At 45.5% G+C, this 243,793-nt stretch overlaps 1 protein-coding gene across 1 annotated transcript; it reads left to right on the plus strand.

Annotated features, from left to right (window-relative positions):
• Positions 1-106,213: 106,213 nt before the first annotated feature.
• On the plus strand, positions 106,214-238,250 carry LOC138468449 (extracellular calcium-sensing receptor-like). Its single transcript, XM_069609009.1, has 5 exons — positions 106,214-106,489; positions 130,127-130,957; positions 181,508-181,735; positions 223,475-223,598; positions 237,322-238,250. Exons 1-5 carry the CDS (start codon positions 106,232-106,234, stop codon positions 238,248-238,250), a joined length of 2,370 nt encoding a protein of 789 aa, XP_069465110.1. The 5' UTR covers positions 106,214-106,231.
• Positions 238,251-243,793: the final 5,543 nt, after the last annotated feature.

Genomic DNA, 243,793 nt, shown 5'->3' on the forward strand with positions numbered 1-243,793 from the left:
ATCGCAAGCTTCATCTCAGTAATTATGCTGTTAAGTGAGGGGCGGGTTGAAGTGGATGTTTGAAACTATGTAACATAAAATAATTCAGTTCATTTTTAGGTGCTGCATTAATAATGAGAATTCAAACATGCATGTAAAACTGTGCTTATATTTCTTCAAGTTTTGCTGTAATTCAGAGCTCTGCACATTATTGCAGATAGAGTGTTGATGTTTGAATTACAACATGGGCGCAAATGTCATTCTGTTTAACTTACATAGTTCTAGTTGCTGATAAAGAATAATAATTTGAAAAGGTAATTTAGTCTCAGTGTATTTATTCTGCATTCAGTCTCATTGAGTTAACATGCATAGAGATGTAAAATGTGCAGTAAGAAAAATCTTAAAGCAAAGATAGCCACAATACATTTTTTACTTTGAGAGGCTGAATGAATGTTTTGTATTTCGTTTGCATGTTTAATGTATTTTTGAAACACAGCCAAAGACATAAGAGTGATATTGTATATAAGATATCACAGGAGAGCATGAGCTAATATTCTGAGTGTACTAAATCCAGTATTTGTTTACCGTTAGTAACCCTGGTGAAATAATTATTAGTTTACCCCAGTATATTGCAAGAAATACCCCAGAATAAAACCATACCAAAATAGCAACAAAAAAAACACGAGATACTAAATATAACCCAAAAGAGCTCCTACATTCCCCTTGGAATCTTTTAGGCAGAGACCTTTTGAGCAGACTTTGAATGTCGATTGCGTTCATATTATGCTCAATTTCAGGTTTCTATCCGGTAAGAGAAGCAGCACGTTTGCATGAATATTGTAGTGAAAGCGCGATAAGGGGGTGCTTGTACATTCAACTCTGTTTCTTTATGGGGTAATGGTTTTGTTAAATTGTGTCCTGAGGATTAGGAATCAGACATAGCGGGTACCAAGTGACTTTTTGTTTCGACCTGTTGTGCCATGCCCAGGAGGTAACACCAGGCACCATTTTCACGAACAGTGTAGTTCACTCAGGCCCTGATGAGGAAGGCGGAGAGAGGTGCATAGTTCTGTGCATCAATCCGACCTAGTCGCTAAAGGATGTGTCTGATAAGCCATTGTTTAAAGACACCGAAGATGCAGAAGAGATTGTCTATCACATTTTGGTTCCTTGCCAGATAGAGATACAGCAAAGGAAAGTTCCACACTGTTGGGTGTCCTGACCCACGTTTGAGCTATCATGCTGCAACATTTGGTGCTGTGGGCTTAGAAAATCCAAGATGGCCAAAAAGCCCACATGTACGCCAGAATAGGAAAACTGTGCAGTACTGGCATGGAAAACATCATGATGGCCAGAACTTCCCAGAAAATGCACAGGGAAATGCATGAAGAATAGGCTGCCACCCATTTTTGCCTAGGTTGTGAGCACAGGAGGGCACTGCCTAAAACCACCATTGGGCTACCCACACAGTAGCCTGAAACCATTGGGAATGGCAATGCCAAAAGCAACCTAGAACTGTGGGGAATTCATTTTCTTAAATCCCAAAAATGGTTGCATTACCAGTACTCACTACTATCAGAAAGCCGGCATTTTAAAACCTCCAGACTTTGAACAAACTGAACAAATGAAACAACACCAGACCAAGGAAAGACTTGCTAAGAGGTGGATATAATGTAAAACTATACTCTGAAATGACTTGAAGGAAGTAATTATTTAATGTGTATGTAAAAATCATAATAGACTTAAACTGGGGGACAAAAAGTGACATTTAGCTGAAACCTGGCTTAATGAAACTGAATTCTGCCTGAAATCTACCCCCACAGGAGTTAAAACCTGCTCAGCCACTCTTCCCCTTGTCAAAAGGAGTTGTCACCTCTCTGATTAGATTAGGGGTGGAGCAGCTACAGGGAGTTGAACAAAGGCCTGTCCTGGGCCCAGGCAGATGGTTTATTGGGGGGATCATAAATGGCTTCCTTTTGAACAAAGCCCTTCCTTGACTCAGGCAGAAGTTATATTGGGGGCGTTGTAAAAGTGGCTTCCTCTTGGCAGAAACAGGGAGGGGCATCCCCTCTGAGGACAGGCTGAGCTTAAAGAAAGTGGATAGACTGGTTTCTCCACCATGTGACTTGGGAAGACACACCCCTGTTGGCCAGAATATGATTTTAAGAAAGATGTATAACTCATGGTGCGGACTTGTCAAAATTATCTAAATGATACCATAATTCTTGTGATTTTTCTGCCCACATTTTAAGAGGTTTTAGGACCTGGTGGTATGATCTGGGGGGTTGCTAGCGGAAAATAGGGTTTCACTCCAAATGTCTGCATTTTAAAAATCTGACACTTCATCAATTAATGTCCCCACTCCTTGCGCACATGTGTGTAAATTTGGGTAAATGTCCGATATTGCAAAACCAGTTAAAAAGTGCAAAATGTTGCCATTTCTGAATGCAAGCCCCCAGGAAGAGCAGAGTTTGAACAGAGTATACCTCATGTGATATGTGATGGGTGCGTGTAATTTTAAACAACTGTGTATCTGTGCAATATGTATTTGAATCACATATAGATTTGTGGGCAAACTGACTAGGGGAGGATCCTCTTACCCATAAAACCTACAGCATCACTCTGACTCACATTTTCTTCCCCCAATCATGGGAGAGGGGAGAATTGGGCCAATGACAAGTAGAGAGGGGCAGGCTTTGCTAGGCCCAGCACACACCCATTTTCAAAACACATAAAAAGAGACTGCTGGGACAGGTAGAGACATTCCAATCCAGTTGCTGCAACGCGCTCTGCCGGACCACACAACATCCAGAAGATACCAGATCCAACACTTAGACTTTAAAACTCCAAAGAACTTGATTCAGAACTCAAAGCAAGGGCCTAAACCCACAAACTGAGAACACTTCTCAGCAGGCGTCAGCATCCAGCAAACCTAACAGCGGTAGCAGCATCCAGGAGCCATGCAGATCAGCGCTGTGTCCAGAGAAAGCTGTGCAGGAAGATCCAGGAGCTATGCACAGACGCTGTACCCAGAGATCCAGGAGCCGGGCCAGGAGCAGTGTCAGACCAGACCAGCAGAGCAGAGACCAGACGCTGTGCGCAGAGACAGTCCGGGGCGAAACCAGAACCGAAGCCATCTTGACCCGATCCGTGAGACCTAGACCTTCCAAATACATTGTGAGTACAGCTAGGACAGTGTGAAACCAAATCTCTTAGTTTCCAGTGATATAATTCAATCTATTTAATCTAAGTAGAATTGCCTCCTAACTGTCACTTGTCAATTCTGCAGCCGCATAGCTGTCACCTGTCATTTTTAAAAGCTGTCACCTGTCAATTTGAGTTACTTTAAATCCAAAAAACTACCTTTATTTAATCGTCCTTATAGTTCTTCCGAAATCACGATTCATGCACTTGCGAATGTTGCCGCGATTTGCGATTTGGCCCGATTTCTTTACTTGTAAAAAGATAGCTGCTTTTGCCTGAACTGCTAAAATTCATTTGCCTCTTAATCACCATCTCTGAATCATTGCTAAAGTGAGCCTGAACTCATCCCAAGTATCTCTCACTCACCCTGAACCTCCTGAAGGGAATTAAAAGCATTTTCAGCATATTTCTCACTTCATTGTCACCATATTCAAAGCATTTTGCCTGTGTTTCAAAACTCCTATCTGTTGTATAAGCTGCTGGTGGGGAATTGAACTGAATTCTATTTGATTGCATTCCTAAGAACTGTGTGCTATCCTCTTCATCTCCTTACATTGCATAAAGGGGGGGGTGAATTTTCCAAGAAAGTGATTACATTGTCTTTTGCTGAAATCCTAACAAGTTATTTTCTGTACTGCATTTTCATTCCACATTGCATCTATTTGAAACCATAAAAGTATTGTTGCTATCTTATCCATCCTATACCCACTCATCATTGATTATAAAGAAGTGTGCTAGTGCCAGACTATCCATTATTGATTACTGCTCAGATTAAGTGTGATATTCAATTATTAATTTATTATAAAGTGTGATATATATATATTGTTTACATTCTCAAATAAACCTTTTAAACTTGCAAAACAGAACTACTTCTTGGCTCAGTGGGGTCAGGGGGATTCTAAGAGAGGGGTGTTATATAGGGGTAGTCATCCAGAACTCATGAACTGGACATAAAGATATATCAATAAGGGTTTCCATTCAGTATCCCAGACTAGGCATTGACTTAGCTGTAGTGTTGAATTGAATCCTCTTACAACACACCATACTCATTGTAAGAAATATGTCGCCACATTGGATGGAGGATTTGGAAAAAGTGCTGGATCATTTATGGACCAGCAGTCCTCATGAGGTGGGGCTGCTAAAGATTGTTGGAGTAGTGCGAATAGAATTCAAACCAGTTGCGATATTACCACGGGTTATGCAGTACCCCACGTCTAGAGAGGCAGACAAAGGGATTTCCGAAACCATTATGGCTTTGTTGAAGAAAGACATAATACAACCTTCTGTGTACCCATGAAACACAGTCATGTACCCTGTGAAGAAAGCAAATGGGTCCAGTTGGAGGATGGTCCAGCACTTGCAACACCCCTCCATAATATTGTTGATGCAGAATTTCCAGTGGTACCGAATCCTGCTACAATTCTTTGTAATATCCTGACTCGGTCAGCCCACTTCCTGAAGACTGATTTAAAAAAATGCATTTTCCTCAGTCTCCTTGCACCCCAATTCCTAGTACCTCACATCATTTACATATCGTGGTCAGAGATTGCAGAAAACAAGGTTGCCCAGGGGTACTGCGAATAACAGAGTGTTTTCAATAGGGTGGTTCAAAAGGATTTGGGGAATTTACATGTGTCCAGTACAGTAATTCAAGTCGTGGATGATTTGCTAATCTGTAGCACTTCAGAAGAGCAGTATCGAGGAGATTCAATAACGCTCCTCACCTTGCTTGCGGAGAAGGGGAACACACCGGACAAAGAAAAATTGCAGTACTGCCAGACAGAGGTAGTATATTTGGGGCAAGTGATATCACGTTCAGAAAGAAAGGTAATGCGGAGAGAGCGATCGCAGTTCAGAAAACTCCTAAGCCAATCAAGGTGAAGCAAATGCAGCAGTTTTTGAGGCTCTGTAAATATTGTAGATCATGGATCTTTGACTACTCTAGTTATGTGAGGCCCTTACTGCAGGGATTTAAGGAAGCTCAGAAGGTGAAAGGTCCGATAGAATGGCCTGAAGAAAGGGTGACTTGCTTCCAGGAACTAAAGGCTATGATCAGAAATGCTCCGTGCTTGGCGAAAACGAATTATAAGAAATCCTTTTATCTGTTTTCTGATTCAAACAGGCACATGACGACAGTGGTCCTGACCCAGCAAACATTGCATGGCTGCAAACCTTTAACATATTATAGCGGACTCCTAGACCCAGTGATGCAGGTACAGTTCCCTTGTGAGCAAGCTGTAGCAGCAGCAACTTTGGAAATTCAAAAGTCTTCAACCATTACCATGAGTTGCCGGGTGACATTGAAGGTGGAGCATGCAGTCTTTGCAATCTTAGAAAAGTCTAAGCCAACTTCGATGACGCAAAGAGTTTCGGGATATGAGATAATTCTTCCATATGCACCAATACATCCTGTGTAGTGTCACATAGTCAACCCTGCGACATTAGTAGCCAAGCCTGTGAAACCTGATGATATTGTTCATGATTGTGTAACTTATGAGGGAGAAGAGGAACAGAGGATGAATGCAAAAGAGGATACCTTGGAAGGAGGTGAGTTACTTTTTGTCGATGGGTCTTCAACTATTAGTCAGGACACTGATGAGAGGCATACGCGTGCAGCCATTGTGGGTCTTAAGGATGGGGAATACCTGATCAGAATGAAGAAGCGGTTGCCTTTGCATTGCTCTGTGCAAGCGGCAGAATAAGTGGCACTTATAGAGGTGCTACAAATGAGTAAGGGGAGGGCAGTCAATATTTATTCTGACTCTGCGTATGTAACCTCCACTGTACATTCAGGTTTATCAAGGTGGAAGAGAAGAGGGTTTAGGAGATCTGATGGGAACACTGTCCAGCATACTGTGCTGCTATTCAGACGAAACAAAACGTTTACCCTGTCCACAGAGGTAGACATACTAATTGTACTAACCACATAGCACTTGGAAATCATGCTGCAGACAGGGCAGTGAAGGAAGCTGCCTATATGCCATTTACAGATTTCCCAGAAAATGGAACCTGTGTTCCAGCACGCACAGTTGCCAGTCCCATATACTGCAGACCTGGTGCTCCAAATAATAGAGATGCAAGGGAGAGCTCGTATAGAGGAACAGGAGCTTCGTGGAATGAGCACTCCCACCCACAGATTTCCTGTGAAGACAGGGGCTGATAGGGGAAGGTAGTAATACCTGTAGAACAGTTCCTTGTGGCTCTAGAGCTGGGGTGTACAACATATGGCCCATTGGCCAAATATGGCCCTCCAGCTGACGATGTGAGGCCTGCCAACAGTGTTTACTTTTGTAATGAGATACGACCCACTTCAAGCAGTCAGATGCATTTCATTACATAAGTAAACAAACAGTTTTCCCGAGATCATTACTGGCCGTCTTTTGGCTCAGTAGACACTTAACGTGCCTCATTAAAATGTAAAAGTAAATGGGTGCTGAACCGATAAAGGACCGGCAAAGTGGGTAAAGAGGCTTGAAGGGAGGAGCAGTCGCAGCCACACAGGCACCCCTCTGTGTCTCTTTCACATTACAGTATGGGAGACGACCTGGAAGGCAAGATGGTCGAGTAAGTAAAGAGTTTTCTTCTTTTTTTTACACATACATGCCTTATCAAGTTAGCATGGGCAAAGTGCCGCTGGTCCTGCCTGCCAATGTTCTGTGGCACTGCACATGCCTTCACTATGAGCATGCCTGAGCCCTGCCCTAGATGCATTTTCACGAAATGTCACGGATCCTGCCTCGTTGCAGAGGGTGTTGAAATAGAGCAGCAGACGAGGGGTAAAAAACAAACCACACACTCAGGAAGTATCACTGAGCAGACCCGAACAAACCTTGCCTGAGCCATGCATTGATAGGCAGACACACGGGTTAGATCTGTGAGTTATCTTTAATGTTAACATAGACTTAATTTAAAAACAGTTAATCGAATTTTGTGATGTGATCTTTTACAAGATGACTTGCTACAGGCCTCTGCTAAGGACTTGTTAACAGTGTGAGAGATAGGTGCTAAGTGCTTGGGTCCTTATCTCACTCCGCTATGAATCAGAAGTGAGCCAAGTGACTGGTGAAGCACTGTATATTATAAATACAGTAATAATTGAATGCAATGCTCTTAAGTTGTCCGTGGCCAGTTGTGAGAAGGACCATCAAGCCCTGTCTTTACTCTGGGACTTGTACTTTTACATTTCCTGTATGCTATTACAAGTCTCAGAATTCCAAACTAAAACAAGTCAGGATGGCCTTTTCATGCATGGCCACACAAAGCCTGAGAGCTTTGCTAATTTAACACTACATTACAGTCCAGCCCAAAATGGTAGCAGTTTCCCATCTAAGCAGAATCCATTTTCATACCAGTGACACAATCAGTGGCTTATGTTGAGACGTTTATATATTGTTCTACTTCTATTCTCCCATTTGCACAGCTTTAACTCCCATTCAGTTTCTCCATGTTGCATCTTGCAGATGCAAGCACCATAGATACTGGCCGCAGGGTCTCAGATATTGAAATGAATCTCTTGCAGGCACGTGTTTAGTAAATTTTTCTTCTCTGGAAACAAGCGTGGGAGGATTGTAGGCCATTACCTTCAGCTCCTGTATAATTGTCCACCCCACAGCCTCTGTGAGTTGATTTAAAAAAACAGCTGAGTAGCATAGCACATGAACCTCAGGTATACACAGTGCTTCTCATTTACCATTCACGCTTACTGTGTGCAACTGAATCACTCGTATAACGCAATCAAACCAGACCTTTCTTTAAAGGAAATATACTGCTGAGTAAAGCAACAAAATGTTTGGGTGGGCACATTCATAATATGGATTACTCCATTTTAGAGTCAATGGGCCTCATTACGAGGTTGGAGATAGCCATGGAGCTATTAGCTCCATGGCTGCCTCCAAAACCCTTCCGACTCCGACCCTGGTGAATGGAGCAATTACCAGTCCATTCTGAGGTCGGAGGGACCGGTAATTCCCCATTCACCAGGGCCATTCCCCATTCCCCATTCCCATTTGAGCCCCCATAGGAATGGGAAAGGTGCTAATAACGGTACCGCATTATGCGGTACCGTTATTAGCTCTAGAGTCCCTTTGCGGGTCCCGTCCTTAACGCCTGCAAAAACCAGGCGTTAAGGAAGGACCCGCAAAGGGAACTCGTAGTAGGGAGGCAAGGGATTACCAGCACCAGTGCCCTTACCGGTGCCTGTAATCCCTTACCTTCCACCTCATAATGAGGCCCAATGATTCCTACAAAAGCTCAAAAAATGTTGTAGTTTGCCTTGGGGGACTCTCAATTTAACATGTACATGGAAATCTCAGATGTCTATTAATGATACTTAATAATCACAGACCTTATTTGATATGATATGATATGATATGATATGATATGATATGATATGATATGATATGATAAGGCATTTGTAACGCGCCTATACACAAGTGTTTCAAGGCGCGACGAGGCAGGGAGGGGGGAACAAGGGGAAGACAGACAACGATCCTACTAGGCCAGGTGTCATTCAGATCACGCAAGTGCAGGGGGAGGGGGAGGGGAGAGGTGCATGGGGGAGGGGAGGAGGGAAGTGCAGTACAAGGTAAGTAGAATAAATAAATAAAAGGGCCAGCTGGTGGCAAGTGCAAGGTAAGTGCAGAACAAGTGCTGGGAAGGGGGGGCTGTAGGGATACAGAGACAGTCCCGCAGTGCAGGGGTTGCCAGGGAGGCAGTGCAAGTGGAGAGTGGCTGGGCCCAGGACCGAGGTCGGTGAGAGTGGCCCAGTTGCAGATTCAGTGCAGTTTCAGCGAAGAATTAGCAGGGGAGAGGGAGAGAGAAATCAGAAGCAAATAGGAAGGTTTTGAGGTGCTTCCGGAACCGGAGATGGTTCTCCTCAAGTTTCAGGGGGGCAGGTAGGCTGTTCCAGAGGGAGGCCCCTGCGCGGAGAGAGATCTACCCCCAGCTTGTTGCTTCGAGAAGCGGCTGACCCTGAGGGAGTTGGAGACGGATGAGCGAAGGGTTTGGGAAGGAAGATATTTAGGAAGAGAGAGTTGAAGGTATTTAGGCCCCAGGCCCCAGAAGGCCTTGTGGACAATGCAGAGGGTGTTGAACTTTATCCTCGCAGCCACTGGGAGCCAGTGTAGAGATTTCAGTCCTGGAGAGATACGGTCCCTGGGCTTGAGGCCAAGGACAAGTCTCGCAGTTCTGTTCTGGATGAGTTGCAGAGGGCGGAGTGTGGAGGCAGGCAGATTAAGATAGAGGCTGTTACAGTAGTCCAGCTTTGAGAGAACCAGGGCTCGGGAGACAGCGAGCTTCTGGGGGAATGAGAGGAAGGGAAGAATACCTCTGAGGAGGTGCAGCTGGTAGTGTGACTTCTTAGAGACGTCAGATATATGAGGAGAGAAGGAGAGTGTGGAGTCGAAGATAACCCCGAGGTTTTTTGCCTTGCAGGTAGGAGCAGGAAGAGGGCCAAGAGAGGCCGGCCAGAGAGCTGCAGGGAAGGAGGGAGTGGGTGTGCCGATGAGCAGAATCTCAGTCTTACTGGCATTAAGGCAGAGGTCATTGGCGGCACACCATTCCTGGATAGCAGACAGACAGTCAGAGATGAGGGAGGGAGAGGAGGAGGCCGAGGGTAGCCTGAAAATGAGCTGGGTATCGTCTGCATAGCACTGAAAGTTGGGGCAGAGAGCGGCGATGCGGTGGGCAAGGAGTGCCAGATACTGGTTGAACAGCCAGGGGGAGAGATTAGATCCCTGGGGGACACCACAGGTGGAGAAAAAGATGTCAGAGAGGAAGGACCCGAGTTGGACCAAAGCTTGTCTGCATGATGTGGTTGACATGTTTTAAGATTTGGATTGAGATTAAAGACAGAAAGAGAGCGATGGACAGGGAGAGAGAGAGGAACTGTGAATGTGGCATTGGACAGCAGCTGAAGATAGACAGAAAGTAACACCATGGGAACACTTTTTTAATTTGGTTGAAATAAATGGTACTGAATGCATGTTGCAGCCCTCTGCACTTGCAAATGAAATGTTCATCTGCTGGCAATAACCTAACATGGGTGAGATTGGGGGGATTTTTTACTGGAAATCTTCATTACTCCCAGTCCTGTTTTTCCTTTTCACAGTACGTACTCTCTGAGACCCCGACCTCCATGACCAGTATGCGTTTTCCATTTCTTTTTCATTTTCCTTTGCCCCCTTGCTCATGTCGTGTGATCAACCCTCCCCAGCTCCATGCCAAATTAGTAGACCGGCCCACTGTACACAACTTTTCAGGTACATTCAGCCCTCTGAGAAAAGCAGTTGTGCACCCCAAATTGCAGCTGAGCTCCAGGAGGAATGGTGTATACCGAACCTACAGGAACAGGTAAGTAGATTCATATGGAACTGTATAATTTGTAAATAATGAAATCCTGGAAACACCATGATTCAGTAGGGGAGTTTTGCTGAGGCACACTAGGCCATTTCGGGAGCTCCATATCGACGTTGTGGATATGTGCAAGAAATATAACCAGTACCGGTACCTCGTTGTGGTAGTTTATCCTTTCTTCTGGTGGCTTGAGGTTGGTCCCTGCGTATACCCTGATGGTAATTTTGGAGCAACATTTCTGGTGAGAGAGGTATTTCCACAGTGGGGAATTTGTGAGGTCTTGAAATCCGACAATGTAACCCACTTTTTAATGCCTTGTTTGCAGATTTTTTATTTTGCATTTGGGAATCAAGCAAAGGTTTCGTCTGTGTACAACTTATAGGCCAACGGGATCATGGAGAGATTAAACAGGGTACTGAAGACCTGGCTGGCCAAGATATGCAACAATTTAAGAAAATCATAGTATTACTACTTGGCTTTGCTGCTGTTTTATTTGTGAAATCATCCAGGGAAAGAGCACCAGCACAGCCCTCACAAGATCGTGATGTGGCGTAGGCTACACACACCGCTCTCACCTGCACACACTGCATAAGATGCACATAAGACCTCAGAGGTCCTAGGTGAGTAGTTTAGGGAGTACCACAGGGCTTTAACCAAAAGTGTCAAGATTATATCTTCACAGATTGTGTCTTCTCATCAACACTCTACAGGAGAAAGCGGCAAGGAATCAACAACCAGCACAATCAACCTCTACTCCTGGGAGACTGGATCTATATACGGATGATCGTTCGCCGCTGGAATGAGCAAGCTTTCCATGGGCCGCACCTGGTGATTTATCCGACTGCTGTTAGGGTGGAAGACAACAAGAGCTGGGTGCACCTTAGTGATACACAAAGAGACACCGGCACCCCTCCACCGGCACAAGATCAAGAGCAGTTCAAAGTTAAGCATGCCCTAAGGATGCACAGTTCATTCCAGTGGAGAAGGGGGGTGTGGTTAGAGATCTAGGAGCTACATTTGTTTTAAAAAAGAAGACAACTGTTAATACACAATGTTTATTAGGATGATTGTGTGTTTATCTTTTGTGGTTTTTGGTGTTGATCCGAATGAACTAGAGGTCGCAGACACACTGTGTCTAGTGCACCTAGCGTTCTGCAGGGTCAGAGTGCAGTTCAAAGGGCAATCACTTGCATCATCCATTTTACCTGCTGACGAAGAATGTTCAGCGACAGATCGTAAAGAGCAGAAGAATGTTCAGTGTACACAAAGCGTCCAATTGAGTTTAAAAGGGGCTATTTATTTCCAAAAATCGATGGGAGCAAGGGGTGAAGAGTTGCAGAGCTGGAGGAATGAGGGGATTCTCATAAGAAGGGTTGGCGCGGGTAAATTAAAAATGCAGAACTGTGTGGCAAAGTAATCTGCAGCATCTGACGTGGCTCGAGGAGCCAGAAAAAGTTGTTAAGAAACAGACTCCCATTTTTCTCTGTTTTAAAGGGCGATGCCGCAGTGCCCATTAGCACAAATGGGAACTGCAGTCACACGCTTCGCCGATCTGGCTGGAAGTACAGCTATTATTTCTGACACCTTTTTGGACATGTGGATCATATACCTATAGGCAGATGCCTCCAGCCATTTTCACCACACACCATGTGACAAATCCTGTTACCCCCGAAGAACATTTGGTCCTCGCCTGCTCAATGCCAAAAGTCACAACTGTGCCCCCTTTGTTCTCTGTGCCAGTTGCGCCCCCTTCATCACCATCCATGGACATATCAATGACTCCATCCAACAACGGAAAGCAAGAACTTTCATTTCATTTCGTACGGCTTTTATTCAACATTGGCCCTCATTACAACACCAGCGGTAACCAATGGCGCTATTATTCAAAGGTTGGCGGGGCGGTAATTCCCCATGCACCATTGGCCAGTCCCCATTCCCATTTTTGCCCCATAGGGCTCAATGGGAATGGGGAAGGTGGTAATTACGGTACCGCAAATTGTGGTACTGTAATTACCTTCAAGGTCCCTTTGCGGGTCCCTACTTTAGCGGCTGGTCCAGGTCGGGAGCGCAAAGGGACCTCGTAATTAGGCGCTAAGGGGTTAACGGCGCCGCAACCTTTTACAGCACCGTTAACCCCTTAGCGCCAGGGTACGACCCATTGAGGCCCATTGTGTCATTATCCAAAAACAAATGATATGACAGTTATTTTAGAAAGAGTAAAGGTTAAGGAAAATAATACAAACTAAATACAGAAATTAATACACATATTAAACATCTCATGTTCCCGTTGCATTATGCAGAGAGTGAATATAGGTATGTAGCAACATTCGGAAATCAATTAATACTATGCTTCACAGTGTACATCACACAATAAAAGACAGTCTGTCATGGTATACATGTCAATGTGCCATTGTGTAATACAAAAGATAATTTACAGACCAAACAACATTCTAAAAAGATATAGGGATGTACTCATAGTCACTAATATATATGCCTAAGTGGAATCCCAATTGATCCTAATTGTTGTCCACCTATATAAAACAATTGCCAAGTAATGGGACCATGTAAAATGGAAATCAAAAAAGCCAAAGCGGTTCTACAGTAACTTTCAAAGGGGAACCTTAATGCGTAAACAAGTGCCTGAGGCATTGGAAATCCTGGAAGAACAAGTACTGCCTTCAAAATAGTGTGCCAAATCCTAAAAATTGTGCAGGAAAGTGCATTAGTCAATGTATTAGCAGCATCATCAGAGTGCAAAAAGCAATAAAGTGCTTATAACGTTACATAAGTAGTGGTCAATGTATTGATATGGTAGCATGTTAGTTCCCAAGTCCGCCGCGTTTCAGTATTCTTGCTCTTATGCGCCATGCTTGATGAATGTAGCTTGCTACAAAAAACACTACATTTATGTCATTGTTGCTCTTGAGGAGCAAAAGCGCATCACCTGTTCGCCGTATACCATGTGCATTACATACTGCCTTTAGGAACTTACACCTTGCCACTCGATAGCCCTGACAAAAGAACAAAAATTGGCCATTGGATTCCCTGCCGATACGACATATCAAACATAACTAATTTCCGGCAGACTAACACTTGTTAGTATGGTAAGCCAGGTTCAATAGATAAAATTGAAATAGATAAAATTGAAATTCCAGGTACAAGGTGCGTGCAAAGGGGGATTGACCAGGTCTAAGTATTTTTCAAACCCCAGGGCCAGTTTACTGGGCAGATATGTAATCCCCATGGCCAACCCACTGCACGCATTAACCAATTTCACTTCGGCTATCTCCTGTGAAGTACCTTTAACTTTTTCTATGTCACCTGCGATGATACCCAGGAACTTTTGTGACAGACCAAGTGTTCTATTTACCTTTAGGCAGCATCATCAAAAGCCTTAATGAACATTCCTGAGCAGTACCGACTGTTTAGTCACACAGAGACATTCTTTTCATCTCTGCTGTCACCTGAATTCCAGACCGTGGCAAATGCCAAGTGGCTCCAGGTGACCAGGTATGAACTCTTACTGGTTATCAATTAATCTGAATAAGCGTTCAGTTCCATCAAAGAATTACTACGGGCCCTGCGGCTTACAACCTTACAAAATAGGCGCATACTCAATCTCTAACAGCTATGGAGGGAGTGCTTTGTCAGAAGATAGGGAGCACGTGCTGCATCTTTGGGTCCTTGACACAGACTATCGCTGCCTTACACAAGCGTACAGTAATCATGGAAAATGAGGCAGGAATTACAAATGATCTGTGGTTGGATCTGTTTTAGTTTTCTGGGTGCCATTGTAGAGGAGGTCCCAGATATGGCCTGCACTCCAGCCAACCATTTTGAGGTACCAGGAACATACTCGCCAAGATATGTGACGTATGAGGAACAAATAAACCAACAGAGAGCAGCACTTGAACTCTGCCCGGTGCCCATCAGGAAAGCAATACCTGTTGAAGTGCCCATAACGAGACAACCATGGGCAGCCCGGTACCCGCTGATACAACCGTACCAGCAGCTGACACATAATGAAGATTACCTACAGTCTGACCCCGAAGAGACCCAAAGGGCATTAATGGAAGGCGAATGGTGACGACACAAGGGCCCGTACAGGCTCACAAATGAACAAAACGACAAGCAAAGAACGACACATAAAGACGAAATATAAGGAATAATGGTGTAATAGACTTAGAAGAAGAGGCGATGTTGAAATGTAAGGAAAAGTAGCTGTAAAGCAGAATGGAACTATTCAACCAGCTAACGCCTGTAAATCGGCTTGAAACGCAAGAAGCTAAGAAAACGTTACTGCTTACAATGCTTACTAGAAGAATAGAGCGGCAAGCGCCAGCTATGTATCTACCGCAAAGAAGCACACTATACATATAAGTGCGACTTCATTTTACAAAAAACAGAATTAAGCCCAGGCTGCAAGCGGTCAAACAGGCCGAGATTCATATTCCAGCTGAAGTCAGAAGGGAGAGCGGAATCGAAACTCAGTGAGAAGCAGCTCATGCCTGGGAATTCAAGGTCAATCTAAGGAAGGGAGAAGAGCAATAACTTCGAAGAATCGAAACTTCAGAGCATAGCAGCTGCCCCGTGAAGGTCGATATAAGGAGGCGCAGGCAGGTGGCAAGGCTAAAGGAGGAATGAAATACACAAACAGAGGGAAAACGAAGCAGATTCACAGTGAACTGACATGTGACCAGCCAAGCGCGAAGAGGTACCAACGCCTGATGTCACACAGAAACCGAGGATGCCATAACTTTTCCTGATAAGAAGCTACAGTTTCGAGGCCATCCTCAGCCAACTAATTGACACATAGCCATAAAGTACTGATTTGTGGAGGGGAGGCAGGGTGAATCTTGGGGCACAAGGCACCTGGGTGTCCATTCTGCATGCTGCTAATTAAAGTGGAGATGTATGTCTAGGGGTGTAACCTACCCAATCACAATGGACCAAATAATCTAGTGTCCTATAGCTGGTAGAACCAATGAGACGTCATACTTGTAGTGACATCTATCACAAGTGATGTAGAGTGATGGGCGTAGACACCCACCCGATAAGAGTTATCCAATCCTCACACTCTGTTACCATATACAAATATAGCACCTATACTTAAGTTATCTTTCCCAACCAATAGAATTGTATGACAACCTTTTGAGTGTTGCACGTCAATGATGACAAATTTTGCCTATAAGAATTGCTGTCGGAATGAAGAGTTTGGGAGTTGAAGCGAGACGGGCGATCGCATCACTGTTGATTTCCATTGTTTCCCCATTTTTTGTACTTGTCATTAAAACGGACTTCCCTTTGCCAAACTACTGAGTTGTCCTTATTGAGTGGTGTTGGAGTAAGAGAGTCCTGCACCCCATCCTCCTCAAGGTGCAGCTATCTCGTCTTAAAAGTACTTGAGGGTGAGCTCTGATGCCATGGGCCCATCAGAGGTCGCTCCGCCCTTTTGTACACTTGGTAGCAGTGAGGATGGTTTTGACCATCAACTATTGAATATCGATTATTGATAAGACACCTATTGACCGTCGACACAAAGTAACTCTAGGTCTTCGGCAATATCACGAGTCCTTTGCCATTTTGGCCGAGTAGACTGTGAAGCTTCCCGTGGACAATCATAGCATACACTTGTCCTAAAAAACTGCAGTGGGTTTGAAGGTACCCGTTTTACAAACAGAAACCCTTCCATTCCTACGGGCAGTGGATCAGACGGAAGACTAAAAAAGGCGGTAAAGGAGGCGGTGATCCCGAGGATTCAGAGAGGAACCATGCGAGCGGTGAATCAAAAAATTCAATGCTTTGGCAAATGTCTTATGGGCATTAGAACAAGTAAGGGAAAAGGTAACGGAGGGAGGCGGAAAAACAAAATAGTCCAAAGTAGAGAAGACTGTATATATATAAGGGGATAATGACGCTAGAATAACTGAATAAGAGAGAGGATACCGGGGTAGACACCCGAGAAGAGAGAGGATACCGGGGTAGACACCTGAGAAGAGAGTGGATACCGTGGTAGACACCCGAGAAGAGAGAGGATACCGGGGTAGACACCTGAGAAGAGAGTGGATACCGGGGTAGACACCCGAGAAGAGAGACGATACGCCTTGTTCCTGCGCTTTAATATAGCTGTCAGAAGAAAAGTGAACTCATAGTCCTACATAATAGGGAAAAAATAGGCTACTATGACAATTAAAGACGTCATTAAAGGAGTTCATTTAAACTCCATGTCGGGATATTGATTAGAAGGCAGAGATATCTGTGTCCAGCTGGTGTCTGTCTAGTCTGTTTGATGTTTGTCATACGTGTTATATTGATGTGTCACACGTACGGAAATGTGTCTTCTTGTTGTTTGAAATTGATCAAGGGATTTTACGCGATTCTATAGTTGAGAGGGAATCGCACCTGAATTGATGTTCTTGAGTAAATTGGTGATATAAAATTTTGGCGGGAAAAGATCGGATTGGAGCTTGCAGTATTTGGTGCTCGCTCATATTGTTGGGAGTGGTGAAATTGCATGAAACTATTATTAGAAACAAAATTCAAGCATGGAAGATATTACTCCACTAGCTCACTTATGTAAACAATTGCCTAAACATGCGCCCAAGCTTACGAAATACAGTACAGAGTGGGTTAAGGGTACCGCCCACAAGATGTTTATGCCGTGGCCACAGAATGGGTCCTTATTTAAAGCCATTTTACAACATATGATGACTTATTTGCATGCCACGTATGCAGGCAAAAAACTAGCGAAACGCCTCGCTGTTCTAGAACTTTGGAAAATGTTCGAACAGTCGTAAGAGGAAGAGCCACCTGCAGACTAGATATTGAATGTATGCACGGAGGGGGGTGAGACGCCTACCGGGCCACCAGCCCCGCCTGAGTCAGAAACCAAAGGAAGTAAGTCAGAGGGACTCTACCCATTAAGAGAGCTTAAGGGAGCCACGGGATATATGAACCCCGCATATGAGTCACCTACATACAAGAGTGATGAAAATAAAGGGAAAGAGCAGGATAAGCATCTGGCCTCCACAGTCCCGAGGGACAAGGAGAGACGCGATGATGAAAGGAAGGACCAGGCACAGATTAGTGCATCTCTCAGTAAAGAGAGAGAGGGATAGAAATGGCAAGGAAGAGAAGACAGAACGGATGAGATAGCATTCGCAAAAGACGAATGGCTGGGAGGACAGATATTGTTAAAACTCGATGGTAAAGGAAGTGATGATGTGAGACCGAGAGAGAAGTCTGATGAGACACAGAAAAAGGAAAAGGAGAAGGAAAGGGAGATTAGGGACGAAAGAATAAAAAGGAAAGATAGGCTGAGGCGAGAAAAGCTATATCGCGAACTGCAAGGAAAGCCGCTCAGTTGCAAACAGATAGCAGCCTATGACCAGTACAGACAGAACCTGCAAAGGTTCGAAGAAGAGCAAAGAGTAAGTGAAAAAAGAATAAAGAGATGGGAAGATGAGGAAATTAGAAGGGCAAATGAATGTAGAAACAAAAGGAGAAAGGAAGAAGAGAAGGTCAGAGAAGAAGCAAGGAAGCGCAAGGAATTCGATGATGATACTGAACATAAGCGTAGACAGAGGGCACGCGATCTCGAGCATCCGGAGCGGGAAGTTAAAAAACCAGATGCTGTTATAGAATGGGAAGACATTGAAGAATTATTTCCTGCGTACGACTCAGTATCAGGCACGAGTGGGGCAAATACTGAAGATGACTTCGACACCAGAAGCATCGGGGAAACGATCGATAAAATATATGATGAAATGGTGCTAGAACAAATATCCCAAAGGGAAAGGGAAGACCAGCGCTTAGAAAGCACTGAGCTCTATGACACTGAGGATGTCACCCGAAGTAGTGGGAGCAGAAGGCTGTCCCTAGATAGGCTAGACATCCGTAAGAACGATGATGACGAAAGGAGTTGCGCGAATTGGGAACAATCAATGTCCAACTCCGGAGAGGAGATGGAGTGCGAGGCAGATGAAGAAGGGAGGCGGCGCGAAAAGCGGCTCCCAAGGGACAAAGGGGTATGCTGGTCAGACGCTAGCGAGTCCGCACCGAGGATATCAGAGTCTGCCACGCAGCCTGACTGGCATGAAGGAACACCCCATGGTCAGAGGGGGGTGTCAGCACCCGCCTATGTAGACAGGTTGAGGACATTACCAGGTAGACAGCGATGCGGGACTGTTACTCCAGCGATAGACAGGAGAGCTATGGGGAAAGAGAAGGAAGACTGCGCATTCCAATTTCCGCTGCTAGAAGAGGGGGGAGTAAGACCACAATATATTCCATGGCCACACATGGATCGAGAGAACCTGAAAAACAAGCTTCCAATGCTGACAGTGCTGGGAAGTGGATACACGAGTTAGAAAAGATGATATGGGGTGTCACGTTAGCTATAGGGGACATTAAGGGTCTCCTGATCGCCATACTCAGTGAGAGAGCAGACAATGTATGGGCACGGGCTGGGTTCCCTGGTGTTACCATAATTAACACTGCCCATGACGGAGCACCATTCAACAATTGCAGAGCGGCAGTATGAAAAGCGCTACAAGTGCTTTACCCAGACACTTCCGATATGGAAGCTATAATGACTTGGAAAATGAAGGAGTCAAAAGATCATTTAGAAGATGTTCATTTATATCCAGAATTTCCAAGACGCGTGGGTGCTCGAAACACATGAATCTTGGACGAAATCTATACCAGTATTTTACCACGTATTGTGCCAAGGGTTGCCAGAACCAGTACAGAAGCAGCTCAAGAAATTGGTGGGGGTAGAGGCTAAACCTTGGGCTGAAATACAGTTGACTATTGCACATAACTGTAGATTGTTGCAAGAAAGGAATCGGAAAAAGGAGGCAAATCATAAGGGTGAGGAAGCGAAGCTGGTGCATAAGAAATTATCAAAGTATGCTCTTGAAGGAGCCATGCTGACAAGCCCAGCTGAACAGAATATACCACAGGTAGCTAACCCACAGCAGAACAACCAGGGTAACGTGGGATTGTGCCCAAGGGGAAGGGCATTTAGAGGAAGAGGATGGCAGAGTAATCAAGGAGGTTACCAGAGTAATCAAGGAGGCTTTCAATATGTGCAGATGGGCAGTCCAGATATGTCAAATGGACAAATAGCCTGACCACCGCCAGTGTGCTGGCTGTGTGGGCTGACAGGGCATTTGGTGCGCTCGTGCAGAAGCCAAGGCGCGTGGCAAAATGGCCAAGGAATGGGAGCAGGCATGGTGAATCCGCCTGAAATCTCACAACAAGGCTGTGCACAGAATCACACAGTGCAGCAGCAAGCACTAGGCTTGCAGCAAGGTGCACAACAAGGGGTTCAGCCCCCGAGCATGGGGAACTTGCCGCAAGGACAATTCCACAGGCATCATCGCAAATGTCACAGGGCACAAACTCCGGAAGGGGAGGCAACCCTGGGAATGGAGAAAATCCACACGTATACAGTGGACCAAACTTATATATGAACTAGGACAGCTCACTGGGAACCCTGATGTGCTTTATCCTATCAGTGACACCAGACCCTAACAGGGAACCAAGGGTGAATGTCGTCATAGGGGGGAAAGAATATTCCTTCTTAGTTGACACGGGTGCAACACCCTTGTGCATACGAGAAGGCAAGTTTTCCTTGTCCGACAAGGCCATAGATACTCAGAGTTTTACAGGAGCTCACTGTCGAGTTCCCTTTACAGACAATCTCCCAGTCTCCGTAGGAAAATGCGAGATGAATGTACCCTTATATTCACGTCAGACCCCAGTGAACTTTTTGGTTGAGACTTAATGACAAAATTGAAGCTGACAATCTCGTTCACGGAGGATGGCATAGTATGCTCCAATCCAGGAATGCATTACTCAACGGTATGCGAAATGATCAGAGCATACTCAGGACGCATAACCAGGAGAGCTATACCATTAGAACCAGAAGTCTTCGCATATGGCATGCGTGTGCTTATGGCGGGATTGCCAGGCCTCGCAGATAGAACTATGAGAACCCCTGACGAGTTCCTAATCAGACCAAGAATACCTATGCATGAAGAAGAGGGACAAGTATTTCCTTAACGATACATACTGCAGCAGTGCAAGGGAAAGTAGCATTGGTCGAAGGGTACAATGATGAAGGCAGACAATGGTGCGCGATTATCGCCATTGAAGAAGGGTATCGAGTGACTGACGTCACCGATGACGATCTATTTGAAGAACACCCTGATTTAGAAGAGACGAGGGTGGAAGTAAGTCTCATATTTTGGGTAAAAATGATCAAACGAGAAGTGCCACCGAGAATGATGTTGGCGCTGATCCGTCCAGCATACTTTGATGATGACATGGCCCAAGTGCCTGTCTCAGTATGGACTACAGGACCTTATGACATAGGCCTCCTGAAGGGGGTAGGAGAAGTGAAAATTAAAGTGAAACCAGGAGCAATTCCACCAAGAACGCGACAATATTCCATGTCCAGAGAAGCGGAAGAAGGGATAGCAAAGACAATTTCCGCCATGATGGATCAGGGCATCCTAGGGACGTCAGAATCACCCTGTAATACAGTGATTTACCCCGTCAAGAAATCAAAAGGAGGGTCTTGGTGTTTAATCCAAGATTTTAAAGCATTAAATGATATTGTTGAAGCCGAGTTCCCTCTAGTCCCTAATCCATCTACGATCCTGTGTAACATACCCATCGAGGCAAAATATTTTACGGTGATTGACCTGAAAAATGCTTTGTTTCAATCCTGTTGCACCGTGACTCTCAAGATCTGACGTCATTTACATTCAGACAAATGTGTCTGAAAAGCACAAGGTTGCCACAGGGGTACTGTGAATACCTGTCCATTTTAACAGAGTCCTACAAATGGACCTAAGCAATATTGCAGTAGACACTGTTGTCTTGCAGTATGTGGACACAATTTAATCTGCAGCACCAGTGAAGAGCAATGCAGATGCAACTCTGTCCAGCTCCTGACTATACTGGCTGGGAAAGGATATAAGGTTGACAAGGAAAATCTACAATACTGTCAACAAGAGGTGCTGTACATAGGCCAGCTAATCTCACATGAAGGGAAAAAGGTGACCCCAGAAAGGGCTGAAGCTATCATGAACACGGCTAAGCCACTCACGATAAAGCAAATCCAGAGCTTTTTAGGTCTGTGCAATTGTGTTAGAGCATGGGTTTTAGATTACAGCACATATACCAAGCCCTTGCTCCAGGCTCTAAAGAAGGCCCAGGTGACAAAGGAAAAAATTGAATGGACTGAGGCAATGGAAAAGGAGTTTACAGAACTCAAGAGAGCGATCTGTATGTCCCCAGTTCTCAGGATTCCTAATTATGCAGAGGAATTCTACCTATTATCATACACAGATGGCAGTGTCATGACGGCAGTACTCGCTCAGAAAACCTCATTGGGGTACAAGCCCCTGGTGTATTACAGTAGGAGCCTGGACTCAGTCATGAGAGGCCACTTCCCATGCGAACAATGCTTAGCTGCCGCAGCGTTCGCCATAGATAAGGTGACAACCATTGTAATGGGATGTTCCATGACATTATATGTCGAGCACTCATTATGGAGGCATATGTGGTGGGACTGTAAGGGAGTGAAGGGCTTCTGGAGAGAAGTGCAAACGGAAATGACAAAAATATACCCTGAGGCAGACCAAATGGGGGAGAGGGTGTGGCTGTGCGGATTTAAAGACCCACGGGCCAAAAGACTCCTCAGAGCTCCATGGAGGAGCTTTATGGGCCTGGTCATCGCGACATGGGCAACGATAGCTCAAAACTGGAAAAAACGAGACCCACCACTGGCATTCACCTGGTTGCAAAAGGTGTGGTCCATGATGACCATGGAAAAGATCACGCACCAGCTCCAAGACCAACAAAACTCTTTCATGAAGGAATGGGGTATGGTGCTGGACTACCTGAATTCGGACTACATGGAACAATGGTGCCCGCACAACATAACAATTTCAGACTTGTATAGCACGTGAATGAACCCAAAGTGGAAAACGGATGTAGATTCGAGTTCTTCCGGGGGTGGGGGGTGGAGAGCGCAGGGGGGGAGGTTGGGATGAACTCTTGGTATTGATGTTTTGTTTATAGTGTAAAAACTTCAACATTTTAAAACAGTGCATATAAAAAATACAATTAAAAAATTGTGACATACACCGCCTTTTGAACTCGGCTCCAATCCTGGTTGATTGGGGATTTAATTTAGTTTTTGAGGCTCTGATTAGCGTCTCATAAACACAATCAATCTCATGAACTCACGCATACACTTTTCTTTCGCATTATAGAGGAGTGCCCAGCAATCGTCGGGAGAACCACTGACACTCTTACCTTCATCAGAGATCCAAGGAACACTGAACATTTGCACCAGCTGTGGGCTAAGCTCAGCTACCTGGTTTCAATCCATGCAGCAGGAAAGTGCAAGGACTATTCACGTCAAGGGAAGGGCTTGTAATCCTGAACCCAGCAAAACAGGACAGATGTCCCTGTCTCTGGAGGACAGTCGATTGGCTCACAATGTCCTTTTCGCATAGTAACTGACTTTCCTGAAATGGTGGGGAGACCTGCAGGGGTTGACGTCATCACCTTCATCAGAGATCCAGCTAATGTTGCGCATATGGGAACGCTCCTCCATGGCATCATGCTCCAAGTGGAACTGTACAACTTTCAAAGAGACTATCTGAGGAGATTCCAGTGAACCTTCCACCGTGGGACTGAAGTGGGAGAATGGAAGACCAGGCTCCCGCCCTTCCCCCCTCGCGCTTGGCCTAGAGGATCACGGCCTAGACACCCGCCACGAGAGGAGTTTGCCTATCTATTAGATGACCAAATACCCTGGTACAGGAACATACGGATGTGCCCATCTACCTGCCCAGCAGCCCGCCCTGTCCATGCCGACACCTGCGGCACGGATCAACTCGACTAAACCTACATGTCGTTAGGGATGCCATGACGACCTAGCCACGGTCAGCACACCCGTGCAAATATACACACCGGACACTCCCACACCAATCCACACAAAGAATATACTCAGTGCTATGACGTAGGCGACAGACATACTCACAGACGTGCATCTTTATTATATTCCACATAGGCTCTCAAAATGCAGAAACGCAAGACGCATCATGAACTTATCTAAAAAGGCTTGCTTACGCTTCTTCTAAGAGCCATGAAGAATATAACGGGGACACGATACTGAGGATAAATCAATATGATACCGTAACCTAAAGCGCTCTGCATCAAATGGTTCCACCTATGCACCAGGCCCAAGTAGGCCGCAAACAAAAGCTTCCATGAACATTGAATGAGCAAGAACTGGGTTGCTGACCCTGCAAAATGAGCCCGGCGAAAGCACACCGCCAAGGGCACGATGTTGCAATCTTGCATGCTGCAAGCCAACGCCAAGGTCACACCTGCAAGATAAACCAGGCACACAGTAGGAAAAACAATATTAATTATGTTGAATTCTGCCTCAAACACGGTCCCTCCTCACGTGACAAAGCCAAACCTGACAAGATGCCAAGCCAAGGAGGAAGGAGACGCCTGAATCCCACGTTTGAAGACACGCGCAGATACAATTAAAAGACTCATTGGACATCTGCAGCAGTGGGAGTAGTCGACCTCCCAACATATGAATAAATCCTCACATTGTTTACACCTACGCATATTAAAACATTGTTGTAAATTACAGGTGCACCGCGAGCTGGGAACAGCGATAGTCCCAGACTGGGAGGCTCGCGAACGGACCAATCAGAACATGGGGCTCTTATCACTGACGCCATTAACATTGACCAATCCTCAGAGGTCTTCATGTAACAATTTTCATGTATCAAATTGAAGGGACAGCCCAGGTATACCACCTCAGCCACTAACACCGTTCTCTATATGTGCGCTATACTAACCCTACCACTCGAGTAACCAATCCAGAGTGGAAATAGGTTTTTTACTAAACTTTGTAAGATGACGCAAGTAGCGCGTCATACTAAGGTAAAAAGGGCCTGCGAGCCCCACGATTGTGTGTGTGTCAGGACGGACGCGTACGCTCCTTGACCCATCCCTGCCGTTTTGTCTAATAAACAGCAGAGTCACCTTGCTTCTTGCGTGTGTCTCATACTCTATCTCTTTTGGGATATACGGGAGGAGTTGGGGCCTCCCTGCCCGGAGGTCTGCGGACGGCCCGGCCGACCCCGGCAGAATTTCCCCCCCGACAGGACAGATCCAGGAGACAGAGTCAAAGCAATTCATCTTTCTGCTGAGGGACAGATCCAGGAGACAGAGTCAAAGCACTTCAACTTTCCGCCGAGGAACAGATCGTGGGAGTAGAGATGAGAACTTCACTGTTTTATTTTATTTTCTTTGATTTTGATTGATTGCTATTTTTTCAATTCTTCACATTGAACAGGTTACAGCATGTCCTCAGGACTGAAGCAGATTTGGGGTGTGGACTGGGAACTTACCTATTTTGAATATGCACAATGAATGTGACTCACAAAAATGTTAGGCTAATCTATTTTCCATAGTCTAGCAAGGGAACTGTATCCCATAACCAGAGACAACCGTCACCCGCAAGAGGGTGGACACTTGCAAAGCACCAAACACTTTATGATACAAACTTTTGAAGAAACAATAATGGAGTAAGTGAAAAGAATAAAACTTTGACATTTGCTATGATTGAAATGGGGGCCCAGAACAGTAGCCTAGTCCTCCCACAAACAGAGGGGCACCCCCGCTTCCCTGGAAGGAAATGCTGCCAACTGTCATAGAGCACGATTATGTGTATATGTATAGTGATTATCATTGTCTTTCTGTCATTAACAATCAGAACTGCATTCTTTATTGGTGCACGAAGCGTTCCAAATTCAGTGCACCCACCGGATAATGCACGCATGAGTCCCACAAAAGCACCCAGACCCTATATAGTTATTCCAGTCCCAAGAAAATCTGATGGTAAGGTAAACAAACTAAAATTGAATGTAATTAGCAGTGATACATGCACACTTGAGCTAACGAATGAAGAGAAAAGCTGGAGACAGGGTCAGCACGGAATGAATAAAAACATAGCACTGATCACTACATGGACACACACACTGAATACATACGAACCAGGGCAAGTGTCAATGGCTACAGAACCTCGAACAAAGACAATAGAAAGTACGAGACTGCTTACCGAACAACCAGTCCCAGAATATAGTAAAGGTGACCGAAAAGAATCAAGTGAAAGGCCGACTAAAGAAAATATAGCAAAAGCCCTCAAGAGGACAGAAGCGGCAACGGGAGAATTCACTGCAAGGACACAAATGTTGATAGATCATTTATTCCCGTTCATAGCTAGAGCAAGGATACGACAAGAGGAACTGAAAAATAGATCCACAGAGACTGTAGTAACAAGCATACCAGTTCCAACACAAGGAACAAGCACCAGGCCCACGATGCTGCCAAACATTGGGCTGATAACAGACATATGGTGGTTAAAGGCACTCATCAAAAGAATGCAAGAGGAGAGGAAGAGAATCACAAAACCTCCACCTGCCAAATTGATGCAGATAATGAAAAATGCCTCAGTGTCCTCCAGCAAGGAAAAGTCACACAGACGCGTTTAAAGATGTAGTTATAGCTAACTACAGAAAGATACTCAGAATCAAGAGAAGCCCACATGAAGATAACAACAAACTAAGCGATTACCTGGACAGAACAGCACATCTAGGAAACAACATTTGGTACCAACACATGAAAGAGGTCGGAAGAAGGAAATCAGAAGGATAATATTTTGTCTGTGCACTTCTACCGTACAGCATGGGAAAATCCAAAATCTTTGTGGCTGTACAGATTGATGTTCCAACAGCACACTGTCTGTCACATGTAGCAATGTGCAACACCAGAGGACAATTCATGGGGAGGGATGCCTCATTGATATGGGCAACTGAAACGGAGTACCCGGATGAAGACAGTTACGTCCAGGACATCAAAACAAGAAACAGAGCGCATGCCTAGAATCACGTGATCAGGTAAGAAGAGCCTGAAGTTAAAGGAAAAGGAACAAGATGGGAAATAAACCTGAGACTGAACGTCCAAGGAAAAACTGCAGAAGAGGTTCAAATTTGGAAAAACAGAGGCCAAATGCAGATTTGGAGAACAGTGGTTTCCCCAAATGCATTGGGAAGAAGGAGTGGTTATCTGCCGAGCTTGGATGGTCCTTGGAGCCTGCCAAGAAGCAATAGAAAACTCACACAGGTTGTGCAAATCTCTGTGGCTAAAATTGGTAAATTTACTAACTTGGGTCGAAAACAGAGGACACCCTTGCCGATAGTGCCACTGGAAAGCCCAAAATTGTGCTTCAGGAACAATGGCACGAGGAAGATGGGGGAAAATCAAAACTGCAGATGAATCTTTGAAGCTCCCGGAATGACTCAAGGAACCACAGTAATTATGGACCAATACTGGGCATGTGGATCCAAGGCATACATAAGACTGCCGAAAAACTGGGGAGGCATATGCACAATAGTGAACGTCCATGTACCTGCACTAGTGATCCCGAAAAGTGACCTGAATATTGACAGTTTCCAGAAAGCAGATGCTCACCTGAGGAAAAGGAGAACTGTGGATCTGGTATCCCGAATAAAGAGAGAGAATTACTTTTCTGCTAAATCAGAAGAAGCATTTCATGCAAACCCGTACAAACACAGGCTGTTTAGTATCACTTTATCAAGAATCCAAGTTGGAGTAAATACCAAATGGTTGCAGATAACCAGATGGGAGTTATTGCAGACCATCAACACTACCATTAAAGGATTCAATGGGATTAAAGAAGAACTCAGAGAAATTCGATTGATGACCCTCCAGAACAGATACATACTTGACATGATCACTGCGATGGATGGAGGTGTTTGCGCAAAATTCAGAGAATCATGTTGCACATTTATACCTTTGCATGATGAAGAAAATGGAACCTTAACAGAAGCCATAAGTATGCTGACAAACCTACAGAACCAGATGATCGATGAAACTGACTATTCTCATGGGTCCCACAATGGATGGCAGACATATTTAAGTTTCTGGGAGCCCTGCTGTTGATGATACTACTGGGATTTTGTGCTATCAAGATAATCATCACACAATGCCAGAAAACTGTGAAGAAAGCCATTGGGATGATGATCATGATCAATGCCAAACCAGGATGAAAGCCCAGAGACCTGACTGATGAAGAAATAAGAGACTTCGTTAAAGCCAGTGAATTTGCGCCAGAAGGACAGTATGAAGGAAAATGGATCTATTGCAGCCCAAATGGACAATGCCAGCTTATGCCAGCTTATGACTTGGAACATGTAAAAACAACAGGAAGTTTGAAAGGAGTGATACAAATATGGACTCCAACGACACCGTTATTCGCACCATCATGTACAAACCCAGAAGACGATGAACAAGATACAGAAGAACCAAATAAGACGAACCCGAAGGAGGAGGCAGAAGTGGTCAATGAACCGACCAGAGGGGGGAGTGTAGAGGAGGTCCCAGATATGGCCTGCACTCCAGCCAAACATTTTGAGGTACCAGGAACATATTCACCAAGATATGTGATGTATGAGGAACAAATAAACCAACAGAGAGCAACACTTGGACTCTGCCTAGTGCCCATCAGAAAAGCAATACCTGTTGAAGTGCCCATCACCAGACAACCATGGGCAGCCCGGTACCCGCTGAGACAACCGTACCAGCAGCTGATACGAAATGAAGATTACCTACAGTCTATCCCTGAAGAGACCCAAAGGGCATTAATGGAAGGTGAATGGTGACGACACAAGGGCCCGGACAGGCTCACAAATGAATGAAACGACAAGCAAAGAACGACATGTAAAGACAAAATATAAGGAATAATGGTGTAATAGACTTAGAAGAAGAGGCGTTGTTGAAATGTAAGGAAATGTAGCTGTAAAGCAGAATGGAACTATTCAACCAGCTAACGCCTGTAAATAGGCTTGAAAGGCAAGAAGCTAAGAAAATGGTACTGCTTGCAATGCTTAGTAGAAGAATAGAGCGGCAAGCGCCAACTATGTATCTACCTCAAAGAAGCACACTATAAAAGTGCGACTCCATTTTACAAAAAGCAGAATTAATCCCAGGCTGCAAGGGGTCAAACAGTCTGAGATTCATATTCCAGCTGAAGCCAGAAGGGAGAGCGGAATCGAAACTCAGTGAGAAGCAGCTTGTGCCTGGGAATTCGAGGTCAACCTAAGGAAGGGAGGAGAGCGGCAACTTCGAAGAATTGAAACTTCAGAGCATAGCAACCGCCCGTGAAGGTCGAGATAAGGCGGCCCAGGCAGTTGGCAAGGCTAAAGGAAGAATCAAATACACAAATAGAGGGAAAATTAAGCAGATTCACAGTGAACTGACACGTGACCAGCCAAGCGCGACGAGGTACCAACGCCTGATGTCACCCAGAACCCGAGAATGCCATAACTTTTCCTGATAAGAAGCTACAGTTTCAAGGCCATCCTCAGCCAACTAATTGACACATAGCCCTAAAGTACTGATTGATGGAGGGGAGGCAGGGTGAATCTTGGGGCACAAGGCACCTGGGTGTCCATTCTGCATGCTGCTAATTAAAGTGGATATTTATGTCTAGGGGTGTAACCTACCCAATCACAATGGACCAAATAATCTAGGGTCCTATAGCTAGTAGAACAAATGAGACGTCGTACTTGAAGTGACGTCTACCACAAGTGATGTAGAGGGATGGGCGTAGACACCCACCCGATAAGAGTTATCCAATCCTCACACTCTGTTACCATATATAAATATAGCACCTATACTTAAGAATTGCTGTCGGAATGAAGAGTTTGGGAGTTGAAGCGAGACGGGCGATCGCATCACTGTTGATTTCCATTGTTTCCCCATTTTGTGTACTTGTCCTTAAACGGACTTCCCTTTGCCAAACTATTGAGTTGTCCTTATTGATTGGTGTTGGAGTAAGAGAGTCCTGCACCCCATTTTCCTCAAGGTTCAGCTATCTCGTCTTAAAAGTACTTGAGGGCGAGCTCTGATCACATGGGCCCGTCAGAGGTCGCTCCACCCTCTTGTACACCGTCTTGTATGAGCATCACTGTGAAGATTCTACCTATTTTTGTCTTTTTTTCTTATAACCTTTTTTTCCTGTCAAATGCCTGTATGATTTTGTTCTGCCCAGGTACCTAAAGCAGCTGCCATGATGACTGTGACCCTATCTAAAGCTAGAACCACTACAGTTCATCTCACATGAGTACTCAGATCGAAGTAGTTTTGAGCCCTCCACTAAGTTATGATGATTGTGTGGAGCAGGATGTAAATTGCAGAAATGGAGGGGGGGCGAGTTGGGGTTGTTCAGCACAGAAGTATGTCCCTTTTGGGAATGAGATGAGAAATCATTGTAGGGTTGTTTCCCAAGAAGATGATCATGATTTGTTAAGTAAAAGTATTAATTAAAGAGGGGAATGTCTGGGTTGCTTGCAACGCTTAGTAGAAGAATAGAGCGGCAAGTGCCAACTATGTATCTACCTCAAAGAAGCACACTATAAAAGTGCGACTCCATTTTACAAAAAGCAGAATTAAGCCCAGGCTGCAAGGGGTCAAACAGTCTGAGATTCATATTCCAGCTGAAGCCAGAAGGGAGAGCGGTCATGAAAGGTCCCGATGGTAAAGAGTGGACCTTGTGGCATGCAACATTTTTGCGATTGGGGGTGCGTCGAAATGGGTGCCGTGTTGTTAGTCAAAAATAGGAGGCTACTGCAAAGAAATGAAGAAACACCAGTCAATAGGAACAAACATATAAACAACAGTTTATTCACACTCGAGCGGACTCGACTTTTACAATGCATGGCATACAGGCATAGGAAAAGTGTGCAAAATGTGTGGGCATAGATGTGTTTTATGCAGCTTCAGAATACCATGATTTGGGCTAGCTCATCACGTGATAACGGCTTGGGACTTACAGACCTATGGACGTGGGCAGTTTACCATGGCAACATGTGCTCGAACACTCCATGTCACCCAGCAGACTATTTACTGTCTGGGAAGCAAAGCGAAGAGTGGTGTAAGAAGATATCATGTTCTCCAGCACAAGGTAACATTCCTTGCACTACTTTATCTATGTTATTGCTAGGCTAAAACATCAGTCTGTATTTCTACTCAGTGGCTTGATCATTCAGAAACAGAATATGCTGTGAATTGTGTTTTGCTTTAATTGTCTCTATCGCACATTCACAATTAACTGCGGAAAACAAGACAGTCAGGGAAGACAGGATGGCACCTAATGTACAGATTAGCTATGTTCGTGCCAGTGCTTCAAGGCTCTCTGTTGCAGAGTTCAGCATGCTCAGCGGTTTCAACATTCCTGTGTAGGGGCCTGTTTTAGGGAAGCTTCTGAAGCAGTGACTTTGTGAGTTCTCACCACGTTCAGAATGAAAACTCAGAAATGAGAGCAAAGCAGCCAAGATGGCGTTTTCGGAAACCGCAATGACACGGTTCAATGTGTAGGTGCTTATGGCAACATTATGATGCAAAATACATCTGATTTTACCAACCATACTTTTGGCCTAAGTCAACACATTGCTAGAATTATGTGACATGTATCATCGTCATCATCAGAACAACTGGAGACATCACTATCATCTATATTGATAGACATAAACTGTTTGATAGTGGCTTCTAGCATTATCAAGGCATTAGTTACATTTACAGGAGGATGTGGACCAGGTCTTAGTCTCATTAGGGATTTACAACAACAATTACCTAGTGCAGATTCTAAGATGGGCAGACATTGGATAAAGAAGCAGAAAAATAGTATTACCCCAATGATAATAGCTAGCGCTGAATAGATTTTCCAACCCATGTTTTTTAGCAGATTCCAGGCCTATGTTCCAATCCCCTTCGGGACATGAACTTCAGTACTAAGTATGTGCAGTCGTATTATCGCTTGGAACACCGTGGGCAAAAAGTCAGGTGTGTACACACAACAGGCGGACCCGGCCATTTTGCATACACCACCACATTCAGCTAACATGACATCTAAAACCATTCTATTCTGAAGAGCCACTAATCTAATTGCTCTTTGCTCCAACATCAAATTAAATAAGATGTCAGTAGTTTCATTAATAGAGTTTTCTAATACTCTAGCCAATTTCCTAATATCTTGTGAATTAATGATTTGGCCCCAAAAAGGAACCATGGCTTTTGCTATATCACCTAGTACCTGGAGGGGGGTATCATCATATTCCCCTCCTAGAGCAATGTTTCAGTATGTCTACAGTGGATGTGATATAAACCCCTGGCAGCAATATCCCTAGATAACAAGTCCCCTTCCAATCTTTAGGCAACCATGGATAGGCCTCTTTTCCACAAACAAAATAAATGGGTCCCCCAATGTATAAGGGCCTATTTTTGTTCCCCGAAACAGCAGTGTTTACACATTTATCATATGTGCCCATTTATCGGGAACCTTCTTTTCTTAAACAAAATGGTAATATATGTGGATCATGATTAATGGTGGAAGATGGAGGCTTTGCTTCCCTGTTTCCTAATGGTGCCATTTTAAATGAGATCAAGGATTGATAAGGTCTAACATGTTGATCAGTGTTCTTAGTTGAGGCAATATTTGTCGTATTCTTATTTGCAAAGACAGAACATCCTAAGGGTAGCAAAACTAGTCGGTCGATTTCATTGAGGTTTGTCCCATCGAAGTTACCAGTGGCACTATCGTTTCACTTCTCAAAGAATAAGGCTCTAAAGGATGCATAGCACAAAGTCGATAGTGGAAGTGGATAGATATACCATCCCATACCATTCTCACTGTGTTGTGGTAGGTTAGAACATACCCAGCAATTACTCTTTTTCAAGATTGCATGTGTAGTAGTCATAATCTGTATGAGCGTGTTATTATGGTATCCTTCTCGATGTTTTAAATCAAGTGGTTGAAGGGTGTGAGAATGCACATAAAGAGGAGACAAAGTGGTGCTAGCATTAGGCAGTAATATACTAAATGGATGTGAACTCTCCAAGTACCATAATACAGGTATCACAGCACAAGCTGGAAGTGTGATTAATATTAGTTTCTCCTTTATTGACCATAGCCTCCTAGATATGGGCTTTCCAGTAGCAATGCTATCCATATCCTCGTTTCTACGTGCCCCAAAGATAGGCATAGTTTCAGTGTCCGTTAAGAAGCCTCTCTGAAACAGGCTTTATAAGTTCATCCGTAGGGGGCACTTGACCATGTGGCCGATCTTGCTTGTAGTCTTCTTCTTGCCCTACCCCCCTCTGGAACTCCTCGGACCATCTTTAGGGGGATTGGAGGGAAAGCCGTTGGTTTCTTGTGGGTGCAGTATACAAACTACACTTTCCTAATCTAGCAAAAATGGCATTCCCTAACTATTTCCGTGGTCGAAGAACGTACTTTGTGACACCAGGTACAGTGTGATGGATGAATAGAGAAACCGGATATGAAGAAAGTGAAGAATTCTCGAGTTGTTTGGACTCAAAAAGCTGCCCAGGATCAGAATGGGTGCCCTCGTTCAAAAGCACAATTTTGCAATCGGGATCATCAACCCCTTCCTTAACCCATATGTCGCAGGGTAAAGGCAAGGGCACTCATTTTAGGTGCACTGCTTTTATCCAATGGTGTTTTCCTTCAACTCGAACAGCCGTCTGAGTAGTCAGTAGCACCTTTCCAACGAGTTGCAAGGCAGGACTTCCTCTTGAAGTATTTCACCAAAACAAAGTCCCCAGGTCGAATGCGATGACCAGGTCCTTCGTATTTCTCAGGCAAAGCAGCTCAAACCTGTTGGTGAATCAAACGCAGATTTTGAGTTAATTGGTCACAGTAATCTGTTAATAGTGGATATTCTATTTCATTTAATTTCTTAGGTCTGGGTGCATTCCATATATTAGCAGGTCTCCCCATGTCGATCTCATAAGGAGAAAGTCCTGTTCTACACTGTGCCGCTGTTCTCATTGATAGTAAGTCTAACGGTAAAGCATCGGGCCTTTTCAGTTTGCTGTGTGCACATATTTTTGCTAGTTTATTCTTAAGGATACCATTATGGTCGAGATCACTCCCAGCGGCCCCCAGATATCCTGAATAATATCCTCATCCCCTGGAACAACACGTAGCTGAAAAACCCATTACTTGACTTGGGAAGCGATGCTCCATTGATTGGCCCCCTTTCTGACAAGAATCGGAGCAGGACAGGGTTGTAACGGCGAGGCGAACCCGCACAGGGTGGGCTGGACGCCATTTTTCCTGCACCTCGGGGTGAGAAGATGACTCGCAGCTGGGGCACACACCAGGAACCACTGCCGCCTCCCGCCCCCTGCTCGTGGGCGGAGGCCAGGAGATTCGGGGCCCACCCCACCCCCGGAATAGCAAGAAGATCTGCTGAATAGGAGCGCAACCAAGACTGCGGCAAGCCCCGTACAGAAACGCTCATAAGCCGCTACGCTACCCGCAGGTACGGCCGTACTATACCGCCGCACAGTCCAGCTGGATGATGCATGTGTTGCTGTGATCCCCCGGGCACGCCTCAACGGACCCTACGGCATTTCCGCAACTGATCCGGACTGTGACCAAGGCATAACTCCCGCCCTTGTGTGGGGCACTGGGAGGACAATCAAACAGACAGAACCAGACTATTACGTGTACTATCAGAAATCTCTTCAATAACACCTTGATGCATTAAATTCGAAACAATACTTTTAAGTGCCTGTTCACCTTCTACAGATACTTTATACTGTGGAATGCATGGCAAGGTAATTCTGGATTTGAATACTATTCGTACAAGTTCAACATTCAGTATCCCTACATCGATGTCGTTTACTGCCCATAAATGCGTAGGCACTTGTTGTAATTCACACTGTAAAGGCAAAGTCACAAATTGCGAAGTGGAATTCAGCTGGGGTGAAATTGTCAAATACACTCCATCTGGCCAGCAGTAAATCACTGCATTCAATTTCTTCAACAAATTTAATCCCAGAAGATTCTCGCCACAATTTGTAGTCAATAAAAAGAGTCGGTGAATGGACCCAAAGCCATTGGTACCGGTTGAGAAACCGGACTCACTACTGGAGTACCAGAAAACCCTACGGAAACATTATTTTGCCCTGACAGTGGGATATCCGGAACCCGCTGAGGGTCAATGGAACACTTCTGTGCCCCTATGTCTACTAGAAAAACGTGCTGTCTATTCCCAACTTTCATTTCTACATAGGGTCCTTTCTGATCTACGGGAATAGGAATGGATTCCAGACTCTGCTTCAGGCTGTCCTAGCAAAACAACACATCATCAGAGTGAAATCTTCAGTAAAATCGGAATGCGAATTGGTGTCAAAAGAGTTTGTATTACCAGCATTCTTTTGCTGACCCCCCTGATTACTTGCATTATTATCCTGTGGTTGGTTCTGTTGATTCTGAGCAAACTGATTCCTACTCAGACCAGGCATGCCATTGCGTGCTGTCGATCTTCTACCGATCATTCCATTCGCTGCTCTGTGCTGGAGGGTCGGACACTGTGCCCTCCAGTGACCTTCCTGCCTACAATATGCAGATTGGTTCATATGTACTGGCCCTGTTTGTGGCATGAACTGACTTTTCCATTGTGTATTCCCATTATTTCCACCCCATGCTCCTCTATCAATCTGTTGCAGAAGAACCCTATTTTTTTAATCTCCTTTCTTCTTCTCTATGTTCTCTTTCTCACTATAAACTCTATTCTCGTAGTTCTGAGCCATATGTAAAACGTCTGATTGAGATTTCGCCTGCCATGTACTTTCAGAAGCAGTGATCTGCGACTGAATGTCTGGCAATAATCCTTGCGCACATTTGTCACCAAATAATCTCTTTCCAGGCTCTGTACTTAAGTCTTGACCACTAAAATCTGAAAACACTTGTTCAAACCTATTAAAAACTCAGTGGCTCCCTCTGTCTTTCCTTGCATACATGCGGTCAATTTATCCCAAATAATTCTCTTCTCAGGCACTAAAGTTTTAAATTTAGTCACTATGTAGTTGGGTAACATTAATATGCTTTGCACCGTTTTTTCTTCAGCTTTCCTAGATCTATCAGCTAATTCCAGGGCAACCCAAGTATCTCCCATGGCAGCTTGATCATCTAAGGTCCTAATTTGCTTCCATAAATCTGTCGGTAATATTACAGGGAACAGTAAATGGATATCACCTAAGGTGAAACCTGACGAATTTGTGACTGACTCTAATTCTTTGTAAAATCCTGAAGGATTCTTTCTAATATCTGGAATCGATTGCTTTTAGGGTGTTTACTTCCTGTCGTGAAAATGGAACAGGAACAAATTGTGAAATGTAATGGGCTGGAATAGTCATGGCAGGTGCTCCCCCTACAGCAGGTATCTCTACCTTCGGGACAAGAGTGGGAGGAATTTCCCTCATAGGCAATTGCATAGTGGGAATGTCCAAATGTTTATTAAGGAGTACAGCCAAATCGAGTGACAATGAGATTAGCGTGGTGTCAGCAGAAAACGCATGTTTATAAATTACCATCATGTCAGCAGGACAACACAAATTCGTTTTCAAACATTTGTAAATATTCTACCATAATTTGTAATACCTTTCTCTGCATAGATAAAGAATATTGTAGAAATGTGTCATGGACTACAATAGGTGTAATGGAGGCGTCTGAAATCCATCTAAGAGCGTCTCTTGTACATATGCGCGTTTCTTCGCTAACTGCTTTCGACGACGGCAAAAATATCTTCTGCACATATGATGGTAATTGTGTGCCTTCGTCTAATGCTGTTTGGTGCAAACAATCTAATTCATTTTTATAGAAAAACAGTTTTGACACATGGTTGAAAAAAAAACTATCAAAATGTGTAACTGGTGCAGGCAATGCTGGTTGCACTTGTGTTGCTTGTAGCTGTGCCGATAGATATGGATGCGGTGTGGTAGGAGATATTCTCCTCTCATTTAACAATTTATTTATCAATTTATCAGATACATGCACATCTTTTGACAGGTATATTTTCTGTACCTCCTATTGGAAACCCCTATCCATTCTTCTTATGGCCTCTTCCTCTTTCTGCGGGTCATGTACTAAGGCTTTACCAGCCTGTGCAATGTGTTTATGTGCCTATTTTTCTCTCTACTAAGACAATGGGTGGTTTCCTTCTGCCAACCCCTAAAGACGTCATACGCTGCCGGCCTCGCTTTCTTTTGCAACAATTTTTCATTCCAAATGCCCAATTCTCGCTATCTCAAAACTCCCCAATTTCGTCCACTTTCTGGTTCTTGTCTGGTTGGACGATGCCAAATAGTATTAAATACTACAGCTCCTATACCACACTTTATAAACATATCATATGCCGGTGACCCTGGTGGTGGCACTGGCTGACTATGTTCCAAGTCATTCAATTGTCTTCCCCTACAACAAAGTGTTGCCAACAGGATGACCATGTACTAAAGCCTGGCATGTCTAAACAAGCAGTTCTACCAAGCCAATATTTGGATGCGTTCTAATATCTCAAATCAACATCAGGCAGCACTGTCGGTTTGAAACAGACTCACTTGATTCCAATCTAAAAGAGAGATCTCCCATCAATGTAACCAATCGACATGGCTGGCCGTCTTCCCAAAAAGCCTCTAGTCCGGGTATCTTGTCGTCAGGACCTCTGGCCGAAGCGAGGCGTCCGAGATCACAAGCAGCAGTCTACTGAGGAGTCGCCTCACAAGATGTGCAGGGGCCCCCGATACTCCGATCTCAGTCCGTCCACTCCGTCCTCGCCAAGCGATGGATTCTGATCGTAAGAGCCCACGTTCCGGGTGCCATTCTGTTAGTCCAAAAATAGGAGGCTACTGCAAAGAAATGAAGACACACCAGTCATGAGGAACAAATATATAAACAACAGTTTATTCTCACTCGAGTGGACTCAACTTTGACAATGCATGGCATACAGGCATAGGAAAAGTTAGCAAAAATGTTTAGCCGTAGATGTGTTTTATGCACCTTCAGAATACCATGACAGATTCGGGCTAGCTCATCACGGGATAACGGCTTGGGACTTACAGACCTATGGACGTGGGCAGTTTACCATGGCAACATGGCTACATGTGCTTGAGCACTCCATGTCACCTGGCAGACTATTTGCTGTCTGGGAAGCAAAGCGAAGACGGGTGTAGGAGGATATTGTGTTCTCCAGTAACATTCCTTGCGCTACTTTATCTATGTTACTGCTAGGCAAAAAGGTCAGTCTGTATTTCTACTCAGTGGCTTCATCATTCAGAAACAGAATATGCTGTGAATTGTGCTTTTCTTTAATTGTCTGGATCGCACATTCACAATTATCTGCGGAAATCAAGACAGTCAGGGAAGACATGATGGCACCTAATTTACAGATTAGCCAACATTTGTGCCAGTACTTCAAGGCTCTCTGTTTCAGAGTTCAGCGTGCTCCACGGTTTCAACATTCCTGTGTAGGGGCATGTTTTAGGGAAGCTTTCAAAGCGGTGACTTTGAGAGTTCTCACCACGTTCAGAATCAAAACTCGGAAATGAGAGCAAAGCAGCCAAGATGGCATTTTCAGAAACCGACGGTTCAATGTGTACGTGCTTATGCCAACATTATGATGCGAAATACATCTGATTTTACAGTTTTGCACTTTGATATGTATTCAGTGAAGTTAAATGTGAATGGGATATGTTACTTAAGTGATACTTTGTGTTCCATATTGTTACACGTTAGATTTGCATGCACATACAAAGACAAATGCCAAAAACGCCAAATGATATATAAAACATGACCCATAATATTTATTAAACATGCATGCACACTGAGAAACATACAAAGGGAATGTATACATCTGTATTTAGTGGGTTTTTCTGAATTCATTTAGACACTGCAGCTAGCAGTTCAGCAGTGAATTCCAAGTGGCTGGGAAAATCAAATTCTGCAGGATTGAGAGGGAGTAATGTTGAACCAACCCGATGAGCAGCTAGCAACTGAGCAAGAGATTATGGCCTAGCAGTATCACAGAAAGCAGTTGTAATCTCTTCAGAGAGCTGATGCAAGGAGTCCTGCCATTTGCTTTAACTAGTAATGAATGTGGGGTGAAGTGACGCTTGAGGCCAAAGTGACCAATACAAAGTGTTTTAATTGTTCTCTCAACATGTTGACACCAGTAATAGAGGGCAGATGAAATAGCCAGCAATAGTTTGCTCTCTCTCATGTTGTTGAAGTTTCCATGTGAATCATGTGTAATTATGAGTAAGGGCTCAGGCCAGTTGTTACTTGTAAAGAATTATGTTTGTACATGAATATTTAATTGTGCAAATGATGTCACAACCTACCACGGACGAATCCCAAGAAGGGTGGTGCTATGAATATGATCTGAAGATGCTAGTTAAGATACTCAATGACCAATGAGAATGGAAGAATTGGAGAAAGATGGGATTTCTTTGTATAGGTTTTGTACAATCACATGTGGGGGGGTGGATTTTAATAAAATGGATGGGAGTGTTTTAACTGTTGCAAAAATGTATATACTGTGTCAACTTATGTGGTTCGGCGAGAATTGGGTTGGTTTTGCTCAATAGTGTCATCTAGCTCCTCCCCGGACGATTGAACAATAAAGTGACTTTACATACAAACGTGCACTTGTTGCTTGAGTGAGGGGCCTGCTTGCGTTAAGGTAATTAGGGGCCCATCTGTACAATAATTACCATGATAATAATAATAATAATAATATTAACTTGATAAATTTTGAGGCAATTATCTAAGGCGTAGTAGTTAAAAGTATTAATCAGCCTCTGCAAACCAATTTGGGTACTATTGAAATTCATCCATATACACCAGCTATATAATTGTAGAAATCAACTAATTTCGCTGAAATGAAAGCTGCTTTATCTAGGTACTCATCGATGTCTGAAACATACAGATTAAACAGGCAGAGCACCAGCATGCAACCGTGCCTTAGACCAGAGTTAGTCGTCATTTTCTTAGTGAGATCTCCATGATGATTGAGTTTCACTTGGACATTGGAACCATTATGAAGATGTACGACAATGTTTAATAATCCGACAGAGAGTCCCCATTTTGCAAGCCTCTTCCACAACAAATTTCTGTTAACGAGATCGAACGCAGCTGAAACTGATTTACTGTAAGGTAAAGTTAAATGCCATGACTGGACCAAGATGATCCTGTGCATGGTCAGCAAACAACGCGCATGCAATGCAAAAACAGTTAGATGCATTTTTCCACCTTAGACCAGGTGCTGTGAAGCCTCTACTCCATTAAGGGACTAGTTAGCGAGCGATGCAAGAAATGTCCTGAGAAAAGCACCATTCTCTGAAGAGTGCAGCTCATAGGTTGGTCTCCTGGGTGAAATTATGACAACTGCATGAAAGGGAATTGGCCATCTTCTTTAATTGTGCACGCACATTAAACACTGTGTTCCTCATGGTCCATCCTCTAACTCACGGAGGGCCATGTTATTGCATAAAAGAGGAAACCTTCCTGATTGACCTAGGAGTACGATGCCACTTTAAGCAACGATAGGTGACACCAGCTGGCTGAAAATCGTCCTACGGCTGGGGAACTAGACTATTAGACAGGAAACACCCCCTCTAGTTAAAAGTCTGACCCTGTGTACCATGCCTGAATTTCACAGCAAATAACTCGAGTGCTTTGACTCTTTTGTAAAAAAGTTAGGGTTTAGCAAATTGAAAAACAGAAAAAAAAACAGCTTGGCCTGTTTCTTTTCCAGTAGAATGGTATTAAGCATCCAATGCACGAAATCCAGTTGGGAAGAATAGAGAAACAGTGATGTAGAAACGTAATACTACTATACATATTTGTATCTAGTTCAAATTGTCTCGGGTGACCAGACGTCCCGGATTTGCCGGGCTGTGTCGGAATTTGGAGCTCTGTCCCCATTTGTCAAGATTATGTTTCCATCGGAAACTGCGGTGGACCCCGTTTTTGGTAGTAGATCTTCATAGCTGGCAGGCAGGAATGCACAATCTCGCACAGAACAAATGCTGCATTTCTTATCCTAAAATACTGTTAGTTTGTGATAAATTAATTATGTGTTCATTTGAAGGGTAACACTTAAACCCCCTTCTCCTCCAATCGTTACTGAAGTGTAGTGCCTTGGCAGCCACTTCAAGCGTTAGTCCTACTTTTATGTTACTTGCCCTGTCCCGGTTTTTTACTTTTTAAATCTGGTCACCATAAAATTGTACACATTTTCGTTGAAAACATCAGTAACTCTACAAGGAAGGTGAAGGTCTCCTGCCCACATTCCTACCTACCATAAGCTTTGTCCAGGAGCATACTCAGTGTCCCCTACCAATGGCATTACAGTCTCCTTGCTAAGGGCCAGATGGACGCTGCGACCATTGAGATCATGGTGTTCGCGGGAAGGCCCCTGGAGCAGTCTCTCGCTCAAAAGTCCTTGCTTTTCCTGTTCATTCAGTGGGCACTTCCGGAGTCCGTTGCTCTAAAGGCGGAACCAGGATGTCGGCTCCCCATTAGCGATGTGACAGGCCTCTCCAGAGTTGGTGATATCATCCTGGGTGGCATATTCCCACTTCATGACGACGCGACGTTCCAGGAGACCACGTTCACGGTGAAGCCTGCAGCGATTGCCTGCCAGAGGTACAGTAAAGTAATCCAGAGACGTGCTGCAACGTTCTGCAGGGGCGCTTAGCGTGCTGTTTTCACAGGCTGTGGCATGCATAAAAAGCAACATTTCACAGTAATCATTTAAGGATTTCGGTCAAATGCCCTTCCCCGAATTTCATGTTGTAAATAATAACAAGAACAAGCAGCCCCACCGCACCACTTTGCAAGTGATAGAGTGCTGTATGCATACATGCCAACTTTCTGAAGCACCTGGAAGGGGGATTTTGAAACGGAAAGCGGGAGATATAAATGTTCCTAAAGGCTTGCATTGGGAGATCATTATTTTAGGCAGGATAAAGGTAAAACATATCAATATTTGTAATTGTAAAATCGGGAGTCTCCGCCTAAATCAGGAATGATGGCATGTATGTTGTATGTCAACTGCACGTACCAAGCATGTTAAGATACTTGCCAAACCTACCGATTTAGGCGGTAGGATACCGCTTTTTAAGCAGTCCTACCGCCTACCGATTTAGTGGCAAAAACATTTTATTTTTTTATTTTTTTTGGGCTGGATTTAGCAGCCTGTTCAGCCATGGTTGCAGGGTGCGCAAGTACACAGAATCCGAGGAACGTTCTTCAGTGGGGATGTGTCCAAGCTGCTGCTTTTATAATGGTGTGTTCTTACTGGCAGCAGTTAGCAGACCAGTGTGCCAGTGCAACCTCCCCAGACTGTCAGAGGTGCCCGTGAAATCCGCTCCAGCACTTCTGGATATCAACAGCCACATGGTTCACCGTACCTCAGCTCCCCCGTGCCAGTCTTTTACATGCTGGGGCGAGCCACTGAAGCAATGGCGAGCCACTCCTCCTAATGAGTTCTGGCAGGTGTGAGCTTGTGCCAGGAGCCAGGGGGAAACCACACGTTTCAGCCCCGCCCTGCACGCTTCTTGCCACTTCCACCCGCCTGCAAGTGCAATATGCTATTTCTTCAGGATAGCTGCACAACGCAGCACCCCCCTCTCCGGTACCTGCTACATACTTGCCAACCCTACCGATTCAGGTGGTAGGATACCACTTTTTAAGCAGTCCTACCGCCGCACCGATTAAGTGGCAACAAATACCGATTTTTTTCAATATTTTTGAAACTTTAAGATTCCTACATATTTTTGGTCACAGAATGTTGGCATGTATGTGTTAAGTTGCTTAGTTTCACCGTTTTTTAGATCTTGCTAGTATGAGCTTTTCCCCATTGGTAGTATAATTCATGTATATGTTTTAGGGGCTCTGTTCCTAATTATCAGACGTGTGATGCATACAGTGCCTAATCTGTAAAACAATAGGTGAGAGGGCCCACATATTTTCTACTACTCCTGTGACACTGTGGAAGGGTAATTCCCCACCACTGCTGCCACCACCCACAGCTGCTCCCCACAGTGTCGACATATTTGGGGTTACACTACAGCTCACACCTGCTCATTGTGATTGATGGATACACTGACTATATCACCACTTCATAATTAAAGTGAGTGAGGGACATTAAGTGTCGGGGCTCAAAGATAAGTGCCAGGGATGAGCCCTGGCAAACACCCCCACAAATTAAGTACTGGAAGCATAACACGCTTCTGATCGGTCCATTGTTTATTGATGGGGCCCCAGCATAGGGATAACAATGCTTTGGATCTATCCTTAAAGAACGTGGTCATTCTTTCTGAATACCAAACATATGACTCCAGCCACTCTCCACGTATTCACCTATACCAGCCACTCTGTGCGTATTCACCTATACCAGCCGCTCTGCACGTATTCACCTGTATCTAACTACACAACACGTACACTTGAAATGAGTTCAGACCTATTGCGGTTGGCAATGCTTGCTTAGGTTGTTGCAGAAACTCAAGGATCTTGAGATGTTTCATGCGGGCAAAGTGCCGTGGGACTTGCAGCAAGCCTTGCTTTTGTGTTTTGCAAAAGCATGAATACCGCCTCACGATACTGCCTGGCCACAAAAGAAGATTGTTAAGAGTGAGTATAAATATACTTGTGAAAGAGCAAGAACATTTATTGTGAGTTTGAGGCATCGATTTACATGACAGTCTAGAGACTGGCCCGTCGGCCTATCAATGGGTGAACTCCAGAATAAACACTCCTGTTTGTATTTATGTATGGGATTTATTGAGCACAATGCCAGCCGGGAAACAAGGGCGTGCTTTTCATAAGGGAAGGGCACATAGGTTGCAAGTTTTGTTTGTTTGTTTGTTTATTTGATAATGCGCACCAAGCCCTTGGGCAGCAGGGCGCAACAGTACAAGAAGTCTCAAAGCTTAGTTACAGTGCCTACCACAGGCTAATACATGCATGTAAATACAGAGTAAATTACAATATATAATACAGTACAGACAGTTGCCAGGGGTCAACAGATAGAAGGATGTCTTAACATATGCATAGCAGGATCAGGCTTAGCATTGCGTATATTAGTGCCGTAGTGGTCAGGGAGGTGTCGAAAGGGTGGGGGGAGGTTACAGGTCATTGGTATGAAGCCATTTGAAAGCGTTACTTCTAAATCTAGTGTAGGGTAGTAGGCATCTGAGGTCAAATGGGAGTGTGTTCCATGATTGAGCAGCTTTGACAGGGAATCTGATTCCTCCTGCCGTAGGCAGTTTATATCTTGGTATTTCAAGCATAAAGCTGCTAGCAGATCTCGTAGGTCGGGTTGAGGATCTTCTGGTGATTTTCTCAGATAGGTACGGAGGTTCTAGATTATTTAGGCATTTAGAAGTGAGGGATATAGTTTTAAGGAGGATTCTGTCCTTTATTTTTAGCCAGTGGGCCTCTGTCCGGTATTTAGAGATATGCTCTCTACATGGGATGTTCAATGCTGCTCTTAGGGCGTTATTTTGCAATCTTTGAAGTTTGTCAGTGACGGACTTGTTGGCTCCTGAGTATAGAGCATTGCAATAGTCTAGTCTAGACATGATAAGCGTATTGGCTAGAGTGAGGCAGCTGGACAGGAAGGGTCTGGCAGCTCGGATTAGTTTGCAAGTGTAGGTTGTTGTGGAGGAGAGGGAGTTAACTTGCTTCTTAAGGGTGAGAGAGGAGTCCAAATAGAATCCTAGAGTTTTTACCTCGGGCATAACCTTAATGATGTTGTTGTCGATATTGAAGGATGCGTAGTTCGGGGTACGTTTTTTTAGGTTATGGTCAGATTCGAGGAGCAAGATTTCAGTTTTATCGTCGTTCAGGCATAGGCCATGGGTGGCCATCCATGACTGAATGAGGATGTATATCTTATTCACCAACGCCAGGTCCGCTTCATAGTTGCCTGAAAGGGGTATGAGGATCTGGGTGTCATCTGCATAATTTGTATAGGTGACGCCCAGTCTGTCCACCTTGTCAAACAGTGGCTTGGAGAAAATGTTATACATGGTGGGTGAGACACAGGAGCACTGTGGGACTCCACATGTTATTTGGATATGATCAGCACATGTGGATTGGACCCAGGCTATAGCTTCCCCTGTGAAGTTGGCAGCAAGCCTAAGGTGATTGCATAAAACTGCGTGATCCACCAAGTCAAAGGCTGCTGACAAGTCCAGTAAGAGTAGCAAAGCTGTTTTTCCGCTATCCATTAGCTCCTCAATTTTTGTCTTAAGGTCTAGCAAGGCTGTTTCAGTGCCATGGAGGGGACGGAAGCCCGGTTGCCGAGAGCCTAGTAAGTGGTTGGCTTCCAAATAGTCTTGAATTTGGAGGTAGGCTACTCTGTCGATAATTTTGAGTAGGAAGGGTACAGTGGTGATGGGCCTATAGTTAGTTGGGATAGATGTTAGGGCCCGGGGTCGCGGTCAGATGAGCTGGTGCGGAAAGGGGGATGAAGGGAAGGTGGAAGTTCTAGAGGGGGGAATTAGGGCGTGGTGGAGCGATGTTCGAGATGTTCGGGATGAGAAGGACCCTCACATATTCACCAGTCACATAGACGCAATAGTATGAGCAGGACTTGGCTGGAGTCATTGTGGTTTGAGGGATGTATGAAGACTTTCACAGTTTCAATTTGTACTTTTATGTTAATGATGTCCAGACACTGAACGACTGTTTGACACATGGCTGGGCCCATCTCAGGAGGCCTTTTTTAGTGCACATATTAAACTATCATGGGCAGGCTACAATTTGCTGATAACCATTAGGCTATATTAGTATGTGGTGCTGTATAGTGAGAATGCACAATTGTGTGGTGGGCAGAATGGGAAGGAGGTGAAACCATCCAAGGGGAGATAATACTTGAATGGTCGGAGATGAGCTAGGCTAGGAATGGGTCCTTGTTCAGCCTTCACAGTGGGCTCCATGACGTGCAGTCGTGTGGAGTGTATGCAGAGGGAAGTGACAAAGGGCTCAGCTTGTCGAACCAGTGGCACATGTACAGACTGCTGAATGGCCTGGCATAGGCGTGCCTCCAGCCATCATGTTAAGATCTGGGTGGTGCAAGTTCTCAACGGGGCTTCAGCAAGACTTTGTAGGATACTGATACTGATATGCGCGCGTACCCTTTTTCATAGGCTATTATTGATCTTTTTATCTTCTCTAAAGGTGGGCTGAAAAAGACCCTTTCAAAAAAAGTAAGAGTTCTAAGTTCTTTTCAGGAGAAGTTATTTTCTGAGGGCAGAGTTCAAGCTGGATTGGTTTAGACTTTGTTTTATCTTGAAACTTGAACCTCCCGTTGGAGCTCCACTTTGCCACACTGGCACCACTGAAGATGTTAAGTGGGTCAGCCAGGTATTTTGGCCATATTAGGAGTAGGGCTTTGTAAGTCAGTCAGGAGTTCTTCTTCAATATGTAACCCATGTCACCGGGACACCAAGTGAGCAAGATCAGAATGCTGGTGAAATGGCCATATTTTGAACCAGCAATCAGCTGGGCTATTGTCTTTAACAAGCCATCCTACTCTGTGGGAGATCAGTTAACGGTACATTACCATGGTCATATCTGTCTCATTTTGTCCCATTTTTAGTTTTGGCTGTTAGGTGGCAATGTAGGCACTGCTTGTAATCCAAAACGATTGGCCTGGGATGTGAAGATAGGAGAGAGGTGGGATGTGGAAGACACAGCCTGTGGGTCACACAGACTGTGGGTGTTGTTTGTTTGGATTTGTATCCACCGATTGAGCCCCAACGGCCAATGTAGTCCCTATGGCCATTCCCTTCCACTACCTATCCTGCTTTGATCAACCCGTCAACCACCCTCTATTGCCCCGTGGATCTGCTGGAGCTAGACATGTGCCTTTAAAAGATTTCCAATGTTATAGTTAAGCAGTCCTCTGAAAGGTAATGGCTTAATTGCTTTTGTAAACCAGCTTCTGGTGAAATAAAACAAGTCTTAATTGAGCCTTCAGCCACTTGATTTTTACTTCATATGTGTGTCCTTGCATTTGTTGTTTGCAGGGAATTCGTACTAAACGTGATCTTTGGAAAAGCCAACAGTTTTTACCTCTTGCATGGGTATTAGATATTAATGTCCAAACCACTGACATCATAATCCCACACACTAACACAACTGCTAGATGTTGCCACCTTATAGCTAGGTAACACCATTGTTTGCAGTGCCTGGAAAACACCATACCAATACCTACACTAAAGCCACAACTATTTTCGTTGCCAATATCTGTTTATATAGATGTCTGTTGACAGATATGTGTCTTCTATGACTCCTAGTGATTTTGTGCTGGAGGATATTCTTGGAGTAATTTCCACTGATTCAAGGTGTATGTAACTTGTTCTGAGTTGTGTTGAGGATGTTCTTAATAGTGTAAAAACAATCTAAGTCATTCCAGTTTTCTTTAAATAGTGTGGTGCATGTTCTCAGTGGTGTGGAGCCTTTTACAAGGGATGCTGAGAGTGTTGCTACCCCAAATGGTGTGGCTCATGTCACATTTTCAGTTGTTTTTTGTTGTTGTGATTTTTGTGTAGCTGTTCCTGCATTTAGTGTGGCTTCTTCTGAGGGCAATTGTACTTTCTTCAAGCGAGGAAGAGAATGATATGGGTGGTGTGAAGCTTGCTATGAGAGGTGAGGCACCTTTTCCCAGTGGTGTGGACATTGTTGCCAGGGCTAGGGAACTTGTTTAATCTCGAGCAGTGTGTGTGTTGCAATGGCCATGCTTTTTGGTCAAGCTGTACGATGCTTGTTCAGTGTGTTCAAAAGTTGGATGAGGATTGTTTAGTTAGTATATAGCCTGTTCTAATTGGTTTGGATCTTGTTTTCAGTGATGTATGTATGGGCTTAATGTGCAAAACTAGCTGGAGAGCAAGAGATCTTTGTACAAATGTGATGCAACCCTTGGGTTACAAGTGGAGTGTAGGGGTAGCAGGGCAGCTGGCATGACACTTGTTCCTTGTGCCAAATTGTGTGTTTAGAGAGATGGGAATCTTGTTTTCAATGATGAAAAAGGGATATAAATTTGCTTTTCTCCCCTTCCCCGATGACCCGCTGTGCTCAATGAATGAGATTCTCACTCTTATTGTCAAAGCAATTTAAATTATGTATTCTTCAATCTGGAAACGTTTTTTCACAAAATCATCCACAACATTTTTCAGGATTCACATCCCCTTAAACAATGTATCTGCTCAAATCAGATGCAAGACAAAACCCATGTATCAGAAAAAAAGTGCCCTGGTTTAGTGATCCTTCACCCAGGCTTTTGAGGATGATCCAGTGTAGAAAAAACGATGAGCTAACAAATTCATTTTTAAGAAAAAAAAACAAATTCATTTCTATACAAGATTGACTGGCAGTAGCTGTCATTGATCGATTCATGGATGCATTTGGGGAAGGGGAATATAACCAGATTGTTTACACCCAATCAATACAAACATAGCCTTCACAGGCCTCACAAACTCTTAAAAATCCCACTAGACCTGCAGGGAGAGTACCTTAGTTTAAATACTCAATCTAAGATAAATGCACTTGACCCATCGTGCATGACTGGTTACACAATATTTTCCAGTGCGTTCTGTAAAATGGTGCATATCACCGTAGGCACACTTCATATTTCGTGCAATGCTGCCACCAAAAGGCCAGTCATACACACTGAAACTTTTGTTTGCCATTTACTGCAAAACATGTTTGTTTACAGTAAATGTCAAATACCGGATTTAACCATCTCCATACTCCCAGCAAGATCGAGTACCATACAAATGATACTCATCCTTCATAAAATCACCTCGCCAATGTGAGTGGGCTGGTAGATTTAGCTAACCCTGCATGGGGGTACTCCCTATCACCATCACCTGAAACCACAAGACATTTTAAAGTGCACAGGGCCAATCAACTTGTTTGATGTGGAGCTTGCAGTCCGTGGTAAAACGCATGTATACGGTGGCGTGCAACCTATGTGTAACTGTGTGCAGTGAGTGGGAGAGATGTGACAAGGACTTGTTTGCATCAGGGTAAGGACTCAGTAACATATTGTGTCTAATGATGATGACTTGGCATTTCAAATATGGGTACGAATTGTGCATGAGATTGCTGAAATCCAAACACTCCTCCCCATTAAGGCATTAGGCCATGTAGAAAAATGCAAGGTCTATCTTAATTTTAGGGATTAAAGTAGAACACTATGTAGACAGCTGTCTGCGTGACAGATCAGGGAGCAGTGCTGGGCCTAGTCAGTAATACCAAAGTCTACACGATGCGGAAATGATGTGGATTAAACAAACTGTGTAGGGATTATCAATGTTACTGCCTGGAGATGCCTCAGGTGTGTGTGGAGGGACGTCTCTATAACTATGAATGGTTCACAGTCAGATAAGAGCCGGGGTGCAACAGTGTGCATGAAGGTGATTCACAAGAGGTGTGTGGAGTCGCAGAACAGTATAGTAGGTAATTCTATTGGATTGAAGTTAGATTAAAAGGAAGCACATTACTAAGTCTATGTACTGGAATAACAGAAACACTGCAGTCTGTCGGCCAGACTGAGGTGCATTACTATTTCTGTTTAGTTGATATTCCTGCAAAGAGAGAGTTGTATCAGCAAGATCAGGTCTCGGAGGTTCACGAGAAGAAACACAATAGATGACTGTCATACATTGCCTGCTTGATTGTGGAATACCATTTTTTGAAAGTCAAAAGTTGGAATTGCAAGATGAATGTCAATATGGTAGATTCACTCTGTATTATCTTTGACTTAAATCTATAGAGATCTATTCAGGTCACAAATAGCTGTGTTTGATCAAAGTATATAGGTTTATAGAACCTTGATTGGACTTTCCTTTATTTTGGTCTATTATACTTTACTGTTTGTGTTGATACTGAACCACATGTATACCCCTGTTGAGAGTATAGCCTTCTCTCGGCCCACATTAACATAAAAGGCAAAGGAGGTACATCTCGTACCTGTGCCTTTTTTATCTCTATCATTCTGTTGGCTCTTGGTTTGTAGAGGTTTTGAGGGCTGAGTGGGTGCTTTAGCCTCTACTCATTATTGTATTCCTGCAAAACAGAAGTCAATTCGTCACATATCCCCTCCTCATTTTAATGTTTTGTTTTCAATCAATCAATATCTTCATTTTTTAAAATCAGGTCATACACAGCTTTACACAAACAAATGATTTTCAGCAATTAAAATGCCACAAATATATAAAACCATTATAAAAATCAATTATTAGATCAACTAGATCTGGTCATATGCAGAAACATTAGATTGAACACTAAGGGCCTCATTACGAGATGGGCGGTATCCCGGTGGTAAATCTGCCAGAATACAGTTAAACTGAATTACTGTTACTTGCACTTGGTCCGGCAGATTTACCGCCTGATTACGAGTGGTTGTGGCGGGTTAAGTGCTCATTATTATTTAGTCCATTGGACTCAAAGGGGCTTTTATGGGCGGATTAACCTTGGTGGAATTTCTGCCACAGTATTTCTGCAGATATTTTTGGCGCTGATTAGGAGGAATTATCTCCAGCATTTTTCTGGGGGGACCTCCTCCACTCCAGGGCAACCTCATAATTTGGTGTAGTGGTAAAGTTGCTGTTGACGGATTCTCCACCAATTTTAACATGTAACGCCATACTTGTAACAAGGCTCTAGGTTCCAGCACAAATCTCAACGCTTTGACTTATGGCAGACTCATAAAATACTATCTGTATGTGTCTATTAAATGTCTGGAGCCTAATACAGCCCTGTTTTTATTAAAAATGAACAAAGGGGAACTCCAAGGCAAACGAAATCATAGGAAATGAAATTACAAATACGTCATTTAAATTGCACCAAAGATAACATTACATTTTTACTTTTTTACGTCCGCAACTCTTTGATCATTTTAAAAAGTGAAAACAGATTCAGATTCAGCAGAGCATTCCCCATGTTATAAAATGAAACATGATTAATTCATGATTATCAATTATTGATACAAATTGTATATTATAATAAAGTCTCTGCAACTGGATTGGATCAACGGAAGGCCCAACCAATGAGAGATTTTTTTAATTAAGTCATGCTGTATGGGTGATATTTCACAACTATTTAAGCCGAACCATAGAGAAAATAGAGATTCCTGGCAAGTCTGCAGATGGGGGGGCACTGCCCCACGGAAGTGCTGTTGTGGAAGAAGTTGGAGAATCCCCATATGGAAGCCTTTGGTTCTGGGGTAGCCTGATGAAGAAAGCTTTCCCTAAAACAAAACTAGAGAAGGGTGTGGGAAGCAGACTGGGATAGGTTTCCTGGAGCTGCAGACGGGCTACCTTTCTTGGGTCTTCAATAGACAAACCCAAAAGTAAGTATAAACATGTACACGCAGTTACAGATATGTCCCCAGAAATGCTTTACCAGATAGGGCTTTAAATGGGGATTGGACTGACAAGCAATAGGGAAATTATTGAAAATGAAATTGCTTAACCGTTTACATAACATAACAGGCATACTTGTAAAGCACACGTTCTAGTTGCATTGTGAGAGCAGCCACTACCTTATATCTAACTGCACTTTTAATTTTTTGCCACTGCTTATAATCAAACTGCACTTCAAAATGTACCCTGCGTTGAATCTAGTTGCACTGTGAGTGTAACCACAGGTTCAATTCCATCTGAGCTTTGAACACTGCCACTGTCTAGAATCTAGCTGCCCTGTGAATACTGTCACTGCCCTAATCTAGCTGCATTTGATATGAAGCCACTGCTTTGATTCCTGCTGCACTTTGAATCTTACCTCCATATTTAAACCAGCTTCCCTTAAGTGTGCTGATAGTGCTACAGCCTCACAATCATGGACATAGCCATCAGAGCAGAGGCAGCAAACTCTCCATCATGCCAAGAGCTCCAAGGTACTATGGCACACCAGAAACCTGTCCAACCACCCTTCCTGCCCACTCCTCCCTCCCTCCTCCGCACCCTCCACTCTTTCAGCCCATGGGATAAATATCCCCCCGCCCACCCCCTAACAACTCTGCCGAGAATCCTCTCACAGACCTTCCCCAAAAAGGTCCCAGCCCTCCCATGCTGACTCTTGTGCCCTGTGCCCTCCCATTCACTTCCCTTCAAAGTCTTCATATCTGTAAGTGGCGCCCGGGCTACCCTTTGCGAAAACATCCGTCTCTTGACTGCCCCGCTCACCCTTACACACACGCCACAGGCGCCCAAAAATCCAATAAAATAAAGAATCTGCAACACCAGGACACTCTCATCTCTGCACTCTTCACCCTATCATCCCTCTAGATCCATGCCTGCACCCCTCTCTTACACCATTATGACCTCCTCCACCTCACCCAACCCAGTAAAATCCCTCTTCAATCCATCCCCCAACAGCCCCGGTTCTGGTCCCTCTCAGCCTTCTCGTCACTCCTTTGGAAATCAGCAACCCAACGTCATCTCTGACATGAAACCCCCCATTCCAATCGCCCCTCATTTATCTACATCCACTCTCAGCATCCACTCTCTGCAACTCCAGTCTCCGCCCTGCACCCATTCCAGCCCCACTTCCCACCTCTGACTCCACAACTCTGACGAGGGACTGCTCTGCAACTTCCTCTCACAGACACACCCTTCACCACCTGCACCCAAACCAGACCTGTTCCTAAGAAACTATCTATCACGAGCACTCTTCTCTCACACTCAAAGATTGCCCATATCATGTCTCCCTCAAAAGCAACTGCTCAACAGCCCATCCAACATCACACATGCTTTACTCTCCCATATCCCTCCACTCACCGCACTCCCCATTCTTCTCCTGATGCACACTGCCCTCCCCCGCACAGGAACTCGTACAGAAGTGCCCCACCCAAGCACCCACTCACCACCCCTATCAGACCTCCACCAGTCCCCCTCTCCGAGAACCTACAGCCCCCGCCCATCTAATCAAATGTAATGTATCCTAATCAATGTCATAACAGACACAGCATATTTGACTTTATTTCCTCTGAAAACCCAAATATCCTCTTTATAACAGAAACCCGGTTCTCAGATGACTTCTGACCCATCGCACATGAGGTATTCCCCCAGGCTACATACTAATCGTACACAACACAACTAGCAAAGCCGTCAAGATTGCTGTCCTCCACAAACTACACCTCACCGTCGCACACTCCGAGGAACAAGCCTGCAATGCAGACTGCAAATCCCTCCTAGTGAAATTTCTCATCAATCCTTTTCTTACCTACAACTTCTTACTCATATACAGACTGCCGGGCTATAGCAAAAACCTTGCTGATCCTCTTAGTGACTCACTAGCGGCAATCTTGCCACCCACCACTCCCTCATCTTGCTTGGAGATCTCAACATATGGTTCGTTGCCCCGCATAAGCCCTTGACTTGAAACCCTCAACATGATTCAACTGATTTCAGGTGCCAAGCAGAGCACTGGCCATACCCTAGATGCAATTTTCAGCTCCTTCAGTTCCCACGCTCTCCCCAACCACTAATCTGGACGGGCCACACAGCCATTCACTTTGTGCTATCGACTTCCACCAACCCTGCTTGACCAACAACGGACCATCCAACCACCTCCCATTGTGGAATAAGGTCATAGTAATACCGGACTTGGCTGAGTCCATGATTGCCTCATTCCCATTCTGCATCTCCAGGGAGATCTGCCCCTCAAACCACTCAACCCAACAGATCAACCTCCCACAGACAAGCCCCCTCCCCTAGATGGTTCACCCCTTCCTTCAAATCCCTCAAAACACTTAACCACACCCTGGTGCGCAAATGGCTTATGCCAGTCAGGTCAAAGCCTACAGGCAGAAATTCGGAATGCCAAAAAATCCTTCTACTGGAACCAAATCTCCAATCCCACAACACCAGTAGGAAACTCCACAAGGTCATCTCAGAATACAAGGCCCCTCACTGCACCCTCCCTCTCAACTCCTATGCACTCTGTGATGCCCTCTCAGACCACTTTTACAACATTTCCGTGGAAAGGAACTGCACCATCGGAGTTAAACTAGCACCCCCCTCAATCGCTTGATCCTGATCCCCTTCCCGCTCCTACCCTATCCTCTCCTCTTTTTCTCCTGTCTCTCAACCTGGCTTCCTGAAGTTACTTCACTAGAAGCCGCCCATCTAGATCCCCAGGAGATCCATGCCCTCTTTAAGGATATCCTTTCCCAAACCTGTGAAGGCATTTGTATTTGTATTTATTTGGTATTAGATAGCACCGAAGCACTGAACATAAGATCAAAAATGGTACAATAAAAATAAATTAACATTTGAAACACAGCATATATCTGTGATTACAATAACCTTCATTAACCAGTTGAGAAGAGGTAGGATCGCAGAGAGGCAGCATTGCAAGATCTTTCATGAACTCTTCCCTAAACTCAGGCATATTCCCAGCAGCCTTCAAGACATCGCATATAAAATCCCATCTTAAAAAAACCCTTCCTTGATCCCCTCCTTCCAGACATTTACTGACCTATATCGAATAACCAGTTAATTGCCAAACCTATTGACCGAATTGCCCACTCCAGGGTCTGACTCTTCACTGAATCCAACCAGCTCTTCGACCATGCCCAGTCCGGCTTCAGACCCCTCAGAGGAACTGAATCATCCCTAGGTATAATCACTAGGTATAATCCCACAACAGCACTTGCCAAGAATCAAAGAACTCACTCTATTTTTTCTATATGTTTGGGCTTAAATAGCTGTGAAATATCACCCATGCAGCATGATTTAATTCAACAATCTCTCATTGCTTGGGCCTTCCATTGGTCCAATACAGATGCAGAGACTTTATTAAAATATACAATTTGTATCAATAATTAATAATCATGAATTAATCATGTTTAATTTTATAACATGGGGAATGCTCTCCATCTGGGATGACCTCAAACAACTGCAGACTCAGAAGTCTGCACTGCACTTATCCTCCTCGACCTCTCTGAGGCCTTTGACAGTATCGACCACAGAATCCTCACAGCTACACTCCACTCGCTTGGCATTAGGGATGCAGCACTGAGGCGGATTTCCTCCTTCCTCTCTAACCGATCACAAATCACCCTCTTTCCTACCTTCACCTTCTTCCCACCCCCCATACTCTTCAACCTCTACCTGAACCCCCTCCTTGCTCTTATTCGTTCACATTACCTAACTTGCTACAACGAAACAGATGACACCCAGATCATATTCAAGATCCCTGAGAACTTTGCCATTCATCATCCTGACCTAGCCTCATGCCTCACAGAAATCGACCACTGGATGACGGCTATCCACCTCCTCCTCAAGAACGTAAAAATCGAAATCATGATCTGTGGGAAGACAGCACTCCTCCCGCAAACCACCCCTTCACCGTCCTCCCTAGGCCCTCCTCCCATCACATCCAACTCAGTAAAGAACCGTGGATGCAACATGGACGCTGATCTGACACTTACACACCACATCAACTCCACGTCTAAATCTTGCTATCTACACCTCCGCATTCTCAAACACATCTTCGCTCACCTCTCCTACACTCAGAGTCACAACAATCATGGCTATTGTCCTCTCCTGCCTAGACAACACCAATTCCCTTTAACTGTGCACCCCTGCATATCTACCTCCAACGCATCTTAAACATTGCGGCTTGGCTCCTCCTGGCCCTTGGCCTCAGAGAGCACATCACACCTGCCCTCTGTGTCCTGCACTGGCTCTCTGTCTGGGGTTTGGCCACTTTCAAAGCCATGTGTATCACCGTCCCTTCCCTCCACATGACAAACCCAGAATACCTACCACACAAACTCGCCCGTTACCAACCCAATAGAAACCTCTGATCAGGCACCACACTCCTCCTTGTGATCCGCCCTTTCAAATCGAAATGAATAGTGGGATCTTCCTTGTCCGTCCAAGTGCCCACAATCTGGACCACAATTCCCTTTAGCATCCGTGGCTTAGAGGATCACCTTACCATCCGGAAGTCTCTCAAACCTGCCTCCCCCCTCATCCTGGTGAACCCATGCCAATCCTCAGGTTATTTAAACACCTGCCAGATAGGCCGTGGCTGCAATGTACTCCTCGTGAAATTTACTAAGCGACGGAGAGAATAAACTCAAGCAGACCACAGGATAGAATCCTAGCCACACCTACGAAACCAGCAAGGACACACAGGTACGTCTCGCGCACCATGTTGATAGAAGACAATAAACTCCAGCAGACCACAGGACAGAATCCGCGCCACATCTACGAAACCATACAGAACATACAGGTATGTATTGCACTCCATGTTGAAGAAAAAAAGCCATCCACCGGCACGCATCTGCTATCATACACTATTTTAAGACATACCGCACAACACCTCTTCCATAAGTATGCAGATATGTCCCACCTCAAAAATAAGGTATAGCTGGACACATAATGAGTCTCCGGCACTCGCATACTCTCCCGGCTACCTCAAAGCACCCATCCACATGCCAGCTCGACATGGATAGCTAACAGGGACTTGGCCACTCGTACATACCTTCCTTCCTATCCCCTCCACTTCCTTTAACACAAAGCACTTTGGGTATGATGTCTGAAGGCAAATACCACTTGTCTCAAGGGCAAGGATCAAACTCTTTCAATCAGGCTCGATTTAGTCCAATCACCTGTGGGCTTTTACCCAGAAAAGGTGGAGTCTCCCACACCTCTTGGATCACTCTTGAACAAAAACATGAGGATGTATTAATTTGGACTACTTTGGGGTGAATTGATCTTTCCAAAACCCTCAACCACTGAGGTGAAGAAGAAGAAGTTCAAAGCAGAAGCAAGCTCTGCCTCCTACATGCTCCCATGGCACATTGATGGTGGCTCTTGCGGAGGACCAGGACCTGCCTCTCTGCACCCAACATCCCTAGGCTGGAAGAGCAGAAACTGAACAGATTCATCCTCTCCTAGAGCCCCTAGAATTGGCATCAGAGCTTCTCCAGGATCAGCTCTCTTTTCTGCCGCATTAAACCAGAAAAACATGTTCACCAGACTCGAACCAGAGTTATTCGCTGGTACTGCTTTTGGCACTCCATCAAACTTGAACTACTGCTACTGGCACCTGTCGAATTGACACGATGAGGAATCATGACAAGCGGAGCCTGTCATATGTTCGGCTCCAAGAACCTGCTTTCCACATGCAGACTAAACTCAAACCACTGCCTCTTCGAACTGTGGATCGGAGCACCACAGTCACTCCATCAAACCTACAGACTTATACCCGAATCGACAGAGCATCGCATCACTCACTGACTCAAACCAGTGGTTAAAACGTGTCTCAAATTGTCTTCACTCCCGATCCGACCCTGGTGAGCCATCCTAACTGCATGACCTGAAGGCCTCTTTCGAACCACATTGAAATCACGATTTGGACCAACTGGACTCCAGCTCACTACCGGACCATGCACGATTCCCCACACAGCTCGAAACCCAACTCGACACTGTTAAACCACCTAAGAACAGCGGAAAGCTACTATTGACACTGGTCGCTCTTTTATCCCTAGAGACGGGTTATGTATTGATATTCGAAGTTGTCCACAAACAGGTTTGCCAAACTCGGGGAAAACATTGCCCCATCAAGGTTCCTTTTATTTGTTCAAAGAACATACCTTTGAAAACAAAATAGTTTTCATGTAATGAATGCTATGGTCGCCAACTCAATTAGGAATTTGGTATTTACTGCAGATCTAGAGATCTAGATCTAGCATTACGACTTTTCTGCAATGCTTGCAGAACATCTGCTTGCGGTATGTTGGTATACAGAGATTCTGTATCTAAAGCCACAAGCCAGTCTTTATGGGGGGTAAACTTCCACCCTTCTACAATAATCACATATCTCGAGTCTTGCAGATAAAACAATAACAAAATTGTCAACGGCTTAATAAATATGTTTTGCCACAGGCTCTAAGAATGATCCACATACAGAAACTATTGGTTTCTCTGGGGCTCAATTAAATATGTATGCACCGTGGGTAGAAGGTAGAATGCTGTCAGACATGGAATCCAGCAAGCTTAAGCTAAGAGAAGGGCCTTCTTTCAACCTTTGTAACGCCAGAAATTCTGGTTTCATAAGGTTGTATTTTATGTATTTTTGTAGACATAATTTTATTGAGTTCTTTAGTAAAAACTTTTTCAAACATTAAACTTTCTTTGGGCATATGTCATTAGTTGACAGCAGACAAAAAGACTTAACTCTTACGGTGTTAGGAAATGTATCACTATTGTTTTGTTCTTAATCCTCCAAAAAAGCCTTTATGTTCATTGTTGTGAATTACCTGCACATGTTCTTGTGCACGTGCATGTATCCCGGGGTGACATGTGATGGGGGTTGAATAACTGCAATTCTGGTCTCTCCAAAAACACACAGCAAGTTCTGTTGGATGAGTCAAAATATACCATGAGCAGGACTTTTTTTTCCTTTGCCTCTGGCTTGTTTGGCTGGTGAGGTGTTGTTCCCAATGTGGCTATATCTTAGCCGTTAACTTCACTTTATCTTTATTTTCAACATAGTTTGCTGTAGTTTTGTTTATGTTCTGCAGTCCTCTGCACCTTAGTACTATCACGATGCATCCACTGCTCATTATTTCTGCACCTCCGATATGTCTTATTAGTTAATCTATTCATTACTATTATGTTAGGGTTTTGATTTATCATCTTTGCTGTAGTGGTGTTTGTGTTCTGCAGTCATCTGCACCCCAGTACTATTGCAACGCATCCACTGCTCATTTGTTCACCATTTGCCTCTATTTCTCTTTTCTTACTAACTCTCAGTACTAAGGCTCTTCAGTCTTCATACAACTGTACATCTTGACCTTGCAATAAGACCCAGTCATCCATGCTTGTTATTTACATCAGTTGTTATTAGTGCGGCTTAATTCTACAATTGCGCATGCGCGTGACGTCACAGAGTGCCAATACGCATGCGCGCAGACGCTCGGCGAGGCCGCAAGCATTACTTGCCACCATTGGCAAGGAACATCATACTGCCATCCATCATTGCCAATATTCACTAGGGATTCGACCCATTATTGACTAATAGGTAAGAGTGCTCTTCACTAACTGGCTTCTTGATTTCCAATGCAATTTCCTGGGAATCACGCTCGAGGACTCTAACTAGCTACATTATAGAATTATAAATACCGATCCTCCCCTTTTAGGCACTGGAACCTTGTCTTACTGAAAGACCCTTCCTCTGAAAGAACAGGCCAACGTGCAGTACCTCATTCTTTTCTTTTTCAAGGTGAGGAAAACTGGCCTTATTGGCCCTATCTCTTTATTAATTGGTTCAAGACTGTTATATTTCTGTGAACACCTAGCACTAGTACAGTACTAATATACTGCTACATGTGTTACTTTTTTCTGCGTATATTTTTCTGAGCCATATTTGAAGTGGGCACTTTACCCACGATATAATGTATTTGACAACAGTCATATGAACTGCAAACAAAGAATGTTCATCCATGAAGCTTTCTTGACTAACTCTCTGGGGTAAGAAATGACCATTCAAGCAATGAGCGATCAGTCACCAACTGCTCATTGCTCTACATCACTCTGATGAATTCACATTCTCTAGCAGATTCCTTCTATAATAATGTATTTCCTACTTTTTCTTGGTAACTTTTAAGATTAACCCCAACATCATCTTGGGTGAGTTATCAACATGTTTATCATGCATAGTTTTTAACCTTCACCAATGGGTTTATACTTAATTGGTAATGGGTCTTAACAAAACTTAGACACATGCAATTGTCCTTTTTACATTTTCTCACTAAAAACTAATCCATTGGTTTGATAAGCAACCTTGACGTAGCCCAGAAATGATTCTCATGTACTCGAATACATCAAGACTATGAATAATGTAATATAAGAATGAAGAGCGACCATGCACCAATTAACTTCATGCTTTGTCTCTCCACCTCTACCCTCTCCTCCAATGATTGTGCCCGCATGATTATGGGTATGTACACCCGATTTTAATAACCTATGCATTCGTGTTTGGAAAACTTGCACCAATTCTGCAATATTGCAGTTGTATAACTACTCATGTCTCAAATTATGTTTTGGTGGGCATAACTCATCACCAGCCAACATGTTAAAATGTTTTATTTTTACTTTTGGATGTTTGAATTATCACAACTTTGTCACTAACAGCCTTAAGAATGACCTGATGGTCGAAACACGTGTCGGCTGTACCTGAATTAAAGATCACTTTTCACATATTGGACACTTTTCATCTGTGAATTTGGAATTTGTTATAAGATGGGAATCCTACTTAAAGAGTATTGGATACTATGACTGACTAATCTGTTTTACGGAACTGAAATATACAACGCAACCACTTTATACTTTACCTTTTGAGGCACCAAGGGGAACCTCAAGTATAGTTTGTGCTGCACTCGGAAGAGATTTAAGAAAGTTAAGCGCACCACACCCTTGTTTCAATCACTAAGAGTGTGATTTTTCTGCTGCTTTATTTAGTGAACTGTTTTAAAAATGAATGTGTAAATAAATGTATATTCTTTTAATCAGAAACCTTGGGCCTTATTACACGGTAGGCGGTAAGGGTTTACCGGTACTGGTAAGGGCACCGGTACCGTTAAACCCTTACCGCCTTACTATGAGGTCCCTTTGCGGGACCTGACCTTAAAGGCTAGTGTAGACCAGCCGTTAAAGTTGGAGCCCGCAAAGGGACCTTGGTGCTAATTACGGTACCGCAATTTGCAGTACCGTAATTAGCCCCTTCCCCATTCCCATTGACCCCTATGGGGCAAAAATGGGAATGGGGAAGGGCCATGGAGAAAGGGGGAATTACCGCCCCGCCAACCTTGGAATGGGGTGGTAATTCCCCTTTTCTCCATGGCAGTACCGGTATGGTACCGGCGGCAACCATGGTGCTAATAGCACCATGGTTTACTGCATGACGTGTAATGAGGCCCCTTTAGTCAGTGTTTGTTTGAACCATAGTAATTGCTGTCCTTTGTGTACCTTCTGATACTGCTCACTTTACTCTTGAGATAAGTCTGGCTGCCTACTGGAAACAATGTTCGAGATTCAGCACGGCCTCCTGCCGTGAAGTGCAATCCTGCAGAACTCTGGCATGGAGTGTTATACCTAACATAAGAGTTGACCCATTTAAAGCGTTGAACACTGGAAATCACAGCCTGTCACTGTCACACTGCCGGGGAGAGGTATTTGTTCTACCATCCGGGTAGTTACCCTTAGATTCTACGTATACAGGAAATAAGGAATTTTGAATGAACTCTGTCGAAACTATAACACACCCTGTCCTGAAGCTGGATTTTGATTAATCCGAAATGCGTCGACACACATGATTCAATATGAGTGTGTATAAGAAGCTCTGAGCAGGAGAATTAGTCTGCCCAGAAGGACAATTACGTGAACGTGGTTCTGTTGTTCAGCCACAAACGAATTCCTATGTTAAATGATTATGTTATAATGTTTGTAAACCTTGGTACACAATTCGATGTTTGTTAGGACTGGTTTTCAGCTCAATTATATCACTGTCATTGTTGCATAATTTGTGAATCTAGTATTTTGTTGTAACGTTATCCCACACTATGAGTTAATAGTGTGGTCTCAAAATTGTTTACTCGTTTTGTAAAACATAAAACACTTTAATCTGTCTAAACTCTGTCTTGCCTCAGCCTTGTGGTTCCTGTCTGTAGACGAGCAGATAGACAGATTTTCTGATATATTGTTGATTGATTGAACAGGACATAAACTCTGAAACTTCTGATTGCATGAGAACAAGCTTAATATAGTGACCCCATTGGGCCTAAACATCTCCTGCAGGGAGTTGTATTGGGCTTACGAGGTTTCAACAAAACAACGGGGACTAAGTCCCACAAGGAGTGCAGCTTAGGTTTACCAGCTGGCAACAGCTGGTGTGTGTTTGGTGCTTTTGTTTCGTGAATCCAGAGTGGCCTCGTGATTCTCCCCGCTGCACCTGAAATTCCATTGGAATGAATCATAAGGACTCTGATTACTATACCTCCCTTAAATACTGACGGAAATAGATCATATGACACTGTTGTGCCTCCCCTCCTACACTTTGCTCAGCCATCGCTAGCACTTTACTGTGTAGTACAGGCTTGTACCAGAGGTGAATTTGTACTTGCACTTGTCTTAATTGTATGTGGTTTTCCCAAAGGATACTGCATATAATTCTGCCTAACACTGGTGTACAGTGGTGAGGATAAAGTAAAGTAATTACACTTAGAGTGCTGCTATTACCTTGGATCAACTAACCACAAGGCTAAACCTCACTAAAAAGCACATTTTAATCATGTCTGATATGGAAAGCTACAGTCAGGAGACCATCCTTAGTTACACTGTAGATTATCTGAAAAATCTGTGTAGAGAAAGGAATCTCTCTGTTAAAGGCAAAAAGTCAAAATTAATTGAAAGGTTGTTAGAGAAACAAAGTCTGGAGAGTGGGTCTGAAATACCTGACCCTCCAGCAAATGTGGAAAATGATGGGGATGATAATGTGTCAGTTATTATGGATGAGTTAGATGAGGCAGATGTGTCTCACAATGTAGGCCTTACTGCTCTTCTACCTGCTCTGCAACCTCAACCTTTGTCCACTGGTACCCCATCAGGTCCTACGCTCAGTCCTGAATTCATTGCTCTAGAAAAGATGAGGCTTGAATTGGAATTCAAATGTATCAATGCTCAAACTGAACAAAAGCATCAAGAACCTAAGCTCAGAGAAATGGAGTTGAATCATGCACTAGAAATGAAGAACATGTCTATTGAAAATGCTTCTCTGAGTCTTCTAGGTCTTCCAGTCCTAAGAGACCCTGTTTGTCTAAAGAAATTGTTGGTATGTATGAGGCTACGCTTGATATTTTGGATTGGGTAGCAATGTTTGAGTATAACTATGGGATTCAAGACATTACAGGGAATCAGTTGCTTCCTTGACTCTTCTCTAGGCTACCCACTGTTGTATCTGATGCTGTGATGGAGTTAAGGGTTACAGAGTTAACACTTATGAAGTTATGGGAAATCTTGTTATGTTGGCGTCAATATATGATGCCTGCTCTCTTGAGCTCAGACAGCTCTTGGCTGATTCTAAGGAAATAGATCCAAAAAAGTTAGCTAAGGCTGCTGACTTGTGGTTTGCCAACAGGGCTACTCACAAGGATTCTGGGGCAACTCAGAAGAAGGATGAGGGAAAGCAGCGAAAGAAAGATAACAATGAGAATTATATTACCTCCAATCCAGAAGAGGCCCCCAAACATAACCAGGGTAAGCCACATGGGAAACCAAATAGGGCTAGTGAATCCTCTGGTGCCCAACCAGAGGGAGGTCAGCAGAAACACCCATTCCAGACAGCATTTGGTCAATGCTATGTTTGTGGGTCAACTGACCATGTGAAAGGAGATCCCCGGTGCAAGGGTAAACCTGCAGTGATCGGCACTGCCTCCTTAGCCTTCTCCCCAGAGGAAGAAGTACAAATGGCTAGTGCCCACTTTCAACTATTTGCTGAAGCACCCTTGGGTCTTCAAGCTACTGTATCCTTAGAGTCCATGGGTCTGGGTAAGAAACAGAATATGGATGTGTACAACTTCATTCCAGAAAACCCTAGAGGGTATTATATGGACAGTGTTCTTGTCAATGGCCAGGATACTCCTGCCAGGAGAGACCCTGGGGCCAGCAGAGCAGTAGTGGATGCAAGCTTTATCAAGCCTGAGGATGTTGCTAAGGCACCCAAAGGTCCCACTAAATTCTCTGGAGGCCCTGTCCAGTTGGTTCCAATTCTACCAGCTCTCATTCAGTGTAATAATATGACAGTGAGGATCCCTGTCAGTGTCCAGAATGAGGTGCTTGGGAGAGTCCTGTTGGGGAATGATTTAAAAACTCTAGGAGTAGAATCCAGTACCCCCAGGCCTCCCAGTGAGAGAAAACAGAACCAAACCAAACAGGCTAGAGAGGCAACCTTAAGAGACCACTCCAAGCCTGTACAGAGAACCCCACTGCAAGCCCTGGTGTTCATAAATTGACCTCTAATCCAGGCAAATCTGAGGCTAGTATAGTAGGGAAATGGGAGCCCAAACCAAGCTCCATCAGTGTCCATCCAATTATAAAGTATTTGACTCCCCCTGCTTCTGAAGAAGGGGTGGATAGACAAATTGGACGCCTCTCTAGGCCTGTGAGAACTGGTAATTCTCAAAGCTGGTGGAAAACCAGGAAAAATAGGTCTCAGGCTAAACACCTTAAGACTGTTGGATCTTCTACTGAAGACTCCAATGTAAATCCTAGTGTTAGGAGGGAAACTTCTAAAATTGGTAAGGTCAGATCTCAGAGGAAGTGGCAGCATGTACCTTGCTTGACCACAATCCTTCCAACCAAGATACCTGAGACCCAACCTGCTCTTGTGAGAGAGGTGGTGAGGAACCATGGAGGCCCCTCTATATCGAAGAGAATCCTTTCTAAGGACCCCTTGAAAAAGCCTATTGTAGGTTCGGCGGTTGTTACAACTTCTGAGGGACTGTTAGATCAGATCCCCTGTACATTAAAAAAGAGAGATGTACCACAACAGGTTTGTAGGTCATATAGTTTACAAATGAAAACCACTGATAGAAAGTTTCCTAGCAAGGGTCACAAAAGGTTGCTGGTGTACTCAGCAGGCCTTTTAACCGACTTGCAACAGGAGATCCACCCTCGTGGGGATTAGATCCTCCTGTCCCTTAATTTGGGGGGGGCGAGTGTTAGGGAGAATTCTCCAGAATGGCTAATTTCCCTTACCTACTGAGTCCCTCAGCAGCTTTGCTGCATTTCTAGGATTTGTTTTTCACCTGGCAAGAGTGTGAGCCTTTCTTCCCACTCTTACATGTGTTTTGCTGTTTGTTGTACATTTTTGTGTTCAAAGACTGTAGAGCCTCACCTACTCCATAGGCATCATCTTTTTACAGTGTGTCACACAGCACCTTTAGTGCAGTGACACAAGGTTGTCTTTTTCCGACTTCCCACTTTAAACTCCATTTTCTGGGACTGACTACTGTCTCCCAAAACATGTAAAGTTGCCATTGACTTTATTAGTCTTTTTAAATTCACAGACCCAGTGCAAACTATCTTCCATAGAGTACTGAAAGGGTTAATAGTTATCCCTTTTTGACTGTTTCTCATGGAACATTATTTCGTTCCCCTTTCTTTAAGATTTGGCTGGTGGCAGTGGTATCTACCATAGTTTTCCTACCGCGGTCTATGGAAATAGCCTTAGGCTACGTTAGTAGCCTTGAACTTTAATGCACTGGACCCCATTTACTTTTATTTGGTTCCGGCTGGGTTTATTCGCCATTTCTTTTTGTAAATGTCTTTCTTGTGTTTTACTCAGCGCGCCAAACCCGGTTTGGTTCCTTTGTTCGCCGTCCTTTGGCGGGCATCTGCACAGAAGCCTTCCTTAGGCGCCTGAGAGTCTAGGTAGACAGGATGTGAGGGAGGGGTTTTAGGACAACTGCACAGGGTTCCCTTGGAAACCCACGTTGCACTCTTGTTTGATTGGCTAGGTGACTGTCCTGCCAGGACAGCCACCCTGCTATGTGATTGACAGCCAGGCTGTGTGAATGGGAGAAAACTGCATAAAAAGCAGGTCTCTGGGACTTGGAAGGCAGAGTCGCCACTAGATCGAGAGAACCGAAGAAAAGCTAACGGAAGAGGACCACTACCACGACTGAATCTCCTGGTGAAACCATGCTACGGCTCAGAATCTCCAAACTTTGACAACAGATAAGATCTGCAAGGAATCTTCTTCCCTTGAGCTGGTGGGACCAACCATTTCGCCAAACACCAAGCAAGGCCTCCCTTCCCTGGTCGAATTTGCTGTGCACAGCTGCAGTGAAACGGATAGCCAGGAGGATCGGACCCTGTTTGGGATTTAAGAAGCACAGCTTTTATTCGTTGCTTTGCTCTGCTGCTGGACCCTCCAGTCTTCCTTCTTCGTGTCAGTCCGACAGTCGCTTCAGGAACCGTGAGCCTGCAGGATCTCCCAGGAACTTCTGCCTCAGCTACAGCATCCTTCTTCTTCTAAAGGTACTGTTGAACGGTTGTTCTTTCCGTCCGACCGCAGTGAAAGTGTTTAAAATATTTCACCAATCTGGGGGCTTGTCTTTCCCTATTCTTTTAATCCTTTAAGTGCTATGGGTATTTCCCCCCAGTGCCAGGGCCTTTTTTGGTAATTTCGGTATGTGGCCATTCAAAGCCCTGTAACTTTTCTGTTACATGAGATATCTGGGCCAAATGTGGCTCCTTTTCTTCCCACATGTAGGCGGTCGTAACGCCACCCAGGAATCCTAGATTGCTGTAGGCTGGTGAGAGAAAATAAGCAAAAAGGGCGAAAATGTTGGGTTTTTTTCAAAAAATGCCAATAGAATGATGTACAAAGAAGCCTGTGGTTTTTTCCTTGTAAGAGCTAGGAACAAATGGTTTGCTGTGCTGAGTTCCCCGATTTCCTGGCTTTCAAGAACAGGTTGAGTGGAAACGGAGAAAAAATATTTTGATGTGGTTATCAACTGTTTTGTGAGAGGTAGGCAATTTTGGCCATTTTTGCCAATTGGACATGCATGGACGGAATGGGAGAAAAGGGTAGGAAAGCCGAATTGGAGGACAGAAAGTCATATATTTCTGAAAAGTAGACAAAATTCCAAGTTTAGGAAGCAGTGATTTGCGTAGGTCAGGCAAACACTAGGTAGGGGAAAATGCCAAAGATTGGGGGAAAAGCGGTAAAATGACCGAAAAAAAGGTATGTGTTGGACATGGTTGGCTTGGTACGGCAATGACTTCTATGAATTTTGAGAAAAGCAATGCTCCGCTACATTCCCCGACACTTGCAGTTAGGAAAGCACACATTTTTTGTAGTGTTTTACGAAACAAGCAACACCACAAGCCAAACACTGAGACGAGTGTTAGGAAAGATTTCATATTGTATGTAATTTTCCCTCCATGTGGCAACCCCCAAACTTTTTGCTGTTGTTTTACACCCTGATCTAGACTTTGCCAGAGAAGCGCAGCCTTCCGCAGAACTCCTCTGGGCTTTCGCTCAATTCTTATTGGGAAACTGACATGCCCTTAAAACAGTCAGTACTAGGAGACTTCGGTTCCCTTAGTCTTTTTTCTCATGTTGCAGATTTTCTGTAACATGAAACAAGAGTGCACTGTAACTTACTTTACCGCGCTCTTGAGTCTCTAGTCATTCAAAAGGCCCTAGAAACTCTCGATGGACTTGTTATGAACTGTACAAGTGTGTCACGGATGAGACTGGTGGGAGCTATCGTTTCTCTTGTGTTTTGAACCCTTTTTTGCCATGTTATCCGCGCTTACCACGTTTGGCAAGAATAGGTGGCCTGGCTCCCAAAATGGCCATGCCACGAGGTTCTTCGTCCTGTCCGCTGACCGTCTTGCCCCTTCACCTTCCCCCAGGTCAAGCCGACCCGGGGCAGTCCTTATTCGGTCATGCACTTTCCCGCGAAACCCCAAAGCTTTTGCAGGCTTATGCATGACTTGTGTGTGCCTCCAGGATGTGGGCTGGGATGTCCAGTCCCAATACACATCCTGGGTGCCAGAGAGTCTGGAGTGTCCTGAATGCCTGGGACCACCGTGGTCCGTGATAGGTCCACGTATGGTGTGAGTGTATGTGAACAGATCTCCCATTGGGTCCTCTCCGTTTTTTGGCGCAAAGGGAACTTTGGATAAGAGGATGCTGAAAACACCACTACCAGGTCGATCTTCACACCGAACAAGGGATAAGGAGCCAAGTATCCTGCAACAAGAAGCTGAGTCGAGGAACCGCTGGTGACCCGCTGAAGGTTTGGCACCCTGAGCCGCTGTCGTCCTGCGAGGCCCCTCTGCATCTGATCGTCCTAGAAGGTCTGCAAAGGCGCTCCGACCCATTGGAATAGTGGGATCAACTATTCCCGGCACCTTCATCAAACCCTGCAAGTAAGCCTCTTCGGAAGTGTCCGTGGGTCAACCAGTGGGCTGACCAGCTTACGCAGGACGCTTTGCTCTGTCACCGTCGCCGTTTCGGGCAAGCCCTCGAAACTTGGTTTACTGCTTGCTCTGCGTCCACAGCACCCTCACACCGAATTTCGTTCACTTGGCATTCCCGGGTCTAAAGTGAGACGAGTGTGCCCGGACCAGAGTAAACGTGGTTGCCGTGTTAACAACCTGTGCACGTCCGCTGCATTTGGGACACCCTCTACCCTGCATCCTGCTACGCAGAATGTACCTGGTGTCGAGACGTCCTGATCATCGCAGCTGAACCTGCCAGCAACATGAACTGAACTGGAGAAGTCTGAGTCTGCCTGCGTCGGGGACCGGTGAGTAGTCCATACCTCAACCGGTGGCCCCTTGCGCAGGAGCCCGTTTCTTTTCTACCACTGTTGCGAAATAGCGACTCTATCCCGCACTCTCACCCTGCCTCTGCCCACAAGTGGAGGCCTTGCTTGAGTATTGGGGACTTGTTTTACATCGCTTCATTCACCTTCCTGAACTGCCTGATATCCTTGAAGAGGCCCTCTTTTGTCTATTGGTACCAGTGCGTGCAGGTACTTTTGAGCACAAGGCTCCTCTCTTCGTAGGGCTCAGACCTCCTCCTAGTTAGGTGTATTTCAGATGTCGAACTGGGTCTAATGATTACTTGCACTGCCTGTTTTCCTCCCCATCTAGGTGGTCTACATATTACATGCTCCTAACTCCTTAGACCCCTAGGTCTTGTATATATATTATATTGATTGCGATGTGTTGGTTTACTTTAGTATTATTGTGATTCTTTGCTATGGTCGATGTTAAAAAGGCCTTGTAATAAATGTGTCTATATTTTTAATATAACACCTGTCTGGAGTAATTTGTAAGTGTCCTTGCTTTGTGTGCTCATTGCGGGCTTTCAGTCACCCTAACCCCTCTTGAGACTTAGTCTTGACCGCATCCATCACTACCCTGATTGGTCTGGCTTGTCCAGAGGTTACCCTGTTCCAAGAAACTAGGCTGGCCTTCTGAACCTCTGCCCCTCCAGGTCAGAGTTCAGAAATCCATCTTAACACCATGGTACACAGGAGTTTTACGCTCATGGCCTGAACAGATGCACTTTGCATGTGTAAATCGGGAAAACCAATGTGGTGAGGAACGGCAAGCACACATTTTTTGAAAGAGCACAGGCAGACCTTTTCAAGGGTAGGTGACTTGTGCAGGTTACAAAAGTGAATGGTGCCTAAAGCAGCAACTAAATTTAGGTCACATTTGGGAAATGAAAGGGTTGTGTGACAAAGGGCACCAGCAAATGGGTCAAAACATTATGAAAACCACACAACCACAACAAATGTTATACCTTCCCGCATTCCCATAGGTGTGTCGATGAAAACGGTACCTCACATGTGTGGGTGCACCTACCTGGGCACCAAGGGGAAAGCCTAAAACACTAGTGACTCCAAGTCTGTTTTCACACCTGAATTTCACACTTTCTCCAGACAAGCGCAACATACAGATATGGGCCTCGGGTGTCCAAGCCACCAAGGAAAACAGGGAACCCCATGCATTTCCGAAAAGAGGACAGCGGTGGGAATCCGCAGAGGTATAATTTGCGCAAATCGGCCCAGAAATTATTACCCAGAAACCCCCGCAAAGTCCGAAATGTGGGAAAAAAACGCATTTTTCGCACATTTCCCTCGACTCACCCATCGAAACACGCCACCAACAACACATGGCCTACTACCCCACGTTCCCACAGGTGTTCCGATCAAAACAGTACCTCACATGTGTGGGTGCACCTACCTGGGCCCCAAGGGGAAAGCCTAAAACAAAGATAACCCCAAGTCTGTTTCCAACCTGAATTTGACACTTTCTCCAGACAAGCGCAACATACAGTTTTGTTTGTGATGTGTTGGATTACTGGAGTTGTATCGTGATTCTTTACTATGGTCGATGTTACAAAGGCCTTGTAATAAATGTGTCTATATTTTTAATATAACACCTGCCTGGAGTAATTTGTAAGCGTCCTTGCTTTGTGTGCTCATTGCGGGCTTTCAGTCACCCTCATCCCTCTTGAGACCTAGTCTTGAACGCCGCCATCGCTACCCTGATTGGTCTAGCTTGTCCAGAGGTTACCCTGTTCCAAGAAACTAGGCTGGCCTTCTGAACCTCTGCCCCCCCCAGGACAGAGTTCAGAAATCCATCTTAACATGCACCTACCAGGGGCGCAAGAGGAAAAGGGTAACCCACTGGTAACCCCAAGCCTTTCGCCACTGACCATTTTGTTCATATGGGCAATCTACAGATTTGGGCCTAGGGTGTCGAAGCCAGCAAGGAAAACAGGGAACCCCATGCATTTCCCAAAAGAGGACACTCCTGGGAATCCACAGAGGTCTGCCTTGCCCAAATTGCCCCAGTTCTTATTAGCCACAATCCCCGACAAAGTGTGATATTTGGTAGGGAAAAAACACAATGTTCACTTTGTCTGGGGTTCTGGGTAACAAATTCTGGGCCGCTTCACGCAAGTCAGACCTCTGTGCATTCCCACGGGTGTCCTCTTTTTGTAAATGCATGGGGTTCCCTGTTTTCCTTGCTGGCTTCGACACCCTAGGCCCAAATCTGTTGGTTTTCCACATGAAAAAATTGTGCTGTGGCGAAAGGCTTGGGGTTACCCTATTCCTTTTGCGCCCCCTGTAGGTGCACCCACACGTGTGAGGTACCGTTTTCATTGGGACACGTTTGGGCACCCCGGGGCCAGACTGGCACACCAATGTGCCCCTCTGCGCCAAGGCAAGTTTCGTCAACAAAGAAAAAAATGGAAAATGGTGGAACGCATTTTAGGGGGGCTGTGGGGCACCCCAAAGGCACGGGGAATTTTCTAATGGGACGGAGTAGTGACTCCATATCCCCCACCCGCAATGGAGTGGGTGCCTGGGTGCCATGTCATGCAGCCCTCCGTGGGACCAGATATCTGCTCCTAGGAAGGGATGCCTGAGCCCAGGGAGGAGTGCAGGACAGCCCCCAATTTATCTGCCCCTGGGGAGGGCTACATGAGATTGGCTGCCCCTCCAATTGGGGTGGGGGTAGAAAGGTGCACCCCCCTTCACATTGGGAAATTCCACGGCGGTGTAGGGGGCCCCTCCACCCGCGCTAAAGGGCAGCCTGCCGTTTTCAATTATTTTCTTTGTTTACTATACCTGCCTTGGCACAGAGAGGCATATTGGTGTGCCAATCTGGCGCCAGGGTGCCCAAACCTTACTGCCCCACCCACTGGGGGGCCTGTCCCACCATTTTTGGGGGCCCTCTCCCCCCTACCCCAAATGGAGGGGGGGTGTACCTCACGCAACCGTTTGAAGGTTGCCCAGGAAGGCCTGCATGAGGTGCCCCCACCACCCATTTGGGGCGTGGGAGGAGAGGGCCCCCAAAAATGGTGGGACAGACCCCCCAGTGGGTGGGGAAGTAAGGTTTGGGCACCCCGGCGCCAGATTGGCCTATATGTGCCCCTCTGCGCCAAGGCAAGTTTTGTAAACAAAGAAAAAAATAAAAAAGGTACACTACAGTTTAGGGCGGGCTGAGGAGCACCCTAAACTGCCAGGTAATTTTCTAATGTAATGGGGGGTGACCCTCTACCCCCCCACACCAAATACAGGGGGGCATCTCATTCAGCCCTCCCTGGGGCAGATAAGAGGGGGGCATCTCATGCAGCCCTCCCTGGGGTCAGATGCCCCTTCCTAGGAGCAGATATCTGCCCCCAGGGAGGGCTACAAGGGGTGAGGGGGAGAGGACCACCCCCCTTTTCTGTAAAATATATCCCTGGTGGCTAGTGCCCCCCACTCCCACCCAAAATTCCCTTTTTTATTTATTTATTTTTTATTTTTATTTTGCCCCCTTCCCTGGGGGCAGATGATCAGCCATCTGCCCCCAGGGTTGTACACATATGTGCCCCCATGCTTTGGGGGGTGGGGGGTGAGGGCTGCTTACTGTAAGCGGCCCCCGCCTCTGCCTCGCATTCAAAGACATCCCTGGTGTCTAGTGGCCATTGCTGCCCGTGCATCGAACGCCCTGCGCCGATCCGCGGGCAGCAATGCTGTCACACAGGGTATCGTTGGAAAGGGGAGGATCTCCACTTTCCAACGATACCCACCTCGATCTCCGGCTTGATATACAGCCGGAGATCGAGGGGGAGAAAGGTGAAGACTCACCTTATATTTTCACTGTAGCAGCCGAAATGGCTGCTGCAGTGAAAATTACTTTCAGTTTCATGTCGGCGTGCGTGACGCACGCCGACAGGAAACTGAAGGTAATCCAGCCCCATAGCATAGCCCGGGGGTTGGATTACAGTTTTGAGGGATCGCTCAAAACAAGGTGCTGAAAAGGACGAGCTTTCTCTTTTTCAATGCGTATGCATTGTCAAGGACGAGATACCTCACCCTTGGCACTTAAGGGGTTTAGTAACTTTTCTTCCGACCAACTTCGTTTCAAACTCTTGGCAAAGACTTAACCACAAACTACTCTGAACTGTGTGATCCTCTGCAAAGGCTTTGAACCATTAACATTGGCCCAGGCCTATTGATTTGAATCCTCATTGTAGCAAGCCTTTTCTAGATTGCCCTGCTACTTACTTGTTGGTGCTGCTTAATTTTGTATAACCTTGCCTTCCCCCCCTTTTTAAATTGTTGGAGTGCCATTTTGCTCACACTTCATTTTGAGCTTAACTTGTCCAGTATTGATTGGGTGTTGTGTAGTATATTAAGAGGGTGATTTTTCTGCTGAACTGTTTTACAAATTAATGTGTAAATAAATGTATATTCTTTTACTCAGAAACCTTGAGTCAATGTTTGTTTAAACCAATGTAATTACTGTGCTTTGTGTAACTTCTGATACTGCTCACTTTACCCTTGAGATAAGTCTGGCTGCTCAGCCATCGCTACCACTTTACTGTATAGTACAGGCTTGTACTAAAGGTAAAATTGTACTGTCACTTGTAGTCTTAATTGTGTGTGGTTTTCCCAAAGGGTACTGCATATGATTCTGCCTAACACGGCACACTATTCCTGAATTGCGGCAAGACAGTCTGGTATTAGAGAAGAAGCAGAGGTGGGTGAGGGGAGCCTGAAAGAGAGCTGTGTATCATCCGCATAACATTGAAAATTGTAGCAGAAAGTAGCGATGTGGTCGGCAAGAGGTTCCTGGTAGTGGTTGAAGAGCCAGGGACAGAGGTTAGACCCCTGGGGACCACCACAAGTAGAGAGAGAGATAGAAGAGAGGAAAGACCCCAGTTGGACATAAGCGCGTTGGTCGGTGAGAAAGGAGTTCTACCAGGCCATGGCCTGATCAGGAATACCAAGGTTGTCACTGAGACAATTGAGCAGGATGGCATGATTGACTGTGTGAAAAGCAGAGGATGGATTGAGGAGAATCAATACAGAAGTGAGAGTAGAGTCAAGATTGGAGAGAAAGTCGTAACAGGTGTTCAGGAGAGCAGTGTCCATGCTTCTGCCAGCTCTGAAGCCAGACTGGTGGACATGGAGGCAACCAACAGATTCAGTATGTAGATTAATCTGGGAGATAGCCAGTTTTTCCAAGGGTTTGCGCAGGAAAGGAATGGGAGTATGGGTGATAGTTAGCCAGAGAGGAAGGATCAACCGAGGGTTTCTTTAAAAGGGGGTGCAAAAGAGAATACTTAAGGCGGGAGGGGAAAGTTCCAGTGGCAAAGGTGTGATTGCAGAAATCGACCAACGCTAGAGCAAGGGTGTGGATGTGGTCCTTCATGGTTCTGTATGCGCATGGGAGAACCTGATTTGACAAGGCTTTCATAGATAGGACTTGTCTAGAAACAGGGGTGAACACGGAAGCGTGGAAGGGAGGAGGGGAGACGGCCTCAGACGGGCAAGGTGTGGTAGAGGAGGAGGAAGAGGAGGTAGAGGAAGAGAAGCTGGCCTGAGTTTTAGTAGTGAAATAAGAGGCCAAGGCTGTGCAGAGGGCCTGGGAGGGAGCCGGAGGGGTAGAGACTACAGCAGTACTTGCCAGCTCCTTGCAGATTTGGAAAAGTTTGGCTGAGTTGTTAGATGCCGCCTCTCTTCTTGGAGAGCACAGGGAGTCTGTACAGCCTTTGAAGCAGGCAGCAGGCCAGTTTACCAGGAGGTGTGCCCGATGCCCTCTACTTCCTTTCCGCCGCCCTACACTTTCGTTTAAGAGTGACGAGTTTGGAATCATACCAAGAGTTGCACATGGATTTGGGCTTCAAGCGGATCCTCATGACAGGGGCAAGGACATCCAGAGTGTTAGAGATGGAGAGATGAAGGGGAGACATTTTTTGCAGGAACTCGGATACAGGAATATCCGGCCCAATGACAAACGCTCTCTATAACCACCATAAAGAAACAAACAGGGGTGCTATTGAGGCTGCTATTGCACTCTTTTGTAATCAACTCAGTAGTGATCAAGAAATTCACCAGAACAATAGGGTAAGCATTCTTATAGAATGAAACTGAGGGCAAACTCTAAAAAGATATGACCATTTACTACCTTGGCACGTAGGGAACATAAGCTGCTGTGGATTGTAACAGACCAATGGAGTATGGTGCACAATGGTGCCAACATTTGCATCCAGGGTCACATAATCAGTCAGAACATGCACCTGCAGCCTAGTCCCTTCTCCCATATTCTCTCAATGCGGAGACCTATGTGTGGAAGCCACTGAGGTACATCTACAACGCTGAAATCAGGACAAGTGCCTCACCCCATCTACACAGAGGCCCAGCAGGCCTGGCAGCACTCGCTTCCTTTGAGACAGGCTAAACTCTCAAGGATTTTGTCTTGTTCAATTATTTTACTGCACTGGCCCAGTGGGTAAGAGCCCAGCCAGCCTCAGGGGCAATTTCCAACTTGCCCCCCTTCCCAGAACACTCCCGCCTCGGCCTCCCTTTTATCAACTCGGAAAGCTCCAACAGATCCAAACACTATAGCTAGGCTCCTCTTGTCACTCTTCAGGTGCACCATAAGTTCTATCTATCGGATACAAGTAGTGCTTCTGGTCCCAGTGTTTGGCTATCATTTTTATTTTTATAAGATAGTGTGATGGAATTATTACTGCTCCAGAGAAGCGCAGGGATGAGTAGTGGTGTCTAAATACCTACGTAACCCTACACTACTACAAATTCAGCAGTGATGTCAAACGTAAAGGTGAAACGGCACAACATAAAAGATAAACCTCCTTTGCATCTATAATGTAGCATAGGCCGAGGGCAGGATATTTTCTTTAAGAGGGGTGTGAGCCAACAAGGAAGCAACTACACATCAATAGTACTGTGGTACCAAAATAAAAGCAATGTCCAAGCAAGGCTCTTTAAACAGTAAGGGCTTCATCACAAGTTGGGCGGTATCCCTTAAATGCAGTGGAAATGGTGTTACCACTGCATTTAAGGGTCCACCCAATCATAAATATGACGTGTTTACCCCCCGCTAATAGCGGGGGGTCAACACGCTGGAAAAATGCTGATTTACGGCGTAATTACTGTGCGATAATACTGCCAGCGGTATTTGTGCCGAAAATTCTTCATTGGGTCCAATGGATCCAATGGACCAATTGGGGAATGGGGAATAGCGTTTACCACCCAATCCGTGATCAGGCTGTAATGCCACGAGACGGGTTGTCGGTAACGCAAATAAAGTTGGCCGGTATGCCAGTCTGGATACTGCCCAACTCATGATGAGGCCAAAGACTTTTAAAATCGATATTCTAAGTAATGAAAACCCTAGCGACACACTAATGTAAGGAATGAGTCAGCTAATGGAGAGGTTTGGAGAAAAGGTTCGCTGTGGACGTGAAGAGCAGGGGATATGTATGTGAAAAATCTTTGTAGCTAGTTTGGAGCCATAAATTTCACTGGGGCCCATAGAACCGCCCCATCACCACTGTCCCTTTCCTCCTCAAGATTCTAGACAAAGCAGCCTACCTGCAGGTCCAGCACTTCCTCGAAGAACAGAACCTCCTTGGACTGAGACAATCCGGCTTTCGCCCTAGGCATGGGACAGAGACCGACCTACTCGACCTAAAAAACTAAATGGACGACGCAAGGGACCAAGGCAAACCTGTCTTGCTCCTTCTCCTGGATCTCTCGGCAGCTTTTGATCTTGTAGACCACGACATCCTCTGCCACCACCTCTCCTCCACAGCCAACTTCTCTCAAGAAGCCATTACATGGATCACCTCCTTCCTCCAAGGCAGGACCATGCAGGTCTTCTCTGACCTAGCCACTGCATCACCCTCTATCATGCTATGTGGGGTGCCCCAAGGCTCCTGCCTCTCCCCCACCCTCTACAACATCTTCACCCGCCCCCTCTTCCTCATCCTTGACGCCATGGGCATCTCTTACACCAACTACGCCGACGACACACAGATCCTTCTCACTCTGACAGGCAACTATGACACGGACTCTGCTACCCTCAACAACATCTACAACACAATTCAAATGTGGATGGCTATCAACGGCCTCTGCCTTAACTCCGACAAAACTGAGCTCCTACTCGTAGGCTCCCCTGACACCATCAAGAAACTTGACGCTCAGTTCAGCCATTTCACCATTGACTCAATCACGATCCCAGTACTTGACACGGTAAAAACACTAGGCGTCTACTTAGACTCCAATCTATCCATGACCAGACAAGTAAAAGCCATTGCCTCCTCGGCCGCTTACCATGCAAAACTCCTTAACGCAATCAGACCTTATCTGTCAAAAGACACCTGCACTAACATAGCCAGGGCCATAACCGGCTCGCGACTTGATTACTGCAATATTCTTTTCCTTGGGACCTCCAACAAAAATCTTGTGAAGCTCCAAGTAATACAGAACAGTGCCCTACGCGCTGCACAAGGCATTGCCAAGAGAGAGCACATCACCGCTGCCAGAAAAGCTTCCCACTGGCTCCCCATAAAGGAGAGGATCCTATTCAAGGCTCTAAGCATCACCCACAAATGTGTCCATCTTGCCGCCCCAATGTACCTTTCCCAGAGGATCCACCTGGTCTCCTCCACAAGACCCACTAGATCACCCTATGCCAGCATGCTCTCAGTACCCAGGGTAAAAAGGACCAGAGCAGGGGGCTCCAGTTTCCCGTACCTCGCTGCCGTACACTGGAACACCCTCCCTAGCTCCCTGCGCTCTGAACCTTCACTGACCGCCTTTCGGAAAACCCTGAAAACGACCCTGTTCATCTAACAATTACATGGCCTAGCCCTCATAATTGTATTGTATGATGTATTATGTGATATATCTGATCACAGGTCACTGCCTTACTGTAACCCAAGGCACAACCTGCTCACATTGTAACTAAGTCTTCCTTGCAAGTAACAGTGCCACAATGCCCCTGGGCTGCCTGCGCGCTATATAAATTTAATAAATAAATAAATAAATAAATAAATAAAACAAGGCCAGGGGGACAGACCCACTGTAGATACCTTAATGTCTTATTTCAGGAGTTCAACAATGTAGCGCCGGTCTTCCATGTGTTTTCTATGGCTCCCATAGGAGATGAAATGGTTAAGCTAGTTGTATTGGTCTCTGCAAACCTGGTGCAATGCAAGACTTGGCAATGGCTTGAGGCTCAAAGATACACGCAGATACACGCAGTTCAAAACTCGACATTTCTCGAGGCATTTACAAAATGATTCAACACCAGCGATGAGCTGGATTGACTGGGTCATGCAATATGATTGTGGTACAGCAGCAGAAATGGCTCGATGTTCGGAGAAGCTGGGAAACGGGAAGGCGATATTGAGCTGGCGTAGCTCGAAGGGCCTTGCAGTGGTTTGAAAACATAGGGTGAGAAAAGAGACTCCTGTGGGTTCTTGCAGCAGCTTAAAGGGTCTTGAATGTGCTTGACTGACTTGCTACGGCTTGAACTTGCAGGGAGAGCCAGAGGCAGCATCCGTAGATTCTGGAGAGGTGTGAGGCTCTGTCAAGTCAAGATTGCCAGGGACACTTGCAGGGTTTGTCATTTTAGCAGGCAGAGTTCTTGGTGCTAGTGTCCAAGCAGCAGCCCGGATGTTTCCAAAAGCAAGTCATCAAAATCATAATTCATAATACTCAAGGTATCCATAAAAGCAAAGACTCCATGTCAGTATGAGAGTAAAACATCAGATATACAAAAACCAATACAAACACAGAATCATCTTTCATCACGTATTTTCAATGCACGTAATAAAAATCTCTCAACAGCAAAACATACCAGGTGTTCATTTAGTAATTATAGGAACATACATGCTGGATGGTACTGTCTCAAACCAAATTTCCCCAAAATAGGCATCGCTGTGCAACACCTTAGTCTAGTGTATTTTTGGCAGAAAGACATAACATGCATTCCCCTGTTACAGCTAAAGTGCATATGCATAAATAATGTTGTGCATGACCATCATTCCAAGAAGCTTACACTTCAGAGTGGCAAAATATTGAGTCTACATTTTGTCAAAAGTGCATGCAAAGACACACATTTGACTCAACCCGGGGTAGGGTTCGGGGCACCTGCTTTTGTTTTACGTGGATGGTATCATCTGATTGTAGGTTTGGTCAGACAGAAGTCTTTCCCATCAATCTTTTATGAAATTCAAAATGTATGTCTCTGATTAAGCATTTGCAGTTTGATGGTAGTATGTGTGGTTCTGAGGACCATTGAGCCAAACCAAATCTTAACTACCTTTTCCTTATAAGACAGCCACTGCGTTCTAATAGCTATGGCCCTGGTCATAAGATTATTCAAAATGTGTCTAGTTAAGGATGAGTCTGAATTGGTCCAAATTGAACACTATAAATTGAGACGTTGTATTATAAGCCCAACAGCAGGTCACCTAAAATGGCCAATTAGGGGGTAGGTCTACACCCTCTTTGGATTTCCTTATGTTCACTCCCTTTGCTGTAGAAGTCAGTTTACCCCAAAAAGTTTACATTGAAATCTTAAACGAAGATGATTCAAGGAAGGTTCAATTAAGAGGGATGGGGATGTCACACCACCTTAAATAGTAATTTTGGATTTGCCAATTCCAAGCTTTCAGTAAGGGGCCAATCTTTGCTGCTGTAACACGGATTTTGTCTTCTCATGTGAGCTCCCAAAGTGCCTGCAGAAAGTTAGGAAGGGTCACAGGAAGGAAGTGGCGTAGGTATTTTCAAGAAGGTGAGACACTTCTTTGTGACTTCCACATTGTGTTTGCAGAACTCCTCCCCACCCTATCCCCTGTGGTTATGTCCTGCTCCTGTGGGAAGGTGTCAAGACTTACATGCAGAGAACAGAGCGGCTTCTGGGGATTTGCCCATCATTTATTGTGTGTGAATCCCATGTCCCACGTAGCAATACACAAAAGAGCTTCAGGAGTGACAGAAACCGGCTGATAGTAAAATGCCATAAGATAGTGTTAGGCTTTTATAAGTGTACCTCATCATAAGTCACTAGATATAGTTGTATATGTATATCTTACCAACGGACCATCCACCAGGTCTTTGGGATACTCATTTATGTATAATTTGACACATGGCTGTTCACCATCCCTGGTAGAACTACTGTAATGTTTTGTGAGGCTGCATGGTTACCAGAACATGACTGGAGGTCTTAAACAGCATGCCCTGCAGGTAGCGCCCCTCTGCTGATGGTGATGATTTTGGAATTGTCAAAGGTCATGTCCTGGGCCTAAGAGAAGGCTCAGCACACTCAGCAAGTATGGTCACTGTAACCACGGCATGGCTGAATGATACAGCACATAGGGCCATTTCCTGACACAGACAGAGTGGCTACTTGGCATCCAAAGTGCTTGGTCTGAGCCTGAGCACTCTCCAATGGCATTCTCTCCCTTGGAGAGCGTCATGGTTGGGCCTATTCATTTTCCCCCTTACAAGTGCTCATCAGTCCATCCCATGTATTTGGAGTACTATGGGTGTCCTCCAGTGCAGTGTTGTGCATTGGAGACCACACAGTGAATTTGGTCAGAGGTCTTTCCAATGCCTTTCACTCATTGGCTGCATTCCTGATGCCATCTTTTCCCACCTCTTAAGTGCAGAAGACGAGTATGCTCGTCTTATTTGCATAGACTTGCATAATAGCCCAGAAGTTAAGGGAGGCACTCTCCAATTCTCCCTTCGAATGGATTGTGACATATTCCTCTTCTCATGATAAGATATACTCCAGCGTCATCTGCTTCAGAAAAACATTTTGGGAGAGGGCACTGTGCATCGAGGCAGTCGACTTGATGTCCTGCAAGGACTTCCATTGTTGGTATATATAGCAAACGCAGCACTCATTGGCTTCAGATTCAGTTTTTTACTGCAAGAGCTTTCGCTTCGAGAATTACGGCACGCTTATGTTTTATTGTAAAAACTTTGCCGAGATGGCCTCATCTTCAGCTCGTTCAACCCTGAAAACCGGGTTCAAGAAGTGCTACAACTGCTGTGCCAAGATATCCCATCGGATGTGTCTGTAGTGCCTTGGCGTCGAACATAAACCACGGACTGTCAATCCTGTCAGTTGATGATCGGGACTGTTAATGCTCTGAAAGAGTGTAAAGGAAAACTAGCAGCGGGTAGGACCCCTACTAAACCTCCTTCGATATCTTCATCGAAAATACGATCTTCCGACTAGTCGAAAGCTGAATCACCACTAAGAAAAAGATCAAAATAACAGGCATGCTCCAGGAGCGGGTCGCACGATTCCTTGTTTTCTTCGAGGAAGTCAAAGAAAAGACATAATAGGTCATCTTCTTCGAGTTCAAATGATTCCTCTCAGGAGAGAAGTATAGCCTGTCCAACTAAATCCTCCACTCCTGCTGAGTGGGAACATTTTGGAGAGGAAATGTTACAAATCTTCGAGAAAGAGGCCCAAACCCCCTTGAAGGAAAACGTGAAAAGTCATGCTCTTGTCAAGCCACATAAGGCAGACAAGGAAAGCCAAAAGGCTAAATACACCATTTGGATTGTAACTGGACAGAACTAACAACCAAGAAAGTTTTAATTTTGATGAAACCAGACTAAAAGATTTGTAAGAAAATCTGCAGCTAGTGGGCTCGACACTTTTCCTGAAATGGAATTTGGCAAGCCAGGAAACGCATACCATGCTGATGCCTCCTATGGGCACCTGATGACTAGAGTCATTGATTTCATGGGATGTAGCAGACCTGCTCCACCGTTTTAGCAAGACAACCTAACGGATATTCTGGACAAAGATCCACAAAATGATCCCATAATTCCTTTTCATGAGGCTCTCCAGAGAATGGTCATGGCTAAATGGGAGGTTCCTGAGTCGAGTCCAGCTGTGAACGAAAACCTCACCAAAAAATACAGGCCATCTAGTAGCAACCCTAGCTACCTGTCAAAATACCCAACGCTTGAAAGCCTACCTGTTTAGTCAGTGTCATCTACCTCAAAACAAATGGCATTCCCTACCATCCCACCGGATATGTATGATGAGCGCTTCAACGCTTGGACAAGAAAGGCACAGTCTGCAAATGCCACTTGCGCTTTAGCAGAATTCACATTCACCCTGTGGGACTGTGTAGTTATGGCAGCTGACCATATTCCCGAAGAGGAAGAGAGAGAAGGCTTCCAGAGCATTGTAAGAGATGGCAAAGAGGCTTTGTGTGAGTCTCGACAATCAGGACTGGACTTTGCTGACAGTATCAGCAGAGCCATTGCAATAAGTATGGCAAAATGCAGATTTGCATGGTTGAGCAAGTCAGGATTTGCACCAGACATGCAGGTCAGGCTCCTCAACATGCCGTTTGACAGCACCTAGCTATTTGGCATCAAGGCTGATGAAAGCCTAGAGAAACTGCAGACCTCAAAAGCGGCAGGCAAATTCTTTGGAGCTGCCATCAGACAGCCACAACCCTCTCATCCAAGTGGATCATCTTAGAGGGGTTAGTCCTTTCACTTCTACTCCTCAGTTGGAAGGGCGAGAGCACTGGCTAGTTAAAGCGGCCAGAGAAGATTCCCTCATGGTGGACAAGGGAGAGGTGCACAATCCTCCACAGCAATGGCTACTTTACCATCAGCCATTAATACAGCCACCTCAAAATCTCTCTGAGGCCTTAGCCCTCAAAACCCAGGTGGGAGCATACTCTCACAGCATGTGGGATGTCTTAACCCACTAATCCAAGCCCTGCAAAATCACTGTGCTTTGCCGGCAGCAGAAACCTCATAATGGCCACCGGAAAGCATGCTGCTCGCTGGAAATCACCAGAAAGTGCACAATGAAAACCTGAAAAATAAGACACCATCTACTTTTACCTATGTCAGTGGTAACACAGGAGACCATTGCCAAAACCCATCATTTGGCTGCTCACAGAGCAAAATCATTGCAAAAGAAACAGAGCTGGTTTGAAAAATCTGTTTTTATTTGGTGTCAAATTGGTAGAAATCATGGCTTACAAACCACCCAAAAAGATCCAACCTCCTTGTTGGGTGGTAAACATCATTCTCCTTCTAGAATCTACATAAATATAAGGTCCACAGAAGTGTATCTATATCTAAACAAAGTATACTTTTGAGGTTTGCTTGCTGGAAGAAATCTGTCAAAAATGGGTGTAATACTGTTACTCACCTCTACCAGAAGCCGGCGTTTTAAAACCATTTTGGATAAAGTTGAACATGGAACTCAAACTAGGCCAAAGAAAGACTTGCTATCAGAAGCCTAAGAGGTGGATACAATTTAAAACTATATTCTGAAAAGGCTTGAAGCAAGAAATCGTTTAATGTATGTGTTAAAAATGTGAGTTATATTATGAGAAAAGACACTTTTTAGACATTTGGTTAAGAGTTAAAGTTTCCCACACTGTGTTTCAAACAAATTCCACACCTTCTCCCTGGACAAAGGAAACTTCCCCCTGCCCTTGGCTAAGAGATTGACAGGCTGTTGTGAATAGGAACTAGGAGCGGCAGCCTGGCCTGTTGCTCTGAGTGCAGACAGAGGAGTCCTTGGGCTCAATAGAAATGCAAATTCGGGTGTGACTGACAACAAACTGCTGGCAGGAAGAAGGACATGTGACCCTCTGAGTCAGCCCAGCTCTGGGGGCGGACCAGACTGGGATGTGGATTTAACATTGGACTAAATATATGTTTAAGGAAAATGTTTCTAAGATATTGTAACAAACTGACAAAAATGTGAAACTTTGAGATTGTTAAAATGAAAAATTCGCTCACAGTTTAAGACTAAGCTGGACTCCGTGCAATGTTCTGAGACCAAACCCCGAAATTATTCATATTGTAGCTACTGTGTTTATGCCAGGAACCTATAAAACTACAGAAATGTGCGCAGATGGGGTTTGCATTCATGTCCAAAAATTGGTGCAGAACTAATATTGAGAAACCCACCAAAAGTGCAAAAAGTGGTCATCTCTGCACCAAAGCTCTTAGGAAGATGAGAGTTGAACAGAAATGTACCTTAGTTCATCTGTCATGTGATTTATGTAGTATTAACAAGTTGTGTATATTGTAAATATGTGTTTTATGAAAAATAAGATATACTGTACAGAGACAAAGGGGAGTGTCTTCCCCTAAGCCATAAACATGACACAGGATGACACGCTGAGCCTTTCTCCAATCAGGGGATAGGAAATTCCCTGACCTATTAGATCCTTAGATGGTTCGACATTATAGAATAAGCCTCTCCACCCACTTTGGAAATACATAAATAGGGACTGCTGAGGACAGACAGACACACTTTTCCACTACTCAACTGATTTCTTGGCGAAGCACCCTGCAAGAAGATCCAGACAAAGCTCCAGACATAGATCCAGAACCAAACTCCAAAACCAACTCTTTGAAGCAGAGAGGCCTAACCCAAAAGCTGAACCCTTCTCAGCAGGCCTTCAGAATCTTTTGCAACCTGATTCTAACCCCTAAAACTTCCAAGGGGCATCTCACATTCAACAGCCCGGCTGAGCTGTTTCGCTATTCTAGCCAAGAACCCTGTGCTAGAACCCAGATTCAGACCCAGAGAGCAGAGCTGTATCCAGAACCCGTCAGATCTAGTCTAAGAGGCCGCGCAACCGCAGTGCCGTGCTGAGAGCAGAACCCAGTGCTGACACCTGTCCGGTGGCGAGAGAATCCCAGCCAAACCCTTGACCAGATCTTTGACGGGGCCCATTCCACTCCATTCTAAAGCTATAGGAGTGAGTATCCAGTCTAGAACTGTACATAACCAATCTCTTAGTTTAAAGTAACCCAATCCAACCATTTCAACCTATCCAGAACTGCCTTATAGAATCTTTTGTCCATCCTGAATTCTTCTCATTATATTGTCTTTGATAATTGTAGCAATAATCATCTTTGCGCTGATATTTTTCTGAAGCGGGACAAGTGTTTTGATGGACAGAAGTCAGAGCGGAGGCGCCGCTGTTCTGGTGGCTGCCCGTTGAGTGTCTTGCTTCTTCATAGCCCCTTAGTATAAGTCCATATTGATTCCTTTTCCTTAAAGCTCAATCTTTCATTTTGAAATCTTGACTTTATTTCTGAAAAATCTACCTTCACAAAAACCTCTGTAACTTTTGAACCGCACGTCCTAGAACCGAAATTTAAATGTCATTTTAAAGCTAAGATCCTACGAAGTTTACAGTTTTTCTGTAATCGCGTTTCACGCACGCAGAAAAGTTGCCGCGAATTGCAATTTAGCTCAATTTCACCACACATCAAAATACCTGTTTCTTGTTTCGAACTGCTGAAATTCGTTTTCAATCTGATAATCATTCATGAATCATTGCTAGTGTTGACTTGAACCAACCCAAAGTAATTCTCGCTAGTGCTGAATCTCCTTTAGTGAATTCAAATCATTTTAGCATATTTTCCCTTTCATTACAATCACATTCGAAAGTATTTTTTGCCTGTTTTAAAATCATACCTGTTTGCTCTAAGCTTGCTGGGGGAACTGGAATTGAACTGCATTATTGATTGTATTCTTGAAACCTGTGTGCCCTTATTTCCATCTCTTCATATCTCTTCATATTGCATAGTGGGGGAAGTGAGTAATAACAGGGGAAAAAGTCATCATATTATCTTTTGATTGAAATCATATCAAGTTTATTTCTGTGTTGCATTCTTTCCCATCATTGCATTTCCTTGAATCATACAAAGTATTCTCTGCTACATTATCCTTCCTATTCCTGACTGATTAAAGAGATTGTTGATATTGTAATATTATCCATTGCTGCTCACTGTTCCTATTCATAAGTGTGCTATTCAGATATTATTTTATTCATAAAAGTGTGATAGATATATTGTTCAATTCTTCAAATAAACCTTTTAATTTGCAAAACAAATATTCTTGGCTCCGTGAGGTCGGGGAGATCCAAAGAGAGGGGCGTTATATAACGGTTCATCATCCAGATTTAAAGAACTTTGACATAAAAATATATAAATAAGGGTTTCCATTTGGCATCCCAGACTAGGCATTGACTTAGTTGGAATGCTGGATTGAAGTCACTTACAGATTGGGGGCTCATAGCGGGACTTCTGGATTAGATCAACCACTTGTGCAGTTTAATACAGTGTGCTAACTAATAGGATAAATAAATCCTGTTGGGCTACCATGCTGTGTTACGCTCTAAAAGCAACCCTCAAAAAGGAACGCTCTCAGGAAACTGTCTGTTTTGCAAAATAAAATAATAAACTTCTGTAAATCAGGAAGGAAATCAGTTTCCAGAATGGCGACATTGGTAGAAATCAACATAGCTAAAGAACACCTTTTACATAAGTTATTTGTGAGAGGTGAGTGGACTGAGCAGGATCAGAACGTGTGGTTGCAGGCAATCACACAACAGATCATTGCAACTTGGTTAGATATCTGGAGAGATCAGGGTCCTTTACATGTTGCCCTGAGTGAACTATATATGGCCCCGAAGGCCAAGGATGAGCAAAATAAGATTGCCAAGATAGCGGCATATTTATATTTATCTATGGGAGCCATACAGGACAAATGTGCTGAAGGCCAAGATCTGGCAAGTAGGCAACTGATGGCATTAGAGAAGGCCCAATCTGATATGGACTCTTCTGAGCAGAGGCTGCAGAGGAGCCAGGAGTCAGAAAACGAAAGTAGGCAGCACATAATTAAAATAAAAGAGGATATGGGTATCCTGCAACAGGAAAGGACAGACCAGGATACCAGAATTCTGGCCTTACAGAAGGAGTACCAAGAAGGTTTGGACTCCCTACTGCAGAGCCAGAAAAAGCTGGAGCAACAACTGGATTTCAATAGGGCATGCGCAGAGCAGTTAGTCACCCTTCAAAGCCAACTAGATAGACAGAAGGCAGAGAGCAATACATTATTTCTGAAAGACCTGGACACCCAGGCAGAATTTGAGGAAGAGCGCCAGAAAGCTGGTGCCCTTCAAAGACAGAGGGACGACCTGGCGGCAGAGAGACAGGCTCTTGCTCAGGAAAGGGATACCTTAGGCCAAGAAGTCTGTCACTTAAAAGGGAAGCTGGAAGAAAATCACCTGGCCCTACAGGGACTGGGTGACCTCCAAAAAGAGCATCAAAACCTGTTAGAACACACGAGGAGGGTGGAAGATGCTCTGACAAGGAATGAACAGGGCAGTAGGGACGGGACTCAGGAGGTAACCCTCCTGCAGCAAAGACAGGCCCAGTACTCCAAGACAAACCAGGAAGCACAGAGAGACAATGGGGCTCTCTGTCAGCACAATGATAGGCTCCAGCGACAGGTAGCCATGCAAGAGAGACTACTAAGGCCTTGATTGAGGAACAGAAAGCTCAGGCTCTTGCATGGCAACAGGGAGCAGGGGCTGATAGAGATGAGGTTCACTGGGAAAGGGGAACACCTGAGCCTAACCTCAGGGACCCTAGTACCAGAGGCTTTCATCTCTCCCAGTCCCTGGACTCTGCCAGCCCCATGTCCCCTGGCGCACATGAGCCCAGGCCCATGGAAATGGCAGATTACTATCCAGTCAGAAGTATGGGGTTCCTAGACCAGTACCTCCCAGGAATGAATGGGCAGGCATCTGGGTATGGGCACCCAAGTACAGCGAAGTTTAGTGGGGAACCCCAGGAGAGTAGGCCCACTAAGGGCATCCTGAAAACCTCTTCCCAGTTAGGTCAGTGGGAGGGCACCCATCAAATCCTGGGAGCAAGGAGGAATCAGAAGACTCCTCTGAGCGTCCCAGGACACAGGAGACTAGGACCCCACATTCTTCCAGCCATTCCCAGGCTCGCCGAATCCGGGAGAACCTGGAAGATCAGACGGGCACCTCTGGGAGCAGTGCCTCGGAGTCAGAGGATGAATGGACCAGGGTTATCCAAACCAAGAAGGCCAATAAGGCAAAAAGGGCCTTGCTTAAAGACCCCTTAAAACAGATTAAGGCAATAAGGAGTGTCATCACGCCTTATCACAAGAAAGCAGAGTATTCTGTGTGGGAACACTTAGAGCTCTTTGAGCAAATGATGGAGACTTTCCATTTGAAAGACAGCAGTAGCTGCATTCAGTACGTAAAATGGACATTCTCCCCAGAATACTCCAGTTTCTTTGCGGGGCTGGAGGACCAAAATCATTCAAGATGGTCCACATATAGGGCGGCCATCTTAAAGCACTTTTCTGTTGATAGAAAACCCCAAGAGGCTCGCAAGGCAGCCTACAATTGAAAATGTGGGGAGGATCAGGCCCCACAAGAATTTGTGCAGGAGTTGAAGCGTGCCTTTGCGCAGACTACCAAAAGGGTGCGCACGGACAGTAAAGAATTTGTTAATACATTTTTCCATGCGCTGCCAAAATACATCATGACCCAGCTAGTGAGAGATTTTCATGAGAAAAGGTCACTAGACTGGGTCATTGAACAGGCCACCCGAATCTATGAGGTGCAGAAGCCCATGGAAAATAATAATATTGCTCAGAAAAACCCCAAACCGACCAGCACCCCTGTCGCTGCCAAGGTGGCAGAGGTAAAGGTTGCCCCCATTTTATATTTGGAGATGGGGGCCTAAAAACCTGCCTGTACAGAATAATTCCAAGCCCAGAAGGCCCTCAGGCCAGTCACTGACAGGGAGTCAAGGAGGTAGTCCCACAAATGGGGTCCCTCATTCCCCTGACTATGTAAGTCCCCGCTACAAGGGAAACCGACCCATCCTGGGTTATGTGTGGACCCCTCCAGCCCAAGGGGGGGATCCAACCAAGCACCTAACCCAGGAAACTTCCTTCCTAACTCCCCCCAGGAGAGCAGAAATTCCCCGAATCCTGGGCAGAACTTTTTCCCCAGGTACCCACAGAACTTCCAACCCCAAAATCATCCATCCTTCTTTCCCCACTTTCCTGAGCCCAGACAACCTAATCTGGGAGAGGGGAGGCCAAGGGTGGAGGGGTACCCAAATCTTCCCAACCCGGGGTACGACCATAGAAGTGATAGTTACCCTTCCCGTGATCAGCCAAGGGGAGAAAACAGAACCTTGTATCAGCCTGAGCGGGTTTCACAGCTTGAGCGCCAGGTCCAAAACATGGCACAGGATCTGGGTCGCATGCTGAGGGCTTAGCAGAACCTTCAGATGAGCATGCCGGCTTAGAATGCCTCCAACTCTGGACCTGGTGCTCCACAACAATGACGGGGGCTGCACCCCGATAATTCACCGGTTCCCAGGGAGGAGGCACAAGGGGAAGGGGGGTGTAAAGCCTTGGAGGAAGCTTTCTTCCCCACTTGTAAACAGCCCCTGGAAACCCAGGAACCGGAAGCAAAATCTCCTGCCCCTGAAAGCCTGCCACCCAAGGAGCAGAGGAGGGGTAGGAGAAACAAAGGATCCAAACAGACCCATTTCGAGGAGGAGGTACAGATCTTCCAATTTGAAGGAGAGGGATCCTCAGAGGATCCTGGGAAAAGGATCTTCTCCTTCAGAGATGGGGGAACTCCTCCCAAAGAAAAATGGGTCCCAAAGGATTCCAATTCAGACTGGGTAGATGTGGGAACTGAGCGAGCACCGCCCATCATCCAATCCCATAACCAACAGCATCAAAATCCCCTGATTCAAACCCATCCTGGTGACTGCCTCCAAAAAGGGGGGGCGGCCCAGAACCGAAACCAGGGGAACTCAAAACGTCTCCAATCTCTAGTTGTCACCTTTTTTTGCAGATTCCCAAGACTCTCCACAGAATTCTGCCCAAATCTCTTCTATCTCCATGTCCAAAACTAAAAAACTAGCCCACCAGTTGTCCAAAAATGTGCATTATCTGTGCCCCCTTGCGGAGAGGGAGGGAAGATACTATGCCCCGGTTCAAGTACAGGGGCACGGTACAATTTTGGCACTGGTGGACACTGGATCCCAAGCTACCCTTCTGTCCAAAAAGGCCTTTTATGAACTGAATTCAGGAAGGGGGGAGAAATACCAAATTCCTCTCACCTCTCTTCCTGGACAACTTCAGAACTTTGACGGGAAGGAAATTACCGTTGAGGGGACTGCAGATTTGGACATTAAAATTGGGCGACACAAGGTGAAAGACCCAGTCATAGTAGTGACTCCAGAGGGCACCCCTTATTTACTAGGGAATGACCTCCTGAGAAGGTTGTCACCCCTAATAGATTGTGTAAACAAGGTCCTCTGGACCCAGACTAACCGACCAATGAAATTGAAACAGATTGTCAATCATGTTAGTTTAAACAGCACATGCCACATGGTTGGACACAAATCTGACCAAGTACAATTTCACTTCCAGAACAACCAAATTCCAGACGTGACAGTAATAGCAGTAGGACAACAGACTGGCGATGGGGGGTCCTCACTAATTCTGAAAATCAACCTTCCTTCCAGTCTAAGGTGGTATTCCACACTGGAAAGAAACACTCTGAAATTCTTTACCAATCCACAATCAGAAACTCCCACTCCTATAGTCTAGAAAGCTCATAGCCTGGCTGATATTCAGCAAATTGGAGAGCAGTTGTTCATCCCAATGCAGTTAAATGATGGGAAGGACTCTGTTCTCGCCCGAGTGTGTGTGAACAACGGTAAGAGCTTCATCAGCGAAGCCATGTTCTACCAACTCCCAAAAGATCCAGCCATTCCCACATTTAGACTCATAGAGAAATGGGAAAGGGATCTGAAAGCACCCAATTCCAAACATCTCCTGCCAAGCAGGTGTATGCTCAAAATCTCCATATGCAACAAGAGCATAGTCCATAATGGTTGGGTCGTGCCAAACGTCACTGCCGCCTTTTACTTAGGCAGTGACATTCTCAATCGCTTTGCCATTAGTTTGGACCTAATAAACTTCAAAGCTTGGTCCCCATTAGCAGATAATCCCATGGGCTTTGGTGATCCAGAGAAAGCATTTAGGTCAGCTCAATTGCTGCCTTATGCAGTTGAAATTCAGATTGGAGAGGAAGTCACCATCCCAGAAAGGACCCGACAATTCTCCCTGGAAGTGAAAGTTAAAAGAGGACAGAAATTGAAAAACCCTAATGCCTATATTCATCTGAATGCTTCTCTCCAACAGCAAGGGTTGGGGGTAAACCCAACACCATTAGTCAATGTAGAACATGACACCATAACAATATTGGTGGATAACAGCGACTTAAAGAGTATCACTCTAGCCGCAGGCACCATTATTGGAATGGCGGTAGATGACCAACATATTTCCATTGATTTAGGAAATGAACTGTTAGGACCAATCCCCAAGGACTGTTTTGACAGTGACAGTGATGACAACACAACACCAGACAGGATCTTTACCCGGCATGGGGGGAACTTCCTGGTGTACACTTCCTGCCCTTATGGCAGGGAAGATGTGACTTGTGAGTTCAGGAGGGATGGGGTGATTTTCCAGGTCGATGGGGCTGCCTCCCCCACCTGAAGCCACCAATCCAAACCAGCATACTGACCTGGGACTTCTCCACCCAGCTGGAGGAGGCCGCTGAGATAGCCAAACCAGAAGTCTTTCCAGGCTTCAGGCAGATGGTTGAAGAGAGAGTCAACCTAGCTGATGCCTGTGAGACTCTGGAGCAGAAGCAAAAGTTGAAACAAGTTTTCTTGGATTTTCAAGATCTCTTTGCGGTGGACTCATATGATTGTGGTCACACCGACATCCACACAACAACAATTCCCACGGACCCTGGCATGACTCCAGTGTTTGTGAAGCAATATCGCTTGCCTCTCGCATCAATGGAGTCCCTTACTGAAATAATTAAGAACCTTGAGTCCCGTGGGATAATCCATCCAGTCCACAGCACCTTCAATAATCCGGTGCTGGGGATATTGAAGCCAAACGGCCAGTGGAGACTCTGCGCCGACCTTAGGAAGCTCAACAAACGGGTCCATACTTCCCGATGGCCTCTTCCCTACATTGACCAAGGGCTGGCCCAGATCCAAGGGTCACAGGTATTCACTGCAATAGACCTGACCAATGGATACTGGACTGTACCTGTCAGTAGGGAGGACCAATACAAGCTGGCTTTTACCTTTTGGGGCCAGCAGTACACATGGACCCGAACTCCCTTCGGATACATCAACTCCGGCAATGAGCACAACATTTTCCTACATAAGGCCATGCCCGACCTGGGTGAGAGGGGTAACCTGGCCTATGTAGATGATGCCCTCATCTAAAGCCCAACTGTGGAGGAACACATAGCGGAGATCCGTTATGTTCTGACACAGTTGAGGGCCGCCGGAGCAAAACTTTCCTTTCAGAAAGCACAGTGGTGTAGAACCCGTGTTAATTTCTTGGGGCATGAGATTACTCCTCAGGGTCTCTGTCCCCAGGAAAAGAAAGTGCAAGCACTCCAGAAACTGAAGGACCCCACAACTCTGCGGGAACTAAGGAGCCTCGTTGGACTGACTAATTACAGTAGGAAGTTCATTGAGGGCTCCACAGAGATCATCAGACCCCTGATTCATCTTTTAAAGGGGGGTGGTCAAGTGGGAATGTGGTCCAGAACAAGCCGAGACAGTAAGACAACTCAAAAGAAGCTTCTCACAAGCGCCCTGCCTAGCTTACCCTGTCAGAAACAAGGAGTTCTTCTTGGAGGCAGGGTTCTCTAATACATACTTGACTGCAGTATTATACCAAAAGCATGACGAGGTCAATAAAGTAATCTCCTATGCGAGTAAAACTTTATACTCTGTGGAGGAAAAATTCAACGATTATGTCAAGGCACTCTTGGCAACGGTGTGGGCATTGAAGAATTACCGCACGTTTATTCAGGGGGAACACATCATAGTGGAGACTCCACACCAGCCTCTGCAATATCTCCAAAGTGACAGAATTCGGGCCGGAAATGTGAGTAATTCCTGAATGACTTCCTGGATTCTGTCAATGCAAGGCTTTCCTGTGGAGATCAGATATGGCCAAAACAAGAAGAGTCCACTCGCGCAAGGTCTGGCTGACTTGCATGATTATGCCAGAGAAAACTGTCTCGAGGACGAGAGTCTAAAAATCAAGGACAAAATGGAGGCATACTTCAAAGACTTCAAAAGTCTTTGAAGAAAAGTGTGAGGGAATGCCCACTGTCTATGTGGATGGATGCTCTTACCATGATGACAACAACGGGGAAAAAGAACTTGTGGCTGGCGTAGGGAATGCATGGGTGAATGAGTCCCCAGAACCCTCCGCTGTGTACAAGATTGGTTTCCGAAGTAGTCAAGTGGCAGATTTGATGGCTGTGCTTCAAGCCATCCTCACTGCTGTCCAACATCAACTCCACGAACTGGTCATAATCACAGATTCGGATTATGTACGGAACGGGTTCGTGGAGCACCTGGTTAATTGGAAAACCAGAGGCATGCTATGTGCTAATAACAAACCCTTGAAAAATGGGAAGTTAATTCAAAATATTGATGATCTGGTCACCTCGAACGGGATGACCATCTACTGGAAAAAGATCAAGGATCATTCCAAAGTAGAGGGACCAGACAAAACTGAAAATGACTTAGCTGATCAGCTGGCCAAAATCGGGGCCATCCAAGGGGATCTAATAGAGATCGAGTCCCTGTTGGGGGAAATCCAGGTCACTGCTATCACTAGGTCCCAGACAAATGCTCACAATGATCTTTCAACTGCACAATGGAGTAAGGAGACCCCAGATGCTGATTTGATTATGGCTCAAAAAGGGGATCCAATAATTGGTAAGTTTTAACAACACTTTGAGGACCCTGAGAACTTTCCCCTGACGGATACTGATTACATAGGGAAAGAGGACCTCAGAGTGTTGATGAAATGTCCAAAAATGTTCCGAATCCAAGACGGTTAGTTGGTGAGGAAATCCCTAGCTGGCCATGATCAGTGGGTGGTTCCTAACTCATTCCGAAGCCTGATGTTAAGTCACGCCCATGATGCGGACACAGCCGGTCATAGATGGTGTCATACAACACTTGAAATCTTAACAGAGGTTGCATAGTGGTCACACATGGGGCAGGACCTCAACCAATACTTGAAGGGGTGTCTTGTGTGTGCACAATTTCAGCCAACATCCCTCACACACCGTGCGCCTCTCCAAAAGGGGGGGATGACACTGCCATGGTCAGATTTTAAAGTAGATTTCATTGGGCCCGTGATTCGCTCCTCTAGGGGAAATAAGCACATGTTGACCGTGACATGCTTTTTTACTAAATGGGTGGAATGTCTCCCGGCCCCAAACTGCAAGGCAGAAACAGCAGCTGCCCTGATGATCAACCACATCTTTTCGCGTTTTGGTCTACCCCAAAGGATTGAGTCAGACAGAGGTAGCCATTTCACCAGCGAAGTAATGACAAAGATGTGGGAGATACTTGGGGTTAAAAGGAAGCTACACATTGCTTACCGGCCAGCCTCTAGTGGTGCAGTAGAACGATACAACAGAACAGTTGGGAGCATATTAAAAAAAATTGTGGCAGATTCTGGGCCAAGTTGGGATATCCGATTACCTCTTGTCCTAATGGCCATCAGCTCTACCCCTTCATCTGCAACTAAAATGTCACCGTTTGAGCTGATGACTGGACGCAGAATGGTGCTTCCCCAGCATCTGCTCTATAGAACCCAAGAGCAGACATTGATCAATGCCTCCACAACTCATGAGTATGTTGAAAATTTAAGAAAACACCTTCAACATGCTTTTGCCTATGCTCAGCGAAATCTAGAAAGATCAGCCGACAGCATGAATACCCACTATGACTTAAAGACTCCCAGGAAAGAATACAATGTAGGAGACCGGGTTTATCTATACAATTTCCAAAGGAACCAGGCCAACCAGCGAAAATGTCTGCCTACCTGGAAGGGACCTTTTGAAATTGTAGACAAGATCGCACCATTCGCCTACAAGATCCAAATCCCCAAAGGCAATTTGGAAGAGTGGGAAGACAAGTGGGTCCATATCAATCAGCAAAAGTGTTGCCATCCTAGGCACACTCTGCAGCAACTGGAGGAGTCTTCTGGAACCCCAGAGGGGGCCACTCCAGATCCATAAAATGCCAACCCTAAAATATTCCACATATAGTCTGTAAAATACAATAATGCAAATGTCTCCTGATTATAAAATGTATATGTCTGCCCCACTACATTAATAGTGGTGGGGAAATGTCTACAAATATGTTTTTGCTTTGTCATCCTAGGAGAGAGAAAGAGAGAGAGATAAACCATGGAGCCTGACCAAGGAAGACGACCTGGGGACCGGGAGAAAAGATCCGAGGGGCCCGGAGTATCGCTCAATACTCCCATCAGGACTGGCGAGGAGAACTGATCGATCCACCCCTGTTGGAGGAAAAGATGCTGAACTTTGCCATTTTTGGAATCCGGAGAGATGAGGCTGTCATTCCAGTCTTGCGAATTTCCATTGATGGAAGATCAACGGCAATCGCAAGAGGGGGGCTTGTGGGATGTCTTAACCCACTAATCCAAGTCCTGCAATATCAATGTGCATTGCTGGCAGCAGAAACATCATAATGGCTGCCAGAAAGCATGCTGCCCGCCGGAAATCACCAGAAAGAGCGCAGTGAAAACCTGAAAAATAGGCCACCATCTTCTTTTGCCTATGTCAGTGGTAACATAGGAGAACACTGCCAAAACCCACCTTTTGGCTGCTCACAGAGCAAAATCATTGCAAAAGAAACAGAGCTGGTTTCAAAAATCTGTTTTTATTTGGTGTCATATTGATAGAAATCATGGCTTACAAACCACCCAAAAAGATCCAACCTCCTTGTTGGGTGGTCAACATCATTCTCCTTCTAGAATCTACATAAATATAAGGTCAACAGGGTTACCAGACATTTGGTCGAAAAAAATTGGTCGACCAGACAAATGGTCGAACCAATTTGGTCGAAAACCAAATGGTCGAATTTTTATTTTTTTTTATTTTCACCTTTTTTTTTTTTTTTTGGGGGGTCCGCCCCAACCCCCTTTTTTTTCTAAAAACCCATTTTTGTAAAAAACGAAAACCCGAAAAATAAATATATAATTAAAAAAAAAAATTTGACCATTTGGTTTTCGACCAAATTGCGTCGACCAAATGTCATTCGACCAGTTTTAGGTCGATCCAATGTCTGGACACCGGTCAACAGAAGTGTATCCATATCTGAACAAAGTATACTTTTGAGGATTGCTTGCTGGAAGAAATCTGTCAAAAATCAGTGTAATACCGTTACTCACCTCTACCAGAAGCCAGCGTTTTAAAACCATTTTGGGTAAAGTTGGACATGGAACTCAAACTATGCTAAATAAAGACTTGCTATCAGAAGACTAAGAGGTGGATACAATTTTAAACTATATTCTGAAAAGGCTTGAAGCAAGAAATTGTTTAATGTATGTGTTAAAAATGTGAGTTATATTACAAGAAAAGACAATTTTTAGACATTGGGTTAAGAGTTAAAGTTTCCCACACTGTGTTTCAAACAAATTCCACACCTTCTCCCTGGACAAAGGAAACTTCCCCCTGCCCTTGGCTAAGAGATTGACAAGCTGTTGTGAATAGGACCTAGGAGGGGCACCCTGGCCTGTTGCTCTGAGTGCAGACAAAGGAGTCCTTGGGCTGAATAGAAATGCAAATTCGGGTGTGACCCGAACAACAAACTGCTGGCAGGAAGAAGGACATGTGACCCTCTGAGTCAGCCCAGCTCTGGGGGCGGACCAGACTGGGATGTGGATTTAACATTGGACTAAATATATGTTTAAGGAAAATGCTTCTAAAATATTGTAACAAACTGACAAAAATGTGAAAGTTTGAGATTGTTAAAATGAAAAATTCGCTCATAGTTTAAGACTAAGCTGCACTCCGTGCGATGCTCTGAGACCAAACCCCGGAATTATTCATATTGTAGCTACTGTGTTTATGCCAGGAACCTAAAAAATTACAGAAATGTGCCCAGATGGGGTGTGCATGCATGTCTAAAAATTGGTGCAGAACTAATATTGAGAAATCCACCAAAAGCGTAAAAAGTGGTCATTTCTGAACCAAAGCTCTTAGGAAGATGAGAGTTGAACAGAAATCTACCTTAGTTAATCTGTCATGTGACTTATGTAGTATTAACAAGTTGTGTATATTGTAAATATGTGTTTTATGAAAAATAAGATATACTGTACATAGATAAAGGGGAGTGTCTTCCCCTAAGCCATAGACATGACACAGGATGACACGCTGAGCCTTTCTCCAATCAGGGGATAGGAAATTCCCTGACCTATTAGATCCTTAGAGGGTTGAGCATTGTAGAATCAGCCTCCCCACCCACTTTGGAAATACATAAATAGGAACTGCTGAGGACAGACAGACACACTTTTCCATTACTCAACTGATTTCTTGGCGAAGCACCCTGCAAGAAGATCCAGACAAAGCTCCAGACATAGATCCAGAACCAAACTCTAGAACCAACTCTAGAACTTTGAAGCAGAGAGGCCTAACCCAAAAGCTGAACCCTTCTCAGCAGGCCTTCAGAATATTTTGCAACCTGATATTAAACCCCTAAAACTTACAAGGGGCATCTCACATTCAACAGCCGGGCTGTGCTGTTTTGCTATTCTAGCCAAGAACCCTGTGCTAGAACCCAGATCCAGACCCAGAGAGCAGAGCTGTATCCAGAACCCAACTGTTAGGCAGAATCCTGTGCAGTTCCCTTGGGGAACACTGCAAGAAGATTAAGACTACAGGTGTAAGCAGTAAACCCAATTAGTAGCAGTCTGCACCACCCAGATTTACCTGGTAGATGTGGCTGAGCAGTCAGACCTTTCTCAAGATGGGTAGGGCAGTATACAGAGGATACACAATAGGGCTAAAAACACAGTAGAGCAAGAAAACACTGACTAGAGCTTGGTATCAAAAGAATATAATTATTTCTTTAAAACACACTTTAGGAAATACACTAAGCACTATACATAAAAGCAAGTTCAAACACAATCAGAAAAAGTATACACACCTCCCTTAATAATTATTAGACAAGTCTAGGTCAAAACACCACGATTTGTTAAAAACAGATGTCAGCGCGTAACTTAGATGGCACTCCAATAATTAAGTTAAAGGGAGAGAAAAAGGCAGGTCATGAAAATAAAACAGTTCCCAACACTTTTCTAAGACCACAGCAAGTTAGTGAAGGCAGAGTCTACTGTAGAGTCAAAGTTCATAGGCCAGGCCCACTTTAAATGGAGCAAGGCGAAATGTGCCCAAGATCACACAGTTTAAAAAGCACTCAAGTCTTTGCAGAAATGTTCAAAGGAGGTTGGTTTGATGCGAAAGATAAAGTTAGAAGGTCTGGGGGCCAACCCAGTTGGAAAGCCATGGATTTAAGGGTCACCTTTAGCAATCTGCAGAAAGGGAGGCCAGGCGGAACACAGTATCTTAAAGAGTGAGGAAGCTCCAGCGGTGGCAGTTGTTCCTGGCAGCGGGTGCAGTTTGTGGTTTCGACCAGGGGAAGAGAAGATCTCATCGAGGAGGAAACTTGGAGTCGTTGAACTGCCCAGGGAAGAGACCAGCCGCGGAGTTCATTCGGTTAAAGAGGAGTGTTCCTTTTATTCGCAGTCACTGTGGTGAAGCTTGGCTATCCGGCCGCCGGGTTGGTTGGCACTGGCGATTCGACCAAGGGACGTCCTGGAAGGCGAATGGGGAACTGGTTGTCCCCATCAGCTCAAAGGGAGAAGACTCTTATAGCAGAAGATCTTCTCTTGTCGTCGGGAAAGTGGTGAGGTAATTGCAGCAGGCCTCCACCGGTGGTGTCGTTGTTGCAGATGGCTCAGCTTTCCCCTCTTCAGATTTCTTAGGTCCTGTGGTGTGTGTTTGGAAGTTCCAGTCCCCAAAGCCCTGCTTTCATGCAGAAAAACCCCCATTCAACAGCCTAGCTGTCACTCATACATGCTAAGTGGTGAGCCGGGTGGCTCACCGCTGGGCCAATCAGAACAGAGTGTGACTTGGGTTGCTAAGGCAACGCAGTCCAGGGTGCCAATTCCCCCTCCTACACATCCTGTGGAACCCAGACAGAGTGGCACCAGTTTTAGGGCTTCTGTGGAGAAGCCCACCAAAAAGTGGAACAAAGGGCCCGACCTTAGTTGGAGTTACAGAGACGGGCACAAACGCCATTTTGGAAAAGAGTTCTGGCAAAAAGACCCAACTGGTGATTTTATATTAAATAAATAAACCGGCGGTATCTTTAACATTGTGCCGAAAAAGTGGTGCGTTTAAAACCAATGGGAAAATCCCATTGGAAATATTCTGGTGGAATATTTTGCGTGGTAACCACTGCCACCAGCCAGAAACTCGACAAGGGGGGACTGGACAGTGCCCCCTTGGAAACAGACCCAGGGGCAATCGAATTAACCCCTTCCAGTACTTCCACAATATGATGGTTTGTACTGGTTCTGTTCACAATTTTGGACTAGTAAAGCCAATGGTGACTTTGCATGCCCTAGGAGTCAGTAGTCAGTCCCAGGGTATGGAGTCTATGTTTGGGGGTCACTATGACACCCCTGTGTTACTGCACTGAGGGTGCTGTGTAACACATACACTAAAACAGATGATACCCAATGGAGTAAAAGACCCAATAGCCCATAAGCACAAAATAAGTCAGAGACATACCTCAAATAATGCTTAGGAGTGGGAGGAAAAGAGTTTCACTCTTAGCAGGAGAAAAACATAAACCCCAAAAATCCAGCAAAGCTGCTGGGGGACTCACTAGGTTTGTGAATTCAGCCTTATAAGAGAATTCTCTCTAACACCGTCAGATCCAGTCCAAGAGGCCGTGCAGACCGCAGTTCCATGCTGAGAGCAGAACCCAGTGCTGAGACCTGTCTGGTGGCGAGAGAATCCCAGCCAAACGGTTGACCAGATCTTTGACGGGGCCCATTCCACTCCATTCCAAAGCCATAGGAGTGACTTTTCAGTCTAGAACTGTACATACCAATCTCTTAGTTTAAAGTAACCCAATCCAACCATTTCAACCTATCCAGTACTGCCTTATAGAATCTTTTGTCCATCCTGAATTCTCTTCATTATATTGTCTGTGATAATTGTAGCAATAATCATCTTTGCGCTGATATTTTTCTGAAGAGGGACAAGTTTTTTGACGGACAGAAGTCAGAGCGGAGGCGCCGTTGTTCTGGTGGCTGCCCGTTGAGTGTCTTGCTTCTTCATAGCCCCTTAGTATAAGTCCATATTGATTCCTAATCATTAAAGCGCAATCTTTCATTTTGAAATCTTGACTTTATTTCTGAAAAATCTACCTTCACAAAAACCTCTGTAACTTTTGAACTGCACGTCCTAGAACCGCAATTTAAATGTCATTTTGAAGCTAAGACCCTAAAACGACACTCCAATTTTATAGTTTTTCCATAATCGCGTTTCACGTACGCAGAAAAGTTGCTGCAAATTGCAATTTAGCTCAATTTCACCACATGTCAAAATAGCTGTTTCTTGTTTCCAACTGCTGCTATTTGTTTTCAATCTGATAATCATGCATGGATCATTGCTAGTGTTGACCTGAACCAATCTAAAGTAATTCTCACTAGTGCTGAATCTCCTTTAGTGAATTAAAATCAATTTAGCATATTTTCACTTCCACTGCCATCACATTCAAGAGTATTTTTGCCTGTTTTAAAATCCTACCTGTTTTCTCTAAGCTTTGTGGGGGAACTGGAATTGAACTGCATTATTGATTGTATTCTTGAAACCTGTGTGCCCTCATTTCAATCTCTTCATATTGCATAGTGGGGGAAGTGAGTAATAACAGGGGAAAAAGTGATCATATTATCTTTTGATTGAAATCATATCAAGTTTATTTCTGTGTTGCATTCTTTCCAATCATTGCATTTCCTTGAATCATACAAAGTATTCTCTGCTACCTTATCCTTCCTATTCCTACTCCTGACTGATTAAAATGATTGTTGATATTGTAATATTGCCCATTGCTGCTCACTGTTCCTATTCATAAGTGTGCTATTCAGATATTATTTTATTAATAAAAGTGTGATAGATATATTGTTCAATTCTTCAAATAAGCCTTTTCTAAAAAGGCTTCAGGACCATCCACCGGGTAGCCACCCATTCAAAAGTTCCAGATCTGTTGATTTTTAAGGATATTTTGAGCCTGTTAGAGAAAGGTGCTATAGAACCAGTACATGTAGTGGAGAGGAACAAAGGGTGGTACTCTCTCTCTCCCAAACCCCAGGAAATACAGAGGATTGAGACCCAACTCGACTTGAGATGCTTGAACAGTTTCCTCAGGAAGGACAAGTTGAAGATTGTCACACTTTCTCAGATCCTTCAGGCCCATCAGCTCCAGGATTGGATGGTGTCATTGGACCTTTAGGATGCTTACTTTCAAGTGCCTATCCTTCACTAGCACAGAGAGTACCTGAGATTTGTCACTGGCAGTTCTCATTATCAGTTTTAGTTCTGCCATTGTAATTGTAATTTGTTATTTATAATGCGCTTAATACCCAGAGGTTTGTAAGCGCGGACCCGGGGATCGAACTTGTGTTGCTCTGCACCGTCTTGCTTTCAAGGCGACCGCGTGGCCCCTGAGCTATCCTCCCGAGTCAATCCGGGCTGAACTCTGCCCGAGGGTTTTCACCAAGTTGATGGCGGGGGTGGCCGTGAGTCTCAAGAGAGAAGGGATTCACGTCTACCTCTACCTGGATGATTGGGTGATCAGGGCCCATTCACCCGAACAAGCTCTGGAACATCACAGCATCACCTGCCACTCTCTCCACAGACTGGGCTTCTCCCTCAATTACAAGAAGTCCCACATGAAACCATCTCAAAGACTCCACTTCATCAGAGCAGTTTTGGATGCATCCTTGGGAAAAGCCTTGCCACCAGAGGTAAGGGCTTAGCGCATTCAGCGATGGTCACCAAGTTCAAGAGGGCCCAGCGTCTTCCGGCCTTTGACTTTTTGAGCTTGCTCAGCCTTATGGCATCCTGCATTTTCTGGTGCCAGAGGCTCGCCTGAGAATGAGATCCCACCAGTGGGCTCTCCGGGCTGAATGTTCCCCATTCTCAGGCAAGACCTGTGGTGGGCCTAAGCACAACATTCTGAAGGGAGAACGTTTTTGGTAACCATAGCAGGAGATAACAGTAGTTATCGATGCCTCACTCGCAAGGTGGGGAGTCCATGCCAACAATCTGACAATCAGCTGTATTTGGCCTCAATGAGAGTCCAAACTACACATCCATCTGTTGGAGCTGAGTGCAATCAGACTAGTGCTGAAGGCCTTTCTGCCCTCTGTATGGGGAAAGAATTTCCATATAATGACGGACAACACAGTGGCCATGTACTACCTCAAGAAAAGAGGAGACGTAGGTTCACTACTACTGTGCAGAGAGGCGATGCAGCTCTGGTTCTGGGCAGTTCACGAAGGAATCTCCCATGAGCAGTTCACCTATCCATAAAGGAGAACACAGTGGTCATCGCTCTGAGCAGGCAGAGCCCAGTCTCCCACGAGTGGGAACTAGCTCAGGAAGTCCTTCAAGAGATCTTTACCCTTTGGGGAACCCCTTAAGTGGATCTGTACTTACCAAGTGCAAACTGTTCCCCCAAGAGGAGCTCTAGGAAACGTGTTCGTAGTGGATTAGGATTTTCTACTCCTGTATGCGTTTCCCCCAGTCTCTGTCATTCCTCACGTGATCAGGAGGTTGAAAATGTTCAGGAAATCTATGATGCTAATTGCCCTGGATTTGGTGAGACGGACGTGGTAACCGGACCTTCTGGACATGTCCATCTGCCCTCCAATGCGTCTTCCACAAATAGAGGAAATTCTCTCGCGAGTGGAGGGTTGGGTTGGGTTATCCATCCATAGTGCAAGACACTCAACCTTCACGCATGGTTTCTGAGAGGTTGAGTTATAAGGATTGGTACCTCCTGTATGACGTAATGCATATTTTGCATTCCCGCGAGAAGGCCAACAACAAACTACTTATACTGTGCTGTTGGAGCAAATTCTGCTGCTGGTGTAGGGAGAAGGATGTTGACCCTTTTCAATGCAATACACCTATGGGGTTTTCTTTTTTGTTATGTTTGGCTAATCGGGGCTCCAGATTGGGACCATTAAAGGATGCTTGGCAGCGCTTTGCATCTTGAAGCGCACCTCTGAGGAGGTATCTTATTTTATGATGCCATTGATTATACAATTCTTTAAGGTGCTTGCTAACGTGTTCCCTCCGGAATCTTAATCTAGTATTACAATTTCTGATGTGAGCTCCTTTTGAGCCAATCCACTCATGTCCGTTAAGACTACTTAAATTTAAGACCATTCTCTTATTTGCATTAACATCAGCCCGTAGGGTGAGTGAGCTGCAGGCCTTATCTTGTAAGCCACCATTTGCCATTTTTTACATTTCCTTAGGGTATCCGCTACCTCAGAATGGCTTTGAGCTTTTAGATACCTCGGATGATGAAAATACATCAAACTGACAAACTATTAATTGGCTACACTGACCACAAACTGGGACTTCCGGTTACTTAACAGACTTTATCCAGAAGGATAATTCTCACCATTTTGGAGTGTTACAGATTGGCCGGGAAAGATCTACCAGAAAGACTAAGAGCCCATTACAGAAGGGGCATGACAACATCTTCCACTCTTCAAAGAGCGGTGCCTATAAAAGATATTTGTGCGGCAGCCACTTACTCTACCATCCACACTTTTACAAAGCATCACTGTCTGGATTCATCCTCTAGCCAGGAAGGAGGATTTGGGAAATCTGTCTTGTACTTAATCCATGACAAATCTTGAAACTCAAAACTCATACTCCCTCCTCCAAAACAACACGCTGCTTTGGGAGTGTATCATTAGATGAGTAATACGTGGGAGGACACAATCCAATCAAAGAACAAGTGACTTACCCCTGGTAACGTTCTTTCGACCGGATGGTCCTGCCACGTATTCTTTATCGCCCCTCCCAGCCTACCCCGATGTAGAATTTCCAGCCATTACACTTTACGCACTTTCAAAGTCTGGTGCTGTCCAGGATTCAAAGATGCTGGTAATTCTGCATTAGGAAGGCGTAATAACAGAAATGAAACCAACGGGCGCTGCACGTGCTATATATATGAAGTCGACTCTGAGATGGAAGCACTCAAGGGACATAGAGTCGACAGTATAGACATACACCACTCTCTGCTGAAAAACATTTCTGCAGCAGCTGATGCTGGAAGATATCATATCACAAGATGAGGAATACTTGGGAGGAACCTCCAGTCAGAAGAACGTTACCACGGGTAAGTAACTTGTTCTTTTAATTCATAGAATGTTTTGCTATGACTAGTGCACTATCCGATGCCAGCCTGTGGCTAGGCTATGGGGAAGGGAGGGCCTGTAGTTATGGCACATAGTTACTGTGACAAGCAATTTTCCATTTTATTTCATGCATTAAGCAGAAACGTTAACGTTTCTCCAACTGAAGATGTGTAAAGCAATTTCTGGTGTTCGAACCAGACAGATTAAAAATACCCTAAACATCCTTTCAGTTAAGATATTTCTGAGAATTTCTGGGATTTTGTAATGCTATACCTTTCTAAAGCTCTAATTTAACTTTATTCTGACATGTATCTACTGAATAGATTTTACAGTGCATCTCACCACTCACATGAGCCCGTGCTATTGCAGAGTGGCTGCTCAATAGTCAGGCTCATTGTAGAGCACAAGATCAGACAAGTACACCTGTTGCATAGCCATCAATATCCAGTCTTCTTTATATTACCTGTCTGTTCACGTCCCTCAAATGGAGAGCATCTGGCCTGTTGTTTCGATACCATCACCCACATTAAGAATACCATGCCACACTCAACCCCTTCACAAAAACACCTAGTAATTCATCCTGAATCTCATATTTTATTTTGTTTTACCCTAAGGAGCCTTGGTTATAGCTTGGATCTGGGCTGGATGCTAGGATTGTGAGAATCCAAAGGGTGTGTCACCTACTAGTCCCCGGGGATCTCTTTCTCAAGTGGCCAGGACACATCCGTCGCCTTTGGATCCAGACCCTGGGAGTGGACCAGTGCGGGACTATCACCTGGGTGAGGGGTCTTTGGAATGAGGCGACCGATGGTGAGATGCAATATTCCCCTATTTCCTGTACACATAGCCCATCCTATTTTATAGGATTCCCCAATGTCCCAACCCCCCCCCTTTGTACACAAACACTGGTTTGAGGAAGAGGGGGACTGAGAGTAAAGAGGCCATCTCTTACATATCTCATTGGACATGTCCCGCTAATCGGATCAGGCAAAGTCAGGCACTTGAATTTAAGTGCATAAATCTGATACAAATCAGCTCTCCTCACACGGATAAAAGGTGGAACATAGAGAGAAACTTTGAGCAAGGTGAAACACGAGCAAGAGCAGAACATTTTGGGCGAAGGAAAATCTACTGGAGGAGAGCGACGGACCAAGGAACGAGAGAAAAGGGTAGTCAACACCAGGAGTTCCCTGCAGGAGGTTGTTGCCTCCAAAAGTTGTCAAAGACACGTGGAGAAGGCCAAACCCCAGACAAGAAGACTGCATTGTGTTTCAAGGATGCCAGCAACCTTCCCGGGTGAACAGCAGAGTTCGGGAGGTGCGGCCAAACTTGTGGTATTAACCTTGACTCGTGGATTAACAACTGCAGAGAAAAGAAAGAAATGCATACAGCTGGTGAATTAGCAAGTGACATGAAAGACTGGTGTGTGTTAAGGAAAGATTGAAGTTGCAACTGTATATCGCACAATTGAAGGTTGCACACGTGTGGATAAGACACGAAGGAAGGCAGACCTGTGAATGAACCTTGAATTACTGATAGCTATGAAACCAGCGATAATAAGTAGCAGAGTGGTCCAGTGAAAGGAAGTAGCCCACTCGAAAGTCTCTGTGAAATGTGAAATTATTTTGTTATGGAGCGATAAAGTGAATTGACTAGAAAAAGCAAAGTGATCAAAATTAACACCTGGGAAAATGGGGGTGGGAGTAAAAAGGTGAACGTTGAGCTTTTGTACTTATGACATCGAACTGCCCAGACCAAGACACACTGGGGCAAATAACACGAGAGTGTGAGCTGAAGGGAAAGTCGAAGTGGTCCTGCGGAGGTCTATAGTATAAGCCACGCACATTTGAAAGTTTTCAACATCGGGAAAAGGTCTGAGCCTGACTGAGCGAGACCGGAAGTGTGATAAGTTAGGGGACGGGAACCCCCAGAGGTTGTGAATTCAGCTTTGGGAAGGGAATCCCTGCAAGTGTTGTGCTTTGAAAGGTCAGAGCCCGACAGAATGAGACCTATGCAAATGATTTCCTTTGAAAGGTCTGAGCCCAACTAAGTGAGACTGCGTGAACTTTTTGTTGAACTGTGTTTTGAAAGCTGGGAAGAGATACTTTAACATGGAAGGCCAGGTGATCCGCGATCCACGTTTTTGAACTGCCTTTGTTTTGAGAACTTGAGCCAGAGTGTGTCATCCTGTCTACAGGGACCACCTTACTTCATGCTGTCTAATGTGGGGAGGAGTGCTGACTCATCCACATTTATTCTTTATATTCCAACAATGATTTTCCTTTGCACACTTTGGGCCTCATCACGAGTTGGGCGGTAGCCCTTAAATGCGGCTGTAACGCTATTACTGCCACATTTAAGGGTCCGCCCAAACATGGGTCTAGGGTGTTCCCATTTTCAGGCGCAATTAGCACCGCGATATTAGCACGAGCTATTAGCACGTGCTAATTGCACCGAAAATTCCCCATTGGGTCCAAAGGAACCAAACGGGAATGGGGAATTACAGTTACTGCCCAACCCTTGATCCGGCAGTAATAGCGCTGGACCGGTTGGCGATAAGGCTATTAGGGCGGGTGGTAACTGCCCAACTCGTAATAAGCCCTATATTCTCCTTTACACACTTTGGGTCTCATCACGAGTTCGGCAGTAACCCTTAAATGCAGCAGTAATGCTATTACTGCTGCATTTAAGGATCCGCCCAAACATGGGTCTGGCGTGTTTACGCGTCAGAAAAATTCCCATTGTGTTCCGCATTGAATTTGCCAGATTTCCTTGCCTAATAAATGTGCCACTCCACAGCAGATGTGTACACAATGTTCCAAGAAAGACTTGACTGGAGAATTGAAACATGGTTGGAATTGATATGTGAATATATGCATTCCCACTGATAATGCTCACTGCTAGGATCTGGGATGAAAACTCCAGATAATGTTTTCAGGTGTAGTGTGTGGATAATCACATTCACTTGTATTAATGTAAAAATCAATTCACATTTAAATTCTTCTACCTTTTTAGCTTCCGGACCCAGAATTACCAGGCTCTGCAAGCTATGATCTTTGCCATTGAGGAGATCAATAGAAGCCTGCAGCTCTTACCAAACATCACTTTGGGGTTCCAGATCTACGATTCTTGCAGGATGATGCAACGCTCCCTTGAGGGGACCCTTTGGATGCTAGCTGGGCAAAAGAACCCTGCTCCGAACTTCCGGTGCCAGAAGAACCTGCCCCTCCTGGGCATCATCGGCGATGCTGGTTCGTCATGTTCCATTGTTATGGCACGGATACTGGGCCTATTTCGACTTCCACAGGTAAAAAGCATAAAAACATGTCAACTGTCCAAGTCCTGATATAGAATAATATAATAATAGCGTGTTCTTAAAAGCACTATTGGCGAATGTAGATAGCAACCATAAACTCACCTATTGATGCTTAATGACCCTATAGTATGGTGATCATATTCAAACCAACACCTCTTTCTGACTCGTTCTCGAATATGGGCAGCTCAAGATGCCTGTTGACATCCCGCACAACACTAATTGAGTAACTGTATGTGCTGCCAGATGCCTCACTGCAACCTCCTAAAATACTAATGATATTCTATCTGCAACCCTCCAATTATTTTTTTTGTTGATGTCTCTCACGCTGTTTTTCCGAACCAAAACCCGTACACATTTGAGAGCTCTTCCCATTCCAACACCCACCTGCCCCCTTGCCAATATGACAGTATTTTATGGCAGTATTTTTGTATTATTAAAGCCCCACCATGACTCTGTATCATTCCCCTCCATCATCCGCTTCCCAGTAAATACGGTGGCATCTTATCCATAATGGTTACAGGGATTTTACCCACCACTCATTATGGATGAGCAAAGCCAGCCTGAATGAGGAGCTCTGACTTCACTACGCATGCTCTCGGGAACCAGGACGCTCCCTTTGCTTGCTGGTTCCTTTTGCACATTGCGCAGATTCTGGTGGGCCATTGTGACTGGACCCTGTCTGCAGGGAGAAAATAATATGTGAACGTATGTCTGTATGTTTGCTTGCCTGCATTGATTTGAGGGTTTGCGCCTACACCTGTGAATGAGATTGGGTATTGTTTGGGTGCACTTTTGAATGAGAGGGTGTATGAATGCTGTATGAGTTTGCATGTCAATGTGTGTGAATGTGCTATGGGTTCACGTGTAAAGGAGAGAGTGAATGTGTAAAAATGAATGTTGCAACTGTTAATGTGTATGAATGTGTTTGGGTGCATAAGTGAATGAGAGTGTGAAAGGGTGAATGTGCACAAATGAGTGCTGTATGTGAGTGTGATTGGCCATGATCAAGACATAGCATTTTGTATTGGGCATCAAGGCTAAACAAACATGATAAGTGTTAATAGTTGGCCAGACAGGTCTACATTGATGCAGCCAGTCTGGATACAATTTATTACTGTGGCATTGCACTTTGTACATGCCATAAAGGGTAAACCAAGATAATGGGAGTCATTCCGAGATTGGCTGAATTGGGACTTACCGGGTTATTCCGACCCTGGAGGACCCGGTAAATCCCCATTCAGTAAACCATTCCCCTTTCCCATTTGAGCCCCCATAGGGCTCAATGGGAATGGGGAAGGCGCTAATAACGGTACCTCAAATTGCGGTACCGTTATTAGCTCCAAGGTCCCTTAACGGGAACCGCAGAGAACGTGTGGTCAGACCACCTGTTCCTGCTGGGACCCGCTAAGGGACCTCAGAATTGGGCGGTAAGTGTTTACCGGCACAACTCCTCCCAACTTCATTCAAACATCGCTTTCTTTGATGGGAAAGATGGTATTTGGAGGTCTAGGTATAAAATAAAAGGTTCAGGTCTCAAAAAGGGGTCTCTCACCTGCCTCCTAAATCCAAGTTTTTTCCTCACTTCTTACAAAGCGGATGTCCTTGGTTTACTTGGCGTTTAAGATTCATTTATTTGCATCAATAAACACTGTATTAAGTTCAGCTGGTGTTCAGTACAATCTGGGTCTTATCAAAAAGGGCCACGTCATCTGTGTACATGAGGTACAGTACCTCAATCTGACCAATTTTTGGTGGGGCAAGACGGGATTGTCACAAATGCTCCCCCAAGTCCGGCAAATACAAATTCAACAGACACAGAGGCAAAACACACCCCTGTCTCAATCCTCTCCTGCTATAAATACTACTAGACAGGGCGCTGTGTCTGTTCAACCATACTTGCAATGAGTTATTCTCATGAATCTGAATCAGTATGGATAGAAATTACACAGGGATATCCCAACTACTCAGCTTTCCCCAAAGCAAAGAACGCTTGACCGAATCAAAAGCCTGCGAAAAGTCAACCGTAGCTGCAAAACATTTTAGAGGTGTCCTTCTCCCAGGAGTGTTCCTAAATCCAACTAATTATCAGGCCATTTGGAATATTGAGAGGCCCTTGTGGAATCATGCTCACATTTCACTTTCTGAATCAAGTAAAGAAATCAGGCAATAATTAAGTTGTATACTCTTATTACCTTTCTTATATATGGGCACCAGAATGAAATGACCCTATGCAGTTGTGAAGGTCCTTTACTCTACTATATTCTTGAACAGAATATAAAAAAATGTGAGCCCATAAAGTAGAGTCCGACTTCATTACTGCATTAGAAAGACCATTTGGGTCAGCCGCCCTAGAATTTGAAGCTGCCCTAATAATAAGTTTCTCAATACTTGTAGCATCAAAATCCAAGTCCCAAGAAAGGTCCACCATCGGGAACAAATGTTGTTGCCTACACTCATTATAAAGGGTATTATAGAATTTGACCCACTCCGCTTTCTGAAAGAGATTCATTTGGACCACTGCTTGGGGTTTGGACATTTAATAAGGGCCCAAAAATGACAGGAACTCTTCCTAACCAGGATCTTCAACATCGTTTCCCCTTCATTTTGCATCTGAATGAACCTTTGATTTTTCCACCAATTTTTAAACCTTTGACTCAACCTTTCACTTTCTCCCTATCCTTGGCAACCAGACCCCACCTCTTCCTAATTAACCTAATATTTTGTCTCACTCTCTCTTTTTCTCTTGTACATCATGGTCATACAAATGAGGTCAGGGGCTCAATAGATTAAAACATCCACTGCCTATAAAACCAAGTGTTTCAAGGAACCTTTGAAAGTTTCCTGTGGTAATCACACTATCCTCCTTATCCAATGTCATACTGTTAAATAACTTGGACATCTTATAGTTTCATTTCAGTGGATAGGTTATCCTTTTTGCTAGGCAATTTCCTGCATTATTTTGAACACCCACAGTTGACCTCTTCCAAAACACCATACCCAAATCCTGCTACAACTATATTGTCATTACTATGTACGTAGGTGGTATTCAGTGAGGGGGCAGGTTTAACACTGTATATCATATGCATCACAGATGAAGATTTGTGTACTTAAAACGAGATGTTCGCTTTGAAGTAACCAGAGAGCTTTGTGGCAGTGGGATATCCAATGACCCCTGTTGCCTTTTTCCTTTATATATACTACAACATATTTCTTGTGTTCTTTGCAAAGAGGTACACCAAGCTTTTTTCCTTAGAGGACCTACAAAATGGGTGACCCTGATGTGATCACAGACCCCTACACAGAGAAGTGCGATTCCTGGGCTGCACATCTGGAGGGGCTGCACCCACCATCAGCGACGAATCCCCTGTGCACACCTTGGAGATGTTTACAAGTGCGGTGTCACCAGAATTCTTGTCTGTTTTTTTGAGTGGGGTACTGCCCATGACTGAGCAGACCGTTAATGGGCCCCCGTGACTGAGCAATTCGGGAGAGTACATTCATGTAAGTGCACCTTTTTGCAGAGAAAAACAACGGGAGAGGAAAGGGCAGCGTGATTGGGATTGATGGGAAGTGTGTTGGCGTGTTAATTGTAGTGAAAGTGGGAAATGTGAAGACCAGATGGCAGTGTATATAGATATATTTTATGTTGGTTTAAAGGATAAGAGAGTAATGGGATCCTCCCAAACTGGAGGGTGAAAACAGCTCTGTATAACGAAGAAGAAAAGAGGAGTAGAGGCCCTGTGTATTGAGTGGGCCTGGCATCTCTCATACCAGTATAAGAGGGGTGTGAGAACAAACAATAGTCTGGGTAGAAGCTTTGTGGGGTCCTGGGATCTCGCCATCTGATTTAAAGGAGGTGTGGGAATGGAAATTAGTTTTTTGTTTTTTACTTGTGTGTTTATTGTGGAGGCGGGGGCAGAGGAAGGGCCCGGTTTAATTGTAAATGAGGAGTAGATTGGGTTGTGACGTGTGGGTGTGAGGGGTGTGCGTATAAGGGGGTGTGAGGTTTGGTGGTGTGAGGAACAGGTGAAGGGTGTGTGTGTGTGGGACGGTGAACCCAAGGGAAGGGCGGGGTGGTAGCGGGTAAGAGGAGGGGTAACAGGACAGTAAGGACCCGTTGAATCAGAAGCCAACGAGAAAACGTATTATATAAGATCAGAGCAAGGGCGGCTACAATGGAGCCGGCAAACCCCTTTGAGTACATGTGTAAGCTCTTCCGTTTTATCAGGAGACAATTCTCAAGTATCTTAAATAATGGCTTGCAGAGACACAAGGGGTCATGTACAAACCATGGCCAGAACAGGGAACAAATAAGAAAGAGGTTTTAAGTGTATACATTCTTAGCAGAAAACTATAAGGGGAAGAAATTGAAGATTAGAAAGAAAGTGTTGGAATTGTGGAAGATGGTAGAGGATTCAGAGGATATCGCCATTGATCCCCACAAGGTAACAGGAGGGTGCCCTTTAATGTGTATTCCAGCACCCCCTATGCCCACCGCCTGACTCGAGCGGGCTCAGGATACACAAATCGCACCTATCTTCCATTGCCTGCCCATACCCCTCCCCTTCCGACACCAACCCAGTATCAGAATCTACCTAACCCTGCAGCGTCCACAGCCGCGTGGGCCCAAGCACAGGGGGCAGTAGATAGAAAGCCAAAGAAGGATGTAGAAGAGGCACTAAGAAAGGAAGAGTTGGCAAGGTTGAAGTTGGAGATGGGAATGAAGAGTAAGAGACGGTAGATGAGGATGATGAGACTCCACCAGCGATCTCCCCATGGGTGGAGAGCTTATGGGGTCCCAGATTGCAGAACCACTGTGAAAGTATGGCAGTGGTTAAAGTGCCGCAGGCAGGGAAGAAGAAGGTGACAAAGACAGTGAGGGCACAGTTTCTGCTGTTGCACAAACGGCCCGGGAGGGCACAGTACATACCAAGGCCACACACGGATAAGAACAATTTCATAGAGGCGCTCCCATCCCTTACAGCATGCGCGGGGAAGGGGATCTATGAATTTGAGAAGCAAATAAAAGATACTATCCTGGCCGTGAGTGATAGGAAAAGTGTGTTGCAATACTGGGAGACCAATCAGATGGCATTTGGGCTAAGTCAGGGTATCTGGGAGTTAAGTTGAGAGATTACAGTCATGAAGGAGTTCACTTTATCAATATCAGGGCCGGAGTGTGGGTGGTACTGTAACACATATACCCCAATACCCCAGAGCGTCAGTCGATAATAAAAATGAACAATGCTGGATGATGAGGACCCTGCTCAGTACATTTTATAGGTTCAAGAAATGGGGAGGCGTCGGAGACAGGGGACTCATGGGATTGGTAGACTCTGTTCTTCTATTTTGTGGTCAAGAAAGGGTTTCCGAAGGAAGTGCAGAAGACACTTGACAAGATACTGGGGATCGAAGCAAATGGGTGTGCAGAGATACAGGGCCTCATTCCGAGTATGGTGGTAGTCATGGCACTGGTTGCGCCATGACTACCTCCCATACCGGTACCGACTCCGACCTGGTTCAATGGGGACTTACCGGTGTAGTCCGATGTTTGCGAGACCAGTAAGTCCCCATTGAAATAGGCAATCCCCATTCCCATTTGAGCCCCCATAGGGCTCAATGGGAATGGGGAGGGAGCTAATAACGGTACCGCAATTTGTGGTACCGTTATTTGCTCCCTGGTCCCTTTGCGACTCTTGCTAAGAGACCTTGTAGTAGGGCGGTAAGGGATTACCGGCACCGGTCTCCTTAACGGTGCCCGGTATCCCTTCCCGCTCTACTCGGAATGAGGCCTACAGTCTATTATTGTACATGACTGTAAACGGTTGAGAGACAAAGAGAAAGAGAAGGAATTGGCACAGATGGTGCAAACAGAGGGAGCAAACAGTAGTGCAAAAGAAGTTAGCTAAAATAGCAGTAGAAGGAGTGGTAGCAGCGGTACTGGTAGAGGGACAGCCGGAACACACAGCGGTCCAGGCCAGCATGCAGACAGCGCCTGGATGAGGAGGCTAATATGACTGGAATGGCAGGTATTAGCCGCAATATCAGGGAGGCCCTCCAGGTGGGTAATAGTGGGGGAGAGGAGGGGTTGCAGGGTGTCATGGTGGATGGGCGGATTTGGGGGTATGGGCCTGAGAGGAGGAGGTGCAGGCAATGTTGGACTAGTGCGGTCATTTTTAACGAGTGTGCATTATTAGGCAGGTGGCTGCATACACCCAGCAACAGATACCCCCCGTATGTGCAAGGACCCCTGCCCCGTACCCACAGCCTTCTTCACAAGCGTCCTCCAGTAGTCCCGTATGGCGTACCATTACCTGTCCTCGCCTGCTCCCCCACCACAGTTTCCCCAAATGCAAGTGTCAGCACATGGTGGTGCGTATGCAGTACACCCCGTGCAGCCACAAGCTCCAGAGGTGCAGAATAACTGTGCAGTACCCAATGGCACAGTAACACACTATCAAGGGGCCAAGTGGTTAGGGGAGACCCATTTGTTTTTCTAGGAATGAATACCTTCCCACAATATGACAGCCCACAGAGAGCCTTAGCATGCCCAGTCCTGTCAGTCTCCGCCAAACCATAAGGGGAACCCTTGATGGGCATGGGGATAGGAGACACACCATTAATGCTCATGGTGGACACGGGTGCAAGAAAATCCTGCATTAGTGAGAGACATTTCCCTTTGTCAGGGAAGGTTATGGGCATGCAGGGCTTTTGTGAGGCAGTACAATCATTTCCATTTACAAACGAAATCTCCATTAAAGTAGTGGACCAAATGTGACCCCGGTCAACCTGTTGGGTAGTGACATACTACACAGGTAGTATGGCCCAGTGCCAATGCGCTCATCTTGGAAGAAAGACGACGCAGAGGAACACAGTTTCGAATCCCGGGTCCGCATTTAGAAACCTCTTTGGTATTAATCACTTTATCAAAAAAACAATTATAATAATACCAAGCAAACGCAACATGACCATCTTGTTTACTGAGCGAGGGGTGGTATGTTTCACCAAAGGCATCTGTTGTGTGTGGGCCATATTGATCGCACATGCATTGGGGAACAAAGCAGCAGCCTGAGGAGTCTCACTGTTTCCAGACCGGACCTGTTCATATATGGGATTACAGAGTTGTTAAATGTGGTGCCACAGGTGGCCAATCAGTGTTAGCGAGTGCCATCTGAGTTTCTGTTCAGACCTGCCCAGGCCTGAGAACATATTGTGGGGACCATCATCATGCTGGATATGGAAGAGTGGTGCACAGTCCTATGCATTGAACCAACCACAACCTCTAAAGGAAATAACAGACAGTGGCTAAGTGACTAATTCGAAGACAAGTACGATGATGGGGAAATAATATTGGCAGTATGCGTCCCATATGAGATAATCATACAATGTCAGCATGTCCCGTGCTGCTGCCAGGAAGCTTTCCACCCTTTGCCTAAGATGACTTAGCTCAAATGTGTGACAGTCCGTGGACTAGTAACCCCCATGATGTGGGGCTTCAGCATAGTGTATCACCAATACACATCACAATTAAGCCAGGTGTTGTGTTACTTAGAGTCAAACAGTGACCCCTGTCCAAGGCTGCAGAGCAGGGACTCTTTGACACCATCATGGCCCTCGGGCACCAATGCGTCATAGTGCTGTCTAATTCCCCTTGTAACACAGCCATCTATCCCGTGAAATAATCAAAGGGTTCCAGTTGGGGGATGAGTCAGGGCTTGCGCCTTCTCAATGATAGAGTAAAGGCTGAATTTCCAGCTAATCCCAACCCTGCTACAATATATGTAACATGCCTAGAGAGGCAACCCATTTTACTGTTGTCGATTTGAAGGACATATACTCCTGTGTCTTCTCTGTCCCACTGCACCCCGATTAGCAATACCTCACTGCATTTAAATTTGTCGGAGAAGCGATTCCAGCATACTAGGCTCCCACACGGGTATTGTGAGTCCCCTAGTTTTTTCAACAGGATGTTAGATGCAGATTGGGTAATATACATGTACCAACTACCGTCATCCAATTTGCAGATGATTTGTTGGTATTCAGCTGTACTGAGCAGCAGTGTAGACACATTATTACAGTTACTGGCTGACAGAGGTTACCAGGTGGACAGAGCAAAACTGCAGTACTGCCACCAAGAAGTGTTGTACTTGGGTTAATTGATTTCAGTTCATGGCAAAAAAGTAACCCCAGAACGTGCAGCAGCAGTGTGCATCATGCCCCAACTAGTTACAGTTAAGGACATGCAAAGGTTATTGGGATTGTGTAATTGTTGTAGGGCTTGGATCTTTGACTACTCGACATATACCGGACCACTGCTGCAAGCACTCAGAGGCCCAAAAGACATGAGCCCCCTCACGTGGACAGACTAGATGCCTCCTAGCTTCCAAGAACTGAAGGACGTTATTGCCTCTGCCCCTGTATTAGCAACACCTGATTACACCCAAGAGTTCTATTTTCACACTCAGGCGGTCAGATGATAAAGGCAGTTCTAACGCAAAAAAGCATTATGGGCCACACACCTCTGGCATACTACAGCGGTATGCTAGATTCTGTCATGCAGGGACAACTTCCATGTGAACAAGCTTTGACTATAGTGGCCTTCACTATCGAGAAGTTGGCCACCGTTACAATGAGGTTTTCAGTAGCATTATATGTGGAACACGCTGTATTTGCCATCCTTTAAAGGTCCAAATCCACAATGAAAACTCAAAGGGCGTCTGCATACAAGAACATTTTGTCAAGCCCTTCCATTCGCATCATCCGTTGTAAGACGGTGAACCCAGCCACCATCTTGACAGAAGCCATCACTGACACTAACGATGTTCATGACTGCGTCACCTTTGGAGGCCCTGACAATGACATACCAAAGTCAAGAGATTGTGCACTTGATGATGGAGAAGAGTTCTTTGTTGATGGTTCAGCAACTATTGACCAGGAGACAGGTCAACACAGGGGCAGCAGTGGTTCTGATGGTTGATGGGGAGTGTGAAGTGTTGGTACAAAAGAGTTTACCTTCACATTATTCTGGCCAGGCTGCAGAGCTTATTTCCCTAATAGAAGCATTAGAGGCATCTCAAGGGTGTCGGTTGACCATCTATTCAGACTGCATATGTCACAACAACAGTACATTCAGGATTATCTAGATGGAAAAGGAGAGGATTCAGAAGAGCCATCGGATCTCCAGTACAACATGCTGCTCTCATTGATAGACTGATTTATGGCCTTTCGCTGCCTATGATTGTCTCAGTCATCAAGTGTGCTGCGCCAACACATAATATTAACCCCATTTCTCTCTGTATCACAGTTGCAGACAGAGCGTCCAAATTAGCTGCCTATCTCCCAGTGCCAGATTATTGCAGGTCCTGTACACTGCACTACTCATTACCTAAGTAGTTGAGCTACAGTGTCAGGCCCTGAAGAATGAATAATTATTGTGGTAAAAGAGAGGGTGTGAACAATCCCCTACTGACCTGGTATGGAGGCAGGCCAGTACAGGTAAGGTGGTAATGCGTCAAGAACTAATGATGATTGCCTTTCATCAATTGCACTAATCCTCACATGTATCCAAGCAGCATATCACTGCTGACGTACAGGAGGATTGGTATCTTCCTAACATCCAGAAATTAATACATGTTTACATCTCTAATTGCACAGTGTGACCAGTGTACAATACAGGGCAGACCCAGCGAATGCTGCGAGGCACTCTACCCCTCCCCAGCAGACCATTCCGAGATTTGCATATGTACTTTGCTGACATGGGAGAACGGTGCAACACTTTCCGCTATTTGATTGTGGTTGTGTGCCCCTTCTCCTGGTGTGTGGAGGCTGGATCATGTGCACATCCAGACGCTAACTCTGCAGCTACATTTCTAGTGCGAGAAGTGTTTTCCCACTGGCGAGTGTGCAAAACACTTAAATATGATAATGACACTCACTTCTTTAATGAGCTATTTAAAGAAATAGCAGCCCTTTTGCGAATTAAGCATACAATGTACTCAATTTATCATCCTCGGGTCATTGGCGTACGCATAATACCTTCTCAAAGCAAAGCTCTCAAAACTGTGTGTTAATATTAAAAATTATTGGGTACACTGCCTGCCTTTGACCCATTGCAGTTTGCGGATGCAGCCCTATAAGGATCATCACCTGTCGCCTCAAACGAGTAAGGGTGGGGCAACGTATGCACACACCACTTTCGCCAGCACAAAGGGCTTCAGATGTTCACAGGTCTGCCATCATTTTGGGTGACGAGTTTAAACCATATTTGTCTGAGTTAACACAGTTCATAAAATGCCTTTCGCAGCAGATAGCGTCACAGAGAGCTGAAGAGGAATACAGTGCTGCAATGTACCCTGTAATCTTACACCCCTGCAGTTGAAGCCTGGAGATCTTATATGTGGTCGCAATTTTGACCACAGGTGGAGTGAGCAGAGATATAACAGTCCTTACACAGTAGTGTATGCCATTCTATTTGTGGTTAAGGTGAAGGAACTGAGGTATTTGGTACACCTCACTGATGTCAGGGGAGCCCCCCATACATCTCCTCCTTGTTAAATGTGCCTCCTTAGTTTAAAGTTTTGTTCACAGCACTGCATTAACTGATTTTTAGTGTTCATTTGCCTGGATCCACGTCTACCTTAATTTTCTTATAGTATTGTAGTGTTTCTGCTGCAATATCCATTTGCTGCTATCAACATTTAATGATTACATCACAGGAGATGTAAAATATTATGGATATTGCATGTTTACCACATTCTTCTCGCACCTCACAGGTCTTTCATCACAATCATCGCCTCATCATGTTGATGTCATTTCTATGTTTTGATTTTGTTGTATGTGTTTACTCCCTAAGCCAGGTTATATGGTTGAGGCATATAAAGGGGGAGGGTGTAGTATAGAAGGATGTGTTGAACATGAATTTGAAAATTAATTTTTGAACACAGTACTGTTTGTTATGAATCTCTACAAATGCCTTAATGGACATGAAACGAACACGCATGATTGGCACAATTATATGGAAGGTTCGAGTGAGGTGGAGGGTGGAGGAAGAGAAAGTATATAACCAGTACAAAGGGGTTGTCTTTGATACCATGTCTGATGTGTACTCCCCAGAGTCCAGTCATTTGTGGTATAGACACATGCAATCAGTGGGGAAACAGAGGACCAATGTAAGCTGTTACATCTGCTCCCTTATTCCCCACATGTCAGGGGCACCTAAAATGCTAGCTCCCCTGGAAATGCCACCTCTAGATGCCCAGTGTTTGGTTCATATGCCACTGTGTCGGGTCTAAAGCTTGTTCCAGGAGCTCGTAGTAAAAGTAGTACTGATGGATAAAGATGATGACAAATTTGCAAAAGGCGATAATGACTACTGGTGCAAGCCATGCCCGTTGTTGAAAATGAATGGAGTTGTCTTCCAGTCACACAGTTGGGAAGAGGCAGTAGTGAGCTCTGCAGCAGGGGGATGGGCAGGGTTTGGAGAAAAAGTGATATGGAACATTAACAAAAACTGTTTCACCATACGGACCATATACATTCCGAAGTTAACATGGATCGAACCGAAGGAACTTCCAGTGAAAGGTCAAGCAGCTGAAGAATATGAATTCTGTTTTCGAGGGCATAGTACTGTTCCAGTGGGAATAAACAACAAATGTAATGGGACATTGTTACTTCTGTTACGCTCACCTGGTCTCGGCGAGGACGTTGGGGCACGGTTGCAGCCCTCCGTTGAACTGGCTCCCCTTGGTCAGGCTTCTTCCCCTGCACCTGCGTTGTGGACTGCGCTAGTTGTTGATACTGCCCCTTTGAGACTACGAGAGGCCGTGAGATGCTGTGATATGTCTGTGGTCTCCCTCAAACACTTCTTCCAAGAATGTGGTGAGCATGCGCCTGCCAATATAGTCTCACCTGTTTAATTATGATGGCAAGCTCTCCGTCCTGCTTCTAACTGCAGGGGCGGTTTTAGATAGACCGAGTTTCTTCAATGGTCCATGTGCGTGGCAGCCCAGACCGGCTGTGGCTGAACGACTTCAAAGGTAAGTATCCTTCAATAATGATTATTGTCCGTATCCTTTTGTAATGTCTTTTTCCTTGATTATTGTCCATGTCTTTCCTTCTCCCCAATAGGTGATTTGAGGTCCAGCGGTAGTTGCGGTGCAAGAAGGGAAGCTCCAATGGAGAAAAAGGGAGTTCACGATGTCCCAATAGGTGGTAACTTTGGTTCTTAGGTCAAGCGCAAGGATTGGCTTAAGCGCGTCCTTAGTTTAATGTCTTTATAGTTTTTCTAACCTATTTTGTCCTTTTCTCTTGCAGGGATGGCCTAGTGAAGTCAGACTGGAATGCTGCTATCCGGAGATCTGCCGGCGGATGAAGGATGCCTGGATCTGCGATGAAGCTGGCCGAGATTGGACTCCCAAGTAGTTTTGTGGCTGGGAGCCGGAATAAGGTAAGGATACGCTCTGACTGCGGTTGCTGCTGGAATCAGGTAAGGATGCGTTCCCACTGATGTTGCTGTTGGAATCAGTTAAGGATGCGCTCCGAATGCGGCTGCTGCTGGAATAAGGTAAGGATGCGCTCTGACTGCGGTTGCTGCTGGAATCAGGTAAGGATGCGCTCCTACTGCGGTTGCTGCTGGGATCAGGTAAGGATGCGCTCCGACTGCGATTGCTGCTGGAATCAGGTAAGCTGCTGGAATCAGGTAAGCTGTTAGATTCAGGAAAACTGCTGGAATCAGGTAAGCTGCTGGAATCTGGTAAGATGCTGGAATCAGGTAAGGATGCGCTTCAGGCGGTGGTGAGCGTTACGCTGCTGGAAGCAGACTAATGTGATGCGCCTGCATGTGGGCTTAAATAGCCTGGTCCCGGCCACACCCATTTGTTCCGACTCGTAGCCCCACCCTGCCACTCCTAGAGGATGCTGCAAGTGCAGCCCAGTTAATTTCTATGGCCACGACCGACCTGGAGGCATGTGGAGGCCCTGCAGGGAAATAAAAGGCACGTGCATCAGAGTAAAGTGTGCAGAGCACACTTACTCATGAACTAGACCTTTAATGTAGTGGAGCTTGTGGTCCTTGCCCAGTGGCCATGACAGCACTCAGCCTCAAGGCCCCCCTCACGGGTGCTCTTCCTCCTGGTCTTGGTTTGGAGGGGTTGTTGCAATGGAATTGTCTGATTAGTCGTGGAGCATGGACGAAGTCGCTAGGTTCCCATGTACGGTCTTGAGGTCCATAACCTTTCCAGTCTATAAGGTAGTACAGTTTAGATTGTACTATCTTGGAATCCAGAATAGTCTTGACCTCTTATTCCGGTTCTCCTTCTATGATTTCCAGCTTGGGTGGTGCCTCAATCCGAGTACCTGGTTTCATCGGTTTCAAGAGAGAAACATGGAACTTCGGATGGATCCACATATTAGATGGTAAATCTAATTTCATGGCAACAGGGTTAATTATGGCTTTGATGGGATAAGGCCCCAGGTTCCTTGGGCGGAAGGCTCTTGGTCCTTTCATGGGAATGTTCTTGGATGCCAACCAAACTTTATCCCCAACCTCATAATGTGGAGCCTCTCTTTGGCTCTGGTCAGGTTTTCAACTGCTTCTGTAAGGGTTTGAGTGATTGTTTTGTGCAAGGTTGTAACTGCTGGCGTTTCTAATTTGTCAAGTGAATCAAAAGTGGACGTTCGAGGATGTCGACCATGCACTGTGTAGAATGGAGTTTGTCTGGTGCTAGTGTAGATAGAATTATTGTAGGTGAATTCGGTCAACCAAAGGATGTTTTTCCAGGACTCTTCAGTTTGTTGTAACATACACCTCAGGTATAGCTGGAGTGTCTGTTGGGTTTGTTCGGTTTGGCCATCGGTTTGGGATGATGACTTGTGGATAGCCGGAGATCAATGTTGGCTATTTTCAACACCCCCTCCAGAGTGCTGAGATGAATTGTGTTCCATGATCTGAGACCAATACCGAAGGGGAACCGTGTAACTTGGCATTTTTCTCCAAAAACATGGTGGCAAGGGCAGAAGCAGTGGGAAGCCCCTTTAATGGAATAAAATGGGCCATCTTGGAGAATAAGTCTACAATAACCAGGATAGTGGTAAACCCGTTGCAGGGAGGAAGATCAGTGATAAAGTCCATGTACAGGGTATGTCATGGTGCTGGGGGTACAGTCAAGGGACGTAGTAACCATGTTGGACTTAACTTCTGAGATTTGTGTTGTGCGCCAACACCACAGGTCACAATGAATTGGGCAATTTCTTTTTTCCAGGTTGCCCACCAATAGCCCTTTTGTAGCTCGAGTCTTGGCAATCACTGGGTGTCCTTCCACTAATGATTCATGGTAATTTACTATTATCTGCTCTTGTAATTTCTTGTCCGGAATATACAGTCTCCCTTCAAAATAGGGTTGATCATTTTTGATGGTGTATTGGTCTCCTCTAGCTAGCCATTCCTGTTGTGCTGTTTGGTTCATCTGAGATTGGAGATTGGTTTTTAAGTCATCCCAACAGGCGGTTGCAGCAACTTGGTTTTGGATCCCTTCTTTGGGAATGATGGCCACAGGCTCGGATGTGGTGAAATGTTCCTTGTCCTCACCCTTGAGTGGCAGAGCGTCTGCTTTTCCATTGTGTACTCCTGGTCTGTAAGTAATGACAAAATCGTATTTGGCAAAGAAGAGAGCCCAGCGAAGCTGACGTGAGGATTGGGCCTTGGCAGTCTTCAAGTGTTGTAGATTACGGTGATCTGTGATAACTGTGACTGTGTGTCTTGCTCCCAGAAGATAGTGTCTCCATGTTTTAAAGGCTCCCTTAATCACTAGTAGTTCCTTGTCAGTGATTGCATAGTTCAATTCTGGCGCAGAAAACCTACGGGACCAAAACGCTATGGGATGTAATTGCCCCGTGTCAGGGTCCTTTTGCGATAATACCTCTCCCATGGCTACGTTGGAGGCGTCTGTTTCGACCACATATGGCAGGTCTGGTCGAGGGTGTCGAAGAACTGGTGCTGTGGTGAAGGCAAGTTTCAGCTCCTGAAAGACATTCTCGGCTTCGGGAGACCAGAAGAATTTCTTATTTTTTCTCAGTAGGGAGGTTATTGGATGAACTATTTGTGAAAACCTTGGAATAAACCGACAGTAAACATTGGAAAATCCGAGCACACTCTGTACTCCATTTGTGGATGTTGGTGATGGCCATTGAAGGATAGCATCCACCTTGTGTGTGTCCATTTGTACCCCTCATGGTGTGAGCATGAAGCCCAAGAATTCAACTTCCGTAACATGGAAGAAACACTATTCTAATTTGGCAAACAGCACAATGCTGTCAAAGCTTTTCCAAAACTGCTCTTACATGGCCGACGTGGTCCTCCTTGGATTCCGAGTACATAAGAATATCATCAATGTAGACAAGGGTGCAAATGTCCAATAATTCATGAAGCACATCGTTCATAAAGAATTGCAACGCCGCCGGGGCATTATATAGTCCAAAAGGCATGACCTGATACTCGAACAGCCCATATTTGGTTCGGAATGGCATCTTCCACTAGTCCCCCTTTTTAACTCTCACAAGGTGATAGGCTCCTCGTAGGTCCAGTTTAGTGTATATTTGAGCATTCTTCACCTGGTCTAGAAGCTCCGGGATGAGTGGCAGGGGGTATCTGTTATTTACTGTGATTTGATTAACTCTCACAAGGTGATAGGCTCCTCGTAGGTCCAGTTTAGTGTAAATTTGAGCATTCTTCACCTGGTCTAGAAGCTCTGGGATGAGTGGCAGGGGGTATCTGTTCTATACCGTGATTTGATTAAGCGCTCTATAATCTATACAGGTTCTTAGGTTGCCCTCTATCTTTGGTATGAAAAAGAGAGCCGAGGAGGCAGGGGACTTAGATGGGCGGATGAAGCCGTTAGCTAGGTATTGATCCAGATAAGATCTCAGATGCTGGTTTTCTTGCTTCGTTAGTGCGTAAATTCAACTGCAGGGAATTTGTGCTCCAGACACCAGATCCATCTGGCAGTAGTAAGGTCTGTGTGGAGGCAGGGTGTTCGCTTGCTCCTTCTGGAACACATCCTGGTAATCCAGGTATTCAGGGGGTAGGGAACCAGAGAGCCCCAGGATAGATTTTACCTTGAGTTCCCGGCTCTTCACATTTTCAGTGGTAGCAGATGTTAGCAAATTCTTGAGGGAAGGTCAGCACTCGTTTTTGCCAGTCGATCCTAGGGTTGTGGGTTTCCAGCCAAGGCATTCCTAAGATCATCTGGAACTGGGGAGCTCCTATGAGATTGAAAGAGATGTCTTCCCGATGACCATCCTGACACATCAGCATGACTTTTTCGGTATGTTGCGTCACTGGGCCGGATGACAACTGAGAACCATCCACTGCTGTGACATTTTCTGATATCAGCTTTTGCTGGAGAGGAAGGCCTATTCGTGCGGCCAGATCTTGATCAATATAATTTCCTACTGCTCCGCTATCAATATATGCCTCCAAGGCATGTACCTTTGACGGTTGTTGGTGGTTGACCAAAAGTACCAGGATGACCAGATGTGAGGTCTGTACAGATTCCTTCTTTTCATCGACAAGTGGACCCCTATGTTTGTCAGGCATTGGAGTTTTCCGGATTTTCTTCCTTTTCATCGTTGGCATTGTCCGTTGCACCAACAATATTTTTAGGAGGTTTTACCGGGCATTCCTGGTGGAAATGTCCTGCTCTTCTGCAGTATAAACAGAGTTGTTGTTGTCTTCTATTTTCTCTCTCAGTCTTGGAGATAAGAGCCCGTAATCCTCCGATCTGCATTGGCTCGGTTGGTTTGTGGGTTTTAGTTTGGTTGTCCCGGGGTCATATATACACCGACCTCCTTTCAGTCCTTGTGCGATCCATTTTTCGATTCTGCAACCTCTGGTCAAGCTGCACAGTCAGATTGATGTATTCCGCACAATCTTCAGGAGGATTGACCACTTGGGCTAGAACATCCTTTAGTTCCCCACGCAATCCCCGATAAACAGTGTGGTCATCTTCTCTTCTGGCCAATTTGTCTGTGCTATGAGATGATTAAAAGTAGCGATATAGGTCAGCAGATCTTGGTTTCCCTGCCTGAGTGACAATAGTTTGTTATCCAGAACTTGTCCTTGGGTGTGTCTGGCAAACCATTTTTCCATCTCTCGCTGGAATTCCCCAAAGTTTCGGAGTAGAAGATCATCCTGGTTTACTAATGGTATCGACCAGTCCGCTGTGCTGCCTCCTAAATATGAAAGAACAAAGGCGACTCTTGCGCTATCGTAAGGAAAAGCCCGATGCCGGCACAAAAAGTGGAGGCGACATTGGTTCATGAATAGCGTACGTATTGGGGTCGCCGGTAAAACGTTCGGGCGGGGCCAGTGGCACTGCACCTAGAAGCACCACTTGAACTGGTGGTGATGGCTGTGGCATCGGAGGATGGGCAAGCCCAGGTAATGGAACCTGACCTGTGTGGGTCTGAAGCATTTATCTTGCCAAGTCATCAGATCGTTCACAAGGTATAATAAGGTCCCTTCTTAAGGCATTGGTTTCTTGTCTGGAGGAATTCACTTCTGCCCGTAGTTCCCCAAGTAGTTGGGCTGACTGGTCTTCTTCCGAGGTTTCCATAATGCCCAGGCAGAGATTCAGAGATTCTGTTACGCTCACCTGGTCTCTGCGCGGACGTTGGGGCACGGTTGCAGCCCTCACTGGAACTGGCTCCCCTTGGTCAGGCTTCTTCCCCTGTTCCTGTGTTGTGAACTGCGCTAGTTGTTGGTACTGCCCTTGCAAAAATACGAAAGGCCGTGAGAATGCTGTGATATGACTGTGGTCTCCATCAAACCCTTCTTTCCAGAATGTGGTGAGCATGCGCTTACCCATATAGTCTCACCTGTTTAATTATGATGGCAAGCTCTCCGACCTGTTTCTCACTGCAGGGGCGCTTTTAGATAGACCGAGTTTCTTCACTGGCCATGTGCGTGGCAGCCCAGACAGGCTGTGGCTGAACCACTTCAAAGGTAAGTATCCTTCAATAATGATTATTGTCTGTATACTTTTGTAATGTCTCTTTCCTTGATTAATTTCCGTATCTCTTGTAATGTCTTTCCTTCTCCCCAATATGTGATTTGAGGCCCAGTGGTAGTTGCAGTGCAAGAAGCGCCCCAATGGAGAAAAAGGGAGTTCACGATGTCCCAATAGGTGGTAAGTTTGGTTCTTAGGTCAAGCGCGACCTTTCGTAATGTCTTTATAGTTTTTCTAACCTTATTTTGTCCTTTTCTCTTGCAGGGATGGCCTGGCGAAGTGAGACTGGAATGCTGTTATCCAGAGATCTGCTGGCGAATGGAGGATGCCTGGATCCGCGATGAAGCTGGCCGAAAGTGGACTTTCGAGTAGTGTTGTGGCTGGGTTCTGGATTAAGGTAAGGATACGCCCTGACTGCGGTTGCTGCTGGAATCAGGTAAGTGCACGCTCTGACTGCGATTGCTGCTGGAATCACGTAAGCTACTGGAATCAGGTATGCTGCTGGAATCAGGTAAGCTTCTGAAATCAGGTAAACTGCTGGAATCTGGTAAGCTGCTGAAATCAGGTAAGGATGCGCTTCAGGCGGCGGTGAGCGTTACGCTGCTGGAAGCAGACTAACGCAAAGCGCCTGCATGCGGGCGGGGCAGGCTTAAATAGCCTGGTCCTGACCACACCCATTTGTTCTGACTCGTAGCCCCACCCTGCCACTCCTAGAATATGCTGCACGTGCAGCCCAGTTAATTCCTATGGCCACGCCCGACCTGGAGGCACGTGGAGTCCCTGCAGGGGAAAAAAAGGCATGTGCACCAGAATAAAGTGGGCACAGCACACTTACTCATGAGCCTGGCACCAAACACGCCAGGACTGGGTCCAACTGGACCTTTTATGTAGTGGAGCTTGTGGTCCTTGCCCAGTGGCCATGACAACTTCCAGATCTCGCCATGAGCACAGCGGGCCTCATGGATATATACTGGGTGTGTGGTCAGCAAGCATATCTGCATCTCCCACCATGATGGAGAGTTACATGTGCGTTAGCAACTTTGCACTCAGCTATTCATGTGGTTCCTGAAGACACCTAATGATAGAACCCAGGTCTTTTGCCAAGCAGTCAAAAACAGCCCCCAACCCAATCCCCACAGAAAAGAAAAAAGAAGCGCTCACTAAAAAGACGGCAGAGGTGATCAAACTATTTAACCGAAGATTTCTCCAAGTTGTTGAAAGCAATCCCAGGCAAACACTGTCTGTACACCAAGACAGAGGTTTTGTTTGCCTCCCTTCTGTTAACATGGGTCCCAGCCGCATCCAACGCTAAATGGCTGATAATCAAGAGATGCGAAATTATCCAGTTGGCGAAAGACACCTATCAAGGATTGAATGTGATCAAGAGTGAATTGCATGCTATTCAGTTGGTGACCCTGCAAAACCGATATGTGTTGGACTTGCTGACGGCCATGGAAGGGGGCGTATGCAAGAAGATAGGATTGTCATGTTACACATACACCCCTCCCAAATGATGCAGATAATGGGTCGCTAGCACATATTATAGGGGTCCTTCAGAAGTCCAAGATAAACATGGAGAATTAAGCAGTGGTGGAAGCTGATGATTGGTTCGACACCAAGTTTTCGTGGGTACCAACATAGCTTGGAGTGGTGGTGAAGATATTGGTTGCTATCGTGATACTCCTGTTGCTGATGTTCTGTATGCGCCAAATGATACTCCAAACAATGCTGCCATGATGTGGTGTAAAGGACAAGCATGCTCAGAGAGAGGATCCAAAAAGCCACAGATGGTATGAATAGAAGACCCACAGATCACACTGGGACATTGACTTTGCCACCACCAGACCCAGAGAATTACACTGAGCACTGGGTCAACCTTGATGGTGATCGTATTTATCTCACATGTACTCCTGAGAAGTATTCCCCCGGATGGGGGAAGCTTACATCATGTGTGTAGGATATGAGTCCACAAGGATGATGCTGACAGAAGAAGGGAAGCAGAAGGGTGGTGAAAATATCGGTTTCTATCATGGTACTCCTGTTGGTGATGTTATGTATGTACCAAATTATACTCACGAACAGTGCTGCCATGATGATGGTCTTGATAGAGGTCGATATGGCTCTCTCTGGTATAATGGACAGGCATGTTCAGAGTATGGGTCCCCAAGGATGATGCTGATAGAAGAAGGGAATCAGAAGGGTTAGTTAATGGAGGATTAACTAAAGGGGGGAATGTTGAGATCCATGTCCAGCTCCCAATTCATACCAAACGATTTAGGTTGAGATAAATATGTTAGTGCACACGATAAAATGAAGGTGCGCAGCAGTGGGGGCAGAGAAATAGCACGGGGATAGCTGATGAAGTGGATTGTAGTAATTACAGGAATCTAGGTAGGCTCCTATATATGGCACGGGGGACACTGTAGTGAAATAGCAGCAACTATGTATACTTTGTATAGTAATGCAAAAATAGGCCCCAATCCTCATGGCGATAAAAAAAAAAACTGAACACAGACATATTTACAGTGAGGCCTGGATTGCTGCAGGCCGCAATGAGAACAGTAGAGCAGCTTGGTGTCAAGTTTGACATTCCATTCCTACCCCATGCCCCAGGAGGAAAACTGAGCATGAGAGCCTTCAGGCCCAGTGGGAGACATAATTGTACCTTGTTAGATTCTTGCAAAGCTAGAAAGGAATGTGAATGGCCGAGTAAGAGTAGGGCTGCAGCCGACCCTGAAGGACAAACCCATGGGAGAGGGGCAGAGGTCTTGAGCTGCCAAAAAGCCTAACCCATGATTTAAGACACTAGCGCCCCTCAGAATAATGGTCACCCTATTTGAACTGCCAGATGCTACAAACAGAAAACCTAAATCCTTCATGATTTGGCTGATTAGTGCAGCCTCCAAGAGGCCCAAAAAAACTGTACAGAGGGTCAGCTGATAAGGGGGAGAGCAGAGTGAACCAGCAAGTGATTTATACCACAGAGGAGCAAGAGGTGATGCCAACAAATCCGAGATTGCGATGGGGAGGCATGGTGGAGGCGCTTAGGTGTCTGGGAAGGAGAGATGCATTGCATTATTGCAGAGGACCAGTATGACCTTGAAGGTATCTTCTGAGCTCATGTTGCCTACCAAATGTACATCACGTGATTAGGCCCACAGGGAAGGGTAATCATTTAAAAACCCATCAAGCGATCTATCATTAAAGGTGATAGAGTTGATGACCACATGTTAGAGGGTGGGGGGCTGATCAGGTTGTGGCCAATAGGCCAGTGCAATATACACAATTGTCAGTATGTATATAGGTGGTAGCTAATGATGGTGAGGTATTTACACTGTATATTGTGTGCGTCGCGGATGATGATTTCTGTACTTAAAACGAGATGTGCCCTTTGAAGTAGCCAGAGAGCTCTGTGGCATTGGGATTTATAACACCTTTTTCCTTTTTGATTACGAAATCAAATTTGATTTACTTGCAAATAGGTCCCCCGGGCCTTTTTCCTTAGAGGATTGTTTTTTATATGTCTTGTTTCTGGAGGTTTATCCTATGCTTCAAACCAGAGAAAAAGTGTTCATCTTTGTTAAATGAATTGCTGAAGTTAAACTTCAAACACAGAGTCCTCAACTAGTTTTCCTTGGAGATAGAGTAAAGCTTGAACTCTTCTCCTTTTTCCAGAAGTGCCTTTATGATAGTGCCCATTTAGTTATCTTGTGGAATATTACTCAATGCACCCCTTAAGCTATTTTTAAGCATATAACATAGAACGTATTTCAGTACCTCTGCTCCAGTGTCACAGACTCATTTCAGTTTTTGACAAGTAAACTGACATCAAATCCTGAGCCATAGAAGATCAGCACCGGCAAGTGGTTTACTTCCTGTGAACAATACAAAATGATCCCCATGTCTTTCTTTATCTTTTATCTTTTCTTCATTTTATCTTTCAATGACTCCTAATGCCATTTTATTTTATCTTAAAAATTGTCCTTTTTAGATATTTTAAATGTTTTGTGGTGCTCCTGTTAGAAATACGAAATGTATTATTTATTGTATTTATTTATTTATTTCATTCAATATATTAATACAAATCACAGGGAAAGCAATGCATTTTTGGTACAAACATGCTTACTGAATGTACCATTGATAACAGAGTGGAGGACATGGGTCCTTTACAAAGGGGTGAGAGGATGTGACAAGAAGACCAGATGTTGCAGGGGAATTTGGAAAGATAAACCAGGGATGAGAACAGGACAGAATGACATAGGAACGGGATGATGCCAAAATTGCTGAATTTTGAATGAAGGGGTGATGGAAAAGTGCTGTAGGGTTGTCCATGAAGGGAGGGAGAGAGGAAAACAGAGTGATGCAGTTGCGTAGAGTGCTGGGAAACAGGTTCTTCAGAAAGAAGGAGACCTTTGAAGTTGAATTTAAATAGTGGTAGATTTGGAGTAGTACAGAGAGGGAGAGGAAGAGCATTCAAGAGTAGGGGATTGAGAAGAGAGAGATAGGAAATGAGAGCATGCACAGGGGGCTCGAGTGGTGGTAAGGTGGTGAGCTGAGGATGATCTTAATGAGCGAGGAGGAGAGTAGGGAGTAAGATGAGCAGATGGGTAGGATAGGGCAAGTCCATGGGTAGTTTTGAAGATGATGAAAAGAGGTTTATACTTAGCTCTTTGTTTCATAGATATCCAGCCGATCTGGCGACCGGAAGAGGAGGTAGAGGTAAAGAAAGAAAGGTTTAAATGTGTGCGGACTACGAATTTGAGAAGTTTGTCCAGAGGTGAAAAAGCATACTTGGAAAGGCTATAGAGCAGACTGGCACAGTAGTCAGATATAGAAAGGACTAAGGAGGAAATTTGCTATTATGCAGTATTGAAAGGATGAAAATGATGGATTTCTCTGCTATTGAGAAAGTTGAGTCTGGCTGCAATGGCAGATACGGAGATGAAGAGCGAGAAGATTGTGATGAGTTGACTATGACACCAAAGTTCCATCTGAAGCAGAGTAAGGAATCTAATCTGGTGAGAAGAGGATAAGATAGCCTGTTTGGCTGTAAAGTAGAGAATTTCAGTCTTAGTGGAGTTGAGCATGAATGAATGAGACGCCATCCAATATTTGATAGAGATAGTAGAGTAGAGACAGGTACTATATAAGCAATAAGGTGCAGTGATTGTGGAGATAGTGTATTCAAATGTGGGAAAGTTAGCGGTAGATGGATTCAGACAGATAGGAGGTTTGGAGGATGAAAGCAGTCCTACCCCACCACCCCTACCAGTGGAATGTGGACAGTCAGTGACGGTGTAGGCAGGGTCATGAAGAGCAGCAAGTGTTGCAGAGTTAGAGGGGGGATGCAGGTTTCAGTAAGTGTAACAAGGTCCAGGGAAGCAGAATGAGAAAAGAAGAAGTCAGACGTAAAGGAGGTTTTATTGCAGACAGACTGTGCATTCCTAAGAGCAATAGAAAGAAGGTTTGATGTAGAAGGATAGTGATGCTGAGTCTGAGAAATAGAAACACTAGGGGTAGATGCGAGAACTGTTATGATAAACTGTTGCAAAAAGAACGATTTACCATATTTCACTTCTACATTTGAAAGCATACTATATTCTGATACAACTGTGCTCCTTTACAGATCAGCTATGTTTCATCCAGCCCACTTCTGAGTGACAGAATCCAATTCCCTTCCTTCTTCCGCACCATTCCCAATGATAACTTCCAGTCCCAGGGTCTAGCCTACCTTCTGATGCACCTCGGCTGGACTTGGGTTGGTCTCCTTATTGAAGACAATGACTATGGTCAACAAGGTGCCAGTGCACTAAAGCAAGAGCTGGCTAATGCTGGGGCTTGTATTGCCTTCTCTGAGAACATCATCCTGAGCCGGAAAGACAGAAACGCGAAGCATATTATCCAGGTGATAAAAAACTCAACTGCCAATGCCATTGTCATCTTCTCCAGTGATGCTGGACTTACCCCTTTGATGGATGAGATGATGAGACACAATTTGACTGGGAGAGTCTGGATTGCCAGTGAGGGTTGGTCCACATCAACAGTCTTATCAGTGGACAAGTATTCTCAGATCCTTGCCGGTGCCATTGGATTTGCAACATACAGTGGAGAGATTCCAGGCTTTGAAAACCATCTGAACAGTGTTCATCCTTCAAGTTCAACAGACAATGTCTTCGTAAGGAGGTTCTGGGAGGAAGCATTTGGCTGTAAATGGCCAGATGAGAAAAATGTGACACTCCTATGGGATAATACATCAAAACTCTGCACTGGTAATGAGAAACTGGATTCACTTCACATTGACTACAATGACGTTTCACAATTAAGGGGACAGTACAATGCCTACACTGCCGTGTATGCAAGTGCATGGACTCTGCATAATCTGAACACCTGCAAAAAGGAGTTACAGTCATCTATAAGTTTGTTGTGTGCAGATAGGTTAAACTTACAACCATGGCAGGTACAGTAAGAATGTTTACTTGTGTGAATTTAGGAGTTTGACCTGATGAGCATAGTCATACTATGTGTGCTGTCATGGCCAAGGGATAGATAGATGACTCAATTCAAATATTTTGGTTCACTCTTCTCTCTTTATTCACGCCAAGTATATATTGGGCTGGAAGTACGGCTGAAGGGGACTCTGTAGAAAGAGAGGTTAACTGGAAAAAAGTATCTAACCAAAACCGTGGTCAATACTAGGCAAACACAAATCCATGAGGGAGTAATATATTCTTTCATTTTACTACTAGTCTAAAGGGCATGAGGTCGTGAGCCCACCATCTCTACTTACTCTTGGTCCTTGTTTTAACACTTGAGTAGGTGTCACAAGGTAAGCCAGAAAAGGCGTGCCCCCTTCCGGCCAGCCACCAGCAGTTTTCTCCAGCCCACCGCTCACCCTGATTTTAGTCAAGGTGTTGGCTGAGGTGGGCCTCCCCAGGATATGGGGCGACGAGGGGGCTTCAGGGGCCGCACTATGCCAGTTCTCTGGATTATGTTATTCATTTTAAGAAAACTGTGCCAAATCTCAGACAATCCAAATGAATGTATGCAATAACACACTTTAAGTAAAGTAGTAATATGGTCCCATTTAAATAATTGTACATTCTACAGAAACAACTACTTCGCTTAACACTTATTTGCCCATGGCCCTCTATGTAGAATTGTTATAGTTTCATTACAAGGGCGAGAACAAGGCAGGAGAATCAGAGTGGGTCTGGGTTTCAACGCCTTTTTCCTACCCCAGCAGGAAGCAAGCAGTATTGCTGGCCGCCAGGTATATATGAGGCGGCTGAATTGCAATGAACTGGTATGGATTAGATCTAGTTACACAGGTAAAAAAAAGAGGTAAAATGTATAGGAATTAAAGCATAGTCTGCTCACATCAGATTTAGATTAAATTATGGTATTTTCTCAGTAAAATAAACATCTAAGTAATTTCACTTCAAATGCAGGAAACTCTGATCAAAACTCAAATATGAGGACATGTCATGCCTCATTAGGAGTCAGGTGACAACGGTAAGCACAGGAGGTACTTAACATACTGCTGTTTTACTGCCAACCTGACCATAGGCCATGTGGTATTCAGCATAATTAGTCGTAAGAATTCTGCAGAGGAATTCCTCCAATGTCTACCTCTACCCAAATTGTGTTAGCAAAGAATTTACAACATACCAGAAAGCCAAACACATGTTTTTACTTTACGTGAAGTGACACTTTAACACATCCACACAACATATCAGATAGAAATGTGCTTGGCGATAGCCAAATGAAGTAAAGAAAGTCTGGCTTCTCTGCCTCTCATCCTATACTATCTTTGTTGTATAACGCACCGAGACATGACATCGGCCAGAGATTTTCCTGGGTCCCAAAAGAGCTGTAGAGATGACAGCAAAGTTTTGGGTGATTATGCGGGAAGGCGGACATGCAACAGTGCAGGGTAGGCAGGCACAGGCCAAATGCACAACTCTGATCTTAGGGATGCAATGTATGTAGACTAGGGCTTATCGCTGGTTGGCCCCTGCAAGAGAGGAAGACACCAGCTGAGATGAAGGCAGTGTGAGAAATTGGATTCTGCCTCGCTGGAGTATATGGGTCAGTAAGGGTAAAATTGCCCACTCAGCCCTAAAAAAACTCAAAAGAGACAAAGGGTATTGTAATGGTCAGAGGGATCACACCCTGAGTAAAGTACAAAAACCATAACAAGATCCCAACAACTTTGCACTGTTAGTACCTCCTGTACCCACTTCTATCTGTGGCATCAAATCAACAGTTAAACAAATTATTCTGATGATTCGACCACCATAACTCAGTTAGTAGTTCATAGCCATTGGTGCTAGTCTATCCCAAATATAAGGTAATAAAATTATTGTTTAAATCCAAGTCATAAAAATACAGTTAACATACATTTATAATTAGTTTTAAGTGACTAGTGCTCTTTATCAAACTAAAAATACATATAAAAAGGTTTTCTAACAGGGAGCACTTTTGGTAAAACCTAATTAATGCACCAATATGTTAATAGCAAAATAAGTAAGTACTTCAAAATACCTACTAAAACAAACAATTTGTAAAATGTTAGCCCGTTTTCAGGTCACTCAACAATAATACAAAGTTAGTAGTAGTTGTTAATTAGTATTGCATAAAAGGAAACCATGTTTCATTCTTAAACATATTTATGTATCGATAAAATAACTTCTATAAAAGATTCTAGTAACGTCGGGACTGGTTTTCAGCTCCGGACACTCTTAAACCAGATGACCTTATTCAAAAGTACAGAAGTACAGGAGACAGATTCTGTGATGTTTAGGAGGTACCCCACCTAAAGAACACAGTGCAAACAGCTTCAATTAGTGCTGTTATTTTATTTTAATTTGCACTCAACAAGAGATTACATAACTTGAAGGGTACTCGCCGAAAACGCTCTAAATGATGTGTATTGCGGTGGGATCAGGACGCCTTATAATTAGGCGTGGGCCTGTGTAAACAATTGGAAGCAACAATGGTGTGGTGAGTGAACCACAAACTCCCCATAAAACCCATAACAACACATCTGAACACTATCTGTTCACTCTTCATAAAAACACCACATGAATTTACTTTAGAAAAGTGAGAACAATAGAGAATCATTGAGCTCCAGCAAGAAATAAACCTCGCTCAATCATTCCATACTAATACCAAATCTACATTCTCTAGCCAGAGGTACATTTTTGTTGTTGTATCTTTTAAGGCTAGTCAATCTGTGACTAGCAATTTGAATAAGAACATTAGTTCCTTAGAATCAGGATCAACGGTAACAAACAAGGATAGGTAACACAAATAACACTTACACAGTGGTGGACTCTTAAATTCCGAAAGCGCTGTGTCTTCATTTAGTAAACATGCATCATCTATTTGCAGCGGTATTTCATAACGCCATTGTAGCCAGCACTAGTAAGAAGACAACAAATACACTTTGAATACAACTAAAAAGATCTGGGAGATGCGTATAGTGCAAAAACATATAAACAGGTGGAAATCCAAGATGGCCCTCAACAAGTGTACTTATGTAGTATTTAAACTCTATTTCCCAAAACCGCTGTAACTTTTTCCGATGCACATATGACCTTGGTTTGACTTGCGATCTGGAGCTGACACAACGAACAATGCTATAAACAAACACAATGCGTGTTAATTCGTTCAAGGTAACCCGCCGAACATTCTAGCCAAAGCTCAAAGCACACTTGCCCACTAATTTTAGAAGGCTCACTTTAAAGTGGGTTTATCACATCCCGTTGCATGAAAATCTCACGTGAGCAATCACCAGGAAGCTGGGTTTAACAAATTCAGCACTCTCTATGGAAACGCTACACTCATGGATAGAGGGGCTCATTCCACAAGAAAAAATGCAGAACAACGACTCTATGGTTACGCTTTGTAACAGCGTAGGACATCTTGAAACGGGGAGTCCACCGTATGAATTAAAGTCAGCTTCAGCCCTCACACATCTGCAAATCAAAACACAACACAATCATAAAGGTAACATAGGGACAATCAAGAGATATACCTCCTTCACCTTTTGTGGTAATGCAGTACGAGGGAAGAGTGGGGTGAAGGTGAACAAGTAGTGATGCCAACAACACAGTATCACAGTCCAAAATAAAGTGAATGTTCAATCAAGGTTCTATAAAAATGTAAACTGTTTAATAACACACACCATCTGCAATTCGAACAAAACAAGATTACTATACAAAAACCACACAAAGGAAGGACAGAAAAACTGCAACAGACTGAAGAAAGTAGCACTTTGAGTGTAGTTCATGGGTTGGTAGGTAAGGTACTACCTTAAAAGGATATTGGGTTGAAAACAAGAGCAATTGTGGCCTAATCATTCTCTAGGGTTCCAGTGGACTGTGGCTGCAGTTCATCTTCATAGTACCTGGATTCAGTTCTTGGTGGGCTGATGCATCAGACCCAGTATCAAACTTTGATGCGAGCTGATCGGGCTCAGTCGGGCAATTAGGATCGTGGAGGACCTTGCAGCAAGCGGGCACTGAGGAGGGTCGAATGCCATTGCTCTGTGCGGATTAACGGCTGCAGTTCAATGATGCAGGTCGGGGCAGTCCCAAAAACAATTGACAGTTGGCCAGGTTAGGTCTTGCTTTGGCTGCTGGGAGAGGTCGGCAAGTGACGCTCCAGCAGTTCGAGTCGGTGAGCGATGGTCATTGAAGTGGTGATCAAGGGTGCATCGATGTACAGTCAAAGTCGGTGGTTCTCAGGCTAGCTGGGCCAAGATGTGCTGTAACCCCCAGTTGGAGTCGGCGAGTGATGCTCCAGAGATTTGGTTTGGGTTCCAACCAAACTCTTGAGCCCAAAGAGACTTGGCCCGAAGAGCAGTCTCTTCGGGCCAAGAAGTTGGCATATTTCTCTAGGATACGATGCTGTGTCTAGCTGTTTTAGATGCAGTGCAATAGTTTGGCTGTTTGCAGGAAGCACCAGCACCTTCCCTATTGTTCAAGATGCGGGGAACACAGAGTGACCGGTTCAGTGCGATAGAACAAGGAGCTTCGGCTGGTCTGGCCCTCCAATTGCTTGGAGGCTTTCGCAAAGGAAACAAAGAAAAGATGTGCCCGTTCAGGGTCTGCTCTTCTAGCAGAGTAGATCTGTTGCAGAATGTTTGGTCCTTGTCCACAGCACTGGTCACTCCCGAGGTTCCCTGGGAGTGGTTAGGGGACAGATCTTCTTTCTGTCTTGGACGGCTCCTTCTTCACCTCTGGCAGAGGACTTTGGGCAGTACAACTGCCCCAAATGTACTCCAGGTGAGAATGTTCAGAACGTCTCTTTGGCCCTAATGGATCCTTGAGGAACTGAGGTAATTCTGCTGAAGGAGGGTGTGAGACTTCTTCTTTTAAGGGCACACATCTTAAGGTGATTGGTCTAAAGCTACTCGGCTTTAGGGGACCAATCCCTGATCCTGCACATTGCCCTTTTGATCTTGAACCCAAAGTGCTTTACACCATAGGAAGTGGAGCAGACAGGAAAGGGAAAGAGAGACTGTGAGAAACAAGATGGTGGAAGTCTTCTTCCAGTATCCACAGCACCCCTGCCTATCCTACTCTCACTCCCTTCCCTCCTATTGACAAACAATGAATATTGGATATGCAGCACCGAGGTGTGAGGCTACTCGTCCTGAATGGGTGTTCTCTTTTCATACCTGAAACCAGGAATGATTTCTGCAGTGCTGCTGTCTCTGGAGGAGCGGGTTACCAGCCCTCACAAAGAGAAACAAAGAGAGACTGGATGCTCAGGGTGTCTGTCCTGCTGTGGGGAAGTACCGTCCCATCTGACCAAAATAGTCATTCCCTTCCACAGCAGGGCTGATTCACAGATTCACAGGAGATGACACATGTGCAAAATCAAATTGGGTAATGTCCGCCATCAGCATAAGTATCGCCATGCTCTATGCCTAAACTCAAGCATAGCAAATTCTTAGAGATCACCCTGCCACCAGCACTGGGTAGTTTGGGAACAGGGGGCATATCTTAAATGATGCCCCTGTACTGCAGTGACTTTGCTGCCGCTGCAGGGGGCGAGTGGACATCTTGTGACCTTTGAACATGTTCTGCTGCATGAGCTGAGCGGGTGCTGCAGTTCAGGCTACTGATGCGGCAAGGCACAAGTACATTATGCTTTGGCATGGAGTTGCGAAACCGTGATTTCTGGTTAGCAGATTACATCTTTGGAGAAGTAATCACCCTCATCTTTTTATGGAAAAATCTAAAAGCCAGGGCTTTGCACCTTTGCCAGAATGCAATTCCTTGCAGGCCGAGGTCTCATACATGGAGGTTGGACTTGTCAATGTTGGTTGCTGCAGCAGTCGTAAGTAGAGCCTTTAGTGGCCTATCGGCTTCAAATGCTTAGCTATTGTGGTTGATGAACTTGAATAGATCCAGGTCCTCTGCATTTATCAATAATTCGAGTTTACGGGATATCCTAGCCCACCAATACATGAGACCTGCAACTTTTAAAGAGGGAGCTCACCAACCCACAATCTTCCCAGCAGCTTGACATACTGTGGTTTGGAACCAGACAAGTTCACACCCAGTTTCATCCAGTTCACCCACACAAAGCACAGACAAGAGGTCAATTGGTCATTGACATGACAACCGTGAAAGTGCATGTCCTTATATGGCAATTTCCCACCTGAAGAGGAAGGAAGATTTACAACAAAAAGGTCTGACACAAATAATCTGTCTTGTATCACTAGACTAAGACATAGCATTAGTGCAGTAAAAAAATAGAAGTGGAAATCAGTTCACTTCAACAAGCCAAAAATAACTGGGATGCCACTTGGAGAAATTTTAAAAAGTACTCAGCTGCAGGTCTTGTGCCACAATGTAAAAACATTAGCAGTCCGAGGGCAACAATCCCCGGTAAGGGCTCGTGACAGTGTGTGTCATTCCATTACTTAACAAGACCCCCAGATGCACACATTTTATGCAGAATGCACATATACCGAATATTTTACAACAACAAAACATAACACTTTTTTGTGTTCCCCTAATCCCCTGTTTGCAACCCCTAAAAACCCACCGCAACCGATTCCCCACAAGATGTAACCCTTTATATACCCCACATACGTTTTCGTCATATTTTTAGTTATATGTGCATGTCTACATAACATTTTCGTTATTAAGACTTTATACCCCCAGATGCAGGGTTTCTACATATATCTGAACCCGTTAAAGTAGAAATTATGATCTACTGATCCTAGACCTGGTTCCACTAACGCCAGGCTGTAAAATCGTGGAGGCCGGCCCGCAGCAGTGAAAGCTTGCAGGGTGCAAGGGCTTGTGTTGGCTACCAGAGGGCATTGTGGCATCAGGTCTTCTGGTGACCTAGAAGACAATGGGGTCATCACGACCCAGGCGGTAACCATGTCTCTAGTTGCGCCATGGTTGCCGCCGGTATTTTACCGATTCCGCCAATGGTAAATGGGGAATTACCGCCCCATTCCAAGGTTGGCGGGCGGTAATTCCCCATTTACCATTGGCCCTTCCCCATTCCCATTTTTGCCCCATAGGGCTCAATGAGAATGGGGAAGGCGGCAAATTGCGGTACCGTAATTACCTTCAAGGTCCCTTCAAGGTCGCAAAGGGACCTCGTAGTAATGTGTTAAGGGGTTAATGGCGCTGCAACCTTTTACGGTGCCGTTAACCCCTTAATGCCTGGGTCGTAATGAGAATGGGTTAAACGGTCCACAACTGTGAGACTCTTCCTGGCCCCGTGTGTCTGGATCCACGTTTTCGAGACATTAGCTATCAGCTTTGTTTTGTGACCTGTACCAGGGCTCTACTGAATACATACCCTTTATCTGCACCTTGCCCTGCTCTGACCAATTTAGTAATCTTGCCGGTTTTACTGTACTCACCAGCTGTAATGCTTTGAGGTAGCAACTAACTTGCGGCTTTATAGCTCTACTGGCATCCTGTATACTTCCTGGAATTTAATCCCCAGCGGTTTGCACATTTCTAACATTTTAAATCTTCCTTTCATTTTTATGTGTTATAATAGTTATGCATGACCTTTTTTTTTATATCAGATCACAGTTTTGAATCGGTTTAAAATCATTGCATACCGGCTTTTTATGTATTTTCTATCTTGTGTGTTCCGGTTTTAACTAAGTCTGTGTTCTGTTCGAGCTCTAAATATGCCTAGGATTTTGTCCAGTCTTGGATAATAGTATATTGAACATTGTGTGTCTGGGATTATTGAATATTACTTGCCCACTCCTTTTTTAAATCTGTTTGTATTGGTACTAGTCCATTGGTGGTTTAATACATTATGGTGCATTATGGTGAAAAGGTAAGCCATGAGATCCCCAATTAGTGGGAGTGAGGTACAGTATCTCCAATTTACCAAACATATTAATGAGGCTAATATGATGATTAGCTTGTTTTCTAGTTTATTGCATTAAATTGAAGCTCCAGAGAAGTGTATGGGCACCAATCAGATGGTAATCTACAATAGAAAGCAACATGGGTCAAATTGTGTGGCTAACCTCACAAATGACCAATTAGAGATTTTTGCATTTAGATTGAGGAAGGTCCCACTACCAGTTCTCCTTAACATGGGGCAGATCCTCCCAGGTTATGAGGTACCCAATTCACTAGCCCAGTTTGAGGGGTGTGGGGACCATCATAAAATACCTGTTGAGATTATTTGCACCAATTTCAATGGTAATCCCCACGAGGGGTTGCGGCAAATGTCACCACACATTGAAGTTGGCTTAATATCTGGTACCAGTCACAACGCAACTAATCTACCCATTTGAGGTAATTATTGAAAATAGATTCAACCCGCTTATGGGAATTATTAGCGCCAGCGGTCCGGCTAATGTTGGCAGGATAACTGAGGTAGCATCTTCATAGGGAACATTGTCTAAAGCCTATAAATGACAAGAGGGGTGCAACCCCATGTCCATTGCAAGGGATGCAAGTCATTATACCCACTGATGGCATTGCTTAAAGCAGAAAACAGGATGCTATGCAGTGACCTAGATGCATTAGGGCAGAAGGTTAAAGATATTGATGGTTGAGCAGGCCTGTCTGAAATAAGGCTCAGTGGGACTAAAGAATCTGTTAATATACTGGCCAGGCCCGAGGAGAATGTGGGGGCAAGTATAGATAGCAAGATCTATAGGGGGATTGATAATTTTGTATCTAAACCCCCACCAGGTAGGAGATCACAGAATATTTGTTCAGTGACCCTGCAAAGTTGGAGAGTGACCCCTTGTTTTGCCTGCCTGTTTTATCAGTAATTTAAATAGATTTTATTTAATTTAAAGGGTTCCACTCTGCACTTAACAAAATGCTACAAGGCAATGTGCTTTGTCTTGGAACGCAAATAATTAATTCCCACTTGTAGTTTGAAATAGACCTGTCTCAGGTCTCTTTATTATCGCTTTAGCATTTCTCTAACATTCATCTCTGCCAAACCTTCACTGGGAATCACCAGGGTGGGATAGAGAATCCTTCACCAATGGGAACAGGCTAACGGAAATACATCTGCTTCAGTCAGCTCAGCCGGAGTTCAAAGTAAGAAGTGTAGTGTCTCTGTGATATCTTTTCCCTCCAAATATTCTGCAGTATTTTTCCAGAGATGTTTACTGCCAGTAGAACCCACAGCTGCGTGGACGCTACTGAATTTGTAAATAATCTCTGGAGTCTCATGAGACGCTTACAGACTTTGCTCTCGGCTGCTAAAAGAATGCAAAACAAGTTTCATCTGAACACATAAACAAGTTGTCTTTCTATGGCTCTAGCAAACAACACTACAGTAGGAGGGAATTCTGTGTATCTTGTAAATCTACCCAAGGTGGAGAGCAGATTTTGGGATTCCCAGGATGCTCTCACCAATAAAGTGATTCACTAGTTTAGGTTTAAGAGAGGCTACTGCCCGATTATCCATAGGGATATACTGACATGTGAACGCTATTCTAGCCCTGCCGATAAGCAGAGGGACTTTATTTAGATAGTATTCAGGGCAAAAGAACTTGTTGAAGGACTCCTGGAAATGGAACAGAGATCTCTCCCACGGTGCAGGCTAGAAGAAACCATTAGGTTTAGTGCACCAATTGCAATAGCTAGTTCAACTGGAAGAGCAACAAGATTAGAGGAGGAGAATATGGTCCAGTTTCTAGTGAAACTAGCAACAATCAATTTAGGACCTCGAATGCCAGTTCAGTGGCAAGTTCCCTCGGGGCGCTGTTAATTCGGGGGTGATTAGTCGTGGTCCTGAGTGGAATATTGTAGGGCCACAGCTTGTGGACAAGATTGGGTAGCAGGAATCCATTCAGTCTTGTAGCTGTGTAGTCCCTGACATGATAAATAAGACTGAGGATGTTCACTGACAAGGTGTTCATGCTGGTTCTGGGCCCAACCCTAAGCATTATAAAGGTTTTCTCTTCTGGAGGTGAGACAGGGCATATTATTTCCTGGAATTTTGCAGGGTTGCAGGGTTGGGGAAATATATCCATGATGAGGAATGGCTATGTTTCTTTTGTACACACAATGTTATATGTATGCAAGAAACATGGGCTCTAAAATCCTTGCATATTCAGGGCTATGCCACCTTCTCTTCCCCGGCTCGACAGGGCAAGGGAGGAAGGCCAGCTGGAGGAGGATTGATCTGGGTCAAGCCATCATTGTTCACATCTGTTAGATGTGCTGTTAATGTCTGTGGCGCTCTCTTGGAACTGCATCTCAGCTTAATGGGGGGGAGCTCTTAGTGATACATCTATTCAACTGTCATATTAAGGTTGAAGGTATGAGGCTTTTCCAAATTTTAAAGGACAGATTAAACTGATAGAGGGGAAGGTGGTTCAAAACAAGGACCAGGCCTGGGTGCTGGAGACCCTGGTGCCACCTCGACCAAAGAGGAAATATCATAAGGCAGAAGAGGTGGCTACTGTTTGGATGGCCTGCAGCAGGAGGGCATTCAATGGAAGATTCCCGGGGGATAGTCTGGCTGCCATTACCTGCCATCAGTGGAGTGGGTAGTAGCTTGAACAATTATATATTGGTCAATATTAAATCCTGTTTTTTTGTAAACCTTTGCAGTTTTGCCCAGAGTAGAGAGTGACCACCATCCACTGGTGCTCTCTGTCTGCAGCTCCATGTTTGGAATTGCAAAAGGAAGTGATACACGTCAAAGAGTAGGTATCTCAATTGAAGTGCATGGAAGACGATCCATCAAATGGGTCAAGCTTGATATAGCTAAGCTACTCCCGTAAGTATATAATAGTATCCTCCCTATGCTAGAATTCCTCCTATCAGAGGTGCCATGTCCAAATGTTGATATCGGGAAAGCCCATGAGGAAGCTACAAAATGTCGGGCGAAGTTTTTCCCTACAAGCGCTAAGCTACAACACCGTTTGCAGGGAATCTAAGGGTGTACTAGTCCAAAGAGCAAAGGAGGTAGCAATGGCAGGACCAGCTTCATTTAGGATGCCAGGAAGGCCTATACAAATGTAATGAAGAGGTGAAGAGAAAAAGGGAGGCTTTTGAAGAAGAGTTGTGAAGTCAACTTCTGACAGTTGTAACCAGAGGTTTTGGAAACTAATGGTAGCAGAAAGAAATGCAGACCATTCTTCAATTGTTGGTTGTATATCTGAACATCCAAAATGTGTATCATTAGGACAGAGATTTGCAGGATTCGGATTGGCTTGCTGTAGCTAGTGGACCTGGCCCCGGTGATGTAGAGCCAACGCTATTGATCCTTAGTCAAGAAGATGTGAAGCTGGCTCTAATTATGCAAAGACCAGGCAAAGTCCTGGGTCTGGACAAAATTCCTGTTGATTTCTATAGGTTCGAACCAACGATCTGGGTACCATATTTGATTAAATAGTTTAATGGCATTCTAAAATTGAACAGTGTTCCTCCTTCATGGACAAGGGTGAAGAATGTCCATTTCTGATGCTTGTTAATCTGCTTAGAATCGCATGCTGTGCATGTAGTCCGACATTCAGTGGTAACCGCAGAGTATTGCATCTTGTCTTTTGAGAATCAAAAGGGGACGTCGACATGGGCGTGCCTGTAACACTATCCCTAACATGACGTTTAGTGTACCCAAAATCCCTCACACGTCCAGGTCCCTCATATTGTTGTTTTCCGCCGAGCTATATGGCCGCCCTAATGCAGAGCGCTTCATAAACCATTGTGTTATTGTTATATTTCTCAACCTTCAATCGTTTATTCTCATTGTCACTCCTTTCAACGGTTGATTCCTGTGCCACTACCGAAGACTGCTGATGACGGAATTTTGACGGCTGTTGATCCAGTCGGCCCTGCCCACCACGTGGCCGGGCCTTCTGGCAGGCCTGTACCGTAGGGAGAGTGGGGTGGGGGTGGTCATATTCTTTTCAAAAATGCCTTTCCTTTTCCCCTCTTTTGGTCCCTTGGGTTTGCACCGCTATCACAATTCTTTGCTATGGACAGGACTCCATTTCGATTCTGTCCTTTCTGTAAGGCAAAATATCTGCAGAAAGACAGGCACTGTTGGTGCAATAGTTATCTTCCCCTCGACCACAACAAGGCGTCCTGTGCGGCCTGTAAACTCCTACCTCCCAAGCACCGTTTGAAGCAGTGGGCAGCCTATGCTATGTCGCAGGCCAAAAGTCATTCCCCCGCCGCCACAGCCGGCGAGTGTGACAAAGGGATTAGCGATGACCAAGGCCCCACTTCGGAAGCCATTGACCTTACGGCGGAGAGTTCTCGATCCGCAGCGTCCATCTCCGGGCCAGATAGGCACGACGTGAGTCCTGCTATGGGAACAATACATCGCAGCGACAGGGAGGCACCCGATTCTCACAAAAAGATCACAAGCCACAGTTCTGCTTCGGAAGTCCAGTCGAAGCGCTCCAAAGCGCCAACAGGCACGTCGGATACTTCGACGGTGCGCGATGATCTTTATGATCAGCAGTCCGTCCCGCAACCGCGACAGCGGCATGTGTCCGGGCAGTCCAAGAATAAATGTGCTAGCACCAAAACACATGTGCTGTTGAGATGCTTCAGAAGAAAGCGCTGACACTGCTTAAGGCCCCAGTGGTGCCGAAATCCACTGCACAGCCACCGGCTCAACCGACACACCTCCCTGTAACCTGAGCATCAGCAATAGTATTGTGAAGATTGCTTCAGCGGTTAAACAAAAGGAACAGTCAAAAGACACTTTGAAACAGAAAGAAAGGCCTTGACACGTCACAATGCCAGGAGCCCCAAAAAGAGTACTCTGAGAGCCCTTATGCTTTATCCAAGGCTTTAGGAGAAAAGTCTTGACGTTCTACAGGGGACAATCATCAAGAAGACCTCTTTCCTTCCCTGGACTCCTCTGGTCCATCATCATGGACCAGGGAGAAGTTTGAGGGGTGCATGAATGTTTGTTGAATTCTCAGAGAGGTTTTTCCCAAGAGGCCTCGTGAAGATCTTCCCTTTACGCCTATGGCCAAGTTTCAGAGTATCTTTGAGGATCCTCATGAAGAAAATGTTTATGACTTTACTGATGACGAGGTTCCTATGAATCCCTACATACAGGATGCTGATCCCTTTGTGGACCATACTGATGATCCTGCTGATCCCATGGATAATTGGGAAGACAGCCATCCGGTTGATAATCAATCTTGGGCGTCCCTTACTCCTACCCCGAACCCTGACACTCTGTGTATGGATTACCTTCCTACCACTCCAGTCCGTGTTTAACGCCATCTTAAAGAGGGCAGCTGGCCATTTCCAAATCGCCACACAGGAGGCTGTGCCGGATTTGGATTTGTAGCGGACATACTGAGGAAAAGCCTCCTGCCAGTCAGGCCATTTCCGCCTGATAAAGAAGGCAAAAAATTGTATACTCAGGCGAAAAGGGTTACGACTGCTGCTGCATTCTACATACGAATAGCCAACACCACTCATTTAGCTAGCTACTCAGATGTACAGTGGAACCTGCTGCAAGAGGGCCTTCAAGAGGTCCCTGAACCAATGCGAGCTAGACTGCTCATGATTTGGGTCAGAAGGCAAGCAAGTGAACCACAACATTCTTAAAAACACTTTGGATGCTGCTGAAACAGCGGGAAGGACCTTGGCTCAGGGTACGCTATTAATATGGCACGCCTCGTTGAGAAACTCTGGGTTTAAGCCTGAAACCCAAGCAGCCTTAATAAACAAGCCAGTTGAAGAGACCAACTTATTCGGCAAGGCCATGGACGAAGCACTTGAGACAGCCAAAAAGGAACATGACACTCTAAAGACCTTAAAGGAATGGTTTGGTCAGAAAATATTATTGTCCCTATGGTTCGGCCATTTGCTTTTAACCATAATTCGATCGATCGTACAAACATTTCCTATGCACCATAACCGAGTTTTCGTCTCTTGAACACAAGCAAAATCAGGCAGCAGCTTGCGGCCATCTTATGATAATCTTATCACTTGCCGCATCACCCTGGGTGACCTGCGTTCGCTGCACTAAATCATATCCCCCGCCCCTGAGCCTGACATCACTAGACGCCCATTTCACAATGCCAAAGCATGTCTCGTGTCAACATCCTCTGCACCTCAGCTAATGATGTGTCGCCATGGAAACGGCAGGAAGCCTCTTTCCTCGATAAGTATAAACAGAGCGTTTCACAACACACAACAGCAGATTTTCTTTTCCATTCCTCTCACTGTATTTCTTTTAGTATTCTCTGACTCGTTTCTGTGCTCTGGTCAGCTACCTTCGTTGCTTGTAGCCCGTGTGAACAGATACCAGTACGACCGCTATAAATTATTTTTGTTTCTTTACAACACAATGGCAACAATAATGCCCTACCTGTATGAGCCTGAGTACTCCGAGGAGGAATTACTGGAAAGAGTAAGCTCTGTAAATGATGGGGCTTTGAACGACAGTTGGGCGGACGTTTCAACAGATGAAGAGCCTGGACCTAGTCGCATGGACGGTGTTTCCACCTGGTGTACCTGCAATCGGTGCGCGCTAATGCCAACCGAGGAGAAGAACTGCTGCTGCCGAGAAAACTCTGGATGCTTGTCCTACATATCGCAAGGCGATCCACAGCCGCAATGCGTTACCGAGCTCCCGGACTTCACGGCAGCCTGCCTCACACGGTCCGTGTTGAGGATTTTGATGGTGCTTATACACGAACTTCATGCAACAGTTCGCCCTCGTAATCCAAGTAACGAGTAAGTATAGTCTGGTTGTGATGTCAGTTAGGCCAATACTATTTCATGGTTGTCCCCTATATTCTCGTAACTTCAATATATCAGTGTCATATCCGTTTAGTCTTGCAATTGTCTAGTAATAGTCGCATAAAAGTCATTCAATATTGTGCAGTGTCTAGTTAGCATTTGTCCTGGCAAAAATGCCATTGCATACAAGAATTGTCATTGACAACTAAGGTTTAATACACTTATCTTGGTCATTTAAAAACAGATTGTATCTTTCTCTTTCATAGGTGGTACCGGCTGGTGGCCTACCGTTCGTAGACATGGTGGCTTCATGGGAGGCTTGGACATCGCGTTCGACAAGTAATACCCGCATGTGTCGTTGGCGCCATTAGACAAACTTTCCCCAGTGACAGAGGTCAGTACAGGGTATTTTCCCTCACTGAGCTGCAACCAGACCTTTACAATGTCTAGTATTTTTGTGCCATCAAAATAAGAAACCTAATAAAACACAACATATTTTTTATCAATGGTTGTTTCAGTTTTTAAGTGAATCAAGTGTGTCTCCATTCAGCAGTGTTCCGGTGCCTTGTCTGCACGCCCCTGGCCAATCCATCCCCCCTCCACTATCAAAGTCAGTTCGCACCAGTGGATGTGCGCTGCCATGGGGTGCTGTCAGGGGCGCGAATGGTCAAGGTGCCAAACACCATGTACACTTCAAAAGGTATCCTACGCCCAGGGGCCATTGTTCACATGGCCTCCTCAGTCCCCGTGTATCCAGGAAGGCTCAACTGAAGCAAGCCATGCCCCTACAATCCACATAAGTGTATCTCCGTTCAGCAGTGTTCCGGTCCCTTGTCTGCACGCCCCAGCCAATCCATCCCCCCTCCACTATCAAAGGCAGTTTGCACCAGTGGATGTGCGCTGCCATGGGGTGCTGTCAGGGGCGCGAATGGTCGAGGTGCCAAACACCATGTACACTTCAAAAGGTATCCTACGCCCAGGGGCCATTGTTCACATGGCCTCCTCAGAGCCCGTGTCTCCAGGCAGGCTCCCCTGAAGCAGGCCGTGCCCCTGCAATCCACATAAGTTTGTCTCCATTCAGCAGTGTTCCGGTGCCTTGTCTGCATGCCCCAAGCCAATCCATCCCCCCTCCACTATCAAAGGCAGTTCGCACCAGTGGATGTGCGCTGCCATGGGGTGCTGTCAGGGGCGCGAACGGCCAAGGTGCCAAACACCATGTACACTTCAAAAGGTATCCTACGCCCGGGGGCCATTGTTCACATGGCCTCCTCAGACCTCGTGTCTCCAGGCAGGCCTACTTGAAGCAGCCCGCTCCCCTGCAATACACTTAACACCACGACATATACACGTCATTCATTCACAAACACACCCCTTTTTGTAATTCTTTATAAACCACTTGATATTTACCATGAGAACATCTTTGAGCACTGCAATTCAACTTGGGAACGTGTTACTCTGTGACCGCTTCGAGTGAACTCGTCAGTGTGCTACCTGTGAACATCTCCCTTTTCTCCTGCCACTTATTACTCTGCTTGCTGAATCCAACTGTTTGTTGGTCCAGGTAAGGGCATGTATCCTTATCATATCTCCTTCATTTGTAAATTTATATCTATTTCGAAGTAACGTACTCACTAGTGCAATTTTAATTTGTCTTCTTGCTATTGACTTGAGTTTCTTTTGTTATGTTATCGATATGTCAATTTTTATCAGTGTCAATTGGCATCGTATTGCATCCTTCGCCGACCGTGTCTATAGTATAAGCATGTTTCCTTTTCGTGCACGATAGAACATTCAAGGGACGAGTAACATGTTCTGATTTTCAACACATCAATTAATCATTTCTGAAATTTATCCCATAATACAGCCGCACACGCTGCCCTGGTTTTGCTGTGGTGCTCAAAAGAAAGCGTACAATGAACAATGTATGGTCCAATTCATTCTTTCTCACATGTTTATGCAAAATAGTTTTCTAATAATGTTGACCTTTATTTTGCAGAAATTGCAACAATGCCTCCATGTTCTATTTTCCGTTGCCCTTAGAAGACCCATGACAAATCCGAAGGCATTAAAATGCATGTATTCCCTAAGACTGTTGATCGAATAAGAGAATGGGTAATATGTTGCGGATATCCACCAGAAGAGGTTGAAAGTAGAGTCAAACAAGTCTTGGAGGACAAGAGGGGTCATCAATACCGTATCTGCAGCCTGCATCTCAACCCAGATATGTACGACACGTCCTTGCACACAAAGAGGAATCAACTGTGAACAACTCGAAAATTGCTCCAAAATGCTATTCCGACTTTATTCGTAAAAATGCCGCCACAGGTGAGTCACGCTTCCGGATTTAGCTTTATGCCTGTATTTTTGGTGTAAATGTCACTTATATTACTTTCCATATTTATGTGATTGAATAGCTTTTGAAATAATGACTATTTTGCTAAACATCAGTCCTTGTTTTGTAGAACCCACATAAAAAATGATTTATGAGGACGGATAACTATGCTATATTATGCATTTACATAAGCATAATTTTCTCGTATTCAGTCTCCTTACATGCCACTTTTTAATGTTGGAATTTTTAAATCGAATAATACTTTCCCTTTACCACTCCATGACTATCCACTGAATATGAAGCAACAAGATTCAACATCCATGTCTTGCCTGGAGTCATCAACCACTTCGAGCGCGTATCAGGTAATCTTACCTAGCTATTCTGTTCCAGTCTGATTTTATCTACGGAATTCTAGATAATGTGATCATATTTTCACAACGTATCATTGCTTTACACAATGTTTATCATGGTTTGATATTGATATGTACCTTTGTCGTCTTTCCAAATTGTGTGCCCAGTTTCCAATATTTTCATCCTTACTGATTGATTGATTGATTGATTGATTGTTTATTTATATAGCGCCTATACACAAAGTGTTTCAAAGCGCTTCAAGGAGGGAGAGAACATAGGAAAATACAGTTACATTCAATAAAAGTCCTTGAAATAATACAGAATGTGAAAAATAACTATCGTAATAGGCCTGACGACATTTCGGATAGTGCAAGTGCATAGAACAGACAGGGCAAAGAGGGAAGGGAAAGAAGGAGAACAAAACAAGCATTAACATTACTATGCCTGACAACAATTGATGTAGTGCAAGAGGTAAACAGGAGGAGGGAAGGGGGTTGGGGGGGATATGAGTGGGGAGAAAGGAGATGAACAGACACACTACAGTTCAAATTTGCCAGCAGCAAATTAGTAGGGCAGGGGGTGAGGGGAGGAAAGGAGGAAACAAGGGGAGGAGGAGGAGGAGAGACAGACAAGCTGCTATCAGAAGTCATGGGAACAAATGATAGGAGTAAGTGCTAAGTGGGGGGAAGAAGGAGAGGAGGGAGACAGAAAGAGGGGTGAGGAGTAGAAAAGTGGCATAGAAGGGGGTAGTGGAGGGGGGAGGGATGGAAGGCAATTTAAAGGGGGCAGGGGGGTACACGGACCTAAACGAGGGGGCAAGGCGATGGGGGGGTACAGCAGTAAATCAAGGGGCGATGGGGCTCACAGGCAATACACGGGGGCAAGGGGCAGACGGACACTCACAGGGGGCAAAGGGGGCAGACAGACACTCACAGGGGGCATTACTAATGCAAGTACTTGCATTACTAATGCAAGTACTTTGTTTCAGGGAGATGCTGAAGCGTCCACTTCAATTACAACATCCCTCGTAGTAGATCCGGTGCCAGAGGTATGTGTCTTCACATTTCAATAGGACAAGATAATCTGATCATAATTATATATTGTGTAATTGTTGATATGTACCTTTGTCGTCTTTCCAAATTGTGTGTCCAGTTTCCAATCTTTTCGTCCTTACTAATGCAAATACTGTGTTTCAGGGAGATGCTGCAGTGTCCTCTACAATTACATTATCCCTTGTAGTTGTTCCGGAACCAGACCTTGCAGTTGATCCAGAGCCAAAGGTATGCATACTGACAGTACCATCTAATGAGAGAAAGTCGGTCTAATTATATGTGTAATGCAAATGACTTATTTAAATGGATACTATTTTTTATAGGGATGTATACAAGATCCGTATATTGAACCGGAGGCACGTGGATCTGAGTCGGTGCGCCAGCTTGCTGATGTTGATGTTAGAGTAAAGAAGGTTTCAAAGAAAAGAAATAAGGTTAGTTATAAACACTTTATATTTTTGACAATTGTTTTGTGCTGAGGCCTTCATTATATGCTTTTTTTAATGTAAATTGTACAACATTGTATATTGGAGTTACACTGAACATCCCTTTTCCTATCTATCCTATAGTTGCCTGATGGAGTAAAGACTATGCAGACACATACAGCGATACAAATGACAGATGCTGCTTGCCAAACTGTTTTCACCATTGAGACACGGCGTGTTTACACTTGAGATGCCTATGTCCAATGGCCAGAAAATGAATTTAATATGACCGGCGAATCCAACAAAGTGTTTTTGGACCATTGCTACAATGCGCCTGCTCTGCAAAATGAAGGTGAAAGTCAATTTATAGTAGATAGTTTTACATTACTCAATGAGCACTTGACACAATCGACACCCGCCAAAAAAATGCCCTGCAAAAAACAGTCCACATTGATGTTTTATTTATTTATTTATTTAAATTTATAGAGCGCGCAAGCAGCCCAGGGGCATTGAGGCGCTGTTACTTGCAATAACTTAGTTACATGGTACATATGATAGCGATTGTTGACACATTATGAGTAGTACAGGAAATCATACTGTTGTTACAAATATTGCATTTGGGCGTAAATTACGAACCTAAATGATAAGTATTTGTGCTGATGTGTCGGTCCTTATGTGAAGAGGGTAGTTTTCAGTGTTTTGCGGAAGGTGGTGAGGGAGTCCTCGCCACGGATGGTGGGAGGTAGGGCATTCCAGAGGGTGGGCGCGAGGTAAGGGAAGCTGGACCCACCCGCTTTTACTCTTTTTACTAGTGGCACAGAGAGCATGTTGGTGTACGGGGATCTGGTTGGCCTGGTGGTGGAGGCAGGGTGGATCCTTTGAGAAAGGTAGGCAGGAGCAGTGAAGTGAATGCACTTGTGGGTCAGTGTCAGGGCTTTGAATACAATCCTTTCCTTTATTGGGAGCCAGTGGGCTAGTTTTCTGGCATCAGAGATGTGTTCTCTTTTAGCAATGCCTTGGGCTGCCCGGAGAGCATTGTTCTGTATTACTTGTAGTCTCACTAAGTTTTTGTTGGAGGTTCCTAGAAAGAGTACATTGCAGTAGTCTAGCCTGGAGCCGGTGATGGCTCTAGCTATGTTGGTGCAGTTCTCTTTGGATAGAAAGGGCCTGATTGCGTTGATAAGTTTAGCATGATATGCAGCTGCGGATGCTATTGCGTTGACTTGTCTATCCATGGATAGGCTGGAGTCCAGGTAGACTCCCAGAGTTTTGACAGAATCGGAGACCGGGATTTTAATGGAGTCAATGGTGAAGTGGCTAAATTGGACATCTAGGTTTTTTAGCGTGTCGGGGGAACCTACCAGGAGGAGTTCCGTCTTGTCAGAGTTGAGGCATAGTCCGTTTTCAGCCATCCAGGCTTGGATGGTGTTGTAGAGGTTGTTGAGGGTCAGGGAGTCGGTGTCATAGTTACCTGTGAGAGTGAGGAGGATCCGGGTGTCGTCGGCGTAGTTGGTGTATGAGATGCCCATAGCGTCGAGGATGAGGAAGAGGGGTCGTGTGAAGATGTTGTATAGGGTGGGGGAGAGACAGGAGCCCTGGGGTACACCACAAAGTATAGTAGTTGGGGATGCGGCGGCTAGGTCAGAGAATACTTGCATGGTTCTGTCTTGTAAGAAGGAGGTGATCCAAGCTGTGGCCTCTGGGGAGAATTTGGCGGTGGAGGAAAGGTGGTGGCATAGGACGCCATGATCCACGAGGTCGAATGCCGCGGATAGGTCAAGGAGTAGGAGAAGTGCTGGTTTACCCATGTCTCTAGCATCGTCCATTTGGTTCTTCAAGTCAAGTAGGGCGGTTTCGGTCCCGTGTCTAGGGCGGAAGCCAGATTGGCGGAGTCCAAGGAGTTTGTTCTCTTCAATGAAATGCTGGACCTGCAAGTAGGCTGCTTTGTCCAATATTTTGAGGAGGAATGGGACAGTGGTGATAGGTCTGTAGTTGTTGGGGGAGGTGGGATCGAGAGTTGTTTTTTTCAAGAGAGGTCGGACCCAAGCTTCCTTGAGGGAGGCGGGGACTTTCCCTGTGGTAAAGGAGGCATTAACGAAGGCTGTTAGGAAGGGCGCTAGCGCTTCCGTGCAGTCTTTGATAATGGAGGCTGGGCATGCATCACCTTTGCAGTTAGAGGGCTTGATGTTCCTCATAATGTTGATGATGTCTTTTTCTTGGATGGGTTTGAAGGAGAAGGGTAGGGGGGGATCCGTGGCGTGTGACGGGATAGGGATATGGCTACTGGGTAAGGCTTGTTTAGTGGCTAGTATTTTGCTTTTGAGGAGGCTTAATTTGGTTTGCATGGCCGCTTGTATTTTGTCACACCAGTTTTTGTCTTTGGTGATATCTCTGGGGCGGAGTGGGTGTCTCGAGCTCTCTGAAAATGGCGAAGATTTCTTTGGTGCTAGATTGGGCTTCCGAGATTCTGGATTCAAAGGATTTGGCCTTTGTTTGGGTGATTGCCTTTTTGTATTTGGTGGATAGGGCTTTAAAGAACATCTTGTCTTTTTCAGAGTGGGACATTTGCCACTGTGTGAGTGCAGCTTTTTTCTCGTTGCGGAGTGTGAGGAGCTCAGGTGTGAACCAAGAGTTGGAATGGGTAGTGGGTTTGGATTTGCGTGGTTTAAGATGGGCAATGGAGTTGATAGCTGCTTTAATGGCAGTATCATAGGTTGTTGCGAGTGTTTCTGGGTCTGATGAAAAAGGTGGTCTGAAGGCTGGGCCTTGGAGGAAGGGCAGTAGCCTTTCCTTGGTGAGCTGGCGGGAGCTTCTGGCGAGGCAAGGAGGGAGCGGTTGAGGCAAGGGGGCAGCAGGGGAGCTAGTGGTGAGGATGCTAAAGGTGATGATGTGGTGGTCAGACCACGGGGTGGGATTGTTACCTGTAATGATGAGTGGCCAGTTATGCTGTGCTATCCAGTCAAGCGTTCTGCCTTGAGTGTGAGTAGGGCTAAGGATGGTGTTCTTGTAGCCTAGAGCATTGAGGGCAGAGTCAAGGGATTTGTCTGCTACGTCCTTACTATCCCAGAGCCCTAGATTGACGTCCCCGAGGAAAATGGCTTTAGACTGTTTTTTGAGGTTGTCAGAGAGGAGGATGAGAGAGGCTTGGAAGTCTCCTGTTGGGCCTGGAGGGCGGTAAATGGTGTGCACAGTAATGGTGCAATGGGGAGAGAGGGTTATTTTAACTTGGAGGTAGTCGCTGTTGTTGTTGGTCAGGGATTTCTCTATCTTTCTGATAGAGAGCGAGTCTCTGGCAATAATTGCTACACCTCCACCTTTGGAGAGGCGGTCTTGTCTAGTTATGGAATAGCCAGGGGGTAGGGCGAGGGATAGTGCCGGGCCGGAGGCATCATGTAGCCATGTTTCTGAGATCATGAGTAGATCTAGGTTGTGGGAGGTAAGGAGGTCGTGTATGTCTAGGGCGTGGGCATTGATGGACCTGGCGTTAATCATGGCGCATTTCATGTGGGGTTCAGTAGTGCCTGAGAGGGGGTTCATGATGAGAGAGGGTTTGGTGGAGGGGGGGGTTGAGCTCTGGGTGTTAGGGGAGATGCAAATCACAGATTTTACATTGGGGGTCATATTTTCAGCGGTGGTGGACACATGTGGTATAGCATTTGGCACACTAGCATTCAAAATGGTGGTAGAAGAATTGCAAATCACAGATTTTACACTGGGGGTCACATTTTCAGCGGTGGTGGACACATGTGGTATAGCATTTGGCACACTAGCATTCAAAATGGTGGTAGAAGAATTGCAAATCACAGATTTTACACTGGGGGTCACATTTTCAGCGGTGGTGGACACATGTGGTATAGCATTTGGCACACTAGCATTCAAAATGGTGGTAGAAGAATTGCAAATCACAGATTTTACACTGGGGGTCACATTTTCAGCGGTGGTGGACACATGTGGTATAGCATTTGGCACACTAGCATTCAAAATGGTGGTAGAAGAATTGCAAATCACAGATTTTACACTGGGGGTCACATTTTCAGCGGTGGTGGACACATTTGTAATCACATTGGTTATGGAGGCGGTATAATTGTACGGAAAGTTAAGTACTTTGTTGGTGGCTGTGTAGGTAGTACTTGACATGGATGCAGGCTTTGAGGTTTTGCGGGGGTGCCTGGCCTTATCAGCGAATGAGGAGGGTTGTACAGTGCGTGAGCATAGCCGCGTATTACGGCTATTCGTGGGAATGGGCTGTGAGCTGAAGGCAGCTTTCAAATTACGGCCGCGCAGCCTGAAGCGCCTTGAGGTGGTGCAGGGGTTGGAGAGAAGCTTGCAGGGGTAGAGCTTCTTACCTTCCGGGTGCGGCGTAGGTTTCGGGCAAACGGCAGACGAGCAGCGAAGAGCTGCAAAGAGCACAGGAGGCCTTTTCTCCTGGCCTTCTCTCGTCAGCTTCGCCTCTCGGCCCTCTCCCCCTCCATTTAAAGCAGGAGGGGAGGGGCAGGCAAGCCGACTTGACAAATGGGCAGCAGACTTCGTGGAGGTTTTGGATACTTCCATGGAAACTGCTCTGGCATCCATTTTAGCAGGTTTCAGGACGGCACACGCGGCGGGCGGGTTCACAATGGAACACACGGTTGTTCCAAACGAGAGAACAGCTGATCCAGCATCCAGCTGGAGTGGGAGGAAACGTGCTCGCAGCGGAGCTGCAAAGAGCACAGGAGGCCTTTTCTCCTGGCCTTCTCTCGTCGGCTTCGCCTCTCGGCCCTCTCCCCCTCCATTTAAAGCAGGAGGGGAGGGGCAGGCAAGCCGACTTGACGAATGGGCAGCAGACTTCGTGGAGGTTTTGGATACTTCCATGGAAACTGCTCTGGCATCCATTTTAGCAGGTTTCAGAACGGCACACGCGGCGGGCGGGATCACAATGGAACACACGGTTGCTCCAAACGAGAGAAAAGCTGATACAGCATCCAGCTGGAGTGGGAGGAAACGTGCTCGCAGCGAAGCTGCAAAGAGCACAGGAGGCCTTTTCTCCTGGCCTTCTCTCGTCGGCTTCGCCTCTCGGCCCTCTCCCCCTCCATTTAAAGCAGGAGGGGAAGGGCAGGCAAGCCGACTTGACGAATGGGCAGCAGACTTCGTGGAGGTTTTGGATACTTCCATGGAAACTGCTCTGGCATCCATTTTAGCAGGTTTCAGGACGGCACACACGGCAGGCGGGATCACAATGGAACACACGGTTGTTCCAAACGAGAGAACAGCTGATCCAGCATCCAGCTGGAGTGGGAGGAAACGTGCTCGCAGCGGAGCTGCAAAGAGCACAGGAGGCCTTTTCTCCTGGCCTTCTCTCGTAGGCTTTTCTCCAATCCATGGTCAAGTAATAGATGTTGAAATGACAGAGACTGAAGCATCAACACTATTGACCAACGAAACAGATAAAGATATTGGCCCTCATTACGACCCTGGCGGAAAGTGACTGACCGGACCGCCACAGCGTAAATAGCGTTTCCGCCATTGCACGAAGGAGCAAAGTGCGGCCCATTCCGACCCATCGGGCACGAGCACCACGGCATGGCGGAATTGCAAAGTCCGCGATGGCGGAAATGACCCCAAAACGGCCCACACCGCCGCCGTACGGCGCCCTAGGTGCAATACCGCCACCCATCACAGCGGACACCGCAGTGTGCGCCTACCGGAAAGTACGGTGACCGGAAATATACGGAAACGGAAGTTAAAACATGGGCCCGGAACGGGAAACATCCCGCCGTACACCTATAAAACCACTAAAACCACACAACCACTAAAATCACTACCCTGAGACACCCGTCATCCACCCTAGCGAAACCAAGAAAAATGGGAAAAGTAGCGAAGAAAGCGTGCGACCGCAAGCGGCAGGTCCACTTCTCCCGTGAGGAACTCACCGTGCTAACAGAGACCCTCCAGGAGAATGCTGCCGTCGTCTTCTGCACGCAAATGACCAGGACGGCACTTGCAAACAAGAAGGCCATATGGGCTCTGGTGGCACAGCGGGTAAGTGCGGTGGGGACCGCACCCCGCACCCCACAGCAATGCCGTAAGCGATGGGACGACCTGCGGATACGCGTCCGCAGCATACTCTCTGCCAACCGCAACATTGCCACAGCCACCGGGGGAGGTCCTGAATCACCCATCAAGTTGACCCCCTGGGAAGAAATCTGTGCCTCCACCATCGGAATGGAGAGCATAGAGGGAGTCGGAGGGATGGAGAAAGGAGTGCAGACATCCGAAGATTCAGGTAGGTGGCCCAAATAAAACAATGCCAAATCCACAAAGTCCATCCATGTGAAGTACCATGCGTCCACATAGTGCAACAGAAACACATGTCCAGGAGAACGTCCACACACATCGGCCTGATAGCGCACGTTAAAACCCACAATAAATACATAAATAATTAAAAACCCCTAAAACACGCACTACACGTGCAGCAGGCACACCCTAACTGCAGGCTGCCAAACAACTGCACCCTCACTCCACACACAAATGAAAGCACCTCCAAGGCCCCGACCCAAATCACCCTCAGGTACCACCCCAATGCATGTGATACAATGCCATTCCAATTCCCACAGACCCATCAATAACCCTCGCCCTCCTTCACTCCACCACAGGGTCCGATCCAAACGACGAGCTTCAGGACACCCCTACCAGCACACCTGCAAAGAGGGCCAAGACCAACGGCCAAAGACCCTCCACCTCAGCTGCACGCATCAAGACACGGCAGCAGCACAAATCAGGTGGCAGCACAGAGGAGGGAACATCAACAGGCACCCCAGCAGCCAGCATGCCCACAACACCACCACCACAGGTCCCCCCAACGGATGCCACAGAAGGCACTGCCTCTGGTGGCAGCAGCACCATAGGTGACACCCCATTGATGGCAGCATGCTCCGACACAGAAGACGGGGATGTCGAAGTCAGATCCATCCATGACCTGTCCCAATCCCCCTGTCTGTCCCATCCCGTACAACATGAGGATACCACGCAGGGGCACCCACAAGACGACGACTGGCCATCCCCCACAAGCCCTGTGGCAAGGCAACATGAGGACAACAGCCCCTCTGTGACACCCCCGCAAATGGCCATGGCCCAGCAGAGGCAACAGTCCCTCGACCAGTTAATCGTGCAACAGCAGCAACTGGCCACGCTCCTCAAGGACCATGCCGATGAATGTGGGGGCACTAAGGCAGACATAGAAACATCAACTGAGACACTTAGGGCAGAAATGGAGAGAGGTACAGAGACACTAAGGGCACAAATGGAGAGAAGCACCGAGAGCCTGAGGGGGGAACTGCATGCGACGTCCAAGGACGTATGTGCCGAACTTGCCGCAGTGCGCCGTGTGCTCACTGAGCTCTCGCAAACCCTTAGGGACATGCATGGACGTGAGCAGGCAGAGACATCATCCGTTGCAAGTTCCGTCCAGGGCAGCCCCCAACGTAGATCTGGGAGGAACCTGCGCTCCACAGGCAGGGGTGCCCCTGATACCCGCAGAGGGGGCTTGCAATAGCGACTGCCCACTGACAATGAGCATCTTTGGACACTGGTGTTCGGGGGGGAGGTAGGAGGGTGGAGGGGGTGTGTTGGGCTCACTTGGGTGGCGGGTCGATAGGGTGTACAACATGATATCACATATGCCATAAAAAGTGCACGATCAACCAATGAGATGTGTGGACATTGATCTTTGTGTACTAGGCCATCATAGGCGTACAGTCCATATTGTGCATGTCCCAGACACACACAGTGCCACGAGTCCCGTGTCCATGTATCAGCCACCAGGCGTGAGTGCTAGAAGCATACATCAATGAGATGCTGACGAATGTCACGGCCCTCCGGTGCCTCGCAGACTCCTTGAGGTGCTGCCACATCCCCACCCTCATCATGACCATCATCAGGTGCTTGCAGTTCTGCGTCAGGGGGCATGGGCACATTTCTACGTACGCACATGTTGTGGAGCATGACACATGCCATCACCATCTTTGCAACCTTCTCATGGCGGTACAGGAGTGCCCCGCCAGACCTGCTGAGGCAGCGGAAACGACCCTTCAGTAGGCCGAATGCCTGTTCAATGACTACACGGGTACGTGAGTGGGCATGGTTGTAGTCCTCCTCATGCTGGTCCCGTGGGTTCCGGACTGGTGTGAGGAGCCATCTCTTCAGTGGATATCCAGCATCACCTGTATGTGGACGAGAAACGTATGATGTGGAATGCCATTGCTACGTACGCACCCCCCCCCCCTTCCTGCCAGGTCATTGCCGAATCACATACCCCACATTATCATGCATGAAATGAGACTCACCGAGTAGCCAGGATCTGTTCCCTGCGTGTCGCTCCATGTAGCGTGGTATTGTAGAGTTCCTCAAGACCATAGAATCATGGGTTGATCCAGGGAATCGGGCACAACAATGTGTAATGATCCTGTTGGAGTCACACACCATTTGTACATTCAGAGAATGAAATTGTTTTCGGTTGCGGTACTGGGCCTCCATGGCATGTGGGACGACCAATTCCACATGGGTGCAGTCGATGGCACCAATGCAACCCGGTATGCCGCCAAGTGCATGGAATCCCACTTTTGTGTTGGTAATTTCCTGCTCCGAGCGTGGTAGGGAGATGTAGTCGTCTGCGTGCTGCAGGAGGGCATCGAGCACTTGCAATAGTGTCCGTGAGAACAGTGGCTGAGAAATGCCATGCAACTGTCCGACTGTGTGCTGGTAGGTGCCTGTGGCCAGGAAGTGGAGTACAGACACCACCTTCAGTAGGGGTGGGATGGCGGTTGGGCTATCTATCATGCTGACAAGGTCAGCCTGTGTCATGTCCACAATGGCGGCTATGGTGTCCCGGTCCAGACGGTAGAGGGTGTGGATCTGCTCATCAGTGAGGTTGAACGGATGTGCTCGGAGGCGTGGGATTGCGGGCTGCCTGCGTGGTGGTAGTGGCTGTGCTGGCGGCCCTTGCTGGCCCTGCCTTGGCCTCCTCCTCCTCCTGCGTCTCCTCCGTGCGGCCGGTTGTAGTTGGTGTTCGTCTTCTTCTTGGAGTTGGAGTACTTGCAGTGCTATCAGGTCCCCCAGGGCCAACATCGCGAGTCCTGCCGGTAGCATTTCGGTGTGGTTGTGGGAGGAGACTGGCTGTGCAATTTATGTGTTTTCAGGCTGAATGGCCTCCACCTGTGGTGATTCATTCCACCTGTGCAAACTGCTCTCCCCTTTGGCCGAGCACGTCCCGCGCACAACGCTGCAATTCGTGGAATGGCATCTTGCTATTGCAATCATGTATTTGTACCCGATGGCCGTGTAACATTGGTTGATATGTTCATTCTGCTGTGGTCCCATTGGTTCACATACTATCTGTGCAGTAGCGAACAGAGTTGTGAAGGGTCAGTGGAACGTAGTACTCGAGTAACGGTGGGCCCTCATTCATCACTGTACCGAGTTGCAACGACGGGCGGGGCGTCCCATTCGTGGGTGAAGGCAGTTGCCATTTTCACACACAGCCGCACTCGATGGATTAATTAGTGTATTCAAACGGCCACAGATGCCTCTTCGACGTGATGTTGCAAATGAGGAATTCGTAGGGCGGCGCTTTCGGTTTTCAGCTAGCGGCGAGGAGATGCCCACAGGTCTGACTGCAAATATAACGTTCTATTGTTCAATGTCCTTGGGACAGGGGCCATGGCGAGAATGCAATGATTGATATGAATGGTTTGGGATGCGCAATAGCGACGTGGGCGATGAGGCCGGACGTTCCCATATACATGTTACTTCACTACACTGGAATTACGGGCTGGGGCACTGTGGATTTTGCAGGCTGCATAACGCACAGACTCAATGGATATTTCTAATGTTATGTGAGTAAATATTCAGGCGTTTTAATCCCGGGATGAGGGAATGATGAATGGATGCATGGGCAGGTGATTTGATACAGAGTTTGCCATGTACAGGGCTTCTTGGGATCTATCCGCCTCCCCTACGCTATGTGATGCAGGGCTGCCATAGTGGGACCATCGTCTATCTGGCCTTGTTGAGCCCTCCCTGTCTCGGCGCGCCCTCAGACACTTGTGTCCATGCACGTTGCCAATCCCATCAGATGGATTCTGTTTTCACAGGCGCATGCACAGGTACACTCGTTTGTGATGGTGTTTACACCTCGATATAGATAGTTATGAGTCGCAAGTGGTTTTTGGGTGGTGATGGACCTTTGGAGTGGGCTAGCATGCATGTGGCTGTGGATTTAGTGTGATCATTGCAGTGAGTTGTTGGAATGTAGTACTGATGGCCATTCTGTTCTTTTTCTTTTCTTTTGGTTGACAGGTATCTCCTCCCCTTTTGCCACTGCCATCTGTATGCCACTCCTGCAGATGGGTTTTACTCCCGACACCTGCTGCTTCGTGTTAATCAGTGGAGCAGCATTACGATCTTATGGGACGATCGCCAATGGGCCACATGCCCTTACGCAGTACTGGTGGCTCGGAGCAACATTTCGGCCTTTCAGCTGGACTAGTGCCTCCCCATTGGGACGGCCCTGCGGTTCTGTGCGCTTCCATGTTGCCTTTTCGTACGTGAATGTGGCTCTGTGTACCATGAGGGAACAGGGCGTCACACAAGTAGTGGCTGGTCATTTCTTGCGGATGCAGCCCACAATGGTGAAATGTGTTTTGGAGTTCATGGCCTGATGGCTGTATGGGCTTGGTGATTTTGATGTGCATTAAATTTCTATTCTGATTTGGCCCGTGTAGCGTTCTTCTTCGCAAGTGATGTGGCATATGCCTATTTGGGGGGCGATGTATTGTGAGGAGATCTGCACTGGGTTCCAGCTTCGGAGTTTAGTTGCGTGGTACTGTACTGGGCGCGTTTGCCTACGAAGCCTGTGAGGTCAGGGATGGGGGCTGCCAATATGACAGTTTGAATGTTGTCATGCTCAGGGGCGGGGGATTGGGTTTTGTGTGCCAGATGCCGGTCAGCCAGGTGGACTGGTGGAATGATGTGATTTTCGGAATATTGCTGGTCACAGGTGCCTGTGTTTGCGTGCGTTTCTTGGTGGGGGACTGTGGTCATGTCCATTGGGATGGCTTCTGTATTCGTGCCATCTGTGCCCTGCAGCTCCCATTGGCCCCTGTTGTGTTTCTTTTGTTCGTTGGCATGCATGGGTGACTTGTACATTTCAATGGTTGCATTGTGACTTCATTGCACCTACGGGGAGTTGTACTTTGTGGGCAGGGAGCGGTGTACGGGCACTCAGTGGGGCCGTTTACGGTTGATTCGCGATGCCGTACTTCTCACCATGGCGGAATGGTGCATTCCGCCATGCTTGATGGCGTTAGGTACATGTCCGCTAGGGTCGGAATTGGCGTACCCTTGCGCCATGGTGGTGTTTACGGTTTGGCATGGCGCGCGCGCGCGTGCTTGGTGCAGTTAGCGTTGGCGTTCACTACGGTGTCGCTAATGGCATCGTACTTTGCGGTGACGGGTCATAGTCGCACCGAGCGCTATTCGATGGCGGTATTGCATTTCCGCCATCGTTTTTCGATTCCCGCCAGGGTCGTAATGAGGGCCATTGACTATAGTATGTCCAGTTTGGGTGATATGTCCACAACAGTTCAGTCCGAAACAACAGTGTTGCCGGATGACAGTTTAATAAAAGAGGCCAAATACATAGTATTCGACAGCAGCTTGATGGAGATTATAAAGATGCTGAAATGTGTGTGTTCAGTGGGAGGGGAAGTATTTGGAAAGCCATTTGTGAGCATGACTCGTCTAACACAAGGCAGTAACCTCAAAATACATGCCACCTGTGAAAGGTCACATACAACATTTTCATGGTCCGCTCAACCGATGCTGGGGAAACTGCCAGCGGGCAATCTACTGTGTGCAGCAGCTTTACGTTTCACGAAGTTATCCAGTTTCTTTCAGTTTGTGGGACTCCATTTCATTTCTAAAACGCAATACTACAAATATCAACATGATTATCTATTCCCTGCCATTAGTGATGCTTGGAAAATTGAACAATGGGCTATTCAAAGTACATTCCACGGCAAACGTTTCAGGCTAGCCGACGATGGACAGTGTGACAGCCCCGGATTTTCTGCTAAGTACTGCACCTACCATTTTCAGGACTAGGAAAGTAAGAGAATTGTGAGTTTGGTGGTTATGCAGGTGGCCATGGAGAAACTTGGTTTTATAAAATCACTGGAAGATCTACAGTCGAACGGAATGCAAATCGACCTCATAGCCACGGACAGACACATTTCAATAGCCAAGACAATGAGAGAGCAGTATCCAAATATTAAACATCAATTTGATGTCTGGCATGTTGCCAAATCAATTAATAAAAAAATCTCGACTGCAGGGAAAAAAAAGGTTTGGAAAGTATTTCACAATGGTCCCAGTCTTTCAGCAACCATCTTTGGTGGAGTTCCAAAACATGTGATTGGTCTGTGGAAATTCTACTGGAAAAATGGCGGTCAGTAATGCACCACTGTTCCAACGTTCACCACTGGACAGAAAACCAACATTTCCACCAATGTGAACATGGCCCTTTGTCCCCAGAGCAGGCACGGAAGAAGAAGTGGTTGATCCCACCTTCACCTCCACACAAAGCCCTTGAGAAGATTGTGTTTGATAATACTCTATCAAGAGATCTTAAGGAACTCACAGAATTCTGTCACACAGGAGATTTGGAGGTGTTCCACAATATGTGCCTAAAGTACAGGCCAAAGAGATTGCATTTTGGCATCAAAGGGATGAAATCTAGGACTTTACTAGCGGTATTAGCGCATAACGAGAATGTAGGTCGGGCACAATCTAGGACTGCAGGAAACTTAGGGATGCTTTGCTACACTATGGCCTTTACGAAAAGAAGCAAAAAATGGGTTGTCAAACCAGTATATGAGAAAATGGAATTCGATTTTGTGAAAGATCTTATTGTTAATATCGTCGAGATGCATACTCATCGAATTGCGCACAAATCGGTTCAGAGCACACATACATTGCCACAAAACATTGCAAGCGTTCCATGTCCACCCAAAGCAGAGCTTGTTAAATCGTTCAAATACCGGTTGAAATGATTACTGTCTGTTTTTATTTTTCCAAAAAATGTTTCTATAAACTGTACAAATAAAGTATGCAATTTGTCTTTTGAAATCTATCCTCTCATTCCTTTTCTTAAAAACAATATTACAATTATTACGATTGCTTTCACATTTCACAGTTTAGTCGAGCTACTGTGGGACCTTCATTTTTCGTGTTAATGACCAATGGGTAACAGTGTGTAAGAATATTTGGGTTTTGGCAGTCTCCTTGCAATAAAGTTCCGCAAAAAGCTGAATATCTGCTCGTCCTACAAAAGGGATCAGACCTAGGTCACAAAAGATTCTAGGCACACAAGAAGTACTGACTGTGCAAACATGCCATGGGGTACGAGGCCATGAGATAAGCAAAGGTGGGCCTATCACTAGACACATTTTGACTCATTTTATGTGTTACATCGACTATAATTTGGGAATAGGGGGCATTGTGTTGTTGGCAATTTTTCCCCTACAGCTCAGAAGTGCCACGAAAAATGAGCAGTGATAGCCCCCAATTCCCTCTGCCCATGCTTCAAAATTCATGTTCTCATGGATGAGTTGACACGGGATGTGTCAGGTTTCCTTCCCCTATTCAGGCTATTTTCTCATATTAAAGTTTCTTTCCCATTATTTCTCTTTTATTATCCTTTTTAGATTAGCCTTGTGTGGGTGGGAAGTTTTCTATTGTAGTTGGTTTGGCCTTAACTTCCTGATTCAGAATCCTGGTTCTGACCCAAGTCAAAATGGAGTTTCACAGTGACAGCTCTGATTGGTTGGAAAACACTGCTGAACCACAATGAACATTCTAAACTGTCACTCTTTGCCTTTCATCATCTAAACCCTAGCTGAGAGGACTCTTTAGTGGCTGCTCCTGCTTCAGACTTGGGCCTGGTGGATTTTATCCTTCAGGCGTTAGCAGTTGAGCGGCTACTTTCTTGGGGGTTTCAGGAGAAGCTATCAGCTGTCAGGAATTAGTTTTGAAGACAGGAAACTGAAGATCTTTAAGAAATTGTGCTGGAGATAAGTGACTTTGTTTTTACTGCAGCTCTGTTTATCTTAATGACATTTAAGTGAGAACTCGTAAAATTTAACCTTTGAATTTATATTTTTGAACTTAGCGCGAGCGAGTGTTTTCCAGCGCGTGTGATTCGTAGCGCGAGAATCGACTCGTCGCGTTAGAACTCTATAGCGCGTGTGTTTTCCAGCGCGTGTAATTCCTAGCGCGAGAATCGGCTTTCCGCGTGAGAACTCTATAACGCAAGTGTTTTCTTAGCGCGTGTGCTTCCAAGCGCAAGGATCGGCTTGCCGCGTGAGAACTCTATAGCGCGTGTGTTTTCTTAGCGCGTGTGCTTCCAAGCGCGAGGATCTGTTTGCCGCGTGAGAACTCTATAGCGCGTGTATTTTCTTAGCGCGTGTGCTTCCAAGCGCGAGGATCTGTTTGCCGCGTGAGAACTCTATAGCGCGTGTGTTTTCAAGCGCGTGTGCTTCAGCGCGAGAACTCAATTGCGCGTGTGGTTACCTGCGCGTGTGTTTTAACGCGTGTACTCGACCGCGTGTGAACTCTTTTGCGCGTGGGTTATAAGGCACGTGTGTATAGGCGCGGAAATTCATTCAGCGGGGAGTTTACAAGTGCGTGTGTTATCTGTGCCTGATTCCGTTTGCGCGTGAATTCTGCTTCGCGTGTTTTTACAAGCGCGTGTGTTTTTTTGCACGTGGACTTTCCTTACAGTGTGCGTGTTCTTCAACGCAGGAAGTTTCTAACGTGCAAATCTTCTGTATTGAGATTATCCACGTGTGTGTTTTGCACGTGTTTCTTCAAGAATTCACAAACTTTATTGAATTGTAAAAAGTTTGAAAACAAAAGAAAAGTTAGAAAGAAAAGAAAGAAAAAATAAAGACAATTTAACTGGACAACTAGTGAATTTTGGAAAAAGGCAAAGAGCAAAACTTTCCAGGTTTGCTCAAATTAAGAAGTTGCTGTGAATTTCAAGAGTCACAAGTAAGAGAGATTTTCAGCTTCTTTACAAGCTTCTCTAAGAAATTTCAAGAGAAGAACCAGGTATGATTCTTAATTATTAGTTAAGGATTTAAAGTCTTTCCACTCTTAAGGTTGAGTAAGTAATAAAAGGATTTGTATCTGCTTTTCTTATATCCTCTGCAGGTTCAGCTTTGGTTAGCCTTGACGCAGTCAGCCTGGTGTTGTTTTGTTATCCACTTCCCCCTTTCCCTTTGGGGTGTAGTTTGCAGAGCTGAATTGAAACCTAGTTCTGAGAATTACATTTCAGGGGGATTGTCGGGGGTTCAGCAGCTTCCGCGGACACAGGACCTCTCAGCCTGACAGGATGTTGCAAAGTAAGAATGTATGTTCATTTTGAGTGAAGGTCACCAGCTTTGAATTTTTTCTTGGGAGCTGGGAGGCCCACGCGTCCCGCGCACAGTATAAGGTTCTATTGTTTTTTGACCTTGAGATACAGGGACCATTCCGAAAGGGATTGAATTGAAGGGGGCTGTGTGATAACATATGATATGATAAGGTTGCCCATTCCGAAACTGGACCAAGTTACATATAAGTTCAGTTTATGAAAAATCGTTAACACGAAGAGAGGAGTCTGCATTATGGTCTGCATTACGCCAAGAAAATGGAAATGCCGAATATAATGTAAGTTTCTCTTTAGGCGATTTCATACCAGAACTAGTCGAAATACGAATAGCTGTCCGTTATTGCTTGGTGACATTGTACTTGTTCGTTCTGTGTGGCATATTGCAATGAAGTGCTAGTACAACCTTTGTGTGCTGGGCTATCTACCGGGCAAATGAGCAGGCCAGCATCGAGACGCATGTAGACCACCACTTGTTTCTCCCTGGTCCTACGCTAATAAATCATTACATTGTTTTTGCACTTCGAATTCTTGTCCCTGTTTACGCATTACGTTTAGAGCTCAACATTCTCGATCGCACTATCCTCGGAAGCTAATAGCAGAGTACTTTGATATTCCACGTTGTATTCTCTCGGTTCACATTGTGTCACTTCCGCGCTAATAAAGAAAATGATTAATTGTAATAAAGATCGGCTACTGAGACACATTTCTATTTTTATCTTTTGCAAACAGGTACATCGTGCTGTTCTGCGATTGTCATCTATTCCGGACCCCCACCAATGGCTTCTTCAACCGCCAGCTGCAGCTACTTGTCAATCACTGGATCTACTTAACCGGACTTTGGGACGACAGACAAGGTCCAATATGCCCGTACACGGTACCGGCGATTAGGAGCAACATAACCTTTACGGTGGTCTAGTGCCAAGTTCATGCACCAGCTTTTTAATTCACCGAGTGACCGAAGTGCTTCATTTAGACAAAACAAACTCCCTGTGTACCCAAAAAGAACAGCGTGTGATTCACGATAAACATTTGCGGATTTATGGAATGAGAGCAAAGAAAAAAGTTCAGTTTTCATTGATTATGTCAGACGCCGAATGTTATCGAAACATTTAATGTGAAATAAATGTACTTTACCAATTGTACAGTCTTGCTGTTTCCTTTTAAAGTACAGTTTCATATTCCTAATTGTGACACCCTGTGCTGTGAGACGATGTGTGTTGTTTTCCGGGTTCAGAGTCTAGTCGCGTTGATGACGACTGGGCGTGTTTGGCTACGCTGCCCAGTAACGTCACGGAGAGAGGCGGAAAATATCAATGATTTGGTGATGTCAGGCTCACGGGCGGGGGATATGATTTAGTGCTGCAAACGCAGGTCACCCAGGGCGATGCGGCAAGTGATAAGATTATCACAAGATGGCCCTGCCCTGCTGCCTGATTTTGCTTGTGTTCAAGAGACGAAAACTCGGGTAAGGTGCATAGGAAATGTTTGTACGATCGATCGAATTATGGTTAAAAGCACATGGCCGAACCATAGGGACAATAATATTTCTGACTGCACCATTCCTTTAAACCAGATTACCCAAAGGCCTTCACAACAGAGAGGGAGCGGCTCTCGTCGTTCCTTTCTTGGGCAATCGCGCTCCCCTCAAAACCAGTATGGTTAGGAAACAACTGGTCATTAGAACAAGGTTCTAACACCACCACCATGTATCCACCTAGAGGACAACGCCGTGGAAAAAGTAGGGGCCGAAATTCCTCCCCCAGAGGCTCCCCGGCCTCAGGTCAGAAATTGCCCTCGAATCCGGGTCCCCTTCCATGCCTCCCCGGTCGGGGGACATCTAACATCATTCCTTCATACATGGGAGGGGATAACAACAGACCAGTGGGTGCTCAAGACCATTGTCCACGGGTACTGCATAGAATTTTGCTGACTACCTCAATTCAGGCCGGCAAAATCAAGACACCTGATGCCAGAACACCTATGCATCCTGTTGCTAGAGGTTGAGATCCTGCAGGAAAAGAGGCCATAGAAGTCACCCCTCTTCTACAGTTAAACAAGGGTATTTATTCAGTGTACTTCCTTGTACCCAAAAAGGATCTCACCATACGCCCTGTGCTAGACTTGCACCCAGCGTTCAAATTTGTCAAACCTCAAATATTTGTTATGGTCACTTTGCAGGAGGTAATCCCTCTGCTGAAACATGGGGCTTACAAGGCAACACTTGGTATGAAAGATGCATACTTTCCTATTTCAATGTTGCCAGCACACAGAAAATACTCAAGTTTCATGATAGAGTACAAGCACTATAAGTTCAAAGTACTCCCCTTTGGCATTGCCTCAGTGCCAAGGGTGTTTACAAAGGTACTGGCAGTGGCAGCAGCGCACCTGTGCAGAGAATCCATTCCAGTTTACCCTTACCTCGATGACTGGCTCATAATAGGGGATTCCTGTGCAACATGCCTGTTGAACACGCAAAAGACGATAGACGTCTTATTCAGCCTGGGATTCTCCATAAATGAGAAGAAATCCAGCCTAGACCCCATTCAAATTAAACAGTTCCTTGGAGCTCTAATTCGAACATAAAACGGCCTTGTCTTCCCCTCCAATGAGAGGGTTCTAAACATGCTGTTACAGGTCCTTCAATATGTAGCCGTTCAAGAGATGACGGTACACAAAGCCATGCGACTGTTAGGAATGATGGTGTCCTGCATTTATTTAGTTCCTCACGCGCATCTGCGCATGCATCCTATGCAAGAGTGCCTCAGCAGCCTGTGGTGTCAGGCCAGCGGACAATGGGAAGATCTGGTAGTTCTCTTGCCAGCCCTCATTCTCTCTCTGCAGTGGTAGTCGAGGGAAAACCTCTTGAAGGGAAAGGCCTTCACCACCCCTGCAGTGGATGCCACTCTCACGGCAGATGCATCTCTCACGGGGTGGGGGGCTCATCTGCTTCAACAGACAGCGCACGCTGTGTGGTCCCCATAAGTAGCATCCAACCACATAAATCTGTTGGAGCTGTTAGCCGTATTCAAAGCACTGAAAACCTTTCAGACACAGTTACAGGGGAAGACAGTCTTGATTCTCACAGACAGCACCACGGCCATTTACTACTTAAACAAGCAAGGGGGCACACACTCTCCAGGGCTATCCAAGCTGTCCCAGAACATTTGGAAATGGTCTCTCAAACACAGGATATTCCTGTTGTCTCAACATGTTCCAGGGGAACTCAATCTTCTAGCGGACGTGCTCAGCAGAGACTTCCCACTGCCCGTACAGTACGAATGGCAACTACACAGAGACATCGGGCCTCATTACGACCCTGGCGGTAATCGCCCGTCATTACCGCCATGGCGTAATGAGCGTTTACGCCGTGGGACGATGGCGTAAAGAGCGCCACATCACGACCCATCGCGCACGAGCATTACGCCATGGCGGTAATGCAATTAACGCCATGGCGGAAAAGGCCCCTACCGGCATCGCTAAGCGAGCAAGGTGCCCTTCCGCCAGCGTAAGTAGCGGCCACCGTAATTTACGGCCACCGTAATTAGCGGCGGCCGTAATTAGCGGCGGCCGTAAAAGGCCAAACCGGAAATAGCGTCATCGCGCCGGAACGGGAAGCAGCCCGTCGGCCATCTTTAAAAACACAATCCATCGCCATCCTACCAAACAACACCAGACCCAACCCTGACACCTGTCCCAACCAAACACCCACCCATCCAAGTTCCCGAAAATGCCAAAATCCGTGAAAAAGGCATGTGACCGCCAGCGCCAGGAGCGATTCAGCCGGGAGGAACTCTGCATGCTAGCGGAGACCCTGCAGGACAACGCAGGTGTTGTATTCTCCCCTGAAATGACCAGGACAGCAATCGGGAAGAAGAAGGCCATCTGGGCCCTGGTGGCTGAGCGCGTCAGCGCGGTGGGGACCGTACCCCGCACCCCACAGCAGTGCCGGAAGCGCTGGGATGACCTGCGCATACGGGTCAGAGCCGTCATCTCGGCAAACCGCAACCTTGCCCAGGGAACCGGTGGAGGGTCGGAATCCCCCCTGAAACTCCAACCGTGGGAGGAGATCTGTGCTACCACCATCGGCATGGAATCCATCGAAGGCGTTGGAGGGATGGAAAGGGGAGCCCCGACATCAGGCGATGAAGGTAGGTGCCTCATACAAGACATGCCATAGTCACAGCAGTCCAATCATGTGTAGCACAAGGTTGCCCTAGAGTGTAAATGCAACACAAATCAATACTGCCCATAGCCACATGCGAGCACCACCCTGCATACACTGCTGGCACCCGCATACCTGCATCCACATACCACACCAAAAGGAGACAACCTGCATGGCACTGCCTGAAATCTGCCTCATCCACTGGCCAAAATAATGTCAACCATTGTCATTCAGAAGTCCGTAGACCCATCAATAACGCCCTCCCACCTTTGCTCCACCACAGGCACAGAATCACACCCAGAGGACCAGGACACCCCTGCGCCGAAGAGAGCGAAGTCCAACGACAACCTCCCTGCACCCTCAACCTCAGCTGCAGTGAGGCAGACCCCACGACAAGCAGGTCCCACTGCAGGCATACCGGAGGTCCCACCGGCAAGCACCCCTGTTGGCAGCAGGCCAGCAGCAGCTGCTCCACCTCCACCGACATTGCCTGCCACAGAAGGCAGGGGGTCAGCGGCCAGCAGCAACATCGGGGAGACAGCTGCAACTGCTGCATGTTCTGACTCGGACATGGAGCAGGAGGTCAGAAGCCCCACTGACCAACTACATTCCCCCTGTTTCTCAGACGCCAGCCCCCATGAGGGCGACACACAGGGGCACACTGAGGCAGAGGAGTGGCCTTCCACCCCATGCCCTGTCCACACTCCACAGGAGGGGACCAGCCCCTCCATCACTCCACCTGCACTGGCCATGGGCCAGCACGGCCAGCCGTCCCTCGAGGACATCACTCAGCGGCAGCATCAACTGTCCGCAATGCTGGATGAGCATGCCGCGGAATGTGTGGGGGCTAGGTTCAGCATTGAACAGGCCACGGAGACACTAAGGGCGGAAGTGGCGCAGAGCACTGCCACCCTGAGGGATGCCATGCAGGCCATGTCCAGGGACATCTGTGCCGAACTTGCGGGCTTGCGTCGTGCGGTCACTGACCTCACCCACACACGACAGGAGCTGCATGCACAGGGGCAGCCAGGGACATCCTCCACTGCCAGTTCTGCGCAGAGCAGCCCCGTGCGCCGTTCTGGACGCAACCTGCGCTCCACAGCCAGGGGTGCCCCGGGGGCCGGGAGAGGGGGCTTGTGACGGCCTGTGGACACGGTCACAGGCATCTGTTGACAGCTACATGGGGTGTGTTGGGGTGTGCAGGGGGGAGGTGGGAGGTGGGAGGGGGTGTGTTGGGGTGTGCAGGGGGGAGGTGGGAGGTGGGAGGGGGTGTGTTGGGGTGTGCAGGGGGGAGGTGGGAGGTGGGAGGGGGTGTGTTGGGGTGTGCAGGGGGGAGGTGGGAGGGGGTGTGACACGACAGTTCATAGTTCCAATACACTTTTTTCTTTCAAAAAACGAAATGTGTGGACATTTTCATTGCGTATGTGTGCTTTATTGGTGTACAGTCCACAGTGTGCATGTCCCAGAGACACACAGTGCCCCAAGTGCAGTCTCCATGCGATAAACACCAGCCGTGTGTGCTAGAAGCAGTGGTCGATGATACTTTGGCGCATGGCACGCCCCTCCTGTGCATCGCCTCCTCCATGTGGTGGCGCCCCATCTGCACCCTCCTCATCCTCATCGTCAGGTGGTTGCAGTTCTGCATCAGGGGGCAGGGGCACATTCCGTCTGACGCACATATTGTGCAGCATGACACATGCCATGACGATCTTTGCCACCTTCTCATGGCCATACAGGAGTGCCCCACCAGACCTGCTGAGGCTTCGGAACCGTGCCTTCAGGAGGCCGAATGTCTGCTCTATGACCACACGAGTACGTGTATGTGCACGGTTGAAGTCCTCCTCGTGCTGGTTCTGCGGGTTCCGGACTGGCGTGAGGAGCCACCTCTTCAGGGGATAGGCTGCATCACCTGTATGTAGGCGAGAATGTATGTGTCAGTCATGTTGTCTGATCAGGAACATGATGTTCCACCATGGCTGGCATGGAACTGTTACCTTGGCTCACTTCTACATGCACTAATTGATTCACACTATGCAACCAGTATATGCTCATTGCAGCCATGGCCTGTTTTGCATGCCATCACCCTATGTATGCAGAGGGGTTTTGTGCATTGTGAGTGCCCTTCCTCTGTATCCGTTCTCTGTGTTACTCACAGCCAGGTGGAGTATGCATCTTCCCCCCCCCCCTTTCTGCCAGGTGGAGTATGCATCTTCCCCCCCCCTTTCTGCCAGGTGGAGTATGCATCTTCCCCCCCCCCTTTCTGCCAGGTGGAGTATGCATCTTCCCCCCCCGCTTTCTGCCAGGTGGAGTATGCATCTTCCCCCCCCCCATTCTGCCAGGTGGAGTATGCATCTTCCCCCCCCCCTTTCTGCCAGGTGGAGTATGCATCTTCCCCCCCCCCTTTCTGCCAGGTGGAGTATGCACTGGTACGTCATTCCCATGCCCACTTCCATGACATTGCACTCACCGAGTAGCCAGGATCTTGGGCCTGCATGTCGCTCCATGTAGCGTGGTATTGTGGAGTTCCTCAGGACCATTGAATCATGGGTTGATCCGGGGAATCGGGCACAACAATGTGTGATGATCTTGTTGGAGTCACAGACCATTTGCACGTTGATAGAGTGGAACTGTTTCCGGTTGCAGTACGGTACCTCCATGGCACGTGGAACCACCAATTCCACATGGGTGCAGTCGATGGCACCAATGCAACCGGGTATGCTGGCTAGTGCATGGAAACCCACTTTGGTGTTTGCAATCTCCTGGGCAGTCCGTGGTAATGAGATGTGGTCGTCTGTGTGCTTGAGGAGGGCATCGAGCACTTGGATGAGTGTTCGTGAGAATAATGGTTGTGAAATGCCATGCAGGTGCCCCACTGTGTGCTGGTAGGTGCCTGTGGCCAGGAAGTGGAGTACAGCCACTACCTTCAGTAGGGGGGGGATGGCGGTTGGACTTTCTATCATGCTGACGATGTCGTCGTGTGTCATGTCTACGATGGCGGTGATGGTGTCCCGGTCCAAACGGTACAGGGTGTGGATCTGCTCAGCAGTGAGGTTGTTTGGATTGGCTCTGATGCGTGGGATTGGGGGCTGCCTGCGTGGTGGCACTGGCTGTGCTGGTGGGGCTTGCTGGGCCTGCCTTGCCCTCCTTCTCCTCCTGCGTCTCCTCTGTGCTGCCTGTTGTTGTTGTTGTTGTTGCTGTTGTAGTAGCACATGCATTGCTATCAGGTCCTCCAGCCCCAACATTGCTAGTCGTATTGCCATCATTGTGGAGTGTGACTGGGTGTGGGTAGGGGTGGGGTGTGCTCTTTTTGTACTCCCCTGAGTCTGTATTGCCTTCACCTGTGCTGTTTCTGTGCACCTGTGGCAGCTGCATTCACTTGAGCTGGCCCTTTACGGTTGGTTCGCGATGGCGTTATTTGCACCATGGCGGTAAGGTACTTAGCGGCCTCGGTGATGGCGTTAGGTGCATGTCCGCTTGGGTCGGCATTTGCGTACCTTTCCGCCATGGCGCTAAGTACGGTGTGGGCGGTCGCGTGCGCGCACCCTTAGCGCAGTTAGCGGCAGCGTTAACTACGATGCCGCTATTGGCATCGTAGTTTACGGTCAGGAGTCATGATCGGACCTGGCGGAAAACGATGGCGGTAACCATTTACCGCCATCGTTTTTCACTTACCGCCAGGGTCGTAATGAGGCCCATCGTCACCAAAGTTTTCGCACAATGGGGTTTTGCAGAGATCGACTTGTTTGCACTTCTGAAGAATCCTCAATACCAATATTATGCCTCCAGATAATCCCCAGACCGATCCAAGAGGAACGGTCTCTGGATAACATGGTCAGGGAAATTTCTTTACACTTGTCCACCAAGTCCCCTACTCAACAAGATCGTGCACTAGATTCACCAGGAACCAATCACCATGATATTGGTGGCCCCCGTGTGGGCCCGCCAACCCTGGTTCTCTCATCTGATGGAGATGTCCCTAACTCCTCCAATGAAACTGCCTTGCTCATACAACATGTTATCTCAGGAAAAGGGGGAAACACTGCACCCATGCCCGCAAACTCTGAATTTAGCGACCTGGCTCCTGAGGTCATAGAGTTCGGGCATCTCCAACTTCCTCAGAGATGCATGGACATACTTAGGGAGGTGTGAAAACCTAACAGCCGATATTGCTACTCAAGTAAATGAAAGTGCTTTGTTATCTGGTTCAATTCGAAGGGCGTCAATCCAATTGACTGCTCTCCTAATCACATTGGCCCTCATTACGACCCTGGCGGTAAGGGGTTTGCGCCAGCGTTAGCTGCGCCGACCCCTTACCGCCAACTACGAGTTCCCATAGCGCCATGGTCACTTTTCCGCCCGCTTTTTGCGGGCGTAAAAATCCATGGCGCTATGGGACCTTGGTGTTAATTACGCCACCGTAATGTACGGTGGCGTAATTAACGCCTTCCCCACTCCCATTGAGCCCTATGGGGCCGAAATGGGAATGGGGAAGGGTAAATGGGTCAATGGGGACTTACCGCCCCGCCGACCTCGGAATGGGGCGGTAAGTCCGCCATCCGCCATGGCGTAAACGGACTTTACGCCATGGCGGAAAAGTCCGCCGATGGCGGAAAAAATCCGCCAGGGTCGTAATGAGGGCCATTGTATTTTACCTGACTTATCTACTAGACTCAGGCCTGGTTTTTAATTCCCTGAAGGTTCACTTAGCTACTCTCTCAGCCTAGACTACGTCACAACAGAAGGTGTTGTGGTGAAAAATACCAGTTATATAGGCTTTCATAGAAGGGGTTAAAAGGATTCATCCCCCCATTTCTAACCTCGCTCCCGGATGGGACCTAAATGTGGTATTGACTAGACTTATAGGGTCTCCTTTTGAGCCTATGCATAAGGCAAGTCTCAAAGATGTTACCTATAAAACAGCCTTCCTAGTGGATATCACTTCTATAAGGAGAGTTCGTGAACTACAGGCCCTTTGAGTTCTAGACCATTTTGTTACAATTCACAGAGATAAGGTGGTTCTGAGGACTCACCCTAGATTTGCACCTACATTTTTTCCAAGTTCCATGTAAACCCATAGAACTGCCTACTTTCTTCCAGAACCCCACTAAGGGGGCCGAAAGAAGCTTACACACATTAGATGTGCGCAGGGCAGTCATGTTTTACCTGAAAGAACTAGACCACTGAGAAAAACAAACCAATTTTCAGTTTCAGTGGCAGCTGGGGGAGAAGGGGATCCTGTCTCTAAGTCAGCTATCTCAAGGTGGATAGTCAAATGCATCACACTTTGTTACACTCTTGCGAAGAGAGAACTGCCCTTCAAGCCTAGAGCACATTCTACTCGAGGCACTCGGGCTTCTGTAGCATTTATTTCAAATGTTCCCCTAAAGACCATTTGCAAAGCGGCAACCTGGAGTTCTGTACACACCTTTACAAAACACTATTGCCTCGACACTCATTCTAGATCTGATTCTCAGGTGGGACAAGCAGTACTAAGACATCTTTTCACTACTGTTCCATCTCACAACCCTCCTCCAGCTCCGGGTACTGCTCGCTAGTCTATGAACAGCATGTGGTTCTAAGCTGATTAACAAGCATCAGAAGACATGCATTACGTACTGTAAAATAATTTCTGATGATTTTATCTGCTTAGATTCACATGCGCCCACCCTTCCTCCCCGCTGAGATGGAAGGTACATAGATGTCTTACTACTTTCTCTCTTTTATGTATTCACAATAGTCATTAGGCTCCCTCATGGCAGAAAAAATACAATCGGAGGCACCTCGACACGTGAGGGATTTTGGGTACACTACACGTCATGTTAGGGATAGTGTTAGAGGCACGCCCATGTCGACGTCCCCTTTCGATTCTCGAAAGACAAGATGCAATACTCTGCGGTTACCACTGGATGTCAGACTATATGCACAGCATGTGAATCTAAGCAGATATAATCATCAGAAATGCTATTACAGTGAGTAATGCATGTCATATACAAGAAGGGATGTAATGAACTACCGGGCAACTACAGGCTGATATCATTACCTGACGCGAATGGGAACATTTTTGCCATGGCTGTACTAGGGCATCTGGAGATCTGGATCAATGAGCACAGTGCGATCCACCATTTGCAAGCAGGGTTTCAGTCTAGTAGAAGCACAATCCACCAAAGCCTCAGTCTCCGGCTAGTATGTAGTAAATATTTGCCCTTGCAGAAAATGTATTTATGGTCCTAAAAACAGCCTATGGCAGAGTTCCTAGGGCAAAGCTATGGGACATGCTGTAGAGTATGTCCATGCCACCATCTCTGTTAAGGGCCATTCAGGGCTTATCTCAGAACAATAATAATGATAATAATAATTTAGCATTTATATAGCGCTACAAACCCTCAGGCATCTCAGCGCTGCTTATTATTATCCACGGTGTGTGGTGCTCATTTATCAAGCTCGGAAAAATGAAAGGCTGAGTTTGGCCCTGCCGGGATTTGAACCTGCCTCAGCAGGCTCTAGCACAGATGTCAAAAGGAGCACTCTACTCGTTGTGCTATTGAACTGGCAATGTGATGGTGGTCAGGTGGAAGATAGATGGGAGTACCATCAAGCCCATAGCAACAGAGATGGGCATGAGGAAAGGTTAGGTGTTCTGTTTATGTATAAATGAGGTGTGCATGAGGTTGCTGGAGTTCCCATCGGATACCCCCATCGCTGGCGGGCGATCAAATTCTGATTCTCTTGTTATTTCACTTTCCCCAGGTGGACTCAAGTTGCAACTAGCTGAGTCTGTGAATTTTAACAAGACAGTGGACCAACAATTAACACAGGCAAGTCGAAAACCTTGCTAGTTAAAGGGAATCGAACCAAGCACAAATCTAGGATAAAACTGGAATTGAATGGAGAGCCCATTCGACAAGTGGCTATTTATGATTAACTTGGTTTAAGAGTGAGATGATTGGCGATGGGCTTCACAAATAGCCAAGTACAAGGTATAATGGTGCGATCGCTAGGTTCACCCATGAGAATGGAAGTGGGCCAGTTAATGTGTCCATCGAGCTGTAGTCGAGGCAGGCAGCTCTGAACGGTGCTGAGCTTTGGGGGGCATGCAAATTGTGATTCACTTTCAGTAATTGAAAATAATGTTGTTAAGAATGTATTAGTTTTGCCAACAAGTGCCCCTAACCTGACAGTTTTCATGGTGATGGGCCTTCAGAGGTTGGATATACTGTGCATGTCCAAACCGATGTAGTTTTGGGCAAAACTATGGACAACAGAAAGATTGCTTTAATGCTGGGAGGCAGTGATGGACCTCACCGACCACACAGGAGAGACCTCCTTACCATGGTCTCAGCACACAAGGAAAACAATTGCATTCATAGGGTTAAGTGCCTTTTGGTCTCAACCAGATTTGATGAATTCTTTATTCATGCTGTTGATCAGATAAGCACTGAAGACCAAAGCTAAATGAGGCCTCCTGAATCTGGTGAATCAGAAGCCCAGACTAAGGTATTATTGGGACTGCAAATTCATCTTTGGGTTTGACCTGTACCCTGATGTTGTGCATCCTAAGTACCTGAGAACATAATATGTTTTATTGTGACTGGGTATCTTAGCAGTAAGGCAATGGACTGGCAAATGAAATGATTGGGGAAAGGATGCATGCCCACTATGTCGAATAACACCTGACAGTGCTATTCATTTTATTCTAATCTGCCCAGGATACTCAGACCTCAGGATAACATTTGTAAATTCTTTAATTCTGGCAAGACTAATCCGAACTGCTGAATAGGACTGAAACGTTGATGTGACTTCGCAGACAGCTCAGCCGCTCACTCCGTGTGGCTAAAATATTTCTAGAGCATGGAAGAGGAGGATGGCTAAAATTATATTGACATTACATATGAGCCCCATCAATCCGCTAGGTTGCTCTTAACATGTTATCTGGGCTTTATGACAAAGCTCATGATGTTTTCAGTAGATTAGATAATGTCTTCCGAAATTAGGTGATCTTATTATGCGTTCGTTTTAATGTGATATGTCAATACTTCTGCCAGCTTTTTTTAAACTCAGGAACCTGTCTTTAAATGCTGTGTACCCATATGATGGGGATGTTGCCCTCAATTTAAAACAGAGATTACTTGTACCGCATACATGATGTATTTAAGATCCTCATATGTGTATTTTATTGTTGATGATGTTTTTGATTGTTTGTGCTTTCATGGCTGAAATAAAGCTGTTTGATTGATTGTAAAAACAAAGATGAAAGAGTAAAGGAGACACATTAACTGGACCCATAGATAGATATAGGGATTTACCAGTGCACCCTAAACTAAATGAAGCAAGTGAGGCAAAAGGCCCCACTCTCACTTCAAATCATCCTAGATCCAGATAAAAAAAGATAATCTGGGGGCCACCATAGAAGTCGGTGCAGGAAAACAGAACACAGAAAATAAATCCCTAACAATACTTATGCATGTGTCTTAGAGGAGTCGGGTTGGCCGAAACACAAGTCGCTTAATTTTCAGGTAATGCAGGTGTTAAATTCAGGTTAAGTGCCTGTCACTTTCAGTTTTTGTAAACAGTAAAGTCAAAGAAAGTGCTCGTCTACATTTATAGAAAGGGAAATTAACACTTAGTTTCCAGCTGGTAAAAACGTAATCCTTTAAACTTCCTAAAGTGAGTTATGTTTTATTTTGTGTTCAAGGTACAGAGCAGCCATCCAGCCTTACCATGGCAATATTGCACATCCAAATGTTTAATAGTAACAATTTAAGCGATGTCAGAGGTATGCATGTCTGATTCTTACATGCTTGGCATGTGACTGCCTGCGTCACCGTCTGCCAGGTCTGTGAGCAAGTAATTTCCTGCCACTAACTTGTTTTGAAAGTTTCTTCATAAACCTCAATAGTGATGATGTAAGGAGCATCAGAACGATGAAGACCTCCATCATGCATACTTGACATGTTTCTGACTCTTCTCTACCCCCATTGGCCTTTCCAAGTTAATTGTGTGGCAGCCAAAAACACTCTCTATTGCAAATGTTCCTTCCTACCACATGTCGCCCAACTCAGAAGGATATCAAAATGTTGCTAATCTGTCCCCGCTGTATCAGCCTTTAGAGGTACGTGCCTGCATGAATTCCCAATATTCTGATAGACATCTTACATTCTCTAAACGTTGAAAGCAGACCCAGGAAAGCCTGACGTGGGAATGACTGTGGCCCAGTCCTAGACTGGTACAGGGTTGATATGATGTTCACAATTGGTCACTTCCATAGTAATTAGTGTTTCAACATCAGAAGACTAAAAGGCTCAGTCATTCCTACCCATATTCGAGCATTCAGCCTGCATGCGGCGTGCAGATGCATTGACTTATTGAGATATCGCATTACAGTGTTTACTGGGCTTTCTAGTTCTAGAAGCACAACTCTCTATTTTCTATTGCTAACCCCCCATACTGTGCACATTCACACCCACCGCTTTCTCATGCATCTTGCCTTCTGCAGCCTTTTGAAGTTATCCTGTCATGGTTATTTTAGTAAGTGGCAGGGTTCCCAACAGCAAGGTACCTTAACCGGAAGGAGTAACCTTTGTCGCAGTCACCAACCTATGCAACTCCATACTCAGATAACATCACAGAATACATGTCCACAGAAACTCCTAAAGCATAGTTTTTCACTTGGTCTCAAAAAGTAAAATAGCCCTGACATTGGAACTAATTTGCATGGGTTGGACTCACCAGCGCCTCATTCACAAAGGGTCTTGGACAACTACACCCGAGCTCCCTTACATTCCCCATTCAGGACAGGATGCGCTTATGCCAAGTACATCCTAAAAATGCTGCAAGTATTCAATCCCCTTTCTCACATGCGGGCAGCTAGAGGAAGTAGAGACAAACACACTGGCAGGCTCACTCACACAAGGGGATGACCTATACAGAGACACCAAAAAGTACAGGACACACACACATGCACACTAACACTAACACTATTATTCAGGCAGGTACAAGTCAGAGGCATTGGGCACGCACGAATCATACACAAAGGCACTCAGCATCATACACAAAGGAATGGTCGCGCAGAGGCATTTATACACATATGTCAAGAGTGTAGAAGCCCTGATTGTTATGATGTTTAATAACTAATAAAATGATTCAGGTAGTTCTAGCTCAAAAAGGGTGGTCTGCTAACCAGATCCTCCCTTTAGCCCAACTCCATGCCAAAAACATGATAACATGTGTGCCCTGCTGAATGAGTCTCGTGATCTGTGGCACCCGCTCTCCAGTGGCACAGAGCAGGCTGAAAGGTTGCAGGGCCCAATTTGACTGCGGATGGGACAGCAATGTCACTGCAACACAGGGGGTGTAGGGAAGATACGCACATCTGTTCTAAACCTACATAATTATCATGAACCGTTATCCCGGTGACAGTTTACTCTATAATCATACGCCATACATGAGCTAAGGTCTGGTGGCTGAAGGTTCACATCATTAGTAAAGCCACATCTGATTATAGCATACCCGTTTCAACCCTGTGAGCTCAGAAATCCCTAGGAGTCTGTGTGGATTCCATGATCCTGCCTCTTTGCATTCCTGTGAATTAGACAAAAGGGCATCACTTGACTCTGTAGAAGGGAAAGTAACACCCTCTTGTCAGGCCTGGGATCTCCCAACGAGACAAAAAGGAGAGCAGGGCATCAAATAGCTAAGTGCTCTTCATTCTCCGGAAGGTCTTCCCATTCTTTACCATAGCATGTGAGGCCCCGGTGGTCGCAGCTTTGGTTTTGAGTGTACTGGACAATTACAATTCGCTCTATCTGGCACAGCCTTGCTATTTCATCAAGCGTCTAGAACTACTCCAGAATGCTGCGGCCAGATCTATTCTTCGCCCCCCTTTTCAGAGACCATATGTGCATTTTACATTAGGCTTTTCATGGCCTCGGGGCAGAATATCTGCAAGCTAAATTCTTGCACTATGTGCCCACTCACTCTCTCCGATCACAGACAGCTCTTCTTGTAGTGGTTCCCCGGTTCAGGCTATCTCGATCAGGGGAGCAAGCCTTCTCCGTGGCAGCTGCTAAAGCTTGGAATGACCTTCCCCTTGCTCTACTGGGGACTGATGACTATCTTGACTTGCACTGGATACTGAAAACGACAATATTCTAGAATCTGACATATCATTAAAATCTCCTTTCATGCCACCAGTGCCATGATGCCTTTGGGGGTATTTGCGCTTAATAGGTTCTGTTAACATAACAAAAGACTGCATCACACAAGGGGGCTGCTCAACACAGATCATTTAAAGTTGCAGGCTGAGAAGGGGTGTGTTAGGACAACCAGGAAACACAGATAAGTTGGGATAAGGGTTCCTCTATTTGTCTTTTGGCTGGCTTGCCTTTCTTTCCTGTCCCCTCCAATTCCTGCACTAAAAGGCAATCTAGGTATGCTTGCTTTCCACAATCTCCTATGGTCCTTCGTCTAAAATAAAATGGAGTGTCCAACCTCGTTTTTCTTTCACTTTTGGACCGTCTAGGACATAAGGAAGAGTTAACTTGGACCTCTTTTAGAAGAGTTGATCTTCCTGTCCATTGAGGTGAAGAACGAGTGTTCCAATAGCAGAGGCAAACTTTGCTTCCTACCCACTCCCAGGGCACATTGGGTGGAGTTTGCTTAGAATCAGGACCTGTCTCTTTGCACCAAAGCTCCCTGAGCTGATAGGAAAAATCAGTGTCTGAAACAGTTCTGAAAAGCCAGAACTGCTGATTTTGCTAACGTTGTTGTGTTTCTATCGGTAGTGTAATGCAAGGAGTTGCCTGTAGGTGCTGACTCACTTCATAAAAGAAAGTGATGGAAAAACAAGATGGCATAGAGAAGTTAGCATTTTAAACATTGCAGGCTAGCTAGTGTGTACTCCATTGTGAGTGACTAAAATTGGTGTGATTAGTTCTTCATTTTCTGTAAAGTAATAATTGAAAGTAGCTTGCTATTGGCAAGGTGTGTTCCAAACTGTATTTGTCCATTTTGTTTCTAGCTCATACATTATCTGAAGAATGTTCGGTTTAGAAAGAATGGAGGTGGTGAAGTATTTTTCAATCAAAATGGTGAAGTTCCTGCTCAGTACGACATTATCAATTTTCAACAAAACGCAGAGGGCTCCCTCAAGCACGTGATAGTTGGCAAGTACGACTCCAGCGCCCCTGAAGGACAGACCCTTATCTTCAATGCCAGTAAGGTCTTATGGGCTTCGGGGATCACTCAGGTAAGGATAACCTACAATGGGGTGCATTTACTCTAAAGCTGATATGCTGCAGGCAGAACCTCGTTGGCTATACCACTACACTTTCTGTTCCCAATTCTGCACTTACCGGTTCCGATTTTACCCACCACTCCTCCCTGTGAACAAAATCCCACTGGCTTCACCTCGTTGTCCTCTCACTCCCCTCCCTCACTCTCCCCTCAGTCTGATAGGCTAGTTGTAGCAGTTTTTCCGCTCCCCCTTATTTGTTCAATTATATTGGCCTTGTAAAATCCCTATGTATTCACAGACCTACTCCATCTCGGTTTCTTGTTCCTTCCTACTCCAAACATGTCATCAAATTGTAAAACACCCAGACATGTGATAGACACCATTGCTCTGTGCTCTATGTGATGAGAATTGTTGAAATATGAGGAAATGTGAACTCATTTGTTCTTTTGTTGTCACAATGTTTGCTGTAACCACTGATATTTACATGAAACATGATTATGTAAACGGAAAGGAAAGTATATTAAATTATTCTAGAGATGGGTGATAATAATGGCAAGGTTCCGACCCACACAGGTTTTGCAATGGGCTTAATTCAACCAATTCGTTCAGTCCTTGAGTTCATACATCTCATGGCATTAATGTACAATTCATGAATATCTCATGCATTTGTAATTCATATTTTGCTCAGGAAATCTTCATGAAACACCCCAACAATCGGAACACAGTAGAAGTGTGGACTCTGAGGTTGTTTGGAGGATAGTCAATGAATGCATGTGTTGATTTATAGCAGCATGTTTGGATAGTTGGGGGGGTGGGGCATACTAATAATAGAGTCATTATTTACCATTGGTGATCATCTCTAGTGGCCTGATTGAATCTGTGATATTATGTGATCTCCTGCAATTTTCTATTATGTAACAGTTTCGACATGTCATTATGTTAACGCGAGTTTCTTTGGTTAATGAATGACCAGTCATACGATCAAACAGCTGGTAAACCTGAAGAATTGAGTTCAGTCCTGGAGACCTCATCTGACTCTTTGTCTCCAGTGCTGCTAGTCAAGTTTGAATTACTGTGTCCAGATTTGGAAGCCTGGTTTGGAATATTTTGACCAGTTCTAGAGGAGACAAATTATCGGGCATTAAACAGTAATAAAGTGCTCCATTAGGGTCTATGCATGCACACTTGCACAATGCCATCCTGCACCACCATGGATCTCAAACGGTAGGCAACAGTCTGGTCATCATTGTTGGTGATGGCCAAGTCACTGGATTGCCCCACCACTCATTGGGCCTCATTATGAGTTTGGAGGTAGCCATGCCGTCATTACCGGCATGGCTACTTCCAAACTCGTTTCCGGGAACCGAAAAAAAGGGAATTACCGGGCCATTCTGACTTTTGCAGGCCCGGTAATTCCCATTTTCAAGACCCGGACCCGGTACGTCCCCATTCCCATTTCAATTCCCATAGCGCTAAATGGGAACGGGGAGGATGCTAACAAAGGACCCGTTAATGATGGGAACCTTACCGGCACCATTCAAACCGCGGCCGCCAGGGTCATAATGAGGCCCATTCTGGCGGGTTCTTACCTCGGCTCTGTCCCCACGGTTATTTAACAAGTAATTGAGCACACTCTGCAAGTTCGTAGAATATGTTGCTGTATAATTTCAACTCTAAGCAGAGGTTCACCAAATTGTGATCTAGAAGGTCACATTAAAGCGGAAGAAAATCTGAAACTGAATGATCAAGAGATACCTCCCTCTGGACAGGAGTGAGATAACATCCCATTCTTCGCAGAAGAAGTACAAGGGAAAGCTTAGACTTCCGCATACTGTGCCCTAATGTGTACCACAAAATGGCTCAGAGGTATTTCAGTCATACATAAAGGAAAAACAGGTAGACATTAAATAGGATCCCTCCGTCGCCCTTATAATTGTAGCATGGATTGAGAGCACGATTTCTTCTTCAGAGATGTGAGTCAGCAGAAGGAGTCAACAATAGTTCAGTAAATAATACATTGAAAGGAATGTCTAAGCAAGGTTCTTTTAATTCTATGTTGTTTACCCAAACACAGATAACAACCAAAATACTAAAAACTCACCTCCGTAAAGAAGAGCACGTTGATAATTCCGGGTAGGTCCATATATATAATACATATTGTACATTCTTGGAAGTATACGACAGGAAGGAAAATTGTAGGCACACATTAATAAAATGGTAAAACATAAATGGTTACTTTCAAGCTATTATTAATATGACATAAGTCATTTATAACACGCCTGTACACAAGTGTTTCTATGCACGACAAGACAAAGAAGGGAAGACAGAAGGAGGACAAAACAACAGTCTTACTAGGCCTTGTGTCATACAGATCGTGCAGGTGCGGAGGTCGGGGGGAATTGCCAAGGGGGGTGTGGTGGAGAGGAGAGGGGAAAGTACAAAGGAACTCTTAAGTGCTGCCAGGGAGGTGGCTCATAAATACAGAGAGTCAGGGGACTTAAGGTTTGCAGATACAGTCCCTAAGTGGTTGAGTTGCCCAGAGGCAGTGCAAGGGCAACTGGTCGTGCAGGAGTCTGGTCCCGTAAGTTCAGTGGTTGGCCAGGTAACTAGTATGCGCAGCAGACAGGGACATCAGCAAGGGAGAGTGAGAGAGAAAGCAGAAGCTATAAGGAAGGTCTTGAGTTGCTTACGGAACCTTAGGTGGTCCTGCTCAAGTTTGAGAACGGCAGGGAGGCTGTTCCAGAGCGAGACACCAGCAGAGGACAGAGATCTACCCCCCACTCTCTGCCTGGAGAAGCGTCTGACTCTCAGAGACTTGGAGGTGGATGAGCGGAAGGCTCAAGAAGCAAGATGCTTAGGAAGAGAAAGTTGGATGTAGTGTTGTCCCTGGCCCAAGAAAGCCTTGTTGACAATGCAGAGGGTCGTGAACTTGATCCTTGCAGCCACAGGGAGCCAGTGGAGAGATTTCAGGGCTGGAGAGGTACGATTCCTGGGCTTGAGGCCAAGGACAAGTCTTGCAGTCCTGTTCTGGATTAGTTGCAAAGGGCGAAGAGTAGAGGCAGACAGATTTAGAAAGAGGTTGTTGCAGTAGTCCAGCCTAGAGAGGACCAGGGCTCTGGAGACAGTGGAGGAAAGTGAGAAAAGGAAGAATACCTTTGAGGAGGTGCTGCTGACAGTGCGACTTCTTAGTAACATCAATGATGTGAGGAGAGAAGGAGAGGGTGGAGTCAAAGATGACACCAAGGTTCTTAGCCTCACAGGAAGGTGCAGGTAGAGGGCCCAGGGTGGGCGGCCAGAGTGGGAGAGGGAAGTCAGGAGCAGGTGTCTTAATGAGGAGGATCTCAGTCTTACTGGCATTAAGACAGAGATTGTTGGAGGCACACCATTCCTGAATTGCGGCCAGACAGTCAGGTATGAAAAAAGGAGCTGAAGAGGCTGAGAGGAGCCTGAAGGAGAGCTGGGTGTCATCCATATAACACTGAAAGGTAGAACAGAAGGTACAGATACAGTGGGCCAGAGGTGCCAGGTAGTGGTTAAAGAGCAAGGGGGAGAGGTTAGACCCCTGGGGGACACACATGTAGAGGGAGAGATAGAAGAGAGGAAATACCCAAGTTGGAACGGAGAGAGTCAATCTGAGAGAAAATAGGTCAACCAGGCTAGGGCCTGACCAGAGATACCCAGACAATTGAGTAGGATGGCATAGTTGACTGTGTCGAAGGCAGGGGATAGATCCACTGCAGGTGGTGGTTGACGTTGGTATTGCGTGAATGTGTTGACGAGCAACTTGAAAGTTGATGAATCAGGTATATTCAGCTGAAATGTGTGGATTTGCCAAATCAGCTGGATACGGTTCGATCAGCAAGAGAATGGCTTTGAAATTGAAGTCTTACCTGGCACTGTGGTTGGGCTCAATGAGGCAAAGTATGGTCTCAACGTGTGTACCCCTTAAGTGCTAAGGAAGTGTATGTCCTTCCTGAATTCCAATAAGGAATCATTGTAGGGTCTGTCCACTCTCGCAGTTTTATTAAAAACACATCTTTTAGTGTCAAGGTACTTTTATTCCTAATGTTTCCATAAATAGCGTTTGTAGACTATGTATCTCTATGTACCAAATATTTAAAAACAAAACTACTAGCCTCTCAGTACAATTATTAAGAGACCAAAATGAAAACTGCAAGATTTTCCACAACAAATGCTGTCATGACCATGAATACATTATTTACTGACTAACAACCCTTTTGGAGGTCACTTTTTATTTTTTGATTTATAAAATGCATACCTTTTTATTAACCAGGACTTTTTAGATGATTAACAATTGCTTGTGTTGCTAAGTGCAATTATTTGGATCCCGGGTCTGTCAAGATTACCATGCATTGCTTGTACTTCAGAAAATTATGAGGACATCACTGTGTTTTCGTAGATATATTCATCACAGTTGGGCTCTTTGGCTAGACACCAGAAGACTTAGTACTGTGGCAGGCACACACCAGATTCCAGTAACACTTTATACCATGAATTGAGCAGGCCACACAATAGCAAAACCACCCGAGATGCTCATAGCCTTACTATTTTAGGTGAAAACTGTTTACCTTTGTAGCAACAAGAGACACACATTTCAGACTTTCGCATTGGTGATATGTATGAACAAGCAACACTTAATTTCATCAGTGCATGGTGTTGGAGAGAAGGGAAAACAAAACATGCAATTCCACAATGACACATTTCTTTCAGGTTCTGGAACAACCCAAACTGACATGTATTAATATTGAGTGAACACGGCCTTAGCTGTGCCCACCTCCGCTTATTATTGAGTTAGGAAAGAGATTAGAAGATACCTTATCTGCACTTTGACTATGAAGGCAAATGCACTATAGATACAGCTTCAATCCCCATTTACTCCTTGTCCTTTAGCTTAGGTCAAGTTAGTATAAGATTAGATATAATGAACTCCCTGCATCACATACCATCCCCAATAACCAATTTTGATTCAGGCAACAAGCTACATCATTGGGTAGTTTAGAAATAAAGGGAGCTATGCATTTTGGGTCAGTTTGACATGGCCACATTATCCCTGCAAGAGATTGAAGTTAACATTGCCCCTAATAATACTCACTTTACTTCACTTGAGACTTTGGTGAACCCAGCACTTCAGACCTGGCTGCAGTCTGAGCTCCATTTGGCAGCTGCCCCACCTTCCAGCAGACGGAATCTCAGTCACTGTCTCTGCACAACCACACACAGTATAACGCTTTCTCACTGTCAGCTGCCAACAGATATAATCTCAAAGACGGCTCCCTGCAGCTTTCAAGGCCTTTGATGTATGTATTATTTATTTATTTATTCATACATTTGTATAGCGCATAGACCCAAAGGTACCATGCCACTTGACAGGAATTGTGAGAGGTATTAGTCAAAGACAGTAAATAACAATGAATACATAAATACAGTAAGTAAACAGCAAAGTCCATAAGGTGTGGGACCATGCCAAGGGTCACAAACATAGGGTTGTATCTTGAAAACACACTCTAGTGAAGTCCCGCCTCATGGTATGGGGGCTACTTCAGGTATGTAAGCAAACATGAATGACAGAATAGGTGTAAGCACACATTCTGGCAAAGCCACGCATCATGGTATGGGGGCTACTTCAGGTACGTAAGCAAACATGAATGACAAAATAGGTATTAGCACACATTCTGGCAAAGCCATGCCTCATGATACGTGGTGCTACTACAGGTATGTAAGCAAACATGAATGACAAAATAGGTGTGAGTGAACAATCTGGTAAAGGCACGCCTCATGCTACAGGGGCGACATCAGGTATGTAAGCAAACATGAATGACAAAATAGGTGTGAGTGTATATTTTGGCAAAGTCACGCCTCAAAGTACGGGGTCTACTACAGGTAGAAATGTGCTCGGAGCAGAACAAGATGGCCCAGCTTTCCCACTCGATGAAAACAGAGGCTTGCAAATGCTTTCTGGTAAGCCCCAGATCTCTTTCAAAATTCTGAAACTAAAATCAAAGTCCTTGCAAGAAATCAGAGTCTGTTAAATCTCAGCCCAGTTTTCAAGTTTCAGCAAGCCAAAGATCAGCCACAAATCCAGCCAGAAAGAGCCCCAAACAACATTTGGAAAAACTCAGGTCCACAAGCCATGTATTATATTGTATTGCATTGTATTGTATTTGGTTATTTATATAGCGCTCTTTCCCCACTTGTGTGACCTTAATGCGCTTTGCAAAACCCCATGCCAAAATCCCCTCCTTCCAGCTGACACCCCATTATAAAGCCTTCTCCAGAACCTTGCCTTTCTCCTATATCACATATAGATTCTGAACATTTGTACCCACCTATCTGATGATATCAGTTATCACCTCCTTCAAGCTCCAGCCCCTTTCCTGTGTCATTTCTAACTTCAACACGTGACAGAGCCTTCGCAAATCTACCAGCCCTTCTTGCACCCATCTTGTGTAATTTTCCAAGCGACCTTTGGGCAGCATTCGGTACATCACCCCATAAAGTAACATATTCCTACCTTCCTCTTTTCTGCTCGGAGCAATAGGCATTTATCATGAATGCCCCTTTTTTGCAATCTCACAGCACCAGCTTTAAATCTCACCTGCAAATGCAGTTTTCAATCTACGCTTTATTTTCTGAAACCGGCACCCACAAACAGCGTATTTGTTCATATACCTGACACAATGTTAGTATGTCAAGGCTTGCAGCCCACAAATCTAACCCCTACATCAGCTGTTTGGTTGAAATCACCCCCATTTCAGTTCCTAATACTACAGCCACTGCCGTTGTTTATTTATTTATTTATTTATTTATTTATTTGGATTTGTAAAGCGCACTAGCAGCCCAAGGGCATCGAGGCTCTGTTGCATGAAATTTACTTAGTTACATGATATTGAGTTAGTTACATAGGGATACTTGGCTCTTTGTTACAGTGAGAATGTTACAGTTACAGTGAAAGGTACAAAAATAGTCAGTCTGGAGAATGCAGTATTCATAGGAAAAGTGGTGAAGAAGGTAATTAGTTAGCTAAACAACATGGTTTTAATTAATTTCCTGAAGGCAAAGTGTGACTCAACATTTCTAACCTGGGGGGAGAAGTAGCTCCAGTGCGTCGCTGCTAAAACTGGGACACTAGATCCTCCTGCCCGCACTTTAAGGGATTTAAGAACAGATATCCTATTAGTATAGGACATTCTTGTGGGTCTGGTAGGAACCTATCTGCAGTTTGGTAAGGTTTTTAGTGGACGTCCCCAAAAAGAGGGCATTGCAATAGTCCAGCCTAGATCCAATTATTGCTCTTGCGATGGTGAGACAGTTCTGTTCTGATAGAAAGGGTCTGGCTGCGTTCATCAATTTAGAGTGGTAGGCTGAGGTTGATGCAATGGCATTGACCTGCCTGTTCATAGAGAGGTCAGAGTCCAGGTAGACCCCCCCAGTGTCTTTACAACTTGCGATACAGGGATTGGCAAGTTGTCAATTGTAAAAGAACTGTATTGTTTGTCCAGTTTCTTGAGGGTGGCAGGAGATCCAATTAGCAGAAGCTCGGTTTTGTCACTGTTAAGGCATAACCAGTTTTCTGCCATCCAGGTTTGGATGGTGGAATATATGGACTTGACGGTAGCCATATCGGCTTCATAGTCACCGGTAAGAGGGATGAAGACCTGTCTATCATCAGCATAAATAGTGTATGTGATGCCCAAAGCGTCCAGGATGTGGAAAAAAGGCTTGGTAAACAGGCTGTACAGGGTGGGTGAGATGCAGGAGCCCTGTGGGACTCCTCATTTTATGAAGCTTGGGTGGGAACAGGCTGAGTCAGAGAAGACTTTCATAACCCTTGCCTGGAGAAACAAGGTGATCCAAGCAATAGCCGTAGGGGAGAAATTGGCAGCGGAGGAGAGATGGTGACATAGTGTATTATGATCCTCCAAATCAAACACTGCAGACAAATCAAGGAGCAAAAGGGGGGCAGGTTTTCCTGCATCTCTGAAATCGTCCGTTTGATTTTGTAAATCTAGGAGTGCAGTTTCGGTAGCGTGCCCCGGGCAGAATCCTGACTGCCGGAGGCCGGGCAAGTTGTTAGTCCCAAGTAATGGGACTGCTGTAATGGGTCTGTAGTTCCCTGGGACCGTTGGGTCAAGTGTTGGCTTTTTGAGGAGAGAACATACCCATGCTTCCTTGAGGCCAGTATGGACTTGGCCTGACTGGAAGGAGGCGTTAATGAATGCTGTGAGGAATGGGGCAAGGGGAAGGGCACAATCTTTAATCAGTTGAGCCAGGCATGCATTCCCTTTACAGAAGGATGGTTTGATTGATTTTAGGAGGGAGATAACTTCTTGTTCGCTCGTGTTCTTGAACACGAAAGGGGGGAATTACCAGCAGTGCTATTTTGTGATTGAGATATTTGGTGGCTAAGGGCCTGTTGAGGGGCTAAGATTTTATTCTGGAGCGTGTTGAGTTTGTCCCACATAGCAGTTTGGATAGTGTTACACCAGTCTTCATCTTTGTGGAGTGATGGCGGGGGGTTGTAGGGGTTTCCAACTCCCTGAAGATGGCAAACATTTCCTTCGTTCCTGAATTAGCATTTGCTATCCATGAGTTGAACGAGGAGGATTTTGCTTTGATAATGGCAGTTTTATATTCTTGGAGATAGTCTTAAAAACTAACTTAGGTGAGTCATTTGGGGTTGCTTTCAAATGGGAGAGTGCTGTCCTTTTCTTGGCCTGCAGCTCAAGCAGTTCTTGGGAAAACCAGGAGTTAGAATGATTGGAACGCTTGGCTTTTCTCAAGGTGAGCGGGGCAATGGCATCAACTGCATAAGTGATGACGGTTTTGAACGCATTGGCAAGAATTTCTTGGTCACTGGAGAAGGGGGCCTGAAGGGCCGGTACTAGGAGGTTCGGTGTGAGCTTTTCCTTTGTGAGTTGGCGGAAGCTTCTAGCCTGTGCTGAAGTGAGGGGGTTTGTTGTTTAACTGAGCTCCTAGATGCATTAAGTTCAAAATGAATGGAGTGGTGATCAGACCACGGGATAGGGGAGATGTCCGTGACTTTGAGGGAACAGTTGTGGTAGGCAACCTAATCAAGGGTGCAACCTTTATTATGGGTGGGTTCCCTGACGGCGTTAGTGAACCCTAAGGTAGATAGTGCTTTACAATGGGAGGCTGCTTGGGTGTCGTTCAAGTCATTGAAGCCGAGATTGAGATCTCCCAATAGAATAGATTGGGAGGTTTTCTTCAGGTTATCAGACAGAGCATGAATCAGGGCATCCTGGAAGTCTGAGACCGGCCCTGGTGGTCCATAAATAATATGGAGTGCAATGGTGCAGTTAGGGGAAACCTTAACTTTAAGAGGAAGATACTCACAGTTATGGCCAAGGTCGCCTTCCATCTTTCTTACAGCAATATTCTTGGCAATAAGAGCTACTCCTCCGCCTTTTTTAAGAGGGTGGTCTTGCCTAAAGATATTGTATCCCGGTGGGATGGTGCGGGCAATGGCTGGGCCGGAGACCTCTGAGAGCCATGTTTCAGTAATTATTAGCATGTCAGTATCGCAGCTTGAAATTAGATCATGGACATCAAGAGCATGTGCCGGGAGGGAGCGGGCGTTAATGAGGGCACATTTAAGAGGAGCAAAGGGTAGGGCATAATTGGAGGGACTATATACAGAGCTATCAACATTTGATTCAGGCAGAGCAGTAATCACAGAGTTAGGCATAGGCAGGTCATCATTGGTAACATTAGGCATGGTATTAGGCATAGGCAGGTCATCATTAACAACGTTGGGCATGGGCAGGTCAGGCTGTGCAGTGTTAGGCATAGACAGGTCATCCTTCATAGTATGGGGTGAAGGCAGAATGGCATTTGGTGGATTTGGGCGCAGCAGGACATGCAATGGTGTACTTTGACTCAAAGGCACAATGGGGGCACTGACAACTGACATATCATGATATATATTGGCTAAATCATAATTAGAAACATTAAACACAGGCAGGTCATCATTAACAGCGTTACACATGGGCAGGTTAGGCTGAGCAGTGTTAGGCGTAGGTAGGTCATTATTCATAGTTTTCGCTTGACAACACAGGCTGCTACTCCTAGTTAGCCCGGCACTGTTTGTCATTTTGAATAGCACACACAGTTCACATCACTACTGCATATTGAGTATGTTTATACAGGATACTGTGATTTAAACATAGTCGACCTCATATTGGTATTTAACTCTGGTGTTGCTTAACATTACTCCACCGTTATACTCACTATGTCAGCACGTTAACCAAAACCTTTGTCCGTCCATCCCTATGGTGACCCCTTGTTATACTTTCTATATGTACTGCATCATCCTCCATATTGGCCTCTTGATCCTTCTGAGCACGAGTACTACCTTAGTGCCTTTAAAGAGTTGTACACTCACACCTACATTTCTTTAACAGGTCCAGGTGCCCTGTACCGCATTGCTTCGCCTCACCCGACCTGCACCTATAACCCAAACATGAATACCATTCTCAAAACCTTGTTTTCACCTTGCTCCACTTCCCATAGAAATAGGAAACTTGGCTCCAGCTTTACCACTGCCACTAAGTGCTGTGCCCAATCCAAAACCTCTAAGATCAACGGACCTAACACAACCACCAACTATCATCACAGACTTCAACTACCTATCATCCCTAATCTCACGCCAAATGCCCCTACTGTGCCTCCCCAACCTGAAGTAGCCACCATCAAGGGGGCCCTTATCAGCGCTAGATCTTTAATTGCGCATACCCTAGAAATCTCTGCCCTCATCACCACCAACAATTTAGATGTGAGATTACCGAAACATGCCTCTACCCCACAGCAGGTCCTGCTCTTATGCTAACAGTCCCTGATGAATACAACATCATCAGATCCGATAGAATCACTAAGAGGGGCGGTGGAGTAGCCATCATTGCTAAAAACTCCCTAGCCCTCAGAGAAGTAGATAGCACCAGCTTCCCTTCAGGAGAACTCCTCTCGGTGAAACGCCCGCTCTCATCAGAGCAGACATTCCTCATTCACTCCATACATAGACCTCCTCCAGGTCCACTATCCCCCTTCGAGGAGACATAGCTTGCCTCCTCTCCCTAAACACAAAACCTAATTCACAAATCCTACTCTTAGACGACTTAAACCTTGGACTCCACGACAACTCTGACACTAATGCCTCAGTCATCCAAAATACCATCTTAGAATTGGGTCTCTCGCTACGGATTGCTGACCCAACCCACTACAAAGGCATAATTCTAGACTGGGTAGTAGACCTCAATTGCAATACTAAAATCCTCGCTAATTCACCTTGTGCATGGTCAGACCACAATGTGATCTCCTTTGAAATCAATGACACCAAACAAGCGTCCTCTAAGGGCCTGCTAACCTTGCCAGCTCTAACAAGGAATAATCGACTAATCACATTAGAAAACATGCTCTCCCTACTGCAACCCATCACCCATCATCAGGCATCACCCAATTCAGACCCCGCCTCCATGGTAGAACCCCTCCCTCACATCCTGTCCACCTAGATACTCAGGCACCTAATGAGGGCTTCTGTGCAGAAGCCCGCCAGATGACAACGAACAAAGGAACCAAACCTGGATTGGCGCGCAGAGTAAAACACGAGAAAGACCTTTAGAAAAAGAAATGGCTAATAAACCCAACCGGAACCAAATAAAAATAAAAGGTGTCCGGCGGGTTAGAGTTTGAGGCTTACCATAGCCTCTAACGTTACCGAGGCTATTTTCATAGCTTGCGGTAGAATGAAAATGGTAGATACCACTGCCACCAGCCAAATGATAGAGAAAGGGGAACATAAAATGTCCCATGAGAATCAGACAAAAGGGGATAACTATTAACCCCTCCAGTACTCTATTGAAAGATAGGTTGTACTGGGTCTGTACATTTAAAAAGACGAGTAAAGTCAATGGCAACTTTACATGTTCTGGGAGACAGTAGTCAGTCCCAAAAAATGTAGTTTAAAGTGGGAAGTCGGAAAAGACAATCCTGTGTCACTGCACTGAAGGTGCTGTGTGACACACAGTAAAAAGATGATGCCCATGGAGTGGGTGAGACTCCATAGCCCATGGAACATATGCAAGAGAGACTGCACACCTATTTTTGGGTAAGAGGTAATTTTGTTGATTTTACAAAATACTTGGAGCCAAAAAACATGCCAATATGCATAGACCTTTACATACTTAGAACTGTTCAAAACTGGTGAAATGTGGATATATAAACAAAGATCCTAGCGAGAACTATATTAGGACAATTTGAATTATGTTGTTTTGACTATGGGATAATGGAAAGAACACCTAAATGAAACGAATTAGCCTTCACAATGAGAGGCACTACGTTTCCCAGAATCCTGTGTTGTAACGCGATTCAGAGAGCAGTTAGTCTCATTAACTTCTGTGGAAGAACTTAAAAATATCTTGGCATTAACTAATGAGAAATTAGACGCCTATAAGAAAGACATCGAACAGAGGAAAATCCGGAAATACCACAGAGACACTTTGGATTACTCAAGGGATATAGTCTATACGTGGCAGGAATATTATCACCAACAGAATCAGCAATTTCAAAACTTCAAACCCAGAACAGCAGCTCCAAAATCACCAAGAAGAGGTAGTAAAAGTACAGATCCCTCAAGGTACGCCTCTAGTGAAGGAAGAGACCCAACGTCTAGTCATCCAACATCATCACCACCCACAACATCAGGAATTATCCCAACACCACAGAGTGAAGAGAATCAATCAGGCGCAGCCCCTTTTTTAGAAGACGGCGAACGCGACGGGGAAGGAAGAAAATTAAGGAGCAAAAAGAAAACTCAAACTTGATTGTAAATATCTCCAACAAAACGTTCACTAAACAACAATTGGATCTCCTGAGTTTAGGATTATCCTTCGTTCCAACCAACTATACGAATTTGGTTCAAGAAGAAGTCAATCTATTTAAATTGATTAGGAAAATAAAATTAAAAATATTTTTTGATTCCATACCACCGACACAAGAGAGATCAACGGCATTTGAATCTCTAGAAATGAAACCAAAGAGTACTTTTTATCCAAATGTAAAAAATCCAACCCTGGATTTGTTCCAAACCAAAATGAGAAAAGACCTGAGATCAATGAAGTTTGCAGACACTAAACAACGAAACCTCAGGAAACATCAACATAGAATTCTGAAAGAATTATCGAACGATAGAACGATTGAGATTAAACCAAAGTCTACTGAAGTCCCTTGACCAAACAACCCACTTAAATCAAGGAAAGCTAAACCCCGAGCACACCTTAACAAATGGTTCACCTAAGAAGTAAAAACACTTCGCAAAGCCAAAAGAGACACAAAGGATTCCTGGAGAAAAAAAAACTCCATGCGAAACAAGGTTAAATTCACAACCGCCTCCACTACCTATAATATGGCCATCTTGGAAACAAAAAGGTTAAATTACAATACTAGAATCTAAATCGCTGAATCTAGCACTAAGGAGCTTTTTACGATCCTTAAAGAACTTGAATCTCCCTGCACCCTTCCGGACTCTTGCAAAAAGGATGCCCCTTGGTGCACTAGCATCCAAAAGGGCCTACTCAATAAAATCACCCTATTGCAATCGGAAATCAAAGCGAAAAGATCAAGCCTAACCACCACGGGGAAACTTAAAACTCAAACACTATTCTGACTAATCCAAGCACCCAAACTGCGTCACTCTCTAAAACTATCAAAGCATTTGAATTCTCCTCTGTCACCGCACTAGAAGTTGAAGCCATCATCAGAAGTCTTAAACCATCTAGATGCCAAGGTGACATTTGCCCTGCCTCTATCATAAAAGAAGGAGCAAAAAAGTTTGCCCCTATTATCACCTCCTTTATAAATGCGGCCTTTGCCTCCTGTACGGTCCCTAAAAACCTCAAAGACGCTTGGGTCATGCCTCTCATCAAAAAACCTAAGATTGATCCAAATATCCCCATCAATTTCAGGCCAATCACCAGTGTGCTGTTCTACTATAAATTCTGGATAAAGCTGCATATATCCAAATTCAAAACCATCTTGAAACTAGCACCTCCTAGGCCTCACACATTTGGGTTTCAGAGCTAAGCATGGGACAGAAACAGCCCTCTTGGACCTAAAAATCCAAATGGTTGAGGCTAGGGATAATGGAAAACCTGCTCTACTCTTACTATTAGATTTATCGGCAGCATTCGATTTAGTCGACCACAATATCCTAACGAACCACCTCACTACAGCCGCCTCCTTCTCCAGCAAAGCTGCAGCTTGAGTCCACTCCTTCTTGGCTGATAGATCCATGAGGGTTTTCTCTCCTCTATCGCTGCAGCTACCCCTTCCCCTATCACATGCGGAATCCAAAGGGGCTCGTGTGTATCCTCCACCATCTACAATATATTCACCAAGCTCCTATTCGACCATCTAGATGAGCTTGAAATATCATACACAAACTACGCGGACGACAGACAAATATTGATCACTCTATCAGGCGACTACCAATCAGACTCCACCTACCTAAATGAAATTTTCAGTGAAATACATACCTGGATGGCCTACCAAGGCCTTAGTCTTAATGTCAACAAAACCAAACTCCTACTCATCGATTCGAAGTTAAGACTCAATAAACTAGGCCAAAAATACTCCTCCTTTAACATTGACGGCAACCTCATCACAGTAGACAAAGATGCCAAAACCCTAGGTTTTTACCTAGACTTGGCCTTAACCCTTCAAAGACAAGTCAATACCACCTCATCCTCAAATGCCTACACAGCAAAACTGATAAATGCCTGCAGACCTTTCTTGACTCCCAGCACCTGCATCACCCTGGCAAGCTCTTATATTGTTCTAACTGGACTATTGTAATATGCTCTATCTGGGCACCAGCCAAAAGAATCTCCACAAGCTACAAGCCCTGCAAAATAACACGTTCAGATGTGCCCTTAATATCCTGCGAGACAACCACATCTCACATACACAACAAAACACCAACTGCCTCCCTATCCAAGATAGGAACACCTTTAGAACTCTCATGATCACCCACAAGTGCCTCAACAACGCAGCCCCTAAATATTTAACAAGTAAATTCACCAGAAAAGTATCGACTAGACCGACCAGAACTAACTACACTCACTGCATAAACATCCTGAAATACAATCTCAGTAGGTAATAAGGTCTCAGCCTTGGTGACATCTTGCGGGCATACTATGGCCTGCGGATGACCTTTGCCAACATTATGGGTAAAGGGTGGCGATCTGGTGGCATCAAGAATACATGGAGTTATTTGAGCAGGGCAGGCGAGGGAGAAATGTCACAAACGATTGTCAGCGGACTCTTTCTTCTGGGATGGCTGATTACGCTGCATGGTGAATAGCAAGCATGTCGTATTGAAGATGTGTGTGCCTTGTGAAGACGTTGTTGTCGGACGTGAGTTGGTCGATGACCATCTGGGCATGGGCATAGGACATGGGAGGGACAGGGGGGACAAATCCCCCCCACAATTTGTCCTTTATACCCCCCAGAATATGTGTTTGGTGTGTCGTGCAGGGATCTGTTTTTGAAGTGAGGGGAGGGGCTGCTTACTATGTAAGCTGCCCTTTCCCCCCTGGCCCCGAAAGCATGGGGGCAATACCCTGGGGGAAGATGGGTGATCATCTGCCCCCAGGGAAGGGGGGGCAAACAAAAAAAAAGATTATTTTTTTTAAAACGTAGTTTTGGGTGGGGTGGGTGCAGGTGGGACCACTAGCCACCAGGGATTTTTGCAAGGGGGGTGGCCCTCTCCCTCCCACCCTAAGTGGATGGGGGTCACCTTATGTAGCCCTCCCTGGGGGCAGATATCTGCCCCTAGGAAGGGGTACATGAGATGCCTTCCATCCATTTGGGGTGGGGGGAGAGGGCCACTGCGAATATTGGCAGAGCCACCCCCCAAGCTGGGGCAGTACGTTTTGCCCCCCTGGGGGGCAGATGGCCACACACATGTGCCCATCTGCTCCTAGGAAAGGGGCAAAACAAAAATAAAACAAATTATAACTTGTTTTGGGTGGGTGTGGGGGGCCATTGAAGCACCATGGATGTTTTTAGTGGAAATGGGGGTGGCCCTCTCCCCCCACCCCAAATGGATGGGGGCATCTTATGTAGCCCTCCCTGGTGGCAGATTGCTAGCACAATCTTCGACTAGGAAAGAAGCAAACAAAAACAAAAATAAGAAAAATTATAACTTGTTTTGGGTGGGTGTGGGGGCCATGGATGTTTTAAGTGGAAAGGGGGGTGCCCACGAGTGTCTTCTTTTAGGAAATGCATGGGGTTCTCTGTTTTCCTTTGTGGCTTCGACATCCTAGGCCCAAATCTGTAGGTTGTCCACATGAGCAAAATCTGCTTTGCCGAAAGGTTTGGGGTTATCAGTGGGTTGGCCTTTTCCCTTTGCGCTGAGGTAGGTGGATCCACACATGTGAGGTACCGTTTTCATCGGGACACCTGTGGGTACGCGGGAAGGTAGGACATCTGTTGTTGGCAGCGTGATTCGTGGGTGGGCAGAGGGAAATGTCTCTGAAATTTAGTGGAAAAAAACACAATTTTCAGACATTTCACTCTGGCCACCCAAACGGAAGCAAGATACTGTTCTTGCATAATAATATTGTTGGACAAACATAATGCAATCACTACTGTCGCTACTGAGAGTAGACGACAGGCGTCGTACAAAGAGTGAACAAATAAACAAACAGGTCAGTAGTGCATAGCTACATGGGAACAAACAGTTGACATTGGTAATGTTGTGTATTGGTGAAAAGCGTCTACACCAGGTGTTTCGGTCCTATAACTGAGCTAGGTGTGCCCTTTCTTTCTAGGGCCTTCATCGGGACAAAGGGAAGATAGTGTGGTCAGTATGTTCAGGAAGTGCTGAAACAGGAATGGAGGACATTGATAAGGGGAGGCTCAATATAAATTGACTATAGAGAGTGATACAAAGCACTGAATGTCTATCAAATAAATAGACATTGCTTACCTATGGGGACGAGAGTCAAACCACAGGTGGAGGTAACGTAGGTAGCGTAATGGGAAATGGACCAACACCATCGAATCAGCAGATGCACACCCGCCAATGGTATCAAAATCAGGGACAACAGGCGGGATACCCATCTTCAACATATCCAAACGCCTAATCACGGTAGCTGAAGAAAGACTCCGTGGTAAAGGCCTTTCGTTTGTACCTGCCCAAAATGCACAACCATTTAAGACTGAACTGGAACTACATAGATTTTTTAGAATCATCCGACTTAAATTTTTCTTCGAGGTCTATCTACCATCTAACCAAGGACAAACTGGAAGAGCAGAGCAAGATAAAAAAGACAACACGACTGGCTTGGAACCAAAAACCACGTTCTACCCGCCTCCACACACCATCCCCAGTGAAATTGAGGCCTTTGAAAAAACAGTTTTGAAGACGGTGATGACTGGATTCCATAAACAAAATTTTTACAGAGACAACTTGGAAAAAGAAGAAAGAATAGCTTTAGAGACCCTACGCCTAGACACTAGCATTACCATAAAACCGGCAAACAAAGGTGGGGGTATTGTTATCATAGACACCTCAGATTATGATAAGGAATGTTTACACCTGCTCGAGAACCAAAAAGCCTACAGACCACTTAATCCCACCTCTACTCTACAAGAAGGAATCAAAAGCCTCACAAAACACGCTGTTGAGGAAGGCTAGATCTGCGAGGATGAACAACGTTTCCTCAACAAAACACACCCCCGGACTCCAGCCTTTTACATCTTGCCCAAGATTCACAAGAACGCCACTCACCCTCCTGGTAGACCCATCATGTCCGCGTGTGATTCCCTTTTAGAAGCATTGTCCTTGTACACTGATTTTTTCCTTAAACCTTTTGTCATCAAGATGCCATCCTACCTTAAGGACACTACCAGTACCATCTATCTACTCAATCATGTCGATCTACAGCAGAATAGCCTCCTTGTCACCGTGGATGTTGAGGCTCTTTACACCTCCATACCCCAAGCTGAAGGCCTAGAGGCCATCCGTCTGGTCCTAGACCAGAGAAACGACACCACCACGACTCCTACCAATTTCATCTTGGAGTGTACCAGGCTAGTGATGTCAGAAAATCACTTCCTCTTCCACAAGCAGATTTATAAACAGATACAAGGAGTTAGCATGGGGGCTACCTTTGCCCCCGATATTGCTAACCTCTATATGGCTCAGTATGAAAAGGACAACATCTACTGTGTGGACAATACCTTTCCCGGCCATATTGCCCTTTGGTAACGTTACATTGATGACATGATCCTGATCTGGAATGGCACATCAGCCACTCTTCTGGACTTTGACCGTTGGATCAACCAGCACAACCAATTCATCAAGTTCACCATACAGTGGGACCACCACCAGATCGATTTTCTAGATTTACACATATACAGAACAGGAGACCAACTCAAGACGGAACTATTCCGCAAGCCGACAGATCAGAATAGTTTACTTCACTTTCTCAGTTAACACCCACACAGTCTAAAATACATCTTACCTTATGGACAATTTTTGAGAATTCGAAAACATGCAGAAGATCTACACAAAAGATTGACTGAAAGAGGATGCCCCTGCAAAGCCATAAGGGATGCCAAGAAGAGAGCAACATACACCCCCAGGGAAATCTGCCTCGAGACCAAACCTAAAAAAGAACTAGACAGATTGATTTGTGTCACCACATTCAGCCCTTTAAGTGACATTATCTAAAAAGTGGTCAAGAAAAACTGGCATCTAGTCAAACAAGAAGGGACGCTCAGCAAAGTCCTGTGTTTTGCATACAAAAAGAATACGAATCTGAGGGACACCCTTGTCCATACTTTTGTGGAACCGACACGACCGATTGAAAACACATTATGGAACCTACCGGCTATAGTGGGACACTACAAATGTGGCCATTGTGTGGTATGTCCTTTAACCCTACAGAAAAAAGTCTTTGAGTACAAGAACTTGAAATGGACTTTAAAAACATACACGAATTGTAACTCGAAAGGAGTCATCTACATCATCGAGTGCCCATGCGACCTCTTATATGTGAGCAAGACTATCCGCCCCATAAAAATGCGTATCTCCGAACATCGCTCCTGTATCCAGAACAGTTTTCCAGACAAACCACTTGTGGATCATTTCTGCCTTTTTAAACACAAGGACGTGGACCTTAGATGGTTCATTATCCAAAAACTTGAACCAAATGTTAGAGGAGGAGACCAAAATAGAGCCCTCACCCAGCTGGAGCAACGTTGGGTGCACAGACTAGACACGGTCAAAACCGGTCTTAATATTTCCGTAGAATGGAAATCTTTCATGTAAGATGGAGTTTTTGTTTACGCTGACATTCATGACTCGGTAGTGTGTCTATTGTATACACCTAGACGCCTCCACGAGTCCCAATGTAAGAAGCCAAACTGTTTGATTCAGACTGTCTCTCTGTTATGATTTACTCGATCAGGACTGAATTCTTAGGGGATTGTTCCAAATGTGGTTTTATGAATTATCATGTTTTTCTATGCTATTGATTCACCACGGCAATGTGTATTTAATTAATGGTACATATGAATGTTGGCCCTCAATAGATTGATATATACTAGCAGGTTAAATGACCCTGTGATATGCATCATTTTTCCACATGTTGTTCATGCCGAATCATTACCTCGGTGCCCTATATATAGGAGTTAATAGACATACCAGTAGTTATCAGGACGATTACCAGGCACATTGCCATTACGTCCTTTTGAGACATTGAGCACCCTTTTTAGTTTCATGTCCATCCAGCCACCTTTGGTCATCCTAGTGACATGACATGACCAACACACCTAAAGCTTACTGGCCTCACTCCTGTCGTACAGACTTGACAACACGACCCGGTTGCCATGGCAACGTCCACCAACATACTGTTTTTAATTCACCTAATTTCCTTGGAAGTTACAATATTAAACCCTTGTTAATAATACGTGCTTAATGCCCTGTTTGTCTTGTACATTCGGGTTTTTCAGCGCTACTATTTTTTTCCCATTCCAAAATGGCGCCCGCTATATCAGTATGCAGTGCCTAGCAGCGGTGTCTTCGCTGTACGCATGTGCTTTTCCGACTCAGACAGTCTCGTCAGAGGTTGTTCTTGTGAGATCTCCTCTACTGGCAGACCCGCGCAAGCACTTTTCGCGCGCCTGTCTTCCGTGGACTGCGTTACAGCTGCGATCAGCGCTCGCAGACACAGGTAACAAGCGAACGCTCTTCCCACACAGAGTAGTCCGTGCAATTTTCACGCTTCGCTATTACGAGAGTTATTTTATGACCACATTCCAGATCTTTTCCCTGAACTCTGACAGATGGACATATTTTTGGGCGTAATTTGATGCCACTTTGAGACTTCGCACTGGGTAAGCACGTCTATACGGCTTCACAAAACCTGAGTGCACATAATACATTTTTAAATCCTCACATTGAAAGTGACTATAGCAATATCTGTTTTGTCTTTACGTTTAGCAATACATGTGAAGATATAGCTGTCCCATTACGTTGATTTTGGACACACAGCTACCATTAATAGGTAAAATCCACAGAACAGTCATGTGGACCCACACTTTTTAGTCTTGAGCTTTATAATACCAGATTTAGTTACACGGTATTGTCCATTTTCCGATTAGGTTATCTACGTTACCTCCACCTGTGGTTTGACTCTCGTCCCCATAGGTAAGCAATGACGTTCTATTTATTTGATAGGCATTCAGTGATTTGTATCACTCTCTATAGTCAATTTATATTGAGCCTTCCCTTATCAATGTCCTCCATTCCTGTTTCAGCACTTCCTGAACATCCTGACCACACTATCTTCCCTTCGTCCTGATGTGTTAAGCGGCTTCACTTCAACACTACAGCTAAGTCAATGCCTAGTCTGGGATGCTGAGGGAAACCCTTATTGATATATGTTTAGGTCCAGTTCATGTACTCTGGATGACAACCCTTATATAACACCCCTCTCTTAGAATCCCCCTGTCCCCACTGAGCCAAGAAGTAGGTCTGTTTTGTAATTCTAAAGGTTTATTTGAGAAATATAACAATATATATCTATCACACTTTTATAATAAATTAATATTGGATATCACACTTAAAATATGACAGTGATCAACAATGGATAACGTTCTACTGGTAAACTGATTTGGGTTACTTAGAAGTAGTATAGAGGATGAGGTAGCTGAAATGCTTTATGGTTTCAAGGAAATGCAAAGTGGAATAAATGCAGTACAGAAAATAAACTGATATGGTTTCACAAGAGATAATATGTTCACTTTTCCCCTGGTGGCTATTCAACCCCCCCCCCCGCTATATGCAATGCAAGGAGATGGAGGTAACACACACAGTCTTCAGGAATACAATGAAATACAATACGGAATTCAGTTCCCCCCCAGCAAGCTTAGAGGAAACAGGTAGAAGTTTGAAACACAGGCCCAAAATCCTTTTAAATGTGATGGCAATAGATGGGAAAATGTGCTAACTGATTTTAATTCCCTCTAGAGATTCAGGGTGAGTGAGAGATGCTTGTTGGAATTAGTTCAGGCTCACTTTAGCAATGCTCTATGAGTTATTACCAGGTTGCAAACGGATTTTTATCAAAGGAAAGAATGGAGCTGCTAAGTTGACAAGTGGAGAAATTGAGCCAAAATCGCAAATCGCGGTAAATTTCACGAGTGCGTAAATCGCGATTGCGGAAAAAGTATTGGACTAGCCCAAACGGTTCCAGAGATACGGCCGATTTAATAAAGGTAGATTTTCGGATTTAAAGTAAAACTCAAAATGACAGGTGACAGCTTGCAGCTGCAGAATTGACAGGTGACAGTTGTGCAGCTTTAAAAATGACAGATAACACGATTTCTAGGAGGCAGTTCTACTTAGGTTAAAATAGCTTGAATTAGATTATTTTAACTAAGAGATTGGTTCTGCACAGTTCTGCTAGGTACTCACAATATAAATTTGAAATAGGCCTCGTCACGGATCTTGTCAACACATCCGGCGGCGGTTCTGTCTGCTCGGCGGGTCAATCAGGAACCGGTTCTGCTCACAGCGATCTGGCTCTCTGGTTCTGCTCACAGCGGTCTGGGTCAGCTCTGCTCTGCTGGTCTAGCCTCTCTAGATACAGCGGCCTCTGGTTCTGGATACTGCTCTGCTTTCCGGTCCAGATCAAGTGGATTCTGGATGTAAAACTGCTTTCTGGGTACTGGCAAAAGTTCTTGGCAAAAGAATTCAGACAGCTCGCCCGGCTGTGGAATAGTTTGCAAATGATTTTAAGGATGCTGAGGCCTGCTGAGAAGAGTTCTCAGTTTGTGGGTTTAGGCCCTTGCTTTAAGTTCTGAAGTAAAGTTCTGGTCTTTGGAGATTGATGGATGTGAAGTCTGGAGTCTCCCGGCAGAGCGTCCCGCAGAAAATGGAATTGAATGTCTCTACCTGTCCCAGCAGTCTCTTTTTATGTGTTTTAAAAAGTGGGTGGAGAGGCTAGCATCACTAAGCCTGCCCCTCTCTTGATTTGATAGGTCAATAGATTCTTTGGTCCCTGATTTGGGAAGAGATAGTTTGTCAGAGTGATGTCATTTTTATGACCTGCAGAAATGATACTTCCCTGGTCAATGTGCACACAAATCTATTCCTGATCCAAATACATATTTCCCAGGTACACAGTTTTTTGACATCACATACACACATCATATATTACTAAAGATAGTCCCTGTCATGACTCTGGTGTTTCTAGGAGCTTGCATTCAAAAATCCCAACTTATGTTCGATTTTAGTGGGTTTTGCAACATTGGTTTTTCATCAAAAATTATACCAAGGTACATTTCCCTTCCACATATATCCCAGTAACTTTTCATGTCTCTAGCTTAAATACAGTGTCTACAATAATCATAATTAGCGGGGTTTTGCCCCAGAACATGGTACAAATCGGAGTTTGGACTCAAATCGTGAGGGCATTTTCCATACTAAGACTCTCAAAGTTGTACATTCCTGTCATTTGGTTACAATAAGTTAAAATTGTTTCTATAAAATATATATTTTTTGCAATTCAACTCCCCAAAGTGTTTGGGTCTGCCTCCAGAAGTCTGGGTGGGTCAGTGATCACATGTCTCTCCTTGCTGGCAGAGGGCTGTTGACAGGAAACACTCAAAATTAACATACCCCATTCAACTGAAAGAGCCTTTTGTGTGGGCTCCAGCAGGCTGCCTGGAAGTCTCTCCTCAATCAATCAACAGGGTCATGTGATATCCTGCCTCCTGGTGTGGGAATCTCTGAGGTGTTAAGGTTTCCCAGCCTCTTGGCCTCTGGGAACAGCAGGTGGCTAAGATTTTTTAATTAACCAACAGGACTTTGAAGTCCAGTTGACTCAGGTCCCTTTGTCAGCCAGTTCTCCTGTCAGAGTTTAGACCGCTAGCGCCGCCTTGGGGAATTTGTCGGTACTGCATCCATTTTTGGGATCTGTCTTGAATTACTGCATTTCAATAGAGTGGTCTTTTGCTTGATAGAATAGGACCCTTGCTTAACATTGTTTTGATGGCATCCTTACAGTAGAGTGGTGATGTAGAACCCCCCACAAGAAGGTTGTATCTTTGGAGTGGTCTTGTGCCAACTGCGCAGTTCTCCTGGATTCTGGCGTGAATGTGGGCGGCGACAGCTCATCCCCACATCCACCCAGTCTATTGATTTAGGTTGTTCTGGGATAGAATAATGGGCGGCGACAGCTCATCCCCACATCTACCCAGTCTATTGATTCAACATGGATCAAAACCCTTGACAAAACCCCTCCGCCCGACTACGCTTTGATTCAAGTCGAGGGGAAGTCGGGTGCAAAGGAGGTTTTGAGCCCTTGCACTGGTATGTCCCCATTATCTTCTTCCAATTCTGTGGATGGCACAGTTCAGCATCTTTTCCTCCACCCAGTTGGATCGATCGGTTCTCCTCGCCGGTCCTGATGGGAATATTGGGCGGTACCCCGGACCCCTCGGGTCTCTCCTCCCGGTCCCCCGTCGTCCTCCTTGGTCAGTCTCCATGGTTTCCTCTCTCCTAGGATGATAAAGCAAAAGTGGCAATACACATTCCTAGACATTTTTCCACCACTATTAATGGTGTGGCGAACATGTACATTTTATACATCCGAATGCATTTTGCAGTCTGATTTTAAAAACAATATATAACAGGGAATATTTGCATTACGTTACTATATTTTTGATATGTGGAATATTTTAGAGTTTGAACTGACTTACTCTGGAGCGGCCCCCTCTGGTATTGCAGAGGACTCCTCCAGTTGCTTCAGGGTGTGCCTTGGATGGCAACACTTTAGCTGATTTATATGTACCCACTTGTCTTCCCCCTCTGCCGAACTGCCTTTGGGGATGCAGATCTTGTACGCTACAGGGGAGATCTTGTCTATAATTTCAAACGGTCCCTTCCATGTAGGCAAAAGTTTTCGCTGTTTGGCCTGGTTCCTTTGGAAATTGTATAGATAGACCCGGTCCCCCACAGTATACTCCTTCCTGGTGGTCTTCAGGTCGTAGTGGGTTTTCATGCTATCAGCTGATCTTTCTAGATTCCGCTGAGCATATTAAAAAGCATGCTGAAGGTGTTTCCTTAAATTCTCCACATACTCATAAGTTGTGGAGGCATTTATCAGTGTCTGCTCTTGGGTCCTGTAGAGCAGATGCTGGGGAAGCACCATCTTGCGTCCAGTCATCAACTGAAATGGTGACATTTTAGTTGCAGATGACGGGGTAGATCTGATGGCCATTAGGACCAGAGGTAGTCGGACATCCCAACTTGGCCCAGAATCTGCCACAAACTTTTTTAATATGCTCACAATGGTTCGGTTGTATCTCTCCACTGCTCCAGAAAAAGTTGGCCTGTAAGCAATGTGTAGCTTCCTTTTAACCCCCAGTATCTCCCACATCTTTGTCATTACTTCGCTGGTGAAGTGGCTACCTCTGTCTGACTCAATCCTTTGAGGTAGACCAAAACGGGAAAAGATGTGGTTAATCAGCAGGGCAGCTGCTGTTTCTGCCTTGCAGTTTGGGGCTGGGAAACATTCCACCCACTTGGTAAACACGCATGTAACGGTCAACATGTACTTGTTTCCTCTAGATGAGCGAATTACAGGGCCTACAAAGTCAATTTGCAAATCTGACCATGGCAGTGTCATCCCCCTCTTTTGGAGAGGTGCACGGTGCGTGAGGGATGATGGCTGAAATTGTGCACACACAAGACACCCCTTCATGTGTGGCCAGTATGCAACCTCTCTTAAGATTTCCAGTGTTGTGTGAAACCCCCTATGTCCGGCGGTGGCCGCATCATGGGCGTGACTTAACATCAGGCTTCGGAATGAGGTAGGAACCACCCACTGATCATGGCCAGCTTGGGATTTCCTTACCAACAAACCGTCTTGGATTCGGAACATCTTTGGACATTTCATTAACACTCTTAGGTCCTCTTTCCCAATGTAATCGGTATCCGTCAGGGGGAAGTTCTCAGGGTCCTCAAGGTGTTGGTAAAACTTACCAATAATTGGATCCCCCTTCTGAGCTGTAATTAAATCAGCATCAGGGGTCTCCTTACTCCATTGTGCAGTTGAAAGATCATTGTGAGCATTTTTCTGGGACCTAGTGATAGCAGTGACCTGGATTTCCCCCAACAGGGACTCTATTTCTATTAGATCCCCTTGGATGGCCCCGGTTTTGGACAGCTGATCAGCTAAGTCATTTCCAGTTTTGTCTGGTCCCTCTACTTTGGAATGACCCTTGATCTTTTTCCAGTAGATGATCATCCCATTCGATGTGACCAGATCATCAATATTTTGGATTAGCTTCCCATGTTTCAGGGGTTTGTTATTAGCACATAACATGCCTCTGGTTTTCCATTTGACCAGGTGCTCCACGAACCGGTTCCGTACATAATCTGAATCTGTGATTATGACCAGTTCGTGGAGTTGATGCTGGACAGCAGTGAGGATGGCCTGATGCACAGCCATCAATTCTGCCACCTGACTACTTCGGGGACCAATTTTGTATCCAGCGGAGGGTTCTGGAAACTCCTTCACCCATGCATTCCCTACGCCGGCCACCAGTTCTTTCTCCCCGTTGTTGTCAACATGGTAAGAGCATCCATCCACATAGACAGTGGGCATTCCCTCACACTTGTCTTCTTCAAAGACTTTGTGTGGGGAATTAAGGTATGCCTCCATGTTGTCCTTGATTTTTAGACTTTCGTCCTCGAGACAGTTTTTTCTGGCACAATCATGCAAGTCAGCCAGACCTTGCGCGAGGGGACTCTTCTTGTTTTGGCCATATCTGACCTCCACAGAAAATCCTTGCATTGACAGAATCTAGGAAGTAATTATGGAATTACTCACATTTCCGGCCCGGATTCTGTCACTCTGGAGATATTGCAGAGGCTGGTGTGGAGTCTCCACTATGATGTGTTCCCCCTGGATAAACGGGCGGTAATTCTTCAATGCCCACACCGTTGCCAGGAGTGCCTTCTCACAATCGTTGAATTTTTCCTCCACAGAGGATAAAGTTTTGCTCGCATAGGAGATTACTTTATTGACCTTGTCATGCTTTTGGTATAATACTGCCGTCAAGCACGTATTAGAGAACCCTGTCTCCAGGAAGAACTCCTTGTTTCTGACAGGGTAAGCTAGGCAAGGCGCTTGTGAGAGGCTTCTCCTGAGTTGTCTTACTGCCTCGGATTGTTCTGGACCCCATTCCCACTTGACCCCCCATTCAAAAGATGAATCAGGGGTCTGGTGATCTCTGCGTAGCCTTCAATGAACTTTCTGCTGTAATTAGTCAGTCCAAGGAGGCTCCTTAGTTCCCGCAGAGTTGTGGGGTCTTTCAGTTTCTGAAGTGCTTCCACTTTCTTTTCTTGGGGACAGAGACCCTGAGGAGTAATCTCATGCCCCAAGAAATTAACACGGGTTCTACACCACTGTGCTTTCTGAAAGGAAAGTTTTGCTCCGGCGGCCCTCAACTGCGTCAGAACATAACGGATCTCCGCTATGTGTTCTTCCACAGATGAACTTTTGATGAGGACATCATCTACATAAGCCAGGTTACCCCTTGCACCCAGGTCGGGCATGGCCTTATGTAGGAAAATGTTGAATTCATTGCCGGAGTTGAGGTATCCGAATGGAGTCCGGGTCCATGTGTACTGCTGGCCCCCAAAGGTAAAGGCCCCTTTGTATTGGTCCTCCCTACTGACAGGCACGGTCCAGTATCCATTGGTCAGGTCTATTGCTGTGAATACCTGTGACCCCTGAATCTGGGCCAGCCCTTGGTCAATGTAGGGCAGAGGCCATCGGGAAGTATGGACGCGTTTGTTGAGTTCCCTAAGGTCGGCACAGAGTCTCCACTGGCCGTTTGGCTTCAATATTCCCAGCACCGGATTATTGAAAGTGCTGTGGACTGGACGTATTATTCCCCGGGACTCAAGGTTCTTAATTATTTCAGTAAGGGACTCCATGGATGCGAGAGGCAAGCAATATTGCTTCACAAACACTGGAGTCATGCCAGGGTCCGTGGGAATTGTTGTGGTGTGGATGTCGGTGCGATCACAGTCATATGAGTCCACCGTAAAGAGATCTTGGAAATCCAAGAAAACTTGTTTCAACTTTTGCTTCTGTTCTAGAGTCACACAGGCATCAGCTAGGTTGACTCTCTCTTCCACCATCTGCCTGAAGCCTTGAAAGACTTCTGGTTTGGCTATCTCAGCGGCCTCCTCCAGCTGGGTGGAGAAGTCCCTCGTCAGAGTGCTGATTTGGACTGGCGGCTTCAGGTGGGGAAGGCAGCCTTCATGGACTTGGAAAATCACCTCATCCCTCCTGAAGTCACAAGTCACATCTTCCTTACAATAAGGGCAAGAAGTGTACACCAGGAAGTTCCCCCCGTGCCGGGTGAAAATCCTGTCTGGTGTTGTGTTGTCATCACTGTCACTGTCAAAACAGTCCTTGGGGATTGGTCCTAACAGTTAATTTCCTAAATCAATGGAGAAATGTCAGTCATCAACCGCCATTCCAATAATGGTTACTGCGGCTAGAGTAATACTCTTTAAGTCGCTGTTATCCACCTCTATTGGAATGGTGTCATGTTCTATGTTGACTAATGGAGTTGGGTTTACCCCCAACCCTTGCTGTTGGAGAGAAGCATTTAGATGTATATAAGCATCAGGGTTTTTGAATTTTTGTCCTCTTTTACCTTTCACTTCCAGGGAAAATTGTCGGGTCCTTTCTGGGATGGTGACTTCCTCTTTAATCTGTATTTCAACTGCATAAGGTAGCAATTGAGCTGACCTAAATGCTTTTTCTGAATCATCAAAGCCCATGGGATTATCCGCTAATCGGGACCAAGCTTTGAAGTTTATTAGGTCCAAACTAATGGCGAAGCGATTGAGAATGTCACAGCCTAAGTAAAAGGCTGCAGTGACGTCTCGCACGACCCAACAATTATGGACTATGCTCTTGTTGCCAATGGAGATTTTGAGCATACACCTGCTTGGCAGGAGATGTTTCGAATTGGGTGCTTCCAGTCCATTTCCCATTTGTCTATCAGTTTGAATGTGGGAATGGCTGGATCTTTTGGGAGTTGGCGGAACATGGCTTCGCTGATGAAGCTCTTACCGTTGTTCACACACACTCGGGCGAGAACAGAGTCCTTCCCATCATTTAACTGAACAGGGATGAACAACTGCTCTCCAATTTGCTGAATATCAGCCAGGCTCTGAGCTGATTTCACCTCTGGACTATAGGAGTGGGAGTGTCTGATTGTGGATTGGTAAAGAATTTCAGAGTGTTTCCTTCCAGTGTGGAATACCACCTTAAACTGGAAGGAAGGTTGATTTTCAGAAGTAGAGAGGACCCCCCATCACCAGTCTGTTGTCCTACTGCTATTACTGTCATGTCTGGAATTTGGTTGTTCTGGAAGTGAAATTCTACTTGATCAGATTTTTGTTCAACCATGTGGCAGGTGCAGTTTAAACTAACTTGGTTGACACTCTGTTTTAATTTTATTGGTCGGCTAGTCTGGGTCCAGAGGACCTTGTTTACGCAATTTATTAGGGGTGACAACCTTCTCAGGAGGTCATTCCCTAGTAAACAAGGGGTGCCCTCTGGAGTCACTACTATGACCGGGTGTTTCACCTTGTGTCGCCCAATTTTGATGTCCAAATCTGCAGTCCCCTCGACAGGAATTTCCTTCCCGTCAAAGTTCTGCAGTTGTCCAGGAAGAGAGGTGAGAGGAATACGGTAATTCTCCCCCCTTCCTGCATTTAGTTCATCAAAGGCCCTTTTGGACAGAATGGTAGCTTGGGATCCAGTGTCCACCAGAGCCGAAATTGTACCCTGCCCCTGTACTTGTACCGGGGCATAATATCTTCCCTCCTTCTCCTCATGGGGGCACAGATAATGCACATTTTTGGACAACTGGTGGGCTAACTTTCTGGTTTTGGACATGGCGAGAGAAGAGATTTGGGCAGAATTCTGTGGAGCGTCTTGGGAATCTGAAAGAAAACGTTGTCAACTGGAGATCAGAGCCATTGTGGGTTCCCCTGATTCCAGTTCTGCGCCGCCCCCCCTTTTTCGAGGCAGTCACCAGGATGGGTTTGAACCAGGGGATTTCGGTATTGTGTGTTCTGGGATGAGATGATGGGCGGCGGTAGCTCAGTCTCCACATCTCCCCAGTCTGAATTGGCATCCCTTGGGACCCATTTTTCCTTGGGAGGAGTTCCCCCATCTCTGAAGGAGAAGATCCTTTCCCCAGGATCCTCTTGGGATCCCTCTCCCTCAAATTGGAAGACCTTTACCTCCTCCACAAAGTGGGTCTGTTTGGGTCCTTTGTTTCTCCTACCCCGCCTCTGCTGCTTCGGTGGTAGACTTTCAGGGGCAGGAGATTTTGTTTCCGGTTCCTGGTTTTCCAGGGGCTGTTTACAAGTTGAGAAGGAAGCTTACTCCAAGGCTTTACACCCCCCTCCCCTTGTGCCTCCTCCCTGGGAACCGGTGGGTTATCGGGGTGCTGCCCCCGTCATTGTTCTGGAGCACCAGGTCCAGAGTTTGGGGCATTCTGCGGTGGCATGCTCATCTGAGGGTTCTGTTGAGCCCTCAGTATGTGACCCAGATCTCGTGCCATATTTTGGACCTGGCGCTCTAACAGGGAAACCCGCTCAGGCTGATATGGGGCTCTATTTTCTCCCCTGGGCTGATCCCGGCAAGGGTAGCTATCCCTTCTCTGGTAATACCCTGGGTTGGGAAGATTTGGGTACCTCTCCACCCTTGGCCTCCCCTCTCCCGGATTAGGTTGTCTGGGCTCAGGGAATTGGGGAAAGAAGGATGGATGATTTTGGGGCTGGAAATTGGGTGTATACCTGGGGAAAAAGTTCTGCCGAGGATTTGGTGAATTTCTGCCCTCCTGGGGGACGTTAGGAGTGAAGTTCCCTGGGTCAGGTGCTTGGCTGGATCCCCCCCTTGGGCTGGAGGAGTCCACACATTACCCAGGATGGGTCGGTTTCCCTTGTAGCGGGGACTTACATAATCAGGGGAGCGAGGGACCCCATTTGTGGGACTACCTCCTCGACTCCCTGTCTGTGACTGGCCCGAGGGCCTTCTGGGCTTGGCATTATTAGGTGCAGGTAGGTTTTTAGGCCCCCCATCTCCAAATCCAAAACGGGGGTGACCTTTACCTCTGCCACCTTGGCAGCAGCAGGGGTGCTGTTGGTTTTGGGGTTTTTCTGCGCATTATTTTTATTTTCGATGGGCTTCTGCACCTCCTAGATCCGGGTAGCCTGTTCAATGACCCAGTCTAAAGATCTTTTCTCATGAAAATCTCTCACGAGCTGGGTCATTATGTATTTGGGCAAGGCATGGAAAAAAGTATTGACAAATTCTCTGCTGTCCGTGCGCACCCTTCTGGTGGTCTGCGCAAAGGCACGCTTTAATTCTTGCACAAACTCTTGTGGGGCCTGATCCTCCCCACATTGCAAATTGTAGGCTGCCTTGCGAGCCTCTTGAGGATTTCTGTGCACAGAAAAATGTTTCAAGATGGCCGCCCTGTATGTGGACCACCTTGAATGGTTTTGATCCTCCAGCCCTGCAAAGAAACTGGAGTATTCTGGTGAGAAGGTCCATTTGACGTACTGGATGCAGCCACTGCTGTCCTTCAAATGGAAAGTCTCCATCATTTGCTCATAGAGCTCCAAGTGTTCCCAAACAGAATACTTGGCGTTCTTATGATAAGGTGTGATGACACTCCTTATTGCCTTTATTTGTTTCAATGGGTCCTTAAGAAAGGCCCTTTTTACCTTATTGGCCTTTTTGGTCCGGGTAACCCTGGTCCATTCATCCTCTGACTCAGAAGCACTGCTCCCAGAGGTGCCCGTCTGATCTTCCAGGTTTTCCCGGATTCTGCAAGCCTGGGAATGGCTGGCAGAATGTGGGGACCTGGTCTCCTGTGTCCTGTAATGCTCAAAGGAGTCTTCAGATCCCTCCTTGCTGCCAGGATTTGATGGGTACCCCCCCCACTGACCTAACTGGGCAGAGGTTTTCAGGATGCCCTTAATGGGCCTACTCTCCTGGGGTTCCCCACTAAATTGCACTGTGCTTGGGTGCCCATACCCGGATGCCCGCCCATCCATTCCTGGGAGGTACTGGCCTATGAGCCCCATACTTCAAGCTGGATAGTAATCTGCCATCCCCGTGGCCCTGGGCTCATGTGCGCGAGGGGACATGGGGCTGGCAGAATCCAGGGACTGGGAGAAATGAAGGCCTCTGGTACTAGGGCTCCTGATGTTATGCTCAGGGGTTTCTCTTTCCCAGCGAACCTCATCTCTATCCGCCCCTGTTCCCTGTTGCAATGCAAGAGCCTGCGCTTTCAGTTCCTCAGTTAAGGCCTTACTAGACTCTATCAGTCTCTCCTGCATCGCTACCTGTTGCTGGAGCCTATCATTGTGCTGGCAGAGAGCCTGATTCTCTCTCTGTACCTCCTGATTGGTCCTGGAGAACTGGGCCAGTCTTTGCTGCAGGAGGGTTACCTCCTGAGCTGTGTCCCTATTGGCATTCTCCTTTCTTGCCAGAGCATCCTCCACCCTCCTGGTGTGCTCTAACAAGTTCTGGTGTTCTTTTTGGAGGTCACCCAGTCCCTGGAGGGCCAGGTGATTTTCTTCCATTTTCCTTTTTAAGTGGCAGACTTCCTGTCCTAAGGTATCCCTTTCCTGACTAAGAGCCTGTATCTATGCCACCAGGTCGTCCCTTTGCCTTTGGAAGGCACCAGCTTTCTGGCGCTCTTGGTCAAACTCTGCCTGGGTATCCAGGTCTTTCAAAATCAGTTTATTGCTCTCTGCCTTCTCCCTATCTAGGTGGCTTTGCAGGGTGACTACCTGATCAGCACATGCCCTACTGAAGTCTAACTGTTGCTCCACCTTTTTCTGGCTCTGCAGTAGGGAGTCCAAACCTTCTTGGTACTCCTTCTGCAAGGCCAGAAATCTGGTATCCTGGTCCGCCTTTTCCTGTTGCAGCACATCCATATCCTCCTTTATTTTAGTGATGTACTGTCTGCTGTCATTTTCTGACTCCTGGCTCCTGAGCAGCCTCTGCTCAGAAGAGTCCAGATCAGATTGGGCCTTCTCTAACGCCATCTGTTGCCTATTTGCCATATCTTGACCTTCAGCACATTTGTCCTGCATGGCTCCCATATATAGGTACAAATATGCCGCTATCCTGGCAATCTTATTATGTTCATCTTTGGCTTTAGGGGCCATATATAGTTCACTCAGGGCCACATGTTGGGGACCCTGATCTCTCCATATATCTGACCCTGTTTCAGTGACCTGTTGCGCGATTGCCTGCAACCAGACGTTTGGTCCTGATGAGTCCACTCACATCTCACAAATAGCTTATGTAAGAAGTGCTCTCTGGCTATTTTGATGTCTACCAGTGTCGTCATTCTGGAATTTGAGTTCCTTCCTGACTTACAGAAGTTTGTATTTTATTTTTGCAAAACAGACCGTTTCCTTATAGCGTTCCTTTGAGGAGTGATTTACAGCGTAACACAGCGTGGTGATCCGACCGGATGTATGTCTCCTGTCAGTTAGCACACTGTATTAATCTGCACAAGTGATAGATCTAACCCAGAATCCCGGACGAGCCCCCACTTTGTTAAGCGGCTTCACTTCAACACTACAGCTAATTCAATGCCTAGTCTGGGATGCTGAGGGAAACCCTTATTGATATATTTTTAGGTCCAGTTCATGTACTCTGGATGACAACCCTTATATAACACCCCTCTCTTAGAATCCCCCTGTCCCCACTGAGCCAAGAAGTAGGTCTGTTTTGCAATTTTAAAGGTTTATTTGAGAAATATAACAATATATATCTATCACACTTTTATAATAAATTAATATTGGATATCACACTTAAAATATGACAGTGATCAACAATGGATAACGTTCTACTGGTAAACTGATTTGGGTTACTTAGAAGTAGTATAGAGGATGAGGTAGCTGAAATGCTTTATGGTTTCAAGGAAATGCAAGGTGGAATAAATGCAGTACAGAAAATAAACTGATATGGTTTCACAAGAGATAATATGTTCACTTTTCCCCTGGTGGCAATTCACCACCCCCCTATATGCAATGCAAGGAGATGGAGGTAACACACACAGTCTTCAGGAATACAATCAAATACAATACGGAATTCAGTTCCCCCACAGCAAGCTTAGAGGAAACAGGTAGAAGTTTGAAACACAGGCCCAAAATGCTTTTAAGTGTGATGGCAATGGATGGGAAAATGTGCTAACTGATTTTAATTCCCTCTAGAGATTCAGGGTGAGTGAGAGATGCTTGTTGGTATTAGTTCAGGCTCACTTTAGCAATGCTCTATGAGTTATTACCAGGTTGCAAACGGATTTTTAACAAAGGAAAGAATGGAGCTGCTATGTTGACAAGTGGAGAAATTGAGCCAAAATCGCAAATCAGTGCGTAAATCGCGATTGCGGAAAAAGTGTAGGGAGTAAGAAGTTGGTTCTAGGTTCGTTGGAAAGCCTAGAATCACAGCTTTAAAATGAAAATTTCGTTCCTAGCCCAAACGGTTCCAGAGATACGGACAATTTAATAAAGGTAGATTTTCGGATTTAAAGTAAAACTCAAAATGACAGGTGACAGCTTGCAGCTGCAGAATTGACAGGTGGCAGTTGTGCAGCTTTAAAAATTACAGATGACACGATTTCTAGGAGGCAGTTCTACTTAGGTTAAAATACCTTGAATTAGATTATTTTAACTAAGAGATTGGTTCTGCACAGTTCTGCTAGGTACTCACAATATAAATGTGAAAATAGGGCTTGTCACGGATCTGGTCAACACGTCCGGCGGCGGTTCTGTCTGCTCGGCGGGTCAATCAGGCACCGGTTCTGCTCACAGCGATCCGGATCTCTGGTTCTGCTCACAGCGGTCTGGGTCAGCTCTGCTCTGCAGGTCTAGCCTCTCAGGATACAACATCCTATGGTTCTGGATACTGCTATGCTTTCCGGTCCGGATCAAGTGGATTCTGGATGTAACACTGCTGTCTGGGTACTGGCAAAAGTTCTTGGCAAAATAATTCAGACAGCTCGCCCGTCTGTGGAATAGTTTGCAAGTGATTTTAAGGATGCTGAGGCCTGCTGAGAAGAGTTTTCAGTTTGTGGGTTTAGGCCCTTGCTTTAAGTTCTGAAGTAAAGTTCTGGTCTTTGGAGATTGATGGATGTGAAGTCTGGAGTCTCCCAGCAGAGCGTCCCGCAGAAAATGGAATTGAATGTCTCTACCTGTCCCAGCAGTCTCTTTTTATGTGTTTTAAAAAGTGAGTGGAGAGGCTAGCATCACTAAGCCTGCCCCTCTCTTGATTTGATAGGTCAATAGATTATTTGGTCCCTGATTTGGGAAGGGATAGTGTGTCAGAGTGATGTCATTTTTATGACCTGCAGAAATGACACTCCCCTGGTCAATGTGCACACAAATCTATTCCTGATCCAAATACATATTTCCCAGGTACACAGTTGTTTGACATCACATACACACATCATATATTACTAAAGATAGTCCCTGTCACGACTCTGGTGCTTCTAGGAGCTTGCATTCAAAAATGCCAACTTATTTTCGATTTTAGTGGGTTTTGCAACATTGGTTTTTCTTCAAAAATTATACAAAGGTGCATTTCCCTTCCACATATATCCCAGTAACTTTCCATGTCTCTAGCTTAAATACAGTGTCTACAATAATCATAATTAGCAGGGTTTTGCCCCAGAACATGGTACAAATCGGAGTTTGGACTCAAATCGTGAGGGCATTTTCCATACTAAGACTCTCAAAGTTGTACATTCCTGTCATTTGGTTACAATAAGTTATCACGGTTTCTATAAAATATATATTTGTTGCAATTCAACTCCACAAAGTGCTTGGGTCCGCCTCCAGAAGTCTGGGTGGGTCAGTGATCACATGTCTCTCCTTGCTGGCAGAGGGCTGTTGACAGGAAACACTCAAAATGAACATACCCCATTCAACTGAAAAAGCCTTTTGTGTGGGCTCCAGCAGGCTGCCTGGAAGTCTCTCCTCAATCAATCAACAGGGTCATGTGATATCCTGCCTCCTGGTGTGGGAATCTCTCAGGTGTTAAGGTTTCCCAGCCTCTTGGCCTCTGGGAACAGCAGGTGGCTAAGGTTTTTTAATTAACCAACAGGCCTTTGAAGTCCAGTTGACTCAGGTCCCTTTGTCAGCCAGTTCTCCTGTCAGAGTTTAGACCGCTAGCGCCGCCTTGGGGAATTTCTCGGTGCTGCATCCATTTTTGGGATCTGTCTTGAATTACTGCATTTCAATAGAGTGGTCTTTTGCTTGATAGAATAGGACCCTTGCTTAACATTGTTTTGATGGCATCCTTACAGTAGAGTGGTGATGTGGAACCCCCCACAAGAAGGTTGTATCTTTGGAGTGGTCTTGTGCCAACTGCGCAGTTCTCCTGGATTCTGGCGTGAATGTGGGCGGCGACAGCTCATCCCCACATCCACCCAGTCTATTGATTTAGGTTGTTCTGGGATAGAATAATGGGCGGCGACAGCTCATCCCCACATCTACCCAGTCTATTGATTCAACATGGGTCAAAACCCTTGACAGATGAAGGCCCTAGGAATAAATGGCTCACCTAGCCTGGTTATAGGGCCAAAACACCTGGTGTAGACGCTTTTCACCAATACACAACATTACCAATGTCAACTGTTTGTTCCCATGTATATATACTCTACTGACCTGTTTATTTATTTGTTCACTCTTTGTACGACGCCTGTCGTCTACTCTCAGTAGCGACAGTAGTGATTGCATTACGTTTGTCCAACAATATTATTATTCAAGAACAGTATGCAGCTTCCGTTTTGTTCTGATAATGCAAATTATGTTTACTTATGTGCATGTTCTTTAATATGATGTTCAGAATGTAAAATACAAAAATGTAAATTCTATCCAAATATAAAACCTTTGGAAACTTCTAATGTGATTCTATGTATGTGCTGTTTTCTTGGGAATTCCCCACATGGCGACAGATGCAGACTCAGACATGGGTAAGTCTCAGGTGGTAAGCCTGTACCCTAGTTGATGTGGCAAAGGATTCAAGACTTCTGAGGCTGATAACATTAGTAGCATTGAGTTACATGCCACCTGACAGGTATGTGTGATAAAGTTGCAAAGCCGAGCTGTTAGTGGGCTAAAGCAGGAGGCAATGTCTGCCCACCCTCAAAGGGTACGTACAACCAAAAGTAATAGGCCCCTCCCCCCATCATGGCTGTAGGGGCCAGGCACCAAAACAGGACAAGAATGCCCTCGAATCATCCATGCCCACGAGTAGGGTATCCCTCGTGCTCCAGCAACCCTGTTTAGCAACCTCTGTGCTTTCCAGGTGATACTAACGTTATTTAAAGCCAGAAGTCTAAAGGGTAATTGCTTAATTGCAGCTGGAAATTAGCTCCTGGCGTGATCAAAATGTCTTAACCAAGTGTGACATCATCCCCTTCCTTTATAAGCAATATGTGTGCTCTTGCGTTTCTTCATCCACTGAATTACTGTTAGAAACAAAGGCAAGAGTTGTGTCTCTTGTTTAGGCATTAGGAACACAATATGCCCATCTTCTTCCAATATTGGCTAGCTGTTGCCCTCTTATGGGCAGGTAGAACCATCAGGGCAGTGACTGGAAATTGCCTTTCCCATGCAGACAGAAAAGCAGAAATAAGGTGCCAATTCAAGGCACGGAACAAATAGAAGTGAAGAAAGACTGCAGCTGCCTTTGCTGTGTTAGGGAGAATATGTTGAGTGTTCAAGCAAGGAGGTATGTATTAATCAAGCAAGCAGTGAGACAAGGGAGATGCAAAGAAAGGCCAGAGGGGCTCTTTGAATAATGTAACAAGGCAGAGGACCCATGCTCTGCCGTCCTAGTAACATATGAGAGAATCAAATCGATCAGGCTTTGCAGCAAATGTTAAACGAGAAAGGAACAGAGTCCAGCTCTGCATTCAGAATAACAAAGGGAAAGAAAGGCTAGGCTCTGAAGCCAGCATGAGATGGAATAAGAGGGAACAGACTCATTGTAAGATGCTAACCCGGCCCTCGCAGGGGCGCTAAAGGGGCAGCCCACATAGCGGGCTGACCTTCTGACCACCCCCTGGGTCCACATACACCCCACTAGGCATCTCCCGGGTCCGACACATCCGGCCGCGGACCTGGGGAGTGCTTATAAGGGGGTGGGCTTGCGATCGCTCAGCCTCCTTGTTTGCTGTACCCCCCGGAGGACAGTCAAAGCAGCAACATCACACACCTGGTCCCTCTACTCCCATAACAGGGCTTACTCAGAGGTACAAACAAGATTTCCTCTTTCTTTGAAACCCCCATCTTTCCTTTCCAAGAGACACACACTTCTCCTTGCCCCACACAAAAAAAGTAGTAACTTGCAGTTGGTAGAAAAAGGCTTCAACTCCTTTATTTGGCAGGAGTCCACTTACAGGTGATCTGCCTCTTAACGAGCTGGTGTCCTAGCTGTGGCCCACTGGAAGTAATTGTCATTTCCTCTCTCTTACCTTGAGCTCATAGTCAGATGAAAAATCCAGAAATGCAACATACAAAGACATGTTCTTTGCTGCTGCATCCTTTAATTTTCTTCTGTTTTCTTTTCTTCTTTTCTCTTGTTTCATACAGTGATATTTGTAATTTAATACGTACTGCTATTTTAATTCTAATTTTGTGAAAAGTCGAGTTCTTTGACTAAAACACAATAAATAAATAAATAAATAAATAAATAAATAAAACAAAGTCCCCAAGATGTCCCCTGTCCACCCCAGATTTGATGTGTCTCCTACGCCCCTGCACCTGGGCACTCTCCTTTCTTGGCACACATATGACTGTGTTGGGTACAGTCTCAACTGGTGTAGGGCAGCTGAAGTTGGGTGGTAGGTGTGTCTTTGCACGGGACGCTGGGTCCTTGAAATGCATATGGAGCAAGTGCACAAGCAAGCATTTCTGACCGGAATGGAGAGGGGTTCTGATGAAAGGTGCTGACATGGGGTACGCGCTCTTAGGCGTCTAACTTTGGTAGCAAGGAAGTCATGGAGAGGGATAAGTGTTGGGAATACAACGGGGATGGCTGCCGGCCGCCAAACAGCTGACAATAGAGGATGCTTACCTTTGTGGGCTGAAGGTATGTTTCCTTGTGTAGTGACCGCCGTGAGCAGCAGAGAGCTGTGGAGAGGGTGAAAGGGCTTGACCCATGGCCTTCACCAGACAGCTTTGCCTGCCAGTCTGCCTCCTGTCCCTTTAAGGCAGGAGGGTACAGGCTGTCATGCCTGGGGAGCCTGTCAGGGTTCCGGGCTGCAGCGGTGAGGCTCGTTGTTTCCTGAATGTTGTTGTTGGTTGCTACGGCAACCGTGGCCCCCATTTTAGGCATCGGGATGGCCTTCTGGGAGCAAGAAGACGCTGATGATGAAAGGGAGCACTCCGTTGCCCCTGGATTCTTCACGGCTGCATTTTCACAGGCATCTGAGAGGGCAGCTCGCAACAGAGCTGTGGAGAGGGTGAAAGGCCTTGACCCACAGCCTTCACCAGACAGCTTTGTCTAGCGGTCTGCTTTCTTTCCCTTTAAGGCAGGAGGGGCGGGCTGGCAGGCCTGGGGAGCCTATCAGGGGTCCGGGCCGCGGCGGTGAGGCTCGTTGTTCCCTATATGTTGTTGTTGGTTGCTACGGCAACCTGGGAGCAAGCAGACGCTGATGATGAAAGGGAGCAGTCCGGTGCCCCTGGATTCTTCACAACTGCATTTTCACTGCCATCTGAGAGAGCAGCTTGCAGCAGAGCTGCGGAAAGGGTGAAAGGCCTTGACCCACGGCTATCACTAGATGGCTTTGTTAGTAATCCATGTTAGTAATTCATGTTTGTAACCCATCTATACACATGTATTGCACTATTAGTATATGTCAAGATTATTGGCACACAACCTCCCTACAATGCCCATAAGTGCACACGTTTGTGATCCCCTCCTTGCAATGTGTATCTTTGGGCTTATTACCATACATCTTCCCTGTGAAGTGTGGTGGTGACCCACAGAGAGCTGTGCTAATTTGGGAACAGAAGACATAGGGCCTCATTACGGGGTAGTACCCCCTTACCGCATTCCAGGTCCGTGTTCCAGGAATAGGGACTTACCGGGTCATTCCGACCTTGGAGGACCCGGTAAGTCCCCTTTCCGGTAACCATTCCCCATTCCCATTTGAGCCCCCATAGGGCTCAGTGGGAATGGGGATGGAGCTAATAACGGGCCCGCTATTAGCGGGCCCGTTATTAGCTCTGAAGTCCCTTAACGGGTCCCTTCCATAACGCCTGGTAAAACCAGGCGTTGAGGAAGGGACCCGCTAAGGGACCTCGGAATAGGGTGGTAAGGGATTACCGGCACCGGTGTCCTTACCGGTGCCGGTAATCCCTTACCACCCACCTCGTAATGAGGCCCACAGTGTAATTAAAATGTATTCATGTTCATGAATAATCAGGGGACAGTCTAGACAATACAGTAGTGCAATCCTTTGAGGATGTTGACCAACACCAGGAATATCACAATGTTTCCATCTTTCTAAATTAAGGTAAACCTTATGCTGCTTTCACCTGACAAATATGTTGCAAAAGTTGTTAGCCATGTTACAACAAAACAGGAGGCTAATTGCCTTTATATTTTAGAATCAACCCAATCTCTAGACCCTGGTCAGCATTCTATTTTTTTGTGGATCAGAAAGAGGTAAGCGCCAAATCATCCCTGAACATTGGACATTCTTCAGGTACCAGCACCAAGTGTTCCAAAAGAGTGTGCTGTTTCTGTGGCATGATTGGCAGGTTTAAGACTCATGCTGTTTAACAGGCTCAATTTGGGGGTAATATCGGCCTCATGTAGACACCTTTGGTGTATTCATGTTTACTTTGCTTACTCAAAATGCTCTGCTCCTTTTTCGTAAGTAGGTCTCTTACATCTGCCTGCCGTCTGTTCTGAGAGTCAGATTCTAGTGGAAAGCAGGTTTTGTTTAAGACTTTTATTCCCTTGAGCCAGAGACATGATGTCCTTCTAGCAACGCCAGGAATCACATCTGTACATATTTGCTGCAATGCCCTTACATGCCCACACAGTTATTTGAAGCTCATATATTTTTGTTCCATAACCTTTACCAATGGAGGTTACAAGTTCAACCACATCCTCTTGGGTTGCATTGATTATTAGTCTATTTTGGGGACCACTAATTTTTCACAACATCACAAAGAGGATGTTGCTGCGATCTAGATCCAGTTATCCACATTGCATTATACAATGGGTACTGGGAAAAGGCGTATTGTCTACATTGGAAACACCAGGCACATGGTTTATACTGAATTACTAATTCGTTGAATGAAAATCACAAGATCCCTTTAAAGGGTCAAATGCATAATGTTTTGCAGGACTGCCACGTAATATGACCTAAAATGTGCATTACCAGACTCAAGCCTTATTCGTTGGGCAACTTCAAAAATATAATGGGGTTTTCTGCGATCCTAAAACTGTTTGCTAGACAGATTGGTACTGTACATGCTTATACAACGCATTTGGAAGAAACACATGCCTGCACTGAAAAGCAAACAGCAAACCTGCCTTAATGTTCCTTTTACTCTGAAAATCCCTGCCCATCCGCGACAGGACACAATATAGCATATCTCTTATGGTTTGTACCATTTGCAATACATTCCGTTCGTATAACTCTACAAAATGTATACAGATGTAAACACATAACTACAATGCCTTTGTTGAGCCAACAAAGGGCGATCGCCTAAAATGGTGGGATGTCAATTCAGAACGAATTAACGAAATGACTTTGCCAAAATGTACTAGCAACTCAGACACCATATCAGATTCATCCATAAGCTCAAGCAGCTGAAGGAAAACTGTTATTTTAGGTTGGCTTATGCAACAAGCTATCATCTGCAAAAAGCTAGCTGTGAGCCACACATGGACAAATACCCTGTCAAGCACAGATTTATGTAACTGGCTAGTGTTTGGAAATTCATATTAGGGAGTAATTAAACCATTCTGGACTTAATGATGCAATGTTTAAACTCACATCGTATCCATTCTAGAGTGTTATACTATATCCATTCAAATCTTGCAGATTCCAGCCTCTGTGTGCACCCAAAGCTGTCTGCCGGGCTCCAGGAAAGCTGTGAAAGAGGGCGAACCAGTCTGCTGTTACCTGTGCATCCCTTGCCCACTAGGGGAGATTTCAAATCAAACCGGTAAGCAGTGCAGAAGCTTTGAGTTTCTCCTTTAGCCAATACTAGAGCAGCCAAACAAAATGTAACAATGATGATTGTTTCCACAATGCCGCTAATGTCCAACGTTAAAGCTCAGCATATTAGTGTAAACATTACATTCAACAAATGCCAAAACAAAACACCTTTAGGCACATCAAGAGTAAAGCATCAAATTTCTTTTATTTTTATTTTTATTATTATCTTACAGCCAATAAAGTGGCTTTTAATCAAATTTCCAACAAATAAATAATATTGCAATTCAATCTTCAGTTGAATATCCCCATTCGCAATAAAAATACATCACACTAAAAACAACACTAAAAAGAGCCCTCATTCCCCTACAATTCACTCCCCCCGCACTACATGTTGACATTAATCGCGTTCATCATTATAATTGTCCTCTTCCCTCTAAGAATGAGTGTATGTACATCTACAATGTTGTCATATGGTATACATAGGGTATACATAGGGTATACATAGGGTATACATAGGGTATACATTTGCCATCCATATGCAGGTTCCACCAATTCATTGATTCTCCTAAATCATTCTTTCCGATTCCCACTGCCTCAAGCATTATGTTTCTTATCCTGCTTAATGCAGGTCAAGCACACAAAGGATGTTGAGTTGTTTCAATAGCCCCTCTTGAAATTAATCTACAAGATCTCTCCTCTTGGGAAAGAGCCATTCTGGGACCTATAACATCTAGAGTGTCTACCAAATTAAACTGAACTCTCATATAATGATATCTTAGATATTTTCCTTTTATTTTGTATTTTTATTTATTGTTTTTTTATAATGTGCCTATACACAATGTGTTTCAGGAAAGGGGGGACAGACACAGTCCTACTAGGCCTTGTGACATTCGTATCATGAAAGTGCAGTAAAAGAAGTGCAGGGGAGGGGGGAGTGCCAGAGGGTTGGGGGAGTGCCAGAGGGTTACACGAGTGCCAGGGGAGCCAGGTGAACAGTGCCCAGGTAGAAGAGACTGCGGGGCAGAAAGGTCTACATGCTAATTGTGAGCAATGGGATGCAAGGGATAAGGGGGTGCTGGGGCAGCCAGGCTAGTGAAGGGCATAGGAGCCCAGAAGGCAAGGGGTAGACTAGTAGGGGAGGGTCTGGTGCCCTGTGCAAATCTGAAGGGACCAGGCAGCCAGGCAGAGGGAGAGGAAATGACAAGGAGAGGGGGAGAGGGAAGGAGGAAGAGAAAAGGAGGGTCTTGAGAGGCTTCCAGAACTTAAGGAGATCCGGCTGAAGTCTGAGAGGGTCAGGCACACCATTCCAGAGGAAGGTACCTGCAGAGGAGAGAGATCTAGCCCCCATGCTCTGCTTAGAGAAGCGTATGATCTGTAGAGAGTTGGAGCTAGAAGACCGAAGGGCTCTAGCAGGGAGGTTTTTATGCAGAGAGAGTTGGATGTAGTGGGGTCCCAGGTCCCAGAAAATCTTGTGGATGAAGCTGAGGGTTTTGAATTTGATCCTCTCAGAAACCGGCAGCCAGTGGAGAGATTTTAGGGCTGGAGATTTGCGGTCCCTGGGATTGAGGCCAAGGATAAATCTTGTAGTCTTATTCTGGATTAGTTGAAGGGGGTCAAGGGAGCAGTTAGCAAGGTTGAGGAATAGGCTGTTACAGTAGTCCAGCTTGGAGAGGACCAGAGCACTAGAAACATTGAGCCTCAATACAGGTCTGGTGTTTACCCTTACGGTGCTACCGGTGTGTTTCCAGCCGGACCCATAAATAATTACCAGTGCACCGGTAATTTTGTTAATCCCCATTCCCATAGAGTCCCATAGGTCTCTATGGGAGTGAGGACACTGAAGCACCGGCACCATTACTAACGGTGTAGGTGCTTCCGTGATCAGTCTGCCTACTCTGACCGCTGCACACGGCAGGATCCGACCTGTCGGGATCAGGCGACCCCGGGAAGCAGACTCAGAATGTGGCGGTCCGAAAAAAAGGGTGCCGGTAGTCTTACCGGCACTCTTGTTTTCCAGATCGCCACTATTGTAATGAGGCCCATTGAGTTTCTGGGGGAAGGTGAGGAGGTGAAGCTGAAAGTGAATCTCCTTGGCGTGTTCCGTGATATGAGGAAAGAAGGAGAGAGAGGTGTCAAAGATGACACCAAGAATGTTTGCCTCACTGAAGGGGTGCAGGGAGGGGGCCCATGGAGGGCGGCCAGAATTTAAGGGGAATTGAGGAATCTCGAGTCCCAACGAGAAGGATCCTAGTCTTCCTGGCATTATGGCAGAGATTGTTAGCTGTGCACCATGCCTGAATAGCAGACAGGTACGAGAAAGTAAGAGGAGGAGGCAGAGGAGGGAAGCTTGAAGGAGAGTTGGGTGTCATCTGCATAACACTGGAAGCCAAGGTGAGAGAATAGAGCCTTGAGGAACACCGCAGGTGGTGAGTGAGATGGAGCAGAGAAAAGGGCCCAGTTGAACCTGGGAAGGTCGTTCAGAGAGGAAGGAGGTCAGCCAGTCCAGAGCCAGATCTGTGATGCCAAGGGTATCACAAACCTGATTTACAAGAGTGGCATGATTGACTATATCAAAGGCAGAGGAAAGGTCAAGAAGTATGAGAACGGAAGCAGAGTTGGAATCGAGATTAGAGAGCAAGTGTTCACAGGTGTACACAAGTGCAGTTTCTGTGCCTCTTGCAGCTCTGAAACCAGCCTGGTGATCATGGAGACAACCAACAGATTCAGTGTGGTGGGTAAGCTGGGAGAGGGCCAGCTTCTCCAAGAGTTTGCCCAGGAAGGGGGTGATAGAGATAGGGTGGTAGTTAGCTGCACAGAAAGGGTTGGAAAAAGGCTTTTTGAGGAGAGGGTGCACAAGGGAATGTATGAGGAGTGACAGGAAAGATCCAGTGGCGAAGAAGGGATTGCAGAAATCGGCCAAAGCTGAATCAAGGGAGATAATTCGGGAATTCATTTAAATACTTGGCAAGGGCGGTGGGTGGTTTTCGGTTGCCAATACGTTCTCTACTACGTGCTTAACTGGCTAAATGTATCCAATGTTGCTCTATCAAGTTCTACTAGTGCCAGTTTCAATGATTTGTTTAAATTAACCCTGGCAGTTGATATCTCAAATAAGTTGAGCCGCTGCTCCCACCTAATTCCCTTTTGGATAATTTCAATACTAATGGCATGCTTAGAATAGTTCTGCATCCTCTGTGCTTCTCCCTATGTATAGTAAAGCAAGGTGTTCGTATTTGAGTTATTCATCTTCCAATAAGTCATTACTTGCCGATTTGTTATTAGCGCCTCCAAAGAACAAATGTTAAATTCCCCATTTATGTTTTCCAAAGGTGTTCTAACTGGCATGCTTATATCTTCTTAATGGAATGGCTCTCAATTTTGCCTAACTCTTTGACCCTTTTTCTCCCCCAAACCTCCATGCCATATGTCATTTTGGGAATGATCTTCATGTTATACATGGTCACAACTGACACCAAGGTATAGCCAGCACGTTGTGTTGCTAAACTACACCAACCTGTTGCTGTAATTCCCTTTTTTTTCCAACTGAGGACCCCATTTCAAGTTTGAGGTTATTTGAACCCTGTTTGGTCTCAGTAAAGGGGCACCCACACTCTTGTCAAATTTTCATCTATGATCACTCCCAAATAATGATATTGGTTTACACGTTCTATGGCACAAACCATTCCATTTCCAAATGTTATGACCCTCCTTCAAGCTGGTAGAAAGTCATCGCCTTAGTTTTTGCAGTATTGATGATAAGGTTATGTTCACTCATGTTTGTAGTTGTTACGCTCACCTGGTATCCACAGGGATGCCACCCAGCCCTGGTTGGATGATTTGCACTCTCGAACCCTCTCCCGGTCCCTTGGTAAGGCCTCTGGTTAAAGATGGGTCTGCAATATAGGAGAGCTGGATTCAATACCAGATTGTTGTTATGTTTTCCCACCTCCCTTGGCCTCAACTCCTTCCTCCCCCTTGGGCCTTCTCCTCACCTTAATATTGTAAAAGGTGGATTCTCCGTCCTGCTCCACGTGGCAGGAGTGCGTAGATGTGTGGGGCGAGCATCGAGCAAGTTACTTCACTGGTGCAAGCCCCCCTGTGGGAATCCAGGCCTGCTGCGACTCCGTAGGTTTGCTCCTTTACAGTCTTTATATGCAGTTCTTATGTTCCTCTTAGTTCGAATAATAATGTCTTGCTTCTTTCCTTTTAGGTATGGAAAGGTATTTTGGTGTTGTCATGCAGTTTGAAGATGAGCATGGGCCGGTAGGTGAAAGCGCGGTGTGCGCGATGCTGTCCGGTGAGTAATGCACAATGGGTGGCGCTGTTTCGCCTTTTATATTGCTAACCTGTGTCTTTTCTCTCCTTGCAAGTTGCGATGTTCCTCGCCGAGCGCCGTAATGTTCCAGCAATGATACTGACCAGGAGATGACTACCCAGGTAAGAATTGTGTGGCTTTCTTCATTCGGGAGGAAACGTGAGTAAACGCTTACTAATGCTGTTTTTCTTTCTCCTCTTTCCAGGTTATGGTATTCCAGGATGCATGCGGTGCCGGATGATGGAGTTCGTACCTTCAGGTGAGTGGAACTGAAGTTAGAGATGGATTGAAGACAGGATACTGTTCCAGGTAAGTTTCTGTCATGACGCGCACGCCATGGAAACTGTGGAGGCGATGGAAGAGGGGCTAACCTGGTATCGGCAAATGCAGCTGTCTAGTCTTCTGACGTACGCACGGAGAGACGCGTACAAGTATGCGTCTATCAGTAGCACCGGTGCATTGCAACCCTGCTTCCTCTACGGGTTAACACTCTGTGTTCTACTTCTTTCGTGCTCCAAAGTAAGTGTATCCTCTCTGCCGCAGTTTCCTTCTCTGTCCTTTCCCTCCCTCCAGCCCGCAATCCTGTTTGGTGTTTCACCCCGTGTTTCGAGCTTCACCTCTGCCGGCTCGGTATAGGCTCTTCCCTTCCGTGCAGTATTGTCCTTTGCTTCCTTCCTGGGGTTTTTGGCTCCGTTCGCTTTACTGTATTAATTAGCGGGCTCCAGTCTTCCTATTGGCTCCTCCTCCACGGAAGCAATTATCCTCGCTTTCCGTGATGCTTTGGGCTTCACGTCATCCTCGAATCCTTACACCCTCTTTGGAATAATATTCTTCGAGTTTCTGGAGTGCCTTCTGGGAATTGGAGTTCTCACTGCAAGCAACATCATCAAACACCTGCAGTACTGGCAATACATCCAGTCCTCCAGGGTTTTTCAGCCACGCTTTTCCCTGGTAGTGGGGCGGCCTCCATGGGGGGCCCACTGCCAAGCATATAGCTAGTTGACAAGGTGGCCTCCAGTAGAGCCCGTCCTAAACTCCACAAAAAAAGGCTGGACATCACCTGGAGAGAAAGAAGAACGATATTGACCGAGAGCTCCTCTAAAGAAGCAATTACAGGTGAGGAGGAGGAGGAGGTGGGAATTAAGGGCATTGATCATGTCAAAACTTTGTCAGTTTCTGAGAGTTTGCAACACCCAAGATGGCCAGCCTAGAACAATACCAAGAACTGGTCAATGCCATACAAGGAATCACTGCCGAACTTCAGACGATGAAAGCAGAGAACAATGTGCTTAAAGCAGACAACGCTTCCTTGAGGCAACAGATCATTCAAAGAGGCAATGTTTGTGGCGATCTTCTGCCTGTGCCTTTACTCTGTGGTAAATACGAGGGTAACCCCAAAAGAATAAAATAACTCCTCGACGCATGTCGGGTTTACTTTACTTTCCCCCCAAAGATGTATGAGTTGGACCGGGCGAAAGTCGGATTTCTCATCTCGAATCTAGGGGGTAGTGCTCTTGCATGGGGCAACCCCACTGGTTACAGATTCAGACCCTGTTTTGAATGACTATGAAACCTTCGTACAACAATTATGCACTAGGTTTGAAAGACCAGAAGTGTTATAAACATCATATGAGAACCTCTTGGACAACAAACAAGGTCCTTCGGACGTACAGACGTACGTCTCAAACTTCCAGAGAATTGCGCTGGAGACCGGATGGCCGGATTCGGACAAATAAACGCTCTTCAGAAGAGGATTACATGAGGAGATAAAAGATGAACTCTCCAGGGAGGCTAGACCAGCTTCCTTTCAAGAACTGGTTGCCTTAGCTCTTCAAATTGAATACCGTATTTCTGAGCGACGGGCAGAAAGAAGGAAATTGAAACCAAGCATTCCGCAGGCTCCCCTCTCCTACCCACCTGTTACCTCCGAAAGACTCCAACCTCAGACCAAAGAACCTATGCAAATAGGTACAGCCAGGGGTCCCCTGACTGCTGCTTAAAGAAAATATCGAAAGGACTTGAGTCTACTTATGTACTGTGGCTCTGAGAAACATCTTCTGCACGATTGTCCCGAAGTGCCTCCTAGGAGGTCGGGAAACAAAAGACCTCGACCCTGAACAGGCACACGGAAGGGGCTTCACTGGCCAATCCTTGTGTTACTAATCAACCCGTAGCTTTGGATCCCTCCCACCAGTTAATGGTCTTTAAGGTGGTTATGGAATGGACAAAGAACCAAACAGTTGAATGTCTCGCCATGCTGGATTGTGGAGCAGCTGGGAATTTTATGGACGACCAATGGGCAAGAGGACATGCTGTTCCAAGAAGAGAAAAGCAACAACCGATTCCTGTAGAAGGTGTTGACGGCACCCCTCTATCTTCAGGTCTTATCAGACAAGAGACTCAGGAGGTCACGGTCAAGATGAAAACACACCATGAAAGAATTGTATTCGATTTAATAAAGGCAGCCCACTTCCCGGTGATCCTGGGTATCCCGTGGCTGAGAAAACACCATCCTGGCATAGACTGGGGTAGCAACACTGTGGAATTCCGATCTGAACTTTGTTTTCAGTCCTGTCTATCCAACGAAGAAAAGCAATACCACCAAGGGAGTGCAAAACCAGCGAGGAGTATCAACTCCGCAGTGGCATACCAAGAATTTGTAGACGTATTTGTTGACACACAGTCCAGACCACTACCACCACACCGTACCCAAGATTGCAAAATCGACCTCATTCCAGAAGCTGAGGTCCCATTCGGGAGGATGTTCCCGTTGTCCCTTCTGGAGAAGGAAGCCTTAAGAGAATATCTAGCAACCAATCTTCAGAACGGCCTTATACAAGAATCCACCTCTTCAGCTGGGGCGTCCTTGTTCTTTATTCCAAAAAAGGGAATGAAGGAACTCAGACCTTGCATTGACTTTCGAGGTCTTAATAGTCTAACAATCAGAGACAGATACCCTATGCCCTTGATAAAGGATATCATGGAAGCAGTACAAGGAGCAAAGTGGTTTACCAAACTGGACCTCAAAGGAGCATACCATCTCCTAAGAATACGGAAAGGGGACAAATGGAAAACGCCTTTCGGACTCCCTCAGGCCATTACGAGTACAAGGTAATGCCCTTGGGTTAGTCAACGCACCAGCCCAGTTTCAGAGATTTAGTGATCTTTTGTTCAACTCTGTAGTGTTATATTTAGATGACATCTTGATTTATTCAGCGACATTAGAATAACATTGTCAACATGTAAGGGAGGTACTCAGAAGACTCTGAAACCATAATTTATTGGCAAAACCAGAAAAATGCCTGTTTGAGGTTTCTACGGTTCCCTATTTGGGCTTTATTCTTTCAGAAAATAGAATAGAAATGGACCCCAATAAAACTGCAGCCATTAATAACTGGCCTACTGCCAACTCAGTGAAAGACATTTAGAGGTTCTTAGGCCTAGCCAATTTTTATTGTAAATTCGTCACCAGATTCTCCAACACTACCCTGTTGAAGAAAGGGACGAAATTTAGCTGGAATCAAGAAGCTGACCTTGCTTTTAATCAGCTCAAAGAAGCCTTTACTTCTGCGCCCATCCTCAGGCAACCGTATCAAGCCTTGCCATTTATTGTAGAGACAGACGCCTCACAGGGAGCCATCAGGGCCGCACTTCTGCAAAGAAAGGAAGACCAGCTGGAACATCCAATAGCCTATTACTCAAGGACTCTTACTTCCAGCGAAAAAAACTATGCAGTGATTGAAAAGGAGCTGCTGGCTATCAGACAAGTTTGTGAAGAGTGGCGACATCTGCAACAGGGAGCCAAGTACCCGTTTCAGGTTCGCACAGATCACAGGAATCTCAGTATCCTACGACAAATGGAATGCAGAAATTCACAACATGCCAGAAGGGCATATTTCTTCTACCAATTTGATTTTGAACTCACATACTTACCAGGGAAGGAGCATCACTTAGCTGATGCCCTCTCACGAAGTTTTGGTGAAGAATCAGGAAAATACTCCGAACACGAGTACTTGTTAAATGGGAAGAGATTCATCAGGGCCATTAACACCTTTCTGCAACAGGTACTGGAAGCACAGAAGACATCATCTAATACCCAAATACTGTCTTTGATCCACAAGGGGGAGTTCCTGTTTAAGGAGAACTTGCTATACTTACCGACTCAAGTCCTGCAGTCCCAAGCCATTACCTGGTGTCATGACCTACCAATGTAGGTCATGACACCAGGTAATGGCTTGGGAGGCTGAGCGACCTTTGTGGGACACAAAGGTCGCTCAGCCACACTGGAATTACTGAGACGACACTTTTGGTGGCCAACAATGGCCAAAGATACCTTGGAGTACGTCTCTTCTTGTCCTACATGCGCACAGAGCAAGTACAGTACAGCAAGACCCTTGGGCCTCCTCCAACAAGAGAAACCTCCCGCAGGATCCTGGCAACACTTATCAATGGATTTCATTGTGGAACTACCTGAATCAGAAGGGTGCACAGCAATCATGGTAGTTATCGACTCTTTCAGTAAACTAGCACATTTTTCTCCTCTCAAAGGTACTCCATCTGCCACTGTCACGGCTGAGATATTCATCAAAGAGATTGTACCACTGCATGGATTACCACACACGATTGTACCTGATGGAGGAACACAATTCACTTCCAAGTTTTGGACTACGTTGTGTAAACAATTACATATCCAGAGGGCATTGTCATCTGCGTTCCATCCAGAGAGTAACGGACAAACGGAACGCCTTAATGCCACGCTTGAGCAGTATCTCAGATGCTACTGCAATCAAACACAGGACAATTGGTGTCATCTCTTACCGGTCGCTGAGTTTTCTTATAATAATACCACACACTCAGCTATCGGAATGAGTCCTTCCAAGTGTACCTATGGGTACGAACCCAGACATATACAATTCTCCGCAATTCAATCCACCAATGTTCCCACCACTGATCAGTTGTTGAACTCTCTGAAACGAACCCATAAGAAGGCCCAGTAAACCCTGTCTGCCAGTCGCCAGGCTTATAAGAAATGGCCAGACAAAAACAGAAGGCTAAACCTAGCATGGAGAATCGGGGATAAGGTCTGGCTATCCACCAAATACCTACCCAGGCGAATAAATCCAGGGAAATTCACTCCACGATATATTGGTCCTTTCACCATTAATCGACAAGTTAATCCAGTGACTTTCAGGTTAAACCTGCCACCCTCCCTACTTAAGATACATCCAGTATTTCACGCCTCCGTTCTTAAGGAATACAAACCCGATCCTTATAAAAGAAGATCAAGAGAAGAGTTCCAAGCCTGAATGACACCCAAGAGTATGAAGTATCCCGCATCTTAGACTCCCGATACAAACACGGAGTGCTTCAATATCTCATTCTCTGGAAGGGATACCCTTGGACAGAAAGATCATGGGAACCAGCAAGAAACTTTAGTGCACCCAGACTCCTGCGCCTCTTCCATCAAACTCATCCAGGGGAGCCAGGACAGGGTCCTTGGCGAAGGGGTCATACTGTCATGACACGCACGCCATGGAAACTGTGGAGGCGATGGAGGAGGGGCTAACCTGGTATCGGCAAATGCAGCGGTCTAGTCTTCTGACGCATGCACGGAGAGACGCGTACAAGTACGCGTCTATCAGTAGCACCGGTGCGTTGCAACCCGGCTTCCTCTACGGGTTAACACGCTGTGTTCTACTTCCTTCGAGCTCCGAAGTAAGTGTATCCTCTCCGCTGCAGTTTCCTTCTCTGTCCTTTCCCTCCCTCCAGCCCGCTCTCCTGTTTTGTGTTTTCCCCGTGTTTCGAGCTTCACTACTGCCGGCTCAGTACAGGCTCTTCCCTTCCGTGCAGTAATGTCCTTGGCTTCCTTCCCAGGGTTTTTGGCTCCGTCCGCTTTACTGTATTAGTTAGCGAGCTCCAGTCTTCCTATTCTCTCCTCCTCCACCGAAGCAATTATTCTCGCTTTCCGTGATTCTTTGGGCTTCATGTCATCCTTGAATCTTTACACCCTCTTTGGAATAACATTCTTTGAATTTCTGGAGTGCCTTCTGGGAATTGGAGTTCTCAATTCAAGCAACACCATCAAATACCAACAGTACTGGTAATACATCCAGTCGTCCAGGGTTTTTCAGCCACGCTTTTCCCTGGTAGTGAGGTGACTCCCTGGGGGTCCCACTGCCAAGCATATAGCTAGTTGACAAGGTGGCCTCCAGTAGAGCCTGTCCTAAACTCCACAAAAAACGGCCGGTCATCACCTGGAGAGAAAGAAGGACGATATCGACCGAGAGCTCCTCTGAAGAAGCAATTACAGGTGAGGAGGAGGAGGGGGTGGGAATTAAGGGCATTGATCAGGTCAAAACTTTGTCCGTTTATGAGAGTTTCGTAGTGTTCTTTCTCTCTCTGCAGGTCCTTGGTTTCAGGTAAGTTGGCATCAAATAACTGGACACGGTGGGCGTTACGCTGCCCAGAGCAGAATAACGCAAAGCATGTTCTTCTGTTTGGGTGTGGTTTAAATAGTCTCAGGTAAAGTAGTCCAGGTAAAATAGTCTCAGGCCTGCCACACCCAAAGTAGTCCAGGTAAAGTAGTCCCAGGCCTGCCACACCAAAAATACTAGACCGCATAGCTCAGTTCCTTGTAACTGAGCTATGTGTGTGCCTCCATGTTGGCTGAACCCCCCAAGTTAAATAGTCCCAAGTAAATAGTCCCATTATAATGTTGGTCATTATGATGGTTATGAGCCTGGCGCCAAAGGCGCCAGGACTGACTCCAAGAGAGTCTTGGATGAGGTTTTAAGGCCTTTGACCTGGCCCTAACTGGAAGGCTGACTTGCCAGTGAGGGCCAGGGGCAAGGATCATGACAGTAGTTAATTGATCTCGGGGAGCCTGCAATCCCCTTGGGGTTAGATTTATCAACATTAAATCATCTGCATATCTGAGCCAAGAGATATGCGTATTCCCAAGCTTAGATTCATGTGTTTTGTTCTGGCAATTTGTGCTGTTAGATTTGACATATATAAATTAAATAGTAACAGAGCCAAGATGCAGCCATTTTTTTTAACCCTTGTGATGTCCACAACGAGGTTGAAAGGGAACCTTTGGTATTACGTCTTATCTTTACCGTTGTATATCTATATAAAGGGCTAATTTCATTGAGCAGACCTCCTGGATCCCCCCAATCATTGAACTTGGCCCAGAGTTTTTTCTATTGACCTGGTAGTGAAGGCCAGAGTTGCTTTTTTTACACCCAGTCTGATTAAAAGGCTGAATCTCTAGTTGATTAACCAACTCATTCAGTTCCACCAGCAGCACCATGGCATAGATTTAAGCCAATGCACCTATCATAGCTAGAATGTGGTAACTTTTACTGTTACTATACTTTTGGTCCAAGGAACAGGAAGAACTCCTTTACAACTTATAGTAGGGAAAAGCAGTGACATATCCCTCCCCTTACTTCTGGATTCTTTTTCATGAATACATTACATGAACCATCTGGGCCTGGAGCCTTCGAGTTTTTACTCCTTGCATCTCATTTGTGTTGAGATTTTTGTTTCCATTTCCTCCCTTCCCACTGTGTTCAGTAACTCTGTCTTTAATATGATTAGCCCATGTCTCTTCTGTGGCCCACTCTACAAGCTTGGGCCAAGCCCCATTTCCATTCAGTAGTCTCCATAAGGTCCAAGCATGATTACTTTTACAGATCTGGATAGGTTGCCAGCCAGCTTTCAAGTTTTATGCTACTTCTGTGCTTACGTAGCCAGCAACGATATTGTTTTTTAAGATGTTTGGCCACTTCCGGAAGCACCACTGGATCGCAAAGAATCCTGGCAACGTTTATGTGATTTTGTCTCTGATGTAGCTGTCATAGATATTACTATGATTCTGTTTGTTATTCCGATCATGATGCTGAAATCCTATGCCTATGGGCTTCTTATTAGGGAAGGAAGCCATGATCAAAGTGGCAATGAGATTTTCATAATTCTCCTTTTATTCCCTTCACATTCACTTCATGTCTTTTTGCTGTCTGGGCTATGCAATGACCCTTAGTAACAGTAATATATTGATAGATTTTAGATGGTTCTTCAGATTTCCACAATTCCTTTCCAAATTATCTCAGAATCTGTTATCATCCTCTAACTTGGCTGGTTTCCTGATGATTCGATTACTGCCTTTGTTGATATATAACTAACCAATAAGTTCCTGATCATCATTAATGGCCTCCGATAGTCAGTATATCATGAACAGAAGATGGGGGCTTTCTTCTCTGGGTACAATATTAGGTGCAGTGATAAGTGAAAAATATCATGATGGTATGAAACAGTAATCCAAGTGGATGCACTCTGCTATGTAACCTAGAAAATCCTCCTGGGATGTCCCGCTTACATCTGCCGTTATGCATTAGGAATTCAGGACTCATGACACAATGAAGCCATTTCTGTCCATTACCATTGCTCTTGTCTTGCCTTAGTTGGGTCAATGGTGTATTCAATGCTATCTCTTGTTCAACTAATTCCGGGTAAGATATCATGGCATTAAGATCTCCCAATATAATAATCAGAGGTTGTCTATTGTGTGCCTCAATCTCAACCACTCTGTCTAACTGTTCCATTATGTGTTGGTCTGCCCAAGCCCTACATTATTTGATTATACATAAATAGGCAGTAAATGAATAGCCTCATTTTTATTGGGGCACGAGAGACAGGGTGATGGAGCCTGAGTGCTACTGCAGGATGAGGCTCTTTCACTTGAATTCTGATGATTAACTACATACTGCAGTGAAAGACGCCAAAACCTTGGTGGATAGGTGGTTCATATACATTCCAACACTGCATTCTTTAAATTGGGAGTGATCTTCTATGTGTGTCTATGGGCATGGCATGCATCAGCCATGATGGTCTGTGACTGTAAGGTACTTATTGATTTCTACAGAGAAATTAAACTTCCCCATGGTGCAAGAGACTGATCTCATTGCACCAGCTTTGTGACTCACTCTACACTGTGTGGGGAATCCCAGCGGCCACATGAAAATTTGGCAGATGAGGAAGATTACAAACTCAACCTTTTTGTGTCTGTTTCTTCCATGTCATTCTAGATGAAGACTAGAAATGTTTCACCTTGGGAAGAGATGACAATAGGTTTTTGGGACATCTTGAGATGACTGTTGGAAAAGGGGAGGGGACTTAAGTGGTAGGGGAACAAGGAAGAACCCTGTTAGACATTATAAGCACTGAAATGGCAATCAGTTGTACTAGTTTCTCTTTGGTCTCTATACTGCACATGCATTCAATCCCATGTTCTCTTATCTTATAAACCAGTGTCCAGTGCGTGCCTCTTGTATTTTATACCCCACTGGTACTCTCCATCAATGAAATATTATTTTAGTGTGCTGTGTATTTATTTTCTGATTCTGTCTTTCAGATGCAGCTGATTGCTTCAAATGCCAATGGGATAGGTGGCCCAATGCTCAGCAGGACAAATGTATTCCGAAAACCACTGAGTACCTTTCCTATGAGGAGACTCTAGCCATCATATTATCCGTTATTTGCATTTTGTGTTCATTGATGCCTGCAGCAATATTGGTTCTTTTCATTAATCACAGTAATACCCCAATTGTTAAAGCCAACAACCGTTCCCTCAGCTACTTCCTGCTCATGTCTCTTACCCTATGCTTTCTCTGCTCATTCGCTTTCATTGGCTATCCAACAAGAGAGAAGTGCCTCATCCAGCAGGTGGCCTTTGGAATCACATTTTCTCAGTGCATCTCTTGCATCTTGGCCAAAACAATCATGGTTGTTATTGCCTTCAATGCCACAAAACCCAACAGTGATCTTAGGAGGTGGGTGGGACCACAAATATCGTACATGGTCACCAGTGTTGGTACACTGATTCAGATTCTCCTATGTGTCTCTTGGTTAAGTGTCTCTCCTCCTTTCTCACAATACAATATTCTATCTCAACCTGGAATGATAATCCTTGAATGCAATGAGGGATCTCCTATTGCATTCTGGTGCATGCTTGGGTACCTTGGACTTTTATCTGCCATTAGTTTCATAGTGGCCTTCCTTGCCAGAAAATTGCCCGACAGCTTCAACGAAGCAAAATTCATCACCTTCAGCATGCTGGCCTTCCTCAGTGTCTGGATCTCTTTTATTCCAGCGTATCTCAGCACAAAGGGAAAATATATGGTGGCCATGGAGATCTTTGCCATCTTGACTTCCAGCTCTGCATTGGTTTTCTGTATATTTATTCCAAAATGTTACATTATTTTGTTAAGACCAGAGATGAATACAAGGGAATACCTCATGGCCAGGGAAACGGGTCAAAGCAATAAAAACAAACATTCTTAAATGTTTGCTCTTTTGCTTGATATACGTCAAGCCTTCTTACATGTTGCTTTGTGGTGTACATCACTGGTTCCCATGTAATATAAAAGTGTATATATTATATTTATGTGTCTTTGTTACGCTGCCTAATTAACAAATACATGTGTATCTCCTGTTCTTGATGTGCTACTTTTATTTTGTATTTTGTATAATTTGTTATAGTTTATTTATGTGGTTCAAATAGTTTGTATATCTATGACAGAAGTATGACAGAAGTATTTCTGAAATAAATGTGTATACATCATTTTCTTTGCTATTACCTTTTGCCCCCATCTGCATGTTACTTTTGTTGGTCCGTTGTATTTATATTATTTAAAGCATCCTCTTCAACCAAATGTCCTTTACAGCAAGTGGTGGGCATCCCATTTTAAGACTCTTTACGTAGTTATTGAGAACATATTGGTGATGACTGTATTAGGGCATGCAGACATAAAAAGGGAACATATGATATTTAACAAATGGAGCAAATGAGTTTCAGGCCTTATGCCATATATTTATTATTTTATTTATTTTTAATTAGGCATTTATATGAAGGTGCCAAGCCCAAGGGCATCAGGGCGTGGTTACATTAGGAAGGGAGAACAAAAATGGAGGCAACGGACACCAGAGGTGGGCAATAAGAGTTTTAGTTGAAGAGGTAGGTTTTAAGCTTCTTCCTGAAGTTGCCGTTGGATGGTTCTTCACAGAGGTGGCCACGGAGCTCATTCCAGAGTGCAGGGGTGCGGGCTGGGAAGCTTCCTCCCCTTTTGCGATTGAATCTGTGGGTGATGAGGCAGTGTTTGCCAGCCGTGCATTGAGGTCTTGTTGTGATGTGTCTTGAGATTTTTGTTGCCAGGTAGGAGGGGGTGTAGATGGAGAGGCAACAGTGTGTGATGGACAAGATCTTAAAGTTAATACTATCATTGACCGGGAGCCAGTGGGCGGATTTCCTGGCTGCGGAAATGTGGTCATGCTTTCTAATTTAGTGTGCTGCTCTCAATGTATTGTTTTAGATTGACTGAAGTTTGCATATGTTTTTGGCAGAGGTGTTAAATGGGAAATCATATTGTGCCTCCTTTCTTATATATACTGGCCTAAGCCCAGTCGCTCTGCCAAGAAAACTGTGCTGCAAAGTTCTGATTTTAGATCGACCTAGCCGCCATTTTAGGATCATCCGCCATTTTGATTTCTGTTCATATGTAATTCTGTGTTCTAAAATGGTGGACTGTGTTTCCAACTTGTAACCGAGTCTTCCCGACCTTTGCACCTAGTTAATGGTTAGACTGTCTGCGGGCCGAATGTTTAGACTGGGTAATGAGACCTTGTCCCATACATGACTTATGGTTTTAGGATTGTCTGCACCAACATATCCTCTTTCTACTGGCATTCTATGGTGTAGTTTATGCTTATACTTGTGTTCTCTTCCTTGCTTCATGCTTCATTTCTAGTCCTTACTTCTCTCCCTTAATATCTGCAAACTATGTCTTTCCCTAACTCTCCCTTTCTCTTCCCATAGGCCACTGCTTCCCCCTGTGAATGTGTCTGCCTGCCACTGCCATCCAACCCCTTTCTCTCTGGGTTCTTAGGATCTTCTGCGTGCCTGTTTTCTTTCTGGGCCTGCTCTATGAGTCATCCTGTTACAGTTGCCTTTGTGCAGTCCCACTTTGTACTTTGATTCATGCTGATGTTCCTTGATAGACTACTCTGGAATGCAATGCCCGCATTTCACCACTTCATCCTTCTTATGGGCTAGCCCACTCTGTTATACATCTGACTCAGATCCTTCCCAGAAGCTCAGGAGGCTGGTGCTACCAGGGCCTTCGTACTGGCCCACCTTCTCCTCCATAGTCCCTTCTTCATGCCTCCTATAGCTCTTTGGTCTTGTGCTTCAGTGATGAAATCTATCATCATGTCAGTGGCCCAATATTCCCGGTAGCCGTAACTGGTCACCTGATCTCGGGTCTTGTAGACACAACCATATGAGCCAGAGTCTACGAAGCCACATTGATGTAAGACCCAAAATGATGAGGGCCAGCCAAATCTCCAAACATGCGACTACATCACAACAGGAAAGATAGGTGAGAGTTGGTGATAGGTGTAAGCTGTTTCATAGTTTGAGGTGAATAATACAGAAAAGCAAGTGAAGGTAGGCACTGCTAGTTTCCTAATCATCTAATTGAAGTTAAGATTTCTAGTTTTCCTTATAATATCAGTTGATTCTAGTCATAAGATCATCGGAGCTCATTGAACGCAAAAGCCATTGGCAGAAGGCAATAATAACACAAATAATACACTTGGTGGGAATGGAGTTAGGCTTGACATTTTTGCGAAACTGGTCAAGAAGGTGGTAGCAAGAGGGGAAGGGGGATGGAGATGGTAAAATGAATGAGTGACTGGTCATATGGAGAAGCATCGTCAGAGAGTACAGAGAAGTCAAGTAAGGAGACTATGAAGATGTGATCTTGCATGTTGCTGGGAGTCTGAGCTTGTTGAAGTTGGCCAAGAAAAATCAGACATTGTGGTTTTAGTAGTCTTATAAATGTTTCAGTTGCAAACATAGATTATAGTTTTTGGGGAATCATTGTTTTGCCATGAGACATCATTTGTGTTACTTGCGTAAAAAGTGTCTTTAGATGCAGAAGCAGATTTATACCTCTAGCTGTAACTGACTGGGCAATCTTACTTTGATGATTGAAAATATTTGTTGACTGCAAAGTATTACAATTTTTTGCAGGTAGGACAGTGCATTCAATGGCTGTACTGAGTGCGCCATTTTATTTTGAATACTACTTCTGAGACTTTTTCTTATAGGTGGAGAGACTCCTAATGACCGCCTGGCATGACATAAGAGCATGTGACATTTCATAGCAATGTGGGAAGAACTGTGACAGAATGTCATCTGCAACGGTGTACAATTCTGATGTTTACAATGAGCATTTTCATGCAAAATGAAGGTGGTATCCCTGTTGGAAAGTGATGCTGTTAACAAACAAACATTCCACATATGTTTTGTGCTGAAAAAGTACCATCAGTGGTTACACCTGAGCTGGTGTCAGACCCTGTGAGTGGGTAACATGATCACTATCACTCATAGAGATGAGCTTCTTATACTTCCACTGTTTCCAAATAGAACAGCATCTGATATGGTGTTAGCCAGAGAAAGTATCATGTAATTCAAATGTGCACAAGGATGGGCTGAATCTCAGTATCTCATATGGGTTTCCTTTGGAAAAACTCTGGTGGTGCTAAGGAAATAGTGATGCCCCTCACCTGCCAAATGACATATTGGAAGCTAAAAGAAAGCAAGGTATGAAATGACAAACACACTGCTTAAGCTAAACTGATCCTAACTGCATTGTGTCGACTCACTGAAAAGCACCCCAGCGAAAGTGTTATTTGGTAACCTCATGAATCTGGTGACAGAGCTACTGTCCACTAGAACAAGGAATTACATGATAGATATAGTGATTCATGAGTGTATTCATGTAACCAGCCAATAATAGATATGCTGCCATACTTGATCAGCCATTCTGGATTTCCACACTTGCCTACAAACAGACATCTTCTGTAGACTATTGCATTTGAAGCTGCTCCTGCAACACATGGCCTTGGTACATCCAGAATACCTAATCTATTGTTAATGGGGATTATGACACCTCTCCGAGGTAGGGACCCTGACTTTCTCTGGGATAGGGATGGGAATAGGCGTGTCAAGGGGAGCTGCAGGTGAAAGAGGAAATACAGGAAGTGGAACATTAGCATTAAGATCATTTTGATCTAGGACAGAGAGTGGAGGGAGGAGGTCCAGAGATACCAAGAGGTCAGAAACAAACAGGAAAAATACTTTGGACAGCTCAGCTTGAAACATACTGTACTTTACTTCCTGCTTAACCCCTCCCACCCTGACTCTCTGCAAATCAATGAATCTGGATATGACACTGCAAAGAAGGGACACTCTAAAACAGAGTCATGTTTAGGTTTTTATCAAAAGGCTTTAAAAGGGACTCATTCCATGTTAGGATTTGTCTATATATGGAGGGTGAAACCCGGAATTTTGTGAATGATCTTTTTGACTCATCTAGGAACAGAAGATTAACAGGAGATAAATTCATACGGAATAGTGCTTTGCAATGTGTCTTGCATATGTTGAAGACAAGATTCCCAATAGAACTGGCAGTGCTCTCCATAATCACTTCTTGGGGAAAAGACATTTGACTACTAGTAGAACGCTATGAAATCTATTCCCAGGACTGGGAAAAGCAAGGCAGGCATCATTTTACTTCAAAGGGCACAGTGAAAGGACCCACTGTCAGGATTTGGGGTTGGGGCAGAAGGGGAGACATTGGGCATGGAAGAAGCTAAGGATTTAGCAGGAATAAGGGAAGACTACATTTCCCAGCAGCATTGGGAAGGCTCAGTAGTCCTGGTACACATGTCACATTCAGCTGCGCGTAATGAGGTGGAGACTATTTAGACTCCGGCCGTCCGTGCTCACGTGCAGATTATTGAGCGTTTGCATGGGCGTATGCAGCATTTGGCGAGGATGAAGCAGGTTGGAGCAGCGGTGATGCCGGACGACTAAAGCAGGAGGAGGCATTCCGGGCCGCAGCGGTGACTGGTCTTCTCTTCCGTGATGTGGCGGTTCATCTTCAGGTCTGGACAGTCCCATGGGGCTTCCAACATTAAGCTAAGTGGCGGTCATGCTTACTGGGCTCACAAGCCTTATGTTGAGGAAAGTACTTATGATTCCTTGATAAGGACTGAGTTTTTGGTGACAACGCTTTGTTGGAGGAAGGCTCCCGGTGGGGTTTTGATATGCGATAAATGAGCAAGTTGGGTTGGAAGGGTGGAGTGTGTGTCACAGCAGGGAATGGAGGGACTTGTATAGTTGTGGATGTGGAAACGTGCTTACAAGGACACGCAGTGCTCCCATAGAGCACCACCAAGAGCCAAATTGTCTTGGGAAGATAGCTCAGGGCCAACGTGCTTGCTTTGGAAGCAAGACCACATGGAGCACCACAGGTTCAATCCCCAGGTCAACACTTAGAAACCTCTGGGTATTAAGCGCGTTATAAATAACCTATCATATCAAATAGATTACCAGTCATTATGCTGTTTATGTTTTGTTATGCTCTGTGTGCTTGCCCAACGGGCCATGTGTTTTGTGCATTCATTGGGGAGAACACCCATGTATGTTTCCATACTGCTTGCTGAATAGTTTCATAAGTGTTATATGTGTACCCTCATGTGTTTATGCTACGTGTCTAATGTTTTCTGGATATGTGTAAGGAGTAGGATTTGAATATGTACAGGGCGAAATAGAGTTTAGGAGCCAGGTCAGGAGTTGTACCAATAGAGTTTGTTACATATGTTGCTCCCTATACTTCCCTATACTTTTCCAACTACGTGTACTCTACACCTGTCCGGTTTTCCTAACTTTCTCATCCCTATCCACAACCATTCCCTAATCCCTCTTCCCTCCATTGGCTGCCATGTTATTTCCTGTGCCAACCATGGGGGGAGGGTCG

The sequence above is a fragment of the Ambystoma mexicanum genome, chromosome 1p (genome assembly GCF_040938575.1).
Source record: "Ambystoma mexicanum isolate Mex_15411 chromosome 1p, UKY_AmexF1_1, whole genome shotgun sequence".
NCBI lineage: Eukaryota > Metazoa > Chordata > Amphibia > Caudata > Ambystomatidae > Ambystoma > Ambystoma mexicanum.

What these genes read in the sequence shown, in the direction of transcription:
- LOC138468449 (XM_069609009.1), top strand. Translation starts at nt 106,232, where the DNA reads ATGATCTTTGCCATTGAGGAGATCAATAGAAGCCTGCAGCTCTTACCA. An exon ending in GGGCTTCGGGGATCACTCAG is followed by an intron (nt 181,736 to 223,474) that starts GTAAGGATAACC and finishes CAAATCTTGCAG; the next exon opens with ATTCCAGCCTCTGTGTGCAC. An exon ending in GGAGATTTCAAATCAAACCG is followed by an intron (nt 223,599 to 237,321) that starts GTAAGCAGTGCA and finishes TCTGTCTTTCAG; the next exon opens with ATGCAGCTGATTGCTTCAAA.